The 226,151-nt window shown below is 36.5% G+C and overlaps 11 protein-coding genes across 15 annotated transcripts; 6 read left to right on the top strand and 5 right to left on the bottom strand.

Annotated features, from left to right (window-relative positions):
* Positions 1–1,930: 1,930 nt before the first annotated feature.
* On the top strand, positions 1,931–6,811 carry LOC145212833 (sodium- and chloride-dependent GABA transporter 3-like). The gene is made up of 14 exons (XM_080081094.1): positions 1,931–1,968; positions 2,697–2,803; positions 3,231–3,361; positions 3,431–3,557; positions 3,811–3,964; positions 4,095–4,230; positions 4,326–4,460; positions 4,583–4,686; positions 4,746–4,870; positions 5,118–5,230; positions 5,543–5,680; positions 6,015–6,238; positions 6,539–6,545; positions 6,625–6,811. Exons 1-14 carry the CDS (start codon positions 1,931–1,933, stop codon positions 6,805–6,807), a joined length of 1,722 nt encoding a protein of 573 aa, XP_079937220.1. The 3' UTR covers positions 6,808–6,811.
* An 11,472-nt stretch (positions 6,812–18,283) lies between these two features.
* Positions 18,284–19,906, top strand: LOC145212834 (uncharacterized). The gene is made up of 6 exons (XM_080081095.1): positions 18,284–18,433; positions 18,725–18,827; positions 18,893–19,012; positions 19,115–19,234; positions 19,321–19,435; positions 19,651–19,906. Exons 1-6 carry the CDS (start codon positions 18,284–18,286, stop codon positions 19,904–19,906), a joined length of 864 nt encoding a protein of 287 aa, XP_079937221.1.
* A 12,622-nt stretch (positions 19,907–32,528) lies between these two features.
* Positions 32,529–41,890, top strand: LOC145214695 (sodium- and chloride-dependent GABA transporter 3-like). The gene is made up of 14 exons (XM_080083278.1): positions 32,529–33,010; positions 34,781–34,887; positions 35,303–35,433; positions 35,494–35,620; positions 36,191–36,344; positions 36,848–36,983; positions 37,173–37,307; positions 38,205–38,308; positions 38,377–38,501; positions 39,064–39,176; positions 39,266–39,403; positions 39,745–39,948; positions 40,962–41,129; positions 41,583–41,890. Exons 1-14 carry the CDS (start codon positions 32,949–32,951, stop codon positions 41,700–41,702), a joined length of 1,824 nt encoding a protein of 607 aa, XP_079939404.1. The 5' UTR covers positions 32,529–32,948; the 3' UTR covers positions 41,703–41,890.
* A 1,138-nt stretch (positions 41,891–43,028) lies between these two features.
* Positions 43,029–51,276, top strand: LOC145214895 (sodium- and chloride-dependent GABA transporter 3-like). Its single transcript, XM_080083509.1, has 14 exons — positions 43,029–43,182; positions 44,772–44,878; positions 45,139–45,269; positions 45,344–45,470; positions 45,713–45,872; positions 46,159–46,294; positions 46,419–46,553; positions 46,884–46,987; positions 47,047–47,171; positions 47,688–47,800; positions 48,352–48,489; positions 49,198–49,401; positions 50,000–50,167; positions 50,694–51,276. Exons 1-14 carry the CDS (start codon positions 43,121–43,123, stop codon positions 50,811–50,813), a joined length of 1,830 nt encoding a protein of 609 aa, XP_079939635.1. The 5' UTR covers positions 43,029–43,120; the 3' UTR covers positions 50,814–51,276.
* A 66-nt stretch (positions 51,277–51,342) lies between these two features.
* Positions 51,343–64,372, bottom strand: LOC145214896 (testisin-like). Its single transcript, XM_080083510.1, has 12 exons — positions 64,196–64,372; positions 63,920–64,105; positions 63,427–63,693; positions 63,084–63,259; positions 60,505–60,663; positions 59,427–59,567; positions 58,313–58,464; positions 56,983–57,080; positions 54,966–55,095; positions 54,694–54,796; positions 52,904–53,076; positions 51,343–51,677 (listed from the first exon to the last, which is right to left on the bottom strand). Exons 4-12 carry the CDS (start codon positions 63,139–63,141, stop codon positions 51,480–51,482), a joined length of 1,212 nt encoding a protein of 403 aa, XP_079939636.1. The 5' UTR covers positions 63,142–63,259; positions 63,427–63,693; positions 63,920–64,105; positions 64,196–64,372; the 3' UTR covers positions 51,343–51,479.
* Positions 64,373–64,689: 317 nt separating this feature from the next.
* LOC145212835 (uncharacterized) lies at positions 64,690–82,909 on the top strand. Its single transcript, XM_080081096.1, has 29 exons — positions 64,690–64,774; positions 65,134–65,295; positions 65,541–65,672; positions 65,941–66,099; positions 66,497–66,616; positions 66,899–67,057; positions 67,622–67,741; positions 68,333–68,488; positions 68,942–69,064; positions 69,622–69,786; positions 70,573–70,692; positions 71,151–71,309; positions 71,634–71,753; positions 72,097–72,255; positions 72,692–72,811; positions 73,538–73,696; positions 74,119–74,238; positions 74,912–75,070; positions 75,385–75,498; positions 75,985–76,143; positions 76,603–76,722; positions 77,297–77,455; positions 77,856–77,975; positions 78,360–78,521; positions 78,783–78,902; positions 79,522–79,680; positions 80,442–80,561; positions 81,559–81,717; positions 82,454–82,909. Exons 1-29 carry the CDS (start codon positions 64,690–64,692, stop codon positions 82,576–82,578), a joined length of 4,014 nt encoding a protein of 1,337 aa, XP_079937222.1. The 3' UTR covers positions 82,579–82,909.
* Positions 82,910–82,926: 17 nt separating this feature from the next.
* LOC145214692 (uncharacterized) lies at positions 82,927–102,569 on the bottom strand. Of its 2 annotated transcripts, none has more exons than XM_080083276.1 (21): positions 102,314–102,569; positions 101,909–101,989; positions 100,439–100,586; positions 99,426–99,550; positions 98,733–98,810; positions 96,704–98,267; positions 96,279–96,394; positions 95,456–95,545; positions 94,167–94,857; positions 93,457–93,563; positions 92,889–92,978; positions 92,004–92,169; positions 91,263–91,378; positions 90,192–90,269; positions 89,675–89,812; positions 89,107–89,211; positions 88,500–88,607; positions 87,942–88,023; positions 87,642–87,763; positions 87,226–87,288; positions 82,927–86,834 (listed from the first exon to the last, which is right to left on the bottom strand). In XM_080083276.1, the coding sequence occupies exons 1-21, from the start codon at positions 102,450–102,452 to the stop codon at positions 84,640–84,642; spliced, it is 6,402 nt and encodes a 2,133-aa protein (XP_079939402.1). In that variant the 5' UTR covers positions 102,453–102,569; the 3' UTR covers positions 82,927–84,639. The 2 variants fall into 2 exon arrangements, with proteins under 2 accessions (XP_079939402.1, XP_079939401.1); XM_080083275.1 differs by having other exon boundaries at positions 87,226–87,291.
* A 3,804-nt stretch (positions 102,570–106,373) lies between these two features.
* Positions 106,374–141,431, bottom strand: LOC145214694 (uncharacterized). Its single transcript, XM_080083277.1, has 21 exons — positions 141,164–141,431; positions 140,759–140,839; positions 139,276–139,423; positions 137,541–137,665; positions 136,814–136,891; positions 134,792–136,361; positions 134,540–134,659; positions 134,222–134,328; positions 124,513–124,602; positions 122,221–122,386; positions 121,796–121,911; positions 120,365–120,442; positions 119,864–119,968; positions 118,901–118,978; positions 118,094–118,213; positions 117,546–117,650; positions 114,555–114,662; positions 114,420–114,501; positions 113,605–113,726; positions 110,294–110,356; positions 106,374–109,873 (listed from the first exon to the last, which is right to left on the bottom strand). Exons 1-21 carry the CDS (start codon positions 141,300–141,302, stop codon positions 107,688–107,690), a joined length of 5,787 nt encoding a protein of 1,928 aa, XP_079939403.1. The 5' UTR covers positions 141,303–141,431; the 3' UTR covers positions 106,374–107,687.
* A 9,606-nt stretch (positions 141,432–151,037) lies between these two features.
* LOC145215648 (uncharacterized) lies at positions 151,038–177,377 on the bottom strand. 2 transcript variants are annotated; one of them, XM_080084381.1, is made up of 15 exons: positions 177,075–177,377; positions 175,721–176,056; positions 171,280–171,477; positions 167,931–168,061; positions 166,218–166,338; positions 155,030–155,208; positions 154,682–154,886; positions 154,185–154,364; positions 154,008–154,115; positions 153,813–153,935; positions 153,647–153,745; positions 153,343–153,447; positions 152,819–152,853; positions 152,720–152,743; positions 152,029–152,092 (listed from the first exon to the last, which is right to left on the bottom strand). In XM_080084381.1, the coding sequence occupies exons 1-14, from the start codon at positions 177,211–177,213 to the stop codon at positions 152,732–152,734; spliced, it is 1,971 nt and encodes a 656-aa protein (XP_079940507.1). In that variant the 5' UTR covers positions 177,214–177,377; the 3' UTR covers positions 152,029–152,092; positions 152,720–152,731. The 2 variants fall into 2 exon arrangements, with proteins under 2 accessions (XP_079940506.1, XP_079940507.1); XM_080084380.1 differs by lacking the exon at positions 152,720–152,743 and having other exon boundaries at positions 151,038–152,092.
* Positions 177,378–195,371: 17,994 nt separating this feature from the next.
* On the top strand, positions 195,372–200,514 carry LOC145212836 (uncharacterized). The gene is made up of 4 exons (XM_080081097.1): positions 195,372–195,398; positions 196,042–196,371; positions 196,631–197,005; positions 197,068–200,514. Exons 1-4 carry the CDS (start codon positions 195,372–195,374, stop codon positions 200,512–200,514), a joined length of 4,179 nt encoding a protein of 1,392 aa, XP_079937223.1.
* A 15,446-nt stretch (positions 200,515–215,960) lies between these two features.
* LOC145212518 (uncharacterized) lies at positions 215,961–218,053 on the bottom strand. 3 transcript variants are annotated; one of them, XM_080080664.1, is made up of 4 exons: positions 217,586–218,053; positions 216,827–217,549; positions 216,689–216,744; positions 215,961–216,614 (listed from the first exon to the last, which is right to left on the bottom strand). In XM_080080664.1, exons 2-4 carry the CDS (start codon positions 216,873–216,875, stop codon positions 216,504–216,506), a joined length of 216 nt encoding a protein of 71 aa, XP_079936790.1. In that variant the 5' UTR covers positions 216,876–217,549; positions 217,586–218,053; the 3' UTR covers positions 215,961–216,503. The 3 variants fall into 3 exon arrangements, with proteins under 3 accessions (XP_079936790.1, XP_079936788.1, XP_079936789.1); XM_080080662.1 differs by having other exon boundaries at positions 216,827–216,938; positions 216,998–218,053; XM_080080663.1 differs by having other exon boundaries at positions 215,961–216,233; positions 216,491–216,614; positions 216,827–218,053.
* Positions 218,054–226,151: the final 8,098 nt, after the last annotated feature.

The raw sequence follows: 226,151 nt of genomic DNA on the forward strand, positions 1-226,151 counted from the left end.
TTAGCTATAACGTTGCTGTATAGCTGTTTTGCGAGAAAGTTTCAATAGAATACAGAGGAAGTAATAATAAAAGTGCATTGTGCTTGTGTTGACTATCCACGTTCTAAACACAAACATGGAAGCGTTTGGGAAGCGTAAACAACCTTCGGCACTAACTAATTAAATGTTAGTTGACTTTATTTACACAGAACCACTGCCTAATTATTATTGCCTTTGAGACCAGTTTGCAAGGTACGATTAAGAAAGGGTTTCCACTCAAGCAAACTTTTGTTGTGATTATTATATATGTATGTAGTTGGTTAACGCTACTGATTTACTTTCCAAAAATGGGCAATGTTTTTACCTGTGTGATACCGCCCTTTTCTTCAGGTCGTTTTACGGTATTACATTTACTCCTATATAATACTTTAAAATTCGTTTTTCCATTTACAAAAATAACAGTTTAAATTGGGAGTGTAAACAACGTAAGTTAGTAGAACAAAGAAAAATAGCACCAGTGGTTTAAGCACAAAGAAAATGGGAGTGATTGACAAATGATAAACATGTGGTAACAAACAACATACTGAGTGAAAGCCTGCAGAAAAGCCTTAACAGTAAACATAACAGGAAGTCCTAAACATGGAAATGAGAGGCTTACTACAGAGTTAGTTGGTTTAGCAAACAATACCAGCGATTTGTTTGTTAATATCAGTTGTGTTTGATTTTTCTGTAATATCAGCCGTTAAACGCTTTAGGTCTTTGGTGAAACTAAATAGTTAGTTTTCCATATAAGCAATACGCAAACGAACACCCGTCGTGGAGTTATTACTAAAGCTTTTTGGCTCAAGATAAATGCTGCAACCACTTATAAAACATTGTTTCAAAGTTGCAAAAAAACGTAGCGACAATTGTACACTACAGTAGAACATGCACCATGTATTGTTGTTTTTTCTCCGAAGCAAATCTATCCAACTTAAAATGTTCATAAAAAAATCTCTTCTGTTTTGCCTTTAAATCTGCAATGTGTAAAAGTGACAAAAATAAGCAATTCTTTTACTCGTAGTTACCAAGTTTCAATATCGGGTATTTACAACCAAACTAAATAAATGAATATATCATATTTACCATGAGTTAGCAGTGAAGATTATTTGCAACATTTGATGTTATTTACGAAAATAGCAACTAATTAATATCGATTATGAATTTAATTTCCTATTTCCTCGCAATAGTATTCAGAAGTGCAGCTTTGTAAAAAAGGAAAGGCTTGTCCAAAATGTTGCAAAGGAAATACAAGCTAGAAACGCTTTTTATTTGCGTTTTTGGAAAACGGCTTGCTTCAATAAACTAATAGAAAAGTGTTTAGATAATTACGTTGAAATCGTTTATACCAGCGAAGCATTGAATTGGCTACTTTCGGCTCAGACTAAAACCGAACGTTCAGCAATCAATTAAATCATTTACGATGAAATACACGAGTTAAATAATGCAAAAAGCAAACAGTTGTTTTACTGCAATAAAACATTTGTGTTAGATTATTGGTTATAGTTAAGTTAGGGGTTTAGGAATGCTGGTTTTGCAATCTCAAGTAGCGGTACATCACTAGATTCAAGTAGTTGCATCAGTTTTGCATTGTAGTAGCGGTTTTGCATGCACCAACTTGTATCAATGAAAAGCATAGAGACAATAAATGATAAGCTGCAGACAGTGCACACTGTTTCGACCTATAAGGTATCATCAGTGCAGCTGGTGACAAGAGATATGCCGTAGTAGTGGCTAGCTAGTGTAGCCATTCAACAGCACTCCACCAAGGCCTATCTCTTGTCACCTGCTGCACTGGTGAGACCATATCGGTCGAAACGGTGTGCACTGTCTGCAGCTTAAACTTTGCAGTTCTTTCGTTTGTCATTACAGATATATGTTGCAAAATAGCAAAATATACACAGTTTACAACATGACTGAAACACCATTAAAGATATCACCGAGGAAAAGGTATGGATTGTATAATCGGGCCACCTTTGTGACACTGATGCAAGAGTGGAAAACTATAGCACAACGTTTTTTAAAACATGTTTAAAACAACTAAGGTGTAACTTGCCCATAACTTGGGATAAATTCTGATTGGATAAATCCGTCCCTAGAATTGTACAGAATTGCATCACGCTAGCTGCAGTCAAAACTATTTTCTATCTAAGCAACAGTTACATGTCAATGAGATTCCTATATGTGACAAGGTTTTTAAAACGAATTTTATGTTGGCAGTGCGATTGTTCTTAGGTCATAGCCGACAAAATACTGTTCTAATTATGTCGAAACCAACTGAGGCATAATACATACGCAACGAAGCTTTCTAGGAAATGTAGTTTTCGTACAGACAACGTTTTAAGACTTGTTCAATTTATAATAGTTAATAACACTTAAAGCACGTAATATAATGGCCGAAGGGGGAAAGATGAACGTTTCAATACATTACAAGCAGTAGTGGGTTTCAGCCGGATCGCGCTGGTTCTATAGAACCGTCTCACGAAAATTTATGAAATCAGCGAATCGGTTAGCATTACTAGTTACTGTCAGTGGACTTTTTGTATCAAAACCGGCTAAAAATATGACTTTTGTGAAAGAACCGGCTGTCAAAAATTGTTTAACCCCACCACTGATTACAAGTTAACATTTCATAACAAACTACAGGAATCAGGCTATGCCACACCAATATTTTACAGACTTCAATGGAGTCGTTCATCTGAATTTATGTTCACTCTGTTGGGATATAGCATTGGACTTGGCATGTTATGGAGATTTCCTTATCTATGTTATAGAAACGGGGGAGGTAATTTATATTTAAGTGTTTAGTAAAAATTGACATCTTGGTTAAAGCCACACAAAAACGTTTGTGATAGTCGGTACAGATGAAAAAATTACAAATCATATAATCAATATACACCGTACATTTAAAGCTTTGCGAATTCAGACATTTTTAGTTTAAAAGTTAAAAACTGCTGTATGAATTAGGGAAAATATTTTTATAACCCAGTGCTGCCACAAGGTTTCATTTCTAAGACCGTTCTTATTATGGTGGGCTACGTTTTATTTCAGCCTATAGGGCCTTTAAAAGTTTGTTATCATATGTTGTGATTTATTACAAAACAATAATTTGGTTATAATGATGTTAGAATTAGGCGTATTGATAGATTTCTCCAGTTTCATGATTGCTTTAGATGTAATTTTTAAGCATTTATTTTATCCTTATAATATAGGTGCGTTTCTGGTACCTTTCTTATTATCCTGCATTCTAATATCAATTCCGATGTATACTTTTGAAATTGGTTTGGGTCAATTCACTAATAGTGGAAGATTGGCAGCGTGGGATCGCATTCCTGTTATGAAGGTATTTTTCGCTGCGAATTTGGCATAATTTATAAAATTGCAGGCTTTGTCAAACTCTCAATGCGTTTAGGGCATGGGATTAGCAAGCGTTATTGTTTCAACTTGGTCATTGATTCCCTACATGCTGATCATGGGTTGGTGCGTTATGTTCCTCTTTAATTCCATCACAACTGGAAATCTCCCATGGACAACGTGTGGTAATTTTCTTTGCATTTTTTTACATGTGCAATAATTTATTGGTCATTAATTGGTTTTCATTATGTCTGACGATTTACTTTTTTTATAATTCTACTGCAAAATTGGCGTTTTTTAACTAAGCTAATATTAACGCAAAGTCTTTTCTGATTTTCGTAAACAGTATTTTTTGTTTATTAATTTCACAAACAGATTGAAACAAAGGATAAATCGTGCATCGGTACTCGGTAATAATATTATTTCATACTTTTGCAGACAACGTTTGGAATACAAATTCGTGTTTGCCAATGTTCAGTGGCAACTTTACAAACAAAAACATTTCCTTTCAATCGGTTAATGTTACTTCCGTGAAACATCTAAAAAACATGTCAGACGAAAATAAAACATTACCACAAGTCGAATTTTGGAGGTAATTTTCTTTGTTATTAAGTATCAAATGTGTAAAGCTGTTTTGAAATCAAAGCAAGTGTTTTATTAGTTTAAGAAGTGATACCATTTTGATATACACACATGGCTAAGTTACATATTATTTTTGCCAGGCACAAGGTTCTGCGAGTTTCGTCTGGTTTTGGAGATAAAAGTTTTGGATTTAACACAACAATGTTTCCTTTCCTGCTTTTTGCCTTTGTTACTGTTTTCATGGTAACCATCAGAGGCGTTAAATCAAGCGGAAAGGTGAAATTTAAAAATATGTGTTTCCCGAAATTGCTAAAACCAAGATAATTATTAATAAACAAGTATCTTTAAAATAAATTGGTTTAACTTTTTAGGTGGTATATCTGACTGCCACTTTGCCTTATGTAACATTATTTGTGCTACTTATTCGTGGCATTACACTGGATGGCGCATGGGATGGTATAAAAATGTTTCTTTATCCGAAAATGGAAATGTTACTGAAGCCATCGGTAAGTAAAGAGACATAGACCAGTTAAAGAAGTTATGTAAAAAAAATGCCAAATATTAACAAAAACAAATATATAGATACGATTTATATGTTTTGTAAAGTACGACTTCTATGTTTTGTAAGGTATGGATGGAAGGAATCTCTCAAGCATTTTATGCGTACGGCATTGGTTTACCCGGATTAACGGCTTTTGGAAGTTACAACAAAAAGAAACAAGACTTCTTTAAGTAGTTAAAAATATAGTTTTAAACTAAAGCAAATACCATCTTTCCTTGTTTGTTTGCAGACAATCAGTGTTTATTATACCTTGTGGAATTGTGACGTCAATAATCATGGGCTTTGTGACGTTTAGCATCCTTGGAAATCTGGCTTATACAAACAATGTCGAAATAACTTCAGTTATCAAATCAGGTGCTTCTCTTTTTCAAACTTTAAATCACTCTTAGTTTATAAAAATACGAATGCTTATGACTTTTCAAATGTTCAAATCAACAATGTCGTCCTGCAAAGGTTGTCGTACGAATTCTAATTGTAAAACAAAATAATTATTATCTATGTAGTGGACAGCATTGCATGACGATTTAAAAAAAATGAATGACTTTACGCAACGAATTACAAATAACAAATAGCACTTTTTATTCTGCATTTGATTTTTCAGGTCCTGGTCTTGTCTTCCAAGTCATTCCATCAGCTTTAGCACAACTCCCAATCCCTCAACTATGGTCTGCTCTTTTCTTTCTAACTCTTTACTTTGTAGCCATTGATTCAGCGGTGAGTTACAGAACTTAATTTATTTTTATGTGTAACCAATGGTATAGTGCAGGGTTGTCCAAAACGCGGCCCGCTGCTGTTGTATTAAATAGTGTTGCCTATGGCCGCTATAGTTTGGATTAAGTTTTTTCTATGGAATTTTATTTACCGGTAAAAAGCTGAAAAACAATTACAATAAACGTTCATATTGTTCTAGCCTTATTATGTAATCATAAAAAAAACTTTCTTTCTTAAAAGCCAGCTTTGTACTTGTTGCTGTGGTTACGTTTTGGTTGATACCAAGCGTGTATTACATTCGTTCTTGTTTTGCAGTTTGGGGAATTCGAAGCTTTATCAACTGTAGTAATTGATGCTCTACCTAAACTCGGGTCAACGTATAAACGCCGAGCACTCACCAATTGTGGAATCGCTCTGTTTCTGTTTTTATTATGTCAGATTATGCTTACTAGTGTAAGTCGTATTAATTTTCAACAAATTTATACCAATTTATTACAAACAAAACACTTTAAGATGTGCATAATTGACTGGGATCAGCCTTCTAGCGTTGATGCAGACCACAGATCACGGCACACTCTTGTATAAATCATTGTACTACAGGCCTATTGAGGGCGTAACACCAAATCACCTGGTCACCAGACATTCCCCTATGACAAGGCTTAGGCTAGAAAGGTCTAGTCTGCGTTGAGATTCGAACTAAGGACAACATTTCCAGGACTCGCGCTCTACCAACTGAGCTACACAGGCTCAAAGTACCTCATCAATTTAATTTAACTCACATTTTCAGCCTGGAATTTACTGGTTCGAGTTGATGAATTATTACGGAGGTTCTGGTATTTGCCTTATATGGATAGTCACGTGTGAATCTCTGGCTGTCGGTTGGTTGTGGGACGCCCGAAAATACCGCCATGACGTCACAATGTTGGTGGGACGAAAATTACCGAGCGTGTTCGATTACTGTTATAAGTTTGCTATTCCCGTCATAACAGTGGTAAGATACTTGAATATTTGGTAAGCAAATATTTGGAAGTTCAAACAAAAAAGTATCAAGATTGTGTTTATTTTTACCAATCGATAAACTGATTGTAACTTTAATTATTATTAAACGTTTAGACAATGGCTTACACTTGATCAAAATAACATTGTTCATGGAAAAAAGATTCAAGCCCTATGTTTAACACAAAACATTTCTGATTAAACCTGATTCACTGGTTATATTCGCAGAGTTATGTGAAAAATAATTTGGCTAAAGGTATGGGTATGGAAACATAGGCCTATTGTGTATTGCGCTATGGGAGACATTCTTTGAAGGAAGATAGTATATCCGTATTATTATTATGATAATTAAAGCGTGTACAGTGCACATACAATAAACGCCTTGTTTCATTTGTGAACAGACAGTGCTTATAATGTACATCATAGCATGGGAGCCGTTGATTATTGGAGATTATGTTTATCCGATGTGGGCAAACGTCATAGGTTGGATGATGTCACTGTCCTCTATATTGTGTGTTCCTATTGTGGCTGTAGTGACCTTGTACAAGGAAAATGGATCCTTACTTCAGGTTAGCTGCTCTTGACCAATATCAGATTAAATCTCCCATGTTCCAAAGAGTTGCAATATTATGCAGATAAAAGTGCCGCAGCTTCACCAACGATTTAACTTAATTCGGGCCTAAATTTCAAGGCTTGGTGCGGGCCAGTTTACCACGTTATTAGGAGTTTGGTAAATCGGATACTAAGCCCTTTTTCATTCCTTATGAACCATTAAAAAACATTTACTCTTATGCTGGCCTCTAAAGTACGCACGGCCACTTAAAAACGATTAAAATCAATATTTCGACAGAAATGGATTTCCGCGAAAACTTCAAAGGTCGACTTTGCGTCTCTTCATTGCCATGACAACCATGACCAAATTAGTATTTCTTCTTTGACACCCGACGCTGACAAACTGTTGGAAGCATAGTCTGTTCAAGAAAGATTTATTTAAAAGGTTTTACACCCAGTAGGCTATCATTATCTTTTGAGTGAAATTTTCGTGTTTATTTATTTGTTGGCAAGAGTTGGCCTACTTTTTTGCATTTCCAATCATTTTAACCACTTTATAATTAACCAAATTCGCGTGCTTGGTTGACATTATAAAAAGTCAATACAACCATTTCATTCATTCAATCTTGTCTGTTATAAATAATTTACTTGTTTGTAAACAAGTAAGAACATAAAATAAGTTGTAGTTCAACATGTTACATGTAAAAGTTTTGTTTTACCTTTGTTCTCAAGTGCTTTGGTCATTTATATCCATGCCCACTTGAAGCAGCTTGCAGGTAATGAAAACACAAGATTACATCCACCAAGATTAAAGCACCTGACATCAAATAAGTTACAAGTAGAGTTTATCAGTAAGTACAGCAGACTCCTCCACAAAAACATAATATCTAAGATTACAAGACCACGATAAACCAGTTACAACCAGTAAAGACAAAATGTAGCATACAGGTTAGCCAAATAAACAAAATATCCAGTATAGCATCAGCAAGCACCATCTTTTAACACACACAAAGGGTTACTGCAGTTCTGTGACTTACTGCGAAACAAACAAACAGTTAGCTAAAACAGCGCGGAAACCTGCAGCAAATCTTGCTGGCGGCTGATTAAATGAAACGTAAAACAAGTTTGCCAGAAACCCAATCATCAGGCAAAAACGCCGCAGTTCAGACTGTTCGCAGTGAATTGCACATGACAGTTGTAAACGTAACGGTTTTTATATTTCAACTCTAGCTCGGCTAACGTCGACCTTTTTAATCATAACGGCACTTGTTTCGACTCAAATACTGTACATCCCGCAATTAATAGACTAGCAATCGTCTTGGAGATCTGGTATATTACTTGCGTTACCATTTCATAGTGTGCAGTAGCATTTCGTCAGCAAAAACTATTGGGGTTTGTCTACCTGAAGTCAGTTTTGTCAATGGCTACTTTATACAATCAAATGCTTTGTAATCAGCAAATATATTTGAAAACTGAATTGCTGAACAAAACAATGTTGTACGTTGTACCTACATGCTGCGATTTTATTTTGAGTTTCTTTGATTTTCGGCAAAGCGCCGAATGGAGGCTGTTGCTCCTGCTATTGTCAATTTAACACAAGCAAAATTTACATTTGTTGGTGAAAAGCCCCTTATAGTAACAGTCTGGAACCGTGACTCCAGCGAAAGATTTTAAAACATACACAGTTAACGCATGCTTCATGTACAAAATTGATAAGGCTTGTAGATAGCTTTGTATACGACACAGCAAGATGAATATTTAAAAATCTATTTGCAATACTCTCTTAATTCTTAGGAAGAAAACGAGTGTGTGTAAAAATACAATAGCTTACCTAACACTAGAAAAAAGGGTGATCATGCATTCTGACTAATTGAAGTAGCTGAAGTTCCCTTGTGGGCGTACCAACTACGCCAACACTCATGTCCTATTGTGGTTAACCTAAGGCAGTGGTTCTTAACCTTTTTGGTGTGGTTTCCCACTAAAGTAAATCACCAAGTTCGAATTTCCCCCTCTGTTATTTTTATAATGATGTTTTGTGCCCAACATTAACCACAAAAATTATTCTTTAATCGAAATAAGTGAAGCGAAGCGATTTGGTGAAGGTATACTGCAATCTTATTGAGTTTGAATAGTGATTTCGTGAGAAAGTAAATTCGTGTGGAATTTTGAAAAATCTCATGTGCTTGCATTAGTCATTTATTGCATCACAATCAACAGATCAAATGCATTTATTCGCGAACAATAACAAAGTCATTGATACTTTTAATAATGTCTGTGACGTAACAAACGATTTTTGGAATTTTATGCGCCTTGTAAAACTAGGTGAAGTTAATCCTACTTACATGTTATTGCGGAAAATATTGTATTAAATTAACTTACAACGGTTAATTTCAAACCACGGGCCCGAGTTTGGTGACTTCTGACTCACATAATTTCCCTCTAAAAACATAAAAATTCCCACTAGTGGGAAATTTCCCACCGGTTAAGAACCACTGACCTAAGGGGTCACGGTTCATGATCGAAAACCATTAACTGGTGGTAAAAACACAAGAGCATGAGTTTTGGCTTTTCTGGGAGTTAAAAAGTGATTAAATCGGTATATTTTAATCATAAACATAACTGTGAAAGAACTTGTGTATATAGAATAGGGTTGCCATACGTCAGGATTTTTCCTGACATGTCAGGGAATTTAGTGTTTAAATCTGCGTCAGGGAGAAATGTTAGAATGTACTTAAAAGTCAGGAATTTAAGAAAAAAAAATATATATACTATGAAATTAATGTACCAACGGAGAAAGTTTTTAGTAGGTAGCTACAACCGCGTCTATACCATGAAACGTAAAGAGGTAAACTGGCGGCGCGCAAGTTCACGAACAAAGTTACTGTTTCGTTTTGCATTGTGTGTGCGCGCGTAACAATACCTGTTTGTTATTAGTTCTCTAACAATACGCCTTAAATGCAGAAATAAAAATCCGAGTTTCAAGAAAACACAGCATTCGTGGCTACGTGGGAAGTTTCATTTGCCTTAACTGTGTACCTGATATGCAAGGAATTAACTGACAACAAAGATTTAAAAAGGTCTTTGTGGCTCCCGTTGTTAGGGTTTTTGTTGTAAAATTGGTCCGAATGGTTTTTAGAATGGTAAAGGTTGGAGACCCCTAATATATGTGCTTATTGTTTCAAGGGTAGTAAGAGTAGTGAGCTTAGCCTAATAAACTTAACTAAACGGAACCCTACACAGAAAGTTAATTGACAAGGATCAGAGCACCGTATCTGACGTTTTCTCGTGTCGCCGTCCGTGTGATTCCAAATTTATTCCCGAATTGAAGTGTTTGGATCGCAAAAATGGTTAACGCAGCGTTTCTCAAACTGGGATCCGCGGTCCTTTAGGCATTTAGGGTATTTTGCGGGGACCGTGAAAAGGTGGAAGTAATTCTATATTTATACTTGGCGTCAGTTTGTCCAACTGAACAAGTTTAAATCAAAGTGAAAGTGAGAAAATCGGCTAAACAATTGGCTTTATTGCATGACAACCAACAAAAATGCAATTGTTCGCGCACATTTGTAATGCTTTTTGTTTTGTCTGTGATGTCGGATCATTGTTATGCGCAATTTTGCATAACTAGCTAAAATCCTGCAATTAACTTTCGTTTTTCTAAAATACACATTCAGGCTTGCGGACCGCGCCCTCGAAATAATGGCAAAGGGACCGTTTAGAAAATATAACGAAAATGTTTGAGAAAAAAATGGGTGAACGCAACCGAGATAAAGTTTGTCAGGGATTGTGTATCATAAAATATGGCAACCCTAATATAGAATGCATCATGCAGCCGTTTCAACAATCTCTGTTGTCATCATCAGTGCAGGCTGCCAAATGAAGCTGGAGAGCACGGTATATAAACCACTTGGAAAAAGGTGAATGCCAGGTGTGTGAAGTGACGTCACAGACGATAACAGGGAACTGGCGTTTAGAACGGTGGCGTAGACAAAAAAAAGGACCGGAGATATAGTCGAAAGGACGTGTAGAGGGTTAATTGGTATATTTTGTTTTACAAAAGACACTTATCAAATAACAAAGCCATTAAATTTTCAAAAACTACTGTTTTTTTGTAACACTATACAACAGTGGTTGCCTAAACTTCGCAATAATGCTGCGCAAATGTTGTGCAAACAAGAATTATTAAACCAGAAAAACTACTAAACCGTCAAACATATTTGCAGTTTGGAATATTTTAAACGTATGTTTTGCAATAAAATGATTCGGTAAAAACTTTGGTAAACGAATTGTATTACTCAAAAGTGCCCAGAGCAACCAAATGAACAGCTATTAATGAACAAAAACCACAACAATACATTATCAATGTCGGCAAGCCTAACACTGCGTAAGCAATTCGTTTCCACCAAATTATTTTGACGTTTAAATATCGAAAAAGGATTGTTACACTGATGATGACAATAGTTTTGTCGAAACGTTTGTTTTAATAAAAATGAATACGTTATACTCTACGTTATACTCTACGTCGATTTTCTGATTTTCTTACACGGCTACATTAATTATCTTGTATTGTAGTAACCAATAGAACCCTTTCAGAAACGTAAATGTTCCACAAAACATTTTTATACACGATGTGACTTGCGGAAGTAAAGTCAATTTATTTTGAGTGGGAGCCAAGCGTTGGGAACGTCTTGTTGTTGTGAATGTGTCTATGAGTTAATATATGACAAGGTTGTGTTAAAAAGAAAAAAACTCATTATAGGCATATTCAAAAATGGCACGCCAAAGTTAAATCATTGCTTCATTGAAAGTAGGGAAAGCAGACGTGAGGTTTGCGAAAATATCTAACCAAGGTATGTTTCAATAAAGGAAGTGAAAACGAATGCTTGTCAATTCACCACAAGGTATTAAACGTCTATTATAACGTTTTGTTTACAGGAATCTGCACACAATATATACATGCGAAAATACCTAGCCAAGGTATATTTTAATAAAGGAAGTGAAAACGAATGTCTTCCGTTTTACTTTTAGGCATTAAACGTCTATTTTGACGTCTTGTTTACAGGAAGCTGCACACAATATATGTTCCACAGCCCAACCGTTTTTTTCTCCATTTAACGTTGTAGCGTGACTGTCTAGAAACCCCTGTCGTGGAGCACCTAGATATACAACATCGCAATGGATATGAGTACACTGGTAGAACCAATTGATACCAACACAGAGTCTACAACAAAGGGAAAGAAAGAAAAGAAAAATGTACCAAAGTTGTTGCTTGCAAGCGTAGTAACAATTATTCTTATTGGTGCATTTACTTCAGTTTATGTCATGGTACGTTTTGCATCAACATGTTATAAATAAACAAATGTTTTAGAAAGATCATTTTGGGAAAATTATCCTAACTTTTGTAGGAATTCGAGCATTGCGACACCTAAAAACCTTCCCTGTTTGTTTTAAAAACTTAACATTTTCAATAAAAAATTTCTAATTTTCTCGTGCGGCATAGATATCCTGTAACAACGAATTGCCTTAGTTTAGTACAGTAGTTATTCATTTATTGTGTTCAGCAATTTAACTTTTCTGCTATAAAAAATTTAGTAAAAAAGTTGCGAAAGCATTTTTTTATAATTTCAGATTTTTCAGCTACAAATCTCTGTGCAAGACTTGAAGGACCAAAGTATTCTTAAAGAGAACTTTGGTGCGTCAATTACTAACGCAATTAATAATACAAAAACAGGTACTAGTTGAACAAAATAATTTTAGTCACTGCTGAAAACGTCAATATTAATTTACATGATTTAGACATCAATGAATGCATGAGTGGAAAACAAAACTGTCATCAACACACAACTGTCATCAACACGCAACTTGTATCAACACATTGGGTAGTTTTCTCTGTTGTTGCAAGGCAAACTACACAGGAAATGGAAAACAATGCAGTAAGATTAATGATCAAACGATAGTCGTTTATCGCACCATAATAAATAACCCCACATAACTCTTTGCTATTTTTTACATTGATACGTTTTAATATTATACAGGTTCTAATTTTTGCTCGGCTAACGTCAACCTTTGCCAGCATAATGGAACTTGCTTGGACACCGCTAGAGGATACAGTTGTTTCTGCAACGTTTGGCATACCGGGGACCATTGTCAGCAAAGTATATGATATTATATGACGAGATAGTTTATGTTTTTGATTTTATGTGGCTGTGGCATACTTTAAAAATTGAAATCTATTTTATAGAGATTGATCACGTGATTATGACCACACCAAGAACCTGGGCAAACTCAAGAAAATATTGTCAGTCAATTGGAGGAGATTTGACAACTTGGGGAATGAGAAACGCTACTGTTCGCAAGTATGGTGCATAGTCTTTCCTAACTTATATATCAGCGTTTTTCAGGACAGAATTAACTGGGTGCTTGTGTTTTAACTTTGGTGCCTTAACGTACCAACTAGATCCTTAAAGACCTTAAAGTACCAACTATCCTTAAAGATGCGTTGTTTGGGAAGTAGTTAAGTTAAGCTTCCAAACAATGCAATGTTAACCGTATTACATTAATTACAATTCCATATATTTATCTACTGTTTTATGTTAAGCTCGATTGTTACCAATTTGCTCTACTCGCAACCTGGGGCACATTGGATAGGTTTGACAGATCGTGAACAGGAAGGAGTTTGGAAATACATTGACGGTGTTGACATGACAACTGACAATACCGATTTTTATCCTGGTGAGCCGGACGATGCATCGAATGCCGACTGCGCTTACCTAAAACATGTATGGGGATTCAAGATGGATGATCGTAATTGTGAACTACTCCAATATGGAATTGGCGAGCGTTTGCTTATCTAATAGCAAAGCAACAAAATCACATTATGATTCTTGACCTCCACATAACTGACGTGTATGTACTATGTATGTTACCAAATGCGTTTCACATGTATATTATTTTGTTTGATTCATAGTTAACTACATGCAATACCATGGCACAACACACAAAATTTGAAGTTAAACTATTCCATTCAAACCTATCTATGGGGACGCATTTTTAAGGGATGAACAGGTGTAGCCGTTGGTGATATCTTAAAATGCTTCAAGAGCTTCATGACAAATTATGTGCATCTAATTGGTTAGCATTTATGATTGCTTCACAAATGTCTGCTGGAGTAAATCAAAGGAAGTATAAATACGAGCGCCGTTTTACCGTAAAGGCGACTGGGCCACCGTTGTACATGTCAGTCATCAGCAAAATAAAACGTCAATTCCATACATTCTGCATGTGCCCTGTATATACAGTTAAAAGACAAACAATTTAAACTCGAACTTGTTTTAAGTCAAATCATTCTTTACTGTGTTTATAAAACACTTATTGCGTTAAAAAACAATTGCTGCCAGAATGTATAATAGAGTATAGAGAAATACTCGTTTATATTTATTTCGCTGCTTGCTAACGCTCCTGATTTCAACAAAATGTTGGTTAAAATAACGCTTAATTTGATTCAAATAAACTCTTCTATCTGAACCAAATACAACTAGTGCCAGGCAATGTTGACACCGCATTCACCATTTTGCGACCATTTGAAGTGTTTTAACCTGGTCAGTCTAACTTAAAGATTTGCACATAAGCAACTAAAGCATATTGGGTAAATGTCGTTTACGGCAGCTATTGTTGAAATTTTGTTTTCAAAAATTCAGTTTTTTACAAATTTATTATTTTTTAAACGCACAGCCTTAAATGAGCGGATTGTACTCACTGTGCTGTTATATCGAGTGAAAACAATACTATAGCAGCTGTTTGTTTCATTTTAGTCCTCTGTGGACGGGCAACAAATAAATAAGTTATGCTTGCAATCGGTCCGCCGTCGAGCTTCCTATATTTTACAAATTTGTTCAATTATTTTATCATTTTTTTATTGGGAGTTTTACATTAGTTCAGCTGTTTTGGTTCCACTGAGATAGAGCAAGGTCGCTGAGCCTATTGATTTGTTGTTGTTAATGCTTTAGATTAACAGTTATATGTCCTACAGTTAAAAAGGGTTGCTTTTCTGAACTTTTTGTGATCGAAGAAGGATATAAAAGAGTCTAATTGGCTTCTAGACTTCACATATTCTAATTGGCTTCTAGACCAACATATTTTCTTTCTACAGCCTAAACTTGCTCGCATGGTTTCTCTCTAAAATCTTTCAAGTGATACTGTTTAGTGCACAAATAATGCTTACTGATATAACTTTCGAACTTGACATTACTTTGAGATTGAAATACGCGGGAAATACATTGCAAGTGTTTATTAAAGGTTTTGTTTCTAGGGTAATATTGCTGTTTATTCTTTGTTGCGAGTCATCGTTTAGCCTGAAAAAAAAAACACGTTACAACGCGTTAAACCTTGAAATAATACTTCGTTGCTGAAGCTAGATTTAAAGTTAAAAACCATCTATGGCCGAAGTTTACCTTGCACAATTTGTTATCTCAAGTGTTTCTTTTTTAAGGCATTGTCACCTTACGAGAAGTCACGGTCACCCAAAGAGAAGTCCCGATCATGTTTCAATCCAAGATCGTTCAAAACGTCTTCAAGTTCTTCCAAACTGTACCTTGGATCATTTGCGATGTTAAAACATATAAAACACACAAATTACAAACGAGATAAATAAGACCGAATGAGATAACTTGGTTTTGTCTATTTTTATCGTGAAAACCCTCAGTTACCAATACTATAATAGCTTTAAATAGTGCACCTTGTTTTGACCCGTAAGTTCTCATCTGCTCGCTACAAGACAGTTTCTGTCTAATGAGCTAGTGTAGCCAGAATTAAGGAACTTCTGTACGCACTTGTGGCATGAAACAGATTAGGTGAGGCACAACTTTTCAGTGCACAAGCCCATTAGGTAACTATCTTACTGATGTTTGATGCCACAACTTGTCACAGAAGTTCCATAATCTGGCTACACCAGCTCATCAATGCAGCTAATGTCAGACAGTGTCGCGTCACCAGCAGATGAGAACTTACGGGTCGAAACAAGATGCACTATTTCAACCAGGGGTTCTTAAACTGGGGGGCGCGCCCCCCTAGGGGGGCGTGAAGGGTTCGCAAGGGGGGCGCAGCACAATCTGGCTACAAAGTTTTCACTTGCAAACAATTGTTCATGAATGTATTGGAATTATATCGGCGCTAATTTCGAACTTTTTGTTTAAAGTTAACGCTTCATTGCTCTGAAATGGATGTCCAGTTGAACTAACCAAACTTTTTTTCCACTGCGGACTTTACATGCCCTTGTGCCCTCTTCTGAAACTCAGCCCACGAGGCGATTTTTTATAGGAGCGCCAAGATATGGCCGTTTTAAAAATCCATTTAAAATCTGTTAAATTTTATGGTTAGTCTCATCTTACAAGAAATGCTTGTATATTACGTCACAAGTAACACAATAATACAATTGTTCGCCCATAAGTAACACTTTTTGTTTTGTCTGTACGTAATAAACTGGCTTTGGATCAATCCTGGGCGTTGCAATCCTATGAAAGTCGGTAATATCAATTTTACTTTCGTAACAGTAAACTTTCGTAAGGAGTAGATTAATTTTTGACAGTAACAAAGTTATCAATACGTTTTGGCAAACCTAAAAAATGGGATCGCGGGCCGTAGTTTGGTGACCCCTGTACTAAATAGTCGGCTGTACATTCTTTATTTGTTCTTAATTTCGCATCAGAGATTTCCTTGAATTTTAGTGCATCAACAATTTCTGGGCGACATATGCGTAGTTTACAAGAATACTGGCACCGTGGCTCTGTGCGCGCGCTTTTTTCGCTACTTATCAGCGTTGAAGTGGCTTTTTCTAACGATTCGAACTAACTTGACAGTAGCTCAAAGCGGACCTACGATGTATGTTGTTTTTAAATAAACAAGAGAAGCATCATCAGTGCTAACGTTTTTAGGGAGGCGTGAGAATAAATAAATAGTGTCAAGTGGGGCACGACCGAAAAAGTTTAAGAACCCCTGATTTAAACACTACACTGACGAAAATTCATACGCCGGAACAGGTTAGATTCATTCAATCTTGTCTGTTATAAATAATTTACTTGTTTGCAAACAAGTAAGAACATAAAATAAGTTGTACTTAGTTAAACAAGTTTTGTTTTACCTTTGTTCTCAAGTGCTTTGGTCATTTATATCCATGCCCACTTAAAGCAGCTTGCAGTAATGAAAACACAAGATTACACCCATTAAGATTCAAGCACCTGATATCAAATAAGTTACAAGTAGAGCACATTATTAAGTCACAGCAGACTCCTCCACAAAAACATATTATCTAAGATTACAAGATCACGCTAAACCGGTTACAACCAGTAAAAACAAAATGTGGTTACTTGTTAGCCAAAATACCAAATATCCAGTATAGCATCAGCAAGAAACACCTTTTAACACACACTAAGGATTACTGTAGTTCAGTGATTTACTGCGAAACAAACAAACAGTTAGCTAAAACAGCGCGGAAACCTGCAGCAAATCTTGCTTGAGGCTGATTAAACAAAACGTAAAACAAGTTTGCCAGAAACTCATTTAATTAGTCAAAAAGGCCGCAGTTCTGACTTTGCGCAGTGAATTACCATGACAGTTGTTAACGTAACGGTTTTATATTCCAACTTTAGCTCGGCTGACGTCGAATTTTGCAATCGCAACGGGACAAGTTTCGACACACATGCAATCCGCAATTAATAGACTAGCAATCTTGGAGATCTGGTATATCACGTCCGTTACCATTTTATAATGTGCAGTAGCATTTCGTCATTAAAAAATATTGGGGTTTGTCTACCTAATGTCAGTTTTGTCAAAAAAATAAAACTTTATACAATCAAATGTTTTGTAAACAGGAAATGTATTAGAAAACTGAATTGTTGTACGTTGTACCTACATGGTGCGGTGTTATTTTGAGTTTCCTTGATCTCCGGCAAAACGACGAATAGAGACTTTTTTGCATGCTACTGTCAATTTAACAAAAGAAAAATTTTACATTTGTTGGTTGAAAGCCCCTTATATTAACAGTCTGATGGCCGTGACCCCAGCGAAAGTTTCTAAAATATAAACAATTAACGCATGCTTCATGTACAGCATTGAGAAGGCTTGTAGATATAGCTTTGTATACGACACAGCAATAGGAATATTTAAGGAAAGTGAAATCGAATGCTTGTCAATTCACCTGAAGGTATTAAACGTCTATTTTGACGTAATGTTCATAGAAATCTGCACACAATATGTTTAGCGAAATATATGCGAAAATATCTTTAGCGAAATCGTTTAGCGAAATATATGCGAAATAAGGTATATTCTACTAAAGAAAGGGAAAACGAATGTCTTCCGTTTCACTTTAAGGCATTAGACGTCTATTTTGACGTTTTGTTAACAGGAAGCTGCACACAATATATGTTCCACAGCCCAACCGTTTCTTTCTCCATTTAACGTTGTGGCGTGACTGTCTAGAAACCTCTGTCGTGGAGCACCTAGATATACAACATCGCAATGGATATGAGTACACTGGTAGAACCAATTGATATCAACACTGAGTCAACGACAAAGAGAAGGAAAGAAAAGAAAAATGTACCAAAGTTGTTGCTTACAAGCGTAGTAACAATTATTCTTATTGGTGCATTTACTTCAGTTTATGTCATGGTACGTTTTGCATCTAAACGTTATAAATAAATGTTTTTCGAATAAGAAATAATCCTAACTTTTGTAAGAATTCGAACATTGCGACACCTAAAAACCTTCCATATTTGTTTCAAAAACTTAAAATTTTCAAATAACAATATTCTCGTGCGGCATAGAGACCCTGTAACAACGCATAGTCTTAGTTTAGTGCAGTAGTTATTCATTTATTGTGTGTTTATCAGCAATTTAACTTTTCTGCTATAAAAACTTTGGTAAAAGAGTTGCGAAAGCTCTCATTTTTTATAATTTCAGATTTTTCAGCTACAAATCTCTGTGCAAGACTTAAAGGACCAAATTATTCTGCAAGAGAACTTTGGTGCGTCAATTACTAACGCAAGTAATATCACAAAAACAGGTACAAGTTGAACAAAATAATTTTAGTCACTGATGAAAACGTCAATATTAATTTACATGATTTAGACATCAATGAATGCATGATCGGAACACACAACTGTCATCAACACGCAACTTGTATTAACACATTGGGTAGTTTTCTCTGTTGTTGCAAGGCAAACTACACAGGAAATGGAAAACAATGCAGTAAGATTAATGATCAAACGATAGTCGTTTATCGCACCATAATAAATAACCCCACATAACTCTTTGCTATTTTTTACATTGATACGTTTTAATATTATACAGGGTCTAATTTTTGCTCGGCTAACGTCAACCTTTGCCAGCATAATGGAAATTGCTCGGACACCGCTACAGGATACAGTTGTTTCTGTAACGTTTGGCATACGGGAGAGCATTGTCAGCAAAGTATATGATATTATATGACGAGATAGTTTATGTTTTTGATTTTATGTGGCTATAGCATACTTTAAAAATTCAAATCTATTTTATAGAGATTGATCACGTGATTATGACCACACAAAAAACTTGGGCGAACTCAAGAAAATATTGTCAGTCAATTGGTGGAGATTTGACAACTTGGGGAATGAGAAACGCTACTGTTCGCAAGTATGGTGCATAGTCTTTCCAAACTTATTTATCAGCGTTTTTCAGGACAGAAATAACTGGGTGCTTTTGTTTTAACTTTGATGCCTTAACGTACAAACTAGATCCTTAAAGATGCGTTGTTTTGGAAGTAATTAAATTAAACTTTCAAACAATGCAATGTTAACCGTATTACATTAATTACAATTTCATTTATTTATCTACTGTTTTATGTTAAGGTCGATTGTTACCAATTTGCTCAACTGGCAACCTGGGGCACATTGGATAGGTTTGACAGATCGTGAACAGGAAGGAGTTTGGAAATACATTGACGGTGTTGACATGACAACTGACAATACTGATTTTTATCCTGGTGAGCCCAACGATGAATTAAATGCCGACTGCGCTTACCTAAAACATGCATGGGGATTCAAGATGGATGATCGTAATTGTGAACTACTCCAATATGCAATTTGCGAGCGTTTGCTTATCTAATAGCAAAGCAACAAAATCACATTATGATTCTTGACCTCCACATAACTGACATCAATGTACTGAGCATGTCACCAAATGCGTTTCACATGTATATTGTTTTGTTTGATTCATAGTTAACTACATACAATACAATGGCAAAACACACATATTTTGAAGTTAAACTATTCCATTCAAACATATCTATGGGGAAGCATTTTTAAGGGATGAACAGGTGTAGCCGTTGGTGATCTAAGGAAGTATAAACACGAGCGCCGTTTTGCCGTAAAGGCCACTGGGCCACCGTTGTACATGTCAGTCACCAGCAAAATAAAACGTCAATTCCATACATTCTGCATGTGCCCTGTGTCCTTAAAACGTCAATTATATACAGTTAAAAGACAAACAATTTAAACTCGAACTTGTTTTAAGTCAAATCATTCTTTACTGTGTTTATAAAACACTTATTGCGTTAAAAAACAATTGCTGCCAGAATGTATAATAGAGTATAGAGAAATACTCATTTGTATTTATTTCGCTGCTATGCTAAAGCTCCTGATTTCAACAAAATGTTGGTTAAAATAACGCTTAATTTGATTCAAATAAACTCTTCTATCTGAACCAAATACAGCTAGTGCCAGGCAATGTTGATACCGCATTTAAACACCTTTTGGGCTGAAATTTAGGGCTTGATAGCGAAGCCAGATTACTAAAACATGCGCCGCAACAAATTTCTAAGTTTGCTGGGTACAAATTTCGTTTTTGTAAAGTGCAACGCTTCGTTCTTATTTGTTTCGTTCTTATTTGCTAACAAAAACGGTTTCAAAAATCAAATTACAGTTGCAAATATACCGTTTTACGAAGTGTTTTTACTTGTTAAGTTTATCTTAAAGACTTGCACATACCTGTAAAGCAATTTAAGCATCGTCGGTAAATGTCGCTTGCCCCGATAATTGTTGAAATTTTGTTTATAAGATCCAGTTTTTTTGATAACGTTATTGAATTGTAAACGCTCAGCTGTAAATGAGCAAATGGTATTCACTGCACTATTACACCGAGTGAGAGCAATATAATCAGGATTGCCATACCGTCCCTATTATTTCTAAGAAATGTCCACATTTTTTGACTTCAAGTGGATGGCAACCCTGATTATAATCAATAGTTGTTTGTTATTTTCATCCTCAGTGGGCTGGCAACAACTAACCACGTTAGGCGTGAAGGGTCCGTAGTCAAACTACCTATTTATTTAAATTTGTTTACCTATTTATCTAAGTTTGGTTTGTTGTTGCTAATGCTTTAGATTAACAGTTATAAATTTAAAAATATTGCTTTTATGAACTTTATTGTGACCGAAGTAAGTTATAAAAGAGACCATTGGCTTCTAAGCTTAAAATATTTCCTTTCTACAGCCCAAACTTGCGCGCGTGGTTTTTTTTTTAAATTCTTTTATGTGATACTGTTTAGTGCACAAATAATGCTTCTGTTTGATATAACTTTCGAACTTGACATTGCTTTGAGATTGAAATACGCGGGAAATGCATTGCAAGTGTTTATTAACGGTTTTGTTTCTTGAGTAATACTGCTGTTTTTTCTTTGTTACGAGTCATCGTTGATCCTGAAAAAAAAACGTTACAATGTGTTTTTATCCTTAATATTTCCTTACTGAGGTAAGATATAATTTCTTAGTTTTTTTTACCTCGTAAAGTTTGCTATCTCAAGTTTTTTTTATTCTAATGCCTTGTCACCTTACGAGAAGTCACGGGGGCCCAAAGAGAAGTCACGGTCATGTTTCAATCCAAGTTCGTTTAATACGTCTTCAAGTTTTTCCAAATCGTACCTTGAAAAATTTGAGATGTTAAAACATATAAAAAGCACACAGTACAAAAGAGATAAATAGGACCGAGATAAAGATATGAAATAACTTATTTTCGTCTAGTTTTGTCGTGAAAACCCACAGTTACCGAAGCTATAATAGCTTTAATTAGTGCACCTTGTTTCGACCTGTAAGTTCTCATCCGCTGGTTACAAGACATTGGCTGTCACGTGCAGTCCTAATAAGATAGCCAGATTATAAAACTTCTGTGCCAAGTTGTTGCATCAAAGAGATTTGGCGAGGCACAACATTTTTGCGCACAAGTCCGGAAGGTCACTATCTTACTAATGTTTAATGCCACGACTGGACATTGTAATTTTGCTACACTAGTTCATCAGTGCAGCTGGTGACAGCCAATGTCTTTTCACCAGCAGATAAGAACTTACGGGTCGAAACAAGATATTCAAACACTGCACTGATAACAATTTATACGAGGGAACAGGTTAGATTGTCGTCAGCACACGTTTCATTTCATGTCTCGATGCTTCTACGTTTTAGTTTTACCCCAAAATATTCGTAAATAAAGCCGTGTTTACCTGTCTCCTAAAGGGAGAAAAACTTTAGCCCAGTTAGCAAAGCCTTCAGCTTCTTGAATGAGACACATCAGTCCAACTGCCATCAAAGTCACAAGACAAAGTCGTCGATCCATGTTTAGTGCAGATTTGGATCCAAATATTAAACTATGGGTGTAAATGGTTAGTCAAAACTTGCGGGTTTTTTATAGCCTTCCAACAGCTTTTCCACCAAACATATGGTTTGTCACAAGTAAATTACACAATAGAAATTCGTAGTTCGCCTTCCTTGAAGGATGTTGACAATTAATTAACAATGCACTTCAGGAATACTAGCTCCTCATTAACATTCGTAAAGCATTTCTGCTGGAGGTAAAGGAAGCATGTTATCGTTTTGCAAGCGACTAACTACGTATACTCATCTTAATGTTGGGAAGAAACAATTATTAAAAAATCTGTATGCGCATCCTACGGAAAGGCAAGATCAAAACAATTAAACTTTGCAGGAGGAAACGAGTCTTCAATTTTGTTGTAAGAAACAATTTATCTTGTCGTTGGGCCACTGGCGTTAATATTTTGGTTATATATCCAACTTTAAAGATTTATGAAAACTTAGATTGGAAATCAGTTCATAACTTACTTTTGTTTTTTCGTACTTATGGAAAGTACCAGCTGTTGTGTAATAACAAAATGATACTTGGTCAAAACAACCAGTTTGTAACTTTTACAACAGAGTATTGTTTTTGTGAAGAACTTTAAGAAACTTTTAGGAGCATATGTTTTTTGTCATTTGCAAAACTTACTTTTTTGTCGTGCAAATGCTGCAATGGGAACTCTCAGTTCGGCCTCCTCCAGAGGATGTTGACAATATGGAAACAAACATGAATGTACTTGTATGGTTAACTTCCTTCTACCTTGCATCGTTTACAGCAAGAACATATGTGGCAAGTTGTGCAATAAGTTGATAGACAGAAATTTTGTTTCGCTTTAAACGAAGCTGCAGGTCGGGCAGGTTCTTTCGAGTCGGGTTTGTGCTTAAGCTTTAACAAATCGGGTGTGATTTTAGTTTGACTCACACTGGGGCAATTGTAATTTCAACTACTTTTGGGCCGAATTCAGACTAAAAGTTTATGCAAGTTGTATGTTCATTAGTCAGTGCTGGCCCCCTTTTGAAGCAACTGACATACAACTCAAACGTTTTTTTGACTTTTGCGTTATTTAAAAAAAACATAATGTCAACTTGAAAATAATAACAAAATTCATTGTTTTGCTTGTCCCCACTAATAACAACTTTCGAGCAAAATGGCGCCTCATCAGGCTAATTGTTATGCACTTACGGCCCCTGGGATCATGACTTTCCTGGGGCCCCAGGTTTGAAGGACTGGTCTGTGACTGTCACCCAGTTTCTTTACAAAAAGCGTTGCTTGTCCTTATATGACTTTAAGTCTAGCTGTTGGTTAAAACACATGGTATTTTTTAATATCTCTGTTTCTTCTTCGCCAATCCTCTTTTCCCGCTACTTTAAGTAAATCTACTTAGGCAGTTAGTTATTGAAAACATCTTCAACATCTACATCCTCTAATTTGTCGCCCTTTACGCCTTTGTTACTGGGAGGTCGGTAGCGTAGACTCCTTTCAACTACTATAAAAGGACACATAAGTCATACAGGCAGCAGCATCACAAACAAAGATGGCACGTTCATTGTTGTAGCACAGATTAACAAACTTTGTTATACCAGTGGCTTGGCAATATATATAGTAGTGGATATATGCAAATTAGTTCATTTTGATGGGACAGATTTTCCACGTTCGGCTGGTTTCCAATTTGTCACGCGTCAATGATCAAGTGATAAAGGATGTCTGCCTGATAAGGATGTTTGCAACGAAGAAACTATTATGCTTTGACAGCGAACAACAACATGTTTTTATCAGCACAAGTTTCAGTAAAATATTTGAACTCAGTTAATTTTACATGTAATAGGCGTTTCAATTCAAAGTAATTCAAAAAGTTCTCTTTTCACAACAAAAGGTTTGAACGCACTGTACAATATAGTACGCTCAACCCATCACGGAAAGCCTTTGTTCTCTTGTAATTACTTTACGCTATATACCGCTGCGCTTGTGCATTTTCGCTTGTTGTGCTCGCATTATATTGTTCATTGCTCTGATGAAGCCCTACCGTTCTGGTGGGCGAAACGTTAGCAAATACAAGTTCTTGAAACAACAACTAGTATTTTGTTTGGCATTACACTAGTTAAACGAAAGATATGTTATAAGGTTTGTGGTTCTCAAAGTCGACAAATTTGTTATAATCAAAGTGGCACAAGTTGGGAAACGTTTATATCTTTTGAAAACATATTAACACTCGGAAACAAATATCAGATTTAGCTACAAGTTTAGGTCATTATAACAATTTCACTTCGCAGTTTATAGATTTTAGATTGCGAAAACTGTTGAGAAAATCTTTTAAGTTTTTATAATCAGAACAGTTTAAGAACTTTTAAAGCAACAAAAATGTGCATATTACTGTTTACATTTTTATTTCATAAAAACAAAATATTACAGTGGTTCTCAAAAATTCATTGACCCTGACCCTACAAAAGTATATTTTGGGCCTCGTGACCTCCTTTAAATAACGGTATAGCTACTAACACCATAAGTTTCGCCTGATCCAAAAGTGCTTAATTTTCAAAACGGTATATCTCAAAAAATGCTAACGGTTAGGGCTATTAGGGTTGGGGTAAGGTATTAGCACTCAAAATTCAATAAAACTAACCCAAAACATTACTTACTAATGTAAAAGTTTTATGTAAATGTTTCCCAACCCAACCCATTTATAGCCGCTAAATAAATAATTCAGCTCTTTACGCCACCTATCGAAAATTAAGCAGTTTTGGATCAGACGAAACGTATGGTGTTAGTAGCTCTACCTTAAATAACAATGTAGGGTTTGTGCCCCCAGCAAAAACAAATAAATAGCAAACTCATGTTGAAATTCGGTTTTGATTTCGGATTAAAACAAATTTAATGGAGTAAACAACAAACTGTAATCATGAAAACCTCAATATGGATAAAAAGTCAAGTTTGTAGAGCTTTTCGATATCTTAAAATGCTTCAAGAGCATCATGACAAATTATGTGCACCATCAGCATTTATGATTGCTTCACAAATGTTAGCATTTATGATTGCTTCACAAATGCCTGGAGTAAATCTAAGGAAGTATAAATACGAGCGCCGTTTTACCGTAAAGGCGACTGGGCCACCGTTGAACATGTCAGTCACCAGCAAAATAAAACGTAAATTCCATACATTTTGCATTTGCTCTGTGTCCTTAAATTGTCAACTAGGCAGTTAAGTCATAATTCGCACGTTGCAAATTTAAAGTGTTGAAAAATAGCTACAAACATGCAAAAATTTAAGCACAAGTCAGGTTTTCATTCAACCACTAGCAAAAAACCACCGACATGAAGACATATTTTGCGTCTATTACACCTGTAATACTATTGCAATAATACGTGTGAATAAGCAGAACCAATTTGAGTGAACTATAAAACTGAGTATGTTGAAGTGTAAGTATTTGCAAGATTATGTGGATTTGAATAGATTGAGGTGACTGTTTTAGTTGCTTGCAGAATCAATCGAGAAATTTCAATTTGTTCGGAAAGTTATAAAAATAATATTCAATTGTAAGTTCAATTTAGTATTCAACTTATCCTAAAAGTTTTTGTTGGGATTCGGCTTGTTCGTTACACTTATTGGTGGATTTACAAGAGTTCATGTCATGAACATTTTACAAAAAGACAAACAGTCTGAACTCGAACTTGTTTTAAGTCAAATCATTCTTTACTATTTTTATAAAACACTTATTGCGTTAAATACGCAATTGCTGTCAAGCCTAATGTATAATAGAGAGCAATACTGGTTTATATTTGTTTCGCTGCTATGCTAAAGCTCCTAATTTCAACAAAATGTTGGGTAAAATAACGCTTAATTTGATTTAAATAAACTCTTCTGTTGACACCGCATTTAAACACCTTTTGGACTTAAATTTGGGCCTTGGTAGCGAAGCCAGATTACTAAAACATGCGCCGCAACGAATTTTCAAGAGTGGTTTCAAATGTATATTTTGTAAAATGCAACACATATTTAGGAAAGCATAACAAAGTCAGAACTTTTTTTCTTATTTTCTGCCAAAAACTATTTCCGAAATCAGATTACAGTTGCAAATCAACCGTTTTGAGACCATTTTAAGTGTTTTAACCTGCTAAGTCTATTTTTAACTTTAAAGCAACTGAAGCATTGTGAGTAAATGTCGTTATTCGGCGGATATTGTTGAAATTATGTTTTTAAGATCTAACTAAGTTATGCTTGCAATAGGATCGGATGTCGAGCTTCCTATTTTTTACAAGTTTGTTCAATCATTTTGTCATTTTTTTATTGGGAATTTTAATTTAGATTAGCTGTTTAGGTTCCACTGTGAATAGAGCAAGGTCGCTGAGCCTATTGATTTGTTGTTGTTAATGCTTTAGATTAACAGTTATATGTCCTAAAGTTAAAAACATTGCTCTTCTGAACTTTATTCTAACCGAAGTAAGATATAAAAAGTCTAATTGGCTTCTAGACTTCAACATATTTTCTTTCTACAGCCTAAACTTGCTCGCGTGGTTTCTTTCTAACATCATTCATGTGATACTGTTTAGTGCACAAATAATGCTTCTGTTTGATATAACTTTCGAACTTGACATTAATTGCTTTGAGATTGAAATACGCGTAAAATGCATTGCAAGTGTTTATTAAAGGTTTTGTTTCGTGGGTAATGTTGCTGTTTTTCTTTGTTTCGGTTCATCGTAGAGCCTTAAAAAAAACACGTTACAATGCGTTCAACCTTGGAATAATACTTCATAACTGAAGCCAGATATAGCTTTATTGTTAAACACCATCTATGGCAAAAGTTTACCTTACAAAGTTTGCAATCCCAAGTTTTTCATTTCTAAGTCCTGGTCATTTCCCTTTTCGAAGTCCTGGCCATGTTTCCATCAAGATAGTTTAAAACATCTTCAAGTTGTTCCAAATCGTACCTTGAAAAATTTGCGATGTTAAAACATATAAAACACATTACAAACGAGATAAATAAGACCGAATAAGATAACTTGTTTTTGTCTATTTTTGTCGTGAAAACCGTTAGTTACTGACGCTATATTAGCTTTAAATAATGCACCATGTTTCGACCCATAAGTTCTCATCTTCTGGTTACAAGACATTGACTTTCTAGTGAGCTGGTGTAGCCAGATTATGAAACTTCTGTACCCACTTGTGGCATCAAACAGATTTGGCGAGGCACGGCTTTTCAGTGCATTAGCCCATAAGGTCACTATCTTACTGATGTTTGGTGGCACAACTGGACACAGAAGTTCCATAATCTGGCTACACTAGCTCAGTTATGCAGCTGGTGACAGCTGATGCCTTGTCACCAGCGAATGAGCACTTACGGGTCGAAACAAGGTGCACTATTTAAACACTACACTGATGAAAATTTATACAAGGGAACAGGTTAGTTAGATTGTCTCCAGCATTTCATGTATCGATGCTGCTCCTATGTTTTAGTTTTACTCTTAAAATATTCGTAAATAAAGCCGTGTTTACCTGTCTCCAAAAGGGTTAATAACAAGGTCGACCCAATTAACGCCTTCAGCTTCTTGAATGAGACACATCAGTCCAACTGCCATCAAAGCCACAAGACAAAGTCGTCGATCCATGTTTAGTACAGATTTAAATTCAAATCTTAAACTATTTGGAATAAATGGTTAGTGACTTTAGTCAAAACTTGCGGGCATATATAGCCTTCCAACAGCTTTTCCACCAAACATATGATTTGTCACACGTTACTTACACAATAGAAACTCTTAGTTCGCCTTCCTAAAAAGGATGTTGATAATTAATTAACATTGCACTTCAGGAATTCTGGCTCCTCATTAACATTTGCAATGCATATGTGCTGGAGTTAAAGGAAGCATGTTATCGTTTTGCAAGCGATTAAAATCCCCAGGTTCACATTACCATTTCGACTTTTACCGAAGAATATATAGATTCATCTTAATGTTGGGAAGAAACAATTATTAGAAAATTTTTATGCGTATCCTATGAAAAGGCAACTTCAAAACAATTAAACTTTGCAGTCAGAAACATATCCTGAATTTGTCCTAAGAAACAACTTATCTGGTTGTTGGGCTTTTGGCGTTTGTTTATTGGCTATAAGTCCAACCTTAAAGATTTATGAAGACTTTAGAATAGATGGAATCAGTTCATAACTTACTTTTTTGGGGGCACTTATGGAAAGTACCATCTGTTGTGGAAAAACAAAAAATGGTACTTGGTCAAAACAACCAGTTTTTAACTTTTACTAAAGAATGCTGTTTTTGTTACAAACTTTAACAAACGCATGGAAGTTTGAGTGGCTTGAGCATTTGTTTTTGTCATTTGCAAAACATTCTGCTTTGTCGTGCAGATGCCGCAATTGAAACGCTCAGTTCGGCCTCCTCCAGTGGATGTTGATAATATGGAAACAAACATGAATGTACTTGTATGGTAAGTGTAATGTCATAACAGACATGTACTTGTATGGTTAACTTCCTTGTATCGTTTGGTGCAAGAACATATGTGCAAAGTTAAGCAATAAGTTGATGGACAAAAATTTTGTTACGTTTTGAACGGAGCTGTAGGTCGGGCCGGTCCTTTGGAGTCGGGATTGTGCTTGCGCTTAAACAAAACTGGCTTGATATTGGCTTGACTTCACACTGGGCCAGTGGTGGGATTAAAATTTTTTGTCAGTCGGTCCTATTACAAAAGTCATATTTTTCAGCCGTTTCTTTTACAAAAAGCCCATTACCAGTAGCCAGTAATACTAACCGGTTCGCTGATCTCATATAATTTCGTGAGACGGTTCTATAGAACCGGTGCAACCCGGCTTAATCCCACCAATTCACGGGGCCAATTGTAATTTTAACAACTTTTGGGTCTAATTCAGACCTAAATTTCGAGTTAATACCGGGTTTATGCAAGTGCTGTGTTCATTGGTCAGTGCTGTCCAACACTTTGAAGCAAGTGACCTCTTGCTTTTTTAAGCTCTAACTTTTTCTAGAAGAGTGGTTCCCAAACTTTTTCATTATTTTGACAAAACGGCCCCTTTGCCATTATTTCGAGAGCTCGCGGTCCTTAATCTGGAATGTGTATTTTAGAAAAACGAAAGGTGATTGCAGGTTTTTCGCTAATTATGCAAAATTGCGCATAATAATCTAAACTCTAAAGACAGCTTGTGACATCACAGACAAGACAAAAACAGTACGATTGTGCGCGAACAATTGCATTTTTGATAGTTGTCATTCAATAAAGGCTATTGTTTAGTAATGGAGACAGTCGATTTCTCAATTCTCTTGACTTAAACTTAAGTAAGATTATAGAATTACTTTACCCGCTTCGCGGTCCCCCCAAAATTGCCTCACGGACCCCTAAAAGACCGCGGACCCCAGTTTGGGAACCGCTGTTCTAGACCTTTGCGTCATTTTTTGAGAACGTAACTTTTACTTGAGAAAAAAATAATTAAATTTATTGTTTTGCTTCTTCCCACTAAGATCTACTTTGGAGCAAAACGGTGCCTTATCAGGCAAATTGTTGTGAACTTACGAGGCCCCTGGGATCATGACTTTCCTGGGGCCCCAGATTTAAAGGACTGGTGTATGACTTTAACCCAGTTTCTTTACAAAAAGCGTTGCTTGGATGTCTTTATCCAAACTTTAGCTGTTGGTTAAAACCACATGGTACATTTTATATTTTAGTTTATTCTCGGCTAATGCTCTTTTCCGCACTTCAAATTTAGTTTGGTTTATTTACAACCAAACTAAATAGATGAATGTCCATCGGTAAAAATTATTTGCAATATGTGATGCTGTTTACAAAATTGGCTACTAATTGTTATCGGTTGTATATTTTATCTCATATTTCCACCCTATCGTGTTTTGCTAAGAACGGTAATCGGGTTTGGTACAGGAAAATTACGGCGCAAAATGCAAAAGGCTTCATTAAAAATGCTACGATAGGAAATATGCAAACGGAAAAATGGGTTCCTAGGCAAACGGCTGTCCTGGTTAAACAATTAATGCATCGGGTAGCTGTGTGTTAATGCATTGCAGTAATACAGTATGCAGTTAACTAGATTGCTAAGTTAATACTTAAGTTTTTTTAGAGCATACTAGCGATAAATTTACCCCTTAACAATTAGGTTATGTGAGAAGTGGGGTAAAAATGAAGGAAGCATGTCATGTCTGGGGTCTAGTCAGGGGGTACATAACTTTTTCGCTATGACGGCCGCATCGCCGATCCTTATTTCACCAACGGCCGCCAAGTGTCCGTTTGTTTTTGTTTTAAAATTACTGATGTAAGGAAATAGTTTTATCTCATAGATACACTATCTAATGGCCCTTGAAAAGTCCAGAATAATTTCTAACTTGATCGTGCTTAACAGTCAACGGTGCACAGATCGTGCTTAACAGTCTGATGATGAGTATTATATGTTGATGACTTCATCATGTACATTTTGGGTTGTGACGTTATAGTGGTGCCTGGTTTTTTCGCATTGTTTGCACAGAATAGGACTACGAAAAATTCTGACGCAAACGGCCACTAGGTTGGTAATACTCTTTCCAGCCATGGGCGTCCACAGGAAAAAACAAAGGGGAGGGCAATACCACCGTCACATCGCCGTTCGATAAACGGTATTTCGGAAAAAAATCATCTGACAGTGCTACTTATTCTTGCCAATCCCAATGTAGCAAAATATTACAATAAACACAGTATGAACTATCACAGAAGTATGCAGTAGGTTGGCAAATACTTTTTGACGGAAGTAGGATTTACATATCACATAATGGATTTTTGACACATCCACCAATGACGTAATTATATGCTTGTTAGCGAGCTATAGTTAAGTTATAATGTTCGATTGATTTAATTTGTTGTCAAACCTCATCCTGTTCGGTTGCAGTTACAGCTTGTATTCGGTGCGTTTAACGGGGTGGAGACCCACGACGTTTTCAGTTTACGTTCCAGGAAAAGTTTTTGTATAACACTGTGTAAATGTTTATTGTCGCCCTCTCTTGCCCCCCGCTGCGGACGCCCATGTTTCCAGCCGCACAAAATCTGTTTAGAGCGGTTTGAAAATCAAAATATTTAGCAAAACTGTTTTTTACGTCACGGCCGCCAGTTTAAGTTCTATATTTTAATTTGCATGTTCATTGCCGCAGGTTGTGCACCCCTGGTCTAGTTTATGTTTAACTGCACCGTCAAGCACGAACACAATATTTTCGGCGGGTTTGCCGAGATTAAATTGCAAGTTAAGAAATAAGATTAAATTTTATTATCTGCGAGCACAGAAATGAGACAAATTCAGTTGAGAACCAGCATGTTTATGACAAACATTCATACCAAAAAGCGAATATGGTTTCTTTTACCTGTTTATATGTCTGTCATTACAGATATCTTTGTTAAGTAGTAAAATATAATTGGTTAACAACATGGTAGAAAGATCGGTAAAGGTGACGCAAAGAAAAAGGTAATGTTATTACAATTAAGCCACCACAAAAGTCTTGTTTTTGGTACCACAAATCAGTGTTTTAAACCAACCAACGGAATTTCCAACTATTTTTATGAAGACCTATTAAAACGCCTCTTCATGCAAAAATGCTCAATTTCGGCTGAAAAGCATGTTTTGTAACGGATCTGGTTAGCCAGATTTTACCAAGAATCACCAGTAAAAAGCGCAACTGATAAAAGTTTGGAAACGTTACTTCACATAACACAAAAGTAAAGTTGACATGGTTCGGCAGGGCACTAGAATGAAGGAAAAACGTTCCTGCTTCAGAGGAAAATAACATTATCAAACTGTTTCAGAGCAAATAATAAAAAGGTGGTCGAAATACTAATACCATTGTTGACCAACATAGGATTTAGAAACCAACAAAAAATACAGCATAAGGCAACTAAACATATAAAACACCACAGAACAACAATGCCAAACAGGAAAAGGAAAAACATGTCATTCGAAAAACGACAATATTTTGGGACAACTAGAAATGATCAGTCGTATTTTGTAGCGTTGTGAAACTGTTCACAAAATGTAAACAAAACGTTTCCTCGCTGATTCGTTGGCATGAGTAGAGTACGAACGCCTTAAGGCAATCAGTTTGCGGAATGTAAAAACACGTTATGCAGAGCTGGGCCGCAAACCTTCTGCAAGTTAGAATTTTGTGGGATATTGTTTCTAAGAAGGTCGTATCTATCCGTGTGAATTTAACGCTTTCTGAGTTTTTGATAACTAGTATATGGTCTTGCAACCAAGCAGAGCCGGAAAATACATTAGAATTTTTGGCTGCAATGGATTAGTTTGGTTAATATTTTGCAACTGTTTTTGGTTTATTGCAACCAAATTTTGCTCATTGTAACCGTTTTTAGTTTTGGCAAACTATTTTAAACTGTATCAAACCTCTTAGCCTGATTTAGAAGTCAAATCGTTTCTGCTGTAGCCTATTTTAGAAATCGGACCTAATCTAAAAGTGTTTTACATTTATGAATTGTCTTGTTAGTTTAATCCCGACAGGGTTACACAAAAAAAGTTACGAGCAGATTGTAAAATGAGTCAAAAACAAGACTACAAAATGGAGCAGAATTCAGGACAAGCAACCCAAAAACAACGGTAATCTATATTGTTATTTCACAGCAGATAATTCTGACTTATAAACGGCAACTTTTCATTTACACCCTCAACATCAATGAACAACTGCGTTTTTTTTTTTCAGTAGTATTGTTGCCACAGCAGTATTGCTTCTATATGTAAATGGAAGATATATAATTATTATATGTATAATGTATATGCATATATCGTTTTGAACAGTTGTGTTGACTGATTCTTATAATAGATGTAGTGCTGTTCGGGTATATTATTACTTAAAGGAAGTAACGACTATTTACAGAATTTTTTTTAATCCATCACATTTTCAGCATATGCTATTGTTCACTCGAAAATTCGATACATTCAACATTAAGAACTGTTTTTTTTCCTTTATATCCTGCCAAACAGCATGTTGTTTTCACTTTAGCTGTCTGTCAAAAAGATCGTGGTTTCCTGCTATACGCCCCCATTGCAACAAAACTCTACAATTTTTTGATGCTGTTTGCATAACACCAATGCAAATACCTTAAAACTGTTCATTAAATGTCACGACTATCAGACAAGGTCGATACCACATCTAAACACCTTTTGGGCTGAAAATTGGGGCCTTTTTATGTCATAAACGGTTGTTGTTAAAAACAATTCGGTCTAAATTAACCACGTACTTGTAGCGAAGAGTGATTATCAAAATAAGTGTGACGCAAAATATTGGTTTTGCAAAGTGCAGTTTTAATTTTATATCTAGGAGTGCACCCAGAGCCTTATTTTAATCTCATTTTATACCAAAGACGGTGCAAATTGACTTCGTTGTGACAATTTTTTGTGTATTAGTCTGTAAAGTCTGCCAATTAAAATAAATCGGTGTATAAGCATGTCACAAGCCCCAAAACTTTAAAAGCAAATGTGGCGTGTCTAAATCAGAGTTGCAAGTCGGGCCGGGCTTTTCGGGCCGGGTTTGGGTTCGGGCCGGGTTCGGGCTTAGATATTTGTGAGAAAACGGGCTCAAAACGGGCTCAAAACGGGCCTGACTTTACGTTCCGTGTCCGCCATTTTTTTAAATAAAATTACTCAGCAAAGTAAAAAGTCTCTGGCTTTTATGCCCACTCTACTCTAAAACGTATTGTTTACGCCATTGTCTACTATTGTTCATTGTGTTTGTTGTCTTTTTCTTTCTCATCCTTTGTTGCAATGCTTTCGTGGATAGGTCTGTCAATCAAAATTTCGGGCCTAAACGGGCTTCTCAAAAACGTTTCGGGTTCGGGCCGGGCTTCGGGCTTATACTTTCGGGTTCGGGCCGGGTTCGGGCCGGGTTCGGGCCGGGTTCGGGCCGGGTTCGGGCTCAGATTTCGGGTCCGCTTGCAACTCTGGTCTGAATGTTATTTACCACAGAAAAAACGCATCTGCAAATTGTTCAAATTTGTTTTTTTAAATTAAGTTGTTTATGCCGTTTTAAAGCCATATTATTATAGATGTCATTTTGTCCTCGGTGGGCGGGCAACGCCTGACTGGAATATGCATAGAATAAGTCCGCCGTCGAGCTGCCTGTTTATTGCAAGTCCGTTAAATCATTTTTTTTTCATTTTTTTGGGGAAGTTGCTGACAATAATTTAGTTCAGCTGATCAGATTTCACTGGGTTGGAGCCATGCCGGTGAGCTTGTGGCTCGAGGCAGGATTACAACCCACAACCTTGTGTAGAAGTGCATGAGTCTAACTTCATATTATTACACAACTGTACTTGTTAATTCGAATGACAACAAATTGTCCCAAACCATTTTAATCGAAATATTTTACAGACTACATTGGAGTCGTTCATCTGAATTTGTGTTCACTCTGTTGGGATATAACATCGGACTTGGCATGTTATGGAGATTTCCTTATCTATGCTACAGAAATGGGGGAGGTAATTTGCACTCAAGTTATTAAATGGCACACAGGAGTCCACATTTTCAGACAAAAAAGCAAAGTTTTGTAATTTGTTACCTTTGGAATTTTTGAACGTTTGTATTCTTATAATTCAATTCGAGTGGGCCTTTGATACACAAATTTTGTAACACTGACATCCAAATTTTGAGACAAAAATGTCACATTTCCTACACTGTGATGTTTAAAATCTTAAAACATGCGGTTGAATTTGTATTTGGCTATTAATTTGACTGTTTATTGATGCATTAATGCCCAACACAACGTTTGTCCGCATAACTAAAAGTTAAATTTTATTTGGCGGTACATTATACTGTTAAAAATGTTGATGAAAATGTCCACAGACAAGGCCCAAAGTGGAGTATTTACCACAAATGTTCTTTTTATACCTTTAGGGGCATTTCTTGTACCTTTCCTTTTTTCATGCATCGTGATTGCAATTCCGCTTTACACCTTCGAAATCGGTTTGGGTCAATTCACTAAGAGAGGCAGATTGGGTGCTTGGGACCGCATTCCTGTTATGAAGGTACGACAACAATTTATCACATAAAGAAAAAACTTCTTTATTATTGGATGTTCTTTTCAGGGTTTGGGCTTGGCCAGCGTTTTTGCCGCTTTATGGTGCATGGTTCCCTACATGCTCATCATGGGTTGGTGCGTTATGTTCCTCTTTAATTCCTTCACTACTGGAGATCTCCCATGGACAACATGTGGTACGATTGAAATGCCATTTTACACTATTTAAAAGTAATTCCGCATATTGTGTTCGTAAAATTTCAAGCAATGTATAGTAATATGCACTAAATATATTGCTTAATTATGCATTAAAATCATTTGTTCAAATTTTGTGACCTATTTTTGCATTGTAAGGGAAATTTTTGTTCCCGGAAAATAATACGTTATGTAATACGTCCTTGATTATATTAGATAAAACGTAATTCACTACGTTGTGAAATACGTAATCGATTTACGGTATGTAATACGTCATTGGCTAGTTATTGCAAAAACGTGTTGCACAACGTTATGCAATAGGTCATCGATTACGCTGTATAAAACGTTAAGTGAGGTACTATCACTCTTAGGAGTACCTTATTCTGGCAAAGAAAACCAATGCTTTCCAATGTATTAGCTTGATGTAACTGATAAGTTGTGACAGATTAAATGCACTGAATATTTGTTATTTTATTGAAGAACATTCTGCAAAATAATCTCGGACTTTACCGAAAAAGTTTTTCGCTGCCAGGCCTCTGGAACATATATCAACAATTTTCTAATATTTGCAGACAACGTTTGGAATACGAATTCGTGTGTGCCGATGTTCAGTGGCAACTTCACAAATACAAACATTTCCTTTCATTCGTTCAATGTCACTTCTGTGAAAAACATCATGAACATTTCCGTTATAAACCGCACATTACCACAAGTTGAATTTTGGAGGTGATTGAAAACCTTTATATAGTACTTAAAATGAATTTTAATTTGATTATTTAAATTTGAACCTAAAGCAAAACTGAAAGCAATATTTGATTATATTAGTGTCAAAGTTTACGACTTGACGCAATTTTAACGGATTTTTTTATGATACTGTAAACCAGGGGTGTGCAACCTGCGGCCCGCGGGCCAAATGCGGCCCTTGATAAAAGGTTGTGCGGCCCGCGAAGACGCTTGAACTTCAAATTGACTGACAAACGAATCCAAATATTATATTTTTTTGAGCAAATTAATGCGCCCGATACTATTTTTCTGTAACCAGGCAATATGTGACTAGAATCAAATGCGAACTTTACTTGTAGTTAAGAATATTTGGTAAGCAACAAAGTAAAATCACCTTGCGTTATAAATAGGTGCGGCCCGCGATCGAATTTTGGCTATTGTATTTGGCCCCACAGTAACAAAGGTTGCACACCCCTGCTGTAAACAAAGCACTTATATGGTTTCAGACACAAAGTTCTACAAGTTTCTTCGGGTTTTGAAGACGCCGGTTCCGGGTTTAACACAAATATGTTTTTCTTTCTGTTGTTTGCTTTTGTTACCGTTTTCATGGTAACCATCAACGGTGTTAAATCAAGTGGAAAGGTTTGAGATTATAAAATTCAAAATATAGTTCACAAATAAATGCCCAGTAATTTTCTGAACTCAAAACCAAAACTTAATTGGGAAAATAACGGCCCAAATAGATGTAAAAAACCGTTATTTCACCATTAAACTTATGAACAGATCCGTATATAGTGTTATAAAATCAAAACACGTTTTTTGTCGTTGCAGGTGGTATATTTGACAGTAACGGTTCCTTACCTCATGTTGTTTGTTCTACTCGTGCGTGGTTTAACGCTAGATGGCGCATGGGAGGGGGTCAAAGTATTTCTCAATCCGAAAATGGAAATGTTACTGAAACCTTCCGTAAGTAAAATACTTCATAGTTTTGTTAAACTAATTCACAAATAATAAGCGATTAGTTCGATGCCACAACTGGGCATAAGCCACAAAAGAACTGGATCCAAAACGGCCAAGCAACTGCTTACAAAGTGGTGTTGGATCGATATCACTTATCAATTAAAAGTAATCATTTCCTGCGGTAGAGCTGTTAACACTATACCCCAGTGGCGTAGCCAGGGAGGGGCCAAAGGGGCCATGCCCCCCCCCCCCCCCAAAAATTTTCAAAGTTGTAAATTGATAAACTTTAATTTAGTGTAGTTTCGTCCCTCATCATTGTGGTTTCGTCTCTCAACTATCAAAGGAATATATTTATTACCAAATATGACTTTTGTCACCAAGTTGTAAAGCGAAATCCATGCTTTTTTATTTATGCAGACATGGAATAAATCAATATAGCGTTTGGCTATCCAGTCGAACCACACTTTGGCAAGTCACGAGTTTGGTAAAAGCACGCCGAGCATTAGCAAAAAGTTGTATTAGACAACAAATCATTTGGCCCCTCCCAAAATTTTTGGCTGCCTACGCCACTGCTATACCCCACTGGCGATCCACTTTCATAAGGTGGCGTATAGAGCTAAATTTATTCAGCGACTGAAGAGGGGTTGGGCTGGAAAATAAGTTTTAAAATTTTTACAATAGTAACTAAGTTCTTTTGCTAGTTTTATTGAACTTTAAATGCAAACACCTTACCCCGACCCTAATAGCCCTAACCGTGAGCATTTTTGGAGATATAACGTTTAAAATGTGAAAAGGGTTCTTTGCGCCACCTGCCGAAAACTAGCTAAATGTGGCTCTGCCGTGAGGTATGGTGTTAGTAGATTTTCCATTCCTGCAACAATACGATTTCTATGATTTGTCAAGGTATGGATGGAAGGCATCTCCCAAGCATTTTATGTTTACGCAATTGGATTCCCAGGATTAACAGCTTTTGGAAGTTACAACAAAAAGGGACAGGATTTTTTTAAGTAAGGAAACACAGTTGTAGGAACAAAACATGTGCCAAAGTGTGTGTGATTGTTTTGATTGTTTGCAGACAATCGGTGTTTATTATACCATGTGGAATGGTGACGTCAATAATCATGGGCTTTGTGACGTTTAGCATCCTTGGAAACCTGGCTTATACAAACAATGTCGAAATAACTTCAGTTATCAAATCAGGTTTGTTTCATTTTATCCCAAAAATTGTAATTGTTTATCTAAAGTTCATAGTTTAAACCAGTGGTTCTCAACCTTTTTCATATTTTTTTCAAAACGGTCCCTTTGTCATTATTTCGAGGGCTCGCGGTCCTTAAACCTGAAGGTGTGTTTCAGAAAAACGAAAGTTGATTGCAGGATTTTAGCTAGTTATGCAAAATTGCGCATAACAATGATCCGAAAACAGCTTGTGACATCACAGACAACACAAAAAACATTACCATTGTGCGCGAGCAATTGCATTAGTCTTAGTTGTCATGCCATAGAGGCAATTCTTTAATGGAGACAGTCGTTTCTCAATTCTACTTTGATTTAAACTGATTTAGTGGCACAAACTGACGCCAAATAAGATTATAGAAGTACAACCTTTACGCGGTCCCCTCAAAATTGCCTCACGGACCCTCAAAGGACCACGGACCTCAGTTTGAGAACCGCTGGTTTAAACCGTATTTCTGACTGGGTAAATATTTTTTCATGCCATTGGGCTTTGAATTGTGCTAAACCCATATCAAAAACATATTTTCAGGTCCTGGCCTAGTGTTTCAAGTCATTCCAACGGCTTTAGCGCAACTCCCAATCCCACAACTATGGTCAGCTCTTTTCTTTCTCACTCTTTACTTTGTGGCCATTGATTCAGCGGTGGGTTTGGCTAAAACGACTAAAAAAATAAATCAAAGACAAGCAACTACAAATGGACTCTAATTTCAACTTTTGTTTTGTTTTTGCAGTTTGGTGAATTTGAAGGAGTAATAACGGTTATAGTGGACACTTTTCCAAAACTGGGGTCAACATTTAAACGTAGAGCTCTCACAAACTGTGGAGTGGGTCTGTTTTTCTTTTCTATGTGCCAAATCATGCTTACTGGGGTATGAAACAACTGATTTTTGTTTTATTATATTATGTTGTAAAATAATTTGAAACAAAATTTGCTAAGGCTAAACAGCTGTTCATATTTAGTTACTTACTAAAACAAATTAGTTGAGAAAAATACTGTTTAGAGCTCATTTTGACTTTTTGTTACCCGTAGTCTTATGAATAACTCGATCCTTTTTTTTCTTTTTTTTACAAATAAATTTACAAACCATGACGTCACTAAACGATGATGTCACGAAACAAAAAATGATCATATAATTACCTCTTAAACAGTGTCAATCAAAACAACGTTATTTCATTTTTCTTATTTAATATCTTATGTGTACATCCTTAGCCTGGAATCTACTGGTTCGAGTTGATGAATTATTACGGAGGTTCTGGTATTTGCCTTATATGGATAGTCACGTGTGAATCTCTGGCTGTCGGTTGGTTGTGGGACGCCCGAAAATACCGCCATGACGTAACAATGATGGTTGGAAGAAAATTACCGAGAGTATTCGATTACTGTTACAAGTTTATTGTTCCTGTCATAACAGTGGTAAGACACTTCAGTATTTGTGTAGTTCACCTAGTACAGGGGTGGGAAACCTTAAGGCTATATGCGGCCTTTTAAGGCACCAAATGCGGTTTTCGATGTCAAAATAACATTTAAGGATCTTGATATTGCACGCCGTACGAGTCGAAAAAATATGTGAAAATGTATTTTTTCTATTACAAATTGTCATATTATCTCACGTTGCTATTCGATTAGTTTTAGGCCAGGTGTTTCCAAACTGGACCCAACAGTTTTCAAGTGGTTCACAGAGCAACTTTCGTCGGTCAGTTAAGAGGCCATGACTCTACAATCTAACTAGTTTAACAAAGTATAAGCGATTGTTTGCGCATAATCTAATGTCTTAAACTTGTATGTGATATCACAAGGTGCTGTTAGACTTTTGATTGCCTATCAACAAGCGAATCTACAAGTGAAATAAGATCTGTGATACAGTGAAGGTGGAAATGTAGTGGTAAATTTATTCAGCTATAACATTGTATTCAGCTTGGACCGCAAGTCCAATGCGTGCAACCAAACGAGCTCCAACTCAAAACCCAATATACTTTTAATAGAATGCAACGTTCGTCAAATTCTTAAAAAAATGATTTTTTTAAAATAATAATCAGTTGGCACACTTTGCTTTGACGTTATTAACCCATTATTGGTTTAGCAACGTTAAGAAAATGTTTGATCAAGTTGTTGCTCTTGTATCACCTAAGTTAACCATTTATTACAGTACAATCGCGTTGTACACAATAATGGCCAAACATTTACTGTCAACAATTGTGCTATATTTCGCCAGCACGCTTGTTTAAAAGCAAAATTGATCCCAAATTTCTTCAGATTTTACGATATTTTGTACGATACCGCTGCAAACTAACCACATTTCCACGGTGGCCGCCACCGTGCTTTACAAACCCAAGGTGGCGGCGCCACCCCGCCACCGCCTACTCGGCGCCTATGATAGCTTGTACAGTGCATATATCAGTCATAACCCTGTTTGATTTGTGTTACAGACAGTGCTTATAATGTACATCATAGCATGGGAACCACTAACTATTGGAGATTACGTTTACCCGATGTGGGCAAACGTCATAGGTTGGATGATGTCATTATCCTCTATATTGTGTGTTCCTATCGTGGCTGTGGTGACTTTGTACAAAGAAAACGGATCAATCCGTCAGGTAATGTATTTTTATTAAAACTGTCTCAGATTGTACGACAATATAGGCAGTGCTGGGATTCAGCCGGTTCGCACCGGTTCGACAGAACCGTCCCACTAAATTTGATGAGATCAGCGAACCGGTTAGCATTACTGGTTACTATCAATGGACTTTTTGTAACAGAACGGGCTGGAAAATATGACTTTTGTAACAGAACCGGCTGACAAAAAATTTGAATCCCACCACTGAATATAGGTATTAGATTTTTTTAATACGTTTTAAGTAAGTATATTCAAATTTCAAATAAGGTTTAAATTTATTTGTTTTTTGGACATTTTCAATCGCATACTGTTTAAAAATAAGAATCATTAACATAAGTTTAGAAATATTCTGACATAAAAATGTTTCGTCAACTTTTTAGCAAATTTTGTAACTTGCAACATCTATTGTTTGAAAATATACTACGTTTTGCAGAGATGGATTGCAGGAAAAACCCCTAAATTCGATTTTGAATCTCTTCATCACCATGACGACGAAGACAAAATGGGGATTTTCCCCACAACACCTGACGCGGAAAAATTAGTAATGACTTAAATTTTGTTGGGAATCCATTGAAAATCCGTTTTGTTATGTAGTCTGTTTAGATTTCAACAAAAGTTCATTTGATTTTGACCAATACTGTAATCAAATTAATCATGCCAGCATTTAAACGTATTCAGATTTATTTAGTGCCACAAATGTTATATATTTAATAATAATGAAATAAATAATCAATGTATTTAGTGCCACAGTTGCCTTACTAGCATTAGTTATTAGCATTTAGATGCAACACTGATATCGTTTGACATAGTCATTCAAACCCATGGACATGCAAAATGTACTTACGTTCATCTATTTGAATACACAGTAAACAGCAACTTTGACATGGTTCGGCAGGGCACTAAAATAAACGGAAAAAGTTGAATGAACAAAAAAACGTGCTTCAGAGAAAAATAACATTTCCAAACTGTTTTCATGAACAGATAATAAAAAGGTGGTCAAAAACAAATAGTATATTAATACTATTGTCGACCCATGCGGAGGGCAACATAGATCATAAAAGAAATACACAAAAATGGCAACACAGGGCAACTCTACGCAGATCTGAAACGGGCCGAAAATCGGAGCCTGAACCCGGCCCGAACTCGAAAACACAAACCCAAAACCTGGCCAGGACCCAAATCTTTTTTGAGAAGTCCGTTTAGGGCAGAAATTTTGTTTGACAGGCCTGTACATTGAAGCATCAGAAAAGACCAAGACAACAAACACAATTGACAATAATATACAATTGGTCTTCATCAAGACGTTTTGGGCAGTTAGCTAGTTAAATTCATTCAAAAAAGTACTGACATACAGTGTAAAATCAGACCCGAATCAGAAACGTATTTTTGAAGAAACCTAAGCCCGCCCGAACCCGGCCCGAAGCCAGCCCGAGCCTTGCTCAAACCGGCCCGAAAAACAAACCGGCCCAGCTTACAACTCTGAATTAGCATATAAAACACTACAGAACAACAATACCAAACTTGAAAAGGAAAAAAAGCTATTTGAAAAACGGCGATATTTCGGGGTAACTAAAAATGATCTGTCGTCTTTTCAGCTTCGTGAAAAACGTTTAAGGAATGTAAACAAAGCGTTTCCTCGCTGATTCGTTGGCATGAGTAGAGTACGATTATTTTGAGTTTGCGGAACTTTTGTAAAAACACGTTATGCAGAGCTGGGCCGCTTTCTGAGTTTCTGATAACTAGTAGTCTTGCAACCAAGCAGGATAGTTTGGTTCATATTTTGCGACTGTTTTTGGGTTATTTCAACCAAATTTGCCTATTGTAACCGTTTTTAGTTCTGTCAAACTATTTGAAACTGTAACAAACCTCTTAGGCTGATTTAGAAGTCAAATCGTTTCTGGTGTAGCCTTTACTAATTTACATCGGACCTAGTAGTTTAGATACGGGTTATAATCAAGTTAATATTGTATAATGAATCAAAAACAAGACTACAAAATGGCGCAAGGTCAAGGTCAAGCAAACCCAAAACAACGGTAAGCTTAATTGTCATTTGCAGCAGATAGTTCTAACTTACTAACGACCCATTTTCCTTTGCACACTTAATAAAGTAAAGTGACATTTAGTATTTCTTACAGTTTGTATGTAATTAATTTAGCAAATTTCGCAGCTTTTGTGCATTTCGCTTGTGTGCTTGCAATATTTCGGTCATTGCCCTACCGTTTTGGTGGGCGAAACATCAGCAAAATTGCAAGTTTTGTAAAAACAACTAGTATTTTGTTACCATGGCACCAGTTGGACGACAAAATTTGTTAAAAGAGATCTGTCCCTTAATAGGCATCCTTCGCCCACGATTACTTATTAACTGTGTGTTGAAACATTAATCCCCAAGCAGCGGTGCTTATGTATGGGAATCAGCCAACGCTTATACTTTACACCAGGGCTACTCAAATGGCTAACCACAGTCCATATACCTTCGAGGGGTTGAATGTAGACCTCGACGGTCTTTTGATTGTGGCTATTACTTGAACATTGCTATGTCCGGACCCCGTTAATTTTTGACTTTTTCTATTTGGACCTTTGACAAAACTATTTGAGTAGCCCTGCTATATACTGTATCAATAAGAGAGCCTGTTGGTGTCCACAAGGTTGAAATATATTTCTCGTTTTGGACTAGAAAATTGTGTTGACTTATTCTGATATAAAAGCGCCACTACTTCGGCATTAGTATTAAGTAAGTAAAAACTATTTACAATTTTTTTATTTATCACAATCCCAGCATATTTTGTTGTTATTCCGAAAATGTGATGATAGATCACTAAGACTTTGAATCTTTTCTCTTCATATGCTGCCAAAATCATGTTGTTTTTCTCACTTTAGCTATCTGTCAAGCAGACCGTGATTTCCTGCTATACGCCCCCATTTCTACAAAACTCTACACGTTTTTGATGCTGTTTGAATAACATATGTTATTTATATAAATGCAACTACGCCAAAACTGTTCATTAAATGTCACGACCAGGGTTTTTTTAAGGTTTGGTTTGGGTGACCGCTAAGTAAGTTAGTTTTAAGAGACCGCAAGTGTTTCATCTAAATACCAAAAACCGTTTCGGTCCCCCAAAACACCTTAAAAAAAACACTGGTCACGGCTATCAGACAAGTCGATACCACATCTAAACACCATTTGGGATGAAAATTGGGCCTCTTCATATCGTAACAGAAAATTGGGCCTTTTAATATCGTTTGTTAATAACGCAACTTCTTCTAAACTAGCTACATACCAAAAGTGATAATAAAAATATATGGGGCAACGGATTTCCAAGTGTGGTGCGAAATATTCGTTCTTGCAACGCGTTCTTGCAATTTAGGGAAGCAAGACAAAGTCAGAACCTTTTTTTCTTATTTCCAACCAAAAATGGTTTAAATCACGTTGCAAATAAACTGTTTTGCGACAACTTTAGGTGTTTTAATCTGCTAAGTCTAACTTCAAGACTTGCATATAACTTTAAAGCAACTACGATGTGCGTAAATGTCGTTTACCGCGGATATTGTTTTTAAGATCCAGTTTTCTATAACGTTGCTTTTTTGTAAAAGCATAGCCGTAAAAAAGCAGTTTTTCTCACAGACTTGTCTGGAGTCGTTCATCAGAATTTGTGTTCACTCTTTTGGGATATAACATTGGACTTGGCATGTTATGGAGATTTCCATATCTATGCTACAGAAATGGTGGAGGTAACTTATATTTAAGCGATAAAATTTCACACGTGTTCTAGTACTGGAGGCCAAATTTTCAGACAAAAAAAGTCAAATTTTGTAAATTGACATGTAAAATTTGAAGTCTATGCGTCCTATTGCACACTGATTTTGACAGCTTGTAGGCTATACTTAAATACAATTATTTAGACAAAATGTCAAAATTTATATATTGTGTCGTGTAAAATCTTGTTCATGCCCAACAACGTGTAACACATGTGTTCTTTTTATACCTTTAGGGGCATTTCTTGTACCTTTCCTTTTTTCATGCATCGTGATTGCAATTCCGCTTTACACCTTCGAAATCGGTTTGGGTCAATTCACTAAGAGAGGCAGATTGGGGGCTTGGGATCGCATTCCTGTTATGAAGGTACTGACTGACTTGTAAACAAGTTATTAGAACTTCAAAAAAGACTAAACTTCATTAATGGTTGTCCCATATAGGGTTTGGGCTTGGCGAGTGTTGTAGTAGCTTTGTGGTGCATGGTACCTTATATGTTGATCATGGGCTGGTGTATTATGTTCCTGTTTAATTCATTTACAACTGGATTCCTTCCATGGACAACATGTGGTAAATTAACCTTTTCTAATTTTCACTAGTTGGTTACTGAAACTTGAACACATCGTAATGATACACTCCTGATTATATGTCACTGTTTCAGTGTACTACTATGTAACGTTTTTAAGTGCAGAATGGAAATTCGTACAATACAATGTACACTAAAACTAGGCCATTTTAAAATCCTTATTTCTACTAAAAAGGCATTGAAACAAAATGTTATGCAACATTGTTCAACAACTATCGTTTTTTAGACAATATATGGAATACAAATTCGTGTGTGGCAATGTTTAGTAACAGGGGCAACTTCACAAATGGAAACATTTCTTTTCATTCGGTCAATGTGACTTCTGTGAAAAATTTCATGAACGTGTCGGTTGTTAACCACACGTTACCACAAGTTGAATTTTGGAGGTAATTGAAAACCTTTATACAGCAAAATGATTTATAAATTTGCTGAATTAAATTAGTAAAATTTAATTATAACTTATTAGTGTGAAAGTTTACGAATTATCGCAATTTTAACTGAAAAATTTCACCATTACCTGATTCTTAAATGTACAAGAAGAAGCATGTAATAACTAACCTTAACCAATCAAAAGTTTATCATGTTGGTATTAGGGTGCAAAAATTTACTTGTAGCTAAACGAAACCCCTTTTTTCTGTCACTTTGTAAAGTAGGCATTGAATATGTTTTCAGACACAAAGTTCTACAAGTTTCGTCTGGTTTTGAAGACGCCGGCTCCAAATTCAACACAACAATGTTTCTGTTTTTGCTGTTAGCGTTTGTTACTGTTTTCATGGTAACCATCAACGGCGTTAAATCAAGCGGAAAGGTTGGAGACGTACAAAATAAAAACATTTTAGTAAAGTTTGTAAAAACAAACACAAAAAAGAATGTGTATAATGGAATTGAATTTATACATAACCACGTTTTATATAAAAAATGTTTTTTTGCAGGTTGTATATTTCACAGCAACGCTTCCTTACGTCATGTTGTTTGTTCTTCTCGTGCGGGGGCTAACACTAGATGGCGCATGGGAGGGAGTCAAAGTATTTCTCAATCCAAAAATGGAAATGCTACTGAAACCGTCGGTATGTAAAGCAGTTCATAGTAGCTTTATTTAGAATACGCAAACAAAATTAAGAGTGTAATGGCTAAATTCCGCACCATAACTCACATCAAACAAAAATTTGCTGGATACCGGTAGCGATGTGTGGCACAAAAATTATATTTCTGAAAAAATGCTTGAAGCAATTCGGTTTGGGACAAGGTTTGTAATAAAATGGCAATAAAACTAACTTTAAATTATAGCTACTGTATATACCTCTGTCAAACTGGCCAACAATTATTTGTTTGATGTCAGTTGTGCTAATAATAGCTCTAATATTTTTGTCACAACAACGATTTCTATGTTTATCAAGGTATGGATGGAAGGGATTTCCCAAGCATTTTATGTTTATGGCCTGGGATTCCCCGGAATAACAGCTTTTGGAAGTTACAACAAAAAGAAACAAGATTTCTTTAGGTAGGCAAAAAAACTTTTCAAATATGCTATACATACCATTTTCCCTTCTTTGTTTGCAGACAATCAGTATTTATTATACCTTGTGGAATTGTGACGTCAATAATCATGGGCTTTGTGACGTTTAGCATCCTTGGAAATCTGGCTTATACAAACAATGTCGAAATAACATCAGTTATCAAATCAGGTTTGCTAATTTGATCCAAAAATATAACATCTTACGTTATGCTAGATATCCATAAAAATATACTAATATATTTGAAGCAAATTGAATCAGAGTTATAATTCGGTCCAGGTTTTTCGGGTCGGGTTCGGGCTTACGTTTCTTTAACAAAACGGCTTGATTCGGAAATTTTTCGAATAAACTTAACTAGCTAATTAGTCAGTTGCTGGACCGGACCTAATGTCGATCAAACAGCCCTAATACGCCTTGTTCAAGACCAATTGTCTATTGTGTTTGTTGTCTTTGTACTTTTTATGGGTTCAATGTATGCGCCTGTCAATCCAACTTTCGGACATAAGTGGGCTTCTCAAAAACGATTCGGCTTCGGGCCGGTTTTCGGACTTGTATTTTCGGGTTAGGGCCGGGTTTGAACTCCCATTTCAGGCCCGTTTACATTTCTGAGTTGAATATTTGAACAAAACCAGGTTTTGTAATTTGTTTGGAAACTCTTTAAACAACTTAACTCAAAAACGTTTTCAGGACCTGGTCTTGTGTTTCAAGTCATTCCAACAGCTTTAGCGCAACTCCCAATCCCACAACTATGGTCTGCTCTTTTCTTTCTAACTCTTTACTTTGTGGCCATTGATTCTGCGGTGAGTTACATAATTTAATTGATTTTTTGATTCTATTAACGAAAGAATTCATGTCAGACAATATTTGCTAAACACCCATGGATGGCGCAAAAAAGCGTTTTCGAAAATTTAAAACAAGTTGTATTCAACACAATATTTGAAGAATATTTAAAACAAATAAAAACGGTTTAGGCTATTAGTGTTGGGGTGAGGTTTTGTTATAACATTAAACCAACATATATACTTAGTGTCCAACCCTAGCCTAGTTCCACTTTTAAATTAAATTGCGCTCTTTACGCCATCTATCCATATTTAACAAACTTTCTCTGTTGTGAGATTTTATGCTTGTAGTTCTACCCTCAGAAATTTTATTTTTATGGTTAGGATAAGGTTTTACAATAAAAATAGCAATAAAAGCAACTTATAAACCTAGTTTCTTGCTCTATCCCAGTCTCACTATTAACTTATATAACTGTGCTCCTTTACGCCATCTATCGGTATTTGGCAAACTGTGTCTGTTGTGAGTTCTTGTGTTAGTAGCTCTACCTTATAATTGTGCATTGTTTTTGCAGTTTGGCGAATTTGAAGGAATATCAACGGTCATAATAGATTCCTTTCCTTGCCTTGGCTCAACATTTAAACGCAGAGCACTAACCAACTGCGGCCTCGGTCTATTTTTCTTTTCATTGTGCCAGATTTTACTTACTGGGGTAAGATTATGAAACACACTACACTTAAAACTGTTTCAATATATACGTGTCACAACCAGTGCCGGATTAAGGGTCTGCTGGCCTGTAGGCACATTTTATAAGTGGTCTGAAAATCAGGGTTGCCAACTAACAAATTAGAATTATCAGTGTTGCCAAATCACGAGAAATATCAGTGTTGCCAAATCAATTTCTACTGATTTTAAAGTGGCCTGGATTTTTGACTGGCCTGTAGGCACGTGCCTACTTTGCCTAATAGTTAATCCAGCACTGGTCACAACCAACTAGTACATTACTGAACTGCATTTCAAGTCAAATCATTTTTTAATGTTTTTTACAAAATATAACCGAGTATTGCTCTTCCAGCGGATTTATTATCAATAATGTCTTATGCCATGCTCCCAACGAAGGTGTCTTGTATGTGACGTCGAAACGTCGAATATTTACCATTAAACTGCTGGAAGAGTTTCGTTTATGTTTATTTTCTTGTTGGCTAAAGTTTCTAATTTCAACAAAAAATAACGGTTAAATTGATTCAAAAAACTCTTCTATCTGCAACAAATATAGATTAAATACTTTTATTACCTTTTTCAAATAGAACGGTACATAAAATTACTCTTAAATCCATTTTGAACAATATCGTTTTTGCATACAGTAACTATAGGCGTAACTATACAATTTTAATTGAATTTTTAATTATTATCTGCTAAGCCTGGTATCTACTGGTTCGAGTTGATGAATTATTACGGAGCTTCTGGTATTTGCCTTATATGGATAGTCACGTGTGAATCTCTGGCTGTCGGTTGGTTGTGGGACGCCCGAAAATACCGCCATGACGTCACAATGATGGTGGGACGCACATTACCAAGAGTGTTCGATTACTGCTACAAGTTTATTATTCCCGTCATAACAGTGGTAAGAAAAAAATCGCATTTGTAAATTGTTGGCCAATCTACTTTTCTAAAAAGTTCTTTACAGATGAAGTAAAAACATATTTAGATTCAATCTTTTGTTTGTCTAAAGCAGTGGTTTCCAACCTTTTTCGACGAAATCCACTGTTAATTCAAAACATTTGCATTCCTTCCTAATATGCTGCATAGTAGACGCTAAACCATGCAAAGATACTTTAAAATTGGGTATTTTATCAACTTCACAGTCATATTCCCAGACATTAGGTGTCTATTTGCAAACCACATGTAAAAATGAAAGTAAATTCCTCCTTTGAGAGGAACTCCTCCCCTGTTGGGAACCACTGGTCTAAATCCTCTAAAACAAAAATCTGAACAGAATTTGATAGTAGACAAAAATGTTTCACGCACATACAAATAGAGTTCAACAAATAAATTTATTGATCTCATTTCACTAAGTGTCAAGCTAAGTTATTGTGAAGCTGCTATTTGCAATGCACAAGTAAAGTTAGTTAAATTTATAGTTTAAGAATCCCGTCATTATACAGCGTTTCATATTAACTAGTAAAACACAGGGGCCAAATTCTGGTATTTTTGTCCCACAGACAGTGCTTATAATGTATTGTGTTGAATGGGAACCACTAACTATTGGAGATTACGTTTACCCGATGTGGGCAAACGTCATAGGTTGGATGATGTCACTATCCTCTATATTGTGTGTTCCTATTGTGGCTATAGTGACTTTGTACAAAGAAAATGGATCCATTAGACAGGTAATGCTATTTTTCAAAAAGGAATATGCCTTACATTGTTTTACGAAACATGCTCATTTACAAATTGTCTGAAATATGCAGGCTTTAATATTTTATGGCACGTTTCTCTTTTCAATCAAAGTCTCGATAATTAGAGATATACCGAATCTTTGTAAAAAAGGCAGATTTCGGAAAAACGATTATTCGCTACATCTTCAGTTCTAAATGCATGATCACCTAGTTATAATTTACAATTAGGTTAGTGCACTTTTAAGCATAAAATAAAATTTAATGGTGAAAATAACGGCCTTTTTTCAAACGTTTCAGCATACACTGATAATGGCATGAGCATTTACAGACATGTTTGAACACTAAAGCATGTCGGTTTTTACGTCAATTTGGGACGTTATTTTTACCATTAAACTTATGAACAGACCCGTATACATAGTGTTATAAAATTAATATATTATGTCATTATCTATTTCACAAAATATTTTGGTAAATGGTGCATAACAATCGACTATTTGCAAATAAAGTTTTTTTGCAGAGATTTATTGCCGGAAAAACCTCAAAGCTTGACTTTGCTTCTTTTTATCACCATGACGAAGAAGGTAAAAAAGGGATTTTTCCAGCAACACTGAACGGAGATAAATTATTGAAATCCTGATTTTTTTTCGGTTTTAAAATGCAGTTTAAGTTCTTAGGAACACTATACACGGACTTAAAAAGTAATTTAATCATAAACATTACTGCCAAAGTACTGGTGTATATAGAATACATCGTGTAGACGTTTCAACAATCTCTGTTGTCATCATCAGTACAGTAATGTTGATGATTAAGTTCAAATTCTGTTTTACAAAAAGGTATTTTGATTTTGACAAAAATTGTAACGAAATTAACCGAATAAGCATTCCACCGAATGTGGAAATTAATATTACAAAAATATTAAACAAATCCACTTATTAAATTCGAACTGGATTTTTTCGAATAGTTATTTTTAAATGAATATTTTATGACAAAAGGCCTAGTTTGTGGGGCCTGTAATTTTTGCTTTGAAACAAAGCGTTTTTCACGTTTTAAATATGATCGACTATTTCGCTTATATTGAGAATAAAAATGTATGCAGTATAAACAAATTTATTTTCCTTGAAGCAGTTGTAATATTTTCAGGTTGGGTCAACATTTTCAAACACATGTGTATTAGCTGTTTCCGCACCAGGCAGTTGGAAACAAAAAAATTTAATTGAATCAAAAACTAAACGACATGCAAAGAGTACTTTATTCGAACAAAACGTTCAGTCATTTCAATTGATTACAACACAAAGGGCATTATTTACTGGCAACCGAATGTGCCACTCTGTAATCCGGTAACAATGCCTCTTATCCAAGCCTCATTTTTACCCGCCACATTAGTATAGAGACCAGGCGTACCAGCCGGTCCGCACTGTACCGGACCGAATGACGTAACTGCTGCAAGATACCATGAACAAGACGAGCACCTTTGACAAGCAAGCGGTCCACCACTGTCCCCCTGAAAATAGTGTAATTGTGTACATTGTTATGTTCCTAATTGTAAGCTAATGTTTTCAAAAAAGTCAGGCGTCTGCAAAGTTTGGAAAATCTGCTTACACCATTACTCACGTCATCAGCCACATATTTTTTTGATAGGTGGCGCAATGAGCACAAAAACTCTAAAATTTAGTTCCTAATGTAAAATTTCCATAAACCTACTTCTTATTTTCCAACCCTTCCCATCTTTAGCCGCTAAATAAATAGTTCAGCTCTTGCGCCACTTATCGAAAATTAGCTAAACGTGCGGCTGACATAAGTTATGGTGTTGATAAAAAATGAAAAACAAACGCACTACAGACTTTAAGGGACATAGGTCCAAAAGTGCCACATGTACATTAAGACTTCAAAACGGTATTGTGTAGTGATTGTTCTCTTCCATACACACTGCTCAACTTTCTATACGGCCAGGTTTTTTATTAGCATCATTTTATTCAAAATTTTTGTTTTATTTGTTAGAGAGACATTTAATTACACATCGAATGATCGGTGCATGGAAATTTATTGCTACTTACATTTCATCACAAGGTTGATATAGTTACGCGTTGTTAGCTCATACCATAGAATGACATTAGTCAATTACTACATCTGCAAATATCTACAGTATCAAATATCTATACCTGGTGTGTGCCACGAATCTGTAAGGAGGCTGAAACCAGATTTGATTTAAGAAAAGCCCGAAATATACCAGAAACGTCACATTTACCAATAACGGGCTTGAATTCGGCCCTTTACACTCTTTGTCAGTATTTTTTAACCAAATTTAACTAGCCAAGTAGCTAGTTGCTGGTCCTGATCTAATGCCAAACATGCCTAAAAAGTCTTGTTCAAGGTCAATTGTCCATTGTTGTCTATTGTGTTTGTTGTCTTGGTCTTTCCTCAGGCTTCAATGTATAGGGATGTCAATCAAACTTTCGGGGCTAAATAGGCTTCTCAAAAACGATTTGGGTTCGGGCAGGGTTTCGGGCTTGTACTTTCAGAATCGGGCCGGGTTCGGGATCCAATTTCCGGCCTGTTTACAACTCTTGGCCAGAAATAAAAGCCAGAATCAAAGCCGTTTTATTCAAACATAAGTCCAAACTTAAAGTCGACTAAAAAGGGCCAATCCAACTTAGGACTGTTGTCTGCCGAGCCCGCGTATAGGGTATCTTGTAGATTGCTACTAATATTTTACTAAAGTCCCCTTACCACACAAGCATCGACGCCACCTCCAACTCTCCCAGCACAAGAAACTCTTTCATCAGTCAAATCCCCAGAGAACGTTCTCCCAGAATAAGCTTGCTCACAAAATCTGTAGGGTAGTTTCCGGACCTTTGCTTGTTGAAGAGTTGTTGCAAGCAAAACGGGAGTTGGTTGGACGCCTGTTATTTAAGTTAACCAGTGAAATGTAAATTCGATTAATTTAAACTACATACGAGATATTGTTACTTCTTAATAAAAATCGAATAATAAAACATACTAAAAACAACTATTAAAACGTTGTCTATACATCATATCGATTGAAACAAGATTGAAAAACGTTTTTATTTGTTGCAATGAAAGTACCTGGCCCCTTTTAAGGTTCTAAGAATTGTTTTATATTTTGTAGTATTATTTATGCACATAAAAAGTTTATTCCTAATACGAGGCAGCCTGTGTGTTAGTGAAAATACTCACAAGAGGGGGTGCAGCCGGACGCCGCACAAGGGCCCAAATTCAAGGGGCCCATAAATATCAAATTTAAAGACTTGATTGGTCAATTATGCATCAACGTTTTGTTGTTACTTTAGAATGATTGTCGAGCGTAGCATGTTAGGTCTCAGTTTTTTAGGGTCCATCCAAAAAGTTTTTTAGGATCCATCCAAAACAGATATTACTAGCACATTTTTCCCTTTCAGGGCCCTGATCAACGGAATTAGACCAGGAATGATAAACCTGCGGCCTAAAGACCACATGAGGCGTCATAGGTCAAAAAGTGGGTAGAGCTACTAACACGATACGTTTCTTCTGATCCAAAAGTGCTTAATTTTCGATAGGTGGCGTAAAGAGCTGAATTATTTATTAAACGGCTATAAATGGGTTGGGTTGGGAAATATTTACATAAATTTTTTACATTAGTAACTAATTTTTTGGGCTAGTTTTATTGAATTTTAAGTGCTAATACCTTACCTCAACCCTAATAGCCCTAACCGTTAGCATTTTTTGAGATATACCGATTTGAAAATTAAGCACTTTTGGATCAGGCGTAACGTGTCGTGTTAGTAGCTCTACCCAAAAAGTGCGATATTCGGGGTCTTTTATGAGTTTGAAGTTGTTCTATTATGATTTGATGTCAATCGTGACCGACTGTGAAAATTTGAGTTTATTGTAAGCAGTCTCCTTTGCTAAGCAATGCTTTATTCACTCAAGTAACAAAATCATATATTTGTTGGCACATAATTTTTTTGGTGTTGCTTATGAGAAAACGCTTTGACTCTGGGGGCCTGGTAGGCAAAGTGGTTATGCATATATCTTATTGTGGAAAAATGTTTCTGATAATACTGCACATAGAATAAATAAACTTTTTATTCAGCTTGCCCCAGTGCCGAAAAAATTGCAAAGGACCGCTATGAATAAAAATTCAAAAACTTGTAAAACCAAGGACTATGACAAAACTATGACAAAAACGCAATCAATGCGGCCTCTTTGACGGGCAATGGGTTGCTATGCGACCTTCGTATTACGAAAAGGTTCCCCACCTCTGTATTAGACTATCGGTCAGTGCTGGATTAACCATTAGGCAAAGTAGGCACGTGCCTACAGGCCAGTCAAAAATCCAAGCCACTTTTCTTTGTGACAATGATTTGGCAACACTGATAATTCTATTTTTTTAGTTGGCAACCCTGATTTTCGGGCCACAAATGTGCCTACAGGCCAGCACACCCTTAATCCAGCACCCCTATCGGTTACTTTCAAAACAAATAAACTGTCTTGCATATAATGTTGACATTCTAACTTACTTCCCCATCCGACAATATAACATTTTTTGTCATCTTCTGTCTCTTCGCCATTTGGAAGACAAATGTTCGAAACGTATTCGTTGTACGTTAAAACAGTAGAGAACTGAAATAACAAATTGTTGTTATTGATTAGGTTTCCTCTTAAAATTATTACAACTTTTAGTTGCAAAGAGAAAAAAAAATTGATATTGCAAATCTACAATTGTTTATTTGAACCAGATTTTTTAAGATTTAAAAAAATAAGTAACTAGTACGTTTTCGAATCATCTTACTTTGATAAGTGCGATGTCAATTCCTGGATAAAGATAGTCTGGATGAATGATAACTTGACTGATCGACAATTGTAATTGGTCCGCTGTTCCATATGCAACGAACGCCGTAATTTTGTTCGCCGCTATTCCACTAAAACAAGGTACAACACCAATTAAAAATTAACAAGAATTAATTAAAGCAGGGGTTCTTAAACTGGGGGGCGTGAAGGGTTCGCAAGGGGGGCGCAGCACAATCTGGCAGCAAAGTTTTCACATGCAAACAATTGTAAATTAATGCATTGGAATTATGTCGGCGCTGATTTCGAACTTATTGTTTAAAGTATAAACGCTTCAATACTCTGAAATGGATGTCCAGTTGTATTAACCAAACTTTTCCCACTGCGGGCCGCCGCATAGTTTACGTGCCCTAGTGCCGTCTTCTCAAACTTAGCCCATGAGGCGATTTTAATATGGGCGCCAAGATATGGTCTTTTTAAAACCCTATTTAAAATCTCTTAAATTGTATAGTTAGTCTCATCTTACAAGGAATGCTTGTATATTATGTCATAAGTGACACAATAAGGCAATTGTTTGCGCACAATTAACACTTTTTGTTTTGTCTTTGACATAATAAACTGGGTTTGGATCAATGCTGGGCGTTGTAATCCTTTGAGAGTCGGTAATATTAATTTTACATGTCGTAACAGTAAACTTTCGTAAGGAGTAGATTAAGTTTTGACAGTAACAAAGCTATCAATACGATTAGGCAAACCAAAAATTGGGTCGCGAGCCGGATGAAATGACCTCGCGAGCCGTAGTTTGGTGACCCCTGTACGATGTAGTCGGCTGTACATTCTTTATTTGTGCGCAATTTTGCATTAGAGATTGCCCTGACTTTGAGTGAATCAACGATTTCTGGGCAACATATCCGTAGTTTGAAAGAATACTGGCAACGTGTCTATGTGTTCGCAAAAGCCTACTTTTTCGCAACTTATCAGTGTTGAAGTGGCTTTTTCCAACGTTCGGAACTAACTTGACAGTAGCTAAAGGGGACCTACCATGTATGTTGTTTCCAAGAAACAAGACAAGCATCATTAGTGCTAACGTTTTTTAGGGGGGGCGTGAGAATAAATAATTAGTGTAAAGTGGGGCGCGACCGAAAAAGTTTAAGAACCCCTGAATTAAAGGAAATCATTAATTTATGAAAAAAGAGATAAAAACAAAAGATTTTATGCAAACACAAAAGTCACAGATTTGACGTTTTAATGGTTTGTAGTGGCTATTCCTTTGTAGACATTGCTATAGCAATATACTATTTACGCCTAGAAAAATGTGCTCTAAAAATTCACACATTTGATTGATCACGAACAATACCAATGGCTTAGTCCGAAAATCGGAAGATTTGATCGCACTACGCCCACTGAGGGCGTTATACCGATCCATCCGGCCACCGAGCATTTCCATTTGACAAAGAGTGGGCTAGTAATATCCAGCCTTACGATGGGATTCGAACTCACGACAGGAGTCTTTCCGTTATTCGCGCTCTACCAACTGAGCTATGCAGGCTCAACAGTGACACGCCGACCGTCGCATCGCAAGCACCGTTGCCTGCCTTGTATGATGTAAATTTGTCCGCATGTAATTTAATCGCACAAATTTGGCTCGGTCAACATATACAGCTAATGGCTAATTGTTGCGTAAAATTGAAAACAGAATACCAAAATAAAATCTAAAATTCGATTATTTTTTATCACAAGCAATTTTATCGCATGTAATTGTCGCAGTAATTTATCAATTGTTCATTTCGTCGCACTTGTTTGACGGGAATTACATTCATTGCATGGTAATTTCATCGCACGAAATTTCACGCATGGTACTTTCTTTGCAGTGTAATTTTTTTGCACGGTAATTTCATGGCATTGTAATTTCATCGCACAAAATTTTGCGCAGCAATTTCATCGCATGAGAATCACAACATACACAAACAACTAGACGCTGTTTGTTAAGTAAAATTAGAACCACATTAAGCAGAACTCACTCAATGCAGTGACCAGCAGTAACTGCCCACTCTTTGCTGATAATGTTTGCTCCACATAATGAACGCTGGCCCGGAGCTATTTCAATTTCAAGACGAACCTGGAAGAAATATAGAATTTTGAAACAATTCGACTCAACAAGTTAACAGGTTAGGGTGAATAAAACAATATCTTATTCGTTTAGGACCAGAAATTAAACTCATATTTGAAGTAAAGCGAAGAAGGTTGTGTATTGCGTTGTATCATACACCAGAGTTGCAAGTCGGGCCGGGCTTTTCGGGCAGGGTTCGGGTTCGGGCCGGGTTCGGGCTTACATATTTGTGAGAAAACGGGCTCAAAACGGGCCTGACTTTACGTTCCGTGTCCGCCATTTTTTTGAATAAAATTACTCAGCAAAGTAAAAAGTCTCTGGCTTCTACCTATAATGCCCACCCTCCTCTAAAACGTATTGTTTACGCCATTGTCTACTATTGTTCATTGTGTTTGTTGTCTTTCTCATCCTTTGCGGCAAGGCTTTCGTGGATAGGCCTGTCAATCAAAATTTCGGGCCTAAACGGGCTTCTCAAAAACGTTTCGGGTTCGGGCCGGGCTTCGGGCCCGCTTGCAACTCTGTCATACACCAGTGGTTCCCAACCTTTTTTTGATGCGACCCAAAAATTTTCCCAAGTTTTACTATTTTGGTTGTATTTTTGTCTGTAAATCAGAAAAGTGTTCCGAAAAATACTGCGCCAGTTTGGAAAATCATAAAATCAAACAAATATTTTTTTTGACCAAACATTTCCATTGAGCCCGAACTTTAGAGCTGGTGCAAAGCATTATCAAACAGACAACGCTCAACAGTGAGCTAACACATCACTTATGACATTGACCATTATCAAGTTGTCATGAAATAATTATTGGGCAACCATGTAAAGCCTTGGGGGAAATAATAACAAAAAAAAACGCTACAAAACGAAATCAAAATGTAGATGCTCTTATTGTCACAAAAAAGGCGACCCAACAGAATTTTCAGGTCTATAGGTTAGGAACACTGTCATAGAGCAATGAATTTTATCAGTAATCGAGGAATTGGGGGCCCCAAAATATCAAATATATATTTTAAATGAATCGTTTGAAAATATAAATGATTTTTATATGAGTGTGACATGATCGCGGGTTTGCATGAACGCTCAGAGCTGATCCCAGTTATGAATTTATGTTCAGCTTAACTAACATTTCTAATGAGGTTTAATTTTATTGTGTAAAATGTACCAAACTGTCTTTAAATCGTTAAACAATGACTTATAGTGAGGTTACAAAGGGTATTTATAATTTTTTTTGCACAAAATTTACCATAAAGGGCCACTGATTAAGCATAGCGTCTTGTCCACCAAAAACCCTTCCCGCTACAGGTCGTGGATTTCCACCACAAGGATCGCTTGGTGACGGTTTGCAGCAGGATCCACGAAGACCGTAGTAGTGATTTTCTCCAGTCGGGCACGTCGCTGCAAAATAGGAGGTATACATTTTTTTTACAATGCATGTCTTATAGGACGGGGGTCGCCAGACCACTTCACAGTACGGCTAGAAAAATCTAGCCTGCGGTGGGATTCGAACCCACGACAGGAGTCTTTCCGGGACTCGCGCTCTACCAACTGAGCTACACAGCTTTTTTTACTTGGGAGAACGGTTGGATTCGGTATTACGCCTGCAATAGACCTGGCGTACTATAAATTATAAATGAGTATGCCGTGATCGCTGGTCTGCATAAACGCATCGGGACTGATCCCAGTACGTGTGAATGTTTACCTTTACTTTAAACTTAAATTTATTACCGAAACCTATTCCTCGTTTTACTGCTAATATAACTGACTGTGTTCTTTGTGCATTAAGGACACTTTGTATATTTAAGTTCTTTGTAGATCCGCTAATACCATAACCCCCAGCAGCCCCACATTAAGCCCAATTCTAATAGGTGGCGCCAAAAAGCCGAATTATTAAGTTAGATAAACAGTGGCTAGAATGATCATTTTTGAAAAAATTACATTAGGAGATAAGCTTCAGTCAGTTTTATTAAATTTGTAATCGGTATACCTTTACCCCAACCGTCAGCATTTTTGGAAAAATACTGATTAAATGTGCGGCTGACGTGAGTTATGGTATTATTAAAATATTCCTAAGTGCTTATGTTAATAGGCAACTTACTCGGAGGCAGTGGTGGGATTCAGACGGTTCGCACAGGTTCTATAGAACCGTCTCACGAAATTTTATGAGATCAGCGAACCGGTTAGCATTACTGGTTACAGTCAATTGACTTTTTGTAACAAAACCGGCTAAAAATATTACTTTTATGATAGAACCGACTGACAAAATAATTGAATCCCACCACTGCTCGGAGGCATATCGTTTACTCTCTATAGAGGTTCGTGAACCCCATAATAAGGAATACGGATATGGTTGGACTCACCTAGAGGACATGGCTGTTCTTTGCAGTCTTGGTAAACCCGTGGACAAGTGTCAATATTGTTTAACGTACATTGAGGCACACGATAGCGGGTTCCTCCACCACAGGACCTTGAACATGGTGTAAACTGGTTCCAATTTAGAGCTGAAAAATAAAATAAAAAATAAAAATGATTTTTAGCCCTATGTGCATAGCGCAACACGCACGGCATCAAAGTTGAAAACGGACCCGAAAATTCAAGCTCGCAACCTGGCCCGAACCCACATCGTTTTTTGGCAAGCCCGTTTAGGTCCGAGAGCTTGACTAACAAGCGTATACTTAAAGCCTCAGAAAAGACCGAGACAAACCAACAAAACAGACAATTGGTCTCTAACAAGGCGTTTAAGGGCTGTTTGACATCAGGTCAGGTCCAGCAACTTGCCATTTAGCTAGTTTTTTTTAAACCCAAGCCTGAACCCGGCCCGAAAAGCTTGCCCCAAATTACAACTCAGGGCAGTGCGCTTCAGTTAAATCGGATTCGGTTAATCCGGATCTTAGCCTAATTCGGCAATTTTTTTGGTCAAAACGGGTCCGAATTAACCGAGGGGTTACTGGACTACCTTTATGCATACAGTTTTTGTATTGGAAAATTAATTCATCATTATGTGTATTACGTGTAGTATATGAGCTGTTAATTGGTGTCAAACACTTTTATGCATAAACTCTTAAAAAAACCGTTGGCAACAAATAAAAAATATATCCAGTTGGATAAGAACCCTATACAAAAATCAAAAACTGCCTAAGAAACCTATGCCATAACCTAGTATTATGTTTGTTTCCCGGGGAATGTTTCAAGTTAGAGTTTTAAAAACACATTCAATTATCCAAAGCACATTCATACAATCAGCGTCTGAAGTCTGCATTGTCAAATTGGTAGATTTAAAATTCTAAACCGATGGTTCGAATCCCACCGCATGCTAATCCATGTTTTTAGAAAAGCCGTTCTTCAAGGCTGTTTCCATATTTTAAACGCTTTGTCCGACGTGTTTTCTAATAGTAACAAAGTATGTGCGTTCCTAAAATGTGCGTTGAAAATTCTCACGTGCTGGGGTCGTTGTGGTTGTTGTGGTTGTTGTGGGTGTTGGGAGAAGGTGACAATAATTGCAAGATTTTGGACAATACTTGATTGCAAATTCTCTAGTCCAATGACACCACAAAATTCCACACTTTCCAATAGTGGTGTCCTTGCACTCAGAAGCATCTGAAAACAAAGGGTGGACTAATTTAAATTTAGTTAATTTCACACTGTAAATTAGTAGTATTCAACCTTTTTTGTTGTTGCGGTCGAATAGTGTTTTTTAGTCTAAGGAGCCGCAAAAACAATAAAACCTCAGAAAATTACGAAAGATTATAAACTCGAAAGCTAAAATAGCAATCTTTGGAGGTTTCCTGAGGTCTGGTGCGAGCCGTAAAATAAGTAGTTTGGAGCCGCATACGGCCCTGAAAGCCGCATTTGAGAATCACTGCTGTAAATTGAGTGGATGATTCTGTATATCACGCCTTTAAAGGGCCTTGTGTACTGCGATTTATCAATGAGTGTGGTGTGGATGGCTGGTGTGCATAAATGCCTCAGGGCTGATCCCAGTTATAAATTTTTGTTCAGGTTCATCATGTCAAAGTGCCATTAACATGGATAACGCAAATACACATGGTCAACTTTTTTTGCCAGGTGGAACAAATTGTAGCATCATAATTGCATTAAAATGATCACCCAGCCGGAAATAGCTGCGCACATTTACACGTTATAAAGCGCAGAAAGTAAACAAAATAAACAATTCACCAAAGAAAATGTTTGAAATAGTGTTGCATTGATGTTTTTAACGTTTTGAAAACAAAGACACATTTTTTATTTTGAATTGTAGAAAAGCACAAGTTTCAATTACTTTATCGTCATCCGTTATTTTATTGGGTTAGTTTATGCGTAAATAAAAAATAAATAAATACAAAAACGACAAGTGATACAAAAACACAAAACTGCAAAAACATTACAGTTGTATATCACTATTGCCAGTCATATACTAATAAACAAAATTACTAAGGATACATAAAGAGTCTTTATTAATATAATGATTATATTTGTAATCACTTAAGAGTGTTATTGTATTCTTTGGATTAGCATAAAACTGTAGTAGGCCCTTATCAGCAAATACGACGTTTTCCAATCAATTATAAAGGTCAGGTTTCATGTGTTACATTTTTCGGCTTTTTTTAGCTACAGGTTTTTCCCAAATTGGATCGGAATTAATTCTCAAACTTCAAATGAGCGTAATTTGCGTAGCTTCGTTATTTGGAACATAAACACCATCGCAATTAATTGCTTACGCAAGGCGCCATAGCCGTAGTGGCATGGGACTTTTGTGACACGATTTTGAGCTCAAACGATGTTTATGTCATACAAAGGGCGTGGAAAATATTTAAATGCTAAAACGCCAACCTCTGTAGTGTAGGATATAAATAAAACTAATTATCGCTCTGTGTAGGTGCAAATACCTTCAAATTATACAAAGTATGTTGTTCATTTTGTTAGTGCTTTTGTACTTAACTGCATGGTTAAAATTATGCTAGAATAAAGTTTAACGGCATGGAGGTCATCTCATACTAGAAATTATAACAGGAAAGAAATCTTGTAGCCACTTAAAATTTATGTCTATGATTCATAAGCTTGTAATTTCGCTACAAAGTCTATTTTAAGAAGTGTATTTAAAGGCAAAAAAGCTATTTCAAGATGGTCTAAACCAGTGGTTCTCAAACTCTTTCATATTTTTTTCAAAACGGTCCCTTTGCTATTATTTCGAGGGCTCGCGGACCTTAAGCCTGAATGTGTATTTCAGAAAAACGAAAGTTGATTGCAGGATTTTACCAAGTTATGCAGAAATGCGCATCACAATGATTAAAAACTGGTCGTGACATCACAAACAAGATGAAAACATTACGATGCTTTTTGGTTAGTTATCATGCAATAAATGCTATTGTTTTGCAATGGAGAGAGTCGATGCTCAATTCTACTTTGATTTGAACTGATTCAGTGGCACAAACTGACCCCAAGTAAGATGATAGAAGTACTTCAACCTTTTCGCGGTCCCCCCAAAATTGCCTCACGGACCCCTACAGGACCGCGGATCCCAGTTTGAGAACCGCTGGTCTAAGCTAAACTTTCGACCACTAATACCAGGTGTAGGCGGGGCCAAAAACAAATTTGTTTAGACAATATTGGCCTATTAGGCCAGAAAGTTAGATTTACTAAAATGAAATTACCACACAAGAATGACCGAATTCAAGGTCCGGCCCAAATCCAACCCGTTTTTATTCAACCTGAACCCAAACCGAATAGCCCGTCACAACTTACAACTGTGGCAGGACGTAGTATACACAGTAGCTACTATCACTTACTTAAGGGGAATAACTTAATTATAGCATACCAATATCATGCCTTAGCGTAACACCGCCTGAAGAATATAGTTGTAGCACTCGCATGAAGCCTATATAATGTTTATTCGTGTAACACAGCACTAGTACATTTCAGGTTATGGTTATTTTGCTTTCCAGATAGTGCATTTGGGTTCCCTAGAGAAAGGTTTGTTTCACAACGATTGGAATAACAAGAAAGCAGAAATGACGTACCTGTCACCATAGCAGCGCCGCAAACCAGCAAAAGACCGAAAACCAGCCGAATAAACATCGTAGAAATTGTATAGCTTCTGCAGGCTCCAAAAAAGTTGCAATTCGTCAACTACAAATTTCGATTGAAGCTCAAACCAAAAGCTTTCAGTCACGTATTGAAATCTTCAGCGACACGACTGTAAATAAACCTGAATCGTTAAGAAGTTTTTATGCTTGCTTACATAGCCTGGGGCATGGGACTTTAGTGAGAATAACTTTAGCAAAATGTGAAAATATCCCCGTGTCTATAATTTGCCTGTGATTAGTCCCGATTTCAGTGGGCACGTATCGACAACGTAATGACCTGTTTGTAAACTATCAAGGCCGATGAGTACTGTGTTTGTAAGAAGTTGTTGTTTCGTCTCGCAAATTTCCAAGCATTCGAAACTAAATACGTGGCGGGGTTGAACTGTTTGGCTTCATATTAGCAATTGGCAAATGGTGTTCCGTTGGTGTTTTTGGAATAAGGATTTTTGTCATCGCGAAATCAACATTTCATTGATACAACAACCAACCCAATTCCAAGTATTTGCCACATAACAAGTGTTTGATTTTCCAGCTATAAGGTGATCTAAGCCGAAATAGAGAACACGAATGAATTCAAAAACGACATATTTGCAAAGCAACAAAGCAGAAATCCTTTAGCAAGTTTAAATCAGTCTGTGTTTGCCTATAGGCAGCCAATTAGGCATATCATTTTCAACTAAATATTATCTTTAGGTTTAGAAGTCGTTTTCTTTGCATGTAGCCTATATGTAAGTTAGTTGCATTAACACATTTTTTGTTTCTCTACTTACCTCTGAATAAGTATGAACCAACATTGTATCCAGGCTCTCCATACATTTCCGATTTGCCAAAGCAGATAAAAGTTTCCAAAGACAGCAAGAACGTTTTGCCTTTGATCAAATGTTACTTCAGTGTGCCCATGTAGGTTCTGCAAACTCACTTCCAAATCGAAATAAAACTTTCCAAAACGAATAGTACTGACAAAAGAAAACTAAGACACAGTTAGTTTTTCGAAGTTATCAATCATTACTTACATTTTGCATATTACACGTTGTTGTAATACTAACCTCAAAACCACTAGACCACACAATCAAGCACAGCAAATTTTCCCACCAAAACCTAATTTCAATATGTCAGTTTAATCAACACACGCATGTGAACGTGTTTTAGCTTCTCTGAAACAACCTCAATTCGCAAAACCTCCCTTCTGTTTCCAAGTACACAACAAAACTGTTCTTCACTGAACAAAGCCTGCTTGTTACACAACAAAGGCCAGAAGCTTGCAGAAACCTGATTACTGCAAGTAACCTTTGGCAAGAAAGCAATCAACGTTTCTTGCATGTAGGCCTAATTAGCGTTTTTTTGCCATGTTTCTCTGTCTGGAATTTGCTAACTTTGTTTGCAAAACGACAATCCCGTTTATATGGTTTATAGCTGATAAGAAAGGAATTAAAATGGAGACAAAAATTTGCATTAGTTTTTTCCCACGACAAAACTATGTTTTGGGAAAAAGCATGTGTATTGTTGTTTTATTATTGTAGATAGTGTTGTTTGCATAGGAATGCATGTGCAAGCTATCGTACAGTTGATCATAAGTTTTGTGTTTCTTCTTGTTTGCAACTTGTTTTGGACTAATGCAAACCCAGGTAATGTAATGTATATTTTAATTGAGTCAGAAATCTTATAATTAGCAGCATTTAAACATGTAATCAGATTTCACGCTTTGGTGTCTTCCTTGTGTGGCATTAAACGCAGCTCGCAAATCACAACGCTGAGTTTCGTAATAAAACAGTCGGGCTTCATTTTGTCATTCCAGACTGCAGACATGGTTAACAACAGACAACATTACCAATTAACACATATCCTAATTCAAACTGTATTATAAAGCCTAACCTAAGTGGGTAAGAATTTTGCCCATATCAAAGATTGAACTTTAATAACGCTTTGTATCAAAACTGTTCTGTGGACTCCATTAAAAGTTTGTCACGGATATTTTATATTTTAGCTTCCATCAGTTGCATAGAAACGGCAACAAATCCACCTGGAACAGTTTTCACCGTACGATGTCCACCTAACTGCAAAACCCACCAGACGATTTGGGGAACTGGATTTTACACCGCTTCTTCGCAAATTTGTGCTGCGGCAATTCATGATGGACGAATCACAAGTAAAAAGTTTTGAATTTCATAGTTCATGTTAATGTACCATAAAAATCATATTTAATGACGTAATTATTGAAATACTTGTGTGTTTTACGCTAATTTACGGTCACTTATTTTCCAACCAACCATTTTTGCTTTAAAAAGTCAAAATAGGCTGCAATAACAAAGGCTCTTAGAAATACTGTAGTACTTAAATATAGTTAACTTTATTCAACCAAAGCTTTAATATCGAAGTTTTCCCGTTTTTAAGACCAGGGTGGAACAGTAACAGTTGAAATGGGAGGCAGCCACTCATATTACCTTGGTTCGACGAAGAACGGAATCACCAGTAGAACTTACCCAAGATTTTATTCATCTTCATTTACTTTTACTGGTCAAACAGGTACGTCAATGCAGTTTGTTAGTCAGGTCTTCCATAGCTACGCTCAAAATTATATTGTTTGCTTGTTTAAAAGCATATTTTTTGTTAGAAATACGAAACTCAAAAAGTAACTAAATTTTGATTAACAAAACAGTAACTAACAAATTTTGCTGAGAACCAAAATATACATTTACATTTTTGATGATAATAGAAACGGTTATACTTGAATGTTTTCTCACATACAGATTATCTAGAATTATTGTGTTTATGATGTAAATTTATTTTTCAGTAAACTGTAACACCAAAGGAACCAGTTTAACCGCAACAACAACGAATGTGATTTGCCCAACAAACTGCGGATTGGTGACTGGACATCTTTGGGGCACAACGGTCTACACACGAGACTCGTATATCTGTGCGGCAGCAATACACGATGGAAAAATAACAAGTAAGAGAAAAAATATAGCCGTTAGTGGCTGCAAAACTACAAGCTTATTTTTTAACAATACAGTGGTATTTCCTGTTGTGGTACTTAAACTTTAGTATGGAATATTCATATTTGTAAAAAATAACTACCCAGTTCTGGCTTGAAAGTATTAAATAACAGGACATTTTAAAGTTGAGACGCCACAAAAATTCAGCTATAAAGTTTTTGTGGTGCCCCTTACTATCGACCAAGTCCCCCCAAAAAAATCTCTCTCTATATTTTTTGCAAGTTTTAAGACTTCATCTTTAAATCGGTCTATAAATAAATGTAATAAAAAACGTTGAGAATGTATATCTGTCATAAACATATAGATTTTGGTATAGTTGGTGGAAAGTTTGGATTAAGATATTTTTTCAAGACACTGGAGGTGCTGTGACTGTTTACCACATTAATGGATTCGATTCTTACACATCAAGCAGGCAAAACGGAATTCTGAGCAAAGCATATGGATATTGGGGAACTGCTATGGCATTTGAAGGTTGAAATCTATCAAAACGTTTTGCATTTTTTTTTTCAAGTTAAAACGCTCGAACTTTTTATTTCCAAATTAAAGAACTGCGCAAAACTTTTATAGGATCCACCTAAATAAAATATAGGGTGAAACATAAAATTGTTTTTTTTTTGCGTGGCATAACCCAGCGTTTACTTTTTCTTGATTTCGTGTCCACTTGGTGAATTCTATTATAGGCTCAGGTCTGTTATCTTTTAGTTTTAGATTAAATTCACAATTAATGCAAAGATTTACGATTTCTATGTTTAGAATTATGTGAAAAAACTGGTTCTTCTGTCACTACATCCCCATTCACCATGAGATGTCCTGACAACTGCAAAGGTCGAGCGTCAACAATATGGGGAACCACCATCTACAGCGACAACTCTGTTATATGCAAATCAGCTATTCATGACGGAAAAATCGACGGTGCTCAACAAATCATTTTATATTTTGTTTTTATAACTAGTTAAGATGAATTTAAATTCATAACTGGGAACAGCCCTATAGCGTTTATGCAGGCCAGTCATTACGGCACACTCATATATAAATAGTATACGTCAGGGCCATTGAAGGCGCCATAACGAATCAGCCGGTCATTAAGCATTCACCACCATATGGCAAGGCGTAGGCTAAAATACAGTATGCTTGCCTGAGGTGGTATTTGAACCCACGACAGGAGTCTCTCCGAGAGTCCCGGCTTGCCATGTGGAAATGATCGGTAACCGGCTGATTCGGTAAGACGCCTTCAATAGACTTGACGTACTATGGTTGTTTTAAACTAGCTATACAATTCGCAGTTCTTCAAATTATATTAAAAACCGCACAGTCATTAAGGTGATTTACCGTTGCGCTCAGCTATTTTTATTTTAGTTGAATCTTTGTACCGAAATCTTAGGAAATTTCATCATTTTAACAAAAAAATCAACACATCCAGTCATTTATACAAGGATAAATCCATGTAAAAATGTAAAACTTTTGTTGGTTGTGTAGCAAGCGGAGGAACGTTTCAAGTTTTCAACCTCCAAGGTATGACGTCATACACAGGGTCAACACAAAATGACGTCACCAGTGAATCTAGCGGCCCGGCTCAAGGATCGTTTGCATTTGACAGTAAGTTTGACCAATTTTTGTTTTTCATTTTTTATCTGCATGTTAACTGTGAACCAAATTTCGAAAAGTATAAAACGTAAGATAGAAGTAATACAGTAAAATGATACGGTTTTGTCGGAACGCTTGATTTATAAGATAACTACGTTTTATGGTCTTGGTTTCCCGCATAGCCTTTGTTCTTGTACTATCGTTTGGCGCTCACCACGATTTCACTTCACTGCTTTGAAGATTGAAGAATCGTTCTGGTGGACGAAACATCAGCATAAATTTCATTCATAAAGGTTCTTTTATAACCACTGGTAGTTTGTCTAGCACCGCATCAGTTAAACGATAATTTTATTAAATATTACAGTTTTGTCTTTCATTTGGCGTGTAGGCCTTTATAGTTAAGCTCTATATGTTATCTATAGTTGGGTAAATCAATGATAGAGATTGATTTGCACGTTTGTGCACTTTTAGCAAATCTACTAACTCTTTGACAAGTTCCTGTTTGGTCTATAATCAGATTCATGCTACTTATGGACCGAAGTTATATATTGGTCGGTTGGATTGGATTCGCACCATTTGTTTTACGGTCATTCTTTGTTGCAGATCTTTGTTTGAAGAAAGTCGGTTCACTGTCAGACGATTCAATCATGATATGCCCGCCAGGATGTGCAAGTTACTCCGATAATTTATATGGATCTCACATTTACAGTGATACTTCATATATTTGTGCGGCTGCCATACACGACGGACAAATATCAGGTTGGTTGAAAACATTGATAGTGTTTGTGAATTGTTTCTCATTTTGTATTTTCCCCTGAGTGCACTGAGGACCGATGTGACCACCATTAGATGTACACGCTGTATCCACACACAAGTTTATGCGCAACATATATTTTCGTGTGTCTGGGCATTTACACAAGCTCCCTAAGTACACTAAGGACCACTGTGAGCAACATTAGATGCGCATGCTGTGGTCGCACACCAGTTTATGTGCAGCACAGAATTTCGTGTGTCAGGGCTTACACACAAGCTTCCTAAGTACATTGAAGACCGATGTGACCACCATTAGATGTACACGCTGTGGCCACACACAAGTTTATGCGCAACATATATTTTCGTGTGTCAGGGCTAACACACAAGCTCCCTAAGTACACTGAAGACCACTGTGAGCAACATTAGAAATACATGCTGATATAACCTTTCTTTATGTAGATGCCGTTGGTGGAACAGTAACAGTTTACCCTCTACAAGGTCTATGCTATTTTCTGTCAGCGATTCGAAACAACCTTCAAAGCGAAACGCACGGACCAACAGATTCCTCGTTCGCCTTTGCTGGTAAGAAAACTGAAACTCCCAAAATGCCGCAATCAATGTTGTAAAATATAAGGAAGGCTAGTCTCATTAGAGATTATGTTTTACTGTAAATGGTTGGGTTTTTAAAATTTATAACGAACATACATCTACAAAAGTGTTGCCAACACATAACGTAAACTATCCAAAATACATGAAATATGAACAGCGTTGTAGTTTATGTGAAAGTGTAGCTGCGGCGCGTTTTGGTATGTTTACCAAATCTTCGCTGCCCAGCTATTTCCGGCTTGTGATTGTTAAGTACAATCGTGTCGCTATGTCGTCTTTTGTCGAGCAAAATAAACTTAACTTAACTCAAATATCGCTTTTCAAGTAAACTTTAATACCGATGTAATACTTGCGCTTGCCTAAAATTTATAAACATGGCTCATGTCGGGCATAAATACGTCATATACCTTCAACGAATAGATGTAATTTTCAAAATAAATCAAAACTAAGATGAACATAGGGCCTGGCGTAGTGTGATTAAATCAAAACTACAACGCCTGAACTAGTTAATAATGTAGTACTTTCTGTGTAAGATTTGGGAGCTTGTTTACAAACTGGAGAATCACAACCATCGAACACTTTCACAATCGATTGTCCAGAAGATTGTCAGTTCGTCTCCTGCCAACTGTGGGGAACTCGCACTTACAAATCCGAGTCATTCATCTGCGCTGCGGCTATTCACAGTGGAGAAATATCAAGTAAGAAACGTGAAATAGGCTGAGTTAATGTAATTGTTTGTTTGTTTGTTTGTTTGTTACATTTTTATCCTCGGTGGACGGGCAACGCCTGAATGCGTGATGCTCACAATAAGCCCGCCGCCGAGCTGCCTGTTTAAATTGCAAGTCCGTTGAATCATTTTTTATTTGATTTTTTCGACTTAAGCAGTTGGTGACTTTATTTTGGACAACCTATCGGATTGTACTGCGTTAGAGTAATGCCGCTTAAGTTGTTTGCTCAGGGAAACACAAGTGGCCGAGACAGGATTAAAACCCACATCCTTGTGAACACAGAAAGGTGGCGCTAACCACCCGGTCATGTTTTATTTTGAATTTTACAGTTACTATTGTGTCGGCCTGTAGACAACAGTACAAATCAGATTCGCTAAAGACACGTTAGGAATAAAATAAATTCAGCACATAAATTTTAAAGTGTGTTGTTTCAAAATAGGTTATTTCCCCTATAGTTACGTACGATTCACTGTGACGTCATAAATAATTGTAAGGGGGTTTCCCAAGCACGTTGCGTTTGCTTGACTTGGTTGGGATCGGCCGTTTGAAATAAAAATTTTCTTCATCATAAATTGGCAGTAGGCAACGTAAAGTTATAACAGCGCACAGCGAACAGTTTTAAAACATAACTTATATTTAAAACTCAGGATTAGAAATACTAGGTTTTTACAAATGCAATTTAATGTTATGATGTAAAATAGATTTGAAAAGAATAAAAGCTTGTAGCCTAAATGTTTGTTTTTTTGTATATTTTAGATGAAGGTGGTGTTGTTACTGGTTTCAAGACATCTGGACAAGATTCTTACGAAGGATCAACACAAAATGGGTTGACAAGCAAATCGTATGGGACAGCTCAGTCCTCATTTTACTTTCAAAGTATGTATTATTGTTGAAAACTGATTTATTAAACAAATGCCTTTAAATCTTTGAGGTCTTAATTATGTGTACACAAAAGCACTCTGCACTCATAATAAACAATGTTTGTTACAAGTACCAAAATTGTATTTTGTTAATGTATTTTATCAAATATATGAACAATTTAAACATTGAACAGTTTTAATTATATGGACATAAATTTTGTATTGTTTGTTCACAAAAAAAGGTGTTCACCACTAACAATGCACTAAAGTAGAACAGTCGAACTATATTTATGTTTTTTTGTGTTGGTAATGTATTTCAACAAATATATGAACAAAAGAGGACTATAAAGGGCAGAACCGTCAAACCGTTGGGACCAAAACTTAAATAATAGTAGAAGCCCAAAAAGCTGAAAAAGAAAAATGACTGATGATACAATTTAAGAAACCTTACTATGTACATGTTATGTTTTGCAGATCTGTGCTTAAAGCGAGCCGATAGTGAAAGTTCATCAACATTTTCCATTGAATGTCCAGCTGGTTGTGCAGACACTGTTGGTAGATTATGGGGGACAAGAATTTATACTTCAGATTCTTATGTTTGTGCTGCAGCAATTCATTCTGGCATGATCACAGGTAAGCTTCATCAGTTTAAGATAACATTTCATTTTCAAGATTGTCAGTAATTTTTCTCTGATGGTTTTGAAAATATCCCTTTAGAATCAAGTCTGTTTTGATGAAATGAAATCTACATTTTTTTTAAAAAGGAGTCAAAAAAATCACCAAATATCTTTTGATTGTTGGAGAAAGAGTATGTTTTCTTTTAATAACTCCCTTGTGCTACCCAGAATACTTCTTGTTGCTTCAAAACCACTAGGAACTATACAGAAAAAAAATTAAAAAAGATTTGGGTTGTATTTTCATTCTATTCTCGTTAGACCATGAGTTATTGTTTAACAGATGCTGGTGGTCAGGTCAATGTACACAAAGTGCCTGGCAGGTTGTCATATGAAGGAAGTGTTCAGAATGGAATCACAAGTCTATCTTATGGACCATGGTCTTCATCATTTGTTTTGAAAGGTTGTAAAAAAATATTTTATTTCAATAAAATGCAAATTTTAAATTTATATTAAAGTTTAAGTTGAGTATAAATTAATTTTTATGTAGTTTCATTCATAAGGTATGTGAAAGGAAATCAAACTTTAATGCCTTCACACAAATTATGATGCAGTGTTCAAAAAATATTGCTAAACTGTAAGATTGGTAAAAATTTAAATAGTATGAATTCATACTGTCTCTGATAACTCAAGAGAATATAATGTGCTAAAAACTGTTTAGCAAATAGATCTTGCATGTAATGTTACGTGAAAGTATTTCCGATTTTTTGTTCCTACAATTTTTTATCAGCCTGGTGCATTTTTAGATCTTTGCACAAAACGAGGAGATTCTGAATCTGGTCCTACATTCGAGGTGGATTGTCCAACCGGTTGTAGTCTTGTGACTGATAGATTGTGGGGAACTGGAATATATTCTGCCGACTCGTATGTTTGTGCTGCTGCAATACATGATGGAATAATTAATGGTTTGTCACTGTTGTTACTTTTATGCTTTCTCAATTAGCCGCTAAATCAAGTACTGAATGTTCAAATAAATTTTACTACATGTGACTGGAAAATAAAACCTATGTTTTTAGATAAAACAGAAATACAGAAAACTTTAATGTGTATTTACACAGCAATTATAAGAGATATTAATGGCTCGCCGTGGTTTGAGATCATAATTTGTTATAGTTGGTATAAAAACTGTATTAAAAGTTACAAGCAGCACCTATTGTCTAATAGTCACTTATTTATTTGCTTGAAAACGATATCACGAAAATGGATAAATGCCTTGGATATAATATAGGATGTAATGTACTCCTAACAGTACCTTTATTGACATTTGACCTTGAGAAAAAACATGACTTGCATACAAAATGCTACATCATGTGGGGTGTTTTGTCGTATTTATTTCAACAGATGAGGGCGGAAAAATAACTGTATACATTGTGGATGGAAGAAGCTCTTATACAGGAAGCACTAAGAATGGTGTGACTAGCCGAGGGTTTAGAGAGTGGGCAAGTTCATTCGTGCTAACAGGTAAAATACCAGCTAGAATTTGTTTTAGTTATAGTAATGGCATAAGTTTTGATCAATTACAAAGCTGTCAAAGAGCTTGTGTATAAGATATATATACATCATATAGCAGATATTTTGCTATATGCTGTTGTCATTCAATACAATGAAGTTCTAACATATTGCTCCATGTCAGTCATGTTTGTGATCAAGCTATTTTCAAAAGTTTTTTTGTAATAACTCATCATCATAGCTTGTCACGCCAGTGCTGGAGCCAGGTAAGGCCCTCTTCCGTGATGTCCCTTAAAGATTGGTCAGCGCATGCTGGGCCAAGAGGGCAGCAGGATAATATATGGTCCATCGTTTGACTTTCTAGGCCACATTCGCAATATGCATCTTGTACAAATCCCCATTTGCGGAGGTTTGCTTTGGTGCGCCCAACAAGGCAGCGAGTCCTATTGTAATAACTGAACATATGTTATAGTGCCCAAAAAGTGTTAAAAGACAAAAAAAACATGTTTCTAACGGTGTGATTAAATATCAGATATTTTGCTTTTGTGCATTAAGGTATATTACATCACCAGTATTTAATAGCAGTGTCAAAGTAAAACAAATTTGTTACAAAAATATTACTGACAGTATGAAATGTTTTAGTGCAATTGTACTGCTTCAAATGGTTTCACCAGGTGAAGATTACCTCAACTAAGCTAAACAAAATCAGCAATTTGGAGTGAATGCTTACTTTTTCAGATCCATCAAATTGTAAGCAAACAGCTGAAGACATAGAAATCGAATCAACCATTTCCTGTCCTCGTGGTTGCCAACATTTTGCAAGAGTTTGGGGCACAGGAGTTTATACAGATGATTCATATGTTTGTGCAGCTGCTATACACGATGGAAGAATCACTGGTACAGATATTTCTTAACATTTTTTTTCATTTTAACTACATATTTATGACAGCACTGTTTGCCTTTGTGAATTTTATTGTTTTTAAAAAGTTAAAACATATAAAGCCTAAGTCCGGAAATAAAGCCAGCTTATCTAATATACAGCAAAAAATTAGTTTGAGGACCACTTGTAAGAGAAAGGAAATGTTTGTTTAAACATTTTGGACTTAAATTAAACTTTATGGTTAGATTCTGTCGTTTTGTGTTTTGACTTTTCAGAGAAAGAAACACAAAACTACATAATTGTTTTATTGTTTTCCTTGAAAATGGAAAAATATATTTCAATAATGTTAAAAATTGAAGCTTTTATTTTTTTCCTGTATGAATGCCCCTTCTGTAAAAATACTTCTAATTTGCTGTTTTGTGTTTGGTTCATGTTTTAGAATCCGGGGGTGTTGTCACTTTTTACATCAAACCTGGTGAAGAATCTTATGAGGGAAGTCAACAAAATGGAATCGTATCTCGAAATTATGCAAGTTGGGATAGATCCTTTGGATTTGAAAGTAAGTGTTAACAGGTCAATCAACTAACCAGCAGAAATGAAACTGTAAACTTCCATGCTAATCTTTCCCATATTTATTTTTGGGGGCAAAACGTATTTAAAATGAATTAGCACAGCTTTGGTTGACTATAACTTCAAATTTCTTAGGCTTGCATGAGTGATACACAGATTGTTAGTACAGGGTTCCCGCGGGTATGGAAAACCTGGAAAGGTTATGAAATTTAAATTTGTATTTTTAAGGCCTGGAAAAGTTCGAAAAAAGCCAACTTTTGCACAAAAGTATGGAATTTGGCGCCTATTTTACCCTGAAAATGCCAGTTAAAACTTCAAATTTGTGTAACGTTTGTATATTCATTGCAAGTATGGTAAATTGGGTACATGTACCAAAGCCCCTTTACTAGTTTTACAATGAGAGTTGCTCTATTTTTTTAGAATAAGGTTATAAAAAAAAAAAATTTTTTTGAAAAGTCTTGGAAAAGTCATGGAATTTATAAACGTGTGCGGGAACCATGTTAGTATGGATGTGAATATATTTGTTTGTCAGTTTGATTAAACATAATAAATACTAGACTTTCCTTTGTTCATCCAACATATGTAACTAAGTCATCTGACATTCCAGTGTCCTATAAGTGGCATTTTCATCATATTAAATATATGGTATTTGTATTTTACAGATTTTTGCTCAAAAACAGCTGATGATTTTACTGACCAAGTTTTCACAATCGAGTGTTCATTTGAGTGTCAAAACTCTGAATACAATGTGTGGGGAAGTCAAACCTACTCAGGTCATTCTAGTATTTGTGCTGCAGCGATACATGGTGGATTCATATCAAGTAAGTTTTCTGGTTTAGCAGTTAATATCTCATCAGGATCTAGAAATTGCTTAGGCCAAAGTTTGGTAATACTGTGTTTTATTTGTTTATTTATGAAGTATAGTAATTAGTTTTTGAGGCATTTTTCCAAACTAGCATTATCGATTGTTGAGTTTGCATAACATTTTAATGGCAAAATATAATACATATATTTTAAGTACATATAAATACATCATTTCTACATTAAGGTTTATGAACATATTAAGTACTTATTAATATATTACATTTATATAGCTTTAAATTTAGGTTATAAAGTATTAAACTTTTTTTGACAGATAGTGATATAACAGTTTACAAATCTGGAGCATGTGATAATTTTGTCGGAAACACAAGAAATGGGATTGCAAGTTTTCCATTTGGTTATTACAGGACATCGTTTGAATTTACTGGTAAGAACTTACTAAGGTTATCTGTCACTTGACCTTTCAATAATCACCATAACTATCGAGCTTATTAAAAGATGTTTATGATACTAAATGAACCACAAGCCAAAAATATTTATAGGCCCATTAATAGCATTTTACCAAACCTTCTGGTCCCCAAGCATTCCCATATGGCAAGTGTAGGGTAGAAAAATCAGGCCTGTGGTGGGATTCGGACCCATCACAGGAGTCTTTTCAGGACTTGTGCTCTTTTAAGTGAGATACACAGGCTCATCAATGATCCCATTAAAAGTCAAAGCACTGTTGCTTGCCTCATATGCTGCACATGTCAGCTTTGGGGTAGGAAATTGCAGATTGACCACAAATCTGTTGATATGAACATAATTCATAACTGGGATCAGCCCTAAAGTGCTGATGCAGACCAGCAATCACGACAAACTAATATATAAATCACAGTACAGGTCAGTGTTTTAATTGTGTTCTGGTTTTTAGATTCCTGCAAAACTAAGGCAAGTGATTCAACATCTTCACAGTTCGAAGTTAATTGTCGTCCTGGTTGCCAGAATGTGGCTTCTCACTTGTGGGGAACCACCCTCTATACAGACAATTCTTATGTTTGTGCAGCTGCTATCCATTCGGGAGCTATCACAGGTATACGTGCTAAGTTTTCTGGAGTATTGATTTTATACTAACCTTAATGAAACTGCAAACTGATACCTTGAAGAACATGCATCAAATGTTTTACAATTGATTATGTTTAAAATGACGATTTAAAACTTTAATCATGACAAAACACATAAGTTGCCTGCTTTACATTTTATGAGTCCTGAACTTAAACTATTCTGTTTGGACGTGCAACACAAATTTAAACCTAATGGAGCAATACTACTTTACATAAAATACAGGTGCATGAATGAATGATTTCTTTCTTATTGGAGAAGTTTTTTGATGGAATGTTTCATTTCTCCCTTTCAATAATTTTGTATAAATTGTAAATTAGGATTACTTAATACTAGTTATGGACTGGCTTAAAACCACTGTTTTGAATCTTACTTTGTTTTTCCTATCTCTAATTTTACAACGAACACCTCAACAATGCTATATTTGTAGATTCCGGTGGGAAAGTTACAGTTTACAAGACAGCAGGAATGTCATCATATCGAGCTAGTTACAGCAACGGATTGTCAAGTAATCCACATGGTCCATGGTCTGGTTCATTTGGTTTTGAAAGTAATGCATTTTTTTTCTTTGGTTTTGTTTGTTTTTTAACTTTCCTTCCAGTTGTTTTTGAAGCAAGTGTTATTTTATGAATTGAATGGAATATATTTTATCAGTAAGTTTAATAATGATTCACACAGGCCACATAGTTTACATGCCCTAGCACCGTTTTTCCAAACTTAGCCGGCTAGGCGATTTTTATGGGGCGCCCAGATTTGGTCTTTCTGAAATCCCCTTTTAATTCTGGTGATGCGACTGTTAAATTGTATTGTTAGTCTCATCTTATGGGCAAATGCATATTACGTCACAAGTAACAAAAAGGTAAATGTTTGTGCACAATTAACACTCGTAGTCTTGTTCACGTCATGACAGGGAAACTTTGTAAGGAATACATTGATATTTGAATGTTACAAAGTTATCAATGCAATTTGGCAAACCGAAAAATGTGGTCGCATGCCGGATGAAATGACTTCGAGGGCCGGATCCGGGCCATAATTTGGTGACCCCTGCATTATAACAACTCAATGAAACAACAACCTCAAAAACATTACCTTACGAAAAAAATTAGCATGACTTTTTTCTACAGATTTGTGCCACAAAAATGTTTTGCAAGTTTTTACAAATGAACTGAGATTGACATGTCCACCTGGTTGTTTGGCTTCATCAGCACCTGTATATGGAACTAATTATTACAGTGGAGATTCAAGTATTTGTAAAGCAGCAATACATGATGGGGCAATAACAGGTAATGCAAGCATATGTTTGTAACATTTCATGTCATTTTGTCTATGGTATAAGATAAAAAGGTCTCTCAATAACTTATGACAGACAATTATGTTTAAAAGCAACTCCAATTTAAACTGTTCAGGGAATTAACCAGATAAAAAATTAAACAAATGGTTTTTTATTTACCGATGGACTATCAGGTTTTTTATTTACCGATGGACTACCAACTATGTAATAAAACAGAATTTGCAATTAGCCATATTTGAAATGAAATACATGGAACCTCAGTTTGTAGTGTGATAAAGGTGAACTAATCCATTTGATTAATTTTTACAGGCTTAACCTAGGTTTAGTGTATATTGATAGAGAATGTTGTTTTCTTGGTCAAAATTGGTCTCATAAACCTAATGTTTTATCAGGCAGTGGAGGGGATGTTTTGATTCGAATCGAAGCAGGAATGGAAAGTTATGAAGGATCTACACAACATGGGGTGACAAGTAGAAATAAATCTCAACACTCAAAAACATTTATTATAGGAGGTAAGATTGAATATATATTTCATTATACAACTTTGTTTACCTTTTAAACATTTTATGCCTGAATGTCCATATTTTAAAGGTGAATAGAGTTTGTTTGGTCAAATAACGAAAATATGTAAGTGGTCAAAGTGATGACAGCATGTGCATTTGCTGAAACATTTGCAACAAAACCTGCCACTTTTTTCTGACTAGTTGGGCTGGTCAGTAAACCAGTTGGCATTACTGGTTATTGTCAATAGATTTACTGTCAATGAACCTGAAAAATATGACTTTTGTGATAAAACCGACGGACAAAAAAATTGAATCCTACCTCTGGCTTGTTCTATTCGTCATTAAATCTATGAACAGATCTGTTTATTGCGTTCCATATTTCCATACTGACAGATCATTGCAAGAAAACTGGTGCATCTATTCACGAAGCTTCATCAACATTTTTCTGTCCTCCACGATGCAATGAGAACACTCACTCTGTGTGGGGGACAACATATTATTCATCCGACTCACATATTTGTGCAGCTGCAATTCATAATGGAGTAATAACAGCAGGTTAGTTGAGTAAGATATGATCCTGAAATGCTGTGATGACTTTCTGAAACATTTTTGAATCCACATTACTTATATACACGCAAAATTACTCAGCTACCTACACTTCCTTGCAAAACGTATGAATGCCTTAGGTTTAATGACAGAGTAACTAAACTTTCATATGATAAGACTTGTGTTTTGAAAGAATATTTTCGGCACTCTTAAATGTAGAAGTACATGTGTACTGAGTGTAGTAATGTACATTTTAATTATTTTCTGCAGCAACTGGTGGAAAAGTGACAGTTTTTACAACGATTGGTCTCGATTCATATGAAGGAAGTTACAAAAATGGAATCAGTTCCAAGTCAAAAGCTTCTTGGAGACAAAGTTTTACCTTTGAAAGTAAGAGCAATTATTAGAGATGTCATTATATTCGGCAATAGATAGGTGATTTAAATCCTTTATAGTGGAAATGTTCAGGTTTTTCACCACACTGGGTTTAACAATAGCTTCTGGTATCTCTCTCCTTAATTACTTCTTGTATGCATCATTTCAACTACATCAATGTAACTGCCAGCTTGGCATAGTAGAATTCATTAAAATAAATCTTAATCATTTCTTCATTGTGGTTTTTAAAATGCATTCCAAACCAGTTGTTGATTTGAGTTTTGTTTGCTTGGTGAACAAAAGCCTAGCCACACATTTGTACTAAAGCGGTCACCAAGTCAGAAATTGCTATGCAATGTTGAAACATTATGAAGTGCAAAAAAGTGGCGGTCACAATTGGCATATAATGCATTAATGCGCTTTAGATACACCATATTATAAAGTGTTATGTGATCGGAGCTCACAAGAAAGTGTGCATTAACTCGACCATGCTGGACATGTTGGTAAAACGAGACGAGGGGGTTCTAATAAAAACTCATGTCCAGTATTAGGGAAAGATGGTTGGTTTCAACAGGAAGCATTATTGTTACCAATCAAACTTAACCAATTCTGTGACAGTACAACTTTGTTTTAGATATATGCCGCCAAACTGGTTTGTCCATTACAACACATGGCAAACATATTATCCCATGTCCAAGTGGTTGCAGAAACACTGCTGTGGTAATCGGCACTGATGTCTACAAACATTCATCACAAATATGTGCAGCTGCTATACATGATGGAAGAATATCAAGTAAGAATATATCGTGTTCTTAACACAAGTTTGGACTGCAAAATCCTACTTAAAAGTTGCCCAACAAAAATGAAAAAGTCGTTTGCAATTGTTATAAAAAGTTTGATACCGTATCCAGTTAAAAACAACTTTAATTTTTCAAGTTTACAACTAAAAATGAACAACATTTTGAGATTTAGTATGCTATGAACCAGAATGTGTGACAAACCAAAGCAAAGCAAAAAATCACTTTAATTAATGAAAATGTTGTGCCACTTTAATAAGACCCTGCTAGGTGGTTTTTCATGGCATGCCAACCGATTTGCGGGTTTATTGAAGTAACAATTTAACATGTTACCCTGCTTGTTTATAGTTTGTAGCATGCCATTTATTTAAAATTCAGCCTTACATGCACGAAACACACTGCTTTCTCTTTATTATTGATATCTGCTGTCACGAATCACTCTTATTCAGAAAAACGTTGGCACATGAGGTCATTAACACATGGAAACAACAAGTAAATTGGCATGTGTCGCCTAAAAGGTTGCCGACCCGTGTGCTAAACCATACAAAGATCATTTAACGTTGGGTATTTTATCAACTTCACAGGTCACATTCCCACAGCTATAGTGTCTATTTACAAACCAAATCAACTTAAATTAAGTAAATTCCTTCCTGGTTGGGAACCACTAATGTATAAGATGTTTAAATAATTTTGTGAGTTTTTTAAACATATGAAGGTATAAGCTGAGTTTGGTATTTATAGGTGTTTATTTTTGCAGATTCTGGTGGGTTGGTGATAGTTTACAAATCAAGTTATATGCCAGGATTTCAATCCAGCTCTCAGCATGGAATAACATCAACAAGCAGTAACATAAGATCAAAGACCATTTTGTTTTCAGGTTGGGAACTGTTTTTGGTAGTCTTAATTAACAGAAAGTTTTTTTAATTGGTCAAGCATTGACACTGTTCACCAAATATATTCCCAACTGAATTTGACTTGACACAATTAGTTTGCACTTATTAAACAAAATATTTGGAAGCCCAGTCAGTAAATGACACATATTTGTATCAACAAATTCCACTTCTAGAAAATAAGTAGAAAATTTAACATTGAATGTATTTTGATATTTAATTGTCGAAAACAGTGTTTTTTTTCAAACCGTTCATGCAGGTGACATTTTTTTATTGTATTTTTCGACAACCAGGCGGCAGTCCGAGAACTGAAAATTGCCCTTTGTCGTTCACGGGATCCGAACCCAGGATACTCTTGGGGACGAAACCCGATCAGGTTTTGTATATGGGTCATGCGCGCCAAGCCATTCTGCCATGTTCCCAGGGGACATATAAAGTAGAAAACCCCAAACAAGTGTTTTGTCCACCAGGTTGCATATTTAACAAATTTGCCATTCAGCTGGTGTAAAGCTAAACAAAACACAAGTAGTAACAAGTAATTTTGCTAAAGATTCGCCCACCTGAATGGTAGGACTTCTTTAAAAAAATGAAGTGAAATATTTGCGAGCACACAAGCGAAAGTGCATAAAAACGCCGGGATACAATTGATAGTGCAGAATATCTTGACATATATTCTGGTCACTAATAGATTTGCTGTTTTATAATCTCTTCTGATTTTAGAAAATACTAAACTAGCATTTCGACCAACAGTTTTGAAATTTAACCAATATGTTCTACAAAGTGTCTCCTCTCATTAAATATAAATGAAAAACCTATTATTTAACACAAAAAATGTATATTTTAAAGAATAATTGAGTTAACCTCATCTTTACAGTATTGTTGCTTTTGAACTGCCACTATTTCACATTGCTGTACGTAATAACAGGCGTCAGTCATTTTGCTAAATACTGGACTAACCAAAGACCACTTTGTTGATTTGTTTAGATACCTGCAGAAAAACTGGTAATGGAGCACACGCTACCACCTTTGCTATTATGTGCATTCCTGGTTGTATCAGAGAAGGAATGAAACTTTGGGGAACAGGCAACTACACGGATGATTCTAATATTTGTGTGGCTGCAATACATGATGGAAGAATCACAAGTAATTGTTATTCCTATTTCTTGCAGTAAAAAGAGTTCTGTAATTTCATGGGTACTGAGCTGACATGTGCAGCATACTAGATAGGCAACGGTGCTTGTGATTTGAATTTTTCCTGTTGTGGGTTTGAATCCCACCGCATGCTAGATTTTTCTAGTCTGTGCCTACCATATGGGAATACTTAGTGACTGGGTGATTCGTTTACACCTTCAACAGGCCTGGCTTGAAATGATTTACATACAAATAGAACACACATTATGTTGACAAAATGGCATTATTGACTGAGTTTTAAGCTGCAGACAGTGCACACTGTTTCGACCTATAAGGTCTCATCAGTGCAGCTGGTGACGAGAGATCGGCCGCATTGGCTAGATCGGCCGCATAGTTTTACATTGATACTGTGACACTGAGCCGACTTCACTGTGGTTCCCAAGCAGTTGCTTGGCCATTGTGAGCCAGTTTCATCTGTGCTGTATGTCCAGTTGTGGCATCGCACAGACTAGGTGATGCATGGGGTTGTACCCTGTGCTCCCAACAAACTGGAGTGCCGTTGAATGGCTACACTAGCCAATGCGGCCGATCTCTCGTCACCAGCTGCACTGATGAGACCTTATAGGTCGAAACAGTGTGCACTGTCTGCAGCTTATCATTTATTGGCTCTATATGCTTTTACATTGACTGAGTTTTCCTTTACCATTCTTGACTTAAACTCTAAAACTGCTGTATTTTGTTTACATAGATTTGGAGGGTGGAATGGTTCGTGTTCTAAAGGGACCAGGCATGTCTACCTACCCTGGTTCAACACAAAATGGTGTCGAAAGTTTTACTTTTCAAGAATGGCATCGTTCCATGAGATTTATTTAGCATTGTATTATATTTTGCATAAAACAACATATAAAATCATTACCTAAAAAGTTTTTTTTGTTAAATATATACCAAATTTACATCTTAAACATGTATTGTGTGTGCTTAATTTGTTTCAAAATTACTGTAGTAAAACTTATGTAAGTGCAAGTATTTGTTCCAAATGTTGTAACATATTTATGTATATTTTGTGGATGTATTTGGTGTTTTGTGCATGTCAAATTTGTAGAATATATTGTCTATACTTATGTATGTATTGTGCAATGCTTAAGCATTAAAAAAACAATACAAGTTATGAAAATACAGCTTCCAATTATAAAACTGTCTGTGTTGAAAAAAGCAAAACACTTGAAATGTAGGTGACTTTATTACTTCGACAAACCAAGAAATGAAAGAAGAATATATCACATTTTCATAAAGTACATAAGTAAACAATTCAACATGGAGTTAGATTTTGTGTTACTGCCTACCAAAGCATTGGTTTCATGACTTTGCTTTGTACATAATGCACATGTTGATGTTGTGGTTGCATTGAAACAAAAATATAGCATATATAAGACAATATAGTTTCATGAATATTAGGGCAGGTCTTTCTTGAATGGACAATATCCCTAACTCTTGGGTTACTTCAGAATATCACTATGCAATAAAGTGGAATTTGTTTAGGAGTTAAAAAGTTTTAAAATTGTAAGCCGCTGCTCACAGATCTAATGTCTCACAGATCTTTTTTAAGCGTGATTTAGTACTCGTTGTGAACAAAATGTATACAATACTTACATTATTTAAATTTCTAACATCAAAACATTTGGCTTACAATGGAGCAGTGGGCACCAAACTACGGCCTTCGGTGTCATTTTATCCAGGGTGTGAAGGTATTTTTGGTAAAACAAAATGGAATAGAGAGAATAGAATAAGCGAGCATTAGTAGATGAGACACTTATACATTCCACATAATTTTTAAACTTAATATTTAACAGTGGCACAATCTGAATAAAATAGAATTGTGGAAAGACATAAGCCTTTGCTCTTCCGTCAAAACTGCCTTGTTTCAGTTTCTGAAAGGCTGTGCAGGGCTTGTAGACCTGGTGCATGTTTATGTAAATTATCCAGGCCACTGTAAAAAAGTTTGGTGACCCCCACAATAAAGTATAGCTTGTACTATAACACATGTGCCTTGCAAGCACCAGTGAAAATAAAAATGTTAAAGTGAAAGACTGGAGTTCAAAGAGCACAAAAGCCCTGGTTTAGTTGTAGGTTTGCAGGAAAAAAGAATTGTGTTTCTGAGCAGAAAATAAACATGCAATGCAACAATTTGATCAGTGGCATATATGTGTACAAGAATTGAAGAAACATAATAAGGCAGAAAACAGGGCACGATAAAATAAGACAATAAATGTTGAAGCTTGCACCAGAAATACTTAAAATGGACAATCAAAAAGTATAAAAACAAACTTAAAAACAACCTATTAAAAATGCTAAGGCACCAATCACTCATTTTAGTAAGTACTAGATTTAACATAAATTGCAATCCACTACAAATACAAGTATGTAATTTAAAAAGATATTTGATCATTTGCAATATTGGCATAAAACTGCATTTTTTGAATGTAAAAATCTCGAATTCTAAACAACTAAATAATTAGTAGGGATGGGCTGAGCCAAACCAGAACCTGAGTACTCAGCACAGAGCATTGTTGTTTTCGATGCTCGGCCGATCAGTTGCACAAACTGACCCGAGCATTAAATTTGCATATTCATGCTAACATACAAAACTAGTGTTCATAGAGTATCCCAAAAAAGACTTTTGACTTAAATGCGTGAGATTGTGGAAAACGTTCTCTAGGGTCTGTACAGCTTAGTGCACCGCTGGTGATGGAAAGCAATAAATCTAGCGTGGAATTGGGAATGTTTGTGACGTCACAATGCACCGAGCATTTACGTGAGATGCTCGGGGTTTTGTCCTAAAAGAATATTTGCAGTTTTGGCCCATCCCTAATAATTAGTCACTGATGCTAGGTTAAAACTAACGCTTTCAACATTTTATAAGTTCTGCAGTAGAATTTATTCTTCATCAGTAACTTGTCCATATTCCATTATCCAATGCAAGGTTTGCCAATTGTCCTGAAGCATGGTAAGAGTTTCGCACATATTTCCGATAAAGTTGCGCGACCACTTCACCAAGTTGAAAGACTGGTCCTCCAAAAACGTCATCTGCAGGTAGATTTCCACAATTCCACATATCAGCGCCTCAACGAACAAGCCCTGGCCAGTCAGAAAGTTTCCGAATTCACTCAACGCCGCAACAACTTGCTTTGAGTTTTCTGAGGCAATTTTTTCCTTGACGATTTTTAGAATTGCTTCAATGTCCATAGCTTCCTCATCTTCTTCGTCAAAGAGCTGAGTCAGATGCAAGTTTCCCAAACCGAGCAACATTTTGCAGCCTACTTTGAAGCTGACATCAATACAATGGACAATATATTCCAGTAAGTGTGGCAAGCAGATGAACAATCCTCGCTCTGGCAGCTGTGGTATAATTTCATTGTGTTCGAGAATAGAACCGACACACATATTGAGGTACACAACAATGCTGAAGTATTCATAGGTGCTTCGGACACCAATCCAATCAAATAGCATGACTAGGTCACACAATGGGAGCTCGTCGCTGTTGATCCAGTCGTCTTGGCGATTTTTATCCAAGTAAACTCTCAACCTTATTTCACAAGCAAGAGCAATAGCATACTTTAACTTATGAGCCACATGTGATTGGATAATATCCTTCTTGAGAAGCTCAGATATGATTTCAAAACTTGAGGTCGATTGCAGATGGTGTTTCCTTCCAAGAGCGGCGATGAAAATAGTCGTGGAACGATAAATCACTTGCTTCACATTCCACTTCACAGAGAGTAATAAGTTGCTGAAACTCTTCAAGCCATTAAACTTTACCATGTCCTGTGCCAGTGTTGTAAAGATCTCATCATTGAAACTTTCATCTAACATGCCTGCTACCTTTTTCTTAACCAGTTCCTGAAAGCTTTCATACACATCAGGACTTCCAGTAACAAAACAAGTGCACATCAGCATATCAGAAAGATGAAAGTCTTCAGTTTTGTCTTTGCAGTCGACAAAATCAGCCATCTTACTAACAGTTTGAATCAACTCTTTTGGAACCCCGGGGTTGTTTGGGGTGCCATGTTGCCAACCAAGGGGTGATTTGCAAGCATGGGGCATCATGCCATCAAAAGAAATTCCATTTCCAGAGTGAGCATCGAAAAACCAGCATTCGCCAGCTTGGTGGAAGTCGTTTAGAGATGGTATTGCCAAACAAGGTAAAATGGTTTCACCAAAATTAATGAGGACCATTTGGAAGATCACAGAATACCACCGAAAGTATTCTTTTGTTGCATCTGTACCATTTTCAATCAGAATCGCATTCTCAAAATCGGAGAATGGAGTCACTTCTTTCCTTGCGAGTGACCCCATGCCAATTTGGGCAAACTTGCATGGGGGGTCACCCAGCACATCAACACAATAATCTGAAATTTGCCTCATAATGTAACTGTAATCTTGTGAAATCCCTTCTTGGATCTCACTCATCTGAATGATCTTTTGTTCTTCCTGTACTTTAATGTCAGAATTTTCTTCGTACAACAGTTCCACCATTTCAATAAATGATTTAATAGGGTCGAATGCCTTTTCCACAATGTCGCCAATCAGGTCAAATTTTCTCTCGAAAGTCTCATGAGATTGTTCAGCATTTATCAGTTGCGCCTTGAAGGCATCCATGTCTTCTTGGTAGAATGCATTTTTGCCATTAACTTTTTCCAAAGACAGCAAACTCTCTCGAGACTTTTTTCTCATGTTTTCTACTTCTTTGAAAAAGGCCTCCGAGGCATCTAGTAGATTTGCGCTACCTTTACCCCCAGAAAGGTACAAGACATGCTTGCATAGCTCATACAGATCTTCTTTTATTTCATGCTTCATCTCATAAAGTTCTTCCTTAATCTCATGCTTCATTTCTTGAAGTTTAGCATCTTTTGGTATACGAACGAGAGCAGCATTAAACAGAGCTGCGCTTCGTAAGAGATGAATTTTGTCTGGACTTTTCAGTCGATAGATTCTTCCGAGTTTGTAAAGAATTGAAACAGACTTTAATGGGTCTTCTTCCTTTCCATTGGCATCACAGATTGATCTGAGTTGCCTTGATAGATCCCATTCTTCTTCACTGACTTCTTTCAATACATTCATGTGGTAAGAGTCTGCAACATAGGTTACATTTCATCACTTTGCATAAAACTTGAACTTATATTGTTCTACTTAGTTGGCTTGTGGCAGTGCACTACAAATACAGTGCTATTTTTGTAACTTCTCAACACATTGTTGCTTGTTTAATTTTTTTTATTTGAAAGTCAAATTTGCTCCCTAACCCTATTTTCTTACATAACATAACAGCTGATATAAAAAATTATCCACAAAAAGGCAGATGTATCAGTAAAACTAAACTGATGGACTTGGCAAAACACATACAAAAAACAAATCGGGTAAGTGTTCTCTACTTATTCAGCCATACAAAATTTGAACTATGCACTGATTCAGAAACTTCAAGACTTTTTTGAAACAAATATTTATAAACTGTAAAGCACATCATACCATCCTTGGGAGCATCTTCAATTTTTAGTGATGGTTCATTTTCTGCATTTTCTGCATTGGGTTCTTCTATAACAAAACACATTTTTGCTGGTGTTTTTAAGTGACCATAAAGTGCAAATGAATTTATTTACAAAAGCAACTAAACAAGTGGCAGTTTTAAGTACTTTAGTTTTAAGTGGTTTATTTAATATCAGTAAATAATTGAAAACCTTCAGGTTAGTAGTTAAAGCATAACCTGCCAATTTTTAGAAAGGTTTTTATTTGAGCAATGCCTATTATAGGTTATAATTCCCAAGTTGCTCCACTAAAATTATTTGAGATATTTTAACATAGCAATTAAAATTCTAATTGGTTTTAAAGCATTTAATGGCAAAATGACAATCCTTGAATTCTTTTTTGTATGTGTTTCAGTTTACCTGGTAGAAAACAGTAAGATTGGACAAATTGCAGCATATCTGGCAAAACATCAGACATTTTCAACAATCCGTAAGCTGTGGATTGAACTTCAAGCCGATCGGATCCTTCATCTCCTAACAAACTGTAGCAAACAAAGAAAAAAGCTGTTGTTATTAGAGATTTTAGAGTTCAGTTAACCAGCAAATATAATTTTATGAGCAAACATAGCACTAACATGAACATATACGCAAAGCTGAAAAAACATATATTTCAGTAAATTTAACAACTTTATTTTTTAACAATGTTTTTAATTAGCTTACCACTCCTGAAAAAAATCTTCATTCATGAGAAAGTTTGTGACATCAGTTTCAACATCGGGAGTTTTTTCCATCATTCTTTCAACTATAATACATAAGATTTAATGGTGAAAATAATGCCCCAAAAAGACATACAAGCAACATGCATTATATTTTAAGCATTTCTGCAAATGCTCATGCCATCATCAGTGATATGAAGGCCACATCAGTTACACTTGTTTGTATACACTTGAGCCACATAAAGGAATGATAAAAAGGTGCAAAACAACCTTCGCATAAAAACAATAGATAAAAAGGTGCGCAGAAGTGAGATGTAAGCCAACTGCAAGTGTGCGAAGTATGGCAAACAGGTGAAGAGCAACTACAACAATATACAATATTTCAAACAAAGATTACAGTAATAGGACAGCATGTAACATCAAAATAATGCAAAAATGCATATTGCTTTTATGTCTATTTAGGCCGTTATTTTTACTATTACACTTATGAACAGAACCGTATGTAGCATTACATAGGATTTAGTTATTCTTAGCAACACAAGCAAAACAAACAAGTTCTCACTTTTTAACTTCACAACCATCACAACTTTCCCATCAATCTCAGGTTTTTGTTGAGTGAGAAATGAATGAACTTTCTGAAAACTTTCTTCACAGGGATTAGGGGAGACATCTAAAAAAATTATTTGCTGTATTACAAGTGTTCCTGTAATGATCGCCAGACTTGGTTCGTGTGATTTGGTGTTTTAATGTCACCAATAACTTTTTTTCCAAATACAGTCCATTATTTAAAGGATGTGCGGCCTGCAGAGACATTTGCATTTCGAATGTACTGGCAAACAAGTCAAATTAATAGATATTTTTGAGCAGGTTAATGCTCCCCGGTGCTATTTTTCTAAGAACTGACAATATGCAACTAGATGCAAATGTTAACCCAATATAGGCATTTTTGGTATGCAACGAAGTAAAATTACCTTGTGTTATGTAAAGGTGCAACCCGTGATGTAATCATGGTATTTAGCCACACAGTGACAACGGTTGCACACCCTTGGTTTAATGCATCAGAATTATAGTAAAAATTAGCAAGTCTTTTTTGTAATTTAAATTTGGCAGTTAAGCAATAAAGCAAAAACTAGTGTATAAATTTCTGCTATAAATTGTATTTCACCTACGTGTAAGCAATATAGCTTGCTTTATGTCACTTTTGCTCCATTCATTCTTCTTGTAATGTGATTGTATCCATGCAACTAACGGTTTAAATTCAGCAGTAAGCAGCTCTAAACAGATTTAAAACATTTAACTTAACTACAATAGTACATTGTTATATACCCAAACCCGATATGACATTAAAGCTACATGCATATTTTTAATGATGATGACAGCAGTTTTGTTAAAAATGTTGAGTAACAAATTGACTGTATTCTCAATTCAATAGTGATATTGTGTGTGTAATTTTGTTTGGAAACCCTGATTCACACTGAAACCTATGTACTTGCAATTTTGTGCAGCAGTTAGTTTTCAAATAAACTTAACATCTACCCTTTTTTTTAACTATGTTTGTAATATATTAATATAGTAATATAACTAATAATTGAATTATTACAAGTTACATGATTTTTTTTTTGACTTAAGATTCTCAAAATTTAAACCTGTCTATTTTAGATTCTTACTCATGAGCAACCAGCAAAAAAATACTAGCTTATATTTATTTATACCAACTAAGCAAAACAACATGCTCACGTGAATATCTCTTTTCCAAAAAATACTTGACCATATCACTGTAACCATCCACCATCATGGTGTTCATAATTTGTGGTATTTCCTCAACAAGTTCTTCCAGCTCCTGCACTTCTTTTGACCCGACCAATGCTCCTTCATCTACAAAGGAACAAACCAGAGTCAATTTGTTGGAGATAAATCAGGTTGGTCACAAATTTCCATTTTATTGCACACTCAATTCCAACCACTGGACAAAAAGATCCAGAATTGTTATTGTGAGTTATTTTGAGCAGCATTTCCCGAAACAAACTGTTTTTAAAAACCCAAACTAAAAAAATGTGTTGGTATTAGAAGGATGGCCTAGCATGTATTGTACATATATCATAGCTCATTTTGATAAGTTTATGTAATTTTATAATGGGTCTTAAGTTATTTTTTGAGCAGATAAGACATTATAACACAACATACGCTTACAAGTAATCATGAAATATGTGCAGTTACATATTTATTCTTTGCCACAAAGTAAACAGACACTTACTATCAGCAATTTGTGTTTTCATTCGTAAATGTTCCAACAAACACAAAATATTTTCTTCAGTCACAGCAGGGCTGACGTCTAGAAAAATCAATTGAAAACCCATAATAAAACTCTGTGATATTAGAATAATAACAATTTTATTAATTTTTTTATTAAAACTTTTGACCTAAATTTTATGTTAACATAAAACAAAACATAAAAGATATATTTATGACATATGTTTTTGTGTACACAAAATGTAAATGTGACATATTTTAGATAAGATGAATAAATTCATTCTGGGATCAGCCCTGAAGTGTCCAGGCCGACCTATCAATATATTATAGTAGGCCAGGCCTATTAACGGTGTCATACCAAATGAGCCTGTCTCCCAAGCATTTCCACATACTGATATGGTCAAACTGCCACTACAAAGCTGACATGTGCAGCGTACAAGACAGGCAACGGTGCTTGTGATGCGACTTTTGGCTGGTTCACCACTGAGCCTGTGTAGCTCAGTAGGTAGAACATGCTCCTTAAAAGACTCCTGTTGTGGGTTCGAATCGCACCAAAAGCTAAATGTTTCCAGTCTGTATCATATGGGAAAGCTTGAAAAACCGACTTGATTTAGTATGACACCTTCAGTTGACCTGACATTCTATGATTTGTGACATCTTGTATTTCTCATTTTTGACAACATTTCTTATTATTTACAGATCTCACAGAAAACAGATGCATGAGAACAGTATGATTTAAGTGCAGCAAGAAAGTGTCGATAATAGAGGGTGTCTGACTGAGAAGACATTTTAGTTTACAAAAAGTACAAAAGTTTACAGTCAATTTCACAAGCGTTTGTCTGCCAAATAGAAAGATGAACTAGACAATAGCTGTGTCTGTGGGTAAACCACTTAGTCTAACTTGGCAAGAGTTGATAAACAACTATTTTGTGTGCAAATTTTAAAAAGTCACCTTTCTTGACCTAACAGGTGAAACAAACCAGCGGTAAACAACCATTAGGGAAGAAGACTTATAATGACAATTTAGACTAAAAATGAAAATGTCATATTAGAAGTAAATAGGTTGTAGTCATACTTGTTTCTTCAATTGCAGTTTTTATTGCCTTTTTCTTAAACTTGTAAGTCTCAAGTTTTTCCACCAGTTCATGATATGGATCCTTTGCTAATTTCTTTTTTCTTGCTTCAGCATATCTATAAAAGTAAAATTTCTTGTTAAGTTAATTGTACTGGTGATTGTCAAAACACTTTTTTGTATTTATAGTGCTTTCACTAAATTATTGTCAGAATCACATACAGTTTATTTTTTTATCAACTTTCACATGAAAAAAGTAAAGAAACAAAGAAATAATCTTTTAAAAGGCTAATGTCAGTACTGTCCTCCTAAGATTACAAAAAAAACACCAAAAATTGGATTAAGGAATATTCTCACATTATTATCAAATATGAATACATTCACACTGGGATCAGCCCTTAGGCGTCCATGCAGACCAGCGATAACTTTCTAGCGGGTTCACCCCTGAGCCTGTGCAGTTCAGTTTGTAGAGCATGCGTCCTAAAAAGACTCCTGTCATGGGTTTAATCCCACTGCAGGTTAAGTTTTTCCAGCCTACGCCATATGAGAATGCTCTGGAGGCTGGCTTGATACGAGTCAATGCCTTCTCATTGGGCCTGGCATATTATTATTTACCCAATATATGTGTTTTTTCCCACTATGACAAACAGTATTGAAAGTTAAAAACTTAAAATGCTAGGATTTTGAATGGCAAATGTTGACACAAAAACACAAAATTATAAAACAAAAAAACGTTTTACTCACTCTTGTTGTGCCAACCAGTACAGTGGAATGAATTGGTTGAGTCCGTCCATGGTCATATATTGAGTTGTATCTGCAGACTCGTTGTTCACGATATAAGCGATCATTTCACTAACAAGAAGTTTTACTTCATCCTCAGCTAATGTGTCATCTTCAATAATCTCATTTTCTAAACATATATGTCAGAATTATATCAAAAATAAAACAAAAAACTTTAATGATTCTGAACTGCACCTTTCTGACAAAATTTGTGAAATTTGTGTGCATTTTAAATATTCACCTTTTATTATGTTTAATCCTGTGGTTTAGTAGGAAATGAGTTGCCAGTTGGGCCAAAAATATGTATTTCATGTAAATGCAATGACTGATTTTTTTTACATCAAAATATATTTTCCATTTTTGTTATTTAAATTTTGTTTGGTGTTTCAAATTTACCAAGTCAAGCACATTTTCTCAGTTTATCATGAGTTGGATTTTTCTCAGTGTCGTGTATGTGTTCTGCTTGTACTTCAGGGATATGTAATCTTTACCTTTGAGCAGTCAAATCAAACACACATATACATTGAACACAGCCCTTATAGTTCACAAAGTTTGTCTTAATATTGCCTAACATAAAATTGAAACCTCTGCAAACGAAAGTGGGAAGCAATGTTTGCATTAGGATCACAGGCTGTTGTGTCAATAATAGTAAACTTTTTTTAGGTTTTTCAGGTTGATTACGTAGTGTACCACACAACTAATTCTACAATAAAAAAACAAAAAAAACAGTGACAACCATTCAGCCTAAAAAGCCATACTTGAACGTTGCAAGCCAAGAATATCAACAGAGAAATTAAAAAAAAAACATAAACTCTTACAACTGGAAATCTAGGTTGGCACAATGTATACCTGTTTCACTCTGGTGGCTTCCAAATGACATTTGTTCGAGATAATCAACAATTACTCCAACACTTACATCTCCTACTCCAGGGTTGACATCTAAAGAATAGAAACATTTCACTTTTGATTTTACGAGAACAAACTCAAAGCTACAATATATATATATATATATATAGTAAAACAAGAACATCTCATTTCATTCATTTGCCAAGTAATGCACTAAATTCTAAAAAACAGTACTTTATTTTAAAATTCAAGATTATGCTTTTATTACTTGAGTAAATTCCATGTATAATATGTGTGCAGACCAGCAAATATATCACACTTATACATTAATCATAGTATGTTCTGCCATTCAGATATAATATATGGAGCTAAGATGGTCTTGGAAGCATTCCCATGTAACAAGACTAGACTATATTAGTCCATCTATTTAAAATACTCACAAGGCCACCTTGTTTCAGCAATGTGCATATTAAACCTGGCATATTGTTTTAATAAATGTGTTTGGTATTGGACCTACACACTGCACAAAGAGATAGGCAATCATTTAGCAGCTATAAAATTAGTAACATACTTGTTGCCTCAATTGCTCTTTCCACCATGCTACGCGAAAATCCAAGTTTCTGAACTTTTGTAATAAGCCCACCAAATTCATCACTTAATTCCTCTTTTAGCAAATTCCTATGAACAAAAATGAAAACTGATGATAAAACATTGCAGTTACATTTTTTGACTGGGTAAAACTAGTGCATTGAAGTTGAAAGTGTGATTATAAATGATTTACTTATATTAGAATTAAACTAATACCAGTAATGATAAAGCCATTTAAAAGCATTTTGTGCTGAATACCAAACATTGTTTGTTTGTTTGTTTCATTTTTTCCTCGGTGGGCGGGCAACGCCTGAATGTGTTATGCTTACAATAAGTCCGCCGCTGAGCTGCCTGTTTTTATTGCAAGACCGTTGACAAATTTTTATTTGATTTTTTCGACTTGGGCATTTGGTGACTTCAATTTGGTTCAACCCATCGGGAACCTCTGGGTTGGAGCAATGCCACAAGTTTCTTGCTTATGGAAACACAAGCGACTAAGATAGGATTAAAACTCATGACCTTGAGATCACAAGGCGTTAACCACTCGGCCAACTTGGCGGACAGTTGGTAAAGAAATGTTCGGATTGATTGCATTTTTCAATAGTTACATAACAAACTTAGCAAATTGTTTGTTTAATTCACCCAAAAGGGCTGTACCACTAAAAGTAACACTACACATGTTTATATATATACCTAGACTTTTCCACTTCATCTAGAACCATTTCCTGTTCAACAGCAATGTCAACAAGTTCACTGACAACACTGAAAACAACTTCATCATCAGAAGGACAGGTTGTCTGAAAGCTTGTTTCTAGAACATTGTCTTCCAACTTTCCAATTGGTTCTTCTCCTATTGGCAAAGAATCAACAATGCAACTGACAATTTGTTTTACTATTTCTGGTGTTTTTGGTTCATCTGTAACATCTGCTGGGTCAAAAGATGTTGGCTTTGCGACAGGAGTTTTTGTGTTTTCTCCGGTGCCTTGTAATGTATGCTGTAGTCGTTTTTCAGGAGACACATCTCTGTTTAACGTAGCAGGCAGGGAACTATAATTGTCATGTGTTGCAAGGTCAAAAGCACTGTATTGTAAGGATCGAATACCATTATTGTTATTATTGCTTTGTGAAAATGACAAAGGTTCCCCTGATTCAAAACATTTTGGTTGTGGCAAGTCCGGTATAAGTGCAGGTGCCGGGGCCTTTGCTGGTGTCTCAATGATTCCATGTTCAAGCAGAGGTTGTTTGTCCAGCTTTTGAAGGATTGGTGTGCTTGTAACAAAAGCTGGGGGCAGTGCTGTGCCATCGGTGCATGTCACATCATCCAGATTGTCCTCTAAGCTGAAATTGTTTGTGGTTGCAGTGTTGACATCGGTTAGGTTGGAGCCTACAAAAAATATTTTAAATGTTGGTAAAACAAAGTAATATTTGTTTGTGCATAAAGAATAGCTACAAAAAATTAGCACAATGAACTTTAAAAATCTCCTAACATATGTTTGCATGAGGTGCCCTCATAGTTTACGTAGAAACGGTAGAAAACCTAACCTTTAAATGATGCACATGAAAATCACACAAAACAAAGGCTGTTGTGAAGTCGTAATCCCCTAACAATGGGTCAAAGTGCTATTTAGGGATAAAGAAACTGGAGCACTATTCTGCTCAATTGAGCATGGCTCGAACAGCATCACATAAAGTAGTAAAACTACCATGCAATATTTTTGTTGTCACTTTCACAGGAAAATTGGCCACATCCGCCATTCATTTTCAAACAAAATTTATTATGATGCTAACTTACTAATGATACTGTATGTAAAAGTTAATTATTTATAATTTACCTTATTTACTTAATTATTTCAGATTTGTGTATTTTGTTTTTTCATAACACTGAATCTTTTAAAGGCTTCATTCTTTTTTATTTAAATTTAAACCATATGTTTTGGATATTGTGAAACATACTTAAGCCAAATAAAAGAACCCTTCACCACCTTCAGACTTTCTTGCTTCAGTTGGTTCGTGGGAATCAAGATAATCACTCAATGTTCCAATGCTCGTGTCATTAACATTAGGGTTCACATCTGCCAAAACAACACATATTAATATAGCCGTTTTTTTTTTACAGAGAACAGAATTTGGTGAGTTATGAAAGTCCAGGAACCAGATTTTTAAAAAATTCTGTAATCCTACCACTGATTATATGTATTGTTGCATTGTTTTGGCTTCCTGCAGCAAAAATAACTTGATATTCAACTTCTAAGTTTAGACTTTTCAGGGCTTCTTAACCTGGGGGTTATGACCCCCGAAAGAGGGCCGCCAGACATTTCTGAGGGTGTCGCGAAGATGTAAATTCTTTTTAGCATGGTAAGTAACGCAATAGTTTGATTTTAACAGCATTTGCAAAGATATACTTCCATGATTGCGTTTTTGGCTGCTTTTATATTAAAACACCTGAAATATTGAAAAGGTATGTGTGGCAACATGAGCAATAAAGCAATAATGTATGATAAACACAGTATGGTAAAAAACTTCTTCAATGTGCTTGTAAAGGGGTCACTTTGTGTTAGAAAATCTCTAAAGGGGTAGCAAAGCAAGAAATGTTGGGAACCACAGGTCTATTAAACAGCAAAACCCTTTCATAGTGCCTTTAAAACTTCAATATATACAATGTATCAGCATATACTTCCTTAATATTGAGCTAACTTACCATGAACTTCAAACACACAAAAAAAAACTTTAGGCATATTTATTTACTCAGAGCATACAAGCTTGGAAACACAGCTTATCAGGTTATCTTAAACTACATTTACATACTTGTTTTGACAATTGCTTCAATTATTCTTTCTTCTGAATATCCTAGCAACCTCGTGCGATCAATTAAACTCCTGAACTCGGCAGACAAAAGTTTGGTATCTGATTCCTTTTGTGAACTACAAAAAAAAACTATTTTACTATTTTACATTTATACAAGTCATGACATACACATTGTTAAAAATAAGACAAAGTAAGGACATTTCTTAGAAATAAGGACAATTAATTTTTCTAAGATGATGCCCTTCAAAAAAAGAAAAAAAAAGAAATAAGGCTGGTGTTTTCAACCCTGGGTCATAAAATTTGATTAAATATGTATATTACTTGGTGCAACATTGTAATTTAAAACTTTATTATTCACTTTTAGTCTTTGCCAAAACAAAAAATAAATTTCTACAAAGTTTTGTTTACAAAATTACAAATCTTACCTGGGAATTGGGTTTAATGGCACCATGGGTTTTTCTTCTGCTGATGTTTTAAAATTCTGCTCTTGACTCTCTTTCATGTATTCTTTACTGAGTTGTTTTCTCAATTCAGCTGGCGTAATTTTGACGAGTTTTGTCTTTGATTCACTGCTGTCATTTTCATTAGTTTTATTCACTACAGGTGAAGACTGGGGCTTTGAGAAGGAAGGCAGGCTGTATGGGGAGGAAACATCATATGGACCTTTGTAATTGTAAATGTCGATTGTGGAATATTCATTTGAACTCATAGAATCCCCCTGAGCGAATGGATTAAATCCAACTTCACGTAACAAAGTGTTCTCACTTGTTTCTTTGGATGTGGTTGGTATATCAGCACAAGCCTTTATTTTATCTAAAGATGTTTCAGGGTTTTGAGTTACCTCGGATAGTTTAACATCTCCATGTTCAATTTCAGTTGGATTTCTTCCAGTAGGGATTTTATTGTCTTTTGTCAGACTGCCACTCACTAAAAATGGATCAGAAAGTATGTCAACAGGTTGGTTTGAATTTGCGACAAAGTCTGCAGAACTATTAGACTTGATTTCGTCTGAGTGAAGCATTAAAAAACTGTGATTTTCATACCCATTCTTTCCCTTACTGGGTAAGTCATCAAGAGGCAGTTCTTGCACAATAACTGAAGGATCACTTAGCAGAGTATATGAGTGAATTGACTCGCTGTCCGCGTCGCAACTTTCAGGGCAAGAGGAATCTCCAGATTTAGTGTTTTCTTCGAAAGGAACAACTTTACTGCGTAAGTGTTCAATTTCATCTGCCTCATTGACTTCATGAGCATTAGAGTTTGGTGCTGAAACTGGGTCAGAATCCTGGCTTTTGTGCAATTCAAGTGACACTGAATGAAGGATTTCGTCACTGGCCTGTGTCTCATCATGTGCATGAAATGATTGGTGATCAGAAACAGTCACATGAACTGTTGGGTCAGAAATACAAGGCGGAGAGTCTGTTTTATCAGAGGTTGATAGTATCATTGGCAAGCTATGGCTTTTATCTTCATTTATTTTAAAACCTCTTACTGTAGGGAAATTTAAAGAATGGGATTTAGGTAAGTCATCCATATTGGATACAGTATCAAATTGATCAACAACATCATCATCTTGTCTAGCTGTAGAGTTTCTTTTTATGTCAGTTGGCTTGTTTTCTTCTTTTGCAGGGTCTTCAAAAGGTGACAATGGCTTTCTGCCTTTAGTAAGGCTTGACGACACAGTTTGATCTTGCAGTACTGTGGTGTCATCATTTTCTTTCTTGGCATAAAGATTTTTCGGCAAAGAATAAAATTCATCACTTTGAACAACTGGCCGAGGCCTAGAAATCAAACTGGAACTGGATGTAACACAATTGTCCTGCAGCAATGACTTCTTATGATGGGAAGCTCTGATCTTTGCAGAGGTCGAAGAATCAGATATGGAAGGAACAGAAATTTGTGGTGGTGTATGATGAGCGATTGGCGTGTTTGTGATATTTATCACAAAATCTTGTTCACAGTTTGCGCTGCATGCACTCATGTTCATATCTAAAAAAACAGATATTTATTGCTAATGATGGCATAAGTAATAGACAAAATATTTGGTGGAAAGCATACAGACATTTAAGGCTATATTGTGGTTCAGCATATTTTTCACAAAACAATCAGGAAAGACCACTTCAGCTTAGAACAGTGGTTCCCAGGATAGTAGTTTCTCCCAAGAGAGTTTCAAAAACTACAGAGGAGGAGATTACTTTAATTTTTACATGTGGTTTGTATATAGACACTTAAGCTCTGGGAATATAACCTGAAAAGTTGATAAAAGATCTAATTTTAAATGATCTTTGTATGATTTAGCTATGTAGTATTTTAGGGAGGAATGAAAATGGTTTGACTTGTAAAGGGGTGTTCATCAAAATAGGTTGCCACTAGTTTAGAATCTATAATCCAATTAAATTAGAAAAGTTGCAACAGTAATTTCTAACCAAATGTACACTTCTTTCAAATCATTACCTTTTTTGTTTTGCTGTGGGTTTTCAAGATATTCAACCACTTTATTGATATTTTCATCAGTAATGAATGGACTGACATCTAAAACAAAATAATATACAGTGAAAAAAAATTACATGTGGATAAATACCTGCAAATAAGAACTTTAAATAACCTACCAGCTGTAATATAGCCATTTATAATGATATTCTTTGAGCGAATAGCCATATTAAACATGCAAATCATTTAAAAAAAGTCTTTACAAGAGAAAACAGTGGTACTATGGTTCACGCTTTGTTTCATAATTTTAAAAACAAGAAGATTTACTGTAGATATAAACAGATTGTCAGCCAAGTTGATTATTGACATTAATATTTGGCATTTCACAACCCATAATGGCCTTTTTGTCATTGGACAGCACAAAATAGCCAATTTACCACTGGTTTATTTCTGCTTGACATAACTGTTAAATTTTGGCCAGTCACTGATCAGTTTCACAGCAAATCATTGGCAAACACTTTGATGCTTCGATGTGGCTTATTGTGTTTTTACACAGTTACTTTACTCAATATGCAAGCAAAGCATGTTGTTGGAATTTTAATTTTAAAACAATGTATGTCAATGGTTTATTGTTGATTATGCACAAATGTAGGTGACTTAGTGCAAATAAAATAGTTGCCTTAAATATAAAAAAGATATCTGTCTGTCTTAACTTACTGCTTTTCATTATCGCTTGCCTCACTTCACTATTAGAATAGCCCAAAATTTGCAGTTGCATCACCATTTGATCAAATGAGTTTGCAAGTGTTTCGTCTTTGGCCTGTGGGGCTTTAGAAGCTTTCCTGTGAAAGACATAGAAGTTAAAGGAAAGCTTATTATCTAATTGTGACTATGTTAAAGTATGACAACAGTATTGTTTTGTTAAAATGTAATTCAAGTTCCAAGTAAACAGTTAACACACTCAATACAGTTAAGATGAACATAAATTCATAACTGGGATCAGCCCTGAAGCGTCTATGCACACCAGCAATCACTCATATATAAATCACAGTAAGCCAGACCCATTGAAGGCGCCATGCAGAATCAGCCAGCCACCAAGCATTTACCACCATATGGCAAGGTGTAGGTTGGAAAAATCTGACTGTGGTGGGATTGGAACCCATGAAACGGTGCTTGTGATTCAACTTTCGGCAGATTCTCCACTGAGCCTGCGTAGCTCAGTTGGTAGAGAGTGAGTTTAGAAGACTCCTGTCGTGGGTTCGAATCCCACTGCAGTCTATAATTTTTTAGCCTATACCTTGCCATATGGTGGTGACTGCTTGGTGAAAGGCTGCTTCGATGGTATGGTGCCTTTAATGGGCCTGGCACACATTCAATACATTTATTTAAAACCATGCTGGATGCATTAACATTTGTTACACATTCCAAAACAGTGCTGGTGCCTTCTCAAGTCCTATAAATGCAACCTCGCAACAGAGCGTTTAAGTTCAAAGTGTAAAGTTAAAAAAATAACAAATTGGTATGCTTGGTTTGGAAGCACGTAATCGTAACTAGTTTAGCAGCTATTATTGTTACCCCTATGAACAACCAAAAAAACTTAAATAAAAAAACAACTCTTAAAAAAACTAGAACATTCAACAATGAGATCAAGGAAAGTGGAACCGGAACTACTTAATGATTATTTAATTACCCCACTTCAAAAACTAAGATTATCTTAAAGGTAATGTTACCTGTCAGTTCCGCATTCAATTAACTGTGCTTTGTCTGGTATAGTAGGATCTGGTTTTTGTATAGAAACAGATGAAAGCTGATCTCGCAGCGATTTTGAATTTCCTTCACCGGACTCATTTTCCACATTTTTGCAAGTGGTTTTACTTTCTGAAAAACATAACACATTTGTTTACATTATTGGCAGAAAACAATATCAGACACAACATATTATTTAGAGTTAATTGTTTTTGCAACAATAGGTCAAAAGAACAAGACATGTTCACACATTTTGTGTAATATTTTAACCATTCCAAAATATAAACAAACAAAAAGTTGTGTTAAATAAAAACTTTCTAAAATTATGTTCCAACATGACCAAAAATTCAAAACTGTGGCAGTTTTTTAGTTTTATAGGACCCCGTTGTGTCAAAAAATTGGTACATCTTCATGTTATGACAGATTTGATAACACACTGCCCACTTTTGAGTAGGCAGAATAAAGAACATCTTAATCATTATGACATCACAGATTGTGACGTACATCTTGTATAAATAGACCGTTCCCATATTAATACCAAACACATCAAAAACGCGATTGAAGTAAAATTAATTAGAATTGCATTTGTGCTAAGAACAGGACCTGAACAGCAGCATAGGTTGATGAAAAAGTTTTTTTCTTGTTTAGCAGCCACTTGCGATACTGGCAAAATATGAAGACACTACCATGGGAAGAGGTAACTAATTATTGGTTGTTAGGTTGTAATAGACACCAAACATTTTTTTATGTTTTTGTTTATTGCCTCTTTTGATATAATTTCTGATTTATTTTCTTATTCTTATTTTATTCCTCAAAACTGGAATATATATTAAGAAATAAAAAATGCGCTAGGAAAAATAGTAATTACATGCTTAAAGAATGTGGCACACAAATTCAGACCATATCTTTTTTTCTATGCTTCGTATCTATTGGCAGCCAACAACCTACTACCTTTTTGTTGCTTTTAAATTTAACTTTAATTTTCCAACACACTTAAATATATAATGAGGTGGAAAATGTGACAAAAAAGTGAATGTCGTAAATACACGCAGAAGCTTTAAGTAACATAAATAAATCATTCAGTTTATTTTGTTTGCAGCGCACAGAATGAACGTAATAATAATTCACAAAATACAGAAGATTAAAATAAGTCATGTAAATAATCCTTGGTGGTCAACACTCAACATGCCAAAAAGCCAGTCTGCAGAGTGTGGCAGCTGCACGCGCGATTTTGTTTTTGAAAAAAAAATTTGCACGCGAAAATTTTGCACCAAAGGCATTTAATTGGGCTGTCTTGACCTCTTTTACTTGCTTTGCGCCTGCTGAAATTGGTCTTGCACGCGAACTTACGGGTCGTGCACGCGCGCACGCGGGACATGTAGGTCCTGCACGCACGAGATCTCGTCGGGAACTGCCATGTTCTGCAGACTGGCCAAAAAGCACCTAATTTTTACCTTCAAAAGTAACTTCATTTTGAAAAGATAGAAACTCGAACAGTCTGTTGACATTAAAGTCATTTAACTGAGGACCAACATCTGAAAACAAAAATCACAGATAATGAAAAACAATTGAATTTTATCAAAATTAAATGGAAGTAAAAGTTACAACATTAAACTTTTTGGACTAATGTATAAACGTAGGTGCATGGGTTAATGACGCCATAAAGTTATAAAACTATGCCAGAACATAGTTGAGCTCATATGATGACGTCATGCAAAATTTTAAGTATTTGTGACGTCATTAACGCTGTTTAAAACACAAAGAATTTGACGTCACTCATCCTCCGCCTTGCAAAATACACTAATATGTTAAAAAAACGTAATGAAAATGTGATTACAACAGAAACTAGGTGCACTCACTTGCTTCTTTAATCGCTTCCACAAGTTGATGGCGAGAATACCCAAACGGAATAAAATATTGCAACAAATCGTCGTAAATTGCGATTAATTCTTTATCGTCATTTCCTTCATCGGTTGGTAAACGAACATGTGAAGTCATGATTAATAACAATTCAACACTTTAGATTTAACATTTACATTTTTGCTTTTAAAATTGTTGCACAAATCCTCATGAACTTTAAATGCAAAGCAAATGCAGGAGTGCAAGTTAGTTCCTCTTTTTTAGCAATTAAAAGGCTTGAGTCATGTTTAAAACTTGTAAACACCGGGGTCAAAGTTGACAAAGTTTGCTGAATCATAAAAATGCAAGGCATAACTTTTGTTCCGACAAATTCAATTGTTTTATAAAAGTTGCGCAAAATAATACACGAATTGTTTGAAACAGAATGGTAATCAAACATTTTTCTTAATAAAAGACAAATATTTCCACAAATATTTTTTTTGTTTACTTTTGAAGCTGTAAAAATGTTTTTACATTTTTTACAAAACAAAAAGTAAACAAGAAAGGTTAACTTTGTTTGAAATATTGAACGATCAATTGAATTTTAAAAAGGAATAACAATTTAAAATGTCGCTTTAGGCGACTTATTCCAAAACATACAAATGCGCATGTGCAGTAACTTTTGCAGGCGACATTGTTCGCTACATGAAATTGTTAATTTCAACAAAAAACTGCAATTTGAAAACATTTACAACCGTCTTGTGGGGCCCTACATGGCTATGCAATAACAAATAACAACCGGCGGCTGTAATGACTTTGCTATGAAGACCATTTAACATGCCATATTGAACATGGACTAAGGTTATTTTGTGATAAATGGTTGGTGTTTGTGTCACGTTTTTTTGCTGTGTAGTGAAACTGCTTCATTTTAAGAACATTTTTGTTCTGTTTTAATGTTGGAAAAGCAAAACGCAATTAATCTTTTTGATTCTAAATATTCAGGATCTAGTGTAGTAACAACAACCAATTTTAGAAAGCTTCTTTCTTGACTGTGACAGTTTGAAACATAATAATATACTCTGAAGTGTTTAAAGAGCACAAAATGCATTATATTTATCGTAAGAATGCGGAAAAAGAATTGAGGTATGATTTTGTCAATTTTTTGTGGCAAGTCAAGGCAGTTTCGATTTAAAAACAATTCCAAATTTATGTTTTATTGTTTAGAAACAGTAACGTACCACATAACAATCTTTCTTTAATGTCATTTATCTTTCAAGAATATTTTTGGACTTAAACATAGCTGCCAACATATAAATTTGCTGTAGATTTTAGCCAAAAAAGTTTAAATTTATTTTTTTAAGGGGAAGAATCAGATTTATAAAAATGGTTTTGCTTCGTCGTGAGATGAATCTATGCACATCATAAATGTAAATAAAGTTCGTCACTCATTCCAGTGGGCGATTGGATTGCAGTTCATTCTAGAAAAGCGGCAGTCCAGTTAGCTGCTGTGCTGTATAGTTGTCAGTTTAAATGGAAGAAGAGGACCTACCGCAAGAGCTAGAGCAAGTTTGCTTCATCAAAAGCCAACAAACAACAATTGTGTTTCTGTAACTATAATATGGAATAACTATTGTTTGCAAAACTTGTGTTTTGTTGACGACATTTTTGTGTCATTACTAAGAATCAGGTTGAGGCATTTCTATGGCATCTCAACGAGGCGCAATCAGGCATTGGGTTTACCATGAAACTCCAATCGGTAAACTGTCTTCTATTTATAAATGGTTAAGTCACAAGAACCGACGACGATGTCTTGTACTCAAGAGTGTACCACAAGCCAACGAGTACCGCCAGGTATCTCAATTTTCGATCTCATCACCCCACATACCAGAAGAGAGGTGTGGTTCTTTTCTTAAAAGATCAGGCACGACGCTTGTGCACTCATAGCGACGACGGCGAGGCGGAACTGACAAAGGTTTGCAAAGCCTTGAAATTTAATGGCTACCCCAACTGGATTATCGCGATCGACGGGCAACTTGTCCCGATAAGTGACCCATCCAAAATCAGAGGGTTTTGTGACACTTCCGTACATACCGAAACTGACGGATATTTTACGCGTAAGCTATGCTGCGTGACTTCGGCATAGCGGTTGGCGTCCAACCTGCCAATATTCCCCGCAAGCTACTGAGTCACCCGAAAGATCCCTTCAATACCTTTGAACAACGAGGTGTTGTATACCCTATTCCTTGCGCCGAGTGTCCGTAAATATATATCGGGGAGACCGGAAGGTCACTAAACACCCGACGAAAAGAACATCAACGGGATGTTGCCAACAGCGACGCGAAGAATTGGCCCTTTCCAATCACGCGGTATCACAAGGCCACTGTATTGATTCCAATGCGGCGTCTGTTGTGGCCTGGGAGCCGATCTAGAGGAAAAGACTATTTCTTGAGTCCTAGAATATTCACCAACGGGGCAACACAATGAACATCAAAACAGGCGTGATGCTTTCAGCGTGCTACAGGCACCTGCTGAGAGAGGAGGCCAAATCAATTGTTATCGTGCGGTGTTTTCGTTGTGTTGTGACGTGCTTGCGTTTCATTCTTTTTTCCTTTGTTTATCGTGCACTGCACTAGTCGCATTCAGTGTTAATTACCCTGATGAAGACGACTGTATAGGACGTCGAAACGTCGCAATAAAATCACATTTGTCAGAAGAGCTCTATAAACTTAAATATTTAAAGCAGTGGTTCTCAACCTTTTTTGCTATGCGACCCCCTTCAGAGATTTTCTAACACAACGCGACCCCTTTAACACGCACACAAGAAGTTTAACTACCAGAATGTGTTGATTGTGTTCATCATACATTTGCAATCGTGGCTCCGATAGTTCGGCGTTTTGCTGTACTCAAGAAAACCCTTAAAAATGTGTTTGTGGCTCATTTTCACTAACCATTTCACTATTTCGTGTTTTTTATGTTAAGAAAAGCCAAAAACTGCAATTATAGAAGTATAGGCTACAATCGCAAATATTGTTGCGCCCGTGACAATCAGGCGGCAGTCCGAGAACTGAAAATTGCCCTTTGTCGTTCACGGGATTCGAACCCAGGATACTCCCGGGGACGAAACCCGATCAGGTTTTGTACATGGGTCAGGCGCGCCAGGCCATTCGGCCAAGTTTCCTGTTGCGCCCGTTCTAGGTCAAACAATCGTGTGAGTTACTATGCTAAACAAAAGTCACAGGGAAAGTTTTTATGCTACTGATAAAATCATTCCGAGTTGAGTTGCGTCTTCGCGACCCCCTCAAAAGTGCTTGGCGACCCCTTTGGGGGTCGCGACCCCCAGGTTGAGAAACACTGATTTAAAGCATCACACAAGTGCTGAATTTTTTTGCATAACGGCTTTACAAAAGAATTTAGGTACACTTAGGCTACTTGCATTTTAAGTATTTCAAACTAGAACGTTATACCGAAACGAAATGGAACGGTGCATTGAGGCCATCTGCGATCCACTAAACTAGGGCTGAGGAACCTGCGGCCAAAAGGCACATGCGGCCCTGTCATAACAGTGTACAAGAATCAGCTCGTTGAAAAGTGTGTGGCCGAGGGATCTGTCATCACTTTTAAAATATATACAAAATATACTCAAAAAATGTGTTTGTTCTTTTCGTGTTTTCATCGTTCTTTCCTTTTTAGATGAAAACGATGCCCGAATAGGCGAAATTAATATTTCTGTATTCTGTTTCATAAATAAAAGATTGTACTGACGTTGATCTTCTGCCACTCTCTTTGAGTATATTTTTCTTTTTTATTCGCAATGATTTCTTACATAACTAAATAATTAGCAAAAATAACTAAATAATTAGCAAAAATATAACAAAATAGGCCAGAACGATATTGGTGGGACCGCCGAAAGCTCAACGATTTTCTAGATATCACATCAATGCTCCTTTATTATTTAGACTAAACACTGTACTTAGCTTTGACTACAAGCCCTACTCACGAAAATTGCAAAACAATCAATGTCCCAGACCCAGGAAATAGTCCATTTGTCCTGCAGGAGTGTACATAAAACGTTGGGCGGTCTTAAAGGTTTTGTGTTCATAAATGGTTATGCCCAGACAAACATTGATGCAACCTTTAACAGGTTTGAAAACACAGTTCTAAACCGTTCTGTGATGAATATATAAAACAAATAAAAACGCAATACTGTTGACAGCTCAATATAAAGCAAACAAGAGAAATTAGATTTTTTTTAAATAGAATCTTTGTCAGCAAAAGTCATTCATGAAAATTTATCTTGTGAAATGCATTTTAAGGCACATATTGCAATATGATGTTAAATTTCTTGTAAAAGTTTACAATTCCCAACCTGGGTGATAGTAAGTACAGTGGTCACAAAATACAAAAGAAAACGTATGTGGGAGTAATGCCTGTAAAGAAAACATGTAAAAAACTAGGGTGGTGAAAGAAAAATGGTCAAGAATTCCTGGTCTAAAAAATAAAATGTCACAGTTTTGCCACACATAAACGTGTGTTGCCTATTTTACAGTGTCTGGAATACAAAATAAAACTGCCACACAGTGTATGAAAAATTACAGTGCCATGTATAAATGTAAAGAAACTTGAAAAAATCAAATAATTGCAAACATGTTGGAATTGGCAGCGAATAATGTATAGAAATAAACTTCACAAAATGTATCAAAAATACATTATGACAAATGCGCAGCAGGAGAGCACCATTGGCAAATGAATAAATAATTGGTCTTATGACATAAAATACAATAAAAAGAAATGGAACTAGAAAGGTGGCTTTCCTGTATATTTCTAAATGATACTTACTACATTGTACTTAATTTTACAACATAATCGTTCTTTGCATACACACAAATTGGTAAAACATTATTTTTTTTTCTGCTTGAAACGACAATTTAATTACACGGAATGTATACTTTGATTTCAATGCAACCTTTTTGAGTCAGCATTTTTACATCAGGAGAACGTTTAAATATTAAAAAGGGACAAAAGGATTTAAAAAACTATATGAAAAATGAACATACAAGATTTTTTAAATTTGTTAAACAAGTTTAAAACTTTTCGGTAATTTCTAAACTTCCTTAGAAAGTTTTTGTTAAATGGAAAAACACACAAAACAAACACACTAAATTTAGGCAAAAACGAATACTTTTTACAAACACTAAGGAATCCAAAAGCCATGTTGTGGCAAGGGTATTGACCTGTAGTAAATACTGGCTACATTGTAACCATGGTGTTGTGGTAACCAAAAACGTGTTCAATTTTAATGTTTGTTTCTATTATACAAAAGTTTAAATTGTGTACATCAAAATAAACTGTCACCAAAGTCAGCGGTAAAGCATTTTTTCTGTTTTGCAAAGAGAGTTATTTTTTGTTAGGAACTTGACCGTATTCCATGATCCAATGCAAGGTTTGCCAATTGTCGTGAAGCATGGTATAAGTCTCGCACATATTTCCGATAAAATTGCGAGACCATTTCACCAAGTTGAAAGACTGGTCCTCCAAAAACGCCAACTGCAGATAGATTTCAACCAGCCCACATGTAAGCGCTTCGACGTACAAGCCCTGGCCAGTCAGAAAGTTTCCGAATTCACTTATTGCTGCAACAACTTGCTTTGAGTTTTTTGGGTCCATTTTTTCTTTGATGATTTTAAAAACCGCTTCAGTGTCGTCGTCTTCTTTGTTGAAGAGCTGAGTAAGACGGACGCTACCCAACCTGAGAAACATTTTGCAACCAACTTTGAAGCTGACATCAATACAATGGACAATATATTCCAGTAAATGTGGCAGGCAGATAAACAATCCTCTCTCTGGCAGTTGTGGAATGATTTCATTGTGTTTGAGAATAGAATCAATGCACATATTGAGGTACACAACAATGCCGAAGTAATCGTAAGTGCTTCGGACACCAATCCAATCAAATAGCATGACAAGGTCACACAATGGAAGCTCATCGTTATTAATCCAGTCATCTTGGCGATTTTTATCCAAGTAAACTCGCAACCTTATTTCACAAGCAAGAGCAATGGCATACTTCAACTTTTGAGCCACATGGGGTTGGATAATATCCTTCTTAAGAAGCTCAGATATGATTTCAAAACTTGAAGTTGATTGCAGATGGTGTTTTCTTCCAAGAGCACTGATGAAAATAGTCGTGGAACGATAAATCACTTGCTTCACATTCCACTTCACAGAGAGTAATAAGTTGCTGAAACTCTTCAAGCCATTAAACTTTGCCATATCCTGTGCCAGTGTTGTAAAGATTTCATCTTTGAAACTTTCATCTAACATGCCTGCTACCTTTTTCGTAACCAGTTCCTGAAAGTGTTCATACAAATCAGGACTTCCTGCAACAAAACAAGTGCACATCAGCATATCTGAAAGATGGAAGTCTTCAGTTTTGTCTTTGCAGTCGACAAAATCAGCCATGTTGCATACAGTTTGAATCAATTCTTTGGGAATCCCGGGATTGTTTGGGGTACCATGTTGCCAACCAAGGGGTGATTTGCAAGCATGGGGCATTGTGCCATCAAAAGAAATTCCATTTCCAGAGTAGGCATCGAAAAACCAGCATTCACCAGCTTGATGGAAATCGTTTAGAGATGGTATTGCCAAAGAAGGTAGAATGGTTTCACCAAAGTTAATAAGAATCATTTGAAAGATCACAGAATACCACCGAAAGTATTCTTTCGTTGCCTCTGTACCATTTTCAATCAGAATCGCATTCTCAAAATCAGAGAAAGGAGTTACTTCTTTCCTTGCAAGTGACCCCATGCCAATTTGAGCAAACTTGCATGGTGGGTCACCCAGTAAATCAACACAATAATCTGAAATCTGCCTCATTATGTAAGTGTAATCTTCTGAAATCCCATCCTGGATTTCACTCATCTGCTTGATCTTTTTTTCTTCCTGTGCTTTAATGTCAGGATTTTCTTCGTACAACAGTTCCACCATTTCAACAAACGATTTGATAGGGTCAAATGCCTTTTTCACCATGTTGCCAATCAGGTGAAATTTTCTCTTGATAGTTTCATGAGATTGTTCAGCATTTTTCAGTTGCGCCTCAAAAGCATCCATGTCTTCTTGGTAGAATGCATTTTTGCCATTAACTTTTTCCAAAGATTGCAAACCTTCTTGAGACTTTTTTCTCATGTTTTCTACTTTGTTAAAAAAGGCTTCTGATGCATCTAGTAAATTTGCGCTGCCTTTACCACCAGAAAGGTACAAAACATGCTTGTATAGCTCATACAGATCTTCCTTTATCTCATGCTTCATCTCATGAAGTTCTTCTCTACTTTCATGATTCATTTCTTGAAGTTTAGCATCTTTTGGTATGCGAACGAGAGCGGCATTAAATAGAGCTGCGCTTCGCAGAAGATGAATTTTGCCTGGACTTTTCAGCCGATAGATTCTTCCGAGTTTGTAAAGAATTGAAACAGACTTTAATGGGTCTTCTTCCTTTCCGTTGGCATCACAGATTGATCTGAGTTGCCTTGATAGATCCCATTCTTCTTCACTGACTTCTTTCAATATATTCATGTGTGAAGAGTCTGCAACATAGGTTACAATTAAGCAATTTGGATAAAATGTTCTAAAATGGACTTTTATTATTTTTTATTTCTCTACTTTGTTGTCTCGTGACAATGCACCACAAATATAGTGCTTCGTTTATAATTTCACAAGAGATTGTTGCTTGTTTTATTTTTTTTGTTTAAATTTGAATCCTCCCCTAACTCTATTTTCCTAATAAAAAATTGTTATCAAAAACAAAAAAGTGCAGATTTATCAGTAAAAACTGATACTCAACTGATAAAGTTGGCAACACATATCACAAAAGGTTATGAGGTAAGTGGTACGTTTAGTTTACAGCATTGAAAAATTATAGCTGTTAGATGTATTTAATCCGAAATTTAAAACACAAAGCCCATATTTGTAAAACAGCCTGTCATGCATTTCAAAGTATATCATACCATCTTTGGAAACATCTTCAACTTTAACAGATAGTTCTCCATCATTTTCTGCATTGGGTTCTTCTGCAACAAAGCACTCTTTATGCTGTTTTTTTAGTGACAAAAAAATTTAAAAAAAATTACAAAAACAATTCATACACTGCTAGATTGTAACAGAACATGTATGTTCGAAAACTAGTGTTCAAAAAGGTGTTCAAGAACAAAAATGTGTAATGTTAACGTGTTAGATTATGCAAAAAAGCAATCTTTGGGGGCCTGTACAGCTTAATACAAAATGATGTAAAAAACCTCTGAAAGTTAAACAAAACATTTTTGTCCCATCCGTTTAAAGCAGTGGTTTCCAACCTGGGAAATGCAGACCCCCAAGGGGTCTTTGAAATGGTTTCAAGGGGTTAAAACATTTTTAGTACATTAACCAACAGTAATTTATTTTCAAATTTTCAAACCAATGTTTAAATCCTGTATACGAGTGCAAAGTCTAATCAATTACTTTTTTTGTAATTGTTACCTCTATTGTGACATTACAACACAGATTAACAATAGAATTTATAGTGCTTTGTTTCAAGCTTTAATTTCTAGAAAATTTATCTCTTTGCTGCATTGACTGCTACAGGGACTGTGAAATTTGATGCTGCCCAAAAAGGAAAATATTGCATAATGCAAGAAAAGTAAAACGTGGAAAGACTCACAGAAAACTAGAATAGTGGTTTTCCTATATATTGCCAGTTTATATATACTACATCTTATTTAATGATGTACCACATATACCATTTACTGTATTTATAATGGATATATATTTGACATCTACATTTCATTGGGTCCCTATCTTTTTCCTGGCACTTTATAACATAATTGTTTCTGCAAGCATAATCTAATGGGTCCCCACACATGCGCATATGCGATTTGGTAACAGTAAAAATAGGGCACAATCATTGTTTTCAACCGTCTCACATTATACGTAATACAGCGCAAAAATTAAATTCAGCCAAACATTGAATAGGGCTTTTATGAACACTGTCTTCACTTTGTAGTTGTGTGTTTAGGCCAGGTGTCTCAAACTCAAACTCTACCCTGTTGCTTTGTGTGGAAACAATGGCATACCGTGACACAACAATGAAAAAAATGACGCAACAATCGCAATTGCTGATTCTAAAGATGGACTATTTCGATCATGCCATTCAAACGTTGCAAATACTGCTATCAGAGAATGATTATATCATGGAAACTCACTAGTTTTGCAGGGCATTCCGCCCGAGTAAAACACATAACTTCTAAAAGTTCCTTCGCGGGCCGCACAAAAAACTTTGGAGGGCCGCGTGTTTGAGACCCCTGGTTTAGGCCATAAGTGGGCAACCTTTTTGCATGCGCGGGCCAAAAAGTAGTGTTATATTGTGGAGTCGGGCCGCAACGAAGATCATGCAACAACATAGTAGTGCTAGGCAAAGTCAAACACACAATGATTCTGTCTTGGTACGTAACAATGCCTCTTCTTAGTAATAAACGAATAACTATCAACGTTTAATGTAACAACCCTTTGGTATAAAATGGGCTTCAACACATACATTCCGTCTGGCAGATCAAAATAAAATAAGAGTCGCGGGCCGCTCAAAGGTTGCTCGAGGGCCTGATGCGGAACGCGGGCCGTAGGTTGCCCACCGCTGGTTTAGGCTATTGACAACCGTCGCAGCATTACCACGTTTCCCTTACTTCGTAAAAGAAGCGTCGATTTTTCACGGTTTCATTTCCGTCATTGTCTCACGACGTGCGAATGTTATTAGATACAGATACGGTGCCGATCGCGCCAGGAGGGGCCTGTCGTTAACCGCCATAAGACGCAAAACTGTGTGATATAACAATTGCATAACTAACGTTTTAAATGAACATACCTTAATTGCACAGTGCAAAAAGACTGCCTGATAGCACGTCCAGTTATGCGCAAGGCCGAGACATTCGCTTTTCAGTGGGCAGGTTTGCGCTTTTCGTGCCCAATTGGGTTTTTTGTTCGACATGAAGTTGTGCGTTGTTTTCACGAGGTGGAAAATGGATGAGTCCAACTATTTAAACTTTTAACAAAGTTTCATTTTTTTCCTTAATAGCCCTTTGTTTGTTGAATTATGATTTTTAATCCGCACATAGTGTTCCCTGGTGCCGTTAAGTTTTTACATACCAACAATACGATTGCTTAGCTGGGCTTTTTATGTCCAAAACCAGTTCTAAAACAGTTTTATTAATGCTTTCAGTTTGAGAAGTCACGTTACACAGGTGTAACAAATCGTGCTGCGGTGTCGCTCTGCGTTTTGAAACACGAATCAGTTGACCTACATTAACGTTTACAGCGCAATATAACTAATATTGTAACATCTCAATTCCAACCAGTGAGAAAATGGTCAAGTGACGACTGCGTTAATGCGTGAAGCAGGGGCATTTTTCCATGCGCCACTATTGTCAATCACTTCCATTGCTTCAGCTGTGCACTAAGCGAGCACAAATTTGATAAAAAGACAGCATGTAAAAACATATTTGGGGCTGTAAGAGTAATTACTGAGCCGATTGCACTGAAATTTTTAACAGCCAACAAGGAGTACCCAATCCACAGCTGTTTAAAATTTCAGCAGGTTAAGTCTTGTATTTCTGACCCCAATAACATGTGAACAAACAAACAAATATTTGGGGGTAAAGGGGTGAAAATGGATATATACAACTTCAAGTTACACAATACTTTAAAATACGCTGCGATGTAGCCTACCAATCAAAAAAATATGAAACTCCAGAATGATCTGCTTTAGCAAGTATAGCCGTTTTCAAAAATTTCATATTTTGGGCGGCTGTGGGTGAACCGAGGGATCAAATGGGGTCAAAAATCACATGGACCATCTTTAGACCAATATCTGTAATGTGTGTAAATTTAGAAAAGTTTGAACCATTCTTTATTGACCAACATGTGGGAACAAATCCGCATTAGACGGAAAAAAAGAAAAAAAAATACGGACAAAAACAATACGTGTCCCCTTCAGGGAAGGGGACCCATAATTACGTTGGGGGTCCGCAGGTGTATAAAATTTATGAATTTATGAAAAAAGTTGGGAACCACTAGTTTAAAGCACACACTGCTATTTTTAAGAACGGTTTTTAATTGAGCAATTCCTCCAATCATGTATAATGAATAAAAAAATTTAAGCTGCTCCCCTACTATTATTTAAGATGTCATATTATACAACATTGTAAAAGACTTAAATAAAACCAAAGCCTGTTAGTGACATAAAACATAAGGAGGAAAACGATAATTTTTAAAATCCTGCTTCAAAGTTTACCTGGTGGAAAACAGTAAAATTGGACAAATTGCAGCAAATTTGGCAAAACTTCAGACATTTTTAACAACCCAAAAGCTGCAGATTGAAGTCCAAGTCTATTGGACCCTTCATCTCCTAAAAAACTGTAGCAAACAGAGAAAAAAGCTGTTGTGATCAGATATTCGAGTTTGGTTAACCAGCAAAACTAATTTTATGACCAAACATTGCAACTATTGCTACTAGTAAAGAATTTAAGTCCTTGAAACATAGCACAGGTACACAAAGCAGAACATCTATTTATTTTAAAAACTGTAAGCTTAATCCAAATCTGGGAATATTTATAAATCAAGTCATTTAAGTTTTATATTGCAGCACAATTTTACCAAACGTAAACTTGTAAGCTTTGGCAATCTAACAAACACCAAATGTGCAGATTTTAACCACCTCTGGACAATAACTCGTTTTTTTTTCAACAATGTTTTTTTAGTTTGGTTAACCAGCATATACAATTTTATCAACACACATTGCACAAGCATGTACATATTGTCAATAAAACAATTAGGAACAACAATTGGGAACTTGAAACAATTAGGCTCTTACACAAATCCGCAAAGCTGAAAAACTATTTATTTTAGTAATTGTACAATTTATTTGAAATATATCTGAAAATATTTAAAGTTTTACAATGCAGCACAATTTTAGCAACAAATATAAGCTTATAAGCTTTGGCAGACTATCAATCAATCAGTTGTGTTAACAAACACAAGATTTGCAGATTTTACCTACTTTATGGACAATAACTTATTTTTTAATGATGTTTTTTATAATTAGCTTACCACTCCTGAAAAAAATCTTCATTCATTAGAAAGTTTGTGACATCAGTTTCAATGTCAGGTTTTTGTTTCACCATTCCTTCAACTGTAACATAGAAGATTCAGTAATTTTTATTTCCAAAACAAGCAAGTTCCTACTTTTCAACTTCACAACCATCGCAACTTTCCTATCAATCTCTGGTTTTTGTTGAGTGAGAAATGAATGGACCTTCTGCAAACTTTCTTCACAGGGGTTAGGGAAAACATCTAAAAAAATTAGTTTGTCCCTTACAAGTTTTCAAGGAAAGATTGTCAGGTGTGGTTCCCCAGATTCAGTGCTTTAGTATCACCATGCACTTTTTTATTTGTTAAAGCCTGTCCTGTGCTGTGGCCTAATTAAGGTTGAAAATCACATCATTGCCTCAATGGAAATCACCACATAACACATAACGATGCAATTTTCAACCATCAATTGTAATCTAAATAGATCACAAATAGTGGATTGCATGTTTATTAGCGTATAACTTTATGTTTTAAAGAAATTTATCCACACTTATCTTGTGCACAACCAATTCATCAATTAATTTAACTTGCAGTTGTTTTAAGTAATTAAATGCAAACAATTTTGTAACAATGCCACTAAGATGGCAAGGTGGTTCGCGTAACCACCTTGTTAAGGAGGTTGTAGGTTCTAATCCAGTGTCGATCACTTGGGTTTCTGTATGCAAGGAACTTCAGCAGCATTACTCCAACCCAGTGATTAAATTAGAAAAGTGGCTTTTTGATATACTTCCATTTCATATATTTTATACGATATTTACCAATTTACTATACTATACACAATTTTATCTACATATATGATTGTTTTTGCAAGCAAAAACGAATGGGACCCCACACGCGTGTTTATGCGGATTTACGGTAAACCTACATTTCGGTTCTTTTTAGATTCTTAAGGACAAATTTTTCACAAAGCATTAACTTAACTTTAAAAGTTTTTGTCCATATTCTTTTTGCATCATTATTGTCATATAATTACAAAAAATCTTCACTTCAGTACTTAAGTCATGTATAAATTAAGCTGAACGGTTTTTCACTTAACTTTGTTTTGCAAAAACGACCGTTTAATGACCTTTTGACACTGCTTTTAATTTGACACTGTCGGCATGCACTCCTTAGTGCTCAACACTGCCGTTCAGCCGAAATTATACATGACTTAAGTACTGATTCTTGAATTGATTTGTCAAAAATAAAGAAGATACGTTATGACCAAAAATTCTTAACTGTGTTGTAATGCCTACAAGTTGACCTTTAGTGACCCATGGTTATGCGACGGCCAAGCTGACAACGAAAATTTAAAGACCATTTATCGCGGCATTCGAAAAAGTTAAGTTTATTTTTTCATTTTTATGTTGATCAACGACGTTTTGCCTGACATAAACGAAACTGAAGTACGTTTATCGAGTTTAAATTACGTCTTAGGTGTAAAACCTTTGCCAAAACTGAAAATGCGCGTGATAACTCAATAAAACAACAGCATTGCTGCACAAAAAACAGCTGATTTCTCTGTCGCCTTAATCGTAAACCAGTGAATTCCTCCTTAGGGACTTATATCTGACTGATAGCGTACACATATTATGGGTTGTAAAGGTAACTGGCAAAATTTTAAATACTAAACGAATACCCTGCTTAAACAATTGTTAATTTTTTTAAATATTTCTGCACATGTATTTCTGCCTTAAAACTAATACCGATTATTTCGGGGTTTAAAGGGTGAAAAATGGGTGAATAAGAAAAAAAGATACAAAATTCTTTAAAAATCTAACATTGCACCAAACAACAAAGCACGAAACTCCAAGATGCTGTACTTTAGCTGTTTTAAAAAAATTATGTTTTGGGGACCTGTGGGTTAACCGCTGGGTCAATGGGGGTCAAACTTCAGGAGGATCAATTTTGGATTATTAACTAACACCTCTGTTAATTTGAATAAATTTAAAGCACTCCTTCTTTACCAAAACGTGGGAACAATAGCCGCGGTAAAATTTCACGTTTTGGGGGTGTGTGGGTGAACCGAGGGATCAAACGGGGTCAAAATTCACATGGACCATCTTTAGACCAATATCTGTAATGTGTGTAAATTTGAAAAAGTTTGAACCATTCTTTCTTGACCAAAACGTGGGAACAAATCCGCGCTTAAAATTTCACGTTTTGGGGGGCTGTGGGTGAACCGAGGGATCAAACGAGGTCAAAATTCACATGGACCATCTTTAGACCAATATCTGTAATGTGTGTAAATTTGAAAAAGTTTGAACCATTTTTTCTTGACCAAAACGTGGGAACAAATCCGCGCTTAAAATTTCACGTTTTGGGGGGCTGTGGGTGAACCGAGGGATCAAACGAGGTCAAAATTCACATGGACCATCTTTAGACCAATATCTGTAATGTGTGTAAATTTGAAAAAGTTTGAACCATTTTTTCTTGACCAAAACGTGGGAACAAATCCGCACTTAAAATTTCACGTTTTGGGGGGCTGTGGGTGAACCGAGGGATCAAACGAGGTCAAAATTCACATGGACCATCTTTAGACCAATATCTGTAATGTGTGTAAATTTGAAAAAGTTTGAACCATTCTTTCTTGACCAAAACGTGGGAACAAATCCGCGTTAGACGGAAAAAAAGAAAAAGAGAAAAAAAAATACGGACAAAAACAATATGTGTCCCCTTCAGGGAAGGGGACCCATAACTACATCAAAGTCACTAACTTACACAGTCAAAATATCAAATAAAAAAAGATTCAACAGATTTGCACTAAAATAGGCAGCTTAACAGTAAACTCATTGTGAGCATTACCAATTCAGTCATTGCCCACCCACCGAAGATAATAATGAAACAAAAAAATGTGTTGTGTTTGTTACTGTTACATTTCTAGTTGGCGTTTTTAGTGTAAAGTAATTTTTTAAGCATTCATATAACGTCACTTAAAAGAGACAGCTAGAAAAACGATGAAGGCTTGTTATAAACAAGCATGTTGGTTTATGCAACAGTTACTTTCTGTAGGAAAGTTTAGTAATGCTTTTGTAATTTAAATTGTCATTTTGGCACAAAGGCAAAAACTAGTATATAGATTTCTGACATAAATTGTATTTCACTTACTTGTGAGCAATATAGCTCGATTTATGTCACTTTTGCTCCATTCGTTCTTCTTGTAATGCGATTGTATCCATGCAACCAATGGTTTAAATTCAGCAGGAAGCAGCTCTAAATAGATTTAAAACATTCAAGTTGCCTACAGCAGTACATTATGTTTTACTAAAATGACACCAAAACAGCATTGCCTTGTGATGCATATTTTTACTGATGATGACAGAAGCTTCGGTAAAACAGTTAGGTTACAAGATGACTGTAATCTTAATTCAATAGTGATAACAATTGTGTGGGTAATTTTGTTATGTAACCCTGATTCATACTATAAGCAATTGTTTTTGATTAGTGCAGCAGTTAGTTTTCCAATAGATTTAATGACTACACTTATTCTACAACTTTGTTTGTTACTTGCATTAATAGAAGATAAACAACATTTTTAACATAAGACTGTCACAATTTAGTTAAACTCTTCTATTTTAGTTTCTTACTCAGAAGCAACCAGCAAAAAATAACAGTTTTCATTTATTTGAATCAACTAGGCACAATAATATGCTCACGTAAATATCTCTTTTCCAGGAAATATCTGACAATATCGCTGTAACGTACAACCATCATGGTGTTAATAGTTTGTGTAAGTTCTTCTAGCTTCTGTAATTCTTTAGACCCGACCAATCCTTCTTTATCAACAAAGATTTACAAAGTCAACTCGTAGATAAATTAGGTTAATCACAAAATGTTTCACACTGAATTGTGAACAGTAGATAATTACTAGTTAAAAAAACAGTCTGGTTAAATGCCAGAAAAATCTTGACGAATTTGATTTCTATTATCCAAAATGATCAGTAAAACTTTCTTTAGCACCTTTACCAAAAACAAACTTGTATGTAGTTTTCTTAGGGATTGGTCATGTCGAGCTATAAGGGCTGTTTTTGATGCTTGCTCAGCCGAGCAGTTGCATAAACTGGCCAAAGCATTAACTTTGTATATTCATGGCTTGCTTACATAAACTAGTATTGGAAAGGGTATCAAAGAACAAAAATCACTGTTTTTTCATTGTGTTTGGTGGGAAAGGGTATCTTTCCAGGGCCTGTACAGCTTAATACAACACTGGTGCCGCAAGGGACCTTGAAAAGCTAAAAACCTAGCATGGAATTGGGAATGTTTGTGGCACCACAATGCACCAAACATGTACGGTGTGAGCATCAAGCATTGACCAAACAGAACATTTGCATTTCTGACGAGTGAACTCAAAATTCAATCAGTTAAGAAACAAGAAGATAATGTGTGTTCACAAGTAATCATGATTTATGTTCAGTTAAACATTTAGATTATTCTTTTTTGTCACAAAGTAAACAGAAACTCACTATCATTTCCTTGTGTTTGCATTTGTAAATGTTCAAACAGGCACAAAACATTTTCCTCAGTCACAGCAGGGCTAACATCTAGAAAACAACATAGATTAAAAGCCTGAAATTAAATTCATTATCTGTGATATGTAGAAGAATCATGCAAAAAACAAACAATAGACCTGAATTGTGTACTGAATTTAAAACAATAGTTGTGCTTAGGTCTATCCACCTACATTAGTTCAACATATTTTATGATACATGTACACAATGGCTAAATGTGACATCTTTCAGCTAAGATAAAAAAATTCATACTGGGACTAGCACTAAAATAAGCAGCTTAATGGCAGTCTCATTGTGATCATAACCCCATTCCGGCATTGCCAAGGATAAAAATAAAACAAAAAATGTGCTGTGTTTGCTACTTGCTATATAAATTTAGTGAGCTATGTTTGTAACATAAATTGAAACATTAAAGGAATGTTACCAACAGCAACGCTAAAAAGCCCTTTCCAATCACACTGTATCACAAGGCCACTGTATTGATTTCAATGAGGCGTCTGTTGTTGCCCGGGAGCCTGACTCCAGGAAAGACTATTTTTTTCATCATGGAATATTCACCAATAGGAAACACAATGAACATCAAAACAGACATGATGCATTTAGCGTGCTACAGGCATCTGTTTAAAGATTAGAGGCCCAATCATTTGTTATCGCACAGTGTTTTCATTGCGTTGTAATGTGCTTGTGTTTACTTCTTTTTTCTGTTGTTTATTGTGCACTGCACTACGCACAATCAATGTTATTTACCCTGATAAAAGTGATCTGTGTAGGATGTTGGAACAACAACAACAATTGCAAGAAGAGCTCTATAAACTTGATATTATGCATGACAGCAATTGCTTGTATAATAAATTGGTAGTTGTGCAAAAAGGCGAGGACTGGTGTATAGATTGCTGCTGTAAATGGTATTACACTTACGTGTAAGCAGTATGGCCTGCTTTATGTCACTTTTGCTCAATTCGTTCTTCTTGTAATGTGATTGTATCCATGCAACTAACGGTTTAAATTCAGCAGGAAGCAGCTCTAAACAGATTTAAAACATTTAACTTAACTAAAACAGTGCATTGTTATATATCTGATATGGCACTAAAGCTACATGCATATTTTTACTGATGATGACAGCAGATTTGTCAAAACAGACAAGTTACAAGATCACTGTATTCTCAATTCAATAGTGATAACAATTGTGTGTGTAATTTAGTTTGGTTATCTTGATTTACATTAAAACCTATGCACTTGCAATTGATTTTGATTTGTGCAACAGCACTCAATTGGTAAAAATTTTATTTTTATAATGGGTTATTTTATAATGGGTCTAATTTATTTTTGGGTAGTTAAGAAATAATAAGATAATGTGTGTTCACAAGTAATCATGAATTATATTTATATTATTCTCTGCCAAATTGAACAAAAACTTACTATCAGCTACTTGTGTGCTTGTTCTCAAATGTTCCAACAAACACAAAATATTTTCTTCAGTCACAGCAGGGCTGACGTCTAGAAAAAAACATAGATTAAAAACCAGAACTAAAATTTAGTATTGGTGAAATGTAGAAGAACTAGAAAGGTGGCTTTCTGATATACTTCCATTTTATATATTCTATATCATATTTACCAATTTACTATACATGTCATTTGATCTACATATATGATTGTTTTTTCAAACAAAAACGAATGGGTTCCCACCCGCGCTTAAAAATGAAATATTGTTGTACCCACTTCTTAGATACAAAACTTTTGCTAAAACTGAAAATAGGCATGCTAACCTAAGAAAACCACATAGCATTACTGCGCTGATAGAATAAAAAATACTGTCCCGTAAAATGCCCGTCTATCCATCAAGCAGCGAACTCCCACAAAGCATTAAATCGCCACAATTGTAAACCAGTGAATACCTTTTTGGACTTTCTAGTGTACACATATTATGAGCTATAATGGTAACCATTTGGCCATTGAGCCAAAATTTTGAACACTAAATGAGGAACCCACTGCAAACAGTTTTTTTTCTTAAAATTTTACGATTTAGCACAGATAACGGGCTTGCATTTCTGACCTAGGAGGCTGTGAAAACTAAAACCGATTATTTCGGGGTTAAAGGGGTGCAAAATGGGTAAATCCAATTAAGAGTTAGAAAATTATTTAGAATATCTTACATTGCACCAACCAACAAAGCATGAAACTCCTATATCATCATGTGCTAAATTAGGTTTTGGGGGCATGTGGGTGAACCGCTGGGTCATTAGGGAGCAAACTTCTAACATCTTTGTAAATTTGAATAAATTTGAAGTCATGGAAGGGGACCCATAATAATGCAGAAATTAAACATTAGACCTGATTTATATTCTGACAAAAACAAAATTTAATACAAAATAGTGGATGTTAAGGAATAAGTGGTTTGTACGTACTAAGTGGCGATATTAGAAGTTGTTTTTTAGTTTACAAAAAGTACATTTTTTAGATAATGCGACAAAAGTTTTGGAGCAGTTTAAAAGTAAAAAAAATTAGAGAAAGAGTATTATCTATGTCACATATATTTTAGTAAAGATGTTCACGGCTGCAGGTTGTGCGCACCCCTAAACAAGACAAAGTAGCTTTGTCTGTCGGTAAACTATCTGGTCAAGTTTTGGACAAATAATTATTTATTGGTAAATTTGAACATGTCTGAAGCACTTGTTAACCAAACAGGTAAAAAAAACAGTGCAATACAGAAAAATATTTAAATAATATGAAATGAAAACGAAACAGCTAAAAATAATGTGTCCCCTGCAGGAAAAAGGGCCCACAATGACACATTAAATCCAATCAGCATTGCAAATGTTGCAGTTGAGGTAAATAAACTTGTGGCCATACTTGATTCTTCAATTGCAGTTTTTATTGCCTTCTTCTTAAACTTGTAAGTTTCCAGTTTTTCCACCAGTTCATGATATGGATCCTTTGCTAATTTCTTTTTTCTTGCTTCAGCATATCTATGAAAGGTAACAAGTTATGATTTTTAACAATTGATTGTCAAAATATTTTTTGTGTGTTTCCGGCCCTTTGTGGTCAACTACGGTCAAAGTCCTCCTTGAAAACTGCTATTTCAATACAAATGGGTTCAATGCACACTCAATGCAAATCTTACTTAAAACCTGCAAACAAATTTGGAAACAAAAACACCTGAATTTTTCTCAAAATATATTGAACAGCAACTAAAGTGAGAAAACTAAAACGTTTGGATTTTGTATGCGAATTTGCAGACAAACACACATTTTTTTGCAAAAAAACATTTAACTTACTCTTGTAGTGCCAGCCTGTACAGTGGAATGAATTGGTTGAGTTCGTCTATCATCATGTATTGAGTTGTATCTGCAGACTCATTGTTGACAATATAAGCGATCATTTCACTGACAAGAAGTTTCACTTCATCCTCGGCCAATGTGTCGTCTTCAATAATCTCATTCTCTAAAAAATTATGTGTCAAAATTATATCAAAATATAATGAAAATGACTTTCATCTTTTTGAGCTGCACTTTTCCACTTATTTGTGAAAATTTTGAAGATGCCAGTTAGGTAAAATATATGTATTCCATGTAAATTTATTGACTGATTCTGTTACTTGAAAACTATTTCCCATTCTTCGTTACTTAAACTTTGTTGTGTGTTTTATTTTACCAAGTCTAGCACATTTTCTAAGTCTATCGTGATACAAATTGATGTGTCTTTGCTTGTACTTCAGGGATATGTAATCTTGTCTTTGAGCAGTCAAATCAAACACGCATATATTGAACACAGTCCTTACAGTTTACATAGTTTGTCCTGATATTGTCGAACCTAAAAAATGGCAACTCTCTGCCAATAAAAGTGGGAAGCAAAGTTTGCATTACGACCACAGAATGTTGTGTCAATAATTGTAAATCTCTTTCAGGTTGACGACATAGTGTACAGCACAACTAACACTACAAAAAAAGAAGTGGCCACAACCAAGCCAAGGTTTAACTTTTCAAGCCAGGAGTGTTTTAACACTAGAATAGCCGTGGTGTTGAAATCAACACCTTTTGAATTTCGATGTGTATTTTTTGCTAGTAAATATAGTTGCTTCAATATGAAACTTTCAGTAGCTTCCTAACTTTGATTAAAGTGTGTGTCTAAATTTTTTTTTAAACACTGTGTTTCGGAATTTTTTTTTACAACCTGTTTTACCTCCAACGGCCGAGGTGACAAAATCGACACCATAATGTTTTAAGTGGAAACCAGTTTTATACTCTTCCTTGTTAACCTGAATGCAGTGGCATAAAAAAACTACGGAGAAACCATGTTTTTATAAACACGTGTTTGTACATCTCATTTACATACTGATCCGCATTTTCTCATAGTTTGTGACGTAGTAGAACTGCTCAAGAAGAAAATACTGTGCAACATTGTTATACTTTGCTGCTAAAATACTAATCGTACAGCTATAACATAGATCTGCTCAGATATAAGATGTCACCGCATAAACTCAGTTGTAGATACACGGCTGCAGAAGTTTTAACAATCCTTCATGAAGATTCCGACACTGATGAAGCGGAAGATTCTCTAGCATGTGAGATTGAGTCTGCGAGTGATGAGAAGTTTTATAGTGAAAGCAGTTCTTCTTCAGATGATGAAAATGATAATGAATGTTCAGTTACATCCCAATACACCGCAAGAAACAGAGATACATGGACCCCTTTACTATCGGCCAGGACAGTACGTTCAAGTCCTCCGAATTTAGTGCAAGTGAGATCAGGTGTCAATCCCAGTGTTCGCTACAAGGCTGGTAGGAGCCATTATGATTACTGGAAATTGTGCGTTGACAATCTTATGTTGGTTAGCACAAAAGCACATACAGTGAGGGAAGCTGTAAGAATTGCACCCATCTTCGTTTTTTTAGGAGGCCTTTATCGCCTTGCAGTATGTTAAAGGTATTTACGGGAAAAGCCCACAAAATTTTGTATTTTGAAAACCGGCCTTTTATACAATATTTTAAAGAGTAAATTTACCAGAGCGTTGTAAATACATGCATGACAAGCCCTATGTTCACTTTATTCATGTTCTGTTGGGGTTAATTCAGTGGTTCTCAAACTTATATGGATCGCGTACCACCTGACAACTTTTTCTATCGCTGCGTACCACCTAAAGTCCTAAATCCTGTTTGAACGGATAGACCAAGAAATAGGCCCATTTCTCAACCTCGCTATAGCATATTAATCAAATTTCAAAGAATGTCCAAATACGAGTTTTGCCCAAACCAGGACAGTTGGGTCAGTTGAGTTGCAATTTTAGATCGGACTTCAATTAGGTATAGCAGAAAGCTACTCGCGTACCACCTGAAAAGTTCCTGCGTACCACTAGTGGTACGCGTACCACTAGTGGTACGCGTACCACAGTTTGAGAACCACTGGGTTAATTAATAAAAAAATATTGAAATTTAATGATGGTGTCGTTTTCGACACCATCAGCTGTTGGAGGTATACATTTTTTTCGGCCGTTCTGGTGTTAAAGAACTTTATTTAAAACATAAACTCTTAGAACAAAAAACTCAAGGTAAAGTTGGCACACAAGATTACCTGTTTCACTCATGTGGCTTCCAAAAGACATTTGTTCCAAATAATCAACAATTATTCCAACACTTACATCTCCAACTCCAGGGTTGACATCTAAAACAACAATTTCAATATTAAACTAGAAGGGTGGCTTTCTGATATACTTCCATTTTATATATTCTATACGATATTTACCAATTTACTATACACATCATTTGATCTACACATATGATTGTTTTTGTAAACAAAAACTAATGGGTCCCCTTACGCATGTTTGTGCGGATTTACGGTAAACAAATGTTGCGGTGATTTTTACATTCTTAAGGACAAATTTTTAGAAAGCATTAACCCAACAATAAAAAAAATTGTTCGTATTCTTTTTGCACTATTATTGTCATGTAATTACAAAAACATTAAAAAAACGTAACAAAGACTTAAATCTAATCTCTTGCTTTGACCCAGATATAGTCCTCCAAGGTCGGGCAATTTTTTTTAGAAAGCTGTAACAGTTGTGTTACAGACACTTTAAATTAAAAAGCAATTTGCTACAAGTGTATACATAACAAATTGTTTTTCATTTAACTTTGTTTCGCAAAATGAGTACCATTGACCTGTAGTAACCTCTCAGGGTGCACACGCCAAACGACTGTTTGACCTTTTGACACCGTTTTCAATAGCACGCCGTCATTCGTGTTCAACAATACTGTTAAGCCTAATTTATACATGCCTTGAGTATTGACTCCTAAATTGATTGTTAAAAAAACGCTATGTTATGAAGAAAGTTCTGAGCTGTGTTTGTAATACCGACTAGTTGACCTTAAGTAACCCGTGATCATGCGGCGGCCAACCTGACAGCGAGCATTTAAAAAAACATTTATTTGGCAAAAAAGTCAAGTTAATTTTTTCATCTTAACTTTTATTAACAAAGTTTTTCTTGACATATACAAAACCGAAGCACGGTTATTAGGCTTAAATCACGTCATAGGTGTAAAACCTTCGCCAAAACTAAAAATGTGAGTGATAACTTAATAAAACGACATAGCATTGCTGTGCAAAACAGCTGATTTCTAATCACTGAAACGATGTCTCGTAAAACGTCTGTCCGACGTCAAGCTGAGCCCTCCCGCTATCGTAAACCAGTGAGTTACTCTCTTGGTACTTCTGCCTACAGTGTCTTTCTTGACCAAACGAGCGTTAGACACATTTACGTTTCGGGGGCCTGTGGGTGAACCTCTGGGTCATACGGGGTCAAAATTCACATGGACCATCTTTAGACCAATATCTGTAATGTGTGTAAAATTGAAAAAGTTTGAACCATTCTTTCTTGACCAAAACGTGGGAACAATAGCCGCGCTAAAAATTTCACGTTTTGGGGTGCTGTGGGTGAACCGAGGGATCAAACGGGGTCAAAATTCACATGGACCATCTTTAGACCAATACCTATTATGTGTGTCAATTTGAAAAAGTTTGAACCATTCTTTCTTGACCAAAACGTGGGAACAAATCCGCGCTAAAAATTTCACGTTTTGGGGGGCTGTGGGTGAACCGAGGGATAAAACGGGGTCAAAATTCACATGGACCATCTTTAGACCAATATCTGTAATATGTGTAAATTTTAAAAAGTTTGAACCATTCTTTCTTGACCAAAACGTGGGAACAAATCTGCGTTAGAAAGAAAAAAAGAAAAAAAAAAAAAGAAAAAAAGAAAAAAGAAAAAAAAAATATAGACAAAAACAATATGTGTCCCCTTCAGGGAAGGGGACCCATAATTTACAACAACAACTTGTGGGGTAGTAAAACATAAACAATAAATTTATTCATTTGACAAGTATTACGCCAAATTCTAAAAAAGGCAGTACTTCATTATAAATCTAAACTTAGGCTTCTATTATTGGGATAAATTCAATGTCTGTATGCAGACCAGCAAAGATATCACACTTATACATAATCACAGTATTTTAGGTATATATTTCAGATACAATATATGGAACTAAGATGGTTTTGCAAGCATTCACATGCAACAAGACTAGGCTATATAAGTCCCACTATTCAAAATTCTAGCATGGCAGTCTTGTTTCAGGATTGTGTGTAACCTAAAGTACTTTAAAGTACTTTTTTTAATAATCGTTTTTGATATTGGACCTTACGCACTGCAAAAAAACTAGGCAATCATTTAGCAGTCATGAAAATAGAAACATTGTAACGACCGCTAGGTGCGCAGCCTGGCCCTGCGCCGTTCGTCACACTAGATAACCCTTTTTGTAAAACGCGCCCGTCCTACAGCCTGTCCTCCAAGACGACCCACTCTTGCATTTGCAACGAATGTTCTTTTTTGGCGATAAAAGGCAACGCTGACGAATAAACCAAGACGACAACGTCAATAGCAACGGCAACGGTTTTTCTGTAACCACAAATAACATACATAAGCCAGACGTACACATTATGACGTCATAGCGACCATCAAACAATAAGCAGTTTTAACAGTACACACAAGGTTTTAAACTAAATCTACATTAATCGGTCATATTTTACATTAGATTACTTCCAAATTACTCATAACAAGTCAAGTTACTGTTAAAATACACATTAACACAAGTTAAACACAAATCAAGCAAAAACATAAAACATACCAACTGTTGGGTAACCAGGGCTTTACTAGCACGCGGCTAGAGGTTCCACAACTGACAATTCAGCATTTTAGCTATTGCTCTTAACATTTACAGTTTCACTATAAACAAAATAGTCACAAGAAATTAGGATAAATTCACTTAAATTGACTGCAAACCTAGCAACTAACGCAGCTCACAAAAACGTGGCGTTCAAAGCACATGCTCTGTCGCGGATGAATATTTCAATACGTCACGAATAAACGAGAACTTAAATCAGCCAAGCGGAACAATTAATTCTCGCTGTAACATACCCCCCGACGATGTGCGAACCCATGAGAACATCTTTACAACACACAAACAGCGAGAAAGGTAAACGTAACGAACAAACAAAACACTTTAAGCCTTCATAATCAAACACAACTTTGCGATCGGTCGTTTGAACGACCCAACGTGCGTTTTAACCAAAGCACTTCTCACAAACCCGGACTTATCCGGGTACGTTTCTACGATTCTTCCGGTAAGCCATTTTCCTCGTGGTGCCGAGTTGTCGACCAACAGGACCAGATCACCAGCGTCGAGGTTCTCTTCGGGAAATTGCCATTTCTGACGCGTCTGTAGCGTCAGCAGGTACTCATTTGTCCATCGGACCCAAAACTGGTCGGCCAAGTACTGGACCTGGCGCCAGTGTCGTCGAACGTAGTTGTCTTCCTTCACAAATACTCCGGGTGGCGAGATATCATGTCGCCCAATCAAAAGCAGGTGGTTCGGTGTCAGAGGCTCTCTGTCGGCAGGATCAAGACTGATGGGAGTCAAGGGCCTCGAGTTTAGGATGAACTCGACCTCAACAAGCAGCGTACTCAGCGTCTCGTCAGAAGGCACTTGCTGTCCCAACAATACATTCAAGATCTTGCGCACCGAACGAATTAGACGTTCCCAGACGCCACCCATGTGACTGGCGGCAGGTGGGTTAAATGACCAGTCAACGCCCCACTGGCGAAGACGTTCTTCGATGTGAGTTTGATTCCATTTTTCAAGAGACTCGCGCAGTATGCGCTCAGCGCCGACGAAGTTCGTTCCATTATCACTGAAAATGCGCCTGGGCTTTCCCCGTCTTCCAATAAACCTTCGGAAAGCGTCAATAAACGAGTCAGTAGAAAGCGAGTGCGCTACTTCCAAATGCACAGCACGCACGGTCATACACGTGAAGATGCAACCGTATCGTTTGACTTCGCTTCTTCCTTGTTTCACGAGTATGGGTCCAAAGTAATCCACACCCACAGACGAAAACGGTGGCTCACCCGGAGTCGTGCGCTCAACAGGTAAGTCGGCCATCATTTGTTTCGAGACTGAAGCATTTCTTCTTCGACAGAACACACAGTTTCCAAGGATTCTTCTTACCGCTACACCACCTCGCACAATCCAATATCTCTGACGAACAATTGCCCAAGTGTGCGACATTCCGGAATGGCAAACATTAGCGTGTGTCTCGCGAATAATCAAAGTAGTAATGTGATGTGCGTTTGGGAGAATCATCGGGTGCTTAATTTCAAAGGGAATCGGTGCCCTTTCCAGGCGGCCACCCACTCGCAACACACCACCAATCAAAACAGGATTGAGTCTATGAAGAGCTTTTGATGGCAGTTTCTTCATGACTTTCTTCTTCCCGGTGCGATCTAAGTCTTCGCACTTGCACAATGCCTCTATTTCGTCAGAAAACTGTCTTCCTTGAACATATTTGACAATCGCTAGCTCAGCACTTTCAAGATCAGCGACAGTCAGTCTTTTGGATAGGTGTTGGTTCTTCTTAGAACGCAGATAGTCAACGAATCGCTGGAGCCAAGCAACTGCCTTCTTTAATTTCTTCCATGAAGAATAGCGACAAATTAAATCATCAAACAAACACTGCTCCTCTGCAACATGCACAGCCAACATTTTCTTCGGTTTCATGTTTAAATATTCCTCGGGAACATCTTTGGTATTCACGGGATTCGTAGGCCAGTGACGTTCATCGCTGCCTAAAAACGAAGGTCCGGTGAACCAACGCTTGTTTTGGAGAAAAGCCTTTACAGTACACCCACGAGATGCGTCATCAGCTGGGTTTAATGCAGTAGGAACATGCTTCCACTGCGACGCGTCGGATCCTTCCTCAATTTTCGCCAGTCGGTTGGCGAAAAAGGTACAAAACCGTTTATTTACGTTGTAAATGGATTGGAGAACTGCAGTTGAATCAGTCCAAAACACGGATCGTCCGATATCCAAGTCAAGTTCCTGCCTTAAAACTTGGTCCATCTTGACAGCAAGAGTAGCTGCGGTCAATTCCAATCTGGGAATAGACACCATCTTCAAAGGCGCAAGACGGGCCTTTCCAGTAACAAAAGAACAATGCACATTGCCTTGTTCATCCATTGTTCGCAAGTATGCGACTGTTCCGTATCCACAGGAAGACGCATCTGCGAAATGATGCAGCTCGTGCGTCTTGACTTCAAGTCCAGTGGTCTGAAAACACCTTTTAATCTTAATTTCTGATAGACCTGGAAGCTCAAAAATCCATGCGTTCCATCTCTTTTCTATATCCGGTGGAACTTCCTGATCCCAGCCATAATTTTCTTTGCAAAGCTCCTGCAAAAGCTTTCGCGCATGTAATATTACAGGCGCAACGAAACCCAGGGGATCGAACAAGGAGCTGACCACGGAAAGTATTCCTCTCCTCGTTACAGGCTTCTTTTTGACCTTTACGTCAAATTCAAACACGTCGGAGCGAAAATTCCACAACACTCCAAGCACACGTTCCATGTGCTTTACATCAACATTTAATATAATGGACTGTACAGATCTATCTTCGGTTGGGACTGACGACAACACACGCTCGCTGTTGCTCACCCATTTTCTGAGCCGAAATCCTCCGAGCTGCAACAATTCACGCAACTCTCCAGCCAATTTGATTGCATCGTCTTCGTTCCTTACGGACTTCAAACAATCGTCCACGTAGAAGTTTTGTTTCACTGTCGAAACCGCTTCAGAACTGAATTTCTCCTTGTTATCTTCAGCAGTTTTCTGCAAACAGTACCCAGCACAGCAAGGAGACGAGGCTGCACCAAATATGTGCACCAGCATCTGGTAATCAACGGGTTCACGCGACAAATCGCCTTCAGGCCACCAAACGAATCTTAGTGCAGATGCATCGATCGGATCAACCTTTACCTGGTGAAACATCGCTTCTACATCGGCGACAAAAGCAACTGGTTCCTGGCGAAATCGGACAAGCGTCCCAAAAAGACTGTTGAGCAAATCTGGGCCTTGCAAAAGCTGGTCATTCAGCGAAATATTATGATATCTGGCGGCGCAGTCAAAAACGACCCTCACCTTTCCAGGTTTCTGCGGGTGTACAACCGGGTGATGCGGCAGGTACCAAACAGCGCCATCTTCCGGCTCCTTGTCGTCGCACTTCAAACGTCTGGCATATCCCTCGTTCAAGTACGTATCCAACGTTTGCTTGTACTTCTCATACAGCTGCGAATCAGTTTCCAATCGCCGTTTCAAGTATGACAAACGCTTCATTGCCATAGCACGATTATTTGGCAAGTTTGGAGCACCTGGTCTCCATGGCATTCGCAGTTGGTAGTGTCCGTCATGACACTTCACTGAGCTTTCCATCTGTTTCAATGCGTACCTGTCTTCTTTCGACAGTGTCGTTCCGGGTGACAACGCGGTTTGCCCAAAGTCGCTTTCCCACATGCATTTTATCTGTTGGTGCAACGTTTCGTCCTGCGAGGTTACAAAATTCACCCGTATCTGTGAACTTCTTGAACCATTACTACGACATGGACCTACAAGCGACCAACCGAGCATAGAACGCACGGCACTTGGCTCCTTTCTTCCGCCTCTTCGTTCATCATTTATCCAGAACACCTCGGGAACGTTCGCTCCAATCAGCAACATGACTTCCCCATGGGGCAAGACAGGAAACTCTAAATTTCGCAAGTGAGGCCATCGCCAAAGCGACCCTTCCGGTATTCTGTTTGGGGAGACTGGCAAACTGTCCACGCTCAAAACGTCGTTTAATCGTACGGATTGCTTCCCGTCGAGCGACGCCACCGTTAAATCGACGGCCAAACCCTCTCTTCTCTGTGACCTATCACTGACAGTGGTCAAGGAGTACGTTGTCTTTCTCCCCCCGACGTCCAGCTGCTCGATCAGTCGTTTGTCACACAAGGTTGTAGTCGATCCTTGATCCAAAAAGGCGTAAGTTTCCAGCTTTCTACCATTACTGGCCGTAACCTTTACCGGCACTATGTTAAGGTACACACTCTCTGCATGAGTGCTCATGCAAGTCCAGGTGACAGTTGCATTTGATGATGACGGTTTCTCTTCTGAGGCCTGCGTAGACGCTTCGCGTACGGGTGCAGTTGAAGAAGTCTTCCATTCTGTCCAGTGCAGAAGGTTGTGATGCTTTCCACGGCATCCGCCGATGGTGCAAGAGTTTGGTAAACTACATGTTCTTGCTATATGACCCTTTACAAAGCAATTGTCACACAGCCGAACTTGACGCAGAAACTTTCTTCGCTCTACGAAGGTTTTCCGTTTGAACACGTCGCAATTGCCAAGGTCGTGTGATTTACTGCACAAAGGACATCCCTGCTTCTGAGGACTTCTAGGTTCAGCCTTACGCTCGTTTCCCGGAGCAACCGATGTCGCATGAGTCGATGCTCTTGTCCTCGTCGTAGGAGATTTGCTGCGCCTTTTCTGCGTATCTCTGTCCTTCCGAGGACCCAACACTCGACCAAACATCGTGGTTCCAATGTACGCTTCTTTCTTAACGAATTCAACAAGGTGACAGAAACGAGGCTCTTCCCTATTCCTTTCAATTTTAGCAGCATGTCTTCTCCATTGACTTTGCAGTGCAAACGGCAATCGCTTTATTATATTCAGCATATTTTCAAAATTGTTGATGTCTGCGAAGTATCCCAGATGAGTCAGGGTCACCAGACACTCTTCTAATGCCTGTGCTAGCTCTATCAATCCGTCAGTATCATCGGATTTCAGATAAGGCCAGTGACTTAGCTTATCCACGTATGCACGTGCGATAATGATAGGACGTCCGTAACGCTCTAATAACAACTCTCGAGCCCTTCGGTAACCTTCCGGAGAGTCAAGGCCAATGCAAAAGGCAATCATTGCATGTGCTTCTTTTCGACAGTATTGGATCAGATAATTAAGCTTCACACTGTCGCTGTCTACCCGCCGACCAATATTTTCGTCAAAGCTTATCATGAAACGCGTGTACATTAGCGGATCACCATCAAAATACAATAGCTGTGGCCTGGGAAGCTCCATCCCTGCCTTTAAGACTGCAGCAACACGACACAGGTCACTCACCTCCGGCTCATGATTCAGTGCTTCCGTTTTTGGTTTAGGTTCGCAACGCGAGGAGGACGGAATGTCCGTTACCTGCGCTTCTGAACTGCTTCTGTTAATAATGCTGGAGTCTGATGCTTGCTTTTCCTCTTTTACTACTTCGGGTTTGGTCTCAGGTGAGAAGAGGACTGGTAATTCAACTTGCTTCTCTGGCTGAAATCCAGCGAAACATGATCCCGATGAAGACGTTCTTTCCCATAACTCAGCTGCCACTGTGGCAGCCTTTATTTTATGGTCAGCTTCCAGAAGTTTTAACTGATTTTCTGTTTCCATCCTTTTTTGCAGAAACTCCTTTTCCAACAGCGCGACTTCCTTATTTACCAGCGCCTCAGTACGTCTGCAACTCGACCTCGAACTTGTATGTGAACCAATTCTACTTCTAGAACCAAAATCGCTGACAGACGGTTCCTTGCTCGAGTGTTCAGGCGGTTTGGAACGCCTTACTTCCTCTAACCATTCTTCTGTGCGCGCATCAAATTCTTGCTTGCCACTTCGCAAACTTGAGAGCGCAGCATTAATTTTTCTTCTATCTTTTTTCTTTTTTACAAAATCCAGTCGTGTTGTGTGTTTGCCAACACATTCGTCGTACAAAACATCAATGGATGAAGTCTTCTCTTTTAACTGTTGCACATTCGAGGAATCAATCATAATTTCCTCTGCATCTTGATATGCCAAGTTCAGTCGTTTAACTAAATTGTCAAGAGTGTGTTGAGATTCAACCATCTTGATAGCTCTACCAACGATGTTAGAAAGTTCGAAGTTGAAAACCTTTATTTTCAACGAGTTGAAAAACTTTATTTTTCAGAGGCTTCCGTAGATTGAACACTTTGTTTTCAATCAGTTGAAAAACTTTATTTTTCATCAGTTTTTCCGTAAGTTGAAAAACTTTATTTTTCAACGATTTCCGTAGGTTGAACACTTTGTGTTCCAAAGTTGAAAAACTTTATTTTTCAACAGTTTTTCCGTAAGTTGAAAAACTTTAATGTAACGACCGCTAGGTGCGCAGCCTGGCCCTGCGCCGTTCGTCACACTAGATAACCCTTTTTGTAAAACGCGCCCGTCCTACAGCCTGTCCTCCAAGACGACCCACTCTTGCATTTGCAACGAATGTTCTTTTTTGGCGATAAAAGGCAACGCTGACGAATAAACCAAGACGACAACGTCAATAGCAACGGCAACGGTTTTTCTGTAACCACAAATAACATACATAAGCCAGACGTACACATTATGACGTCATAGCGACCATCAAACAATAAGCAGTTTTAACAGTACACACAAGGTTTTAAACTAAATCTACATTAATCGGTCATATTTTACATTAGATTACTTCCAAATTACTCATAACAAGTCAAGTTACTGTTAAAATACACATTAACACAAGTTAAACACAAATCAAGCAAAAACATAAAACATACCAACTGTTGGGTAACCAGGGCTTTACTAGCACGCGGCTAGAGGTTCCACAACTGACAATTCAGCATTTTAGCTATTGCTCTTAACATTTACAGTTTCACTATAAACAAAATAGTCACAAGAAATTAGGATAAATTCACTTAAATTGACTGCAAACCTAGCAACTAACGCAGCTCACAAAAACGTGGCGTTCAAAGCACATGCTCTGTCGCGGATGAATATTTCAATACGTCACGAATAAACGAGAACTTAAATCAGCCAAGCGGAACAATTAATTCTCGCTGTAACAAACATACTTGTGGCTTCAATTGCTCTTTCCACCACGCTACGGGAAAATCCAAGTTTCTGAACTTTTGTTATCAGACCACTGAATTCATCACTCAGTTCTTCTTTTTGCGAATTCCTACGAACAAAAACGAAAAGTTCCAAAACAGTTAAATGCATATTCAGTTTAATTGCATACTGAACCCAAACTTGGGTTCACAGTTGGTTAAGAAAATGTTCTAGTTGATTGCATTTTTTTTTCAATAGTTACATAACAAACTTTGCAAATTGTTTGTTAACAAGAATGGTTGCTACTAGGAAACAAGAAACACTACCACATGTTTATATACCTAGACTTTTCCACTTCATCTAGAACCATTTCCTGTTCAACAGCAATGTCAACCAGTTCACTGACAACACTGAAAACAACTTCAACATCAGATGGACAGGCCTTCTCATCAGTTGAGAACCTTTTTTAATGTATATTATAGTGCAACTTAGTGCAACATGTGTTTGTAATTTAAAACTTCATTATTCACTTTGTGTCATGTGCCAAACCATATTTTTCTATGAGGTTTTGTTTTCAAAATTACAAATATTACCTGGGAATCGGGTTCAGTGGCACCATAGGTTTTTCTTCTGCTGGTATTTCAAATTTCTGCTCCTGACTCTTTTTCATGTATTCTTTACTGAGTTGTTTTTTCAGTTCAGCTGGCGTAATTTTGACGAGTTTTGTCTTTGATTCACTGCTGTCATTTTCATTAGTTTTATTCACTACAGGTGAAGACTGGGGCTTTGAAAAGGATGGCAGGCTGAATGGGGATGAAACATCATATGGCCCTTTGTAATTGTAAATGTCGATAGTGGAATAATCACTTGAACTCATAGAATCCCCCTGAGCAAAAGGATTGAATCCAACTTCACGTAACAAAGTGTTCTCACTTGTTTCTTTAGATGTGGTTGGTATATCATCAGCAGTATCAGCATTTATTTCATCTAAAGATGTTTTGGACTTTTGAGTTACGTTGGATGGCATAACATCTTCATGCTCCGTTTCATTTGCACTTTTATGGGAAGGAATTTTATTGTCTTTTGCCAGACTTCCACTCACTAAAAATGGATCCGAAAGTATGTGCAAAGGTTGGGTTGAATTTGAGACAAAATTTTCAGAACTATTAGACTTGATTTCATCTGAGGGAAGCAATGAAAAACTGTGATTTTCATAACCATTCTTTTCCTTACTGGGTAAGTCATCAAGCAGTAACTCTTGCACAATAACTGAAGGATCACTTAGCAGAGTATATGAGTGAATCGATTCACTGTCTGCATCGCAGCTTTCAGGGCAAGAAGAATCTCCAGATTTAGTGTTTTCTTCAAAAGGAACAATTTTACTGCGTAAGTGTTCAATTTCATCTGCCTCAGTGACTTCATGAGGATTAGAGTTTGGTGCTGAAACTAGGTCAGAATTCTGGCTTTTGTGCAATTCAAGCGACACTGAATGAAGGATTTCATCACTGGCTTGTGTCTCATCTTGAGCGTGAAATGGTTGATGATCAAAAACAGTCATATGAACTGTTGGGTCAGAAATATATGGTTGAGAGTCTGTCTGATCAGGGGTTGAAGGTATTATTGGCAAGCTTTGGCCTTTATTTTCATTTATTTTTAAACCCCTTACTGCGGGGAAATTTAAAGAATGGGTTTTAGGTAAGTCATCCATATTGGACACAGTGTCAAATTGATTAACAACAACATCATTTTGTCTAGCTGTGGAGTTTGTTTTTATGTCAGTTGGCTTGTTTTCTTCTTTTGCAGGGTCTTCAAAAGGTGACAATGGCTTTCTGCCTTTAGTAAGGCTTGACGACACAGTTTGATCTTGCAGTACTGTGGTGTCATCATTTTCTTTTTTGCCACTAAGATGTTTCGGCAAAGAATAAAATTTATGACTTTGAACGACTGGCCGAGGCATAGAAATCAAACTGGAACTGGATGTAACACAGTTGTCCTGCAGCAATGACTTCTTATAATGGGAAGCTCTGATCTTTGCAGAGGTCGAAGAATCGGATATGGGTGCAACAGAAATTTGTGGTGGTGTATGATGAGCGATCGGGTTGTTCGTGATATTTATCACAAAATCTTGTTCACAGTTTTCGCTGCATGAACTCATGTTATTATCTAAAAAAAAAACATATATTTATTGCAAATGATGGCACATGCATTTGATAAAACATTTGGTGGAAAGCATGTTATCTAAAACTATATTAAGGTTTAGTACATTTTTCACAAAACAGTCATGAAAGACCACATTGCTTAGAACAATGGTTCCCAGGATAGTAGTTTCTCCCAAGAGAGTTTTAAAACTACAGAGGAGGAGATTACTTTAATTTTTACATGTGGTTTGTATATAGACACTTAAGCTCTGGGAATATAACCTGAAAAGTTGATAAAAGACCTAATTTTAAATGATCTTTGTATGATTTAGCTATGTAGTATTTTAGGGAGGAATGAAAATGTTTTGACTTGTTAAGGGGTGTTCATCAAAATAGGTTACAATCTATAATCCAAATAAAGTAGAAAAGTTGCAACAGTAATTTCTAACCAAATGTACACTTCTTTCAAATCATTACCTTTTTTGTTTTGCTGTGGGTTTTCAAGATATTCAACCACTTTATTGATATTTTCATCAGTAATGAATGGACTGACATCTAAAACAAAATAAATACAGTAAAAAAATTACATGTGGATAGATACCTGCAAATAAGAACTTTAAATAACCTACCAGCTGTAATATAGCCGTTTATAATGATATTCTTTGAGCGAATAGCCATATTAAACATGCAAATCATTTAAAAAAAGTCTTTACAAGAGAAAAAGAGATATCTACCATGGTTCACGCTTTGTTTCATAATTTTAAAAACAAAAAGATTTACTGTAGAAATAAACCGATTGTCAGCCAAATTGAATATTGACACTAATATTTGGCATTTCACATCCCATATTGGCCTTTTTGTCACCAGACAGCACAAAATAGCCAATTTATAACTAGCTTTCTGCTTGGCATAACTGTTAAATTTTGGCCAGTCACTGGTCAGTTTTACAGAAAATCAATGACAAAAGCTTTAATGCTTTGATGTGGCTTATTGTGTTTTTACACAGTTACTTTTGTTAATATGCAAGCAAAGCATGACGTTGGAATTTTAATTTTGGGGTACTCTTTCTAAAGTCAACTCCAGTTGACATTTAAAACAATGTATCTCAATGGTTTATTGTTGATTGTGCACAAGTGTAGGTGATTTAGTGCAAATAAAATAGTGGCCTTAAATATAAAAAAGATATCTATCTGTCTTAACTTACTGCTTTTCATTATCGCTTGCCTCACTTCACTATTAGAATAGCCCAAAATTTGCAGTTGCATCACCATTTGATCAAATGAGTTTGCAAGTGTTTCGTCTTTGGTCTGTGGGGCTTCAGAAGCTTTCCTGTGAAAGACATAGAAGTTAAAAGGAAAGCTTATTATCTAATTGTGACTATGTTAAAGTATGAAAACAGTATTGTTTTGTTAAAATGTAATTCAAGTTCCATGTAAACAGTAAACACCTTCAATACATTTAAGATGAACATAAATTCATAACTGGGATCAGCCCTGAAGGGTCTATGCCAGGGGTGTCCAAATGTGGCACGCAGAGCATTAGAATCTGGCACTCAATCTTTTTCCAGCATTTTAATGGTAAACTTTATGATTTCTCACCCAACCAACTTTTTTGTGTATTTTCTAAATTTCACAAACAAGTTTACTTGCATTGACATTTTTGCTTGACGAGTCCTTTTAAGGTTTTATACATATTGGTTGAATATTCGGAAATAACGCGATTCGTTTAATAAGTTAGCAAGAATTGACAAGCTTCTGTTTTGTCTTGGAAAACTGTGTAACGGTAAAAAAACTTAACCTACGCAAGAAGAGCTGCAGCCCTTGGGCTACAAACTGTAGTGAAGATTTGGACGCGTAGGGCAGCCCCCAATAGTTACCCGGTAAAATATCCCGTGTTTACAAACAAATACCAAACGTTGGCACGCGAGTATATTTGAAAACCAAAATTGGCAAGGCAGTGTTTTCCAGGTGGACACCCCTGGTCGATGCAGACCAGCGATAACGGCACACTCATATATAAATTACAGTATGCCGGGCCCATTGGATACGGCATACAGAATCAGTCAGGCACCAAGCATTTACCACCATATAGCAAGGCGTAAGCTAGAAAAATCTGGCCGCGGTGGAATCTAAACCAGGGGTTCTTAACCTGGGGTGCACGCACCCCCAAGGGGTGCGAGAACTGTTCCTAGGGGGTGCGGGGATGCTGAATCATTAAGGTTGGTTAGGTCTATTCTATTTAAGCAATTACAGAAGGGGGAGCGAAAATTGGTTAGTGATTTGAAAGGGGGTGCGAAAATTGGTTGGTGATTTGAAAGGGGTGCAGCAAGGAAAAAAGGTTAAGAACCACTGATCTAAACCCACAAACAGTGCTTGTCATTCAACTTTGGGCCGATTCTCCACTGAGCCTGCATAGCTCAGTTGGTAGAGCGAGAAAGACTCCTGTCATTGGTTTGAATCCCACAGCAGGTTATATTTTTCTAGCCTACACCTTGCCATATTGTGGTGAATGCTTGGTGAAAGGCTGCTTTAGTATGGCGCCTTTAATGGGCCTGATGCACACTCAATACATTTACTTTAATCCATGCTGGATGCATTAACATTTGTTACACATTCCAAAACAGTGCTGGTGCCTTCTCAAGTCCTATAAATGCAACTTCGCAACAGAGCGTTTAAGTTCAAAATGTTAAGTTAAAAAATAACACAAATTGGTATACTGTGTTTGGAAGCACCTAATGTTAACTAGTTTAGCGGCTATTAACCTTTTTATTATTGTTACCCGGGGGTAATGAACAACCAAATAAACTTAAATAAAAAAAAATCTTAAAAAAAACTAGAACGTTCAACAATGAGATCAAGGAAAGTGGAACCGGAACTACTTAGTGATTATTTAAATTTAACCCACTTCAAAAAGTAAGATTGTTTTAAAGGTAATGTTACCTGTCAGTTCCGCATTCAATTAACTGTGCTTTGTCTGGTACAATAGGATCTGGTTTTTGTGTAGAAACAGATGAAAGCTGATCTTGTAGCGATTTTGAATTTCCTTCACCGGACTCAGTTTCCACATTTTTGCAAGTGGTTTTACTTTCTGAAAAACATAACACATTTGTTTACATTATTGGCAGAAAACAATATCAGACACAACATATTATTTAGAGTTAATTGTTTTTGCAACAATAGGTCAATAGAACAAGACATGTTCACACATTTTGTGTAATATTTTAACCATTCAAAAATATAAACAAACAAAAAGTTGTGTTAAAAAAAACTTTCTAAAATTATGTTCCGACATCACCAAAAATTTAAAACTGTGGCAGTTTTTTTAGTTTTATAAGTCCCTGTTGTGTCAAAAAATTGGTACATCTTCATGTTATGACAGATTTGATAACACACTGCCCACTTTTGAGTAGGCAGAATAAAGAACATCTTAATCATTATGACATCACAGATTGTGACGTACATCTCGTATAAATAGACTGTTCTCATATTAATACAAAACACATCAAAAACGCGATTGAAGTAAAATTAGTTTGAATGGTATGTGTGCTAAAAGCAAGACCTGATCAGTAGCATAGGTTGTTAGAAATGTTTTTTGCTAGTTTAACAGCCATTTGAAATACTGGCAAATATGAAGACACTACCATAAAAAAGGTAACTAACTTTTGGTAGTTAGGTTGTAACAGACACCAAACAATATTTTTATGTGGATGTTTATTGCCTTTTTCGATATAATTCTGATTTAATTTCTTATTCTTATTTTATTCCTGAAAACTGGAATATAAGTAATGAAAAATGCACCAAGAAAAATAGTAAATACATGCTTAAAGAATATGGCACACAAATTCAGACCATATCTTTTTTCTATGCTTTGTATCTGTTGGCAACCAACAACCTACTACCTTTTTGTTGCTTTTAAATTTAACTTCAATTTTCCAACACACTTAAATATATAATGAGGTGGAAAATGTGACAAAAAAGCGAATGTTGTAAATACATGCAGAAGCATTAAGTGACATTAATCAATCATTCAGTTTATTTTGTTTGCAGCGCACAGAATGAACGTAATAATAATTCACAAAATACAGAAGATTAAAATAAGTCATGTAAATAATCCTTGGTGGTCAACACTCAACATGCCAAAAAGCCAGTCTGCAGAGTGTGGCAGCTGCACGCGCGATTTTGTTTTTGAAAAAAAATTTTGCACGCCAAGTTTTGGGGTTTGCACCCGAAAATTTTGCACCAAAGGCATTTAATTGGGCTGTCTTGACCTCTTTTACTTGCTTTGCGCCTGCTGAAATTGGTCTTGCACGCGAACTTACGGGTCGTGCACGCGCGCACGCGGGACATGTAGGTCCTGCACGCACGAGATCTCGTCGGGAACTGCCATGTTCTGCAGACTGGCCAAAAAGCACCTAATTTTTACCTTCAAAAGTAACTTCATTTTGAAAAGATAGAAACTCGAACAGTCTGTTGACATTGAAGTCATTTAACTGAGGACCAACATCTGAAAACAAAAATCACAGATAATGAAAAACAATTGAATTTTATCAAAATTAAATGGAAGTAAAAGTTACAACATTAAACTTTTTGGACTAATGTATAAACGTAGGTGCATGGGTTAATGACGCCATAAAGTTATAAAACTATGCCAGAACATAGTTGAGCTCATATGATGACGTCATGCAAAATTTTAAGTATTTGTGACGTCATTAACGCTGTTTAAAACACAAAGAATTTGACGTCACTCATCCTCCGCCTTGCAAAATACACTAATATGTTAAAAAAACGTAATGAAAATGTGATTACAACAGAAACTAGGTGCACTCACTTGCTTCTTTTATCGCTTCCACAAGTTGATGGCGAGAATACCCAAACGGAATAAAATATTGCAACAAGTCGTCGTAAATTGCAATTAATTCTTTGTCGTCATTTCCTTCATCGGTTGGTAAACGAACATGTGAAGTCATGATTAATAACAATTCAACACTTTAGATTTAAAACTTCTACATTTTTGCTTTCAAAATGTTTCAAAACCCTCGCAAAACTTTAAACGCGCAGCAATTGCAGTAGTGCAAGTAAGTTCCTCTTTTTCAGCAACAAAAATCCTGAATCATGATTATAACTTGTAAACACCGGGGTCAAAGTTGACAAAGTTTGCTGAATCATAAATTTTAAAAACAAAACTTTTACAAAACTCCAAGGAAATAAGAATAGTTAACTTTGTTTACAATATTTAGCAATCAATAAAATTTAAAAATGCAATAACGATTTAAAATGGCGCCTTGGGCGACTAAATACAACACATACAAGTGCGCATGTGCAGTAACTTAGCAGGCGACATCGTTTGCTACATGAAATTGTTAATTTCAACAAAAAACTGCAATGTATCTAAAATCGTTTCCTATCGCCTTGTTGGCCCCTACATGGCTATGCAATAATTTATACCACGTGTCAGCTCAAATGAGTTCATATGCTTTGAATAACAAAATGGAGGTCGGTTGAGTTGGTGATTAAATGGTTTGTGTTTGTGCGATGTTTGTGCTGTGCGATAAAACTGTCATATTCTCAGAAAATATTGGTATGTTTGAATGTTGCAAAGTCAAACGCAAATAGTTTTTTTACTTGTAAATACTCAGCATCTGGTATAAAACGACCAATTTTAGAAAACATTCTCCTGGAGTACGCCTGCAATGACAGTTTGAAACATAATAATATACTCTAAAGTGTTTGAAGAGCACAAACATGCATTATGTTTATCGAAGAATGTGGAAAAGAATCAAGGTATGATTTCAAAATGTGTTCAAGCTTCCTGTATGATTTGTCATTTTTTTGTAGCAAGTCAAGGCAGTTTCGATTTGAAAACAATTCCAAATTCCAAATTTATCTTTTCTGATAAGAAACAGTAACGCACCATATTACAATCTTTCTTTGAGGTCATTTATCTTTCAAGAATATTTTTGGACTTATAATTTTGCAATATATTTTAGCCTTAAAGTTTGAAACTTATTTCTTTAAGGGGCAGAATCATATTTATAAAAATGGTTTTGTTTTGTCGTGAGGTGATGCTACGCACATCATAAATGAAAATAAAGTTCGTCACTCATTCCAGTGGGCGATTAGGCTGCAGTTCATTCTAGAAAAGCAGCGATCCAGTTAGCTGTTGTGCTGTATAGTTGTCACTTTGAATGGAAGAAGAGGACCTACCGCAAGAGCTAGAGCAAGTTTGCTTCATCAAAAGCCAACAAACAACAAGTGCGTTACTGTGAGTATAATATGGAATACATTTTGTTTGCAAAGCATTAAATGAAAACTGGAAAAATCTGCTTTTTGTCATCTAAACTGGTTGGACATTGTTTTAAAAGCTCTTGTATAGGAAGGGATTGCAAAAAAGACACCAAAACAAAATGATTTACAGAAATGCAGTTTTTGTTCAATGTTTTTGTCTTAAGACTTTTTTAATTTAAACTTCAAATGTAAATGCAAAAAAATAGTACGACTGGGCAAAATAAATAAAAATCGAAAATGAATTATTGTGCTATATGGTAAATAATTAGGACCGTTTAAAATTTATTCCAGATTTTCACCATTCAACTTTGCCAATACTAATATGTTTGATTTAAATAGCCTATATAAGTGTGCTGTTGCTAAAAGAAAAATAGTTGTTGTAGAATTTGAAACAATAAGTAATTTTTTTAACGTTAAACCCTTTTTGTTTCGAGGAAACCATGTTAAGGTGTATGAGTTTAGTTTTGCTCGACTGGAATTTAAAGTTGCAAATAACAACAAAATTGAATCGGTCTTTCTAAATAAAACACAAAACATTGTTATAGGTGTTACGTGTGATGTAGAGAACTTACATTTTTGTAGTGTCTTTAATTCAGTTTGACCCGCAAAAAATATGTAAGAAAGAGAATATGTTGGCCGTCTTTTATTTTCCATGTTTTAGTAAAAATCGCAGTGGTTAATTAAAGAATGACTATAACAATTGGGACAAAAAACTTTTTTCGACACTTAAAAAGTACAACAGAAAAATAAAATCAAGTTTTAAACCAAGTGTTTCAGCTTGGCATGCTAATATTTTCTCTTTTACGGAAAATTTCGGGGTTACTTGCCGGTGCCGATAGGGGTTGGTTGTAAATTTATCTTGGGTAATTACCGTAGTACATGACAGTACTTTAAAAACAAAATGTATTGCTTATGGTGCTATCAACCTAATAAATACGAATAGCATATAGCTTAGAACGTTTAATCCCCTGTTAAATATGTCACCAATGAATTTGTTTGAAGAGCAAAATTTTGTTTGGAAATCTGTTCAGATTTTTGCGAAATTGGATCTATACTGTGGTGGGATTTAAATTTTTAGTCAACCGGTTCTATCACAAAAGTCATACTTTTCAGCCGGATTTGTTACAAAACTTTTACAGATTTCGGAAGTTTTTGTATGATGTTTGCTATTGTTACGCCTAGTGATCTAAAGTAGTGGTCGGCAACCGCTAGTCCGCGCCGGTCCGGGGCGAGTTCGTTACCGGGCCGTATACTTTTTCAGGTCAAATGCTTTAAAACATTTTGCCCATGTATTCCTAACAAACTAATTTACGCGTTTCTTAGCTAAATACTTGTAGTTTTTTGAAGACCGGTCCGCGATAAAATTTTATTTTCAAAAACTGTCCGCAATGCAAAAAAGGTTGGCGACCCCTGATAAAGACTGTGAAATCTTTGTTATTTGTCCTAAAACTTGTGAAAAAGAGCTTTATTTGCAGTAAATCTTCGTTAAACCGGATTTAATTGGTTAATCTTTATCTTTACCTAATTGGGAATTAAGGTACAAATTATTTGAAATGTGGTAATTACCACAAGCCTTAAGGCTTTAACTAATCGACATCGGTTAATCCCGATCTTTGCCCAATCCGGACAAATTGTTTGGCCCAAACATGCTTTGAAAATACGAGGTTTACTGTATTATGACATTGTAAAGATCGGCAAGAATTTGTACAAATATTAAAATCTCTGTGATCAAAAGAAAATAATTGTTAGTGACTGCTGGACTATGGTAAAAAAATCAAAATATTTTTCCGCCTAAAACGCGGATGTGATTTTTGTTAAATCTTTAACTGGATAAAATTTGCACAGGGCTGTGTTTAAATGGTACTAAAAACAAAAGAAAATATTGACAGTAGTTTTCACTAAAGTAAAAAAGTGATATTATATGCCACAATCCTTGCAGCTTATTTGCAGTAAAATCTGGAAAAATTAGCGGGTTTGATTTTACCCAATGGTTTAAAACGCTTAATTAAAGACCCTTTAAGTATTGTCGTATGTCAAAAATGTTGCAAACCGTTAAAGTTAAAAAAGCAGTAACTTTATCTGGGGTTGAAAAGTAAATCGATGGTTGAAACTACCTTTATCCCTAGTTTTTCCTTTGTTTATCAGACAAAAGTAAATATCTAAAGCATTTCTGTTTATCCTAAGGAGGGACACATAAGGAAAATCATTTAAGCGAAAAGTGATACCTTTCGATACTTAGTATTCTCTTCTCTCTTTACGTTGTCCCGTGACTTAAGCATTATGAACCTTAGGTTTACAACTTTGGAGATATATGAAGGCCACATGAGTGAGATATTGTAGATGATTGTTGTGATACTCCGACCAACCATTTAGGCAAAGCATCTAGGAACAAGATTTCGCAAAACTGTTTGAGATTTAAACAAGTTGGCATTGGCATAATTATTCGCGGGCTTGATGAAATGCAAAAGACAAAAAACGCGTTAAAAAGTTTAATCAAAATCATAACTGCCAGAAAACTTGTGTGTAATAAATACCAGGCCTGTCAAACTCGCGGCCCGCGGGCCACATGCGGTCCATGAACAGTCAACAACAATTGTAGTATTTTATCAGATTTTTATCTAACTTTACTAACTTTTTCTTACTTTTCAAAGTGAAAGCTATTTTGTAAATAAACATTTAGCGAAATTTAATTTATAAATAAAAATTCATATGTTATGAATAGAAACGATAGGAATTAAACCGTTCCTCAAAGTTTCAGTCAAGGATGTACAACCCGCGGTCGTAAGGCCACATTAAAATATATGTACTGGCGGCCGTGATGTAATTAAAACTCCTTTGCCAAAACTTTTGATTTTCAAACTGCCCTAAACAGATTTTCAGATTTTGTGTTACTGAGTATTACCAGCCTCGCAGCCACTTGCGACAGACTTTTTGTAGACCTATTGTGTGCAAACAATGCGAAAAACAGGTACGAAAAGCGTCACAATATAGATTATGACGAAATAAACAGTTAAAACTGATCTTCACTTTGTGCAGCTCTATCTGCACAACAAGTTGGAAATTAATCTGGGCTTTTGGGGGTCAATAGATGGTATATATCAGGGGTCGGCAAGCCCTGGCACGCGTGCCAAGGTTGGCACGCAAGGTGGTTTTTCATGGCACGCCAACCGGTTTTCGTGTGTATCTTGAAGTCACAGTTTACCTGTTACACTGCTTGTTTACAGTTTTTATCATGCCCTTGTCCTAAAATTCAGCCTTACATACACAAAACGCTTTGCTTTCTCCATATTATTGATATCTGCTGGCACGAACCACTATTATTTAGAAAAACGTTGGCACGTGAGGCCATTCACAAATAGAAATAACAAGTAAATTGGCACGCGTCGCCTTAAAGGTTGCCGACCCCTGGTATATATGATATAAACCTTTTTTTTACATCTGTAGTTTCAAAACCAAATCCAGCAGATAAGTGGCGGCTGTTGGTGAAATAAGGATCTGCAAAGCGGCCGTCGTAGCGAAAAGGTAGTTTAAGTGTATAATACTAGAATAAAAATCACATGCGGCCCTCGGCATAATTTCCAAACTGCAATGAGGCCCCCGAACCCCACGAGTTTGACTGCCTTAGTAAATACAGCAAGCATCAGGCTCTGGTGACAACAACAGTGATTGTTGAAACGTCTGCATCATGTATTCTTTACAAAGAAGTTCTCTGGCAGTTATGCTTTTGAATAAACTTATTAAACCCTTTTTTGTTTTTGTATAGTGCTCCTTAAGCTTAAAAAGTGTTTTGTATCATGAGAGTTGGTCACAAACTCACAACATCTTTTCCTGGGCCAATGTGATCCCACTGACTTGATGTGAGAAACATTGGATAGTTATTTCAAAAACAATTTGTATGTCAGTTCTTCAAACGAAAATGTAAGGTCACAAACAACTGTGAAATAGGAATGAACCTGTGTATACAATAGATGATTATTGTGGGTTTAGTATCACTGGAAGTGCTCAAATTGGGTGTTTTATTTATGAGCTAAACTTCCTTCTTACCACCGGATGTCGCTGTGGTGTCAAATTTCGAAGCAAATCCGCTTATTGTGCGTCATACACGGAAGTTTCAGACTTGTTTTGTGTGAAAAAGGTGCTGTATGTACGTGTGACTTTGCAAACAAAGAATGCTTTGCTACACGGTTAACTGTTATATAAAATATGCAAACAATTTTGCAACAGCAACATTATAATCGGCAAATGATTCAACGTTTTGGTTTTAACGCTTTATACACATAGCGATGTCATACCCAAAAGTGCAGTGGATCTTAACCTGGCGTAATTACGTTAATTTGGCTTATTTTAAGGGGTAATTAAATTTTCATTTGAAGTCTGCTAATTGACACCATCCTACTGCTATGTCATTAATTGTTTGCGATTGTAGATGCTTCGAAAAAGGAAAACATAACATTTATCGGGCTATTTTGAAGGGTAATAATTGTAAAAAGATCAATAACCAGTGTTTTAGTGGAATGTTTTATTGGCAATGCTATCATTCTTCTTTACAAATGCGCAGGTTCATGCGTAGCAATAATATGTATATGCACACAACAAGATTTTTTTTAAGTTACCGACCACGCCCAAGCCAATAATACTAAAAACCCAGGACAAAACCCAAGTGATAACCTATGATGACCCAAATTGCTTTAACTAAGTTTGTTGTTAGTAATATAAAGTGAGTCACTATTCATATGCAGAACATTAAATCACTCTAAGTTCTAATTGTATGATTCATTTTGCATTAGGTAATTTTTTGGGTGACCCTACTGCACCGCATTACGCAATACCTGGCATTGTTGTGATGACGTAGCTGCAGCTATACCATGGTATAGGCCTAGCACCCATTGCTCCTAAGTTATATCCCTTTTTGATAAAAAGTAACTAAACTTCTTCCTGGACATTGTTAAATACAGTTTTTCGTTTTAAGCAGGGGTGGGGGTCGATTTGGTATTGTGAGCCACATGAGACGTACAACATTAGGCGTGCGTTTCCAAGAGCTATGAGTTTTAAATTTCGCTTAAAACTATTGAATCTTTAAACAGTTCGGGGTCACTATATAAGGGCAAAGTAATCTCAACAATACACCTTTTAGGCTTTGTTGTATACTTTACAAAATTCTGATGCGGACCGCGTTAAATAGTCAATCGGGCTGTAGGTTCCACACCCCCTGTTTTGAAGATTTCGTTGATTTTCAAGATTGTAGTTTGTGACGTCACAAACACGAGTTATGTGAGTTGTGAATTGGATTCTTGTTGATGAAAATGCACTAACAGTTACATTTTATCTGGGTTGTTGTTTAGTATGTTTGCCAGTAGATTGTCCTGTAATTTGATGATGAAAGTATTAAACGAAAACAATAACCAAACAAGGACTGCAGTAAGTGCGCATAGCTTGAATGTCATCTAACTTCATGTCTAAATTAAACTCTATTTTTATGATTTTAGTTTCGGTTTCTGTGTCAACAAAGAAACAAATAAATCAGCGAGGTCTATGAAAGGTAAATATGAATGGATATGAAAGTCAACAGCGAAACGAAAGTGGTTTCAATGGATATATCCATCACATATCATTGTGATTCATCGCGTGGGCATTGAAGTTTCCGTCTCCACAAACTCAGTAAACATTGGGTTCGCTATTTATGGTAGATTGTAACTGTTCATAGGAGGCGAACCTACACACCAGGAAATCCCACAACAAATATAATCCTGCTGTTGTTTTATGTTTTGACTAGGCACGGCGGAAACAGTGCTTACATGGTACTTAGAATCACAAAGGTTATATCTTGTTATCCCAGCTATTACAATATTTCTAGCTACTTTCTACCTCTTACACAAATTTTGCAATGTGCGTTAGTATGCAAGCAATACCCTTTTGAGCTTTGAATGTACATTACTATGCTATATTTGGGGGGTATACAGAATATAACTTACAATGTAAGCGAATGTTGAAACCTATATATGGACGGTTTTGTACATAGCATACAACAATAACTATTTCCTGTGTTTAACAGGTTTGATTCGACGAACTGCTGTAATGCCACAAAAGTGCTGCAGAAAGAGCAAGTGGCACATTGCTGGGTTTTCACTGTAACATCCTTGTGTGAAATTGATAAAACTTTGGGTGTATGGCGTAGCTAGCTAGCCTAGTATTTTTAAACAAATGTAAACTTTCCGAAGCAATTTCCAACTACACTTAATTGTTGGACAAATTTCAAAATTAGCATTAGTTTTAAATTAACAATTGCATCAAGTTTACTTTGTAACTGTTTGAACTTTTGGCTTGTTACATCATAAACGAACATAAGCGGGCTTATCTAACACGTCATACGCGGAAAAGGAAGCAGAGGGAAACTACACTGTGCGAAAGTTTGCATTCAAAGTTTCCTTTGCGTTTTCGAAACCGTCCCGCCTGCAATATTGATGATAAACAGGTAAACACGCGGACAAAATGTCATGTTGCTTTTGCACGCTCTTACTAAATGCTAACCAAAGTTGGGCCAACTACAAACTTATGCTTAATTGAAGTTCAACAAACACGTTATGTTTGAGGATTGTGCAGTTATTAATGTACCCTTTATCTCTGTTTAGCCTTAATTAAAATGGCGAAGTGTTAGTCACTTTAAAACAATAAATGGCATACAATTTTACATGGAAGGTATCAAACCAGTAGCAAAAAATGTTGTACCATAAACGGTCAAAGTAAATGGGTTCCGGCGTAAAAGTGATCTGTAGTTATCTTCGATGTAAAGAAGGAAACAACTCATTGCACGTGTCCAGACCTGGGGCAATTCTTGAACAAGGTTCCATGCAAATCAGATGGTCTGAAACATTACATCAGTTGCCGACGTTGGTTTGTTTGGGTATAATTTACATTAGAAGGTGTCTAGGTGGTAAACCCGAACAAATTTCCTTTTAAGGAAAAAATGATTTTGGTTTGGGTCCAATAAACGTCCAATGCATTTAACAGATGGCTCGATTTATCAGACATTTAAACGACAGTGCGTTGAACTTCTAACCATAATAAACTGTGGTTTGACAAAATACCTAGTAATTTTTATGGCTGTATCATATAAAACACCACCCTGTGACCTTGTATGTTGTGTAAAGAAAATCATCGTTTTGTTTACGACCTCGTTCCCAAAAACGTTTTACAATGTGCGGAAATGGGCCATTAACTTTTCGAGATAACAATGAAACTTAAACAATAAAACGAAAGTGTCTTAAAATACATCAATGCCTACGTGTGAAAGTTGCTTAGTTCCTGGTAAAGAAACAGCCTGTCTTGGTTGCAAAATTCCCCTGTCATTGTTTGCTTGACAATGGAAAAGTACGCTAACTAAACTAAAACATCAGTTCCTATTTTAAAAACTTTGTTGTAACAGAAGTGCATGCTAAGTGATTTTAGGTTATTAGAAGCGGTCCTTAATAACAAACAAACCTAAATCAAGCTTTTACATACATTTTTTATGCCATCTCTAATCTAAATGTTCTAAAATCGTTATGTTAGTGGGGGATAAAAAGGGCCAGGGAGTTTATGCAAAACCTTTGTCTATGATGCGAAACATGCAACGAAACTTTATGCAAGCCTGGCTGGTGTCTAGTTACCAATGACGTAGGATGTTACGTCATAGTGTACTACTTCCTCACTAATAAGACAGGGCGAGTCGCGTTGTGTGTGATTCATGGAAACTATAAAAAACACGTCATTTTGTCCTGTTGTGCTTTAGCTGGCACCTATAGTGTGTCACTGGTCACAATAAGTTGGAATTATTCTAGTTTGGTAGATTTTGGGATAAAATTAATGTTATGTTAGTTTATCTTACACATGAAACGACTGCTGAGTAACGCCTACATCGTTGTGGAATCCATAACTGCATTCCAACTTGCCTTATTTTAAATGACTATTTGTTTACCTATAAATGCGTTGGTTCAATTGGTTTCAAGACTGAAAAACATTTTTAAAATGCCTAGGTTTAAACCTGTCTCTGATTGGTTATACAAATACCTTGTTTGGTTTAGTTAAAAAACTAATTTTTTTAGACAATGTCATGCAAGAGTTTTGGAATGTTTTTGAGTTTTATTGATGCAAAATCAAGTAATGTACAATGATTCAAGGACAACACACAGTGGAACAGACACTTAAACACAAGTAACCCATGATAAAACCAATCACATCATAAAATATAACAATACACTGGATTTATAAAATTTAAACTGCAATTAAACAAAGCATGTTTTTAAAATGCATGCCAGCATTTGACATGAAGAAAATTGCACTTTTAATTTTTCATGAAGAAATTGTTACCCTTCAAAGCAAATGATAAACACAATGAAGCAGATATGCATGAAGGCAAAAGGCACTTGAAAACAAGCATACTAAATTGCACTTGAAGGAATTGTCACTAAAATAGACTACAGCATTTGCAAATTATAAAAAAGCAATGACTTTAAGATAGTACATACACAGGAACATTCAGCAACACATGTTTTTATTCTGCAGTGGTATACAAAAAAACTAACAAAGTTATAAAATTTCAGACAACATTGGCTTGTTAGTCATACTACAAAAACAACAGTTCAATAAGAATATGATATAATATTGTTTTCTGTCAACTTATTCAGAAACTACAAACAAATTCACATGTTTTAGTAAGACTGCATCTGAATATTTTCTGATAGAAAATTGTGTTTGGCCATGACAAGTTTTTTTTTCCAAAACAAATTCTTTTGTGCATGTGGTAAGTAGTGTTGGTTTTAACAAGTGCAATACAAAAAACAGTGGCAATAATTTCATCTACGATAAAAAAATCTCACTTAAAAAGTTAAACAGCAGAAAAAAAAACACTTGATGAATGTAAAACGGCTAGTGCAAACTCAATCAGTGTTTTAAAATTACAACTATTGTGGCTAAATGGCTTGCTAAGGCTTTTTTTTGAGGGGATGGGCTAAATCTGTTTGCTGTTTTATAATCTTTTTAACATTACATAAATGATATTTTTTAGATCTGGTAGCAAAGATGATTGTTACTTTTAGCCCTTTTACTGTTGTGAACATAAAAATGTAATGAATTCTTGTATTAGGTAACATAATAAATCATATGTTTTTAGTGTGTTATTTTGCGAGAAGATATTAGCCCACCCCACTTTAGTGAACTATTTGATGTGGCCAAACAGTAATTGCATAAACAAAAGCAAATCACTTGTAACCGTTAGGACTGTTTGGACCTAGATTATTCAGTGCATATACACATATAAAAAGCATCACTAAAACACAAGTCCGTCACACAGGGCTATAGAAGATTACTTACATGAGAATACAACAACAGTGAGTCAGGCACTAGAATGCAAATCACTTGGGTTTAAAACATAATTCAGTTGTTTGACTTTTTCCAACACACTTTGAAATTTCATTGGTCCTAGGGCATCCATATCCTAAAAATTACCAAAAATTAATACATGATTATCATTTAGCAAACACTGAAAGCAAAAAAAGTATAATAAAAACAGAAATAAAACTTTAAAAACTGAAATAACTAAAGTCAATCAATGCTATAAATAAAAAGTTTTATCAGATGAATTATAAGCAAACGTTTTTGTGTGCTACAAGCAACTTTTGAGCAAGAAGTTGATTTGCAGACTTTTCTTTAATAACAATTTAAATGTTAAAGGAATACAAATTTTTTACAACTCATTAGTCATCATAACGTTCTTTTTATAATACCATTGAGTTGTTGGTAGTGTGGTACATACCACCTAGGTGTGATAATTATTTGGTGACCCATGCATGGTGTTACTTCTCACAGCCCACATAATAGTGTGCAACTGCTTGGCAGGGTTGCAAACCCCTTGCAGAGCACATGAAGTATAGTGTAGTTGTGATTCGTTAAACTTTTAATTTTTCAAAGTACATCAAAGAGTTTTTAGGATTTACAAGCGTTTATAAAAAAAACATGCACAAACAAGGCCAAAAAATCATGTAATTATGCAGAAAAAATAATTTAAACAAAATCATTTGGTTGCTTGAAAGCATAAAGAACCATGCTTCATTTTTTAACTTACACAAAATCCTGTCTAGTTATTCTCCTGTAGCAAAATTGAACAGTTAAATATTTGTTTATGAGCCAAAAAACATAAGGTTTATTTAAAAAAAATATTTACCTGTCCGTGAAGGTCAACTTCTGCATAGGGATCATCTAAAAAAATTAACAATAGCATAACAACAAAGGCGCAGGTAAAAACAATTAAATTTGGTAAAATATTTTTTTTAAATCAAATTTAAAAATCTTAAAAAGAATGTATTAACTTTTTAATGAACCTTAATTAATACACATACGGTTTATTACAGTCATCATTCACCAAGCAATAAACCGGGAGGTTCTAGTTTTAGGTATATAGTAAAAGTATGAATACCTTATTATTAATAGTTTTGACAAGTACATCATTAATGGTAATTGTACAAATGTGTCATATTTGGTAATGTACTACAGTTACTAACCACATGTTTATTGGCTGTTACAATTAATAGACTGTTACAAATTCTATTAATTGGCTGTTACAAATTCTATTATTAAAAAAGCAACTACCCACAACACAAAATAAAGGAAATGTTAACAGTGCAGCATTAAGACAGGAGGTTAAGGATCCATTTTTAAGTTTACTATGTGGGAAAGACAAACACATACCATCCTGAGTAGGACTAGTGGGAGGAGGAGGTTGTTTGTTTTTCTTTTTTGGCTTGTTCACTTCAGAGTAGGTGGCACCCTGGCTTGATTCACCGTAACTGTTGCCTATTAACAAAAAATACAAATATGTAAATATATTCGCTGCAAAGCACACTGCTACTTTTTGTTTTTGATTATGGTACTATTGTACCTAGTGTTTCCAATAAAAAATGGAAATAGAAGCTTAAAAACAACAACTTTCAAACATTAAAATGTCATGAAACATAAACAGAAAGTTGAATGGATGAATGCCTACAAAACTTACCAGCTTTTTTCTTTCCCTTGTCAACCTGGGCATAAGCATCATCCATACTTCCACCAGCTTGGGATGTAGCATACAGAATATTGTCCTTCATTTCCTTTTCTGTAAGTAAAAGTACGTAAAAGTTAACATGAATAAATACAATGCAACATAAGAAAGCCTGCAGTACCTGGTTTTTGTTTCTTTCCCTTGTTTTTCTTTGTCTTATCAACTGCTGCATATGCTTCCTCTGGGGCATCAGGGTTTTCTGGAGTTGGTACATATGCCACATTCACTTTCATTTCTTTTTTACCTTTTTGTGCAAAAATATGTCACAAATAAAACGATTATGGTTGAGAAGGTTACTAAATTCACAGAAACTTACCCTTTTTGTTTTTCTTTCCCTTGTTCACTTCAGCATAAGCATCTTCCATTGGCTGAGCTGATGGTCCGGATGATCCATAAAGTATGTTGTCCTTCATCTCCCTTTCACCTTAAATATAGAAATAGTACAATTAGGCACCTTGAATAACCAAATGTGTCAAACTCTGGCATACACAACCTGTGTTGACCCCACCATAGGCATCCTCTATAACATCAGGCGATGCAGGCTGGTAAGCAACATTCACTTTCATCTCTTTAGTCTTCTTTTTCTTTTTGTTGGCTTCGGTATCAACAGCCCCATTACCTCCAGTATTTTGAGCACTTCCATAAAGTGGGTTTTCTCTAACTTCCTTTTCATCTGTAGCATAATGCAAAAAATCACTTTTTTTCTGATTAAAAAACATTTTCAACCAATTACCCCAAAAATTAAACTTATTTTTTTAGATTAGTTTCACCATACCCTACTACAGGGGCCTAACTAATAATGACTATTTTGATAGCATAACCAACTAAATGCACTATTTTGAATTAGGCTCAAATTGTTTAAAACAACCACTAAAATTGTGCAAAAGAAACAAGTATTGTAAATGTTATATTGAAATGTTATATTCAGCAATAAATACAGATGTTACAGAATTCGAAAAAAGACACAGTATAATTAAAGAAACATGTTACCTTTGGGGTTCCTTTTCCTTCGGTATAAAACAATGACAAGTACTATTACCACCACTATCAGTAAACCTCCAGCCACACTTGCTCCAATAATCAATGCCTGGTTCCCTGTAGGTTGTTGGGGTGGAGCAATGTCCACATAAAAACTCTTGTTTAAATGTCCAATGCTGTTGTTTGCAAAAAGTGTGTATGTTCCAGTTGTATTCAGCTGCAAAAAATTATTCACCATAAAATCCCAATTTTGCCATTGATATTAATAAACATGACAAAAACAAAAAAACACAGCAAAATACACTTAATAATGACATTTAGTTGATGAATGGGAACTGTAATAGTATTAGTATTACTTACAGTGAAGTTAAACATATAATTGGGTCCATCATTTTGTCCTTTTATTATGTTGTCTGAAAGTTTTTTATCCAAACCTGGTCCAGAAATACTTGCATATGATACTTCAGGATTGGCTGATACTGTGATTGTGCATGGTGTATTTACATAGCATTGAGGGTCCATACTTATCTTTGGCCGATCTAAAAAACATAAAATAAAGTAATAATTTTAGGAAAAACTTGGATAACTGATTTGATACTGTATCGTCTCTTGCAGTTCAGGCATGCTTACAGGTATTTCAGAAATTGAAGTAAAAAAATAGATTTTATGGTTAAAAATTACATATTTATTGCGACTCCAACAGCAATTTTCAAATAAGGAACAGATATAATTTGTACACAAACAACTGTCATACTAGGACAATACAGCACCATAGTGATAAACTGAGAAGATTTGTTAACGAACCACCAACATTTGAACCAAAACACTTTTACCCAACTTATCCCTTTACCTCGGTAAAAACAAAAATTTAAGAAATTTGAAACTAAAAAATAGTTAATATCAGTGCAAATCAATAACAACCTGCCTTGTTTTGGGTATACAAGAAAGTCATGGTTATAGTGTGCACTAGTACAGTGTTTTTTAAGGTTTTTTTTTTCTCCAGCGGTTTCCCAAAATTTGAATTAGGCTATTTTTTGGTATTTAAATGAAACACTTGCGATTTCTTAAAACTACTTAGCGGTCACTCAAACCAAACCTTAAAAAAATACTACACTCTACAAAAACCACTAAAAGTGCCTCTACAAAAGTACAATTTATTTAAGAGATGCTATGCAACCTGGTCCTGCATGTTGAAAAGTAAAAAAAAATACTGAGCAAAATCATTATAACTTGAATCTAGGAACTGAATAAATGCAACCCACTCCTCTGTTACACAATAGAAGCATAATTTGACATGCTCACTGCAACAAATTGATAACTAGTCTAGAATTGATAACTCAAATCACTATGTGAAAAGTAAGAACACAACAAAGTCATAAGTGTGTCTCAAATGCACCTTTAAGATTGGTTTTAAGACTGCAAATTTTGTAGGAATTGAAAGAAAGTTGTAGAATTTAAAGAGTGAAGAAAAGTAAAAAAGGTTGCAATTACCCACTGGATAGGAATGACTGATTGTTTATGATTCACATTTTTTGTGTACATTGCAAATTATCAAAGCAGTTTAACAACTAGTCAAATGTGTTTTCAATTGTGTTTTAATTTTTTATATTTTTTCATGCAAAACACTAATCACTTCACACTATTGCAGTGAATTAAAGATTTTGTGCAGATTTTTAAACCAGACGTGCCAAACACCAATAGAACCACCATGTGACCATGCAGACAAGAGTCATGCTATGAAATCAAGTACTTACATTGAACTTCAATGCTTATTTTTGACATAAAACTACCAAACGTATCATTTGTTTTACAAGAATAATTTCCACTGTTGTTAGGCATTAAATTGCTTAAATCCAATGTCATAGAAGTGGCTTCTGTAGTTCCATTCTTTATCCACTTAAAAGTAGTGCTCAAATCTTTGTAATTTTCCACAGAGCAATTTAAAATAATACTTTCTGTTTCTTTGTAAATCAAATTAGAACTGTTTACTATTGAAGAGTTGACTTTTATTTGGACAATTCCTGTACAAAAAGTTTGAGTAAAGAAGTGCAACAAGTTTAAACACAATCCAAAACTTACTTTTAACAGGGACAGAAATAAATTCAACAGACTTGTTAGCAACAGGTCCAATGTTGTTGTTTGCAAAACAATACACAAAACCTGATTTACTGACTCTGACTGTCACATTACAATTGTTGGAGTCAGTTGTGTTAAGTGACAAAACACTAATATTTCCGTCATATGTTTTCCATTGACATGTAGCAGGAGGGTTAGAAGAAGTAGAACAATATAATGAAATTGTTTGGTTTGATTTAACCAAGTGTTTGTCTTTGGATGTATCACGGTCGACAGAAATATTTCTTATTTCTGTAGGAACTGTAAATAATTTTTTTCTCTAATTATTTAACAGTAATCAACGGGTGCTAAAAAGTTTACCACCAGTAAGTACAACATTTAAGTCACACAGTAAATAAAATTATCAGTTCATAAGTGATCCAAGATTAATAGAGATAAACCTACTACTAATGAGCAATCAGTCCGCACCATGAAACATACAAATTTGGGTTTGGCTTTGTGCTTTTAACTTAAACAGAATGATAGATTGAATTTTTGCAGTGTATGTCAAAAATATTTTGCTTGTTTGAATCACATCGAAAAACAAAACATGAATTTAAAAGGACTTGAAACAAATCCAATATATCATCATATCACATCAGCGTCAGGATTGCCAATGCCAAATCCTAAAGCATTGACATACAGGGACCTGACATGTTACTTAAATACTAACTGTATTTAAGTAACTACTAATAACTAATAAAAACACATTTTATCAAAAAGGCAATGAAAATGTGATGTAATATAAGTGCAACTTTTTTTCAAATTGTTGTGCATATTCAGTAAAAAAATTATATAAATAACAACTAAATGTCAAAACAGCTGGCCAAAATGTCTGATTCAAAAACAATGATCCATTCTTATAATTAAGCAGATTATTTGCCTAACTGATGATATGACACAGTTTTGGATTTTAATAGAAAATAAAACATAGTTTGCAATAAGCCAGATTGCTTATAACTAAACTTATCTGTACAAACACTGTAACTAATCTCCAACAGACTCACTTAGCATGAATGATTTCCATAAACTTAAAAACAAAAGAACCAATAGAAAATTATTTAGTTCAAACAACAATTCCATTTTCAAAGATGCCAACAACTAGTTCATTTACATTTAATCTCTATAAACAAGATTTAAAAAATACCTTCATGCACCTTTCTATCAAATAAAGGAAAAAAAGGTTGAATAAAGAACCTTATGTCCATTGAAAAATTTTTGCCCTGACAATAAAAACATTTTGATTTGGTTCACATTTTAATGTATGCCACCACTTCGTCACAATTTTCCAGTAAACTTGATGAGCAACAGATTTTGCAAGTTTAACATACATCAAAAGTGGATTCATACAACCACGTAGACTAGCAACATGCCACAAGATACACTACTTACATTGAACTTCAATTCTTATTTCTGACATAAAACTACCAAACGTATCATTTGTTTTACAAGTGTAAATTCCACTGCTGTTTGGCATTAAATTGCTTAAATTCAATGCCATAGAAGAGGTATTTGTACTTCCATTCTTTATCCACTCAAAAGTAGTGTTCAAATCTTTGTAATTTTCCACAGAGCACATTAAAATAATACTTTGTGTTTTGTTGTAGTAAATCAAATTAGAACTGTTTACTATTGAAGAGTTGATTTTTATTTGGGCACTTCCTGTACAAAAAGTTTAAGTAAAAAAGTGCATCATGTTGAAACACAATCCAAAACTTACTTTTAACAGGGACAGAAATAAATTCAACAGATTTGTTAGCAACAGGTCCAATGCTGTTGTTTGCAAAACAAAACACAAAACCTGATTTACTGACTCTGACTGTCACATTACAATTGTTGGCGCCAGTTGTGTTAAGTAACAAACCATCACTAATATTTGTATCATTTATTTTCCATTGACATGTAGCAGGAGGGTTAGCAGAAGTAGAACAATATAAAGAAATTGTTTGGTTTGATTTAACCAAGTGTTTGCCTTTGGATGTGTCATGGTTGACTGAAATATTTCTTATTTCTGTTGGAACTGTAAATATTTTTTTCTTTAATTATTTAACAGTAATCAACGGGTGCTAAAAGGTTTACCACCAGTAAGTGCAACATTTAAGTCACACAGTAAATAAAATTATCAGTTCACGAGTGACCCAAGATTAATAGAGACAATTCTACTACTAATGAGCAATCAGTCAGCACAATAAAACATAGAAATTTGGGTGTGGCTTTGTGCTTTTAACTTAAACAGAATGATAGATTGAACTTTTGCAGTGTGTGTCAAAAATATTTTGCTTGTTGGAATCAAATCAAAAAACAAAACATGAATTTAGAAGGACTTGAAATAAATCCAATATATCATCATATCACATCAGCGTAAGGATTGCCAAACACAAATCCTAAAGCATTAACTTGCAGAGACCTTACATGTTACTTAAATACTAATTCTTCCATGACAAACTAATTAAAACAAATTTATGCAAAAAGCAATGAAAATGTGATGTAATATAAGTGCAACATTTTTCAAATTGTTGTGCATATTCAGTAAAAAATCGTTTAAATATCAACTAAATGTAAAAACAGCTGGCCAAAATGTCTGGTTCAAAAACAATGATCCATTCTTATAATTAACCAGATTATTTGCCTAACTGATGATATGACACAGTTTTGGATTTCATTAGAAAATGAAACATAGTTTGCAATAAGCCAGATTGCTTATAACTAAACTTATCTGTACAAACACTGTAACTAATCACCAACAGACTCACTTAGCATGAATAATTTCCATAAACTTAAAAACAAAAGACCCACTAGAAACTTATTTAGTTCAAACAACAATTTCATTTTCAAAGATGCCAACAACAAGTTCATTTACATTTAATCTCTATAAACAAGATTTTAAAATACCTTTATGCACCTTTCTATCAAATAAAGCAAAAAAAGGTTGAATAAAGAAGAACCTTATGTCGATTGAAAAAATTTTGCCCTGACAATAAAAACATTTTGATTTGATTCACATTTTAATGTATGCCACCACTTCGTCACAATTTTCCAGTAAACTTCATGAGCAACAGATTTTGCAAGATGAAAATACATCAAAAGTGGATTCATACAAACATGTAGACTAACAACATGCCATAAGATACACTACTTACATTGAACTTCAATTCTTATTTCTGACATAAAACTACCAAACATGTCATCTGTTTTACAAGTGTAATTTCCACTGCTGTTTGGCATTAAATTGCTTAAATTCAATGTCATAGAAGAGGTATTTGTACTTCCATTCTTTATCCACTCAAAAGTAGTGTTCAAATCTTTGTAATTTTCCACAGAGCACATTAAAATAATACTTTGTGTTTTGTTGTAGTAAATCAAATTAGAACTGTTTACTATTGAAGAGTTGATTTTTATTTGGACAATTCCTGTACAAAAAGTTTAAGTAAAGAAGTGCAACATGTTGAAACACAATCCAAAACTTACTTTTAACAGGGACAGAAATAAATTCAACAGATTTGTTAGCAACAGGTCCAATGTTGTTGTTTGCAAAACAATACACAAAACCTGATTTACTGACTCTGACTGTCACATTACAATTGTTGGAGTCAGTTGTGTTAAATGACAAATCACTAATATTTTTGTCATGTATTTTCCATTGACATGTAGCAGGAGGGTTAGAGAAAGTAGAGCAATATAATGAAATTGTTTGGTTTGATTTAACCAAGTGTTTGCTTTTGGATATGTCACGGTTGACAGAAATACTTCTTATTTCTGTTGGAACTGTAAATAATTTTTTTTTAATTATTTAACAGTTATGGACAGGTGCTTAAAAGTTTACCACCAGCAAGTACAACATTTAAGTCACACAGTAAATAAAATTATCAGTTCATGAGTGATCCAAGATTAATGGAGATAAACCTACTACTAATGAGCAATCAGCCAGCACAATGAAACACAGAAATATGGGTTGAACATTGTGCTTTTAACTTAAATAGAATGATAGATTGAACTTTTGCAGTGTGTGTCAAAAATATTTTGCTTGTTGGAATCAAATCAAAAAACAAAACATGAATTTTGAAGGACGTGAAACAAATCCAATATATCATCATGTCACATCAGCGTAAGGATTGCCAAACACAAATCCTAAAGCATTAACTTGCAGAGACCTTACATGTAACTTAAATACTAACTCTTCCATGACAAACTAATTGAAACAAATTAAAGCAAAAAGCAATGAAAATGTGATGTAACATAAGTGCAACATTTTTCAAATTGTAGTGCATATTCAGTAAAAAATCGTTTAAATATCAACTTAATGTAAAAACAGCTGGCCAAAATGTCTGGTTCAAAAACAATGATCTATTCTTATAAATAACCGGATTATTTGCCTAACTGATGATATGACACAGTTTTGGATTTCAATAGAAAATAAAACATAGTTTGCAATAAGCCAGATTGCTAATAACTAAACTTATGTGTACAAACACTGTAACTAATCACCAACAGACTCACTTAGCATGAATAATTTCCATAAACTTAAAAACAAAAGACCCAATAGAAAATTATTTAGTTCAAACAACAATTCCATTTTAAAAGATGCCAACAACAAGTTCATTTACATTTAATCTCTATAAACAAGATTTAAAAATACCTTTATGCACCTTTTTTTTCAAATAAAGCAAAAAAAGGTTAAATAAAGAACCTTATGTCCATTGAAAAATTTTTGCCCTGACAATAAAAACATTTTGATTTGGTTCACATTTTAATGTATACCACCACTTCGTCACAATTTTCCAGTAAACTTGATGAGCAACAGATTTTGCAAGTTTAACATACATCAAAAGTGGATTCATACAACCAAGTAGACTAGCAACATGCCACAAGATACACTACTTACATTGAACTTCAATTCTTATTTCTGACATAAAACTACCAAACGTATCATTTGTTTTACAAGTGTAATTTCCACTGTTGTTAGGCATTAAATTGCTTAAATCCAATGTCATAGAAGTGGCTTCTGTAGTTCCATTCTTTATCCACTTAAAAATAGTGTTCAAATCTTTGTAATTTTCCACAGAGCAATTTAAAATAATACTTTCTGTTTCTTTGTAAATCAAATTAGAACTGTTTACTATTGAAGAGTTGATTGTTATTAGGGGAATTCCTGCACAAAAAGTTTAAGTAAAAAAGTGCATCATGTTGAAACACAATCCAAAACTTACTTTTAACAGGGACAGAAATAAATTCAACAGATTTGTTAGCAACAGGTCCAATGCTGTTGTTTGCAAAACAATACACAAAACCTGATTTACTGACTCTGACTGTCACATTACAATTGTTGGAGTCAGTTGTGTTAAGTGACAAAACACTAATATTTCCGTCATATGTTTTCCATTGACATGTAGCAAGAGGGTTAGCAAAAGTCGAGCAATATAATGAAATTGTTTGGTTTGACTGAACCAAGTGTTTGCCTTTGGATGTATCACGGTCAACAGAAATATTTCTTATTTCTGTTGGAACTGCAAATAATTTTTTTCTTTAAGTATTTAACAGTAATCAACAGGTGCTAAAAGTTTACCACGTGCAATTGCAACATTGATTTAAAGACACATAGTAAATAAACTTTTTCAGTTCTTGAGTAACCCAAGATTAATAGAGAGAATTCTACTGCTAATGAGCAATCAGTCAGCACAATAAAACATAGAAATTTGGGTGTGGTATTGTGCTTTCAACTTAAATAGAATGATAGATTGCACTTTTGCAGTGAGTATCAAAAATATTGTGCTTGTTCAAATGAAATCAAAAAACCAAAACATGAATTTAAAAAGAGTGAAACAAATTACTTATTGCATCATATCACATCAGCGTAAAGATTGCCAACGCCAAATCTTAAAGCATTAACATACAGGGACCTTACATGTTACTTAAATATTAACCCTTCCTTGACAAACCAATTAAAGCACATTTTGTCAAAAAACACAATGAAAATGTGATGTAATATGAGTGCGACTTTTTTCAATTGTTGTGCATATTCAGTAAAAAATCATTTAAATATCAACTAAATGTAAAAACAGCTGGCCAAATGGTCTGGTTTAAAAACAATGATCCATTCTTATAAATAATCGGATTATTTGCCTAACTGATGATATGACACAGTTTTGGATTACAATAGAAAATAAAACATAGTTTGCAATAAGCCAGATTGCTAATAACTAAACTTATGTGTACAAACACTGTAACTAATCACCAACAGACTCACTTAGCATGAATAATTTCCATAAACTTAAAACCAAAAGACCCAATAGAAAATTATTTACTTCAAAGAACAATTCCATTTTCAAAGATGCCAACAACAAGTTCATTTACATTTAATCTCTATAAACAAGATTTAAAAATACCTTTATGCACCTTTCTATCAAATAAAGCAAAAAAAGGTTGAATAAAGAACCTTATGTCCATTGAAAAATTTTTGCCCTGACAATAAAAACATTTTGATTTGGTTCACATTTTAATGCCAAATATGTGATAATCCACAACACAGATTTATATATTCTGCCACAATTTTAGAAGGTTTTTAATCAATAACAACTGATTTCCAAAGTTTTATCTCCTTATATTAAAAATATCACTGAGTAAACTGATGTCAAGCCAACAAATCATTTCGATGCAATAATTTGTAAGCCAAAAAGTGTCTTGCAAACTTATGGTAGGACAAGAAGCAAATGTCAATAAGATTTAAACCAGTTCAAAGAAGAAACAAAACAAAGTCTTATACATAACTCACATCTAATGTATATAATTTACAGTTCAGTTTCACATGTTGTACATTATGTTACAAATGTACATTATCTGATTTACTAGCTTTAAAAAAATTGGCAACAATCCCAATACATGCATGTGTGACTTACATTTCACATCAAGGACATAGTCTGATGTGGCATTTGTAAAGCGGTCACTGCTATGACAAGTGTAATTTCCACTGTGGTTATGTGAAACATTTGCAATGTTTAAAACACTGGAATTTTGTATCAACCTGTTATCAATTTTCCACTTAAAACTTGTCTTGAGTTCAGAATCAAACTCAATACTGCATTTCAATGTTATATTGTCTCCTTCAACAAAATTGGTTGGGCCCGTAATATTAGGTTTTCCTATGAACCAAACAACCTTTTTTTACATGGAGTAATTTTTGTTACAAAACACAGAAACACAAGCTTACTATTCTTGGGGACTAAATAAATGGTTGAAGTTTTACTGTTTTTGGGGGAACCAACACCATTGTAAGCTGTACATTTCACTGTAATGTTTCTCTCTTCAACACTTAGTTCGTGCATACAATCTTTTTTTCTGGTTGAATTAAGGCAAGTGTCATTGCATATTGTCCAATAACAGCTTGAATTGGGGTTTGAATTTTGTGAGCAGTTCATAGAAAGGTTTCTTGGGTTATTGATAAAAAAAATATTTCCTTCTTGAAAGACTTTGCTGGAGGCCTTAATAATATTTTTCACTGAGTTTGGTGGGTCTGTAGATCAAAGTATAAAAGCTTGTGTGCATAGCATTTTAAAATGTGCATTTCATTTTTAAAAGCATTCAAAGGGATTGTCAGTTAGAAAATTGCCCCAAACCAATCAAATACCAACACCAGCATAAATATTTTTTGCACAAAAAAATAGGACCTGACTCATCACACATTTCCATCATGCAAGTCAAACAGCTTGGCGACAAAGTGTGGGAAACAGCTATGGAACTAAATGGTTGGAAAACTACAATGTCATAATACAAACATAAAAATTTATCTCTATGTAATACCAACTTGATTTAAGCTTTACCAATAACCTATTTGCAGTATGGTATAAACATATGTTTGAGGCTGTGCAGCAACAAAATGTTTTCAAAGATTTCCGTAAGCGGTTGGCAAACTGTGTGCAGTAATGTTTAGTGGACTGTGATCACTGTTTTGCATAGTTCATATGATTCACATTTGTTAGGTTGTATTAACTTGTCAGAAATTCTTAACTATGCGGCGACATGATATGATGACTTCATTGAGAGTTTAGGTGCCTAAATAATAAAAAATGCATTCATGCTATACATCAGTGTGGCACAACCTTTTTCGTTGCGGGTCATAAAAAACTCATTAACCTACTCTCCAGGATAGTGTGGGTTAGTGAGGTACGTGATGGGGTTCTATATCCAAAATACTAAACCGTCATACAATGACCCAAACTACAGACCTGAAAAATGTGTCTTGACAAGCTACTATACAAACTTGTGACTATAAGTTTGTGACTATAAGTACTATACAAACTTGTGGCTTTAAGCAGCAACAGTTAATGTTCTTGATGATATAAGGCTGTTAACACACCCCAAAATAGCCACAATATTATGCAAGTAGATCACAAACACAAGTAACATGTGAAAGACTATTACAGCACACAAACCCTTTTTGTAGTGTATTGCAGCATACAGAAAGCATGAAAATTGTTTTGCACTTTGGGGCACTGCATACACTTGTTTAGTCTTTGCTCTCTTAAAGGAGATGCAACAAGAGAAAGAGAAACAGAACGCAAACAACATATTTTCTCGCGCAATATTTTAAACTTTTGTATATGCGAGTTTAACATAGAAATTAACAATCAATTTGTTTAAAACACGCTAGAATTTGTCCTATTTAACAAGAGTGATTTTCCTAACAAATGATGGTTGAGTGTTTAAGAACGCCCCAGTTAAACTGTTTTCCCGATTAAGCCGATTGCACTTACCTGTGTTTTTTTCCTAATGTATGATAGGTAATAGCCTTACCCAGGAGTTTACCTGATCAGTCGGTACAAGATATGACTAGCCAACAACCAAAAAGTTTAAGCTGCACAGACAAAACTTAACACCCACTAAAAGTAATTATAGCTTGTGCTTTCAACCAACAAAAGTGCCAAAGCTGAATAAAAAGCATAATAACTCCATAACATTTTGCTAATGGTTAATAAAGTGTACTTCCAGTGTAAATACGTTGTATAATAATACTCCAAACACATTTATTGGAGTAACACCAAACACCGAACTGCATTGACCCCATTTTTACCCACCTATTTAAGTTAGGACTATATTAGCTAAGAAACATTCCATAACTTCCAATTTAATACATATTTAAGTTTTTGCCTTTAAACTCTATCTGCAAGCATTAACAAATGGGTCCCCACTTATTTGTGTTAATAAGGTGTCATTTTTAAATCTGAAATGGTCAACTTGCTTATCTAAATCTCTATGGGACTGAATGTCTAACCCACAATAAAAGTGACGGTTCTCAGTTTTTGATGCCTATCTATCTAAGTTTACAAATTTAAAGACATTAAGGCAACTCTAACTTGGTCAAACTGAAATAACAAATATAACTTTGACACAGACAAAAAAGTGTCATTCTGGAAGGTCAACTTAAACAGTAAAAACTCACAGTTTACAATCAATGTCGTAGGTGCTGATGGTATTTTAGTTCCTGTACTTTGCCAAGACAAAAGGCACTGCACTTTCTTTCCATGGTCAATAGATTGAATTTGAAAATTGGGCAACTGGGCCTGCAAAATTAACAATGAAAAAATCATAAGAAAACACACATACCATTTAAACCAGGGGTGGGCAACCTGCAGCCCTTTGTTAAAGGTTGTGCGGCCCGCTTGGATTTCAAATGTACTGGCAAACGAGTCCAATTATTACATATTTTTGAGCTAATTAATGCACCTGATTTTTCTGCAACCTGGCAAAATGTGGCTAGAATCAAATACGAATTTTACTCGTAGTTAAGCATATTTGGTAAGAAACAAAGCAAAACCACTTTGTGTATTGAACATGTGTAGCCCGCGATTCAATTTTGATATTTATAATTGGCCCTAGAGTAACAAAGGTTGCCCACCCCTGATTTAACAATAGAAAACACACAAGCACACAGCTCCTGTTGTTAGTGTTGTTGCATGTCAGTCTTACAAAAATGTATAAAAACTGTTTAAACCAGATTGTGGTTAAGCACTATACTAAAAACGATGCCTGCTACATCAGATCAACACTTCCAACCATATACTGGGGTCTTGTCAGTTTTTAATTTGTTTGGACTTTAACGATATTGGGTTGGCAGTTTACTTGGTGGAACATGGTCGTATACTTTGTATTTCAGTGTAAGTTTTAGCGTAGTTCAAGATTCTACATTTTACTGACAGTATTTATTTAATATTTAGTGCAGGGGTCAGCAACCAAAGTGGGTAATTTTAAAGATCAAACATCACTAGAAATGTAGCTTTTCTATACTTCAATTTTATATATATATATTCTATATCCTATTTACCAATTTTTGTTTGACCGATATACATGATTGTTTTTGCGAACAAAAACGAAAGCGTCCCAACACATGTCTTTATGGGAATTGGTTACATTATAAAAATGGTGAGCTTATTTTTAGTTTTAGTAATTCAAAGGTTATGTCCATATTCTTATCACATCATCAAATGGACTTACATTTAGAAAAGTAGTAAAAAAAAACTTCCAATACTCTGTGAAATCTCCAACTGATGTGACCTCAAAATGGCTGTTCAAGGCTAATTAAAAAAAAAACTTTTCCTAGAACACCCTAACAGTATTAGAAACACTAAAAATTAAGCATCCATTTTGCATCAAAGGTATACATAACAAATTGTTCTTATAGCCAAGGTTTAGTCAACATTCAACAACTATTCACTTATTCGGGGCTGAAATGTAACCATTTGCCTAGTTGAGCCAAAATTACTAAATGAGTGACCCACAACAAACATTTGGTTTAAAATTCAGCACACTAGAGCTTGTATTTCTTAAAAATAAGGAAAGGTGACCAGTAATTAACCTCAAAATACATCTTTTCCAATGTTACAAGTTGCAGCAGATCCCGTAGCCTTTTAAAATATTATTATGTAAAGCTTGATATACTTATTTCAAATGCTTTCTTCACTTATTTTTGAAACTATAGCACTTATTATTAAAACTACAACAATTCAACTCCAAACTGCTATGTATATACTTTTTACTATATCAATTAGCAAGGTTTAAAGTCATTTATTTTCACCAGAAAAACATTGTTTAATTTTAGTTTCCAGTAAATATTAAATAGATATAAAATTTCCCGATGTTATACAAACTCGCTTACCTGATTATTAACTTGCAAAGTAAGATTGCTGTTTGTCAGAGCAGAATTGTTTCCCGAAACAGAACAAGAAAAATCAGTAGTTGCTATATTTGAACTTTTCAGTGTATAATTGTTTTTCCCATTCAATTCAACTAAAATTAAAACATATATACAGTGTTCTTAACCAATTTTGTTAACTTTACTTTAAATTATTTTTTTGCATGATAAGTTTTTAAATATACAGATTTCATATGGTTAAGCCTTAAAAAAATGTGTGAGTGGGCCTCAAATTAAATTAGAAAGGGGACTTTCCTACACATTTTCATTTTAGATATTCTATATGATATTTACCAATTTACAATACACATAATTTGATCTACACATATGATAAAGGTTTCCAATTTTGTTGTTTTTAGATTCATTTTGGGAAGGAAAATAGCAGAAAACATCAACCCAAAGTTCAAAAGCTTTTTTTCCATATTCTGTTTACATTATATTATCATATATTTACAACAATAGTAAGTAAGGCCAGTTTTGAAACAGTTACAACTTTTCCTACAAAACCTAGACGTAGATGGTATTACGGACAAACTGACAATAAGGAAGATATTTTGCAGCAAAAGTATTGATAACAAATTGTTCTTTGGCAGCCTATCAATGTGTAGTCGCCGAATGGCCGTTGAATGGCTGTTTGACATCGTTTTCAACCGCACACAGTTGTCAGTGTTTAGCAATAACGTTTTTCCTGATTTATGTGAGCTTGCGTTGTACGCTGGCCAAGAAAAGAAAGGAGCGACAAAAACAATGTGTGTCCCCTTCAGGGAAGGTCACCCATAAAACTTAAACTAGGAATTTTATAATCTTTTTGCAAATATATATCTGTTGCAAACATATGCAATAACTGTACCCATTATACAATTTCCATTACATAATGTGTATTTAAACAAATCCACCTACATATTTTATCTTCATCTAATGCAACTTTGTTATGATTTTATATATATATATATATATGTAAGTATATAAGAAAATATACTGTAAATCTGTTTAAAATATGTAAGGGGTCCACAACTATGATGTACTTTGGTTAGTAGAATATTTTTTGTGTACCACTAGGTCATATCAGCATCATTCAAAATTCCAAAAAAAATTAGATATATAACTATCTAAAATATGCGTAAATTTGAACTAGAAGGGTGGCTTAGCACATATTGCCCTTGCATATGCACTATAACCTATTTTAAAACATAAATATATTTCCTATGCTTATTTTGTATTGGGTCCCTTATTAGCCATCGTCTTTTATAACTTAGTCGTTTCTGCAGGCAAAAACTCATGGGTCCCCACACATGCAAAGTTGAAAATAATGCAATTCAAGAGATAACCATGAGAAAATCGGGTGTTGTAAGGTAAAACACAGTGATCAGCACTGGGCTTAAATAATAATACTATGTAGAATACAACTAACTATAAAATTAGATTCACCCTAAGTATTGTTTGAAGTATGTCCGATATAACGTTTTAAAAAACTGACCCATTTTAGGGGGCTAGTAGGGCAACTAATTGGGTTCGACACACAAACTAAAAAATATATAAAAAACCACAATGACCCAGTCAATAGTACTGCAAAATTTCAGCCCAATCCGCCAATGTTTAAAATTTCGACCACTAGAGGTGTTTTGAGCAACAACCGTTAATGTTTCTGACGTCATAGGGCTGTTAACAAGCCCCTAACTGCCATGGCGCAAAAACAACCACCAAGCAACGCACCAACGAGCAACATACAACTGGTTGCCCTTGTAACACTATTGCTCCTAAGAAATCTTTCGTTTGTGGTGCCCAGTAACATACAAATAAGTTTTACACTTTAGGAGCTTGTGGGGTAAATGTTACGACTACAGGGTTGAACACAACAATCGACACCTATAAATGGCATACTATACAAGAAATCCAAATTTAAGCCAATTCTGACACTGTTTAAAAAAAACAAAGTGGGATGCACATCTATATCAGGGGCGGGCAACTTCTCCAGTCGGCGGGCCTGATATGGGAAAATGAAGTACTTGGCGGGCCGGATTCCTGAATCGATACATTAATCGCGTATTCATTCAATGATATAAAACGAATTTTTGACCACCTAAACCAGGGGTGGGGAACCTTTTTGTTTATAAAGGCTACCAAACGATTTATCGACCCTCGTGTAGGCCTCACAGGCTATTTCCCAGGCCAAGGACAGTGATGTTCAAACTTTTTGACTTACAGAATGGTCGTTTTGCTATTTCCTCGTAGTTTGTAGGACTTACGGTGACTACATTTTCATCTTCACTACAAAATTCAGGATATATTTAACCTAGAAATTGCTGAACCTGGTGTTTTTGGTAGTCCTATGGAAATCGCTTTATGTACCACTATGGGACCACATGGGTCTTGTTTGAAAACCGCTGCCCTGCAACTAATCAAAAAATAATCGGCAATAAAGTCAAAAATACGTTTCTGTCTATTTTTTTTCAGCGCCTGGTGCAGTCGGTTATATCAATATCTTAAAAATGTCTTTTGTCATCGAAGGCCGCACTTAGTGCCCTAAAAGACCGCATGTGGCCTTTATGCCGCAGGTTCCCCACCCCTGAACTGGGCTATACGTGTGGAAACAAATAAAACCATTAAAGTAGGACACACACAAGGTTGAAAGTTATGTAGTAACAATGGACGTATGGTGCAATGGTAACAACGGTGAGAAATTTGTTTGCTATTGGGGGTGTGTTACTGTGCTTTACAACTGTAATTTGACGTAGTAAGCAAGTAATAGGGGATTGCTGCAGACTGTGGCCGCGGGCCACATTATCATGTAAGACCGGAAACTGTCCTCAGGCCGCTCAAAATCCCGTCGCGGGCCGTATGTTGCCCACCCCTGATCTATATGAATATATCTACCATCTGTGTAAATTTCAGCCAAATCTATCAAACATGGGATATACTTCGGGGAAAAAATACCCATTTTAGGGGGCGAGCAGGGTAAATACTGGGGTTATCAACAAAAACAAAGTGGGATGCAAATCTACATAACTATATCTACAATCTGTGTAAATTTCAGCCAAATTTACCATCTGTGTAAATTTCAGCCAAAAAACATTTGATAGAAAAACGAGTCGTACAAACTTTGGGAAGAAAAAAAAGAAAAAAACAAATCGAGTAAAATCAATATGTGTCCCCTTCAGGGAAGGGGACCTATAATTAGTTTGAACTATGTTTTCTGAATCAAAACATCAGAAACCCCCCTTGTTAGACATTCAAAGAAAAAAAATGAACCCCATATACCTATACACAATCAAGCAAAGTAATAAATGTAAATATTGTATGTTCTACGACTTACCAAGCACACACTCAACGTCTTTCTGTCCTTTCCACATTGCATTGGCTTGACATGTTGTGGCATTTGTGGCAAGTTGCGACCCATTGAAATAAACAAGAGTTCCATTGTTAGAACAATGGAAATATCCAGAAGTGTTAAATGTTCCTTGGGTTGAAGCATTTAAAGAACAAACTTGCAAAGAAGAAGATGTTGTGCACTCTAAAAACATATTTTTAAGTAACTAGAATGGTGGCTTAGCACACATTGCCCTTACATATTTCACTATAACTTATTTAAAACTAGAAAGGTGGCTTTCTGATATACTTGCATTTAATATATTCTATGCGATATTTACTAATTTACTATACACATTGTTTGATCTACACATATGATTGTTTTTGCAAGCAAAAACGAATGGGTCCCCACACGCATGTTTGTGAGGATTTAACGCCCTGGTTATGTTTAAAATTCTTTATCCAACTTTAGCAATAACCCAGCTTTTTGCATCATTATTGTCATACAGTTACAAAAAAAAACAGTAAATAAGAATGGAAAAAATACTTTTAATTTAATATCTTGCTTTGACCTTGATATTGTCGTTCAATGTCGGTTTTTAAACACAATTTTTCACAACTGAAAATGTGCTTGATACTTAATAAAACGACATAGCAAAAACAGCTGATTTCTAATCACCGACACGACTGTCTCGTAAAACGTCCATCCGGACGTCAAGCTGAGCACTCCCGCTGCATTCACCCGCCTTAATCGTAAACAAATGAATTACTCCCTTAAAGGTTGAGACTTCTATCTGACTGACAGTGTACACATATTATGGGCTGTAAAGTAACTATTTGGCCGATTTAGGCAAAATTTTAAATACTGAACGATTAACCCACTGCAAACAATTGTTTAACATTTCAGCACAATAGGGCTTGTATTTTTTGCCTAAAACTTATTATTTGGGGGTTTAGGGGTAAAATAGGTGAATCCAATAAAAAGTTACAAAATTCTTTAGAATACCTTACATTGCACCAGCCAACAAAGCATGAAACTCTCAGATTATGTACTTTAGTCAGTACAACCGTTTTAATTTTTTTCGTTTTAGGGGTCTGGGGGTGAACCACGGGTGTTTGGGGTCAAACTTCAGGAGGATCAAATCTGGATTAATAACTAACATCTGTCCAAATTTGAATAAACTTAAAGCACTCTTTCTTGACCTAACGCATCTCACAAACCAGCGTTACACAGAAATGAATATTTGGGGGTTTAAGAGGTCAAAATGAGTAAATCAAAAAAAAGATACAAAATTCTTTGAAATATCTTATATTGCACCAAACAACAAAGCATATTACTCAGAGATGCAGTACTTTAGTCAGTACAGCCGTTTTTCAAAAAATACGTTTTAAAAAAAAAATACCCTTCATAAGAGGGGGACCCAATATTAATAAAAATAAAATATTAATACACCAGGGGTGTCCAAAGTGCGGTCCACGGGCCAAATGCGGCCCCCGGCGACATTTCACGTGGTTCGTGGCTGTTTTTCAAATTGTTTCGCAAACACGTTTTGGGGTTTTGGCGGCTTGCGACCTCACGCAAAAGCCTTCCAGGAACTTTATTTACAGGTAAAAGCAAAGTGTACAGCGTGCTGACGCAACAAAATCCCACAATTTCCTTAAATCCCGTATATTTGTGTTCAATTTAAAAAAAAACGTTGGCCCGCGGGCGTCTTCATCTGGCAAAAATTGGCCAGCGGGCATCTTTATCTGGCAAAATTGGCCCCCACTAAAAAAAGTTTGGACACCTCTGCTCTACACTTATATTATATTGGGTCCCATATGACCTACTGTCTTTTATAACCTTAATTGTTTCTGTAGGCAGAAACTCATGGGTCCCCACACATGCAAAGATGGAAATATTGCATTTTAAGAGATAACTATGTGAAAGTTGGGTGTTGTAAGGTCAAACACAATGATTGGTACTGTGCATAAATAAACATGCTATGTGGAGTACAAACTATTCAAATTTCGTTCCATTCATACATTTTTAAAGATTTTTCTATTGTATGCTCTACCTGAAAAGAAGAAGTGAATAGTGAGAAAATAGGCTAAAACACAACATTCAGCTCCTATTACTGGCAAATTGCACAAGCTGTCCTAATTCCATTTAATTAAACCATTGTTTAAAAAACTCACCCATTGTTGAGGGCTAGTGGGGCAAATGACAGGGATACATGGTTGAACACAACAATCAACACCTATAAACATCACGCTCCACAAGCTGTCCAAATGTTATCCAATTTAGACTTTGTTAAAAAATTTGCCTATTTTAGGGGTCTAAAAATTCGCCCATTTTAGGGGGGGGGGGGGGTAAATGTTGTGGCAACAGGGTCAAACACAACAATCAACCCCTATAAATGGTATAATTTACAAGCTGTCTAAATTTCATCTCATTCGAACATTGTTTAAATAAATTCACCCATTTTAGGGGACTAGTGGGGTAAATGTTAGGGCTACAAGGTTAACACAACTATCGACACCTAATAAATGGCACACAAACTGTAAAAATTTATCCCATTCGAACATTATACCGAAAACACAAATATATATTGGTTATTTTCCCTTGGGATCTGACTGACAGTGTACACATGTTATGGGCTGTAAAGGTAACCATTTGGCCGATTAAGGCAAAATTTTAAATACTTAAAAAGTAACCTACTGCAAAGAATTGTTAAAAATTTCAGCACATTAGGGCTTGCATTTTAGGCCTAAAACTAAACCGATTTTTTCAGGGTTTGGGGGGAAAAAATGGGTGAATCCAGTGGCGTATCGAAGGGTATGGTTTTGGGGAAAGTTGTGCGTAAATTAAATAGACCCTAATCATTCCGTTTACCGCTGCGTGACAACAGGGAGTCGTTATCTCAAAGACGCGAGCCTTCAATCTCTTGTATTCGTTTGTCATCTAATTGACAATTGTGACGTAACAAGGGTTCAATAAAGAGGTTTATGTGCAATCACAAAGTTCTGTTCCGGCTAGGACGCTGGTTGTAATTTTTTGCTAAGTGTTAACTGCACTAAATGCAACATACCCAACTGTTTTGGCTGTGAATAATGTGAAATGGTTAAAAACGTTTAATGTTGTAGTGTTTTGATCCGCCAAACACATACTAGTTTGTCACAAACATTAGATTGATGTAAATCGAGTTATGTTATTAGGGCAATTTGTTACTTGCCAGGCACAATTTATGCCTCCTGCAGTTACTAACTTTAGTGCATTTGTGTTGTGCAACTTAACAGTAGGATTACCGCTTCAGCAAATTCAGCAAATTCAGCAAATTCAGTTCTTTAGAAATTGGCCCCTGTTTTTTTAAGCAACGACTTGGATAACCTGACAGTCACGCTTATTTTGCAGCTGCAGATTTGCTGAGTAAGCTAGATAGCAGCGGTGAAGTCAGATAACTAAAAATAATTCGCTAAACTTAACTGTTCTTCCTGTCAATTAGACGGGTAGAGAAACCAGCAAAGTCAAAAGTTAGGTCGGGTTTCGGTGTTGTACTTTCGAGGCTGCTTACAACTTTGGAAAAAGTGATTTGCCACTTAATGATTCGTTTTGAAACAGAAAACGAAATAGGCAACAGGACAATTTAGTGGCAGTTTGACGTGTAAATTACTATTCAGTCTCATGCTGAATGTCTAGGACATTTGTGTGGCGAATTTTCCAGATCTAATGACGTCATTAGGGAAATTCTCCCTAAAAAATGTTGGACCCCACCCTTTAAAAATTTCTGGATACGCCCCTGGGTGAATCCAATAAAAAGTTGGAAATTTTTTAGAATACCTAACATTGCACCAACCAACATAGTTTTAAACTGTTGCTTCAGGACAGGCAATTAGTTAAGGCTTCACAAAGATGGGTTGGTAAACTATTATGACGTCATTTTCCATTTAAAAATCTCGGTCTGTGAGACTTTCACATAAAGATCATCAATCTGGATAATCCCATATTTCATAAAAAACTAATGCAATTATCTGGTTTATGCAATGAATTTTCTTAATCAAAGATGGGTAATGAGTTGGGATTTTTAATTGTGATGTAATTAAACAGATTGTGTAATTAACTGGTATGTGATGATCCGGATTCATCTGTACAAAATATTGTACTGAAACAATAGTAAATCTATCAGTCACTTCCATTCTATCGTTTTTTTGGGGGGTCCTGCAATGGCACAAAAGTTTATTCAAACATGTACAGGATCATTAGAGAAACCACTCCACTGATGCAGAGAACCAAACTAAAAGTAACAGAATACTTTAAATTACTCTATAATGTGCCAACCAACAATGCATAAAACTCCTGGGACAAGTTCTTTTGGAAGCACTGGAACTTAAAAATTAATATTTGGGGACACATGTGTGTGTGTGTGTGCATATATATATATATATAAATATATGTAAACAAATCATACTTTTTGAATAAAGGTAAAACCTTTCGGAAATGTACTGGTCAGAACTTTTGTCACATCTCAAAGTGATATTATACTCTTCTTCAGCAAAATTGAAGTATGTAAGGGTCGATACAATAGAGGAACTTCTATTTGTACATGTAAATGCATATTTTGTCTCGTTGAATGAATCGCAACTTTGTACAGAGGATACAAAGAAATCTGTGACAGTGCCATTAATAATCCATGAGCATTTTTTATATTCGGATGCAGAAACTGATGCATTAAACACTGGATTTGCATTCTTTGCAATGGAACTGTTGTCGGATATTTGCGGGATTGTGACTATGGAAAAATTTTCTGAAAAAAAAACACCTGTTAAAGAAAACATACACACAACATTAGGGTTGGCCAGAGCCAGTACCCAATATTTTACAAAAAGTACTGCATTCCAATGTGATACCCAACACTTTAGTGCAGTGATTTCCAACCTTTTCATATTCACGGACCCCTTTTATTAATTTTATAAGTCTCTGGTCCCAATACAATTAAGTCTTTCTATGTTTCATGTTTCTGTCATTATGTGTTGTTATGCCTTTAGAGGATTTTATTCAAACTTCACAGTCCTTAAATCTCAATGCGTACTGTATCAGTAAACACAACAAAGCCATAAAATTTCTAAAGCACTTAAAAGGTTTCGGTATTTGGTCCTTTACAGGTACAGATACTGCATATGGTATAGACACCGGAGCTGATGATCAAAAGTCGCACCCCCGGTATCTAAAAAAAAACTCTATGCCTATGATTTGTACATGCACAATGCAGGATTGTAAAAGTGATTGAGAAACTTAAATTTATTGTATTGTTGGTTAATGAATCTAAAAATATAAAAAAATGCTTCCACCAACCCCAAGACACCATCTTACAGATCCGTTGGGTGTCTGTGAACCTCAGGTTGGGAATTACTGGTTTAATGATGACATATAAAAGTGCTTTGTTCACTTTAAAAATTTTGGTCATTTTTTATTTAGAGCTTTTTCATGTCATGTCAGCAAAGAAAAAAATAATTGTTGCCAAATATAACTAATTTTGTTGATCAAATTTTTTGACTATATTAAAAACCAAGGTATGCTGCTTGCAGTCACATTTGAATGTTGCTACTCCAAACCAATATTAGTATCTGTTGGCTTAGCACTGTAAGATCTAAACTTAATCCAAGGTGAATTTGGTGGAAGCAGAATAACTTAACAATGCAGAGTACGCTATACTTAGCAAGTAAAATGTCTCAAACACTTATAACAAACTACCAACAAAATTGTCGTTAAAATCTCTTATCTGTCAAACTTTACTGATTTCAGTGCCAATATTAAATATATACCTGCTAAAGCAACCTTCAATAATTCCCATAAAACCACTTTGCACAGTACTATGGTCCGTAGTTTTGCCATTTTTATTACATTTAGAATACAGGCTAAGTCTAGAAAAACTAGAAGGGTGGCTTTCTGATATACTTCCATTTTATATATTCTATACGATATTTACCAATTTACTATACACATCATTTGATCTACACATATGATTGTTTTTGTAAACAAAAACTAATGGGTCCCCACACGCGTGTTTGTGCGGATTTACGGTAAACAAACGTTGCGGTGACTTTTAGATTTTTAGGAACAAATTTTTAGAATGCATTAACCCAACAATAAAAATTTTTTGTTCGTATTCTTTTTGCACTATTATTGTCATATAATTACAAATACTAAAAAAAGAACAAAACAAATAATTTCAATTGATTCTCTTGCTTTGACCCAGATATTGTCGTCCAAGGTCGGGTTTTAAACACAATTTTTTCTAGAAAGCTGTAACAGTTGTGTTACAGACACTTTAAATTAAAAAGCAATTTGCTACAAGTGTACACATAACAAATTGTTTTTTATTAAACTTTGTTTCGCAAAACCATTGACCTGTAGTAACCTCTCAGGGTGCACACGCCAAACGACTGTTTGACCTGTTGACACCGTTTTCAATAGCACTGTTAAACAACACCGTTTAACCTAATTTTTCATGCCTTGAGCGTTGATTCCTAAATTTGTTGCAAAAAACGCTACGTTATGACGAAAGAAAGTTCGTGTTAGTAATACCTACTAGTTGACCTTTAGTGACCCATGGTTATGAGACGGCAAAACTGACAACGAGAATTTAAAGATCATTTATTGCGGCGTTCGAAAAAGTTTATTAAATTTCATATTTATGTTGATCAACGATGTTTTGCCTGACATAAACGAAACCGAAGTACGTTTATCGAGTTCGAATTGCGTCTTAAGGCCCGTTTACACTGTGCGTATCGCGCTCGCTCAAATCTGCGTAAGTTTGTTTGTTTCATTTTTTCCGTCTGGCTTCGCGCTTGACTGATTTCGGGCGCTCAAGTCTCGTAGAAATGAGCGAGCGATCGCCTACCGAGCGTTTTTCTGCGTATCAAGCAGCTTGAACCTGCGCAAACGGTTTGTATTATCGCTGTGTGCGGGTATGTGATTTGAATAAGTTGGTTCATTTGCCAAAAATAAATGATGGTACGCTATTTGCCTCAAATTTAAGTATTTATTACATTGTTAGGATTGAATGTTGTGTTTTTTTGTGTTTAAATATTGTAATTAAGTACATTAAAAATGTACATTCTACTCAGCACAGGGGACTTTATGCTATAAAAACATGAAAGTAAGATAAACATGCCATAAATCTATACAACAACATCCTAAACAATCCTGTATGATTAACGAGATGCAAAATCATGTTTACTGACAAAATATCATTTAATTTAGATTCATACAAAGCTTTTTCGAATCTAAAATAGGTAACAATAAATTTATGTGGTGATTTATGGCCATCGACAGTCACTGTGAGCTAAAAATGACATCGGGTATGTTATTTAGTACACTTAGGTACGCACCGAAAATCGTAGTGTAAACGGAAGGGGTCGCAAGGTAAGGTTAGGTTAGGCGCCGCTAAGCACAGTGTAAACGGGCCTTTAGGTGTAAAACCTGCGCCAAAACTGAAAATGCGCGTGATAACTTAATAAAACGACACAGCATTGCTGCACACAAAAAAACTGATTACTAATCACCGAAACGACTGTCTCGTAAAACGTCTGTCCAGACGTCAAGCTGAGCACTCCCGCTCTGCCGCCTTAATCGTAAACCAGTGAATTCCTCCCTTGGGACTTATATCTGACTGATAGCGTACACATATTATGGATTGTAAAGGTAACTGGCAAAATTTTAAATACTAAACGAATATCCTGCTTAAACAATTGTTAACTTTTTCAAATATTTCTGCACCATAGGGAGTGAGGGTCGTAACCAAAAATTGCCACTTGCCACTTGCCACGGTTGCCACTCAATCCGGTGGCAAGCAAGAAATTTTTGTGGCAAGTGGCAAGCGGTGTTGGCAAGTGGCAAGTGTTGTTGGCAAGTGGCAAGTCTTGTTGGCAAGTGGCAAGCGTTGTTGGCAAGTGGCAAGCGTTGTTGGCAAGTGGCAAGTCTTGTTGGCAAGTGGCAAGTTTTGTAGACAAGTGTGGTTGGCAAGGGGCAAGTAAATGTGTTAAAAGTCTCAACGGCAAGAGATGTAAACCTCGATGCCGAGACAAGCAAATATCCATTCGTGGACGATTATAATGCGAATAAAACTCTCAGAATGAATTTTGGTGAGGTGAAAAAGAAAAATTCTGCATGCTAATTTTTTTGATGAGTATATGTAATGTAGATGATTGCGTCTGTCAAATGTATTTGGTTTCTATGATTGGACGTGTTCAAACTCAAAGATCGGATAAGACTTGCCACTAGGGTTCCTTCCCGGGAATGTCTCGACGGGAAATTCCCGGGATTTCCCGGCAAAATTACGTTCCCGAATCCCGGGAAATTTGTTTTCAATTCCCGGGAAACAGACAAACAAGCAAAAACGTGTTAATTTTGTAAAAAAATAACAGAAATGTTTAAATTTCTGCTAGCTGTTACGAAAATACGGCGTTTTGTAATTTTAATGATAAAGTAAGTAAGCGTTTTTAAACGAGATGGCAAATTATTTTCGCGAAAATGCGCCACCCAGCGGTACTAGAAAAAGCAAATTTATTTTTCGTAATTTCTGAATCTTGTTTACCTTCAAACAAGATTGCAAATATAGTTTAATCGACAAAATCATGGCTAATTAGATGCCTCCAGCGAAAATAAACTAATTTTGCGATTGCAATGACTTAATTACCCACAAAAAATCGGCACATTTTTCAGTCGGGAATTCCCGGGAATCCCGGGAAATGAAAAAATTATTTCCCGATTCCCGGGAATTAAAAAATCCGGGAAATAGAGGAACCCTACTTGCCACTGAACGTTCAGATCGGATGAGACTTGCCACTGAACGTTCAGATCGGATGAGACTTGCCACTGAAGGTTCAGATCGGATGAGACTTGCCACTGAACATTTAGATCGGATGAGACTTGCCACTGAAGGTTCAGAATTCAGATCGGATAAGACTTGCCACTGAAGGTTCAGATCGGATGAGACTTGCCACTGAACGTTCAGATCGGATGAGACTTGCCACTGAAGGTTCGGTTGCCACTGAAGCACTGAAGGTTTGGTTGCCACTGAAGGTTCGGTAGCCACTGAATGAAAAGTTCGCTTATCACTGAACGAACAGTTAAACGAACACCTTTTTACTGAACTTAACATCGTCGTTAGTTTGCAACGAATTTGCATGTGTTCATGGAATAATCCCGCCATTGTGAATTGGTCAGATTGAAATCGTTGAAAACAACAAGTCTACAAATTTCAATTGCTGAAATTTCTACTTAATTCATAACAATTGTGAGTCTGACTTAGCTGACAGTTGAAAATGAGATTAAGATTAAGAAAATCAGATTAATTCAATCTGTAAAAGGACTTAACCTTGCTTTCAAACATGGAAAAGTAATCTCATAAACATTTGATTTTAACCATACAAAAACTCTCTGACATAAAGTCTCACAGGAGCATGAAAATACATGCAAAAGTGGAAATGGACAAACACTCAGACGATTATGTTCATTGAGACAGCAACATGTAAGTTGGAATTTTTTAGCAAGCTATGCCAAACATGTTATGTTACTTTTTTTCCAATTGCTAATGTTATAGGGAGTCAAGTACTGTGAACACTGTCAATTCCAACTTTTTGTTTGGGACTAATTACATATTTATCACATGTAGTTGTCTTGATACCCATCAACGAAGACCTACGCCCCCAGGGCAAACAGCGGAAAAAAGGCTCCAGCAAACACACAAAACATCGCATATCTCCAGTTCTAGTACAGGTAGAAAGGTGAAATTTCACACCTGTACTAAGTCGAACATGCAGAATTTAAAAATGCAAAAAAAAATTTTTTGCCACAAAATTAAAAAAATTTTGGGCCGAAATATCCCGATTTTGGTAACTCAAACTAAAACGGGAAAAATGAAATATTGCTCATTTTTTTTGGAAAAGCTTTACGTTCCTGAAAATCTAAGTGATATGCGCCAAACTTCGGGGCGGCTGGTTAAAAAAATGCAATTTATTTGAAAAATTTTAGGACGTAAAAAGGTGGCAGTTTAGGTTTGGCGCTCAAATTTTGGGGTCAAATCTCAACAGATTTGAATGAAACTTGCAGGAAATGCAAATAAGGGTCATTACTTTGCACAGAAAAAATATCTACTTAAAAATACCTAATGGTAAAAATTGATAACCAATTAAATGTTATTACTGCCAAATTACATTTTGGAATAAGTACGATCTTCAGTTTATCTTTAAAAAACGCAAGAAATTGACACTTAAATGCAATGAATCACACACATATGCAATTATGAGGTATTTAGGATACTATATTGTAAAAATCAAAAGAAAACATTGATTCTGGGCGAAATATTAATCATACGAAACTGAATATTGCCATAACGACCAACCCTTGTCCTACTTTGAGGCGGATTTTTAGCTATTGTGTTCAAACGGGAAAAATGCCACTGACATATTCTTTTTCTGCAGAGCATGCCGTTTTCAAAAAGCCCTAAATCGTTATTTTAACTTCGGGGCCACTGCTCCTAATATTCACTTGAAGTTCATAACTCGCGCATATTGCCGCCGTCCCGCTCGCCAGCAAACAATGACGCGCGACCGATCAAAATCGTCAAAAAGAGTTCACTTTCGACCTCAATATCTCGCGAACCAAACAAGGCTGAACAGAAAAATTTGCACACAATACTTTTCAAGGAATTAACAAGCCAACGATGGCACTCGCTTGAAAAATAATCAAAACCAAAAATATTAATACGCTTATGAATATGACTGCTTAATGCTCTTTACTACGTTTCGAGGGATAAAAGCCACTGCCATATTCTTTTTCTGCAGAGCATGCCGTTTTCAAAAAGCCCTAAATCGTTATTTTAACTTCGGGGCCACTGCTCCTAATATTCACTTGAAGTTCATAACTCGCGCATATTGCCGCCGTCCCGCTCGCCAGCAAACAATGACGCGCGACCGATCAAAATCGTCAAAAAGAGTTCACTTTCGACCTCAATATCTCGCGAACCAAACAAGGCTGAACAGAAAAATTTGCACACAATACTTTTCAAGGAATTAACAAGCCAACGATGGCACTCGCTTGAAAAATAATCAAAACCAAAAATATTAATACGCTTATGAATATGACTGCTTAATGCTCTTTACTACGTTTCGAGGGATAAAAGCCACTGCCATATTCTTTTTCTGCAGAGCATGCCGTTTTCAAAAAGCCCTAAATCGTTATTTTAACTTCGGGGCCACTGCTCCTAATATTCACTTGAAGTTCATAACTCGCGCATATTGCCGCCGTCCCGCTCGCCAGCAAACAATGACGCGCGACCGATCAAAATCGTCAAAAAGAGTTCACTTTCGACCTCAATATCTCGCGAACCAAACAAGGCTGAACAGAAAAATTTGCACACAATACTTTTCAAGGAATTAACAAGCCAACGATGGCACTCGCTTGAAAAATAATCAAAACCAAAAATATTAATACGCTTATGAATATGACTGCTTAATGCTCTTTACTACGTTTCGAGGGATAAAAGCCACTGCCATATTCTTTTTCTGCAGAGCATGCCGTTTTCAAAAAGCCCTAAATCGTTATTTTAACTTCGGGGCCACTGCTCCTAATATTCACTTGAAGTTCATAACTCGCGCATATTGCCGCCGTCCCGCTCGCCAGCAAACAATGACGCGCGACCGATCAAAATCGTCAAAAAGAGTTCACTTTCGACCTCAATATCTCGCGAACCAAACAAGGCTGAACAGAAAAATTTGCACACAATACTTTTCAAGGAATTAACAAGCCAACGATGGCACTCGCTTGAAAAATAATCAAAACCAAAAATATTAATACGCTTATGAATATGACTGCTTAATGCTCTTTACTACGTTTCGAGGGATAAAAGCCACTGCCATATTCTTTTTCTGCAGAGCATGCCGTTTTCAAAAAGCCCTAAATCGTTATTTTAACTTCGGGGCCACTGCTCCTAATATTCACTTGAAGTTCATAACTCGCGCATATTGCCGCCGTCCCGCTCGCCAGCAAACAATGACGCGCGACCGATCAAAATCGTCAAAAAGAGTTCACTTTCGACCTCAATATCTCGCGAACCAAACAAGGCTGAACAGAAAAATTTGCACACAATACTTTTCAAGGAATTAACAAGCCAACGATGGCACTCGCTTGAAAAATAATCAAAACCAAAAATATTAATACGCTTATGAATATGACTGCTTAATGCTCTTTAACGCGTTTCGCAGAATAAAAGCCATTGACATATTCTGTTTCTGCAGAACATGCCGTTTTCAAAAAGCCCTAACTGGTTATTGCAATATCGGGGGCTCAGCTCCGAATATTAACTTGAAGTCCATAACTCGCGCATAATGCCGCCGTGCCCGCTCGCCAGCAATCAATTACGCGCCACCGCTCAAAATGTCCAAAAGGGGTTCACTTTCGACACCAATATCTCGCGAACCAAACAAAGCTGAACAAAAAAAATTTAACACAATACTTTTGAAAGCATTAACAAACCATCGATGGCATTAATTTAAAAAAATCTTAAAACCACAAATATTAATACGCTTATGAATATGACTGCTTAATGCTCTTTAACGCGTTTCGCAGAATAAAAGCCATTGACATATTCTGTTTCTGCAGAACATGCCGTTTTCAAAAAGCCCTAACTGGTTATTCTAATTTCGGGGGCTCTGTTCCGAATATTAACTTGAAGTCCATAACTCGCGCATAATGCCGCCGTGCCCGCTCGCCAGCAATCAATGACGCGCCACCGCCCAAAATGTCCAAAAGGGGTTCACTTTCGACACCAATATCTCGCGAACCAAACAAAGCTGAACAAAAAAAATTTAACACAATACTTTTGAAAGCATTAACAAACCATCGATGGCATTAATTTAAAAAAATCTTAAAACCACAAATATTAATACGCTTATGAATATGACTGCTTAATGCTCTTTAACGCGTTTCGCAGAATAAAAGCCACTAACATATTCTGTTTCTGCAGAACATGCCGTTTTCAAAAAGCCCTAACTGGTTATTGCAATATCGGGGGCTCAGCTCCGAATATTAACTTGAAGTCCATAACTCGCGCATAATGCCGCCGTGCCCGCTCGCCAGCAATCAATTACGCGCCACCGCTCAAAATGTCCAAAAGGGGTTCACTTTCGACACCAATATCTCGCGAACCAAACAAAGCTGAACAAAAAAAATTTAACACAATACTTTTGAAAGCATTAACAAACCATCGATGGCATTAATTTAAAAAAATCTTAAAACCACAAATATTAATACGCTTATGAATATGACTGCTTAATGCTCTTTAACGCGTTTCGCAGAATAAAAGCCATTGACATATTCTGTTTCTGCAGAACATGCCGTTTTCAAAAAGCCCTAACTGGTTATTCTAATTTCGGGGGCTCTGTTCCGAATATTAACTTGAAGTCCATAACTCGCGCATAATGCCGCCGTGCCCGCTCGCCAGCAATCAATGACGCGCCACCGCCCAAAATGTCCAAAAGGGGTTCACTTTCGACACCAATATCTCGCGAACCAAACAAAGCTGAACAAAAAAAATTTAACACAATACTTTTGAAAGCATTAACAAACCATCGATGGCATTAATTTAAAAAAATCTTAAAACCACAAATATTAATACGCTTATGAATATGACTGCTTAATGCTCTTTAACGCGTTTCGCAGAATAAAAGCCATTGACATATTCTGTTTCTGCAGAACATGCCGTTTTCAAAAAGCCCTAACTGGTTATTCTAATTTCGGGGGCTCTGTTCCGAATATTAACTTGAAGTCCATAACTCGCGCATAATGCCGCCGTGCCCGCTCGCCAGCAATCAATTACGCGCCACCGCTCAAAATGTCCAAAAGGGGTTCACTTTCGACACCAATATCTCGCGAACCAAACAAAGCTGAACAAAAAAAAATTAACACAATACTTTTGAAAGCATTAACAAACCATCGATGGCATTAATTTAAAAAAATCTTAAAACCACAAATATTAATACGCTTATGAATATGACTGCTTAATGCTCTTTAACGCGTTTCGCAGAATAAAAGCCATTGACATATTCTGTTTCTGCAGAACATGCCGTTTTCAAAAAGCCCTAACTGGTTATTCTAATTTCGGGGGCTCTGTTCCGAATATTAACTTGAAGTCCATAACTCGCGCATAATGCCGCCGTGCCCGCTCGCCAGCAATCAATTACGCGCCACCGCCCAAAATGTCCAAAAGGGGTTCACTTTCGACACCAATATCTCGCGAACCAAACAAAGCTGAACAAAAAAAATTTAACACAATACTTTTGAAAGCATTAACAAACCATCGATGGCATTAATTTAAAAAAATCTTAAAACCACAAATATTAATACGCTTATGAATATGACTGCTTAATGCTCTTTAACGCGTTTCGCAGAATAAAAGCCACTAACATATTCTGTTTCTGCAGAACATGCCGTTTTCAAAAAGCCCTAACTGGTTATTGCAATATCGGGGGCTCAGCTCCGAATATTAACTTGAAGTCCATAACTCGCGCATAATGCCGCCGTGCCCGCTCGCCAGCAATCAATTACGCGCCACCGCTCAAAATGTCCAAAAGGGGTTCACTTTCGACACCAATATCTCGCGAACCAAACAAAGCTGAACAAAAAAAATTTAACACAATACTTTTGAAAGCATTAACAAACCATCGATGGCATTAATTTAAAAAAATCTTAAAACCACAAATATTAATACGCTTATGAATATGACTGCTTAATGCTCTTTAACGCGTTTCGCAGAATAAAAGCCATTGACATATTCTGTTTCTGCAGAACATGCCGTTTTCAAAAAGCCCTAACTGGTTATTCTAATTTCGGGGGCTCTGTTCCGAATATTAACTTGAAGTCCATAACTCGCGCATAATGCCGCCGTGCCCGCTCGCCAGCAATCAATGACGCGCCACCGCCCAAAATGTCCAAAAGGGGTTCACTTTCGACACCAATATCTCGCGAACCAAACAAAGCTGAACAAAAAAAATTTAACACAATACTTTTGAAAGCATTAACAAACCATCGATGGCATTAATTTAAAAAAATCTTAAAACCACAAATATTAATACGCTTATGAATATGACTGCTTAATGCTCTTTAACGCGTTTCGCAGAATAAAAGCCACTAACATATTCTGTTTCTGCAGAACATGCCGTTTTCAAAAAGCCCTAACTGGTTATTGCAATATCGGGGCTCTGTTCCGAATATTAACTTGAAGTCCATAACTCGCGCATAATGCCGCCGTGCCCGCTCGCCAGCAATCAATTACGCGCCACCGCTCAAAATGTCCAAAAGGGGTTCACTTTCGACACCAATATCTCGCGAACCAAACAAAGCTGAACAAAAAAAATTTAACACAATACTTTTGAAAGCATTAACAAACCATCGATGGCATTAATTTAAAAAAATCTTAAAACCACAAATATTAATACGCTTATGAATATGACTGCTTAATGCTCTTTAACGCGTTTCGCAGAATAAAAGCCATTGACATATTCTGTTTCTGCAGAACATGCCGTTTTCAAAAAGCCCTAACTGGTTATTGCAATATCGGGGGCTCAGCTCCGAATATTAACTTGAAGTCCATAACTCGCGCATAATGCCGCCGTGCCCGCTCGCCAGCAATCAATTACGCGCCACCGCTCAAAATGTCCAAAAGGGGTTCACTTTCGACACCAATATCTCGCGAACCAAACAAAGCTGAACAAAAAAAATTTAACACAATACTTTTGAAAGCATTAACAAACCATCGATGGCATTAATTTAAAAAAATCTTAAAACCACAAATATTAATACGCTTATGAATATGACTGCTTAATGCTCTTTAACGCGTTTCGCAGAATAAAAGCCATTGACATATTCTGTTTCTGCAGAACATGCCGTTTTCAAAAAGCCCTAACTGGTTATTCTAATTTCGGGGGCTCTGTTCCGAATATTAACTTGAAGTCCATAACTCGCGCATAATGCCGCCGTGCCCGCTCGCCAGCAATCAATGACGCGCCACCGCCCAAAATGTCCAAAAGGGGTTCACTTTCGACACCAATATCTCGCGAACCAAACAAAGCTGAACAAAAAAAATTTAACACAATACTTTTGAAAGCATTAACAAACCATCGATGGCATTAATTTAAAAAAATCTTAAAACCACAAATATTAATACGCTTATGAATATGACTGCTTAATGCTCTTTAACGCGTTTCGCAGAATAAAAGCCACTAACATATTCTGTTTCTGCAGAACATGCCGTTTTCAAAAAGCCCTAACTGGTTATTGCAATATCGGGGGCTCAGCTCCGAATATTAACTTGAAGTCCATAACTCGCGCATAATGCCGCCGTGCCCGCTCGCCAGCAATCAATTACGCGCCACCGCTCAAAATGTCCAAAAGGGGTTCACTTTCGACACCAATATCTCGCGAACCAAACAAAGCTGAACAAAAAAAATTTAACACAATACTTTTGAAAGCATTAACAAACCATCGATGGCATTAATTTAAAAAAATCTTAAAACCACAAATATTAATACGCTTATGAATATGACTGCTTAATGCTCTTTAACGCGTTTCGCAGAATAAAAGCCATTGACATATTCTGTTTCTGCAGAACATGCCGTTTTCAAAAAGCCCTAACTGGTTATTCTAATTTCGGGGGCTCTGTTCCGAATATTAACTTGAAGTCCATAACTCGCGCATAATGCCGCCGTGCCCGCTCGCCAGCAATCAATGACGCGCCACCGCCCAAAATGTCCAAAAGGGGTTCACTTTCGACACCAATATCTCGCGAACCAAACAAAGCTGAACAAAAAAAATTTAACACAATACTTTTGAAAGCATTAACAAACCATCGATGGCATTAATTTAAAAAAATCTTAAAACCACAAATATTAATACGCTTATGAATATGACTGCTTAATGCTCTTTAACGCGTTTCGCAGAATAAAAGCCACTAACATATTCTGTTTCTGCAGAACATGCCGTTTTCAAAAAGCCCTAACTGGTTATTGCAATATCGGGGGCTCTGTTCCGAATATTAACTTGAAGTCCATAACTCGCGCATAATGCCGCCGTGCCCGCTCGCCAGCAATCAATTACGCGCCACCGCTCAAAATGTCCAAAAGGGGTTCACTTTCGACACCAATATCTCGCGAACCAAACAAAGCTGAACAAAAAAAATTTAACACAATACTTTTGAAAGCATTAACAAACCATCGATGGCATTAATTTAAAAAAATCTTAAAACCACAAATATTAATACGCTTATGAATATGACTGCTTAATGCTCTTTAACGCGTTTCGCAGAATAAAAGCCATTGACATATTCTGTTTCTGCAGAACATGCCGTTTTCAAAAAGCCCTAACTGGTTATTGCAATATCGGGGGCTCAGCTCCGAATATTAACTTGAAGTCCATAACTCGCGCATAATGCCGCCGTGCCCGCTCGCCAGCAATCAATTACGCGCCACCGCTCAAAATGTCCAAAAGGGGTTCACTTTCGACACCAATATCTCGCGAACCAAACAAAGCTGAACAAAAAAAATTTAACACAATACTTTTGAAAGCATTAACAAACCATCGATGGCATTAATTTAAAAAAATCTTAAAACCACAAATATTAATACGCTTATGAATATGACTGCTTAATGCTCTTTAACGCGTTTCGCAGAATAAAAGCCATTGACATATTCTGTTTCTGCAGAACATGCCGTTTTCAAAAAGCCCTAACTGGTTATTCTAATTTCGGGGGCTCTGTTCCGAATATTAACTTGAAGTCCATAACTCGCGCATAATGCCGCCGTGCCCGCTCGCCAGCAATCAATGACGCGCCACCGCCCAAAATGTCCAAAAGGGGTTCACTTTCGACACCAATATCTCGCGAACCAAACAAAGCTGAACAAAAAAAATTTAACACAATACTTTTGAAAGCATTAACAAACCATCGATGGCATTAATTTAAAAAAATCTTAAAACCACAAATATTAATACGCTTATGAATATGACTGCTTAATGCTCTTTAACGCGTTTCGCAGAATAAAAGCCACTAACATATTCTGTTTCTGCAGAACATGCCGTTTTCAAAAAGCCCTAACTGGTTATTGCAATATCGGGGGCTCAGCTCCGAATATTAACTTGAAGTCCATAACTCGCGCATAATGCCGCCGTGCCCGCTCGCCAGCAATCAATTACGCGCCACCGCTCAAAATGTCCAAAAGGGGTTCACTTTCGACACCAATATCTCGCGAACCAAACAAAGCTGAACAAAAAAAATTTAACACAATACTTTTGAAAGCATTAACAAACCATCGATGGCATTAATTTAAAAAAATCTTAAAACCACAAATATTAATACGCTGATGAATATGACTGCTTAATGCTCTTTAACGCGTTTCGCAGAATAAAAGCCATTGACATATTCTGTTTCTGCAGAACATGCCGTTTTCAAAAAGCCCTAACTGGTTATTCTAATTTCGGGGGCTCTGTTCCGAATATTAACTTGAAGTCCATAACTCGCGCATAATGCCGCCGTGCCCGCTCGCCAGCAATCAATGACGCGCCACCGCCCAAAATGTCCAAAAGGGGTTCACTTTCGACACCAATATCTCGCGAACCAAACAAAGCTGAACAAAAAAAATTTAACACAATACTTTTGAAAGCATTAACAAACCATCGATGGCATTAATTTAAAAAAATCTTAAAACCACAAATATTAATACGCTTATGAATATGACTGCTTAATGCTCTTTAACGCGTTTCGCAGAATAAAAGCCACTAACATATTCTGTTTCTGCAGAACATGCCGTTTTCAAAAAGCCCTAACTGGTTATTGCAATATCGGGGGCTCAGCTCCGAATATTAACTTGAAGTCCATAACTCGCGCATAATGCCGCCGTGCCCGCTCGCCAGCAATCAATTACGCGCCACCGCTCAAAATGTCCAAAAGGGGTTCACTTTCGACACCAATATCTCGCGAACCAAACAAAGCTGAACAAAAAAAATTTAACACAATACTTTTGAAAGCATTAACAAACCATCGATGGCATTAATTTAAAAAAATCTTAAAACCACAAATATTAATACGCTGATGAATATGACTGCTTAATGCTCTTTAACGCGTTTCGCAGAATAAAAGCCATTGACATATTCTGTTTCTGCAGAACATGCCGTTTTCAAAAAGCCCTAACTGGTTATTCTAATTTCGGGGGCTCTGTTCCGAATATTAACTTGAAGTCCATAACTCGCGCATAATGCCGCCGTGCCCGCTCGCCAGCAATCAATGACGCGCCACCGCCCAAAATGTCCAAAAGGGGTTCACTTTCGACACCAATATCTCGCGAACCAAACAAAGCTGAACAAAAAAAATTTAACACAATACTTTTGAAAGCATTAACAAACCATCGATGGCATTAATTTAAAAAAATCTTAAAACCACAAATATTAATACGCTTATGAATATGACTGCTTAATGCTCTTTAACGCGTTTCGCAGAATAAAAGCCATTGACATATTCTGTTTCTGCAGAACATGCCGTTTTCAAAAAGCCCTAACTGGTTATTCTAATTTCGGGGGCTCTGTTCCGAATATTAACTTGAAGTCCATAACTCGCGCATAATGCCGCCGTGCCCGCTCGCCAGCAATCAATTACGCGCCACCGCTCAAAATGTCCAAAAGGGGTTCACTTTCGACACCAATATCTCGCGAACCAAACAAAGCTGAACAAAAAAAATTTAACACAATACTTTTGAAAGCATTAACAAACCATCGATGGCATTAATTTAAAAAAATCTTAAAACCACAAATATTAATACGCTTATGAATATGACTGCTTAATGCTCTTTAACGCGTTTCGCAGAATAAAAGCCATTGACATATTCTGTTTCTGCAGAACATGCCGTTTTCAAAAAGCCCTAACTGGTTATTCTAATTTCGGGGGCTCTGTTCCGAATATTAACTTGAAGTCCATAACTCGCGCATAATGCCGCCGTGCCCGCTCGCCAGCAATCAATTACGCGCCACCGCCCAAAATGTCCAAAAGGGGTTCACTTTCGACACCAATATCTCGCGAACCAAACAAAGCTGAACAAAAAAAATTTAACACAATACTTTTGAAAGCATTAACAAACCATCGATGGCATTAATTTAAAAAAATCTTAAAACCACAAATATTAATACGCTTATGAATATGACTGCTTAATGCTCTTTAACGCGTTTCGCAGAATAAAAGCCATTGACATATTCTGTTTCTGCAGAACATGCCGTTTTCAAAAAGCCCTAACTGGTTATTCTAATTTCGGGGGCTCTGTTCCGAATATTAACTTGAAGTCCATAACTCGCGCATAATGCCGCCGTGCCCGCTCGCCAGCAATCAATTACGCGCCACCGCTCAAAATGTCCAAAAGGGGTTCACTTTCGACACCAATATCTCGCGAACCAAACAAAGCTGAACAAAAAAAATTTAACACAATACTTTTGAAAGCATTAACAAACCATCGATGGCATTAATTTAAAAAAATCTTAAAACCACAAATATTAATACGCTTATGAATATGACTGCTTAATGCTCTTTAACGCGTTTCGCAGAATAAAAGCCATTGACATATTCTGTTTCTGCAGAACATGCCGTTTTCAAAAAGCCCTAACTGGTTATTCTAATTTCGGGGGCTCTGTTCCGAATATTAACTTGAAGTCCATAACTCGCGCATAATGCCGCCGTGCCCGCTCGCCAGCAATCAATTACGCGCCACCGCTCAAAATGTCCAAAAGGGGTTCACTTTCGACACCAATATCTCGCGAACCAAACAAAGCTGAACAAAAAAAATTTAACACAATACTTTTGAAAGCATTAACAAACCATCGATGGCATTAATTTAAAAAAATCTTAAAACCACAAATATTAATACGCTTATGAATATGACTGCTTAATGCTCTTTAACGCGTTTCGCAGAATAAAAGCCACTAACATATTCTGTTTCTGCAGAACATGCCGTTTTCAAAAAGCCCTAACTGGTTATTGCAATATCGGGGGCTCAGCTCCGAATATTAACTTGAAGTCCATAACTCGCGCATAATGCCGCCGTGCCCGCTCGCCAGCAATCAATTACGCGCCACCGCTCAAAATGTCCAAAAGGGGTTCACTTTCGACACCAATATCTCGCGAACCAAACAAAGCTGAACAAAAAAAATTTAACACAATACTTTTGAAAGCATTAACAAACCATCGATGGCATTAATTTAAAAAAATCTTAAAACCACAAATATTAATACGCTTATGAATATGACTGCTTAATGCTCTTTAACGCGTTTCGCAGAATAAAAGCCATTGACATATTCTGTTTCTGCAGAACATGCCGTTTTCAAAAAGCCCTAACTGGTTATTCTAATTTCGGGGGCTCTGTTCCGAATATTAACTTGAAGTCCATAACTCGCGCATAATGCCGCCGTGCCCGCTCGCCAGCAATCAATTACGCGCCACCGCTCAAAATGTCCAAAAGGGGTTCACTTTCGACACCAATATCTCGCGAACCAAACAAAGCTGAACAAAAAAAATTTAACACAATACTTTTGAAAGCATTAACAAACCATCGATGGCATTAATTTAAAAAAATCTTAAAACCACAAATATTAATACGCTTATGAATATGACTGCTTAATGCTCTTTAACGCGTTTCGCAGAATAAAAGCCACTAACATATTCTGTTTCTGCAGAACATGCCGTTTTCAAAAAGCCCTAACTGGTTATTGCAATATCGGGGGCTCAGCTCCGAATATTAACTTGAAGTCCATAACTCGCGCATAATGCCGCCGTGCCCGCTCGCCAGCAATCAATTACGCGCCACCGCTCAAAATGTCCAAAAGGGGTTCACTTTCGACACCAATATCTCGCGAACCAAACAAAGCTGAACAAAAAAAATTTAACACAATACTTTTGAAAGCATTAACAAACCATCGATGGCATTAATTTAAAACAATCTTAAAACCACAAATATTAATACGCTTATGAATATGACTGCTTAATGCTCTTTAACGCGTTTCGCAGAATAAAAGCCATTGACATATTCTGTTTCTGCAGAACATGCCGTTTTCAAAAAGCCCTAACTGGTTATTCTAATTTCGGGGGCTCTGTTCCGAATATTAACTTGAAGTCCATAACTCGCGCATAATGCCGCCGTGCCCGCTCGCCAGCAATCAATGACGCGCCACCGCCCAAAATGTCCAAAAGGGGTTCACTTTCGACACCAATATCTCGCGAACCAAACAAAGCTGAACAAAAAAAATTTAACACAATACTTTTGAAAGCATTAACAAACCATCGATGGCATTAATTTAAAAAAATCTTAAAACCACAAATATTAATACGCTTATGAATATGACTGCTTAATGCTCTTTAACGCGTTTCGCAGAATAAAAGCCACTAACATATTCTGTTTCTGCAGAACATGCCGTTTTCAAAAAGCCCTAACTGGTTATTGCAATATCGGGGGCTCAGCTCCGAATATTAACTTGAAGTCCATAACTCGCGCATAATGCCGCCGTGCCCGCTCGCCAGCAATCAATTACGCGCCACCGCTCAAAATGTCCAAAAGGGGTTCACTTTCGACACCAATATCTCGCGAACCAAACAAAGCTGAACAAAAAAAATTTAACACAATACTTTTGAAAGCATTAACAAACCATCGATGGCATTAATTTAAAAAAATCTTAAAACCACAAATATTAATACGCTTATGAATATGACTGCTTAATGCTCTTTAACGCGTTTCGCAGAATAAAAGCCATTGACATATTCTGTTTCTGCAGAACATGCCGTTTTCAAAAAGCCCTAACTGGTTATTCTAATTTCGGGGGCTCTGTTCCGAATATTAACTTGAAGTCCATAACTCGCGCATAATGCCGCCGTGCCCGCTCGCCAGCAATCAATGACGCGCCACCGCCCAAAATGTCCAAAAGGGGTTCACTTTCGACACCAATATCTCGCGAACCAAACAAAGCTGAACAAAAAAAATTTAACACAATACTTTTGAAAGCATTAACAAACCATCGATGGCATTAATTTAAAAAAATCTTAAAACCACAAATATTAATACGCTTATGAATATGACTGCTTAATGCTCTTTAACGCGTTTCGCAGAATAAAAGCCATTGACATATTCTGTTTCTGCAGAACATGCCGTTTTCAAAAAGCCCTAACTGGTTATTGCAATATCGGGGGCTCAGCTCCGAATATTAACTTGAATTCCATAACTCGCGCATAATGCCGCCGTGCCCGCTCGCCAGCAATCAATGACGCGCCACCGCTCAAAATGTCCAAAAGGGGTTCACTTTCGACACCAATATCTCGCGAACCAAACAAAGCTGAACAAAAAAAATTTAACACAATACTTTTGAAAGCATTAACAAACCATCGATGGCATTAATTTAAAAAATCTTAAAACCACAAATATTAATACGCTTATGAATATGACTGCTTAATGCTCTTTAACGCGTTTCGCAGAATAAAAGCCACTAACATATTCTGTTTCTGCAGAGCATGCCGTTTTCAAAAAGCCCTAACTGGTTATTGCAATATCGGGGGCTCTGTTCCGAATATTAACTTGAAGTCCATAACTCGCGCATAATGCCGCCGTGCCCGCTCGCCAGCAATCAATGACGCGCCACCGCTCAAAATGTCGTAAAAGATATTTTTCATAGTCTCATATTTTAGTTTGAAACTTATAAATTGTATATTTCGACTTGATTTTGTGCAAGTTAGGACTTGTTTTTCTGGGTCAAAGTTGTTTACTTACACCTTGACTGAACGTGCGCTGCGTGAGGCGATACCTGCGACGCGCGGTTCTTCTGTTCTGCATCTCCGTGCTCCGAGGCGGTCAAAGTCTCTTAATCACGGGCTCGAGCGTTATCTTACGGACAATGGTATATATTCACTAAGCAAATAAAGAGACGTTCTATTCTCTTTGAGAACTATCCTCTTGCGGAACGAATTCTTGTCAGTTGGAAGCTTATTGTTTGAAAAAAATTCTTTTGTTACTTTACTTACTTGTGAAGCAAACAAACAACTTTGAATGATGATTGAAGCTCGCAACTTTCGTAAGGTAAGTGCTATATATAATGTTTAGTGTTTTATTTTATAACTACAATCTGTAATGAGGAGGAAGAAAAGCTTTTGCAGTGCAGCGTCAGGTTTTTCAGCTTACGACTTAGTGAAAGTTATTAACTGGCGCTTTTGTCATTTAGGGTTTATTTTGTTGTTCGTTTTGTAAGTAGTGCTTGTGGATGGTTTTTCAGCATTAGCAAGTAACAAAAACGTATTATTTAAAATATTCTTTAATTGGCGTCTCAGTGAAAGTGTTGTTTAGCTGTTGGAAAGTGGAAATGTTGGTTAGCTGTTGCAAAGTGGAAAGTGTTGGTTAGCTGTTGCAAAGTGGAAAGTGTTGGTTAGCTGTTGCAAAGTGGAAAGTGTTTTGTTGCCGTTCAATGCAAGTGTTGTTTAGCTGTTGCAAAGTGGAAAGTGTTGTTTAGCTGTTGCAAAGTGGAAAGTGTTTTGTTGCCGTTCATTACAAGTGTTGTTTAGCTGTTGCAAAGTTGAAAGTGTTGTTTAGCTGTTGCAAAGTGGGAAGTGTTGTTTAGCTGTTGCAAAATGGAAAGTGTTTTGTTGCCGTTCATTACAAGTGTTGTTTAGCTGTTGCAAAGTGGAAAGTGTTGTTTAGCTGTTGCAAAGTGGGAAGTGTTGTTTAGCTGTTGCAAAATGGAAAGTGTTTTGTTGCCGTTCATTACAAGTGTTGTTTAGCTGTTGCAAAGTGGGAAGTGTTGTTTAGCTGTTGCAAAGTGGAAAGTGATTTTGCAGCTGTTACCATCCCCGGTGGTACCATTGAGCATGGAATCACGGAGTTGCAAAATCGTCCCCCGATTCGAAACGTCGACGTTGTGGTTTTGGCCCTGGGTACGAACAACATCCCAAGTGATGCGTTTGCAGTTAGAACCCAGTGGCGTTGGTTGGCCAGAAAAATTCCCGGGGATATTCTTCGGCTGATCAACTGCACCAAATCGTTGTACCCCCATGCAAAGGTCAGTGTGAAATGAACATATTCATTTTGTGCCTTAACTACCTTGGTCGTTTTTTTATAACCTGTTTCGTTAACCAAACTGCTAATTAGCTTCATCTCCAGTCAACGCCTTCTAAACTTCCATGGATACAAAAATGTGTTTTATAGATCTTCATCGCAGCACATTCATTCAGGGTTTGGTAACCTAATAATGTACCATGTTGTATATTTTATCATGCCATTGAACAATGGGATGTATTTTTTTAATCTTGTAAATACAGGTATACTGTTGTGGAATTCTGCCACAGCACTGGCACAGCGAGCGTGGCTTTATTCCCCATGTTAACCTGGCAATTCGTGAGGCTGTAAGTCAAAGCAATGTCACGTATTTGGACTTCGCTGTACCAAACACACCCGAGCTGTGGTATGACAAGGTTCACCTCTCCGATGATGGACTGACCGTTTATTTGCGGCAGCTTGAGGAATGGATTACACCACCAACACTTCCGAAGTTAGTTAGGAAACAAACTGAGGTATCACTTTCCGAGGGTTTTCCTGCGTTGTCTGATTTGCCAGGATCAGAAACCCAGAAAAAGAAGGCAACGGAGGTCCGCCAAAGCTATGCCCAGGCGGCAAGATTGTTGGTAAAACCCCGGGTAAGTTTTTATAATAAGTTGCTTCTGAAAAAAAACAAATAACAAAACTTAAAACTCTACAGATTACAAAACCCACCACACTAACGTCATCACCGAAGAGCAAACCACCAACACCAAGCACAACAAGCCGTTCATCACCACCAGCACCGATCACGCCGCCGCAACCACGACCAAAGAACAGCCCACCACCACCAAGCAACTCAACACGTTCACCACCACCAGCACCGATCACGCCGCCGCAACCACGACCAAAGAACAGCCCACCACCACCAAGCAACTCAACACGTTCACCAGCACCGATCACGCCGCCGCAACCACGACCAAAGAACAGCCCACCACCACCAAGCAGCTCGACACGTTCACCACAACCAGCACCGACCACGCCGTCGCAACCAGCACCGACCACGCCGTCGCAACCTTCAAACAAGGTTTGTGTTGTTCAAAATGTTCGATTAATTGGTGGGGCTAATCGACAAGAAATAACCAAATCTGAAATAGAAGTTGCGGCAGCTAGTTTGGGTATTACAGATGTTAAACCTTTTTCAAACTTGGAAAGTCTTGTCAAATTTATCTACAACAAAAAAATGTCAAAGAAAGAAATACAAACGAAAGCAAAATATTTAGAACGTGTTTGGCAACAAAATAGAGTAAACCAATCGCAGTGTGACAGTAACAGTCCAGAGTTTGTTGACACCAACACCCAGTCTAAGTGTGATGTAAGTTTATGGACCCCTTCAGACATATTAGTGGACCAAACTTCATTTGTTTTGCCGTCAGACGATTGGAATAAAATTTACGGTTCAGTAAAGAGTCGTTACATTCGCAATAAAAATTGGACAGATATTTTTAGAAACATGCTAAAAAAGTCAAACAGTTTTTGTTCTTTTGTTTTCAAATCCCACCGCTGGAACAAACATAAAACCGACCAATGCGTTTTTCATTGTTTTGGGAATTGCAAGTTTGAATTTTGCACCCGCAAATTCGAGATTGATTTGTTTGACAACATAACAAAAGAGTTTTGCGTGAAGTATAGTGGAGAAGTGAAGCACCGTAAAAACGATTTTGTAAGTTGCCAACTGAAAGGAGAGCGTAGAGAGGAAATGAAAAAAACGCTGCAGAACAAAAAAGCGCGACTCCATAGCAAAGACTTGGTTGACACTCTTTCAGAAAGTGTTTACGAATCCGGAAATAGAGACGGTGCTCCGAGTGCAGAAGTGTTAAGGAAAGTCAGGCAACAAGCAAGAAAGATAGAGGTGCCAGACAAATGCGAGTTGACAGCGTTGCAAAAAATGTTTGAGACTCAGAGAGCGAGTAGCCTTGGAGGAAAGATTCCTGGGGTTTTGAGAAAATGGTCTGGTGAGCCGCGCTCGGTAATGTTGTGGTCAGAGGACACTTTAAGAATTTTTCACGATCGTACGCAGTTCGACGCAGCGTACATTGATGCAACGGGCGGTGTGATAATGGGCGTCTCAAAATCCAAGCCGTTTTATGCTTATGAAATTGTGGTGCGTCACCCTTTTAAGGGTAGGGCGCCTTTGGCGGTCATAACCTACGTTTCGAATTCGCATAATGCTGCGTCAATTAAAAACTTTATCATGTCGTTCAAAAGCGACGAAAGTCTTGTTTGTGGTAAATCCCGCCCGCGCCTTTTTATTTGCGACGGAAGCATTGCTTTAATTCATTCGGTTTTATCGGGTTTTTTCGAGGAAAGTCTGGACACATATTTAGAACGTTGTTTTGCAGTAGTATCAGGAAAAGCATCAAAAACGATGATCAACAAACCGTTTTTGCATTTATGTACCAGTCATACTATGAAAAATATGAAAAAGCTGGCGAGTTTAGTTAAGAAGCGAAGACAGGAAGTCATGTATATCATGGGTTTACTTACTTGTGCAGATACATTGGAAAGTGTAGCAGACATTTTGCATCATATGACGATTCTTTTTACAGCACGAGACACAGAGCAAGCAGAACAGAGTTGGCATTATTTAAAACAAAAAATTGAACGTGAAACTATTCAAAAGAGCAGTAAAAATGAAACAGAAGAAAGAGAAACCATTGAGTTTGAGGCAGACCCAGTGGAGGGCAATCCGTTTACAGATTATTTTGGTGAGGTTATTGAAAAGGCAAAATTGTGTGTTTTAAACAGTGGGCAGGATAACGAATTTTATTGTCCTGAATTAATGAATAAGTTTATCAAGTACACTCTTCCCAAACTCGCCTTGTGGTCAAGTTTGATGCTTGGGAATGTTGGTCGACACGGTGAAACTCAGGTTTATAAAGGTTATTCTGATTTTTACAATGAAGTGCAGGCAAGAACTGAGCAGAATTTTACGAAAGACAATCGAACGCAAGGCATTATGGAAAAAAGTCAACAGGAACTAAAAAGGACTAGGTGTCAAGAAAGAATATTTAAAGGCTTACATGAGTTTGCACAAGTTTATGCAGACAGTCATCGTGGGTTGGTTCGCGAGTACAAAGATGGTATAAGGATAGGTGAAAAGAGAAAGCGAAAACAAACAGCAGCAAGGGAAGCTGAAGAAAAGTGGCAAAAACGAAGTAGGCTCACAGCTCCAGACAAAAGCATGGGAAAGTATATGCAATCTCCCGCAGTGTCCCTGCGGGACTGCTTAGGCTCGACAGTTCAGCGAAAGGACGATGCAAAGAAGAGAAATCAGCGTCAATTAACAAAAGGTTTATGTGAGCACGAACAATCAGGTTTAGCTCGGCGCTGTTGTGCAACAAAGTGGGAAACAAAGTTTTCTTTAACCTCAGATGACTTGGTGGATGTAAAAAAGAACAAATTTTGGCTTGGCGATAATCATATAGACTCAGCAATGAACATTCTTTCTGAGCAGTTTCCTCATATTGGAGGCTTGCAAAGCTGTTTCGCGTTTTTAGGTTGTACGGACACGTCGCCTATTTACACACCTCAGCAAAAATTTGTTCAAATTATAAATGTCCAGGGCAATCACTGGGTTACTGCGTCCAATGTATTTTCAGACAATGACTCCACTGTTATGATTTACGACAGTGGTAACACAAAATACAATATAGAAGAAGAACTCCCCATTTCAAAACTTATTACCTGTAAAAACAAAAATATTAATTGTGTTTTCCCCAATGTGTCTCGACAGAGAGCAGGATCAGGAAACTGCGGTCCGTTCGCGATAGCATTTGCTGCTGCGCTGTGCATCGGTATGCGACCTGAAGACGCAGTGTTTAAGGAGGCGAGTTTGCGCAAGATGATTGGAAAGTGGCTGGAAAACAGAAAAGTTTGCCCGAACGATATAATTTCTGGTCGGGCAATTACAAAGCGCATCAGGGACTCCTTTGAGATTCCAGTTTACTGCAAGTGTAGGTTAGCTGACAACAAGCAGCTTTATACTGAATGCGACAGATGTAAGGAATGGTACCACCCTGGCTGTGTAAAGGTAACAGTTCCAAATAATGTTTGTGACAAAAATGTAGTCTGGTACTGTGACAAATGCAGTGTACAAAACGTTTAAATAAAATTGATTATTTAATAGTTAATATTTCATATTAAATATTATCAGTCATATTAAATATTATCAGAAATTCTTGTTAAGGAAAAAGAGAAACAAAAAACATAGTAATGACTCTCAAATGGTCCGGCCTTCACGAGTTGAGCCAGTCGTACTTCGGAAAACCGGAGGTAATCATCGATCTGGCTCCGGCGAGAGTCGCGAGTACCTCGTTACGCGAGGGAAACCAACGGACATGTACTGCGCAACCAAAGAGTATTGTGTTAAAAGTTTTTTGTTCAGCTTTGTTTGGTTCGCGAGATATTGGTGTCGAAAGTGAACCCCTTTTGGACATTTTGAGCGGTGGCGCGTCATTGATTGCTGGCGAGCGGGCACGGCGGCATTATGCGCGAGTTATGGACTTCAAGTTAATATTCGGAACAGAGCCCCCGAAATTAGAATAACCAGTTAGGGCTTTTTGAAAACGGCATGTTCTGCAGAAACAGAATATGTTAGTGGCTTTTATTCTGCGAAACGCGTTAAAGAGCATTAAGCAGTCATATTCATAAGCGTATTAATATTTGTGGTTTTAAGATTTTTTTAAATTAATGCCATCGATGGTTTGTTAATGCTTTCAAAAGTATTGTGTTAAATTTTTTTTGTTCAGCTTTGTTTGGTTCGCGAGATATTGGTGTCGAAAGTGAACCCCTTTTGGACATTTTGAGCGGTGGCGCGTAATTGATTGCTGGCGAGCGGGCACGGCGGCATTATGCGCGAGTTATGGACTTCAAGTTAATATTCGGAACAGAGCCCCCGAAATTAGAATAACCAGTTAGGGCTTTTTGAAAACGGCATGTTCTGCAGAAACAGAATATGTCAATGGCTTTTATTCTGCGAAACGCGTTAAAGAGCATTAAGCAGTCATATTCATAAGCGTATTAATATTTGTGGTTTTAAGATTTTTTTAAATTAATGCCATCGATGGTTTGTTAATGCTTTCAAAAGTATTGTGTTAAATTTTTTTTGTTCAGCTTTGTTTGGTTCGCGAGATATTGGTGTCGAAAGTGAACCCCTTTTGGACATTTTGAGCGGTGGCGCGTCATTGATTGCTGGCGAGCGGGCACGGCGGCATTATGCGCGAGTTATGGACTTCAAGTTAATATTCGGAACAGAGCCCCCGAAATTAGAATAACCAGTTAGGGCTTTTTGAAAACGGCATGTTCTGCAGAAACAGAATATGTTAGTGGCTTTTATTCTGCGAAACGCGTTAAAGAGCATTAAGCAGTCATATTCATAAGCGTATTAATATTTGTGGTTTTAAGATTTTTTTAAATTAATGCCATCGATGGTTTGTTAATGCTTTCAAAAGTATTGTGTTAAATTTTTTTTGTTCAGCTTTGTTTGGTTCGCGAGATATTGGTGTCGAAAGTGAACCCCTTTTGGACATTTTGAGCGGTGGCGCGTCATTGATTGCTGGCGAGCGGGCACGGCGGCATTATGCGCGAGTTATGGACTTCAAGTTAATATTCGGAACAGAGCCCCCGATATTGCAATAACCAGTTAGGGCTTTTTGAAAACGGCATGTTCTGCAGAAACAGAATATGTCAATGGCTTTTATTCTGCGAAACGCGTTAAAGAGCATTAAGCAGTCATATTCATAAGCGTATTAATATTTGTGGTTTTAAGATTTTTTTAAATTAATGCCATCGATGGTTTGTTAATGCTTTCAAAAGTATTGTGTTAAATTTTTTTTGTTCAGCTTTGTTTGGTTCGCGAGATATTGGTGTCGAAAGTGAACCCCTTTTGGACATTTTGGGCGGTGGCGCGTCATTGATTGCTGGCGAGCGGGCACGGCGGCATTATGCGCGAGTTATGGACTTCAAGTTAATATTCGGAACAGAGCCCCCGAAATTAGAATAACCAGTTAGGGCTTTTTGAAAACGGCATGTTCTGCAGAAACAGAATATGTCAATGGCTTTTATTCTGCGAAACGCGTTAAAGAGCATTAAGCAGTCATATTCATAAGCGTATTAATATTTGTGGTTTTAAGATTTTTTTAAATTAATGCCATCGATGGTTTGTTAATGCTTTCAAAAGTATTGTGTTAAATTTTTTGTGTTCAGCTTTGTTTGGTTCGCGAGATATTGGTGTCGAAAGTGAACCCCTTTTGGACATTTTGAGCGGTGGCGCGTAATTGATTGCTGGCGAGCGGGCACGGCGGCATTATGCGCGAGTTATGGACTTCAAGTTAATATTCGGAGCTGAGCCCCCGATATTGCAATAACCAGTTAGGGCTTTTTGAAAACGGCATGTTCTGCAGAAACAGAATATGTTAGTGGCTTTTATTCTGCGAAACGCGTTAAAGAGCATTAAGCAGTCATATTCATAAGCGTATTAATATTTGTGGTTTTAAGATTTTTTTAAATTAATGCCATCGATGGTTTGTTAATGCTTTCAAAAGTATTGTGTTAAATTTTTTTTGTTCAGCTTTGTTTGGTTCGCGAGATATTGGTGTCGAAAGTGAACCCCTTTTGGACATTTTGGGCGGTGGCGCGTCATTGATTGCTGGCGAGCGGGCACGGCGGCATTATGCGCGAGTTATGGACTTCAAGTTAATATTCGGAACAGAGCCCCCGAAATTAGAATAACCAGTTAGGGCTTTTTGAAAACGGCATGTTCTGCAGAAACAGAATATGTCAATGGCTTTTATTCTGCGAAACGCGTTAAAGAGCATTAAGCAGTCATATTCATAAGCGTATTAATATTTGTGGTTTTAAGATTTTTTTAAATTAATGCCATCGATGGTTTGTTAATGCTTTCAAAAGTATTGTGTTAAATTTTTTTTGTTCAGCTTTGTTTGGTTCGCGAGATATTGGTGTCGAAAGTGAACCCCTTTTGGACATTTTGAGCGGTGGCGCGTAATTGATTGCTGGCGAGCGGGCACGGCGGCATTATGCGCGAGTTATGGACTTCAAGTTAATATTCGGAGCTGAGCCCCCGATATTGCAATAACCAGTTAGGGCTTTTTGAAAACGGCATGTTCTGCAGAAACAGAATATGTCAATGGCTTTTATTCTGCGAAACGCGTTAAAGAGCATTAAGCAGTCATATTCATAAGCGTATTAATATTTGTGGTTTTAAGATTTTTTTAAATTAATGCCATCGATGGTTTGTTAATGCTTTCAAAAGTATTGTGTAAATTTTTTTTGTTCAGCTTTGTTTGGTTCGCGAGATATTGGTGTCGAAAGTGAACCCCTTTTGGACATTTTGAGCGGTGGCGCGTAATTGATTGCTGGCGAGCGGGCACGGCGGCATTATGCGCGAGTTATGGACTTCAAGTTAATATTCGGAACAGAGCCCCCGAAATTAGAATAACCAGTTAGGGCTTTTTGAAAACGGCATGTTCTGCAGAAACAGAATATGTCAATGGCTTTTATTCTGCGAAACGCGTTAAAGAGCATTAAGCAGTCATATTCATAAGCGTATTAATATTTGTGGTTTTAAGATTTTTTTAAATTAATGCCATCGATGGTTTGTTAATGCTTTCAAAAGTATTGTGTTAAATTTTTTTTGTTCAGCTTTGTTTGGTTCGCGAGATATTGGTGTCGAAAGTGAACCCCTTTTGGACATTTTGGGCGGTGGCGCGTCATTGATTGCTGGCGAGCGGGCACGGCGGCATTATGCGCGAGTTATGGACTTCAAGTTAATATTCGGAACAGAGCCCCCGAAATTAGAATAACCAGTTAGGGCTTTTTGAAAACGGCATGTTCTGCAGAAACAGAATATGTCAATGGCTTTTATTCTGCGAAACGCGTTAAAGAGCATTAAGCAGTCATATTCATAAGCGTATTAATATTTGTGGTTTTAAGATTTTTTTAAATTAATGCCATCGATGGTTTGTTAATGCTTTCAAAAGTATTGTGTTAAATTTTTTTTGTTCAGCTTTGTTTGGTTCGCGAGATATTGGTGTCGAAAGTGAACCCCTTTTGGACATTTTGAGCGGTGGCGCGTAATTGATTGCTGGCGAGCGGGCACGGCGGCATTATGCGCGAGTTATGGACTTCAAGTTAATATTCGGAACAGAGCCCCCGAAATTAGAATAACCAGTTAGGGCTTTTTGAAAACGGCATGTTCTGCAGAAACAGAATATGTCAATGGCTTTTATTCTGCGAAACGCGTTAAAGAGCATTAAGCAGTCATATTCATAAGCGTATTAATATTTGTGGTTTTAAGATTTTTTTAAATTAATGCCATCGATGGTTTGTTAATGCTTTCAAAAGTATTGTGTTAAATTTTTTTTGTTCAGCTTTGTTTGGTTCGCGAGATATTGGTGTCGAAAGTGAACCCCTTTTGGACATTTTGGGCGGTGGCGCGTCATTGATTGCTGGCGAGCGGGCACGGCGGCATTATGCGCGAGTTATGGACTTCAAGTTAATATTCGGAACAGAGCCCCCGAAATTAGAATAACCAGTTAGGGCTTTTTGAAAACGGCATGTTCTGCAGAAACAGAATATGTCAATGGCTTTTATTCTGCGAAACGCGTTAAAGAGCATTAAGCAGTCATATTCATAAGCGTATTAATATTTGTGGTTTTAAGATTTTTTTAAATTAATGCCATCGATGGTTTGTTAATGCTTTCAAAAGTATTGTGTTAAATTTTTTTTGTTCAGCTTTGTTTGGTTCGCGAGATATTGGTGTCGAAAGTGAACCCCTTTTGGACATTTTGGGCGGTGGCGCGTCATTGATTGCTGGCGAGCGGGCACGGCGGCATTATGCGCGAGTTATGGACTTCAAGTTAATATTCGGAACAGAGCCCCCGAAATTAGAATAACCAGTTAGGGCTTTTTGAAAACGGCATGTTCTGCAGAAACAGAATATGTCAATGGCTTTTATTCTGCGAAACGCGTTAAAGAGCATTAAGCAGTCATATTCATAAGCGTATTAATATTTGTGGTTTTAAGATTTTTTTAAATTAATGCCATCGATGGTTTGTTAATGCTTTCAAAAGTATTGTGTTAAATTTTTTTTGTTCAGCTTTGTTTGGTTCGCGAGATATTGGTGTCGAAAGTGAACCCCTTTTGGACATTTTGAGCGGTGGCGCGTAATTGATTGCTGGCGAGCGGGCACGGCGGCATTATGCGCGAGTTATGGACTTCAAGTTAATATTCGGAACAGAGCCCCCGAAATTAGAATAACCAGTTAGGGCTTTTTGAAAACGGCATGTTCTGCAGAAACAGAATATGTCAATGGCTTTTATTCTGCGAAACGCGTTAAAGAGCATTAAGCAGTCATATTCATAAGCGTATTAATATTTGTGGTTTTAAGATTTTTTTAAATTAATGCCATCGATGGTTTGTTAATGCTTTCAAAAGTATTGTGTTAAATTTTTTTTGTTCAGCTTTGTTTGGTTCGCGAGATATTGGTGTCGAAAGTGAACCCCTTTTGGACATTTTGGGCGGTGGCGCGTCATTGATTGCTGGCGAGCGGGCACGGCGGCATTATGCGCGAGTTATGGACTTCAAGTTAATATTCGGAACAGAGCCCCCGAAATTAGAATAACCAGTTAGGGCTTTTTGAAAACGGCATGTTCTGCAGAAACAGAATATGTCAATGGCTTTTATTCTGCGAAACGCGTTAAAGAGCATTAAGCAGTCATATTCATAAGCGTATTAATATTTGTGGTTTTAAGATTTTTTTAAATTAATGCCATCGATGGTTTGTTAATGCTTTCAAAAGTATTGTGTTAAATTTTTTTTGTTCAGCTTTGTTTGGTTCGCGAGATATTGGTGTCGAAAGTGAACCCCTTTTGGACATTTTGGGCGGTGGCGCGTCATTGATTGCTGGCGAGCGGGCACGGCGGCATTATGCGCGAGTTATGGACTTCAAGTTAATATTCGGAACAGAGCCCCCGAAATTAGAATAACCAGTTAGGGCTTTTTGAAAACGGCATGTTCTGCAGAAACAGAATATGTCAATGGCTTTGATTCTGCGAAACGCGTTAAAGAGCATTAAGCAGTCATATTCATAAGCGTATTAATATTTGTGGTTTAAAGATTTTTTTAAATTAATGCCATCGATGGTTTGTTAATGCTTTCAAAAGTATTGTGTTAAATTTTTTTTGTTCAGCTTTGTTTGGTTCGCGAGATATTGGTGTCGAAAGTGAACCCCTTTTGGACATTTTGGGCGGTGGCGCGTCATTGATTGCTGGCGAGCGGGCACGGCGGCATTATGCGCGAGTTATGGACTTCAAGTTAATATTCGGAACAGAGCCCCCGAAATTAGAATAACCAGTTAGGGCTTTTTGAAAACGGCATGTTCTGCAGAAACAGAATATGTCAATGGCTTTTATTCTGCGAAACGCGTTAAAGAGCATTAAGCAGTCATATTCATAAGCGTATTAATATTTGTGGTTTTAAGATTTTTTTAAATTAATGCCATCGATGGTTTGTTAATGCTTTCAAAAGTATTGTGTAAATTTTTTTTGTTCAGCTTTGTTTGGTTCGCGAGATATTGGTGTCGAAAGTGAACCCCTTTTGGACATTTTGAGCGGTGGCGCGTAATTGATTGCTGGCGAGCGGGCACGGCGGCATTATGCGCGAGTTATGGACTTCAAGTTAATATTCGGAGCTGAGCCCCCGATATTGCAATAACCAGTTAGGGCTTTTTGAAAACGGCATGTTCTGCAGAAACAGAATATGTTAGTGGCTTTTATTCTGCGAAACGCGTTAAAGAGCATTAAGCAGTCATATTCATAAGCGTATTAATATTTGTGGTTTTAAGATTTTTTTAAATTAATGCCATCGATGGTTTGTTAATGCTTTCAAAAGTATTGTGTTAAATTTTTTTTGTTCAGCTTTGTTTGGTTCGCGAGATATTGGTGTCGAAAGTGAACCCCTTTTGGACATTTTGGGCGGTGGCGCGTCATTGATTGCTGGCGAGCGGGCACGGCGGCATTATGCGCGAGTTATGGACTTCAAGTTAATATTCGGAACAGAGCCCCCGAAATTAGAATAACCAGTTAGGGCTTTTTGAAAACGGCATGTTCTGCAGAAACAGAATATGTCAATGGCTTTTATTCTGCGAAACGCGTTAAAGAGCATTAAGCAGTCATATTCATAAGCGTATTAATATTTGTGGTTTTAAGATTTTTTTAAATTAATGCCATCGATGGTTTGTTAATGCTTTCAAAAGTATTGTGTTAAATTTTTTTTGTTCAGCTTTGTTTGGTTCGCGAGATATTGGTGTCGAAAGTGAACCCCTTTTGGACATTTTGGGCGGTGGCGCGTCATTGATTGCTGGCGAGCGGGCACGGCGGCATTATGCGCGAGTTATGGACTTCAAGTTAATATTCGGAACAGAGCCCCCGAAATTAGAATAACCAGTTAGGGCTTTTTGAAAACGGCATGTTCTGCAGAAACAGAATATGTCAATGGCTTTTATTCTGCGAAACGCGTTAAAGAGCATTAAGCAGTCATATTCATAAGCGTATTAATATTTGTGGTTTTAAGATTTTTTTAAATTAATGCCATCGATGGTTTGTTAATGCTTTCAAAAGTATTGTGTTAAATTTTTTTTGTTCAGCTTTGTTTGGTTCGCGAGATATTGGTGTCGAAAGTGAACCCCTTTTGGACATTTTGGGCGGTGGCGCGTCATTGATTGCTGGCGAGCGGGCACGGCGGCATTATGCGCGAGTTATGGACTTCAAGTTAATATTCGGAACAGAGCCCCCGAAATTAGAATAACCAGTTAGGGCTTTTTGAAAACGGCATGTTCTGCAGAAACAGAATATGTCAATGGCTTTGATTCTGCGAAACGCGTTAAAGAGCATTAAGCAGTCATATTCATAAGCGTATTAATATTTGTGGTTTAAAGATTTTTTTAAATTAATGCCATCGATGGTTTGTTAATGCTTTCAAAAGTATTGTGTTAAATTTTTTTTGTTCAGCTTTGTTTGGTTCGCGAGATATTGGTGTCGAAAGTGAACCCCTTTTGGACATTTTGGGCGGTGGCGCGTCATTGATTGCTGGCGAGCGGGCACGGCGGCATTATGCGCGAGTTATGGACTTCAAGTTAATATTCGGAACAGAGCCCCCGAAATTAGAATAACCAGTTAGGGCTTTTTGAAAACGGCATGTTCTGCAGAAACAGAATATGTCAATGGCTTTTATTCTGCGAAACGCGTTAAAGAGCATTAAGCAGTCATATTCATAAGCGTATTAATATTTGTGGTTTTAAGATTTTTTTAAATTAATGCCATCGATGGTTTGTTAATGCTTTCAAAAGTATTGTGTAAATTTTTTTTGTTCAGCTTTGTTTGGTTCGCGAGATATTGGTGTCGAAAGTGAACCCCTTTTGGACATTTTGAGCGGTGGCGCGTAATTGATTGCTGGCGAGCGGGCACGGCGGCATTATGCGCGAGTTATGGACTTCAAGTTAATATTCGGAGCTGAGCCCCCGATATTGCAATAACCAGTTAGGGCTTTTTGAAAACGGCATGTTCTGCAGAAACAGAATATGTTAGTGGCTTTTATTCTGCGAAACGCGTTAAAGAGCATTAAGCAGTCATATTCATAAGCGTATTAATATTTGTGGTTTTAAGATTTTTTTAAATTAATGCCATCGATGGTTTGTTAATGCTTTCAAAAGTATTGTGTTAAATTTTTTTTGTTCAGCTTTGTTTGGTTCGCGAGATATTGGTGTCGAAAGTGAACCCCTTTTGGACATTTTGGGCGGTGGCGCGTCATTGATTGCTGGCGAGCGGGCACGGCGGCATTATGCGCGAGTTATGGACTTCAAGTTAATATTCGGAACAGAGCCCCCGAAATTAGAATAACCAGTTAGGGCTTTTTGAAAACGGCATGTTCTGCAGAAACAGAATATGTCAATGGCTTTGATTCTGCGAAACGCGTTAAAGAGCATTAAGCAGTCATATTCATAAGCGTATTAATATTTGTGGTTTTAAGATTTTTTTAAATTAATGCCATCGATGGTTTGTTAATGCTTTCAAAAGTATTGTGTTAAATTTTTTTTGTTCAGCTTTGTTTGGTTCGCGAGATATTGGTGTCGAAAGTGAACCCCTTTTGGACATTTTGGGCGGTGGCGCGTCATTGATTGCTGGCGAGCGGGCACGGCGGCATTATGCGCGAGTTATGGACTTCAAGTTAATATTCGGAACAGAGCCCCCGAAATTAGAATAACCAGTTAGGGCTTTTTGAAAACGGCATGTTCTGCAGAAACAGAATATGTCAATGGCTTTTATTCTGCGAAACGCGTTAAAGAGCATTAAGCAGTCATATTCATAAGCGTATTAATATTTGTGGTTTTAAGATTTTTTTAAATTAATGCCATCGATGGTTTGTTAATGCTTTCAAAAGTATTGTGTTAAATTTTTTTTGTTCAGCTTTGTTTGGTTCGCGAGATATTGGTGTCGAAAGTGAACCCCTTTTGGACATTTTGGGCGGTGGCGCGTCATTGATTGCTGGCGAGCGGGCACGGCGGCATTATGCGCGAGTTATGGACTTCAAGTTAATATTCGGAACAGAGCCCCCGAAATTAGAATAACCAGTTAGGGCTTTTTGAAAACGGCATGTTCTGCAGAAACAGAATATGTCAATGGCTTTGATTCTGCGAAACGCGTTAAAGAGCATTAAGCAGTCATATTCATAAGCGTATTAATATTTGTGGTTTAAAGATTTTTTTAAATTAATGCCATCGATGGTTTGTTAATGCTTTCAAAAGTATTGTGTTAAATTTTTTTTGTTCAGCTTTGTTTGGTTCGCGAGATATTGGTGTCGAAAGTGAACCCCTTTTGGACATTTTGGGCGGTGGCGCGTAATTGATTGCTGGCGAGCGGGCACGGCGGCATTATGCGCGAGTTATGGACTTCAAGTTAATATTCGGAACAGAGCCCCCGAAATTAGAATAACCAGTTAGGGCTTTTTGAAAACGGCATGTTCTGCAGAAACAGAATATGTCAATGGCTTTTATTCTGCGAAACGCGTTAAAGAGCATTAAGCAGTCATATTCATAAGCGTATTAATATTTGTGGTTTTAAGATTTTTTTAAATTAATGCCATCGATGGTTTGTTAATGCTTTCAAAAGTATTGTGTAAATTTTTTTTGTTCAGCTTTGTTTGGTTCGCGAGATATTGGTGTCGAAAGTGAACCCCTTTTGGACATTTTGAGCGGTGGCGCGTAATTGATTGCTGGCGAGCGGGCACGGCGGCATTATGCGCGAGTTATGGACTTCAAGTTAATATTCGGAGCTGAGCCCCCGATATTGCAATAACCAGTTAGGGCTTTTTGAAAACGGCATGTTCTGCAGAAACAGAATATGTCAATGGCTTTTATTCTGCGAAACGCGTTAAAGAGCATTAAGCAGTCATATTCATAAGCGTATTAATATTTGTGGTTTTAAGATTTTTTTAAATTAATGCCATCGATGGTTTGTTAATGCTTTCAAAAGTATTGTGTTAAATTTTTTTTGTTCAGCTTTGTTTGGTTCGCGAGATATTGGTGTCGAAAGTGAACCCCTTTTGGACATTTTGGGCGGTGGCGCGTCATTGATTGCTGGCGAGCGGGCACGGCGGCATTATGCGCGAGTTATGGACTTCAAGTTAATATTCGGAACAGAGCCCCCGAAATTAGAATAACCAGTTAGGGCTTTTTGAAAACGGCATGTTCTGCAGAAACAGAATATGTCAATGGCTTTGATTCTGCGAAACGCGTTAAAGAGCATTAAGCAGTCATATTCATAAGCGTATTAATATTTGTGGTTTTAAGATTTTTTTAAATTAATGCCATCGATGGTTTGTTAATGCTTTCAAAAGTATTGTGTTAAATTTTTTTTGTTCAGCTTTGTTTGGTTCGCGAGATATTGGTGTCGAAAGTGAACCCCTTTTGGACATTTTGGGCGGTGGCGCGTCATTGATTGCTGGCGAGCGGGCACGGCGGCATTATGCGCGAGTTATGGACTTCAAGTTAATATTCGGAACAGAGCCCCCGAAATTAGAATAACCAGTTAGGGCTTTTTGAAAACGGCATGTTCTGCAGAAACAGAATATGTCAATGGCTTTGATTCTGCGAAACGCGTTAAAGAGCATTAAGCAGTCATATTCATAAGCGTATTAATATTTGTGGTTTTAAGATTTTTTTAAATTAATGCCATCGATGGTTTGTTAATGCTTTCAAAAGTATTGTGTTAAATTTTTTTTGTTCAGCTTTGTTTGGTTCGCGAGATATTGGGGTCGAAAGTGCACCCTTTGCGTGGTTGCTGGCGCCTTTTTTTGCTGGTTGTCAGGATCGCGTAGGTCTTGCAAACCACTGTGGTAAAAAGGGGGAAATAAAATGGAAAACACATTTAAGGTACAGTAACAAATTGAACTCAAACAAGTTTTATACATTACTGCTCACATCTGAGCGTTTTTGAAAGCAAAAAATACTTAAAATACCCAAAAATGCTGCACTATAAATACGAAAATGTTAAAATACAAAAAAATTATCAAACAAAGACATGTTCATTAGGATGATGATGACTCAATCGTTTTTTTTTTCTCAAATGGAAAATGTGTCAACAGAGAAAGCTACAACACAGAGTTGCAAATGGGCCTGAAACTGGAGCCCGACCCGAAAGTAGAAGCACGAAACTCGGCCGAACCCGAATCGTTTTGGGGAAGCCCGTGTAGGGGTTATTTGGTCCTGATGACGTCGTACTTATTACTACAGAAGTATCTTTCGCTGTAGATGTTTATACTCTAAGTCCTTGCAAGGCATGCCTATCTGAGCTACTGCTTGTCTGAGCTTAGTCCGATTATGAAGACGGCGTTTAACGTTAAAGTTAGTTTATTGAGATGAGAGAATAAAAGGTATTAAGTATGAGAGTTACAACACATGTGAATATATAGTGGCAAAGGTGACGATGACGCAACTGTACAGTTGTGCTTAAGGTGTTAAACAGCGACAACTGGCATTTAAGGTCGAGTAGTGAAAAGGTGACGATGACGAAATAAAACGTTCATGCAATGACAGTCACTCGTACGATATTATACGCGCTTATGTATTACTTCAATACACGATACTCCACACCCGTTTAGGCGACAAAGTTTTATTGACAAGCGTTTATATTAAAGCAGGGGTGTCCAACACGTGGCACGCGTGCCAAAATTGGCACGCAGAGCATTTGAAAATGGCACGCAATTTTTGGACATTTAGATGGTAAACATTAGGATTTGTCACGCAATTAATACTTTTCTAATGATTCTTTTTGGCCTTTATTCTAACTTCAGTAAAGATGATCAGTATCAAGGTTACACAAATCCACTAAATAAATTGGTCGTTTTTAGACTTGATCCGTCTACTTTTAGGCGCTTGAAATTCCAACTCTGGATAATTCCGGGCCTTTAAGCTGTCGTATTATATTCCATGTTATAGATTCTGCGCTTTAAGCGACATGGTTAAACATGGTGTTATAAAAGGTTTCTGGAGTATAATAAACAAGTTTACTCATTACTCCCGTTTGACAAAATATTTTTTTCTACAACCCTGCTACAATAGACCTACCACTAGTTTTATAAGGAAGTTTTCAAAAAAAAGTTACCTTTTTGATCACTTTTTCTTGAAACAAAGTTGGAAAAGGCGGTAAAACCAGAGTAGGTCACCAAGAAATCTTGTAAACAATTAAAGTTGATTACTGAGGTAATTTTCACAAAAGCAGCTAATTTGTTTGTGGCATATCGGCCTTTTGAAGAAACCAGTTGTTCCCTAAGCTAGCATCGAACTCAAAATCAGCCATCTTTGAAGGTTTATTTATAAAAGAAAGCAATATTTAGAAGATCTATTAATTCATGCAGGCCATTTTATCGTCAAATTGTGCTACCGTGTAACTCATAGCGTTAGGAGAAAAACTATGTGTCGTCCCAACTGTGTTTTGTTTTTTATCACTTAACTTGCTTGTTGCAAAAAAAAAATTACGTAGCAAAACATGAAAGATAGACAGGAAGCACGAAAAAAGGAGGCAGCACCTTGTGGATACCGATAGAAAAGAATGTGCTGTACATCGTCTTCTTCACATATCGAGTTAGGTGCATTACGAGTATGATGTGCGGCAAATCAGATTCAAATGTTTCCAACAATTTCAACGACCAAATGAATTCTCAACGACCATATAATGTCTTATTAACTGCATTGCTAATCAATTATTAAAATGAACTGTGATGTTTGTGACACTCCAAACAAAATTATGTTGTGTAGCATGTTACTTACACAAAACACGATAATTTTCAAACACAATCCAAGATGTGTTGGCGTCATCTTAAGATCGCACTCGTCTGCTGTTTTTGGAATCCCTTACCATACAGGATCACAGACCCGAACTTGTCGCGTGACCGTTTTTATCGCTGTTTACTGCACGTTTTTGCAAGTCATTCGCGCTTGTTTTCGCATGTGACTTCAAAATTTGCCGTTTGCCAAAACCAACAAAAAATTGTGGGGCTGCTCAAAAATGTGTAAGCCCAAAGCGTGCGCACTCTACACAAGGCCGACATGCCTCAACTAAATTGTCTGCTGAGAGAAAAGTAATTAAGCGATCGACTTGAAATTGCTTATCAGCCTTCTTGAGGCTTGTATCTATTTTTTACCGTCTTTGCCGACTTCGAATTCCAAAAAATGACTTTGTGACGTCACAATTACCATTTTTAAAAAAGGTCCTTTGGGAGAGGGGGTACTGTGCAGCGCCCTCCGGTGACATATCTACCGGGGGTGCATCAATCGACGGTAGGGGCCCTAAGGTTTCTTGCGATGGCTCCCGCTTGTAGCTAGCTCGTCGCAAAGCCGAGATGTAGGCTCTCAAACATTCCCTCATAAGAATTGCTTTTCCTAATGCTGTGTTTTGGGAATCCCCTTTTGTGTTAATACATTAAAAAAGGAACCCAAATCGTCATAATTTCTCGCGCCATAGAAACATTATGATTCGTATTTATTTTTTGTTGTGTTTTGGTCAATATTGTTGATTGTAATGTTAATTATTGTGAGCATTTGTGGAATTAAGTATTATTTTACACTAATTTCAACTTATAATGTCGGTTTTTATCAATTTAGTCTAATGCTAGCTCTCTTGTTGGTTTATCAACGCTAATTTGTAATTTGGTGTTGTACCTAACTTTTGTTCGGTAGTTTATTTCGACCTTATTGCAACAGTGGTTGGCAAGGCTTCGCATCCAACAGGGGTTGTAACCAAAAGTTGCCACTTGCCACTTGCCACCGGTTCAGTGGCAATTGCCACAGATTCAGTGGCAAGTGTCTCGGTTGCCACCGATTCGGTGACAAGTGTTTGGGTTGCCACCGGTTTCGGTGACAAGTTGGTTGCCACCGGTTTAGTGTATAGTTTCGGTGACAAGTGCAATAAATAAAAACTGTGTTGTGATCGGTGACAAGCTATCAGGTGGTAATTTGCTGTCGTATCCTAACAGGGAGCATGTGAGTATGACTTTATTAGCTTATCCAATTGTTAATTTGTTTACTGGCTTACACTCAACTTTTAAATCAAACTTGTTTGGATTTTTTTTTTGAAATTTGCTTTGAAAAACTGCTTGTTATGGGTCCCCTTCCCTGAAGGGGACACATATTGATTTTACTCAAATTGTATTTTTTTCTTTCTTTTGTTTTTCTCCCCAAAGTTTGTCAGACTCGTTTTTCCATCAAATGTTTGATGGATTTGGCTGAAATTTGCATAGATGGTAGATATATTCATGTAGATGTGCATCCCACTTTGTTTTTGTTGATAAACCAGTATTTATCCCGCTAGCCCCCTAAAATGGGTGAGTTTTTAAACAGTGTCAGAATTGGCTGAAATTTGGATTTCTTGCGGAGTATGCCATTTATAGGTGTCAATTGTTGTAGTTCTAACATTTACCCCACAAGCCCCTAAAGTGTAAAACGTATTTGTATGGTACTGGGCACCACAAACGAAAGATTTCTTTGGAACAATAGTGTTACAAGGGCAACCAGTTGTTTGTTGCTCGTTGGTGGGTTTCTTGGTGGTCGTTTTTGCGCCATGGCGGTTAGGGTCTTGTAACAAACATTGGCAGATTGAGCTGAAATTTTGCAGTACTATTGATTGAGTCAGTGTGGTTTTTATATATTTTTTAGTTTGTGTGTTGAACCCAATTAGTTAGCCTACTAACCCCCTAAAATGGTTCAGTTTTTTTAAAACGTTAAATAGGACATCATTTAACCAGTGTCTGGGGTGAATCTAATTTTATAGTTTGTATTCTACATAGTATTATTATTTAAGCCCAGTGCCGATCACTGTGTTTTACCTTACAACACCCGACTTTTGCATGGTTATCTCTTGAAATGCATTATTTCCAACTTTGCATGTGTGGGGACCCTGCAGAAACGACTAAAGTTATAAAAGACGGTGACTAATATGGGACCCAATGCAAAATAAGCATAGTAAATATATTTATGTTTTGAAATAGGTTATAATATATATGCAAGGGCAATATGTGCTAAGCCACCCTTCTAGTTTATGTTGACATTTTTTATGCCAGTGTGTCCTTTTATGCATAAAAGGTATGGATTTAAGTAAATAACTACAAAACATATTGCAGGCGTAGGCACAGTTCTAGGTGGAGGCACTAAAGCATAAACGAATCTTGTTTATTTATAAACTTAATTAACAAACAAAATTGGGTGCAATTTGGCCTGGAAACTTCTGCTGTTTCTCAATGGGAGGAAGCACATACCTGCACAAAACAGCATTAACTAAAAAAAACTAATTAACAGAAGCCTATTTAACAAAAACCTAACTAATTTTTGCAACAACTCCCTGCACCTTCAAACAGTTACCTAGCACATGTGTCTGTATGCTTAAAGCTGTGTTAGTTACCTAATGTCATTGACTGTGTAAACCTTACAAATAAACTGGCTCTTTCATGTTACATCACTACACAACCAATCACAAGGTAAGTTATGCCCTATAACTACACACTTTCACACTTACTTGCTCAATTTAGTTATTTGCAAACAGGACACAGCCATGTTTTCTTTACAAATACTTTTATATTTTTCTTGATCAATCCAATGCAGGTGGAGTGGTACCACCTGCTGCATGAGTCACAACCAATCTAATAAAATCATTGGTAAGGGGTTAAGTCATAGAAAACTATTTAAATATAATCTACAAGAAGAAGAAAAGTACCCATTGTCCAAGAGTTGTGCTTTCACCGCATGCACTACATAAGTCTTCAAGATTTTCTGAAAATAGCCCGTTACAGCAATTACCCCATAACAGTAGGGTCAAATATATTGGCAAGCAAGTAAGTAATGAATTTCATACCAGATGAACTCAAGATGTTTTGTGCAAAGTGCTCTCTCATTGTTGTCATTTTTATCAATGAATCATTAAAATAAATTGTTTCACTAAAACCCTGCAGGTAACACTCAGCAATCTATAATCAGGAAAGATATAAGTGGATTTGTGATCAGATAGAAATAAAACAAACCATACTTTTAAGACAATCACACCACAGCTATGACCATCTTTTTGCAAAGGATGATTAATTAACAACAGCAATTGGACAAATTGAACACAACATGTTTAGCGCAGCTAGCAAAAAAATTAAAACTTAACTGTTGATTTCTCAATGAAGTATTTTCATACTCTTGAGACTTCATGTGGGAGAGTTTTCTTAGGTTAAAATGTTTATGAGATTAATTTTCCATGTTTGAAAGCAAGGTTAAGTCCTTTTACGGATTGAATTAATCTCATTTTCTTTAAATCTTTCAGCTAAGTCAGGCTCACAATTGTATGAATTAAGTAGAAATTTCAACAATTGAAATTTGTAGACTTGTTTTCAACGATTTCAATCTGACCAATTCACAATGGCGGGATTATTCCATGAACACATGCAAATTCGTTGCAAACTGACGACGATGTTAAGTTCAGCTTTTCATTCAGTGGCAACCGAACCTTCAGTGGCAATCGAACCTTCAGTGGCAACCGAACTTTCAGTGGCAAGTCTCATCCGATCTGAACCTTCAGTGGCAAGTCTCATCCGATCTGATTCTGAACCTTCAGTAGCAAGTCTCATCCGACCTTTCAACACGTCCAATCACAGAAATCAAATACATTTAACAGACGCAATCATCTACAATTCTACATTATACATACACATTAAAAAAATTAGCATGCACAATTTTTCTTTTTCACCTCACCAAAATTCAATCTGAGAGTTTTATTCGGATTATAATCGTCCACGAATGGATATTTGCTTGTCTCGGCATCGAGGTTTACATCTCTTGCCGTTGAGACATTTAACACATTTACTTGCCCTTGCCAACCAGACATGTCTACAAAACTTGCCACTTGCCAACAAGACTTGCCACTTGCCAACAACGCTTGCCACTTGCCAACAACACTTGTCAACAACGCTTGCCACTTGCCAACAACACTTGCCACTTGCCAACACCGCTTGCCACTTGCCACCAAAATTTCTTGCTTGCCACCGGATTGTGTGGCAACCGTGGCAAGTGGCAAGTGGCAATTTTTGGTTACGACCCTCACTCCACATGCGGTATACCATGCGGTCATATGCGGCCACATGCGGTCACATGCGGTAACATGCGGCCACATGCGGTATTTAGTGCCACCGGAAACATAATGCAAGGTTATCTCTTCCCGCTTTTGTTCTAAGTAAAGGCGAAAATAAAATGGAAAACACATTTAAGGTACAGTAACAAATTGAACTTTACTGCTCACATCTGAGCGTTTTTGAAAGCAAAAAAATGCTTAACATACCCAAAAATGCCGTACTATAAATACGAAAATGTAAAAATACAAAAAAATTATCAAGCAACGACATGTTCATTATGATGATGATGACTCGATCGACTTTTTTCTCAAATACCTCACAGAAAATGTGTCAACAGAGAAAGCTACAGCCCGACCCGAAAGTAGAAGCACGTAACTCGGCCGAACCCGAATCGTTTTTGTGAAGTCCGTTTAGGCCAGAAAGTTTTATTGACAGGCGTAAATATTAAAGCCTCAGAAAAGACCAAGACAATCAAAAGACCATCCGACAATTGGTCCTAAACATGGGGTTTTAGGGCTGTTTGACATTAGGTCAGGACCAGCATCTGACTACTTAGCTCGCTAACGATATTGAAAAAATGCCGACACAAGTGTATAGTCAGGCCCGAATCAAGCCCGTTTTTTATGAAACCCAAATCCGACCCGAACCCGGTCTGAAAAGTCAGACCCGACTTACAACTCTGCTACAATACCACTAGGTTTGTAAGGAAGTTTTTCAAAAAAAGTTATCTTTTTAATCACTATATCTTTAATCATGTTGGAAAAGGCGGTAAAACCAGAGTAAGTCACCAAGAAATCTATCAAACAATTCAGGTAATTTTCACATAGTAGCTAATTTGTTTGTGGCATATCGCCCTTTTAAAGAAACCGGTTGTTTTCTAGTCTAGCGCAAAATCATCCATCTTAGAAAAGTTATTCACAGAAGTAAGCAAGACTTAGAACATCTACTAATTTATGCAGGCTATTTTATTGTCATATTGTGCTACCGTGTAACTAAAATATATTTTGGTGGTCATAGCGTTAGTAGAAAAACTATGTGTCGTCCCATCATTGTCTTGTTTTTAATCACTTAACTTACTTGTTGCAAAACATGATTACGTAGCAAAACATAGAAGATAGTCAAGTCAAGTCAAGTCAAGTCAAATTTTATTTGCATAGTCACTTCATCATCACAGTTCCATTGTTGAACGGATACGTAAACAGCAAGGACACCGAAAAAACCGTAGGTTATCGGGTCAAGTGTCCTGTTATTTGAATTGTGGTTGAATTCCGTTTTGGGTATGTCCTGCCGTAGGATCGCAACCTACCGCACGAACCTGGCGGGGTACGTCCGGTTGCATAAGACGGTAGTTGAACCCGCAGGTTCTGCTGGTCAAATGAAACTCGCCTAAACGGAAACACCAGCTCGGTTCCTCGGAACGTTTCCTGTGATCCCGTAGGCAGACCCGGATGTCCCGAGGACAGTTCGTTGCGACGATGAGATTGTTGCCGTCGAGCATCTCCTCCTCTGCTTTTGTAAGATCGATCGCTGGATCTCTGATGTTGTTCGCTGGGATGGTGCTGCACTGTCTTCGACCCGGATGGCTGATCTGAAAAACCGAATCCTACGGCAGTACTTTGTTCTTTTGTATGTGACCAAGTTATCCAGTTTAATGATATAATAGTGTAGAATAACAACAAATAAAACGTAAAATCACACTAAGATAAAACTAAAACACACACACAAAAAAAACACAAAAGAAAAAAAAGTGAAAACTAGGGTAGTTATGACATAGAAGAACAAGCTGTATTATTTGAACTCTGGTATGAGCGAGATAGTCAGGAAGTGCGAAAAAGGGAGGGAGCATCTTGTGGATACCGATAGAAAAGAATGTGCTGAACATCGTCTTCTCCACATAGCGTATTTCGTCAATATTTCGATTTGGCCAAAACGTTCGTTGCGCATCCATCCGTGACGTTCTCTCGTTTCGCATTTCTTTTTTCGTTTTTATTCTGGCCAAGCAGTGTCAAGTCAGTGACAAGCAGTGTCAACTCACTGTCAATTTTGGGTCACAACCCTCACTTAACAATCTGTTCCTAACCTACAGGGTGAATGGTATAATTGTATTGTACACAGTGCAGTTCTAACATAAGTGTACACTTGGCATGCCATTTGCATAGTTGTTTCAAACAACTCCCGGTATTTTCAGTTTTGAATGTTGTTCTGTGCGAACAATGTATATGTTATTTTATTTGCAATGTATATGTTATTTGTTTTTTTCATGCTGGAATTTTGCCGTAAGTTTACAATAAAACAAATGTGATCTTGAATAGCAAATTGAAGTAGTGTGCTGGAGAGTAAATGCAGGATTAAAAAAAAACTACTAGTATAAAGTAAATTATGAGAAGATTTACTTGTGCTAGCAAATTTATTGTTTTTCTTGTGACATTGAAATGATAATAGTCCCAAAAAAATGTTGTACAGAATAGCTACCACTTAAAATAGCTATGCAGCAGTGTCAAAAATTTCTTTTTTTATCTCACCTTATGAGCAGCTTTTTCTCAGTTATATTATTTTTCTTGTTTACACCAGTTATTTATTTATAATCACATGTATGAAACAAAACACCTTTTTACTTACAATATTCTAAATTAGGGTTAGTAAGGTTGGCTTTTGACAGCACTCTATATTGCCAGTCATATTTGTCAGCAAGTTAAATTAGTTTGTCTTGACCTTGCTACACAGGCTATTGACATGGAAGAGCACTATAGTAAAGTAAAGAACATAGTGCATAGAAAAGAAAAAAAAAGATTTTTTTCTGGAATGAGGATACTCACAATGAACAACTTTGATCAAGAAAAAAACTATTCTTGGCTACATTCGTCACCTATAATACACAAGCAATAACCTGTAAATACTGTGGAGAAACAGGCCATAAACAGTCTGCTTGTGCCAAAAGAAAAGAAGATTTTCCCTTGTAAAAACTGGCAGAAACAAAAACAAAACCCAAACAGCCCCCAAGTTATAAAATTGGTTGCAAACTCAGATATCAGATAAGGGGGTGATGACTCAATGCCTCCAGCCTGATAGTGACCCTGTCCCGGACCCTGGAGTATCACATGAAGTTAAACAAAACAAACAAGAAGAAAATAAGACCTCAATTATTGCCCCGGCAGTGACACGCAAACGCCCTCGTAACAGTCCAACATAAATTCAGGACAGTAAACCTCGTAGTTTGTGCGAGGACACAATCCCAGGAAAATGCCCAAACTGCAACACTGTAAGCTTACTGGACCCAGGCTACAGGCATCTCCTCTGCTGAAAATGCCAAATATATATATAGTGGCCAAGGCATGCTGTGACGACTCAACCTTGTTCCTATTGCCACAACTGCAAACAGAAAGAAAATGTCCGAACTGTCAAGCACCGATGAGAATGATGCATTGTTGCAATGAAATTCAACCAGAATATATAATGGATGGCAACATGTTCAAATGCATTCGAAGCCAAATGCATGCTTTTACTCGTAAGTGTAACACTGTTAACGCTCTGCCTAAAAATGCGATGAGCAAAGACTGTTCCAATCCCGCTTGCAGAAAGAAATTAGTCCACCGCAGTTGTGGGTGAAAACGCTGTTAATACGCTATTAATGGGAATACACCAACCTGGGGGCACGTATACAATAATAACTATGTTTGTACAATCGAAATTTCCAGCAAAAATGGCACGAATATTCACAAGGCATTTAACTTTCCACTCACTTTGACCCCACCGACCTACCCCCGGGCATTGTGACGTCACACTTAGGCGAAAACTGCCTTCATTCAAACGATCGCTGAGCTGAAACGATCGCGCTAGGTGACGCACTTACAAACGGGTTCAACGAGGGGGGTGCAAGCTGGAGAGGAAGGATATGCCTTTCCAACAATGTCTCGGTCGCCCTTCTGCGGTCTCAAATTTGGCTGTAGCGAGGTCGAGAATTTGTGGTCATTAAAGTATACCAGGTGCCGACATAGGCTTTGCCGTTCTTAACTCGGCCGCTTGAAGCGGGTTGAGATTCGTCGAGGTGCACCCCTTTGTCGGCCTCTCATCCGAAATGTGCTTGAGCTTTCAGTTCGAAACTTGGCACGAATATTCACAAGGCATTTAACTTTCACCCTCTTCAACCCCATCGACATACTCCCAGGCATTATGACGTCACACTTGGGCGAAACTCACAGCTTATCCCAGTGGTTCTCGAACTGTGGTATACGCGTACCACTAGTGGTACGCCGGAACTTTTTAGGTGGTACGCGAGTAGATTTCTGTGATACCTAATTTAAGTCAAATTTAAAATTGCACCTCAACTGACCCAACTGATCAGCCCCGGTTTGGACGATACTCGTGTTTTAGACAGTCTCTTGAAATTGCTAAATACGCTAGTCGGGTCGAGAAAATAGGCCTATTTCTAAGGCTGTCTATTGAAACCGGGTCAGTGGATCCCAACCTCAACGGGATCCGCGAGATGGTTTCAGTGGTTCCATGAGGGCAAATATGTTTAGTATCATGTATTTAAGTTTCCCAGCCGTTTTACAATCCTACATACAAATGCAAACTTTTGATCACCCCTTAATTAGGCAAAGAACACTGAACAGTTACTTTTGTGATTGTTTTTCCGATTGTGACATCATAACACACGTGGACAAAAGACTTTATAGGACAGGTGTTGTGTCAGGTTAAATAAATATACCAGAAAATGTATCAATTTGTTTGGCCGCTACAATACAGAAACTTCTTAGAAATTAAAGGACTGTAAAGGTGAATGAAAATGCTTTGAAAGCATAATAAAGTATAATGCAAGAAACGAGAAACATAAAAAGACCCACCTGTTGGAAATTACGTTGCGGCGCAGACTTTAAATTTATGAAAGGGGTCCGTGACTACAAAATGGTTGGGAACCACTGGTTTAGGTGGTACGCCGCGATAGAAAAAGTTGTCAGGTGGTACGCGATCCGTATAAGTTTGAGAAACACTGGCTTATCCGAACCTGTTGGAATCTTTTAACAGTATGCATCATATAAAAATAACATACAAACTTTTACTATTATGAAAACATGAAATTGGAGTAATTAACAACTTCCTAATATTATAAAAATCTTTCATTGTAGTTACCGCAACCGTTCAAAAACTTTAAATTTTGTTTGTCATTGTACCTAAGTGAGCAAACGCATATCATCGGCAAACGAGGGGTGTTTAGCATAAGCGAGTATGTTTGGACGTCTAATACATGTAGTTAGCATGACCCGATTGACGTATTTTTTGCATGACGTCATCCAAAGCCTTGCTGACGTCACACACCAATTTTCAGCTTTCTGCGATGGGTATTTCGGGTCTAGTGTCCATAGATTAATGACGTCCCAAAATCCTAAAATTACGTCACAAGATAGTTTAAATTATATGATGACGTCATGCAAATTTTTACGTCTCTATGACGTCATTAACCTTTTTTTTAACAACATGAAAAAACTTGACGTCACTGATGCGCAAAAAGGTCGAAATAAACTACCGAACAAAAATTAGGTACAACACCAAATTGCAAATTAGCTGTTGGTAAACAAAAAGGGAGATAGTTTGAGACTGAATTGAAAAAAACGACATTATAAGTTAGAATTAGTGTAAAATAATACTTAATTCCGCAAATGCTCACAATAAATAACATTATAACAAACAATATCGACCAAAAAACAACAAAAAATATATACGAATCATAATATCTCTATGGCGTGAGGAATTATGACGATATTACTCTTCTTTCAGCAGATAATTTTGTTGTGGCATGTCGGCCTTGTGTAGAGTCGTACGTACCTGTTTGTTACCAAGTGTAGAATCGTACGTAAAAACGGTCATCTTTGAGAGCCTACATCTCGGCTTTGCGACGAGCTAGCTACAAGCGGGAGCCATGGCAAGAAACCTTAGGGCCCCTACCATCGATTGATGTACCCCCGGTAGATATGTCACCGGAGGGCGCTCCATAGTGGCCCCTCTCCCAAAGAACCTTTTTTAAAAATGGTTATTGTGACGTCACAAAGTCATTTTTTGGAATTCGAAGTCGACAAAGACGGTAAAAAATAGAGACAAAGCCTCAAGAAAGCTGATGAGCAATTTCAAGTCGATCGCTTGATTACTTTTCTCTCAGCAGACAACTTAGTTGTGGCATGTCGGCCTTGTGTAGAGTCGTACGCTTTGGGCTTAAGTACTTTTGAGCAGCCCGACAATATTTTGTTGGTTTTGGCAAACGGCAAATTTACAAGTCACATGCGAAAACAAGCGCGAATGACTGGTAAAAACAGCGATAAAAACGGTCACGCGATCAGTTCGGGGCTGTGATCCTGTATGGTAAGGGATTCCGAAAACTGCAGACGAGTGCGATCTTAAGACGACGCCAACACATCTTGGATTGTGTTTGAAAATTATCGTGTTTTGTGTAAGTAACATGCTACATAACATAATTTTTTATGGAATGTCACAAACATCACAGTTTATTTTAATAATTGATTAGCAATGCAGTTAAAAAGACATTATATGGTCGTTGAGAATTCATTTAGTCGTTGAAATTATTGGAAACTTTTGAATCTGATTTATCGCACATCATACTCGTAATGCACCTAACTCGATATGTGAAGACGACGATGTACAGCACATTCTTTTTTATCGGTATCCACAAGGTGCTGCCTCCTTTTTTCGCGCTTCCTGTCTATCTTTCATGTTTTGCTACGTAATTATTTTTTGCAACAAGCAAGTTATGTGATTAAAAACAAAACACAATTGGGACGACACATAGTTTTTCTCCTAACGCTATGAGTTACACGGTAGCACAATTTGACGATAAAATGGCCTGCATGAATTAATAGACCTTCTAAATATTGCTTTCTTTTATAAATAAACCTTCCAAGATGGCTGATTTTGCGTTCGATGCTAGCTTAGGAAACAACTGGTTTCTTTAAAAAGCCGATATGCCACAAACAAATTAGCTGCTTTGTAAAAATTACCTCAGTAATCAACTTTAATTGTTTACAAGATTTCTTGGTGACTTACTCTGGTTTTACCGCCTTTTCCAACTTTGTTTCAAGAAAAAGTGATCAAAAGATAATTTTTTTAAAAAACTTTCTTATAAAACTAGGGTATTGTAGCAGAGTTGTAAGTCGGGTCTGACTTCACAGGCCTGGTTCGGGTCATGTTTGGGTTTCATGAAAAACGGGCTTGATTCGGGCCTGACTTTGCTCTTGTATCGGCATTTTTTTCAATATGCTTAGCGAGCTAAGTAGCCAGCTGCTGGTTGTTTTCGTATTTTCTGAAGCTTTAATACAGGGGTGTCCAACTCGAAAGCACCGCCGTGCCAATCTAGGTTTTAAAATATACTCGCGTGCCAACGTTTGGTAGGCCTACTTTTTTCAAACCATGTCTTAGTAATGAGTAGACTTGTTTAACTTGTTTATGATACTCCAGAAACCTTTTATAAAACTTTGTTTAACCATGTCGCTTAAAGCGCAGAATCCATAACATGGAATATAATACGACAGCTTAAAGGCCCGGAATTATCCAGAGTTGGAATTTCAAGCGCCTAAAAGTAGACGGATCAAGTCTAAAAACGACCAATTTATTTAGTGGATTTGTGTTACCTTGATACTGATCATCTTTACTGAAGTTAGAATAAAGGCCAAAAAGAATCATTAGAAAAGTATTAATTGCGTGACAAATCCTAATGTTTACCATCTAAATGTCCAAAAAATGCCAATTTTGGCACGCGTGCCACGCGTGCCAAACGCGTGCCACGTGTTGGACACCCCTGCTTTAATATATACGCTTGTCAATAAAACTTTCCGACCTAAACGGACTTCCCCAAAACGATTCGGGTTCGGCCGAGTTTCGTTCTTCTACTTTCGGGTCGGGCCCCAGTTTTAGGCCCATTTGCAACTCTGTGTTGTAGCTTTCTTTGTTGACACATTTTCCGTGAGGCATGAGAAAAAAAAACGATTGAGTTATCATCATCCTAATGAACGTGTCTTTGTTTGATAACTTTTTTGTATTTTCACATTTTCGTATTTATAGTGC

The sequence above is a fragment of the Phallusia mammillata genome, chromosome 2 (assembly GCF_965637545.1).
Source record: "Phallusia mammillata chromosome 2, kaPhaMamm4.hap1.1, whole genome shotgun sequence".
Lineage (NCBI taxonomy): Eukaryota > Metazoa > Chordata > Ascidiacea > Phlebobranchia > Ascidiidae > Phallusia > Phallusia mammillata.

Coding starts and splice junctions, on each gene's coding strand:
- LOC145212833 (XM_080081094.1), top strand. CDS start 1,931: ATGACTGAAACACCATTAAAGATATCACCGAGGAAAAG. Junction 4,687..4,745: donor AAGAAACAAGACTTCTTTAA/GTAGTTAAAAAT, acceptor GTTTGTTTGCAG/ACAATCAGTGTTTATTATAC. Junction 5,231..5,542: donor TTGTAGCCATTGATTCAGCG/GTGAGTTACAGA, acceptor CTTGTTTTGCAG/TTTGGGGAATTCGAAGCTTT.
- LOC145212834 (XM_080081095.1), top strand. CDS start 18,284: ATGGATATGAGTACACTGGTAGAACCAATTGATATCAACACTGAGTCA. Junction 19,235..19,320: donor GGGAGAGCATTGTCAGCAAA/GTATATGATATT, acceptor TCTATTTTATAG/AGATTGATCACGTGATTATG. Junction 19,436..19,650: donor AGAAACGCTACTGTTCGCAA/GTATGGTGCATA, acceptor TTTTATGTTAAG/GTCGATTGTTACCAATTTGC.
- LOC145214695 (XM_080083278.1), top strand. CDS start 32,949: ATGAGTCAAAAACAAGACTACAAAATGGAGCAGAATTCAGGACAAGCA. Junction 36,345..36,847: donor CCACAAGTTGAATTTTGGAG/GTGATTGAAAAC, acceptor ATATGGTTTCAG/ACACAAAGTTCTACAAGTTT. Junction 37,308..38,204: donor AAATGTTACTGAAACCTTCC/GTAAGTAAAATA, acceptor TGATTTGTCAAG/GTATGGATGGAAGGCATCTC.
- LOC145214895 (XM_080083509.1), top strand. CDS start 43,121: ATGAATCAAAAACAAGACTACAAAATGGCGCAAGGTCAAGGTCAAGCA. Junction 45,471..45,712: donor CCTTCCATGGACAACATGTG/GTAAATTAACCT, acceptor ATCGTTTTTTAG/ACAATATATGGAATACAAAT. Junction 45,873..46,158: donor CCACAAGTTGAATTTTGGAG/GTAATTGAAAAC, acceptor ATATGTTTTCAG/ACACAAAGTTCTACAAGTTT.
- LOC145214896 (XM_080083510.1), bottom strand. CDS start 63,141: ATGTTTATTCGGCTGGTTTTCGGTCTTTTGCTGGTTTGCGGCGCTGCT. Junction 59,568..60,504: donor AACCACAACGACCCCAGCAC/GTGAGAATTTTC, acceptor TTTATTTTTCAG/CTCTAAATTGGAACCAGTTT. Junction 55,096..56,982: donor ACTGCTGGTCACTGCATTGA/GTGAGTTCTGCT, acceptor ACCTTGTTTTAG/TGGAATAGCGGCGAACAAAA.
- LOC145212835 (XM_080081096.1), top strand. CDS start 64,690: ATGCATGTGCAAGCTATCGTACAGTTGATCATAAGTTTTGTGTTTCTT. Junction 71,754..72,096: donor TTCATCATTTGTTTTGAAAG/GTTGTAAAAAAA, acceptor GTGCATTTTTAG/ATCTTTGCACAAAACGAGGA. Junction 79,681..80,441: donor ACATGATGGAAGAATATCAA/GTAAGAATATAT, acceptor TTATTTTTGCAG/ATTCTGGTGGGTTGGTGATA.
- LOC145214692 (XM_080083275.1), bottom strand. CDS start 102,452: ATGACTTCACATGTTCGTTTACCAACCGATGAAGGAAATGACGATAAA. Junction 101,990..102,313: donor GGAAGCGATTAAAGAAGCAA/GTGAGTGCACCT, acceptor TTTTGTTTTCAG/ATGTTGGTCCTCAGTTAAAT. Junction 89,212..89,674: donor TTTGGAAAAGAGATATTCAC/GTGAGCATGTTG, acceptor AAATCTGTTTAG/AGCTGCTTACTGCTGAATTT.
- LOC145214694 (XM_080083277.1), bottom strand. CDS start 141,302: ATGACTTCACATGTTCGTTTACCAACCGATGAAGGAAATGACGACAAA. Junction 118,214..118,900: donor GCAAACACAAGGAAATGATA/GTGAGTTTCTGT, acceptor TTGTTGATAAAG/AAGGATTGGTCGGGTCTAAA. Junction 117,651..118,093: donor CCTGGAAAAGAGATATTTAC/GTGAGCATATTA, acceptor AAATCTATTTAG/AGCTGCTTCCTGCTGAATTT.
- LOC145215648 (XM_080084380.1), bottom strand. CDS start 177,213: ATGGAAGTATATCAGAAAGCCACCCTTCTAGTTTTTCTAGACTTAGCC. Junction 166,339..167,930: donor CTTTGCAAGTTAATAATCAG/GTAAGCGAGTTT, acceptor TTAATTTTGCAG/GCCCAGTTGCCCAATTTTCA. Junction 154,887..155,029: donor ATTATATGTTTAACTTCACT/GTAAGTAATACT, acceptor AATTTTTTGCAG/CTGAATACAACTGGAACATA.
- LOC145212836 (XM_080081097.1), top strand. CDS start 195,372: ATGATTGAAGCTCGCAACTTTCGTAAG. Junction 195,399..196,041: donor AAGCTCGCAACTTTCGTAAG/GTAAGTGCTATA, acceptor AGTGTTGTTTAG/CTGTTGCAAAATGGAAAGTG. Junction 197,006..197,067: donor GATTGTTGGTAAAACCCCGG/GTAAGTTTTTAT, acceptor AAAACTCTACAG/ATTACAAAACCCACCACACT.
- LOC145212518 (XM_080080664.1), bottom strand. CDS start 216,875: ATGACAACAATGAGAGAGCACTTTGCACAAAACATCTTGAGTTCATCT. Junction 216,745..216,826: donor AAACATCTTGAGTTCATCTG/GTATGAAATTCA, acceptor GGCTATTTTCAG/AAAATCTTGAAGACTTATGT. Junction 216,615..216,688: donor GCACAACTCTTGGACAATGG/GTACTTTTCTTC, acceptor TGATTTTATTAG/ATTGGTTGTGACTCATGCAG.